The sequence below is a fragment of the Zeugodacus cucurbitae genome, chromosome X (assembly GCF_028554725.1).
Source record: "Zeugodacus cucurbitae isolate PBARC_wt_2022May chromosome X, idZeuCucr1.2, whole genome shotgun sequence".
In the NCBI taxonomy this organism is placed as follows: Eukaryota; Metazoa; Arthropoda; class Insecta; order Diptera; family Tephritidae; genus Zeugodacus; species Zeugodacus cucurbitae.
This window is the reverse complement of record NC_071672.1, coordinates 18,543,637-18,809,756: the sequence shown is the minus strand read 5'-3', so window position 1 is coordinate 18,809,756 and position 266,120 is coordinate 18,543,637.

Genomic DNA, 266,120 nt, shown 5'->3' with positions numbered 1-266,120 from the left:
TGTCTTGTTTTGTCTTGTCTTGTCTTGTTTTGTCTTGTCATGTCTTGTCTTGTCTTGTCTTGTCTTGTCTTGTTTTGTCTTGTCATGTCTTGTCTTGACTTGTCTTGTCTTGTCTTGTCTTGTCTTGTCTTGTCTTGTCTTGTCGTGTCGTGTGTTGTCTTTTCTTGTCTTGTTTTGTCTTGTCTTGTCTTGTCTTGTTTTGTCTTGTCTTGTCTTGTTTTGTCTTGTCATGTCTTGTCTTGTCTTGTCATGTAATGTCATGTCGTGTGTTGTGTTGTTTTGTCTTGTCTTGTCTTCTCCTTGTCTTGTCTTGTCATGTCGTGTGTTGTGTTGTTTTGTCTTGTCTTGTCTTATATTGTCTTGTCTTGTCTTGTGATGTCATGTCGTGTGTTGTGTTGTTTTGTCTTGTCTTGTTTTGTCTTGTCCTGTCTTGTCTTGTCATGTCATGTCATGTGTTGTGTTGTGTTGTTTTGTCTTGTCTTGTCTTGTCTTGTCTTGTCTTGTCTTGTCTTGTCTTGTCTTGTCTTGTCTTGTCTTGTCTTGCCTTATCTTGCCTTGTCTTGTCTTGTCTTGTCTTGTTTTGTCTTGTCTTGTATTGTCTTGTTTTCTCATGTAATGTCATGTCGTGTGTTGTGTTGTTTTGTCTTGTCTTGTGTTGTTTTGTCGTGTCATGTCTTGTCTTGTCTTGTCCTGACCAGTCGTGTGTTGTGTTGTTTTGTCTTGTCTTGTCATGTCATGTCGTGTCTTGTGTTGCTTTGTCTTGTCTTGTCTTGTCTTGTCATGTCGTGTGTTGTGTTGTTTTGTCTTGTCTTGTTGTGTATTGTCATGTCTTATATTGTCTTGTCTTGTCATGTCTTGTCATGTCTTGTCATGTCATGTCATGTCGTGTGTTGTGTTGTTTTGTCTTGACTTGTTTTGTCTTGTCATGTCATGTCTTGTCTTGTCTTGTTTTGTCTTGTCATGTCTTGTCTTGTCTTGTCTTGTCTTGTCTTGTGTTGTCTTGTCTTGTCTTGTCTTGTCTTGTCTTGTCTAGTCTTGTCTTGTCTTGTCTTGTCTTGTGTTGCTTTGTCTTGTCTTGTCATGTCGTGTGTTGTGTTGTTTTGTCTTGTCTTGTTGTGTATTGTCATGTCTTTTATTGTTTTGTCTTGTCTTGTCATGTCATGTAATGTCATGTCGTGTCGTGTGTTGTGTTGTTTTGTATTGTCTTGTCTTCTCCTTGTCTTGTCTAGTCTTGTCTTGTCTTGTCTTGTCTTGTCTTGTCATGTCGTGTGTTGTGTTGTTTTGTCTTGTCTTGTTGTGTATTGTCATGTCTTTTATTGTCTTGTCTTGTCTTGTTTTGTCATGTAATGTCATGTCGTGTGTTGTGTTGTTTTGTCTTGTCTTGTCTTCTCCTTGTCTTGTCTAGTCTTGTCTTGTCTTGTCTTGTCTTGTCTTGTCTTGTCTTGTCTTGTCTTGTCTTGTCATGTCTTATATTGTCTTGTCTTGTCTTGTCATGTCTTATATTGTCTTGTCTTGTCTTGTCATGTCGTGTGTTGTGTTGTTTTGTCTTGTCTTGTTGTGTATTGTCATGTCTTATATTGTCTTGTCTTGTCTTGTCTTGTCTTGTCTTGTCTTGTCTTGTCATGTCTTATATTGTCTTGTCTTGTCTTGTCATGTCGTGTGTTGTGTTGTTTTGTCTTGTCTTGTTGTGTATTGTCATGTCTTATATTGTCTTGTCTTGTCTTGTCATGTCATGTCAAGTCATGTCGTGTGTTGTGTTGTTTTGTCTTGTCTTATATTGTCTTGTCTTGTCTTGTCATGTCATGTCATGTCATGTCGTGTGTTGTGTTGTTTTGTCTTGTCTTGTCTTCTCCTTGTCTTGTCTTGTCTTGTCTTGTCTTGTCTTGTCTTGTCTTGTCTTGTCTTGTCTTGTCTTGTCTTGTCTTGTCTTCTCCTTGTCTTGTCTAGTCTTGTCTTGTCTTGTCTTGTCTTGTCTTCTCTTGTCTTGTCTTGTCTTGTCTTGTCTTGTCTTGTCTTGTCTTGTCTTGTCTTGTCTTGTCTTGTCTTGTCTTGTCTTGTCTTGTCTTGTCTTGTCTTGTCTTGTCTTGTCTTGTCTTGTCTTGTCTTGTCTTGTCTTGTCTTGTCTTGTCTTGTGTTGCTTTGTCTTGTCTTGTCATGTCATGTGTTGCGTTGTGTTGTTTTGTCTTGTCTTGTCATGTCATGTCATGTCGTGTCTTGTGTTGCTTTGTCTTGTCTTGTCATGTCGTGTGTTGTGTTGTTTTGTCTTGTCTTGTTGTGTATTGTCATGTCTTATATTGTCTTGTCTTGTCTTGTCTTGTCATGTCATGTCATGTCATGTCGTGTGTTGTGACTTGTCTTGTCTTGTCTTGTCTTGTCTTGTCTTGTCTTGTCTTATCTTGTCTTGTCTTGTCTTGTCTTGTCTTGTCTTGTCTTGTCTTGTCTTGTCTTGTCTTGTCTTGTCTTGTCTTGTCTTGTCTTGTCTTGTCTTGTCTTGTCTTGTCTTGTCTTGTCTTGTCTTGTCTTGTCTTGTCTTGTCTTGTCTTGTCTTGTCTTGTCTTGTCTTGTCTTGTCTTGTCTTGTCTTGTCTTGTCTTGTCTTGTCTTGTCTTGTCTTGTCATGTCATGTAATGTCATGTCGTGTCGTGTGTTGTGTTGTTTTGTATTGTCTTGTCTTCTCCTTGTCTTGTCTAGTCTTGTCTTGTCTTGTCTTGTCTTGTCTTGTCATGTCGTGTGTTGTGTTGTTTTGTCTTGTCTTGTTGTGTATTGTCATGTCTTTTATTGTCTTGTCTTGTCTTGTTTTGTCATGTAATGTCATGTCGTGTGTTGTGTTGTTTTGTCTTGTCTTGTCTTCTCCTTGTCTTGTCTAGTCTTGTCTTGTCTTGTCTTGTCTTGTCTTGTCTTGTCTTGTCTTGTCTTGTCTTGTCTTGTCTTGTCTTGTCTTGTCTTGTCTTGTCTTGTCTTGTCTTGTCTTGTCTTGTCTTGTCTTGTCTTGTCTTGTCTTGTCTTGTCTTGTCTTGTCTTGTCTTGTCTTGTCTTGTCTTGTCTTGTCTTGTCTTGTCTTGTCTTGTCTTGTCTTGTCTTGTCTTGTCTTGTCTTGTCTTGTCTTGTTTTGTCTTGTCTTGTCTTGTCTTGTTTTATGTTGTCTTGTCTTGTCTTGTCATGTAATGTCATGTCGTGTGTTGTGTTGTTTTGTCTTGTCTTGTCTTCTCCTTGTCTTGTCTTGTCATGTCGTGTGTTGTGTTGGTTTGTCTTGTCTTGTCTTATATTGTCTTGTCTTGTCTTGTGATGTCATGTCGTGTGTTGTGTTGTTTTGTCTTGTCTTGTTTTGTCTTGTCCTGTCTTGTCTTGTCATGTCATGTCATGTGTTGTGTTGTGTTGCTTTGTCTTGTCTTGTCTTGTCTTGTCTTGTCTTGTCTTGTCTTGTCTTGTCTTGTCTTGCCTTATCTTGCCTTGTCTTGTCTTGTCTTGTCTTGTCTTGTCATGTCTTGTCTTGTCTTGTTTTGTCTTGTCTTGTATTGTCTTGTTTTCTCATGTAATGTCATGTCGTGTGTTGTGTTGTTTTGTCTTGTCTTGTGTTGTTTTGTCGTGTCATGTCTTGTCTTGTCTTGTCCTGACCAGTCGTGTGTTGTGTTGTTTTGTCTTGTCTTGTCATGTCATGTCATGTCGTGTCTTGTGTTGCTTTGTCTTGTCTTGTCTTGTCTTGTCATGTCGTGTGTTGTGTTGTTTTGTCTTGTCATGTTGTGTATTGTCATGTCTTATATTGTCTTGTCTTGTCTTGTCTTGTCATGTCATGTCATGTCGTGTGTTGTGTTGTTTTGTCTTGACTTGTTTTGTCTTGTCATGTCATGTCTTGTCTTGTCTTGTCTTGTTTTGTCTTGTCATGTCTTGTCTTGTCTTGTCTTGTGTTGTCTTGTCTTGTCTTGTCTTGTCTTGTCTTGTCTTGTCTTGTCTTGTCTTGTCTTGTCTTGTCTTGTCTTGTCTTGTCTTGTCTTGTCTTGTCTTGTCTTGTCTTGTCTTGTCTTGTCTTGTCTTGTCTTGTCTTGTCTTGTCTTGTCTTGTCTTGTCTTGTCTTGTGTTGTCTTGTCTTGTCTTCTCCTTGTCTTGTCTAGTCTTGTCTTGTCTTGTCTTGTCTTGTCTTGTCTTGTCTTGTCTTGTCATGTCGTGTGTTGTGTTGTTTTGTCTTGTCTTGTTGTGTATTGTCATGTCTTTTATTGTCTTGTCTTGTCTTGTTTTGTCATGTAATGTCATGTCGTGTGTTGTGTTGTTTTGTCTTGTCTTGTCTTGTCTTGTGTTGCTTTGTCTTGTCTTGTCATGTCATGTGTTGCGTTGTGTTGTTTTGTCTTGTCTTGTCATGTCATGTCATGTCGTGTCTTGTGTTGCTTTGTCTTGTCTTGTCATGTCGTGTGTTGTGTTGTTTTGTCTTGTCTTGTTGTGTATTGTCATGTCTTATATTGTCTTGTCTTGTCTTGTCTTGTCATGTCATGTCATGTCATGTCGTGTGTTGTGTTGTTTTTTCTTGTCATGTCATGTCTTGTCTTGTCTTGTCTTGTCTTGTCTTGTCTTGTCTTGTCATGTCTTATATTGTCTTGTCTTGTCTTGTCATGTCTTGTTTTGTCATGTAATGTCATGTCGTGTGTTGTGTTGTTTTGTCTTGTCTTGTCTTGTCTTGTCTTGTCTTGTCTTGTCTTGTCTTGTCTTGTCTTGTGTTGCTTTGTCTTGTCTTGTCATGTCATGTGTTGCGTTGTGTTGTTTTGTCTTGTCTTGTCATGTCATGTCATGTCGTGTCTTGTGTTGCTTTGTCTTGTCTTGTCATGTCGTGTGTAGTGTTGTTTTGTCTTGTCTTGTTGTGTATTGTCATGTCTTATATTGTCTTGTCTTGTCTTGTCTTGTCATGTCATGTCATGTCATGTCGTGTGTTGTGTTGTTTTTTCTTGTCATGTCATGTCTTGTCTTGTCTTGTCTTGTCTTGTCATGTCTTGTCATGTCATGTCTTGTCTTGTCTTGTCTTGTCTTGTCTTGTCTTGTCTTGTCTTGTCTTGTCTTGTCTTGTCTTGTCTTGTCTTGTCTTGTCTTGTCTTGTCTTGTCTTGTCTTGTCTTGTCTTGTATTGTCTTGTCTTGTCTTGTCTTGTCTTGTCTTGTCTTGTTTTGTCTTGTCTTGTCTTGTCTTGTTTTGTCTTGTCTTGTCTTGTTTTGTCTTGTCATGTCTTGTCTTGTCTTGTCTTGTCTTGTCTTGTTTTGTCTTGTCATGTCTTGTCTTGACTTGTCTTGTCTTGTCTTGTCTTGTCTTGTCTTGTCTTGTCTTGTCTTGTCGTGTCGTGTGTTGTCTTTTCTTGTCTTGTTTTGTCTTGTCTTGTCTTGTCTTGTTTTGTCTTGTCTTGTCTTGTTTTGTCTTGTCATGTCTTGTCTTGTCTTGTCATGTAATGTCATGTCGTGTGTTGTGTTGTTTTGTCTTGTCTTGTCTTCTCCTTGTCTTGTCTTGTCATGTCGTGTGTTGTGTTGTTTTGTCTTGTCTTGTCTTATATTGTCTTGTCTTGTCTTGTGATGTCATGTCGTGTGTTGTGTTGTTTTGTCTTGTCTTGTTTTGTCTTGTCCTGTCTTGTCTTGTCATGTCATGTCATGTGTTGTGTTGTGTTGTTTTGTCTTGTCTTGTCTTGTCTTGTCTTGTCTTGTCTTGTCTTGTCTTGTCTTGTCTTGTCTTGTCTTGTCTTGCCTTATCTTGCCTTGTCTTGTCTTGTCTGGTCTGGCCTTGTCTTGTCTTGTCTTGTCTTGTCATGTCTTGTCTTGTCTTGTTTTGTCTTGTCTTGTATTGTCTTGTTTTCTCATGTAATGTCATGTCGTGTGTTGTGTTGTTTTGTCTTGTCTTGTGTTGTTTTGTCGTGTCATGTCTTGTCTTGTCTTGTCCTGACCAGTCGTGTGTTGTGTTGTTTTGTCTTGTCTTGTCATGTCATGTCGTGTCTTGTGTTGCTTTGTCTTGTCTTGTCTTGTCTTGTCATGTCGTGTGTTGTGTTGTTTTGTCTTGTCTTGTTGTGTATTGTCATGTCTTATATTGTCTTGTCTTGTCATGTCTTGTCATGTCATGTCATGTCGTGTGTTGTGTTGTTTTGTCTTGACTTGTTTTGTCTTGTCATGTCATGTCTTGTCTTGTCTTGTTTTGTCTTGTCATGTCTTGTCTTGTCTTGTCTTGTCTTGTCTTGTCTTGTGTTGTCTTGTCTTGTCTTGTCTTGTCTTGTCTTGTCTAGTCTTGTCTTGTCTTGTCTTGTCTTGTCTTGTGTTGCTTTGTCTTGTCTTGTCATGTCGTGTGTTGTGTTGTTTTGTCTTGTCTTGTTGTGTATTGTCATGTCTTTTATTGTCTTGTCTTGTCTTGTCATGTCATGTAATGTCATGTCGTGTCGTGTGTTGTGTTGTTTTGTATTGTCTTGTCTTCTCCTTGTCTTGTCTAGTCTTGTCTTGTCTTGTCTTGTCTTGTCTTGTCATGTCGTGTGTTGTGTTGTTTTGTCTTGTCTTGTTGTGTATTGTCATGTCTTTTATTGTCTTGTCTTGTCTTGTTTTGTCATGTAATGTCATGTCGTGTGTTGTGTTGTTTTGTCTTGTCTTGTCTTCTCCTTGTCTTGTCTAGTCTTGTCTTGTCTTGTCTTGTCTTGTCTTGTCTTGTCTTGTCTTGTCTTGTCATGTCTTATATTGTCTTGTCTTGTCTTGTCATGTCGTGTGTTGTGTTGTTTTGTCTTGTCTTGTTGTGTATTGTCATGTCTTATATTGTCTTGTCTTGTCTTGTCTTGTCTTGTCTTGTCTTGTCTTGTCATGTCTTATATTGTCTTGTCTTGTCTTGTCATGTCGTGTGTTGTGTTGTTTTGTCTTGTCTTGTTGTGTATTGTCATGTCTTATATTGTCTTGTCTTGTCTTGTCATGTCATGTCAAGTCATGTCGTGTGTTGTGTTGTTTTGTCTTGTCTTGTCTAGTCTTGTCTTGTCTTGTCTTGTCTTGTGTTGCTTTGTCTTGTCTTGTCATGTCATGTGTTGCGTTGTGTTGTTTTGTCTTGTCTTGTCTTGTCTTGTCCTGTCCTGTCCTGTCTTGTCTTGTCTTGGCATGTCATGCCATGTCATGTCATGTCGTGTGTTGTGTTGTCTTGTCTTGTCTTGTCTTGTCATGTCTTATATTGTCTTGTCTTGTCTTGTCATGTCGTGTGTTGTGTTGTTTTGTCTTGTCTTGTTGTGTATTGTCATGTCTTATATTGTCTTGTCTTGTCTTCTCATGTCATGTCATGTCATGTCGTGTGTTGTGTTGTTTTGTCTTGTCTTGTCTTCTCCTTGTCTTGTCTAGTCTTGTCTTGTCTTGTCTTGTCTTGTCTTGTCTTGTGTTGCTTTGTCTTGTCTTGTCATGTCATGTGTTGCGTTGTGTTGTTTTGTCTTGTCTTGTCATGTCATGTCGTATGTTGTGTTGTTTTGTCTTGTGCTGCTTTGTCCTGTCTTGTCTTGTCTTGTCATGTCGTGTGTTGTGTTGTTTTGTCTTGTCTTGTTGTGTATTGTCATGTCTTATATTGTCTTGTCTTGTCTTGTCATGTCATGTCATGTCGTGTGTTGTGTTGTGTTGTCTTGTCTTATATTGTCTTGTCTTGTCTTGTCATGTCATGTCATGTCATGTCGTGTGTTGTGTTGTTTTGTCTTGTCTTGTCTTCTCCTTGTCTTGTCTTGTCTTGTCTTGTCTTGTCTTGTCTTGTCTTGTCTTGTCTTGTCTTGTCTTGTCTTGTCTTGTCTTGTCTTGTCTTGTCTTGTCTTGTCTTGTCTTGTCTTGTCTTGTCTTGTCTTGTCTTGTCTTCTCTTGTCTTGTCTTGTCTTGTCTTGTCTTGTCTTGTCTTGTCTTGTCTTGTCTTGTCTTGTCTTGTCTTGTCTTGTCTTGTCTTGTCTTGTCTTGTCTTGTCTTGTCTTGTCTTGTCTTGTCTTGTCTTGTCTTGTCTTGTCTTGTCTTGTCTTGTGTTGCTTTGTCTTGTCTTGTCATGTCATGTGTTGCGTTGTGTTGCTTTGTCTTGTCTTGTCATGTCGTGTGTTGTGTTGTTTTGTCTTGTCTTGTTGTGTATTGTCATGTCTTATATTGTCTTGTCTTGTCTTGTCTTGTCATGTCATGTCATGTCATGTCGTGTGTTGTGACTTGTCTTGTCTTGTCTTGTCTTGTCTTGTCTTGTCTTGTCTTGTCTTGTCTTGTCTTGTCTTGTCTTGTCTTGTCTTGTCTTGTCTTGTCTTGTCTTGTCTTGTCTTGTCTTGTCTTGTCTTGTCTTGTCTTGTCTTGTCTTGTCTTGTCTTGTCTTGTCTTGTCTTGTCTTGTCTTGTCTTGTCTTGTCTTGTCTTGTCTTGTCTTGTCTTGTCTTGTCTTGTCTTGTCTTGTCTTGTCTTGTCTTGTCTTGTCTTGTCTTGTCTTGTCTTGTCTTGTCTTGTCTTGTCTTGTCTTGTCTTGTCTTGTCTTGTCTTGTCTTGTCTTGTCTTGTCTTGTCTTGTCTTGTCTTGTCTTGTCTTGTCTTGTCTTGTCTTGTCTTGTCTTGTCTTGTCTTGTTTTGTCTTGTCTTGTCTTGTCTTGTTTTATGTTGTCTTGTCTTGTCTTGTCATGTAATGTCATGTCGTGTGTTGTGTTGTTTTGTCTTGTCTTGTCTTCTCCTTGTCTTGTCTTGTCATGTCGTGTGTTGTGTTGTTTTGTCTTGTCTTGTCTTATATTGTCTTGTCTTGTCTTGTGATGTCATGTCGTGTGTTGTGTTGTTTTGTCTTGTCTTGTTTTGTCTTGTCTTGTTTTGTCTTGTCCTGTCTTGTCTTGTCATGTCATGTCATGTGTTGTGTTGTGTTGTTTTGTCTTGTCTTGTCTTGTCTTGTCTTGTCTTGTCTTGTCTTGTCTTGTCTTGTCTTGTCTTGTCTTGTCTTGTCTTGTCTTGTCTTGTCTTGTCTTGCCTTATCTTGCCTTGTCTTGTCTTGTCTGGTCTGGTCTTGTCTTGTCTTGTCTTGTCTTGTCATGTCTTGTCTTGTCTTGTTTTGTCTTGTCTTGTATTGTCTTGTTTTCTCATGTAATGTCATGTCGTGTGTTGTGTTGTTTTGTCTTGTCTTGTGTTGTTTTGTCGTGTCATGTCTTGTCTTGTCTTGTCCTGTCCTGTCGTGTGTTGTGTTGTTTTGTCTTGTCTTGTCATGTCATGTCATGTCGTGTCTTGTGTTGCTTTGTCTTGTCTTGTCTTGTCTTGAAATGTCGTGTGTTGTGTTGTTTTGTCTTGTCTTGTTGTGTATTGTCATGTCTTATATTGTCTTGTCTTGTCTTGTCTTGTCATGTCATGTCATGTCGTGTGTTGTGTTGTTTTGTCTTGACTTGTTTTGTCTTGTCATGTCATGTCTTGTCTTGTCTTGTCTTGTTTTGTCTTGTCATGTCTTGTCTTGTCTTGTCTTGTCTTGTCTTGTCTTGTGTTGTCTTGTCTTGTCTTGTCTTGTCTTGTCTTGTCTTGTCGTGTCTTGTCTTGTCTAGTCTTGTCTTGTCTTGTCTTGTCTTGTCTTGTGTTGCTTTGTCTTGTCTTGTCATGTCGTGTGTTGTGTTGTTTTGTCTTGTCTTGTTGTGTATTGTCATGTCTTTTATTGTCTTGTCTTGTCTTGTCATGTCATGTAATGTCATGTCGTGTCGTGTGTTGTGTTGTTTTGTATTGTCTTGTCTTCTCCTTGTCTTGTTTAGTCTTGTCTTGTTTTGTCTTGTCTTGTCTTGTCTTGTCTTGTCATGTCGTGTGTTGTGTTGTTTTGTCTTGTCTTGTTGTGTATTGTCATGTCTTTTATTGTCTTGTCTTTTCTTGTTTTGTCATGTAATGTCATGTCGTGTGTTGTGTTGTTTTGTCTTGTCTTGTCTTGTCTTGTCTTGTCTTGTCTTGTGTTGCTTTGTCTTGTCTTGTCATGTCATGTGTTGCGTTGTGTTGTTTTGTCTTGTCTTGTCATGTCATGTCATGTCGTGTCTTGTGTTGCTTTGTCTTGTCTTGTCATGTCGTGTGTTGTGTTGTTTTGTCTTGTCTTGTTGTGTATTGTCATGTCTTATATTGTCTTGTCTTGTCTTGTCTTGTCATGTCATGTCATGTCATGTCGTGTGTTGTGTTGTTTTTTCTTGTCTTGTCTTGTCTTGTCTTGTCATGTCTTGTCATGTCATGTCTTGTCTTGTCTTGTCTTGTCTTGTCTTGTCTTGTCTTGTCTTGTCTTGTCTTGTCTTGTCTTGTCTTGTCTTGTCTTGTCTTGTCTTGTCTTGTTTTGTTTTGTTTTGTCTTGTCTTGTCTTGTCTTGTTTTGTCTTGTCTTGTCTTGTTTTGTCTTGTCATGTCTTGTCTTGTCTTGTCTTGTCTTGTCTTGTCTTGTCTTGTCTTGTCTTGTCTTGTTTTGTCTTGTCTTGTCTTGTCTTGTTTTGTCTTGGCTTGTCTTGTTTTGTCTTCTCCTTGTCTTGTCTTGTCATGTCGTGTGTTGTGTTGTTTTGTCTTGTCTTGTCTTATATTGTCTTGTCTTGTCTTGTGATGTCATGTCGTGTGTTGTGTTGTTTTGTCTTGTCTTGTTTTGTCTTGTCCTGTCTTGTCTTGTCATGTCATGTCATGTGTTGTGTTGTGTTGTTTTGTCTTGTCTTGTCTTGTCTTGTCTTGTCTTGTCTTGTCTTGTCTTGCCTTATCTTGCCTTGTCTTGTCTTGTCTGGTCTGGTCTTGTCTTGTCTTGTCTTGTCTTGTCATGTCTTGTCTTGTCTTGTTTTGTCTTGTCTTGTATTGTCTTGTGTTGTTTTGTCGTGTCATGTCTTGTCTTGTCTTGTCCTGACCAGTCGTGTGTTGTGTTGTTTTGTCTTGTCTTGTCATGTCATGTCGTGTCTTGTGTTGCTTTGTCTTGTCTTGTCTTGTCATGTCGTGTGTTGTGTTGTTTTGTCTTGTCTTGTTGTGTATTGTCATGTCTTATATTGTCTTGTCTTGTCTTGTCTTGTCATGTCATGTCATGTCGTGTGTTGTGTTGTTTTGTCTTGACTTGTTTTGTCTTGTCATGTCATGTCTTGTCTTGTCTTGTCTTGTTTTGTCTTGTCATGTCTTGTCTTGTCTTGTCTTGTCTTGTCTTGTCTTGTGTTGTCTTGTCTTGTCTTGTCTTGTCTTGTCTTGTCTTGTCTTGTCTTGTCTTGTCTAGTCTTGTCTTGTCTTGTCTTGTCTTGTCTTGTGTTGCTTTGTCTTGTCTTGTCATGTCGTGTGTTGTGTTGTTTTGTCTTGTCTTGTTGTGTATTGTCATGTCTTTTATTGTCTTGTCTTGTCTTGTCATGTCATGTAATGTCATGTCGTGTCGTGTGTTGTGTTGTTTTGTATTGTCTTGTCTTCTCCTTGTCTTGTCTAGTCTTGTCTTGTCTTGTCTTGTCTTGTCTTGTCTTGTCTTGTCTTGTCTTGTCTTGTCTTGTCTTGTCTTGTCTTGTCTTGTCTTGTCATGTCGTGTGTTGTGTTGTTTTGTCTTGTATTGTTGTGTATTGTCATGTCTTTTATTGTCTTGTCTTGTCTTGTTTTGTCATGTAATGTCATGTCGTGTGTTGTGTTGTTTTGTCTTGTCTTGTCTTCTCCTTGTCTTGTCTAGTCTTGTCTTGTCTTGTCTTGTCTTGTCTTGTCTTGTCTTGTCTTGTCTTGTCATGTCGTGTGTTGTGTTGTTTTGTCTTGTCTTGTTGTGTATTGTCATGTCTTTTATTGTCTTGTCTTGTCTTGTTTTGTCATGTAATGTCATGTCGTGTGTTGTGTTGTTTTGTCTTGTCTTGTCTTCTCCTTGTCTTGTCTAGTCTTGTCTTGTCTTGTCTTGTCTTGTCTTGTCTTGTCTTGTCTTGTCTTGTCTTGTCATGTCTTATACTGTCTTGTCTTGTCTTGTCATGTCTTATATTGTCTTGTCTTGTCTTGTCATGTCGTGTGTTGTGTTGTTTTGTCTTGTCTTGTTGTGTATTGTCATGTCTTATATTGTCTTGTCTTGTCTTGTCTTGTCTTGTCTTGTCTTGTCATGTCTTATATTGTCTTGTCTTGTCTTGTCATGTCGTGTGTTGTGTTGTTTTGTCTTGTCTTGTTGTGTATTGTCATGTCTTATATTGTCTTGTCTTGTCTTGTCATGTCATGTCAAGTCATGTCGTGTGTTGTGTTGTTTTGTCTTGTCTTGTCTAGTCTTGTCTTGTCTTGTCTTGTCTTGTGTTGCTTTGTCTTGTCTTGTCATGTCATGTGTTGCGTTGTGTTGTTTTGTCTTGTCTTGTCTTGTCTTGTCCTGTCCTGTCCTGTCTTGTCTTGTCTTGGCATGTCATGCCATGTCATGTCATGTCGTGTGTTGTGTTGTCTTGTCTTGTCTTGTCTTGTCATGTCTTATATTGTCTTGTCTTGTCTTGTCATGTCGTGTGTTGTGTTGTTTTGTCTTGTCTTGTTGTGTATTGTCATGTCTTATATTGTCTTGTCTTGTCTTCTCATGTCATGTCATGTCATGTCGTGTGTTGTGTTGTTTTGTCTTGTCTTGTCTTCTCCTTGTCTTGTCTAGTCTTGTCTTGTCTTGTCTTGTCTTGTCTTGTCTTGTGTTGCTTTGTCTTGTCTTGTCATGTCATGTGTTGCGTTGTGTTGTTTTGTCTTGTCTTGTCATGTCATGTCATGTCGTGTCTTGTGTTGCTTTGTCATGTCATGTCATGTCGTGTGTTGTGTTGTTTTGTCTTGTCTTGTCTTCTCCTTGTCTTGTCTAGTCTTGTCTTGTCTTGTCATGTCATGTCGTATGTTGTGTTGTTTTGTCTTGTGCTGCTTTGTCCTGTCTTGTCTTGTCTTGTCATGTCGTGTGTTGTGTTGTTTTGTCTTGTCTTGTTGTGTATTGTCATGTCTTATATTGTCTTGTCTTGTCTTGTCATGTCATGTCATGTCGTGTGTTGTGTTGTGTTGTCTTGTCTTATATTGTCTTGTCTTGTCTTGTCATGTCGTGTGTTGTGTTGTTTTGTCTTGTCTTGTCTTCTCCTTGTCTTGTCTTGTCTTGTCTTGTCTTGTCTTGTCTTGTCTTGTCTTGTCTTGTCTTGTCTTGTCTTGTCTTGTCTTGCCTTGTCTTGTCTTGTCTTGTCTTGTCTTGTCTTGTCTTGTCTTGTCTTCTCTTGTCTTGTCTTGTCTTGTCTTGTCTTGTCTTGTCTTGTCTTGTCTTGTCTTGTCTTGTCTTGTCTTGTCTTGTCTTGTCTTGTCTTGTCTTGTCTTGTCTTGTCTTGTCTTGTCTTGTCTTGTCTTGTCTTGTCTTGTCTTGTCTTGTCTTGTCTTGTCTTGTCTTGTGTTGCTTTGTCTTGTCTTGTCATGTCATGTGTTGCGTTGTGTTGTTTTGTCTTGTCTTGTCATGTCATGTCATGTCGTGTCTTGTGTTGCTTTGTCTTGTCTTGTCTTGTCATGTCATGTCATGTCATGTCGTGTGTTGTGTTGTTTTTTCTTGTCATGTCATGTCTTGTCTTGTCTTGTCATGTCTTGTCATGTCATGTCTTGTCTTGTCTTGTCTTGTCTTGTCTTGTCTTGTCTTGTCTTGTCTTGTCTTGTCTTGTCTTGTCTTGCCTTGTCTTGTTTTGTCTTGTCATGTCTTGTCTTGTCTTGTCTTTTCTTGTCTTGTTTTGTCTTGTCATGTCTTGTCTTGACTTGTCTTGTCTTGTCTTGTCTTGTCTTATCTTGTCTTGTCTTGTCTTGTCTTGTCTTGTCTTGTCTTGTCTTGTCTTGTCTTGTCTTGTCTTGTCTTGTCTTGTCTTGTCTTGTCTTGTCTTGTCTTGTCTTGTCTTGTCTTGTCTTGTCTTGTCTTGTCTTGTCTTGTCTTGTCTTGTCTTGTCTTGTCTTGTCTTGTCTTGTCTTGTCTTGTCTTGTCTTGTCTTGTCTTGTCTTGTCTTGTCTTGTCTTGTCTTGTCTTGTCTTGTCTTGTCTTGTCTTGTCTTGTCTTGTCTTGTCTTGTCTTGTCTTGTCTTGTCTTGTCTTGTCTTGTTTTGTCTTGTCTTGTCTTGTCTTGTTTTATGTTGTCTTGTCTTGTCTTGTCATGTAATGTCATGTCGTGTGTTGTGTTGTTTTGTCTTGTCTTGTCTTCTCCTTGTCTTGTCTTGTCATGTCGTGTGTTGTGTTGTTTTGTCTTGTCTTGTCTTATATTGTCTTGTCTTGTCTTGTGATGTCATGTCGTGTGTTGTGTTGTTTTGTCTTGTCTTGTTTTGTCTTGTCTTGTTTTGTCTTGTCCTGTCTTGTCTTGTCATGTCTTGTCTTGTCTTGTCTTGCCTTGTCTTGTCTTGTCTTGTCATGTCTTGTCTTGTCTTGTCTTGCCTTGTCTTGTCTTGTCTTGTCTTGTCTTATCTTGTCTTGTCTTGTCTTGTCTTGTCTTGTCTTGTCTTGTCTTGTCTTGTCTTGTCTTGTCTTGTCTTGTCTTGTGTTGTTTTGTCTTGTCTTGTCTTGTCTTGTCTTGTCTTGTGTTGCTTTGTCTTGTCTTGTCATGTCATGTGTTGCGTTGTGTTGTTTTGTCTTGTCTTGTCATGTCATGTCATGTCGTGTCTTGTGTTGCTTTGTCTTGTCTTGTCATGTCGTGTGTTGTGTTGTTTTGTCTTGTCTTGTTGTGTATTGTCATGTCTTATATTGTCTTGTCTTGTCTTGTCTTGTCATGTCATGTCATGTCATGTCGTGTGTTGTGTTGTTTTTTCTTGTCATGTCATGTCTTGTCTTGTCTTGTCTTGTCATGTCATGTCTTGTCATGTCATGTCTTGTCTTGTCTTGTCTTGTCTTGTCTTGTCTTGTCTTGTCTTGTCTTGTCTTGTCTTGTCTTGTCTTGTCTTGTCTTGTCTTGTCTTGTCTTGTCTTGTCTTGTCTTGTCTTGTCTTGTCTTGTCTTGTCTTGTCTTGTCATGTCTTGTCATGTCATGTCTTGTCTTGTCTTGTCTTGTCTTGTCTTGTCTTGTCTTGTCTTGTCTTGTCTTGTCTTGTCTTGTCTTGTCTTGTCTTGTCTTGTCTTGTTTTGTCTTGTCATGTCTTGTCTTGTCTTGTCTTTTCTTGTCTTGTTTTGTCTTGTCATGTCTTGTCTTGACTTGTCTTGTCTTGTCTTGTCTTGTCTTATCTTGTCTTGTCTTGTCTTGTCTTGTCTTGTCTTGTCTTGTCTTGTCTTGTCTTGTCTTGTCTTGTCTTGTCTTGTCTTGTCTTGTCTTGTCTTGTCTTGTCTTGTCTTGTCTTGTCTTGTCTTGTCTTGTCTTGTCTTGTCTTGTCTTGTCTTGTCTTGTCTTGTCTTGTCTTGTCTTGTCTTGTCTTGTCTTGTCTTGTCTTGTCTTGTCTTGTCTTGTCTTGTCTTGTCTTGTCTTGTCTTGTCTTGTCTTGTCTTGTCTTGTCTTGTCTTGTTTTGTCTTGTCTTGTCTTGTCTTGTTTTATGTTGTCTTGTCTTGTCTTGTCATGTAATGTCATGTCGTGTGTTGTGTTGTTTTGTCTTGTCTTGTCTTCTCCTTGTCTTGTCTTGTCATGTCGTGTGTTGTGTTGTTTTGTCTTGTCTTGTCTTATATTGTCTTGTCTTGTCTTGTGATGTCATGTCGTGTGTTGTGTTGTTTTGTCTTGTCTTGTTTTGTCTTGTCTTGTTTTGTCTTGTCCTGTCTTGTCTTGTCATGTCATGTCATGTGTTGTGTTGTGTTGTTTTGTCTTGTCTTGTCTTGTCTTGTCTTGTCTTGTCTTGTCTTGTCTTGTCTTGTCTTGTCTTGTCTTGTCTTGTCTTGTCTTGTCTTGCCTTATCTTGCCTTGTCTTGTCTTGTCTGGTCTGGTCTTGTCTTGTCTTGTCTTGTCTTGTCATGTCTTGTCTTGTCTTGTTTTGTCTTGTCTTGTATTGTCTTGTTTTCTCATGTAATGTCATGTCGTGTGTTGTGTTGTTTTGTCTTGTCTTGTGTTGTTTTGTCGTGTCATGTCTTGTCTTGTCTTGTCCTGTCCTGTCGTGTGTTGTGTTGTTTTGTCTTGTCTTGTCATGTCATGTCATGTCGTGTCTTGTGTTGCTTTGTCTTGTCTTGTCTTGTCTTGAAATGTCGTGTGTTGTGTTGTTTTGTCTTGTCTTGTTGTGTATTGTCATGTCTTATATTGTCTTGTCTTGTCTTGTCTTGTCATGTCATGTTTTGTCTTGTCATGTCTTGTCTTGTCTTGTCTTGTCTTGTTGTGTATTGTCATGTCTTATATTGTCTTGTCTTGTCTTGTCATGTCATGTCAAGTCATGTCGTGTGTTGTGTTGTTTTGTCTTGTCTTGTCTTGTCTTGTCTTGTCTTGTCTTGTCTTGTCTTGTCATGTCATGTCATGTCATGTCGTGTGTTGTGTTGTTTTGTCTTGTCTTGTGTTGTTTTGTCGTGTCATGTCTTGTCTTGTCTTGTCCTGTCCTGTCGTGTGTTGTGTTGTTTTGTCTTGTCTTGTCATGTCATGTCATGTCGTGTCTTGTGTTGCTTTGTCTTGTCTTGTCTTGTCTTGTCTTGTCTTGTCTTGTCTTGTCTTGTCTTGTCTTGTCTTGTCTTGTCTTGTCTTGACTTGTCTTGTCTTGTCTTGTCTTGTCATGTCTTATATTGTCTTGTCTTGTCTTGTCATGTCGTGTGTTGTGTTGTTTTGTCTTGTCTTGTTGTGTATTGTCATGTCTTATATTGTCTTGTCTTGTCTTGTCATGTCATGTCAAGTCATGTCGTGTGTTGTGTTGTTTTGTCTTGTCTTGTCTTGTCTTGTCTTGTCTTGTCTTGTCTTGTCTTGTCTTGTCTTGTCTTGTCTTGTCTTGTCTTGTCTTGTCTTGTCTTGTCTTGTCTTGTCTTGTCTTGTCTTGTCTTGTCTTGTCTTGTCTTGTCTTGTCTTGTCTTGTCTTGTCTTGTCTTGTCTTGTCTTGTCTTGTCTTGTCTTGTCTTGTCTTGTCTTGTCTTGTCTTGTCTTGTCTTGTCTTGTCTTGTCTTGTCTTGTCTTGTCTTGTCTTGTCTTGTCTTGTCTTGTCTTGTCTTGTCTTGTCTTGTCTTGTCTTGTCTTGTCTTGTCTTGTCTTGTCTTGTCTTGTCTTGTCTTGTCTTGTCTTGTCTTGTCTTGTCTTGTCTTGTCTTGTCTTGTCTTGTCTTGTCTTGTCTTGTCTTGTCTTGTCATGTCTTATATTGTCTTGTCTTGTCTTGTCATGTCGTGTGTTGTGTTGTTTTGTCTTGTCTTGTTGTGTATTGTCATGTCTTTTATTGTCTTGTCTTGTCTTGTCATGTCATGTAATGTCATGTCGTGTCGTGTGTTGTGTTGTTTGGTATTGTCTTGTCTTCTCCTTGTCTTGTCTAGTCTTGTCTTGTCTTGTCTTCTCCTTGTCTTGTCTTGTCTTGTCTTGTCTTGTCTTGTCTTGTCTTGTCTTGTCTTGTCTTGTCTTGTCTTGTCTTGTCTTGTCTTGTCTTGTCTTGTCTTGTCTTGTCTTGTCTTGTCTTGTCTTGTCTTGTCTTGTCTTGTCTTGTCTTGTCTTGTCTTGTCTTGTCTTGTCTTGTCTTGTCATGTCATGTCATGTCGTGTCTTGTGTTGCTTTGTCTTGTCTTGTCATGTCGTGTGTTGTGTTGTTTTGTCTTGTCTTGTTGTGTATTGTCATGTCTTATATTGTCTTGTCTTGTCTTGTCTTGTCATGTCATGTCATGTCATGTCGTGTGTTGTGTTGTTTTTTCTTGTCATGTCATGTCTTGTCTTGTCTTGTCTTGTCATGTCATGTCTTGTCATGTCATGTCTTGTCTTGTCTTGTCTTGTCTTGTCTTGTCTTGTCTTGTCTTGTCTTGTCTTGTCTTGTCTTGTCTTGTCTTGTCTTGTCTTGTCTTGTCTTGTCTTGTCTTGTCTTGTCTTGTCTTGTCTTGTCTTGTCTTGTCTTGTCTTGTCTTGTCTTGTCTTGTCTTGTCTTGTCTTGTCTTGTCTTGTCTTGTCTTGTCTTGTCTTGTCTTGTCTTGTCTTGTCTTGTCTTGTCTTGTCTTGTCTTGTCTTGTCTTGTCTTGTCTTGTCTTGTCTTGTCTTGTCTTGTCTTGTCTTGTCTTGTCTTGTCTTGTCTTGTCTTGTCTTGTCTTGTCTTGTCTTGTCTTGTCTTGTCTTGTCTTGTCTTGTCTTGTCTTGTCTTGTCTTGTCTTGTCTTGTCTTGTCTTGTCTTGTCTTGTCTTGTCTTGTCTTGTCTTGTCTTGTCTTGTCTTGTCTTGTCTTGTCTTGTCTTGTCTTGTCTTGTCTTGTCTTGTCTTGTCTTGTCTTGTCTTGTCTTGTCTTGTCTTGTCTTGTCTTGTCTTGTCTTGTCTTGTCTTGTCTTGTCTTGTCTTGTCTTGTCTTGTCTTGTCTTGTCTTGTCTTGTCTTGTCTTGTCTTGTCTTGTCTTGTCTTGTCTTGTCTTGTCTTGTCTTGTCTTGTCTTGTTTTGTCTTGTCTTGTCTTGTCTTGTTTTATGTTGTCTTGTCTTGTCTTGTCATGTAATGTCATGTCGTGTGTTGTGTTGTTTTGTCTTGTCTTGTCTTCTCCTTGTCTTGTCTTGTCATGTCGTGTGTTGTGTTGGTTTGTCTTGTCTTGTCTTATATTGTCTTGTCTTGTCTTGTGATGTCATGTCGTGTGTTGTGTTGTTTTGTCTTGTCTTGTTTTGTCTTGTCCTGTCTTGTCTTGTCATGTCATGTCATGTGTTGTGTTGTGTTGTTTTGTCTTGTCTTGTCTTGTCTTGTCTTGTCTTGTCTTGTCTTGTCTTGTCTTGTCTTGTCTTATCTTGCCTTGTCTTGTCTTGTCTGGTCTGGTCTTGTCTTGTCTTGTCTTGTCTTGTCATGTCTTGTCTTGTCTTGTTTTGTCTTGTCTTGTATTGTCTTGTTTTCTCATGTAATGTCATGTCGTGTGTTGTGTTGTTTTGTCTTGTCTTGTGTTGTTTTGTCGTGTCATGTCTTGTCTTGTCCTGACCAGTCGTGTGTTGTGTTGTTTTGTCTTGTCTTGTCATGTCATGTCATGTCGTGTCTTGTGTTGCTTTGTCTTGTCTTGTCTTGTCTTGTCATGTCGTGTGTTGTGTTGTTTTGTCTTGTCATGTTGTGTATTGTCATGTCTTATATTGTCTTGTCTTGTCTTGTCTTGTCATGTCATGTCATGTCGTGTGTTGTGTTGTTTTGTCTTGACTTGTTTTGTCTTGTCATGTCATGTCTTGTCTTGTCTTGTCTTGTTTTGTCTTGTCATGTCTTGTCTTGTCTTGTCTTGTGTTGTCTTGTCTTGTCTTGTCTTGTCTTGTCTTGTCTTGTCTTGTCTTGTCTTGTCTTGTCTTGTCTTGTCTTGTCTTGTCTTGTCTTGTCTTGTCTTGTCTTGTCTTGTCTTGTCTTGTCTTGTCTTGTCTTGTCTTGTCTTGTCTTGTCTTGTCTTGTCTTGTCTTGTCTTGTCTTGTCTTGTCTTGTCTTGTGTTGTCTTGTCTTGTCTTCTCCTTGTCTTGTCTAGTCTTGTCTTGTCTTGTCTTGTCTTGTCTTGTCTTGTCTTGTCTTGTCATGTCGTGTGTTGTGTTGTTTTGTCTTGTCTTGTTGTGTATTGTCATGTCTTTTATTGTCTTGTCTTGTCTTGTTTTGTCATGTAATGTCATGTCGTGTGTTGTGTTGTTTTGTCTTGTCTTGTCTTGTCTTGTCTTGTCTTGTGTTGCTTTGTCTTGTCTTGTCATGTCATGTGTTGCGTTGTGTTGTTTTGTCTTGTCTTGTCATGTCATGTCATGTCGTGTCTTGTGTTGCTTTGTCTTGTCTTGTCATGTCGTGTGTTGTGTTGTTTTGTCTTGTCTTGTTGTGTATTGTCATGTCTTATATTGTCTTGTCTTGTCTTGTCTTGTCATGTCATGTCATGTCATGTCGTGTGTTGTGTTGTTTTTTCTTGTCATGTCATGTCTTGTCTTGTCTTGTCTTGTCTTGTCATGTCATGTCTTGTCATGTCATGTCATGTCTTGTCTTGTCTTGTCTTGTCTTGTCTTGTCTTGTCTTGTCTTGTCTTGTCTTGTCTTGTCTTGTCTTGTCTTGTCTTGTCTTGTCTTGTCTTGTCTTGTCTTGTCTTGTCTTGTCTTGTCTTGTCTTGTCTTGTCTTGTCTTGTCTTGTCTTGTCTTGTCTTGTCTTGTCTTGTCTTGTCTTGTCTTGTCTTGTCTTGTCTTGTCTTGTCTTGTCTTGTCTTGTCTTGTCTTGTCTTGTCTTGTCTTGTCTTGTCTTGTCTTGTCTTGTCTTGTCTTGTCTTGTCTTGTCTTGTCTTGTCTTGTCTTGTCTTGTCTTGTCTTGTCTTGTCTTGTCTTGTCTTGTCTTGTCTTGTTTTGTCTTGTCTTGTCTTGTCTTGTTTTGTCTTGTCTTGTCTTGTTTTGTCTTGTCATGTCTTGTCTTGTCTTGTCTTGTCTTGTCTTGTCTTGTCATGTCTTGTCTTGACTTGTCTTGTCTTGTCTTGTCTTGTCTTGTCTTGTCTTGTCTTGTCTTGTCTTGTCTTGTCTTGTCTTGTCTTGTCTTGTCTTGTCTTGTCTTGTCTTGTCTTGTCTTGTCTTGTCTTGTCTTGTCTTGTCTTGTCTTGTCTTGTCTTGTCTTGTCTTGTCTTGTCTTGTCTTGTCTTGTCTTGTCTTGTCTTGTCTTGTCTTGTCTTGTCTTGTCTTGTTTTGTCTTGTCTTGTCTTGTCTTGTTTTATGTTGTCTTGTCTTGTCTTGTCATGTAATGTCATGTCGTGTGTTGTGTTGTTTTGTCTTGTCTTGTCTTCTCCTTGTCTTGTCTTGTCATGTCGTGTGTTGTGTTGGTTTGTCTTGTCTTGTCTTATATTGTCTTGTCTTGTCTTGTGATGTCATGTCGTGTGTTGTGTTGTTTTGTCTTGTCTTGTTTTGTCTTGTCCTGTCTTGTCTTGTCATGTCATGTCATGTGTTGTGTTGTGTTGTTTTGTCTTGTCTTGTCTTGTCTTGTCTTGTCTTGTCTTGTCTTGTCTTGTCTTGTCTTGCCTTATCTTGCCTTGTCTTGTCTTGTCTGGTCTGGTCTTGTCTTGTCTTGTCTTGTCTTGTCATGTCTTGTCTTGTCTTGTTTTGTCTTGTCTTGTATTGTCTTGTTTTCTCATGTAATGTCATGTCGTGTGTTGTGTTGTTTTGTCTTGTCTTGTGTTGTTTTGTCGTGTCATGTCTTGTCTTGTCTTGTCCTGACCAGTCGTGTGTTGTGTTGTTTTGTCTTGTCTTGTCATGTTTTGTCTTGTCTTGTATTGTCTTGTTTTCTCATGTAATGTCATGTCGTGTGTTGTGTTGTTTTGTCTTGACTTGTTTTGTCTTGTCATGTCATGTCTTGTCTTGTCTTGTCTTGTTTTGTCTTGTCATGTCTTGTCTTGTCTTGTCTTGTCTTGTCTTGTCTTGTCTTGTGTTGTCTTGTCTTGTCTTGTCTTGTCTTGTCTTGTCTTGTCTTGTCTTGTCTTGTCTTGTCTTGTCTAGTCTTGTCTTGTCTTGTCTTGTCTTGTCTTGTGTTGCTTTGTCTTGTCTTGTCATGTCGTGTGTTGTGTTGTTTTGTCTTGTCTTGTTGTGTATTGTCATGTCTTTTATTGTCTTGTCTTGTCTTGTCATGTCATGTAATGTCATGTCGTGTCGTGTGTTGTGTTGTTTTGTATTGTCTTGTCTTCTCCTTGTCTTGTCTAGTCTTGTCTTGTCTTGTCTTGTCTTGTCTTGTCTTGTCTTGTCTTGTCATGTCGTGTGTTGTGTTGTTTTGTCTTGTCTTGTTGTGTATTGTCATGTCTTTTATTGTCTTGTCTTGTCTTGTTTTGTCATGTAATGTCATGTCGTGTGTTGTGTTGTTTTGTCTTGTCTTGTCTTCTCCTTGTCTTGTCTAGTCTTGTCTTGTCTTGTCTTGTCTTGTCTTGTCTTGTCTTGTCTTGTCTTGTCTTGTCATGTCTTATATTGTCTTGTCTTGTCTTGTCATGTCGTGTGTTGTGTTGTTTTGTCTTGTCTTGTTGTGTATTGTCATGTCTTATATTGTCTTGTCTTGTCTTGTCTTGTCATGTCATGTCATGTCGTGTGTTGTGTTGTTTTGTCTTGTCTTGTCTTCTAATTGTCTTGTCTAGTCTTGTCTTGTCTTGTCTTGTCTTGTCTTGTCTTGTCTTGTCTTGTCTTGTCTTGTCTTGTCTTGTCTTGTCTTGTCTTGTCTTGTCTTGTCTTGTCTTGTCTTGTCTTGTCTTGTCTTGTCTTGTCTTGTCTTGTCTTGTCTTGTCTTGTCTTGTCTTGTCATGTCTTATATTGTCTTGTCTTGTCTTGTCATGTCGTGTGTTGTGTTGTTTTGTCTTGTCTTGTTGTGTATTGTCATGTCTTATATTGTCTTGTCTTGTCTTGTCATGTCATGTCAAGTCATGTCGTGTGTTGTGTTGTTTTGTCTTGTCTTGTCTTCTCCTTGTCTTGTCTAGTCTTGTCTTGTCTTGTCTTGTCTTGTGTTGCTTTGTCTTGTCTTGTCATGTCATGTGTTGCGTTGTGTTGTTTTGTCTTGTCTTGTCTTGTCTTGTCCTGTCCTGTCCTGTCTTGTCTTGTCTTGGCATGTCATGCCATGTCATGTCATGTCGTGTGTTGTGTTGTCTTGTCTTGTCTTGTCTTGTCATGTCTTATATTGTCTTGTCTTGTCTTGTCATGTCGTGTGTTGTGTTGTTTTGTCTTGTCTTGTTGTGTATTGTCATGTCTTATATTGTCTTGTCTTGTCTTGTCATGTCATGTCATGTCATGTCGTGTGTTGTGTTGTTTTGTCTTGTCTTGTCTTCTCCTTGTCTTGTCTAGTCTTGTCTTGTCTTGTCTTGTCTTGTCTTGTCTTGTGTTGCTTTGTCTTGTCTTGTCATGTCATGTCTTGCGTTGTGTTGTTTTGTCTTGTCTTGTCTTGTCTTGTCCTGTCCTGTCCAGTCTTGTCTTGTCTTGGCATGTCATGTCATGTCATGTCGTGTGTTGTGTTGTCTTGTCTTGTTTTGTCATGTCTTATCTTGTCTTGTCATGTCATGTCTTGTCTTGTCTTGTCTTGTCTTGTCTTGTCTTGTCTTGTCATGTCTTGTCTTGTCTTGTCATGTCTTGCCTTGTCTTCTCATGTCTTATATTGTGTTGTCTTGTTTTGTCTTGTCTTGTCTTGTTTTGTCTTGTGTTGCTTTGTCTTGTCTTGTCATGTCGTGTGTTGTGTTGTTTTGTCTTGTCTTGTTGTGTATTGTCATGTCTTTTATTGTCTTGTCTTGTCTTGTCATGTCATGTAATGTCATGTCGTGTGTTATGTTGTTTTGTCTTGTCTTGTCTTCTCCTTGTCTTGTCTAGTCTTGTCTTGTCTTGTCTTGTCTTGTCTTGTCTTGTCTTGTCTTGTCTTGTCTTGTCTTGTCTTGTCATGTCTTATATTGTCTTGTCTTGTCTTGTCATGTCGTGTGTTGTGTTGTTTTGTCTTGTCTTGTTGTGTATTGTAATGTCTTATATTGTCTTGTCTTGTCTTGTCATGTCATGTCATGTCATGTCGTGTGTTGTGTTGTTTTGTCTTGTCTTGTCTTCTCCTTGTCTTGTCTAGTCTTGTCTTGTCTTGTCTTGTCTTGTCTTGTCTTGTGTTGCTTTGTCTTGTCTTGTCAATTCATGTGTTGCGTTGTGTTGTTTTGTCTTGTCTTGTCATGTCATGTCATGTCGTGTCTTGTGTTGCTTTGTCTTGTCTTGTCATGTCGTGTGTTGTGTTGTTTTGTCTTGTCATGTCTTATATTGTCTTGTCTTGTCTTGTCTTGTGATGTCATGTCGTGTGTTGTGTTGTTTTGTCTTGTATTGTCTTGTCTTGTTTTGTCTTGTCTTGTTTTGTCTTCTCTTGTCTTGTCTTGTCTTGTCTTGTCTTGTCATGTCATGTCATGTCATACGTGTGTTGTGTTGTTTTGTCTTGTCTTATTTTGTCTTGTCATGTCTTATCGTGTCTCGTCTTGTCTTGTCTTGTATTGTCTTGTCTTTTCTTGTCTTGTCTTGTCTTGTCTTGTCGTGTCTTGTCTTGTCTTGTCTTGTCTTGTCTTGTCCTATCCTGTCCTGTCTTGTCTTGTCATGTCATGTCATGTCATGTCATGTCGTGTGTTGTGTTGTCTTGTATTGTTTTGTCATGTCTTATCTTGTCTTGTCTTGTCATGTCATGTCATGTGTTGTGTTGTGTTGTTTTGTCTTGTCTTGTCTTGTCATGTCTTATATTGTCTTGTCTTGTCTTGTGTTGTGATGTCATGTCGTGTGTTGTGTTGTTTTGTCTTGTCTTGTCTTGTCTTGTCCTGTCCTGTCCTGTCCTGTCCTGTCCTGTCTTGTCTTGTCATGTCTTGTCTTGTCTCGTCTTGTCTTGTCTGGTCTTCTCCTGTCATGTCGTGTGTTGTGTTGTTTTGTCTTGTCTTGTTGTGAATTGTCATGTCTTATATTGTCTTGTCTTGTCTTGTCATGTCATGTCGTGTCGTGTGTTGTGTTGTCTTGTCTTGTCTTGTTTTGTCTTGTCATGTCTTGTCTTGTCTTGTCTTGTCTTGTCTTGTCTTGTCTTGTCTTGTCTTGTCTTGTCTTGTCTTGTCTTGTCTTGTCTTGTCTTGTCTTGTCTTGTCTTGTCTTGTCTTGTCTTGTCTTGTCTTGTCTTGTCTTGTCATGTCATGTCATGTCGTGTGTTGTGTTGTTTTGTCTTGTCTTGTCTTGTCTTGTCTTGTATTGTCTTGTCTTGTCTTGTCTTGTCTTGTCTTGTCTTGTCTTGTCTTGTCTTGTCTTGTCTTGTCTTGTCTTGTCTTGTCTTGTCTTGTCTTGTCTTGTCTTGTCTTGTCTTGTCTTGTCTTGTCTTGTCTTGTCTTGTCTTGTCTTGTCTTGTCTTGTCTTGTCTTGTCTTGTCTTGTCTTGTCTTGTCTTGTCTTGTCTTGTCTTGTCTTGTCTTGTCTTGTCTTGTCTTGTCTTGTCTTGTCTTGTCTTGTCTTGTCTTGTCTTGTCTTGTCTTGTCTTGTCTTGTCTTGTCTTGTCTTGTCTTGTCTTGTCTTGTCTTGTCTTGTCTTGTCTTGTCTTGTCTTGTCTTGTCTTGTCTTGTCTTGTCTTGTCTTGTCTTGTCTTGTCTTGTCTTGTCTTGTCTTGTCTTGTCTTGCCTTGTCTTGTCTTGTCTTGCCTTGTCTTGCCTTGTCTTGTCTTGTCTTGTCTTGTCTTGTCTTGTCTTGCCTTGTCTTGTCTTGTCTTGTCTTGTCTTGTCTTGTCATGTCATGTCGTATGTTGCGTTGTTTTGTCTTGTGTTGCTTTGTCTTGTCTTGTCTTGTCATGTCGTGTGTTGTGTTGTTTTGTCTTGTCTTGTTGTGAATTGTCATGTCTTATATTGTCTTGTCTTGTCTTGTCATGTCATGTCGTGTCGTGTGTTGTGTTGTCTTGTCTTGTTTTGTCTTGTCATGTCATGTCTTGTCTTGTCTTGTCTTGTTTTGTCTTGTCATGTCTTGTCTTGTCTTGTCTTGTCTTGTCTTGTCTTGTCTTGTCTTGTCTTGTCTTGTCTTGTCTTGTCTTGTCTTGTCTTGTCTTGTCTTGTCTTGTCTTGTCTTGTCTTGTCTTGACTTGTCTTGTCTTGTCTTGTCTTGTCTTGTCTTGTCTTGTCTTGTCTTGTCTTGTCTTGTCTTGTCTTGTCTTGTCTTGTCTTGCCTTGTCTTGTCTTGTCTTGTCTTGTCTTGTCTTGTGATGTCATGTCGTGTGTTGTGTTGTTTTGTCTTGTCTTGTTGTGTATTGTCATGTCTTATATTGTCTTGTCTTGTCTTGTCATGTCATGTCAAGTCATGTCGTGTGTTGTGTTGTTTTGTCTTGTCTTGTCATGTCGTGTGTTGTGTTGTTTTGTCTTGTCTTGTCTTGTCTTGTCATGTCTTGTCTTGTCTTGTCATGTCTTGCCTTGTCTTCTCATGTCTTATATTGTGTTGTCTTGTTTTGTCTTGTCTTGTCTTGTTTTGTCTTGTGTTGCTTTGTCTTGTCTTGTCATGTCGTGTGTTGTGTTGTTTTGTCTTGTCTTGTTGTGTATTGTCATGTCTTTTATTGTCTTGTCTTGTCTTGTCATGTCATGTAATGTCATGTCGTGTGTTGTGTTGTTTTGTCTTGTCTTGTTGTGTATTGTCATGTCTTATATTGTCTTGTCTTGTCTTGTCATGTCATGTCAAGTCATGTCGTGTGTTGTGTTGTTTTGTCTTGTCTTGTCATGTCGTGTGTTGTGTTGTTTTGTCTTGTCTTGTTGTGTATTGTCATGTCTTATATTGTCTTGTCTTGTCTTGTCATGTCATGTCAAGTCATGTCGTGTGTTGTGTTGTTTTGTCTTGTCTTGTCTTCTCCTTGTCTTGTCTAGTCTTGTCTTGTCTTGTCTTGTCTTGTGTTGCTTTGTCTTGTCTTGTCATGTCATGTGTTGCGTTGTGTTGTTTTGTCTTGTCTTGTCTTGTCTTGTCCTGTCCTGTCCTGTCTTGTCTTGTCTTGGCATGTCATGCCATGTCATGTCATGTCGTGTGTTGTGTTGTCTTGTCTTGTCTTGTCTTGTCATGTCTTATATTGTCTTGTCTTGTCTTGTCATGTCGTGTGTTGTGTTGTTTTGTCTTGTCTTGTTGTGTATTGTCATGTCTTATATTGTCTTGTCTTGTCTTGTCATGTCATGTCATGTCATGTCGTGTGTTGTGTTGTTTTGTCTTGTCTTGTCTTCTCCTTGTCTTGTCTAGTCTTGTCTTGTCTTGTCTTGTCTTGTCTTGTCTTGTGTTGCTTTGTCTTGTCTTGTCATGTCATGTCTTGCGTTGTGTTGTTTTGTCTTGTCTTGTCTTGTCTTGTCCTGTCCTGTCCTGTCTTGTCTTGTCTTGGCATGTCATGTCATGTCATGTCGTGTGTTGTGTTGTCTTGTCTTGTTTTGTCATGTCTTATCTTGTCTTGTCATGTCATGTCTTGTCTTGTCTTGTCTTGTCTTGTCTTGTCATGTCTTGTCTTGTCTTGTCATGTCTTGCCTTGTCTTCTCATGTCTTATAATGTGTTGTCTTGTTTTGTCTTGTCTTGTCTTGTTTTGTCTTGTGTTGCTTTGTCTTGTCTTGTCATGTCGTGTGTTGTGTTGTTTTGTTTTGTCTTGTTGTGTATTGTCATGTCTTTTATTGTCTTGTCTTGTCTTGTCATGTCATGTAATGTCATGTCGTGTGTTATGTTGTTTTGTCTTGTCTTGTCTTCTCCTTGTCTTGTCTAGTCTTGTCTTGTCTTGTCTTGTCTTGTCTTGTCTTGTCTTGTCTTGTCTTGTCTTGTCTTGTCATGTCTTATATTGTCTTGTCTTGTCTTGTCATGTCGTGTGTTGTGTTGTTTTGTCTTGTCTTGTTGTGTATTGTAATGTCTTATATTGTCTTGTCTTGTCTTGTCATGTCATGTCATGTCATGTCGTGTGTTGTGTTGTTTTGTCTTGTCTTGTCTTCTCCTTGTCTTGTCTAGTCTTGTCTTGTCTTGTCTTGTCTTGTCTTGTCTTGTCTTGTGTTGCTTTGTCTTGTCTTGTCAATTCATGTGTTGCGTTGTGTTGTTTTGTCTTGTCTTGTCATGTCATGTCATGTCGTGTCTTGTGTTGCTTTGTCTTGTCTTGCCATGTCGTGTGTTGTGTTGTTTTGTCTTGTCATGTCTTATATTGTCTTGTCTTGTCTTGTCTTGTGATGTCATGTCGTGTGTTGTGTTGTTTTGTCTTGTATTGTCTTGTCTTGTTTTGTCTTGTCTTGTTTTGTCTTCTCTTGTCTTGTCTTGTCTTGTCTTGTCATGTCATGTCATGTCATACGTGTGTTGTGTTGTTTTGTCTTGTCTTATTTTGTCTTGTCATGTCTTATCGTGTCTCGTCTTGTCTTGTCTTGTATTGTCTTGTCTTTTCTTGTCTTGTCTTGTCTTGTCTTGTCGTGTCTTGTCTTGTCTTGTCTTGTCTTGTCTTGTCCTATCCTGTCCTGTCTTGTCTTGTCATGTCATGTCATGTCATGTCATGTCGTGTGTTGTGTTGTCTTGTATTGTTTTGTCATGTCTTATCTTGTCTTGTCTTGTCATGTCATGTCATGTGTTGTGTTGTGTTGTTTTGTCTTGTCTTGTCTTGTCATGTCTTATATTGTCTTGTCTTGTCTTGTGTTGTGATGTCATGTCGTGTGTTGTGTTGTTTTGTCTTGTCTTGTCTTGTCTTGTCCTGTCCTGTCCTGTCCTGTCCTGTCCTGTCTTGTCTTGTCATGTCTTGACTTGTCTCGTCTTGTCTTGTCTGGTCTTCTCCTGTCCTGACGTGTGTTGTGTTGTTTTGTCTTGTCTTGTTTTGTCTTGTCTTGCTTTGTCTTGTCATGTCTTATCTTGTCTTGTCTTGTCTTGTCCTGTCCTGTCGTGTGTTGTGTTGTTTTGTCTTGTCTTGTGTTGTTTTGTCGTGTCATGTCTTGTCTTGTCTTGTCCTGTCCTGTCGTGTGTTGTGTTGTTTTGTCTTGTCTTGTCTTGTCATGTCATGTCATGTCGTGTCTTGTGTTGCTTTGTCTTGTCTTGTCTTGTCTTGTCTTGTCTTGTCATGTCGTGTGTTGTGTTGTTTTGTCTTGTCTTGTATTGTCTTGTCTTGTCTTGTTTTGTCTTGTCTTGTCTTGTCTTGTCGTGTGATGCCATGTCATACGTGTGTTGTGTTGTTTTGTCTTGTCTTATTTTGTCTTGTCATGTCTTATCTTGTCTTGTCTTGTCTTGTCTTGTCTTGTCTTGTCTTGTCATGTCGTGTGTTGTGTTGTTTTGTCTTGTCTTGTATTGTCTTGTCTTGTCTTGTTTTGTCTTGTCTTGTCTTGTCTTGTCTTGTCATGTCATGCCATGTCATACGTGTGTTGTGTTGTTTTGTCTTGTCTTGTGTTGTTTTGTCGTGTCATGTCTTGTCCTGTCCTGTCGTGTGTTGTGTTGTTTTGTCTTGTCTTGTCTTGTCATGTCATGTCATGTCGTGTCTTGTGTTGCTTTGTCTTGTCTTGTCTTGTCTTGTATTGTCTTGTCTTGTCTTGTTTTGTCTTGTCTTGTCTTGTCTTGTCATGTCATGCCATGTCATACGTGTGTTGTGTTGTTTTGTCTTGTCTTATTTTGTCTTGTCATGTCTTATCTTGTCTTGTCTTGTCTTGTCTTGTCTTGTCTTGTCATGTCTTATCTTGTCTTGTCTTGTCTTGTCTTGTCTTGTCTTGTCTTGTCTTGTCTTGTCTTGTCTTGTCTTGTCTAGTCTTGTCTTGTCTTGTCTTGTCTTGTCTTGTCTTGTCTTGTCATGTCATGTCGTATGTTGCGTTGTTTTGTCTTGTGTTGCTTTGTCTTGTCTTGTCTTGTCATGTCGTGTGTTGTGTTGTTTTGTCTTGTCTTGTTGTGAATTGTCATGTCTTATATTGTCTTGTCTTGTCTTGTCATGTCATGTCGTGTCGTGTGTTGTGTTGTCTTGTCTTGTTTTGTCTTGTCATGTCATGTCATGTCTTGTCTTGTCTTGTCTTGTTTTGTCTTGTCATGTCATGTCATACGTGTGTTGTGTTGTTTTGTCTTGTCTTATTTTGTCTTGTCATGTCTTATCGTGTCTCGTCTTGTCTTGTCTTGTATTGTCTTGTCTTTTCTTGTCTTGTCTTGTCTTGTCTTGTCGTGTCTTGTCTTGTCTTGTCTTGTCTTGTCTTGTCCTATCCTGTCCTGTCTTGTCTTGTCATGTCATGTCATGTCATGTCATGTCGTGTGTTGTGTTGTCTTGTATTGTTTTGTCATGTCTTATCTTGTCTTGTCTTGTCATGTCATGTCATGTGTTGTGTTGTGTTGTCTTGTCTTGTCTTGTCTTGTCCTGTCCTGTCCTGTCCTGTCCTGTCCTGTCTTGTCTTGTCATGTCTTGTCTTGTCTCGTCTTGTCTTGTCTGGTCTTCTCCTGTCCTGACGTGTGTTGTGTTGTTTTGTCTTGTCTTGTTTTGTCTTGTCTTGCTTTGTCTTGTCATGTCTTATCTTGTCTTGTCTTGTCTTGTCCTGTCCTGTCGTGTGTTGTGTTGTTTTGTCTTGTCTTGTGTTGTTTTGTCGTGTCATGTCTTGTCTTGTCTTGTCCTGTCCTGTCGTGTGTTGTGTTGTTTTGTCTTGTCTTGTCTTGTCATGTCATGTCATGTCGTGTCTTGTGTTGCTTTGTCTTGTCTTGTCTTGTCTTGTCTTGTCATGTCGTGTGTTGTGTTGTGTTGTTTTGTCTTGTCTTGTATTGTCTTGTCTTGTCTTGTTTTGTCTTGTCTTGTCTTGTCTTGTCGTGTGATGCCATGTCATACGTGTGTTGTGTTGTTTTGTCTTGTCTTATTTTGTCTTGTCATGTCTTATCTTGTCTTGTCTTGTCTTGTCTTGTCTTGTCTTGTCTTGTCATGTCGTGTGTTGTGTTGTTTTGTCTTGTCTTGTATTGTCTTGTCTTGTCTTGTTTTGTCTTGTCTTGTCTTGTCTTATCTTGTCATGTCATGCCATGTCATACGTGTGTTGTGTTGTTTTGTCTTGTCTTGTGTTGTTTTGTCGTGTCATGTCTTGTCTTGTCTTGTCCTGTCCTGTCGTGTGTTGTGTTGTTTTGTCTTGTCTTGTCTTGTCATGTCATGTCATGTCGTGTCTTGTGTTGCTTTGTCTTGTCTTGTCTTGTCTTGTATTGTCTTGTCTTGTCTTGTTTTGTCTTGTCTTGTCTTGTCTTGTCATGTCATGCCATGTCATACGTGTGTTGTGTTGTTTTGTCTTGTCTTATTTTGTCTTGTCATGTCTTATCTTGTCTTGTCTTGTCTTGTCTTGTCTTGTCTTGTCATGTCTTATCTTGTCTTGTCTTGTCTTGTCTTGTCTTGTCTTGTCTTGTCTTGTCTTGTCTTGTCTTGTCTAGTCTTGTCTTGTCTTGTCTTGTCTTGTCTTGTCTTGTCTTGTCATGTCATGTCGTATGTTGCGTTGTTTTGTCTTGTGTTGCTTTGTCTTGTCTTGTCTTGTCATGTCGTGTGTTGTGTTGTTTTGTCTTGTCTTGTTGTGAATTGTCATGTCTTATATTGTCTTGTCTTGTCTTGTCATGTCATGTCGTGTCGTGTGTTGTGTTGTCTTGTCTTGTTTTGTCTTGTCATGTCATGTCATGTCTTGTCTTGTCTTGTCTTGTTTTGTCTTGTCATGTCTTGTCTTGTCTTGTCTTGTCTTGTCTTGTCTTGTCTTGTCTTGTCTTGTCTTGTCTTGTCTTGTCTTGTCTTGTCTTGTCTTGTCTTGTCATGTCATGTCATGTCGTGTGTTGTGTTGTTTTGTCTTGTCTTGTCTTGTATTGTCTTGTCTTGTCTTGTCTTGTCTTGTCTTGTCTTGTCTTGTCTTGTCTTGTCTTGTCTTGTCTTGTCTTGTCTTGTCTTGTCTTGTCTTGTCTTGTCTTGTCTTGTCTTGTCTTGTCTTGTCTTGTCTTGTCTTGTCTTGTGTTGTCTTGTCTTGTCTTGTCTTGTCTTGTCTTGTCTTGTCTTGTCTTGTCTTGTCTTGTCTTGTCTTGTCTTGTCTTGTCTTGTCTTGTCTTGTCTTGTCTTGTCTTGTCTTGTCTTGTCTTGTCTTGTCTTGTCTTGTCTTGTCTTGTCTTGTCTTGTCTTGTCTTGTCTTGTCTTGTCTTGTCTTGTCTTGTCTTGTCTTGTCTTGTCTTGTCTTGTCTTGTCTTGTCTTGTCTTGTCTTGTCTTGTCTTGTCTTGTCTTGTCTTGTCTTGTCTTGTCTTGTCTTGTCTTGTCTTGTCTTGTCTTGCCTTGTCTTGCCTTGTCTTGTCTTGTCTTGTCTTGTCTTGTCTTGTCTTGCCTTGTCTTGTCTTGTCTTGTCTTGTCTTGTCTTGTCATGTCATGTCGTATGTTGCGTTGTTTTGTCTTGTGTTGCTTTGTCTTGTCTTGTCTTGTCATGTCGTGTGTTGTGTTGTTTTGTCTTGTCTTGTTTTGAATTGTCATGTCTTATATTGTCTTGTCTTGTCTTGTCATGTCATGTCGTGTCGTGTGTTGTGTTGTCTTGTCTTGTTTTGTCTTGTCATGTCATGTCTTGTCTTGTCTTGTCTTGTTTTGTCTTGTCATGTCTTGTCTTGTCTTGTCTTGTCTTGTCTTGTCTTGTCTTGTCTTGTCTTGTCTTGTCTTGTCTTGTCTTGTCTTGTCTTGTCTTGTCTTGACTTGTCTTGTCTTGTCTTGTCTTGTCTTGTCTTGTCTTGTCTTGTCTTGTCTTGTCTTGTCTTGTCTTGTCTTGCCTTGTCTTGTCTTGTCTTGTCTTGTCTTGTCTTGTGATGTCATGTCGTGTGTTGTGTTGTTTTGTCTTGTCTTGTTTTGTCTTGTCCTGTCTTGTCTCGTCATGTCATGTCATGTGTTGTGTTGTGTTGTTTTGTCTTGTCTTGTCTTGTCATGTCTTATCTTGTCTTGTCTTGTCTTGTCTTGTCTTGTCTTGTCTTGTCTTGTCTTGTCTTGTCTAGTCTTGTCTTGTCTTGTCTTGTCTTGTCTTGTCTTGTCTTGTCTTGTCATGTCATGTCGTATGTTGCGTTGTTTTGTCTTGTGTTGCTTTGTCTTGTCTTGTCTTGTCATGTCGTGTGTTGTGTTGTTTTGTCTTGTCTTGTTGTGAATTGTCATGTCTTATATTGTCTTGTCTTGTCTTGTCTTGTCTTGTCTTGTCTTGTCTTGTCTTGTCTTGTCTTGTCTTGTCTTGTCTTGTCTTGTCTTGTCTTGTCTTGTCTTGTCTTGTCTTGTCTTGTCTTGTCTTGTGTTGTCTTGTCTTGTCTTGTCTTGTCTTGTCTTGTGTTGTCTTGTCTTGTCTTGTCTTGTCTTGTCTTGTCTTGTCTTGTCTTGTCTTGTCTTGTCTTGTCTTGTCTTGTCTTGTCTTGTCTTGTCCTGTCGTGTGTTGTGTTGTTTTGTCTTGTCTTGTCATGTCATGTCGTGTCTTGTGTTGCTTTGTCTTGTCTTGTCTTGTCTTGTCTTGTATTGTCCTGTCTTGTCTTGTCTTGTCTTGTCTTGTCTTGTTTTGTCTTGTCTTGTCTTGTCTTGTCTTGTCTTGTCTTGTCTTGTCTTGTCTTGTCTTGTCTTGTCTTGTCTTGTCTTGTGATGTCATGTCGTGTGTTGTGTTGTTTTGTCTTGTCATGTCTTGTCTTGTCTTGTCTTGTCTTGTCTTGTCTTGTCTTGTCTTGTCTTGTCTTGTCTTGTCTTGTCTTGTCTTGTCTTGTCTTGTCTTGTCTTGACTTGTCTTGTCTTGTCTTGTCTTGTCTTGTCTTGTCTTGTCTTGTCTTGTCTTGTCTTGTCTTGTCTTGTCTTGTCTTGCCTTGTCTTGTCTTGTCTTGTCTTGTCTTGTCTTGTGATGTCATGTCGTGTGTTGTGTTGTTTTGTCTTGTCTTGTTTTGTCTTGTCCTGTCTTGTCTCGTCATGTCATGTCATGTGTTGTGTTGTGTTGTTTTGTCTTGTCTTGTCTTGTCATGTCTTATCTTGTCTTGTCTTGTCTTGTCTTGTCTTGTCTTGTCTTGTCTTGTCTTGTCTTGTCTTGTCTAGTCTTGTCTTGTCTTGTCTTGTCTTGTCTTGTCTTGTCATGTCATGTCGTATGTTGCGTTGTTTTGTCTTGTGTTGCTTTGTCTTGTCTTGTCTTGTCATGTCGTGTGTTGTGTTGTTTTGTCTTGTCTTGTTGTGAATTGTCATGTCTTATATTGTCTTGTCTTGTCTTGTCTTGTCTTGTCTTGTCTTGTCTTGTCTTGTCTTGTCTTGTCTTGTCTTGTCTTGTCTTGTGTTGTCTTGTCTTGTCTTGTCTTGTCTTGTCTTGTCATGTCGTGTGTTGTGTTGTTTTGTCTTGTCTTGTTGTGAATTGTCATGTCTTATATTGTCTTGTCTTGTCTTGTCTTGTCTTGTCTTGTCTTGTCTTGTCTTGTCTTGTCTTGTCTTGTCTTGTCTTGTCTTGTCTTGTCTTGTCTTGTCTTGTCTTGTCTTGTCTTGTCTTGTCTTGTCTTGTCTTGTCTTGTCTTGTCTTGTCTTGTCTTGTCTTGTCTTGTCATGTCATGTCGTGTGTTGTGTTGTGTTGTCTTGTCTTATATTGTCTTGTCTTGTCTTGTCATGTCATGTCATGTCATGTCGTGTGTTGTGTTGTTTTGTCTTGTCTTGTCTTCTCCTTGTCTTGTCTAGTCTTGTCTTGTCTTGTCTTGTCTTGTCTTGTCTTGTCTTGTCTTGTCTTGTCTTGTCTTGTCTTGTCTTGTCTTGTCTTGTCTTGTCTTGTCTTGTCTTGTCTTGTCTTGTCTTGTCTTGTCTTGTGTTGCTTTGTCTTGTCTTGTCATGTCATGTGTTGCGTTGTGTTGTTTTGTCTTGTCTTGTCAAGTCATGTCATGTCGTGTCTTGTGTTGCTTTGTCTTGTCTTGTCATGTCGTGTGTTGTGTTGTTTTGTCTTGTCTTGTTGTGTATTGTCATGTCTTATATTGTCTTGTCTTGTCTTGTCATGTCATGTCATGTCATGTCGTGTGTTGTGTTGTTTAGTGTTGTTTAGTGTTGTTTTTTCTTGTCATGTCTTGCCTTGTCTTGTCTTGTCTTGTCTTGTCTTGTCTTGTCTTGTCTTGTCTTGTCTTGTCTTGTCTTGTCTTGTCTTGTCTTGTCTTGTCTTGTCTTGTCTTGTCTTGTCTTGTCTTGTCTTGTCTTGTCTTGTCTTGTCTTGTCTTGTCTTGTCTTGTCTTGTCTTGTCTTGTCTTGTCTTGTCTTGTCTTGTCTTGTCTTGTCTTGTCTTGTCTTGTCTTGTCTTGTCTTGTCTTGTCTTGTCTTGTCTTGTCTTGTCTTGTCTTGTCATGTCGTGTGTTGTGTTGTTTTGTCTTGTCTTGTTGTGTATTGTCATGTCTTATATTGTCTTGTCTTGTCTTGTCATGTCATGTCATGTCATGTCGTGTGTTGTGTTGTTTAGTGTTGTTTTTTCTTGTCATGTCTTGTCTTGTCTTGTCATGTTTTGTCATGTAATGTCATGTCGTGTGTTGTGTTGTTTTGTCTTGTCGTGTCTTCTCCTTGTCTTGTCTTGTCATGTCGTGTGTTGTGTTGTTTTGTCTTGTCATGTAATATATATTGTCTTGTCTTGTCTTGTGATGTCATGTCGTGTGTTGTGTTGTTTTGTCTTGTCATGTCATGTCTTGTCTTGTCTTGTCTTGTCTTGTCGTGTGTTGTGTTGTGTTGTCTTGTCTTATATTGTCTTGTCTTGTCTTGTCATGTCATGTCGTATGTTGTGTTGTTTTGTCTTGTGCTGCTTTGTCCTGTCTTGTCTTGTCTTGTCTTGTCATGTCGTGTGTTGTGTTGTTTTGTCTTGTCTTGTCTTGTCTTGTCTTGTTTTGTCTTGTCATGTCTTGTCTTGTCTTGTCTTGTCTTGTCTTGTCTTGTCTTGTCTTGTCTTGTCTTGTCTTATATTGTCTTGTCTTGTCTTGTCATGTCATGTCATGTCGTGTGTTGTGTTGTGTTGTCTTGTCTTATATTGTCTTGTCTTGTCTTGTCATGTCATGTCGTATGTTGTGTTGTTTTGTCTTGTCTTGTCTTGTCTTGTCTTGTCTTGTCATGTCATGCCATGTCATACGTGTGTTGTGTTGTTTTGTCTTGTCTTATTTTGTCTTGTCATGTCTTATCTTGTCTTGACTTGTCTTGTCTTCTATTGTCTTGTCTTTTCTTGTCTTGTCTTGTCGTGTCTTGTCTTGTCATGTCTTGTCTTGTCTTGTCTTGTCTTGTCTTGTCTTGTCTTGTCTTGTCTTGTCTTGTCTTGTCTTGTCTTGTCTTGTCTTGTCTTGTCTTGTCTTGTCTTGTCTTGTCTTGTCTTGTCTTGTCTTGTCTTGTCTTGTCATGTCATGTCGTATGTTGTGTTGTTTTGTCTTGTGTTGCTTTGTCTTGTCTTGTCTTGTCATGTCGTGTGTTATGTTGTTTTGTCTTGTCTTGTTGTGTATTGTCATGTCTTATATTGTCTTGTCTTGTCTTGTCATGTCATGTCATGTCGTGTGTTGTGTTGTCTTGTCTTGTTTTGTCTTGTCTTGTCTTGTCTTGTCTTGTCTTGTCTTGTCTTGTCTTGTCTTGTCTTGTCTTGTCTTGTCTTGTCTTGTCTTGTCTTGTCTTGTCTTGTCTTGTCTTGTCTTGTCTTGTCTTGTCTTGTCTTGTCTTGTCTTGTCTTGTCTTGTCTTGTCTTGTCTTGTCTTGTCTTGTCTTGTCTTGTCTTGTCTTGTCTTGTCTTGTCTTGTCTTGTCATGTCGTGTGTTGTGTTGTTTTGTCTTGTCTTGTTGTGTATTGTCATGTCTTATATTGTCTTGTCTTGTCTTGTCATGTCATGTCATGTCATGTCGTGTGTTGTGTTGTTTAGTGTTGTTTTTTCTTGTCATGTCTTGTCTTGTCTTGTCATGTTTTGTCATGTAATGTCATGTCGTGTGTTGTGTTGTTTTGTCTTGTCGTGTCTTCTCCTTGTCTTGTCTTGTCATGTCGTGTGTTGTGTTGTTTTGTCTTGTCATGTAATATATATTGTCTTGTCTTGTCTTGTGATGTCATGTCGTGTGTTGTGTTGTTTTGTCTTGTCTTGTCTTGTCTTGTCTTGTTTTGTCTTGTCATGTCTTGTCTTGTCTTGTCTTGTCTTGTCTTGTCTTGTCTTGTCTTGTCTTGTCTTGTCTTATATTGTCTTGTCTTGTCTTGTCATGTCATGTCATGTCGTGTGTTGTGTTGTGTTGTCTTGTCTTGTCTTGTCTTGTCATGTCATGTCATGTCATGTCGTGTGTTGTGTTGTCTTGTCTTGTCTTGTCTTGTCCTGTCCTGTCTTGTCTTGTCTTGGCATGTCATGCCATGTCATGTCGTGTGTTGTGTTGTCTTGTCTTGTTTTGTCATGTCTTATCTTGTCTTGTCATGTCATGTCTTGTCTTGTCTTGTCTTGTCTTGTCTTGTCTTGTCTTGTCTTGTCTTGTCTTGTCATGTCTTGTCTTGTCTTGTCTTGTCTTGTCTTGTCTTGTCTTGTCTTGTCTTGTCTTGTCTTGTCTTGTCTTGTCTTGTCTTGTCTTGTCTTGTCTTGTCTTGTCTTGTCTTGTCTTGTCTTGTCTTGTCTTGTCTTGTCATGTCATGTCGTATGTTGTGTTGTTTTGTCTTGTGTTGCTTTGTCTTGTCTTGTCTTGTCATGTCGTGTGTTATGTTGTTTTGTCTTGTCTTGTTGTGTATTGTCATGTCTTATATTGTCTTGTCTTGTCTTGTCATGTCATGTCATGTCGTGTGTTGTGTTGTCTTGTCTTGTTTTGTCTTGTCATGTCATGTCATGTCTTGTCTTGTCTTGTCTTGTCTTGTTTTGTCTTGTCATGTCTTGTCTTGTCTTGTCTTGTCTTGTCTCGTCTTGTCTTGTCTTGTCTTGTCTTGTCTTGTCTTGTCTTGTCTTGTCTTGTCTTGTCTTGTCTTGTCTTGTCGTGTCTTGTCTTGTCTTGTCTTGTCTTGTCTTGTCCTGTCCTGTCATGTCGTGTGTTGTGTTGTTTTGTCTTGTCTTGTTGTGTATTGTCATGTCTTATATTGTCTTGTCTTGTCTTGTCTTGTCATGTCATGTCATGTCATGTCGTGTGTTGTGTTGTTTAGCGTTGTTTTTTCTTGTCATGTCTTGTCTTGTCTTGTCTTGTCTTGTCATGTCTTGTCTTGTCTTGTCTAGTCTTGTCTTGTCTTGTCTTGTCTTGTCTTGTCATGTTTTGTCATGTAATGTCATGTCGTGTGTTGTGTTGTTTTGTCTTGTCGTGTCTTCTCCTTGTCTTGTCTTGTCATGTCGTGTGTTGTGTTGTTTTGTCTTGTCATGTCTTATATTGTCTTGTCTTGTCTTGTCTTGTGATGTCATGTCGTGTGTTGTGTTGTTTTGTCTTGTATTGTCTTGTCTTGTCTTGTCTTGTTTTGTCTTGTCTAGTCTTGTCTTGTCTTGTCTTGCCATGTCATGTCATGTCATACGTGTGTTGTGTTGTTTTGTCTTGTCTTATTTTGTCTTGTCATGTCTTATCTTGTCTCGTCTTGTCTTGTCTTGTATTGTCTTGTCTTTTCTTGTCTTGTCTTGTCTTGTCTTGTCGTGTCTTGTCTTGTCTTGTCTTGTCTTGTCCTGTCTTGTCTTGTCTTGTCTTGTCTTGTATTGTCTTGTCTTGTCTTGTCTTGTCTTGTCTTGTGTTGCTTTGTCTTGTCTTGTCATGTCGTGTGTTGTGTTGTTTTGTCTTGTCTTGTTGTGTATTGTCATGTCTTATATTGTCTTGTCTTGTCTTGTCATGTCATGTCATGTCGTGTGTTGTGTTGTTTAGTGTTGTTTTTTCTTGTCATGTCTTGTCTTGTCTTGTCTTGTCATGTCTTGTCGTGTCTAGTCTTGTCTTGTCTTGTCTTGTCTTGTCTTGTCTTGTCTTGTCTTGTCTTGTCTTGTCTTGTCTTGTCTTGTCTTGTCTTGTCTTGTCTTGTCTTGTCTTGTCTTGTCTTGTCTTGTCTTGTCTTGTCTTGTCATGTCTTGTCTTGTCTTGTCTTGTCTTGTCTTGTCTTGTCTTGTCTTGTCTTGTCTTGTCTTGTCTTGTCTTGTCTTGTCTTGTCTTGTCTTGTCTTGTCTTGTCTTGTCTTGTCTTGTCTTGTCTTGTCTTGTCTTGTCTTGTCTTGTCTTGTCTTGTCTTGTCTTGTCTTGTCTTGTCTTGTCTTGTCTTGTCTTGTCTTGTCTTGTCTTGTCTTGTCTTGTCTTGTCTTGTCTTGTCTTGTCTTGTCTTGTCTTGTCTTGTCTTGTCTTGTCTTGTCTTGTCTTGTCTTGTCTTGTCTTGTCTTGTCTTGTCTTGTCTTGTCTTGTCTTGTCTTGTCTTGTCTTGTCTTGTCTTGTCTTGTCTTGTCTTGTCTTGTCTTGTCTTGTCTTGTCTTGTCTTGTCTTGTCTTGTCTTGTCTTGTCTTGTCTTGTCTTGTCTTGTCTTGTCTTGTCTCTTCTTGTCTTGTCTAGTCTTGTCTTGTCTTGTCTTGTCTTGTCGTGTCTTGTCTTGTCTTGTCTTGTCTTGTCTTATTTTGTCTTGTCTTGTCTTGTCTTGTCTTGTCTTGTCTTGTCTTGTCTTGTCAAGTTTTGTCATGTAATGTCATGTCGTGTGTTGTGTTGTTTTGTCTTGTCGTGTCTTCTCCTGTCTTGTCTTGTCATGTCGTGTGTTGTGTTGTTTTGTCTTGTCATGTCTTATCTTGTCTCGTCTTGTCTTGTCTTGTATTGTCTTGTCTTTTCTTGTCTTGTCTTGTCTTGTCTTGTCGTGTCTTGTCTTGTCTTGTCTTGTCTTGTCTTGTCCTGTCTTGTCTTGTCTTGTCTTGTCTTGTATTGTCTTGTCTTGTCTTGTCTTGTCTTGTCTTGTGTTGCTTTGTCTTTTCTTGTCTTGTCTTGTCTTGTCATGTCGTGTGTTGTGTTGTTTTGTCTTGTCTTGTTGTGTATTGTCATGTCTTATATTGTCTTGTCTTGTCTTGTCTTGTCTTGTCTTGTCTTGTCTTGTCTTGTCTTGTCTTGTCTTGTCTTGTCTTGTCTTGTCTTGTCTTGTCTTGTCTTGTCTTGTCTTGTCTTGTCTTGTCTTGTCTTGTCTTGTCTTGTCTTGTCTTGTCTTGTCTCTTCTTGTCTTGTCTAGTCTTGTCTTGTCTTGTCTTGTCTTGTCGTGTCTTGTCTTGTCTTGTCTTGTCTTGTCTTATTTTGTCTTGTCTTGTCTTGTCTTGTCTTGTCTTGTCTTGTCTTGTCTTGTCAAGTTTTGTCATGTAATGTCATGTCGTGTGTTGTGTTGTTTTGTCTTGTCGTGTCTTCTCCTGTCTTGTCTTGTCATGTCGTGTGTTGTGTTGTTTTGTCTTGTCATGTCTTATCTTGTCTCGTCTTGTCTTGTCTTGTATTGTCTTGTCTTGTCTTGTCTTGTCTTGTCTTGTCTTGTCTTGTCTTGTCTTGTCTTGTCTTGTCTTGTCTTGTCTTGTCTTGTCTTGTCTTGTCTTGTCTTGTCTTGTCTTGTCTTGTCTTGTCTTGTCATGTCTTGTCTTGTCTTGTCTTGTCTTGTCTTGTCTTGTCTTGTCTTGTCTTGTCTTGTCTTGTCTTGTCTTGTCTTGTCTTGTCTTGTCTTGTCTTGTCTTGTCTTGTCTTGTCTTGTCTTGTCTTGTCTTGTCTTGTCTTGTCTTGTCTTGTCTTGTCTTGTCTTGTCTTGTCTTGTCTTGTCTTGTCTTGTCTTGTCTTGTCTTGTCTTGTCTTGTCTTGTCTTGTCTTGTCTTGTCTTGTCTTGTCTTGTCTTGTCTTGTCTTGTCTTGTCTTGTCTTGTCTTGTCTTGTCTTGTCTTGTCTTGTCTTGTCTTGTCTTGTCTTGTCTTGTCTTGTCTTGTCTTGTCTTGTCTTGTCTTGTCTTGTCTTGTCTTGTCTTGTCTTGTCTTGTCTTGTCTTGTCTCTTCTTGTCTTGTCTAGTCTTGTCTTGTCTTGTCTTGTCTTGTCGTGTCTTGTCTTGTCTTGTCTTGTCTTGTCTTATTTTGTCTTGTCTTGTCTTGTCTTGTCTTGTCTTGTCTTGTCTTGTCTTGTCAAGTTTTGTCATGTAATGTCATGTCGTGTGTTGTGTTGTTTTGTCTTGTCGTGTCTTCTCCTGTCTTGTCTTGTCATGTCGTGTGTTGTGTTGTTTTGTCTTGTCATGTCTTATATTGTCTTGTCTTGTCTTGTCTTGTGATGTCATGTCGTGTGTTGTGTTGTTTTGTCTTGTATTGTCTTGTCTTGTCTTGTCTTGTTTTGTCTTGTCTAGTCTTGTCTTGTCTTGTCTTGTCATCTCATGTCATCTCATACGTGTGTTGTGTTGTTTTGTCTTGTCTTATTTTGTCTTGTCATGTCATGTCGTGTCTTGTGTTGCTTTGTCTTGTCTTGTCTTGTCTTGTCTTGTCTTGTCTTGTTTTGTCTTGTCATGTCATGTCTTGTCTTGTCTTGTCTTGTCTTGTCGTGTGTTGTGTTGTTTTGTCTTGTCTTGTTGTGTATTGTCATGCCTTATATTGTCTTGTCTTGTCTTGTCATGTCATGTCATGTCGTGTGTTGTGTTGTGTTGTCTTGTCTTATATTGTCTTGTCATGTCATGCCATGTCATACGTGTGTTGTGTTGTTTTGTCTTGTCTTATTTTGTCTTGTCATGTCTTATCTTGTCTTGTCTTGTCTTGTCTTCTATTGTCTTGTCTTTTCTTGTCTTGTCTTGTCTTGTCTTGTCGTGTCTTGTCTTGTCTTGTCTTGTCTTGTCTTGTCTTGTCTTGTCCTGTCCTGTCTTGTCTTGTCTTGGCATGTCATGCCATGTCATGTCGTGTGTTGTGTTGTCTTGTCTTGTTTTGTCATGTCTTATCTTGTCTTGTCATGTCATGTCTTGTCTTGTCTTGTCTTGTCTTGTCTTGTCTTGTCATGTCTTGTCTTGTCTTGTCTTGTCTTGTCTTGTCTTGTCTTGTCTTGTCTTGTCTTGTCTTGTCTTGTCTTGTCTTGTCTTGTCTTGTCTTGTCTTGTCTTGTCTTGTCTTGTCTTGTCTTGTCTTGTCTTGTCTTGTCTTGTCTTGTCTTGTCTTGTCTTGTCTTGTCTTGTCTTGTCTTGTCTTGTCTTGTCTTGTCTTGTCTTGTCTTGTCTTGTCTTGTCTTGTCTTGTCTTGTCTTGTCTTGTCTTGTCTTGTCTTGTCTTGTCTTGTCTTGTCATGTCATGTCGTATGTTGTGTTGTTTTGCCTTGTGTTGCTTTGTTTTGTCTTGTCTTGTCATGTCGTGTGTTGTGTTGTTTTGTCTTGCCTTGTTGTGTATTGTCATGTCTTATATTGTCTTGTCTTGTCTTGTCATGTCATGTCATGTCGTGTGTTGTGTTGTCTTGTCTTGTCTTGTTTTGTCTTGTCATGTCTTGTCTTGTCTTGTCTTGTCATGTCGTGTGTTGTGTTGTTTTGTCTTGTCATGTCTTATATTGTCTTGTCTTGTCTTGTCTTGTGATGTCATGTCGTGTGTTGTGTTGTTTTGTATTGTATTGCCTTGTCTTGTCTTGTCTTGTCTTGTCTTTTCTTGTCATGTTTTGTCATGTAATGTCATGTCATGTCGTGTGTTGTGTTGCTTTGTATTGTATTGCCTTGTCTTGTCTTGTCTTGTCTTGTCTTGTCTTGTCTTGTCTTGTCATGTCGTATGTTGTGTTGTTTTGTCTTGTCATGTCTTATATTGTCTTGTCTTGTCTTGTCTTGTCATGTCATGTCGTATGTTGTGTTGTTTTGCCTTGTGTTGCTTTGTCTTGTCTTGTCTTGTCATGTCGTGTGTTGTGTTGTTGTGTCTTGTCTTGTTGTGTATTGTCTTGTCTTGTCTTGTCTTGTCTTGTCTTGTCTTGTCTTGTCTTGTCTTGTCTTGTCTTGTCTTGTCTTGTCTTGTCTTGTCTTGTCTTGTCTTGTCTTGTCTTGTCTTGTCTTGTCTTGTCTTGTCTTGTCTTGTCTTGTCTTGTCTTGTCTTGTCTTGTCTTGTCTTGTCTTGTCTTGTCTTGTCTTGTCTTGTCATGTCATGTCGTATGTTGTGTTGTTTTGCCTTGTGTTGCTTTGTCTTGTCTTGTCTTGTCATGTCGTGTGTTGTGTTGTTTTGTCTTGTCTTGTTGTGTATTGTCATGTCTTATATTGTCTTGTCTTGTCTTGTCATGTCATGTCATGTCGTGTGTTGTGTTGTCTTGTCTTGTCTTGTTTTGTCTTGTCATGTCATGTCGTGTCTTGTGTTGCTTTGTCTTGTCTTGTCTTGTCTTGTCTTGTCTTGTCTTGTCTTGTCTTGTCTTGTTTTGTCTTGTCTAGTCTTGTCTTGTCTTGTCTTGTCATCTCATGTCATCTCATACGTGTGTTGTGTTGTTTTGTCTTGTCTTATTTTGTCTTGTCATGTCATGTCGTGTCTTGTGTTGCTTTGTCTTGTCTTGTCTTGTCTTGTCTTGTCTTGTCTTGTCTTGTCTTGTCTTGTCTTGTCTTGTCTTGTTTTGTCTTGTCATGTCATGTCTTGTCTTGTCTTGTCTTGTCTTGTCTTGTCTTGTCTTGTCGTGTGTTGTGTTGTTTTGTCTTGTCTTGTTGTGTATTGTCATGCCTTATATTGTCTTTTCTTGTCTTGTCATGTCATGTCATGTCGTGTGTTGTGTTGTGTTGTCTTGTCTTATATTGTCTTGTCTTGTCTTGTCATGTCATGTCGTATGTTGTGTTGTTTTGTCATGTGCTGCTTTGTCCTGTCTTGTCTTGTCTTGTCTTGTCATGTCGTGTGTTGTGTTGTTTTGTCTTGTCTTGTTTTGTCTTGTCTTGTCTTGTCTTGTCATGTCATGCCATGTCATACGTGTGTTGTGTTGTTTTGTCTTGTCTTATTTTGTCTTGTCATGCCTTATCTTGTCTTGTCTTGTCTTGTCTTCTATTGTCTTGTCTTTTCTTGTCTTGTCTTGTCTTGTCTTGTCGTGTCTTGTCTTGTCTTGTCTTGTCTTGTCTTGTCTTGTCTTGTCCTGTCCTGTCCTGTCTTGTCTTGTCTTGGCATGTCATGCCATGTCATGTCGTGTGTTGTGTTGTCTTGTCTTGTTTTGTCATGTCTTATCTTGTCTTGTCATGTCATGTCTTGTCTTGTCTTGTCTTGTCTTGTCTTGTCTTGTCTTGTCTTGTCTTGTCTTGTCTTGTCTTGTCTTGTCTTGTCTTGTCATGTCATGTCGTATGTTGTGTTGTTTTGCCTTGTGTTGCTTTGTCTTGTCTTGTCTTGTCATGTCGTGTGTTGTGTTGTTTTGTCTTGTCTTGTTGTGTATTGTCATGTCTTATATTGTCTTGTCTTGTCTTGTCATGTCATGTCATGTCGTGTGTTGTGTTGTCTTGTCTTGTCTTGTTTTGTCTTGTCATGTCTTGTCTTGTCTTGTATTGTCTTGTCATGCCTTATATTGTCTTGTCTTGTCTTGTCATGTCATGTCATGTCGTGTGTTGTGTTGTTTTGTCTTGTCTTGTTGTGTATTTTCTTGTCTTGTTGTGTATTTTCTTGTCTTGTCTTGTCTTGTCTTGTCTTGTCTTGTCTTGTCTTGTCTTGTCATGTTTTGTCATGCAATGTCATGTCATGTCGTGTGTTGTGTTGCTTTGTATTGTATTGCCTTGTCTTGTCTTGTCATGTCTTGTCTTGTCTTGTCTTGTCTTGTCTTGTCTTGTCTTGTCTTGTTTTGTCTTGTCATGTCATGTCTTGTCTTGTCTTGTCTTGTCTTGTCTTGTCTTGTCTTGTCGTGTGTTGTGTTGTTTTGTCTTGTCTTGTTGTGTATTGTCATGCCTTATATTGTCTTTTCTTGTCTTGTCATGTCATGTCATGTCGTGTGTTGTGTTGTGTTGTCTTGTCTTATATTGTCTTGTCTTGTCTTGTCATGTCATGTCGTATGTTGTGTTGTTTTGTCTTGTGCTGCTTTGTCCTGTCTTGTCTTGTCTTGTCTTGTCATGTCGTGTGTTGTGTTGTTTTGTCTTGTCTTGTTTTGTCTTGTCTTGTCTTGTCTTGTCATGTCATGCCATGTCATACGTGTGTTGTGTTGTTTTGTCTTGTCTTATTTTGTCTTGTCATGTCTTATCTTGTCTTGTCTTGTCTTGTCTTCTATTGTCTTGTCTTTTCTTGTCTTGTCTTGTCTTGTCTTGTCGTGTCTTGTCTTGTCTTGTCTTGTCTTGTCTTGTCTTGTCCTGTCCTGTCTTGTCTTGTCTTGGCATGCCATGCCATGTCATGTCGTGTGTTGTGTTGTCTTGTCTTGTTTTGTCATGTCTTATCTTGTCTTGTCATGTCATGTCTTGTCTTGTCTTGTCTTGTCTTGTCTTGTCTTGTCTTGTCTTGTCTTGTCTTGTCTTGTCTTGTCTTGTCTTGTCTTGTCTTGTCTTGTCTTGTCTTGTCTTGTCTTGTCTTGTCTTGTCTTGTCTTGTCTTGTCTTGTCTTGTCTTGTCTTGTCTTGTCTTGTCTTGTCTTGTCTTGTCTTGTCTTGTCTTGTCTTGTCTTGTCTTGTCTTGTCTTGTCTTGTCTTGTCTTGTCTTGTCTTGTCTTGTCTTGTCTTGTCTTGTCTTGTCTTGTCTTGTCATGTCATGTCGTATGTTGTGTTGTTTTGCCTTGTGTTGCTTTGTCTTGTCTTGTCTTGTCATGTCGTGTGTTGTGTTGTTTTGTCTTGTCTTGTTGTGTATTGTCATGTCTTATATTGTCTTGTCTTGTCTTGTCATGTCATGTCATGTCGTGTGTTGTGTTGTCTTGTCTTGTCTTGTTTTGTCTTGTCATGTCTTGTCTTGTCTTGTCTTGTCTTGTCATGTCGTGTGTTGTGTTGTTTTGTCTTGTCATGTCTTATATTGTCTTGTCTTGTCTTGTGATGTCATGTCGTGTGTTGTGTTGTTTTGTATTGTATTGCCTTGTCTTGTCTTGTCTTGTCTTGTCATGTCTTGTCTTGTCTTGTCTTGTCTTGTCATGTCATGTCTTGTCTTGTCTTGTCTTGTCTTGTCTTGTCTTGTCTTGTCTTGTCTTGTCTTGTCTTGTCTTGTCTTGTCTTGTCTTGTCTTGTCTTGTCTTGTCTTGTCTTGTCTTGTCTTGTCATGTCATGTCGTATGTTGTGTTGTTTTGCCTTGTGTTGCTTTGTCTTGTCTTGTCTTGTCATGTCGTGTGTTGTGTTGTTTTGTCTTGTCTTGTTGTGTATTGTCATGTCTTATATTGTCTTGTCTTGTCTTGTCATGTCATGTCATGTCGTGTGTTGTGTTGTCTTGTCTTGTCTTGTTTTGTCTTGTCATGTCTTGTCTTGTCTTGTCTTGTCTTGTCATGTCGTGTGTTGTGTTGTTTTGTCTTGTCATGTCTTATATTGTCTTGTCTTGTCTTGTGATGTCATGTCGTGTGTTGTGTTGTTTTGTATTGTATTGCCTTGTCTTGTCTTGTCTTGTTTTGTCTTGTCTTGTCTTGTCTTTTCTTGTCATGTTTTGTCATGCAATGTCATGTCATGTCGTGTGTTGTGTTGCTTTGTATTGTATTGCCTTGTCTTGTCTTGTCATGTCTTGTCTTGTCTTGTCTTGTCTTGTCATGTCGTGTGTTGTGTTGTTTTGTCTTGTCATGTCTTATATTGTCTTGCCTTGTCTTGTCTTGTCTTGTCATGTCATGTCGTATGTTGTGTTGTTTTGCCTTGTGTTGCTTTGTCTTGTCTTGTCTTGTCATGTCGTGTGTTGTGTTGTTTTGTCTTGTCTTGTTGTGTATTTTCTTGTCTTGTTGTGTATTTTCTTGTCTTGTCTTGTCTTGTCTTGTCTTGTCTTGTCTTGTCTTGTCTTGTCTTGTCTTGTCTTGTCTTATTTTGTCTTGTCTTATTTTGTCTTGTCTTGTCTTGTCTTGTCTTGTCTTGTCTTGTCTTGTCTTGTCTTGTCTTGTCTTGTCATGTCTTGTCTTGTCTTGTCTTGTCTTGTCTTGTCTTGTCTTGTCTTGTCTTGTCTTGTCTTGTCTTGTCTTGTCTTGTCTTGTCTTGTCTTGTCTTGTCTTGTCTTGTCTTGTCTTGTCTTGTCTTGTCTTGTCTTGTCTTGTCTTGTCTTGTCTTGTCTTGTCTTGTCTTGTCTTGTCTTGTCTTGTCTTGTCTTGTCTTGTCTTGTCTTGTCTTGTCTTGTCTTGTCTTGTCTTGTCTTGTCTTGTCTTGTCTTGTCTTGTCTTGTCTTGTCTTGTCTTGTCTTGTCTTGTCTTGTCTTGTCTTGTCTTGTCTTGTCTTGTCTTGTCTTGTCTTGTCTTGTCTTGTCTTGTCTTGTCTTGTCTTGTCTTGTCTTGTCTTGTCTTGTCTTGTCTTGTCTTGTCTTGTCTTGTCTTGTCTTGTCTTGTCTTGTCTTGTCTTGTCTTGTCTTGTCTTGTCTTGTCTTGTCTTGTCTTGTCTTGTCTTGTCTTGTCTTGTCTTGTCTTGTCTTGTCTTGTCTTGTCTTGTCTTGTCTTGTCTTGTCTTGTCTTGTCTTGTCTTGTCTTGTCTTGTCTTGTCTTGTCTTGTCTTGTCTTGTCTTGTCTTGTCTTATTTTGTCTTGTCTTGTCTTGTCTTGTCTTGTCTTTTCTTGTCATGTTTTGTCATGTAATGTCATGTCATGTCGTGTGTTGTGTTGTTTTGTCTTGTCGTGTCTTCTCCTTGTCTTGTCTTGTCATGTCGTGTGTTGTGTTGTTTTGTCTTGTCATGTCTTATATTGTCTTGTCTTGTCTTGTCTTGTGATGTCATGTCGTGTGTTGTGTTGTTTTGTATTGTATTGCCTTGTCTTGTCTTGTCTTGTTTTGTCTTGTCTTGTCTTGTCTTGTCTTGTCTTGTCTTGTCTTGTCTTGTCTTGTCTTGTCTTGTCTTGTCTTGTCTTGTCTTGTCTTGTCTTGTCTTGTCTTGTCTTGTCTTGTCTTGTCTTGTCTTGTCTTGTCTTGTCTTGTCTTGTCTTGTCTTGTCTTGTCTTGTCTTGTCTTGTCTTGTCTTGTCTTGTCTTGTCTTGTCTTGTCTTGTCTTGTCTTGTCTTGTCTTGTCTTGTCTTGTCTTGTCTTGTCTTGTCTTGTCTTGTCTTGTCTTGTCTTGTCTTGTCTTGTCTTGTCTTGTCTTGTCTTGTCTTGTCTTGTCTTGTCTTGTCTTGTCTTGTCTTGTCTTGTCTTGTCTTGTCTTGTCTTGTCTTGTCTTGTCTTGTCTTGTCTTGTCTTGTCTTGTCTTGTCTTGTCTTGTCTTGTCTTGTCTTGTCTTGTCTTGTCTTGTCTTGTCTTGTCTTGTCTTGTCTTGTCTTGTCTTGTCTTGTCTTGTCTTGTCTTGTCTTGTCTTGTCTTGTCTTGTCTTGTCTTGTCTTGTCTTGTCTTGTCTTGTCTTGTCTTGTCTTGTCTTGTCTTGTCTTGTCTTGTCTTGTCTTGTCTTGTCTTGTCTTGTCTTGTCTTGTCTTGTCTTGTCTTGTCTTGTCTTGTCTTGTCTTGTCTTGTCTTGTCTTGTCTTGTCTTGTCTTGTCTTGTCTTGTCTTGTCTTGTCTTGTCTTGTCTTGTCTTGTCTTGTCTTGTCTTGTCTTGTCTTGTCTTGTCTTGTCTTGTCTTGTCTTGTCTTGTCTTGTCTTGTCTGGTCTTGTCTTGTCTTGTCTTGTCTTGTCTTGTCTTGTCTTGTCTTGTCTTGTCTTGTCTTGTCTTGTCTTGTCTTGACTTGTCTGGTCTTGTCTTGTCTTGTCTTGTCTTGTCTTGTCTTGTCTGGTCTTGTCTTGTCTTGTCTTGTCTTGTCTTGTCTTGTCTTGTCTTGTCTTGTCTTGTCTTGTCTTGTCTTGTCTTGTCTTGTCTTGTCTTATCTTGTCTTGTCTTGTCTTGTCTTGTCTTGTCTTGTCTTGTCTTGTCTTGTCTTGTCTTGTCTTGTCTGGTCTTGTCTTGTCTTGTCTTGTCTGGTCTTGTCTTGTCTTGTCTTGTCTTGTCTTGTCTTGTCTTGTCTTGTCTTGTCTTGTCTTGTCTTATCTTGTCTTGTCTTGTCTTGTCTTGTCTTGTCTTGTCTTGTCTTGTCTTGTCTTGTCTGGTCTTGTCTTGTCTTGTCTTGTCTTGTCTTGTCTTGTCTTGTCTTGTCTTGTCTTGTCTTGTCTTGTCTTGTCTTGTCTTGTCTTGTCTGGTCTTGTCTTGTCTTGTCTTGTCTTGTCTTGTCTTGTCTTGTCTTGTCTTGTCTTGTCTTGTCTTGTCTTGTCTTGTCTTGTCTTGTCTTGTCTTGTCTTGTCTTGTCTTGTCTTGTCTTGTCTGGTCTTGTCTTGTCTTGTCTTGTCTTGTCTTGTCTTGTCTTGTCTTGTCTTGTCTTGTCTTGTCTTGTCTTGTCTTGTCTTATCTTGTCTTGTCTTGTCTTGTCTTGTCTTGTCTTGTCTTGTCTTGTCTTGTCTTGTCATGTCTTGTCTTGTCTTGTCTTGTCATGTCATGTCTTGTTTTGTCTTGTCTTGTCTTGTCGTGTGTTGTGTTGTTTTGTCTTGTCTTGTTGTGTATTGTCATGTCTTATATTGTCTTGTCTTGTCATGTTGTGTTGTTTTGTCTTGTGCTGCTTTGTCCTGTCTTGTCTTGCCTTGTCATATCGTGTGTTGTGTTGTTTTGTCTTGCCTTGTTTTGTCTTGTCTTGTCTTGTCTTGTCATGTCATGCCATGTCATACGTGTGTTGTGTTGTTTTGTCTTGTCTTGTCTTGTCTTGTCTTGTCTTGTCTTGTCTTGTCTTGTCTTGTCTTGTCTTGTCTTGTCTTGTCTTGTCTTGTCTTGTCTTGTCTTGTCTTGTCTTGTCTTGTCTTGTCTTGTCTTGTCTTGTCTTGTCTTGTCTTGTCTTGTCTTGTCTTGTCTTGTCTTGTCTTGTCTTGTCATGTAATGTCATGTCATGTCGTGTGTTGTGTTGTTTTGTCTTGTCGTGTCTTCTCCTTGTCTTGTCTTGTCATGTCGTGTGTTGTGTTGTTTTGTCTTGTCATGTCTTATATTGTCTTGTCTTGTCTTGTCTTGTCATGTCATGTCTTGTCATGTCTTGTCTCTTCTTGTCTTGTCTTGTCGTGTGTTGTGTTGTTTTGTCTTGTCTTGTTGTGTATTGTCATGCCTTATATTGTCTTGTCTTGTCTTGTCATGTCATGTCATGTCGTGTGTTGTGTTGTGTTGTCTTGTCTTATATTGTCTTGTCATGTCATGCCATGTCATACGTGTGTTGTGTTGTTTTGTCTTGTCTTATTTTGTCTTGTCATGTCTTATCTTGTCTTGTCTTGTCTTGTCCTGTCCTGTCTTGTCTTGTCTTTTCTTGTCTTGTCTTGTCTTGTCTTGTCGTGTCTTGTCTTGTCTTGTCTTGTCTTGTCTTGTCTTGTCCTGTCCTGTCCTGTCTTGTCTTGTCTTGGCATGTCATGCCATGTCATGTCGTGTGTTGTGTTGTCTTGTCTTGTTTTGTCATGTCTTATCTTGTCTTGTCATGTCATGTCTTGTCTTGTCTTGTCTTGTCTTGTCTTGTCATGTCTTGTCTTGTCTTGTCTTGTCTTGTCTTGTCTTGTCTTGTCTTGTCTTGTCTTGTCTTGTCTTGTCTTGTCTTGTCTTGTCTTGTCTTGTCTTGTCTTGTCATGTCTTATATTGTCTTGTCTTGTCTTGTCTTGTCATGTCGTGTGTTGTGTTGTTTTGTCTTGTCTTGTTGTGTATTGTAATGTCTTATATTGTCTTGTCTTGTCTTGTCATGTCATGTCATGTCATGTCGTGTGTTGTGTTGTTTTGTCTTGTCTTGTCTTCTCCTTGTCTTGTCTAGTCTTGTCTTGTCTTGTCTTGTCTTGTCTTGTCTTGTGTTGCTTTGTCTTGTCTTGTCAATTCATGTGTTGCGTTGTGTTGTTCTGTCTTGTCTTGTCATGTCATGTCATGTCGTGTCTTGTGTTGTTTTGTCTTGTCTTGTCATGTCGTGTGTTGTGTTGTTTTGTCTTGTCATGTCTTATATTGTCTTGTCTTGTCTTGTCTTGTGATGTCATGTCGTGTGTTGTGTTGTTTTGTCTTGTATTGTCTTGTCTTGTTTTGTCTTGTCTTGTTTTGTCTTCTCTTGTCTTGTCTTGTCTTGTCTTGTCTTGTCATGTCATGTCATGTCATACGTGTGTTGTGTTGTTTTGTCTTGTCTTATTTTGTCTTGTCATGTCTTATCGTGTCTCGTCTTGTCTTGTCTTGTATTGTCTTGTCTTTTCTTGTCTTGTCTTGTCTTGTCTTGTCTTGTCTTGTCCTATCCTGTCCTGTCTTGTCTTGTCATGTCATGTCATGTCATGTCATGTCGTGTGTTGTGTTGTCTTGTATTGTTTTGTCATGTCTTATCTTGTCTTGTCTTGTTATGTCATGTCATGTGTTGTGTTGTGTTGTTTTGTCTTGTCTTGTCTTGTCATGTCTTATATTGTCTTGTCTTGTCTTGTGTTGTGATGTCATGTCGTGTGTTGTGTTGTTTTGTCTTGTCTTGTCTTGTCTTGTCCTGTCCTGTCCTGTCCTGTCCTGTCCTGTCCTGTCTTGTCTTGTCATGTCTTGTCTTGTCTCGTCTTGTCTTGTCTGGTCTTCTCCTGTCCTGACGTGTGTTGTGTTGTTTTGTCTTGTCTTGTGTTGTTTTGTCGTGTCATGTCTTGTCTTGCTTTGTCTTGTCATGTCTTATCTTGTCTTGTCTTGTCTTGTCCTGTCCTGTCGTGTGTTGTGTTGTTTTGTCTTGTCTTGTGTTGTTTTGTCGTGTCATGTCTTGTCTTGTCTTGTCCTGTCCTGTCGTGTGTTGTGTTGTTTTGTCTTGTCTTGTCTTGTCATGTCATGTCATGTCGTGTCTTGTGTTGCTTTGTCTTGTCTTGTCTTGTCTTGTCTTGTCATGTCGTGTGTTGTGTTGTTTTGTCTTGTCTTGTATTGTCTTGTCTTGTCTTGTTTTGTCTTGTCTTGTCTTGTCTTGTCGTGTGATGCCATGTCATACGTGTGTTGTGTTGTTTTGTCTTGTCTTATTTTGTCTTGTCATGTCTTATCTTGTCTTGTCTTGTCTTGTCTTGTCTTGTCTTGTCTTGTCATGTCGTGTGATGTGTTGTTTTGTCTTGTCTTGTATTGTCTTGTCTTGTCTTGTCTTGTCTTGTCTTGTCTTGTCATGTCATGCCATGTCATACGTGTGTTGTGTTGTTTTGTCTTGTCTTGTGTTGCTTTGTCGTGTCATGTCTTGTCTTGTCTTGTCCTGTCCTGTCGTGTGTTGTGTTGTTTTGTCTTGTCTTGTCTTGTCATGTCATGTCATGTCGTGTCTTGTGTTGCTTTGTCTTGTCTTGTCTTGTCTTGTATTGTCTTGTCTTGTCTTGTTTTGTCTTGTCTTGTCTTGTCTTGTCATGTCATGCCATGTCATACGTGTGTTGTGTTGTTTTGTCTTGTCTTATTTTGTCTTGTCATGTCTTATCTTGTCTTGTCTTGTCTTGTCTTGTCTTGTCTTGTCATGTCATGTCTTATCTTGTCTTGTCTTGTCTTGTCTTGTCTTGTCTTGTCTTGTCTTGTCTTGTCTTGTCTTGTCTTGTCTTGTCTTGTCTTGTCTTGTCTTGTCTTGTCTTGTCTTGTCTTGTCTTGTCTTGTCTTGTCTTGTCTTGTCTTGTCTTGTCTTGTCTTGTCTTGTCTTGTCTTGTCTTGTCTTGTCTTGTCTTGTCTTGTCTTGTCTTGTCTTGTCTTGTCTTGTCTTGTCTTGTCTTGTCATGTCGTGTGTTGTGTTGTTTTGTCTTGTCTTGTTGTGTATTGTCATGTCTTATATTGTCTTGTCTTGTCTTGTCATGTCATGTCATGTCATGTCGTGTGTTGTGTTGTTTAGTGTTGTTTTTTCTTGTCATGTCTTGTCTTGTCTTGTCATGTTTTGTCATGTAATGTCATGTCGTGTGTTGTGTTGTTTTGTCTTGTGGTGTCTTCTCCTTGTCTTGTCTTGTCATGTCGTGTGTTGTGTTGTTTTGTCTTGTTATGTAATATATATTGTCTTGTCTTGTCTTGTGATGTCATGTCGTGTGTTGTGTTGTTTTGTCTTGTCATGTCATGTCTTGTCTTGTCTTGTCTTGTCTTGTCGTGTGTTGTGTTGTGTTGTCTTGTCTTATATTGTCTTGTCTTGTCTTGTCATGTCATGTCGTATGTTGTGTTGTTTTGTCTTGTGCTGCTTTGTCCTGTCTTGTCTTGTCTTGTCTTGTCTTGTCATGTCGTGTGTTGTGTTGTTTTGTCTTGTCTTGTCTTGTCTTGTCTTGTCTTGTCTTGTCTTGTCTTGTCTTATATTGTCTTGTCTTGTCATGTCATGTCATGTCGTGTGTTGTGTTGTGTTGTCTTGTCTTATATTGTCTTGTCTTGTCTTGTCATGTCATGTCGTATGTTGTGTTGTTTTGTCTTGTCTTGTCTTGTCTTGTCTTGTCATGTCAAGCCATGTCATACGTGTGTTGTGTTGTTTTGTCTTGTCTTATTTTGTCTTGTCATGTCTTATCTTCTCTTGACTTGTCTTGTCTTCTATTGTCTTGTCTTTTCTTGTCTTGTCTTGTCGTGTCTTGTCTTGTCTTGTCTTGTCTTGTCTTGTCCTGTCCTGTCTTGTCTTGTCTTGGCATGTCATGCCATGTCATGTCGTGTGTTGTGTTGTCTTGTCTTGTTTTGTCATGTCTTATCTTGTCTTGTCATGCCATGTCTTGTCTTGTCTTGTCTTGTCTTGTCTTGTCTTGTCTTGTCTTGTCATGTCTTGTCTTGTCTTGTCTTGTCTTGTCTTGTCTTGTCTTGTCTTGTCTTGTCTTGTCTTGTCTTGTCTTGTCTTGTCTTGTCATGTCATGTCGTATGTTGTGTTGTTTTGTCTTGTGTTGCTTTGTCTTGTCTTGTCTTGTCATGTCGTGTGTTGTGTTGTTTTGTCTTGTCTTGTTGTGTATTGTCATGTCTTATATTGTCTTGTCTTGTCTTGTCATGTCATGTCATGTCGTGTGTTGTGTTGTCTTGTTTTGTCTTGTCATGTCATGTCATGTCTTGTCTTGTCTTGTCTTGTTTTGTCTCGTCATGTCTTGTCTTGTCTTGTCTTGTCTTGTCTCGTCTTGTCTTGTCTTGTCTTGTCTTGTCTTGTCTTGTCTTGTCTTGTCTTGTCTTGTCTTGTCTTGTCTTGTCTTGTCTTGTCTTGTCTTGTCTTGTCTTGTCGTGTCTTGTCTTGTCTTGTCTTGTCTTGTCTTGTCCTGTCCTGTCCTGTCATGTCGTGTGTTGTGTTGTTTTGTCTTGTCTTGTTGTGTATTGTCATGTCTTATATTGTCTTGTCTTGTCTTGTCTTGTCATGTCATGTCATGTCATGTCGTGTGTTGTGTTGTTTAGCGTTGTTTTTTCTTGTCATGTCTTGTCTTGTCTTGTCTTGTCTTGTCATGTCTTGTCTTGTCTTGTCTAGTCTTGTCTTGTCTTGTCTTGTCTTGTCTTGTCATGTTTTGTCATGTAATGTCATGTCGTGTGTTGTGTTGTTTTGTCTTGTCGTGTCTTCTCCTTGTCTTGTCTTGTCATGTCGTGTGTTGTGTTGTTTTGTCTTGTCATGTCTTATATTGTCTTGTCTTGTCTTGTCTTGTGATGTCATGTCGTGTGTTGTGTTGTTTTGTCTTGTATTGTCTTGTCTTGTCTTGTCTTGTTTTGTCTTGTCTAGTCTTGTCTTGTCTTGTCTTGCCATGTCATGTCATGTCATACGTGTGTTGTGTTGTTTTGTCTTGTCTTATTTTGTCTTGTCATGTCTTATCTTGTCTCGTCTTGTCTTGTCTTGTATTGTCTTGTCTTTTCTTGTCTTGTCTTGTCTTGTCTTGTCGTGTCTTGTCTTGTCTTGTCTTGTCTTGTCCTGTCTTGTCTTGTCTTGTCTTGTCTTGTATTGTCTTGTCTTGTCTTGTCTTGTCTTGTCTTGTGTTGCTTTGTCTTGTCTTGTCATGTCGTGTGTTGTGTTGTTTTGTCTTGTCTTGTTGTGTATTGTCATGTCTTATATTGTCTTGTCTTGTCTTGTCATGTCATGTCATGTCGTGTGTTGTGTTGTTTCGTGTTGTTTTTTCTTGTCATGTCTTGTCTTGTCATGTCTTGTCGTGTCTAGTCTTGTCTTGTCTTGTCTTGTCTTGTCTTGTCTTGTCTTGTCTTGTCTTGTCTTGTCTTGTCTTGTCTTGTCTTGTCTTGTCTTGTCTTGTCTTGTCTTGTCTTGTCTTGTCTTGTCTTGTCTTGTCATGTCTTGTCTTGTCTTGTCTTGTCTTGTCTTGTCTTGTCTTGTCTTGTCTTGTCTTGTCTTGTCTTGTCTTGTCTTGTCTTGTCTTGTCTTGTCTTGTCTTGTCTTGTCTTGCCTTGTCTTGTCTTGTCTTGTCTTGTCTTGTCTTGTCTTGTCTTGTCTTGTCTTGTCTTGTCTTGTCTTGTCTTGTCTTGTCTTGTCTTGTCTTGTCTTGTCTTGTCTTGTCTTGTCTTGTCTTGTCTTGTCTTGTCTTGTCTTGTCTTGTCTTGTCTTGTCTTGTCTTGTCTTGTCTTGTCTTGTCTTGTCTTGTCTTGTCTTGTCTTGTCTCTTCTTGTCTTGTCTTGTCTTGTCTTGTCTTGTCTTGTCTTGTCGTGTCTTGTCTTGTCTTGTCTTGTCTTGTCTTATTTTGTCGTGTCTTGTCTTGTCTTGTCTTGTCTTGTCTTGTCTTGTCATGTTTTGTCATGTAATGTCATGTCGTGTGTTGTGTTGTTTTGTCTTGTCGTGTCTTCTCCTTGTCTTGTCTTGTCATGTCGTGTGTTGTGTTGTTTTGTCTTGTCATGTCTTATATTGTCTTGTCTTGTCTTGTCTTGTGATGTCATGTCGTGTGTTGTGTTGTTTTGTCTTGTATTGTCTTGTCTTGTCTTGTCTTGTTTTGTCTTGTCTAGTCTTGTCTTGTCTTGTCTTGTCATCTCATGTCATCTCATACGTGTGTTGTGTTGTTTTGTCTTGTCTTATTTTGTCTTGTCATGTCATGTCGTGTCTTGTGTTGCTTTGTCTTGTCTTGTCTTGTCTTGTCTTGTCTTGTCTTGTCTTGTCTTGTCTTGTTTTGTCTTGTCATGTCATGTCTTGTCTTGTCTTGTCTTGTCTTGTCGTGTGTTGTGTTGTTTTGTCTTGTCTTGTTGTGTATTGTCATGCCTTATATTGTCTTGTCTTGTCTTGTCATGTCATGTCATGTCGTGTGTTGTGTTGTGTTGTCTTGTCTTATATTGTCTTGTCATGTCATGCCATGTCATACGTGTGTTGTGTTGTTTTGTCTTGTCTTATTTTGTCTTGTCATGTCTTATCTTGTCTTGTCTTGTCTTGTCTTCTATTGTCTTGTCTTTTCTTGTCTTGTCTTGTCTTGTCTTGTCGTGTCTTGTCTTGTCTTGTCTTGTCTTGTCTTGTCCTGTCCTGTCTTGTCTTGTCTTGGCATGTCATGCCATGTCATGTCGTGTGTTGTGTTGTCTTGTCTTGTTTTGTCATGTCTTATCTTGTCTTGTCATGTCATGTCTTGTCTTGTCTTGTCTTGTCTTGTCTTGTCTTGTCATGTCTTGTCTTGTCTTGTCTTGTCTTGTCTTGTCTTGTCTTGTCTTGTCTTGTCTTGTCTTGTCTTGTCTTGTCTTGTCTTGTCTTGTCTTGTCTTGTCTTGTCTTGTCTTGTCTTGTCTTGTCTTGTCTTGTCTTGTCTTGTCTTGTCTTGTCTTGTCTTGTCTTGTCTTGTCTTGTCTTGTCTTGTCTTGTCTTGTCTTGTCTTGTCTTGTCTTGTCTTGTCTTGTCTTGTCTTGTCTTGTCTTGTCTTGTCTTGTCTTGTCTTGTCTTGTCTTGTCTTGTCTTGTCTTGTCTTGTCTTGTCTTGTCTTGTCTTGTCTTGTCTTGTCTTGTCTTGTCTTGTCTTGTCTTGTCTTGTCTTGTCTTGTCTTGTCTTGTCTTGTCTTGTCTTGTCTTGTCTTGTCTTGTCCTGTCTTGTCTTGTCTTGTCTTGTCTTGTCTTGTCTTGTCTTGTCTTGTCTTGTCTTGTCTTGTCTTGTCTTGTCTTGTCTTGTCTTGTCTTGTCTTGTCTTGTCTTGTCTTGTCTTGTCTTGTCTTGTCTTGTCTTGTCTTGTCATGTCATGTCGTATGTTGTGTTGTTTTGCCTTGTGTTGCTTTGTTTTGTCTTGTCTTGTCATGTCGTGTGTTGTGTTGTTTTGTCTTGTCTTGTTGTGTATTGTCATGTCTTATATTGTCTTGTCTTGTCTTGTCATGTCATGTCATGTCGTGTGTTGTGTTGTCTTGTCTTGTCTTGTTTTGTCTTGTCATGTCTTGTCTTGTCTTGTCTTGTCATGTCGTGTGTTGTGTTGTTTTGTCTTGTCATGTCTTATATTGTCTTGTCTTGTCTTGTCTTGTGATGTCATGTCGTGTGTTGTGTTGTTTTGTATTGTATTGCCTTGTCTTGTCTTGTCTTGTCTTGTCTTGTCTTTTCTTGTCATGTTTTGTCATGTAATGTCATGTCATGTCGTGTGTTGTGTTGCTTTGTATTGTATTGCCTTGTCTTGTCTTGTCTTGTCTTGTCTTGTCTTGTCATGTCGTATGTTGTGTTGTTGTGTCTTGTCTTGTCTTGTCTTGTCTTGTCTTGTCTTGTCTTGTCATGTCATGTCGTATGTTGTGTTGTTTTGCCTTGTGTTGCTTTGTCTTGTCTTGTCTTGTCATGTCGTGTGTTGTGTTGTTTTGTCTTGTCTTGTTGTGTATTGTCATGTCTTATATTGTCTTGTCTTGTCTTGTCATGTCATGTCATGTCGTGTGTTGTGTTGTCTTGTCTTGTCTTGTCATGTCATGTCGTGTCTTGTGTTGCTTTGTCTTGTCTTGTCTTATATTGTCTTGTCATGTCATGCCATGTCATACGTGTGTTGTGTTGTTTTGTCTTGTCTTATTTTGTCTTGTCATGTCTTATCTTGTCTTGTCTTGTCTTGTCTTCTATTGTCTTGTCTTTTCTTGTCATGTCTTGTCTTGTCTTGTCGTGTCTTGTCTTGTCTTGTCTTGTCTTGTCTTGTCTTGTCTTGTCCTGTCCTGTCTTGTCTTGTCTTGGCATGTCATGCCATGTCATGTCGTGTGTTGTGTTGTCTTGTCTTGTTTTGTCATGTCTTATCTTGTCTTGTCATGTCATGTCTTGTCTTGTCTTGTCTTGTCTTGTCTTGTCTTGTCATGTCTTGTCTTGTCTTGTCTTGTCTTGTCTTGTCTTGTCTTGTCTTGTCTTGTCTTGTCTTGTCTTGTCTTGTCTTGTCTTGTCTTGTCTTGTCTTGTCTTGTCTTGTCTTGTCTTGTCTTGTCTTGTCTTGTCTTGTCTTGTCTTGTCTTGTCTTGTCTTGTCTTGTCTTGTCTTGTCTTGTCTTGTCTTGTCTTGTCTTGTCTTGTCTTGTCTTGTCTTGTCTTGTCTTGTCTTGTCTTGTCTTGTCTTGTCTTGTCTTGTCTTGTCTTGTCTTGTCTTGTCTTGTCTTGTCTTGTCTTGTCTTGTCTTGTCTTGTCTTGTCTTGTCTTGTCTTGTCTTGTCTTGTCTTGTCTTGTCTTGTCTTGTCTTGTCTTGTCTTGTCTTGTCTTGTCTTGTCTTGTCTTGTCTTGTCTTGTCTTGTCTTGTCTTGTCTTGTCTTGTCTTGTCTTGTCTTGTCTTGTCTTGTCTTGTCTTGTCTTGTCTTGTCTTGTCTTGTCTTGTCTTGTCTTGTCTTGTCTTGTCATGTCATGTCGTATGTTGTGTTGTTTTGCCTTGTGTTGCTTTGTTTTGTCTTGTCTTGTCATGTCGTGTGTTGTGTTGTTTTGTCTTGTCTTGTTGTGTATTGTCATGTCTTATATTGTCTTGTCTTGTCTTGTCATGTCATGTCATGTCGTGTGTTGTGTTGTCTTGTTTTGTCTTGTCATGTCTTGTCTTGTCTTGTCTTGTCATGTCGTGTGTTGTGTTGTTTTGTCTTGTCATGTCTTATATTGTCTTGTCTTGTCTTGTCTTGTGATGTCATGTCGTGTGTTGTGTTGTTTTGTATTGTATTGCCTTGTCTTGTCTTGTCTTGTCTTGTCTTGTCTTTTCTTGTCATGTTTTGTCATGTAATGTCATGTCATGTCGTGTGTTGTGTTGCTTTGTATTGTATTGCCTTGTCTTGTCTTGTCTTGTCTTGTCTTGTCTTGTCTTGTCATGTCGTATGTTGTGTTGTTTTGTCTTGTCATGTCTTATATTGTCTTGTCTTGTCTTGTCTTGTCATGTCATGTCGTATGTTGTGTTGTTTTGCCTTGTGTTGCTTTGTCTTGTCTTGTCTTGTCATGTCGTGTGTTGTGTTGTTGTGTCTTGTCTTGTTGTGTATTGTCTTGTCTTGTCTTGTCTTGTCTTGCCTTGTCTTGTCTTGTCTTGTCTTGTCTTGTCTTGTCTTGTCTTGTCTTGTCTTGTCTTGTCTTGTCTTGTCTTGTCTTGTCTTGTCTTGTCTTGTCTTGTCTTGTCATGTCATGTCGTATGTTGTGTTGTTTTGCCTTGTGTTGCTTTGTCTTGTCTTGTCTTGTCATGTCGTGTGTTGTGTTGTTTTGTCTTGTCTTGTTGTGTATTGTCATGTCTTATATTGTCTTGTCTTGTCTTGTCATGTCATGTCATGTCGTGTGTTGTGTTGTCTTGTCTTGTCTTGTCATGTCATGTCGTATGTTGTGTTGTTTTGCCTTGTGTTGCTTTGTTTTGTCTTGTCTTGTCATGTCGTGTGTTGTGTTGTTTTGTCTTGTCTTGTTGTGTATTGTCATGTCTTATATTGTCTTGTCTTGTCTTGTCATGTCATGTCATGTCGTGTGTTGTGTTGTCTTGTCTTGTCTTGTTTTGTCTTGTCATGTCTTGTCTTGTCTTGTCTTGTCATGTCGTGTGTTGTGTTGTTTTGTCTTGTCATGTCTTATATTGTCTTGTCTTGTCTTGTCTTGTGATGTCATGTCGTGTGTTGTGTTGTTTTGTATTGTATTGCCTTGTCTTGTCTTGTCTTGTCTTGTCTTGTCTTTTCTTGTCATGTTTTGTCATGTAATGTCATGTCATGTCGTGTGTTGTGTTGCTTTGTATTGTATTGCCTTGTCTTGTCTTGTCTTGTCTTGTCTTGTCTTGTCATGTCGTATGTTGTGTTGTTGTGTCTTGTCTTGTCTTGTCTTGTCTTGTCTTGTCTTGTCTTGTCATGTCATGTCGTATGTTGTGTTGTTTTGCCTTGTGTTGCTTTGTCTTGTCTTGTCTTGTCATGTCGTGTGTTGTGTTGTTTTGTCTTGTCTTGTTGTGTATTGTCATGTCTTATATTGTCTTGTCTTGTCTTGTCATGTCATGTCATGTCGTGTGTTGTGTTGTCTTGTCTTGTCTTGTCATGTCATGTCGTGTCTTGTGTTGCTTTGTCTTGTCTTGTCTTATATTGTCTTGTCATGTCATGCCATGTCATACGTGTGTTGTGTTGTTTTGTCTTGTCTTATTTTGTCTTGTCATGTCTTATCTTGTCTTGTCTTGTCTTGTCTTCTATTGTCTTGTCTTTTCTTGTCTTGTCTTGTCTTGTCTTGTCGTGTCTTGTCTTGTCTTGTCTTGTCTTGTCTTGTCTTGTCCTGTCCTGTCTTGTCTTGTCTTGGCATGTCATGCCATGTCATGTCGTGTGTTGTGTTGTCTTGTCTTGTTTTGTCATGTCTTATCTTGTCTTGTCATGTCATGTCTTGTCTTGTCTTGTCTTGTCTTGTCTTGTCTTGTCATGTCTTGTCTTGTCTTGTCTTGTCTTGTCTTGTCTTGTCTTGTCTTGTCTTGTCTTGTCTTGTCTTGTCTTGTCTTGTCTTGTCTTGTCTTGTCTTGTCTTGTCTTGTCTTGTCTTGTCTTGTCTTGTCTTGTCTTGTCTTGTCTTGTCTTGTCTTGTCTTGTCTTGTCTTGTCTTGTCTTGTCTTGTCTTGTCTTGTCTTGTCTTGTCTTGTCTTGTCTTGTCTTGTCTTGTCTTGTCTTGTCTTGTCTTGTCTTGTCTTGTCTTGTCTTGTCTTGTCTTGTCTTGTCTTGTCTTGTCTTGTCTTGTCTTGTCTTGTCTTGTCTTGTCTTGTCTTGTCTTGTCTTGTCTTGTCTTGTCTTGTCTTGTCTTGTCTTGTCTTGTCTTGTCTTGTCTTGTCTTGTCTTGTCTTGTCTTGTCTTGTCTTGTCTTGTCTTGTCTTGTCTTGTCTTGTCTTGTCTTGTCTTGTCTTGTCTTGTCTTGTCTTGTCTTGTCTTGTCTTGTCTTGTCTTGTCTTGTCTTGTCATGTCATGTCGTATGTTGTGTTGTTTTGCCTTGTGTTGCTTTGTTTTGTCTTGTCTTGTCATGTCGTGTGTTGTGTTGTTTTGTCTTGTCTTGTTGTGTATTGTCATGTCTTATATTGTCTTGTCTTGTCTTGTCATGTCATGTCATGTCGTGTGTTGTGTTGTCTTGTTTTGTCTTGTCATGTCTTGTCTTGTCTTGTCTTGTCATGTCGTGTGTTGTGTTGTTTTGTCTTGTCATGTCTTATATTGTCTTGTCTTGTCTTGTCTTGTGATGTCATGTCGTGTGTTGTGTTGTTTTGTATTGTATTGCCTTGTCTTGTCTTGTCTTGTCTTGTCTTGTCTTTTCTTGTCATGTTTTGTCATGTAATGTCATGTCATGTCGTGTGTTGTGTTGCTTTGTATTGTATTGCCTTGTCTTGTCTTGTCTTGTCTTGTCTTGTCTTGTCTTGTCATGTCGTATGTTGTGTTGTTTTGTCTTGTCATGTCTTATATTGTCTTGTCTTGTCTTGTCTTGTCATGTCATGTCGTATGTTGTGTTGTTTTGCCTTGTGTTGCTTTGTCTTGTCTTGTCTTGTCATGTCGTGTGTTGTGTTGTTGTGTCTTGTCTTGTTGTGTATTGTCTTGTCTTGTCTTGTCTTGTCTTGTCTTGTCTTGTCTTGTCTTGTCTTGTCTTGTCTTGTCTTGTCTTGTCTTGTCTTGTCTTGTCTTGTCTTGTCTTGTCTTGTCTTGTCTTGTCTTGTCTTGTCTTGTCTTGTCTTGTCTTGTCATGTCATGTCGTATGTTGTGTTGTTTTGCCTTGTGTTGCTTTGTCTTGTCTTGTCTTGTCATGTCGTGTGTTGTGTTGTTTTGTCTTGTCTTGTTGTGTATTGTCATGTCTTATATTGTCTTGTCTTGTCTTGTCATGTCATGTCATGTCGTGTGTTGTGTTGTCTTGTCTTGTCTTGTCATGTCATGTCGTGTCTTGTGTTGCTTTGTCTTGTCTTGTCTTGTCTTGTCTTGTCATGTCATGCCATGTCATACGTGTGTTGTGTTGTTTTGTCTTGTCTTGTGTTGTTTTGTCGTGTCATGTCTTGTCTTGTCTTGTCCTGTCCTGTCGTGTGTTGTGTTGTTTTGTCTTGTCTTGTCTTGTCATGTCATGTCATGTCGTGTCTTGTGTTGCTTTGTCTTGTCTTGTCTTGTCTTGTATTGTCTTGTCTTGTCTTGTTTTGTCTTGTCTTGTCTTGTCTTGTCATGTCATGCCATGTCATACGTGTGTTGTGTTGTTTTGTCTTGTCTTATTTTGTCTTGTCATGTCTTATCTTGTCTTGTCTTGTCTTGTCTTGTCTTGTCTTGTCATGTCATGTCTTATCTTGTCTTGTCTTGTCTTGTCTTGTCTTGTCTTGTCTTGTCTTGTCTTGTCTTGTCTTGTCTTGTCTTGTCTTGTCTTGTCTTGTCTTGTCTTGTCTTGTCTTGTCTTGTCTTGTCTTGTCTTGTCTTGTCTTGTCTTGTCTTGTCTTGTCTTGTCTTGTCTTGTCTTGTCTTGTCTTGTCTTGTCTTGTCTTGTCATGTCGTGTGTTGTGTTGTTTTGTCTTGTCTTGTTGTGTATTGTCATGTCTTATATTGTCTTGTCTTGTCTTGTCATGTCATGTCATGTCATGTCGTGTGTTGTGTTGTTTAGTGTTGTTTTTTCTTGTCATGTCTTGTCTTGTCTTGTCATGTTTTGTCATGTAATGTCATGTCGTGTGTTGTGTTGTTTTGTCTTGTGGTGTCTTCTCCTTGTCTTGTCTTGTCATGTCGTGTGTTGTGTTGTTTTGTCTTGTCATGTAATATATATTGTCTTGTCTTGTCTTGTGATGTCATGTCGTGTGTTGTGTTGTTTTGTCTTGTCATGTCATGTCTTGTCTTGTCTTGTCTTGTCTTGTCGTGTGTTGTGTTGTGTTGTCTTGTCTTATATTGTCTTGTCTTGTCTTGTCATGTCATGTCGTATGTTGTGTTGTTTTGTCTTGTGCTGCTTTGTCCTGTCTTGTCTTGTCTTGTCTTGTCTTGTCATGTCGTGTGTTGTGTTGTTTTGTCTTGTCTTGTCTTGTCTTGTCTTGTTTTGTCTTGTCATGTCTTGTCTTGTCTTGTCTTGTCTTGTCTTGTCTTGTCTTGTCTTGTCTTGTCTTGTCTTGTCTTATATTGTCTTGTCTTGTCTTGTCATGTCATGTCATGTCGTGTGTTGTGTTGTGTTGTCTTGTCTTATATTGTCTTGTCTTGTCTTGTCATGTCATGTCGTATGTTGTGTTGTTTTGTCTTGTCTTGTCTTGTCTTGTCTTGTCATGTCATGCCATGTCATACGTGTGTTGTGTTGTTTTGTCTTGTCTTATTTTGTCTTGTCATGTCTTATCTTGTCTTGACTTGTCTTGTCTTCTATTGTCTTGTCTTTTCTTGTCTTGTCTTGTCGTGTCTTGTCTTGTCTTGTCTTGTCTTGTCTTGTCCTGTCCTGTCTTGTCTTGTCTTGGCATGTCATGCCATGTCATGTCGTGTGTTGTGTTGTCTTGTCTTGTTTTGTCATGTCTTATCTTGTCTTGTCATGCCATGTCTTGTCTTGTCTTGTCTTGTCTTGTCTTGTCTTGTCTTGTCTTGTCATGTCTTGTCTTGTCTTGTCTTGTCTTGTCTTGTCTTGTCTTGTCTTGTCTTGTCTTGTCTTGTCTTGTCTTGTCTTGTCTTGTCTTGTCTTGTCTTGTCTTGTCATGTCATGTCGTATGTTGTGTTGTTTTGTCTTGTGTTGCTTTGTCTTGTCTTGTCTTGTCATGTCGTGTGTTGTGTTGTTTTGTCTTGTCTTGTTGTGTATTGTCATGTCTTATATTGTCTTGTCTTGTCTTGTCATGTCATGTCATGTCGTGTGTTGTGTTGTCTTGTCTTGTTTTGTCTTGTCATGTCATGTCATGTCTTGTCTTGTCTTGTCTTGTTTTGTCTTGTCATGTCTTGTCTTGTCTTGTCTTGTCTTGTCTCGTCTTGTCTTGTCTTGTCTTGTCTTGTCTTGTCTTGTCTTGTCTTGTCTTGTCTTGTCTTGTCTTGTCTTGTCTTGTCTTGTCTTGTCGTGTCTTGTCTTGTCTTGTCTTGTCTTGTCTTGTCCTGTCCTGTCCTGTCATGTCGTGTGTTGTGTTGTTTTGTCTTGTCTTGTTGTGTATTGTCATGTCTTATATTGTCTTGTCTTGTCTTGTCTTGTCATGTCATGTCATGTCATGTCGTGTGTTGTGTTGTTTAGCGTTGTTTTTTCTTGTCATGTCTTGTCTTGTCTTGTCTTGTCTTGTCATGTCTTGTCTTGTCTTGTCTAGTCTTGTCTTGTCTTGTCTTGTCTTGTCTTGTCATGTTTTGTCATGTAATGTCATGTCGTGTGTTGTGTTGTTTTGTCTTGTCGTGTCTTCTCCTTGTCTTGTCTTGTCATGTCGTGTGTTGTGTTGTTTTGTCTTGTCATGTCTTATATTGTCTTGTCTTGTCTTGTCTTGTGATGTCATGTCGTGTGTTGTGTTGTTTTGTCTTGTATTGTCTTGTCTTGTCTTGTCTTGTTTTGTCTTGTCTAGTCTTGTCTTGTCTTGTCTTGCCATGTCATGTCATGTCATACGTGTGTTGTGTTGTTTTGTCTTGTCTTATTTTGTCTTGTCATGTCTTATCTTGTCTCGTCTTGTCTTGTCTTGTATTGTCTTGTCTTTTCTTGTCTTGTCTTGTCTTGTCTTGTCGTGTCTTGTCTTGTCTTGTCTTGTCTTGTCCTGTCTTGTCTTGTCTTGTCTTGTCTTGTATTGTCTTGTATTGTCTTGTCTTGTCTTGTCTTGTGTTGCTTTGTCTTGTCTTGTCATGTCGTGTGTTGTGTTGTTTTGTCTTGTCTTGTTGTGTATTGTCATGTCTTATATTGTCTTGTCTTGTCTTGTCATGTCATGTCATGTCGTGTGTTGTGTTGTTTAGTGTTGTTTTTTCTTGTCATGTCTTGTCTTGTCTTGTCTTGTCATGTCTTGTCGTGTCTAGTCTTGTCTTGTCTTGTCTTGTCTTGTCTTGTCTTGTCTTGTCTTGTCTTGTCTTGTCTTGTCTTGTCTTGTCTTGTCTTGTCTTGTCTTGTCTTGTCTTGTCTTGTCTTGTCTTGTCTTGTCTTGTCTTGTCTTGTCTTGTCATGTCTTGTCTTGTCTTGTCTTGTCTTGTCTTGTCTTGTCTTGTCTTGTCTTGTCTTGTCTTGTCTTGTCTTGTCTTGTCTTGTCTTGTCTTGTCTTGTCTTGTCTTGTCTTGCCTTGTCTTGTCTTGTCTTGTCTTGTCTTGTCTTGTCTTGTCTTGTCTTGTCTTGTCTTGTCTTGTCTTGTCTTGTCTTGTCTTGTCTTGTCTTGTCTTGTCTTGTCTTGTCTTGTCTTGTCTTGTCTTGTTTTGTCTTGTCTTGTCTTGTCTTGTCTTGTCTTGTCTTGTCTTGTCTTGTCTTGTCTTGTCTTGTCTTGTCTTGTCTTGTCTTGTCTTGTCTTGTCTTGTCTTGTCTTGTCTTGTCTTGTCTTGTCTTGTCTTGTCTTGTCTTGTCTCTTCTTGTCTTGTCTTGTCTTGTCTTGTCTTGTCTTGTCTTGTCGTGTCTTGTCTTGTCTTGTCTTGTCTTGTCTTATTTTGTCTTGTCTTGTCTTGTCTTGTCTTGTCTTGTCTTGTCTTGTCATGTTTTGTCATGTAATGTCATGTCGTGTGTTGTGTTGTTTTGTCTTGTCGTGTCTTCTCCTTGTCTTGTCTTGTCATGTCGTGTGTTGTGTTGTTTTGTCTTGTCATGTCTTATATTGTCTTGTCTTGTCTTGTCTTGTGATGTCATGTCGTGTGTTGTGTTGTTTTGTCTTGTATTGTCTTGTCTTGTCTTGTCTTGTTTTGTCTTGTCTAGTCTTGTCTTGTCTTGTCTTGTCATCTCATGTCATCTCATACGTGTGTTGTGTTGTTTTGTCTTGTCTTATTTTGTCTTGTCATGTCATGTCGTGTCTTGTGTTGCTTTGTCTTGTCTTGTCTTGTCTTGTCTTGTCTTGTCTTGTCTTGTCTTGTCTTGTTTTGTCTTGTCATGTCATGTCTTGTCTTGTCTTGTCTTGTCTTGTCGTGTGTTGTGTTGTTTTGTCTTGTCTTGTTGTGTATTGTCATGCCTTATATTGTCTTGTCTTGTCTTGTCATGTCATGTCATGTCGTGTGTTGTGTTGTGTTGTCTTGTCTTATATTGTCTTGTCATGTCATGCCATGTCATACGTGTGTTGTGTTGTTTTGTCTTGTCTTATTTTGTCTTGTCATGTCTTATCTTGTCTTGTCTTGTCTTGTCTTCTATTGTCTTGTCTTTTCTTGTCTTGTCTTGTCTTGTCTTGTCGTGTCTTGTCTTGTCTTGTCTTGTCTTGTCTTGTCTTGTCCTGTCCTGTCTTGTCTTGTCTTGGCATGTCATGCCATGTCATGTCGTGTGTTGTGTTGTCTTGTCTTGTTTTGTCATGTCTTATCTTGTCTTGTCATGTCATGTCTTGTCTTGTCTTGTCTTGTCTTGTCTTGTCATGTCTTGTCTTGTCTTGTCTTGTCTTGTCTTGTCTTGTCTTGTCTTGTCTTGTCTTGTCTTGTCTTGTCTTGTCTTGTCTTGTCTTGTCTTGTCTTGTCTTGTCTTGTCTTGTCTTGTCTTGTCTTGTCTTGTCTTGTCTTGTCTTGTCTTGTCTTGTCTTGTCTTGTCTTGTCTTGTCTTGTCTTGTCTTGTCTTGTCTTGTCTTGTCTTGTCTTGTCTTGTCTTGTCTTGTCTTGTCTTGTCTTGTCTTGTCTTGTCTTGTCTTGTCTTGTCTTGTCTTGTCTTGTCTTGTCTTGTCTTGTCTTGTCTTGTCTTGTCTTGTCTTGTCTTGTCTTGTCTTGTCTTGTCTTGTCTTGTCTTGTCTTGTCTTGTCTTGTCTTGTCTTGTCTTGTCTTGTCTTGTCTTGTCTTGTCATGACATGTCGTATGTTGTGTTGTTTTGCCTTGTGTTGCTTTGTTTTGTCTTGTCTTGTCATGTCGTGTGTTGTGTTGTTTTGTCTTGTCTTGTTGTGTATTGTCATGTCTTATATTGTCTTGTCTTGTCTTGTCATGTCATGTCATGTCGTGTGTTGTGTTGTCTTGTCTTGTCTTGTTTTGTCTTGTCATGTCTTGTCTTGTCTTGTCTTGTCATGTCGTGTGTTGTGTTGTTTTGTCTTGTCATGTCTTATATTGTCTTGTCTTGTCTTGTCTTGTGATGTCATGTCGTGTGTTGTGTTGTTTTGTATTGTATTGCCTTGTCTTGTCTTGTCTTGTCTTGTCTTGTCTTTTCTTGTCATGTTTTGTCATGTAATGTCATGTCATGTCGTGTGTTGTGTTGCTTTGTATTGTATTGCCTTGTCTTGTCTTGTCTTGTCTTGTCTTGTCTTGTCTTGTCATGTCGTATGTTGTGTTGTTGTGTCTTGTCTTGTTGTGTATTGTCTTGTCTTGTCTTGTCTTGTCTTGTCTTGTCTTGTCTTGTCTTGTCTTGTCTTGTCTTGTCTTGTCTTGTCTTGTCTTGTCTTGTCTTGTCTTGTCTTGTCATGTCATGTCGTATGTTGTGTTGTTTTGCCTTGTGTTGCTTTGTCTTGTCTTGTCTTGTCATGTCGTGTGTTGTGTTGTTTTGTCTTGTCTTGTTGTGTATTGTCATGTCTTATATTGTCTTGTCTTGTCTTGTCATGTCATGTCATGTCGTGTGTTGTGTTGTCTTGTCTTGTCTTGTCATGTCATGTCGTGTCTTGTGTTGCTTTGTCTTGTCTTGTCTTATATTGTCTTGTCATGTCATGCCATGTCATACGTGTGTTGTGTTGTTTTGTCTTGTCTTATTTTGTCTTGTCATGTCTTATCTTGTCTTGTCTTGTCTTGTCTTCTATTGTCTTGTCTTTTCTTGTCTTGTCTTGTCTTGTCTTGTCGTGTCTTGTCTTGTCTTGTCTTGTCTTGTCTTGTCTTGTCCTGTCCTGTCTTGTCTTGTCTTGGCATGTCATGCCATGTCATGTCGTGTGTTGTGTTGTCTTGTCTTGTTTTGTCATGTCTTATCTTGTCTTGTCATGTCATGTCTTGTCTTGTCTTGTCTTGTCTTGTCTTGTCTTGTCATGTCTTGTCTTGTCTTGTCTTGTCTTGTCTTGTCTTGTCTTGTCTTGTCTTGTCTTGTCTTGTCTTGTCTTGTCTTGTCTTGTCTTGTCTTGTCTTGTCTTGTCTTGTCTTGTCTTGTCTTGTCTTGTCTTGTCTTGTCTTGTCTTGTCTTGTCTTGTCTTGTCTTGTCTTGTCTTGTCTTGTCTTGTCTTGTCTTGTCTTGTCTTGTCTTGTCTTGTCTTGTCTTGTCTTGTCTTGTCTTGTCTTGTCTTGTCTTGTCTTGTCTTGTCTTGTCTTGTCTTGTCTTGTCTTGTCTTGTCTTGTCTTGTCTTGTCTTGTCTTGTCTTGTCTTGTCTTGTCTTGTCTTGTCTTGTCTTGTCTTGTCTTGTCTTGTCTTGTCTTGTCTTGTCTTGTCTTGTCTTGTCTTGTCTTGTCTTGTCTTGTCTTGTCTTGTCTTGTCTTGTCTTGTCTTGTCTTGTCTTGTCTTGTCTTGTCTTGTCTTGTCTTGTCTTGTCTTGTCTTGTCTTGTCTTGTCTTGTCTTGTCTTGTCTTGTCTTGTCATGTCATGTCGTATGTTGTGTTGTTTTGCCTTGTGTTGCTTTGTTTTGTCTTGTCTTGTCATGTCGTGTGTTGTGTTGTTTTGTCTTGTCTTGTTGTGTATTGTCATGTCTTATATTGTCTTGTCTTGTCTTGTCATGTCATGTCATGTCGTGTGTTGTGTTGTCTTGTCATGTCTTGTCTTGTCTTGTCTTGTCATGTCGTGTGTTGTGTTGTTTTGTCTTGTCATGTCTTATATTGTCTTGTCTTGTCTTGTCTTGTGATGTCATGTCGTGTGTTGTGTTGTTTTGTATTGTATTGCCTTGTCTTGTCTTGTCTTGTCTTGTCTTGTCTTTTCTTGTCATGTTTTGTCATGTAATGTCATGTCATGTCGTGTGTTGTGTTGCTTTGTATTGTATTGCCTTGTCTTGTCTTGTCTTGTCTTGTCTTGTCTTGTCTTGTCATGTCGTATGTTGTGTTGTTTTGTCTTGTCATGTCTTATATTGTCTTGTCTTGTCTTGTCTTGTCATGTCATGTCGTATGTTGTGTTGTTTTGCCTTGTGTTGCTTTGTCTTGTCTTGTCTTGTCATGTCGTGTGTTGTGTTGTTGTGTCTTGTCTTGTTGTGTATTGTCTTGTCTTGTCTTGTCTTGTCTTGTCTTGTCTTGTCTTGTCTTGTCTTGTCTTGTCTTGTCTTGTCTTGTCTTGTCTTGTCTTGTCTTGTCTTGTCTTGTCTTGTCTTGTCTTGTCTTGTCTTGTCTTGTCTTGTCTTGTCTTGTCTTGTCATGTCATGTCGTATGTTGTGTTGTTTTGCCTTGTGTTGCTTTGTCTTGTCTTGTCTTGTCATGTCGTGTGTTGTGTTGTTTTGTCTTGTCTTGTTGTGTATTGTCATGTCTTATATTGTCTTGTCTTGTCTTGTCATGTCATGTCATGTCGTGTGTTGTGTTGTCTTGTCTTGTCTTGTCATGTCATGTCGTGTCTTGTGTTGCTTTGTCTTGTCTTGTCTTGTCTTGTCTTGTCATGTCATGCCATGTCATACGTGTGTTGTGTTGTTTTGTCTTGTCTTGTGTTGTTTTGTCGTGTCATGTCTTGTCTTGTCTTGTCCTGTCCTGTCGTGTGTTGTGTTGTTTTGTCTTGTCTTGTCTTGTCATGTCATGTCATGTCGTGTCTTGTGTTGCTTTGTCTTGTCTTGTCTTGTCTTGTATTGTCTTGTCTTGTCTTGTTTTGTCTTGTCTTGTCTTGTCTTGTCATGTCATGCCATGTCATACGTGTGTTGTGTTGTTTTGTCTTGTCTTATTTTGTCTTGTCATGTCTTATCTTGTCTTGTCTTGTCTTGTCTTGTCTTGTCTTGTCATGTCATGTCTTATCTTGTCTTGTCTTGTCTTGTCTTGTCTTGTCTTGTCTTGTCTTGTCTTGTCTTGTCTTGTCTTGTCTTGTCTTGTCTTGTCTTGTCTTGTCTTGTCTTGTCTTGTCTTGTCTTGTCTTGTCTTGTCTTGTCTTGTCTTGTCTTGTCTTGTCTTGTCTTGTCTTGTCTTGTCTTGTCTTGTCATGTTTTGTCATGTAATGTCATGTCGTGTGTTGTGTTGTTTTGTCTTGTCGTGTCTTCTCCTTGTCTTGTCTTGTCATGTCGTGTGTTGTGTTGTTTTGTCTTGTCATGTCTTATATTGTCTTGTCTTGTCTTGTCTTGTGATGTCATGTCGTGTGTTGTGTTGTTTTGTCTTGTATTGTCTTGTCTTGTCTTGTCTTGTTTTGTCTTGTCTAGTCTTGTCTTGTCTTGTCTTGCCATGTCATGTCATGTCATACGTGTGTTGTGTTGTTTTGTCTTGTCTTATTTTGTCTTGTCATGTCTTATCTTGTCTCGTCTTGTCTTGTCTTGTATTGTCTTGTCTTTTCTTGTCTTGTCTTGTCTTGTCTTGTCGTGTCTTGTCTTGTCTTGTCTTGTCTTGTCCTGTCTTGTCTTGTCTTGTCTTGTCTTGTATTGTCTTGTATTGTCTTGTCTTGTCTTGTCTTGTGTTGCTTTGTCTTGTCTTGTCATGTCGTGTGTTGTGTTGTTTTGTCTTGTCTTGTTGTGTATTGTCATGTCTTATATTGTCTTGTCTTGTCTTGTCATGTCATGTCATGTCGTGTGTTGTGTTGTTTAGTGTTGTTTTTTCTTGTCATGTCTTGTCTTGTCTTGTCTTGTCTTGTCATGTCTTGTCGTGTCTAGTCTTGTCTTGTCTTGTCTTGTCGTGTCTAGTCTTGTCTTGTCTTGTCTTGTCTTGTCTTGTCTTGTCTTGTCTTGTCTTGTCTTGTCTTGTCTTGTCTTGTCTTGTCTTGTCTTGTCTTGTCTTGTCTTGTCTTGTCATGTCTTGTCTTGTCTTGTCTTGTCTTGTCTTGTCTTGTCTTGTCTTGTCTTGTCTTGTCTTGTCTTGTCTTGTCTTGTCTTGTCTTGTCTTGTCTTGTCTTGTCTTGTCTTGTCTTGCCTTGTCTTGTCTTGTCTTGTCTTGTCTTGTCTTGTCTTGTCTTGTCTTGTCTTGTCTTGTCTTGTCTTGTCTTGTCTTGTCTTGTCTTGTCTTGTCTTGTCTTGTCTTGTCTTGTCTTGTCTTGTCTTGTCTTGTCTTGTTTTGTCTTGTCTTGTCTTGTCTTGTCTTGTCTTGTCTTGTCTTGTCTTGTCTTGTCTTGTCTTGTCTTGTCTTGTCTTGTCTTGTCTTGTCTTGTCTTGTCTTGTCTTGTCTTGTCTTGTCTTGTCTTGTCTTGTCTCTTCTTGTCTTGTCTTGTCTTGTCTTGTCTTGTCTTGTCTTGTCGTGTCTTGTCTTGTCTTGTCTTGTCTTGTCTTATTTTGTCTTGTCTTGTCTTGTCTTGTCTTGTCTTGTCTTGTCTTGTCATGTTTTGTCATGTAATGTCATGTCGTGTGTTGTGTTGTTTTGTCTTGTCGTGTCTTCTCCTTGTCTTGTCTTGTCATGTCGTGTGTTGTGTTGTTTTGTCTTGTCATGTCTTATATTGTCTTGTCTTGTCTTGTCTTGTGATGTCATGTCGTGTGTTGTGTTGTTTTGTCTTGTATTGTCTTGTCTTGTCTTGTCTTGTTTTGTCTTGTCTAGTCTTGTCTTGTCTTGTCTTGTCATCTCATGTCATCTCATACGTGTGTTGTGTTGTTTTGTCTTGTCTTATTTTGTCTTGTCATGTCATGTCGTGTCTTGTGTTGCTTTGTCTTGTCTTGTCTTGTCTTGTCTTGTCTTGTCTTGTCTTGTCTTGTCTTGTTTTGTCTTGTCATGTCATGTCTTGTCTTGTCTTGTCTTGTCTTGTCGTGTGTTGTGTTGTTTTGTCTTGTCTTGTTGTGTATTGTCATGCCTTATATTGTCTTGTCTTGTCTTGTCATGTCATGTCATGTCGTGTGTTGTGTTGTGTTGTCTTGTCTTATATTGTCTTGTCATGTCATGCCATGTCATACGTGTGTTGTGTTGTTTTGTCTTGTCTTATTTTGTCTTGTCATGTCTTATCTTGTCTTGTCTTGTCTTGTCTTCTATTGTCTTGTCTTTTCTTGTCTTGTCTTGTCTTGTCTTGTCGTGTCTTGTCTTGTCTTGTCTTGTCTTGTCTTGTCTTGTCCTGTCCTGTCTTGTCTTGTCTTGGCATGTCATGCCATGTCATGTCGTGTGTTGTGTTGTCTTGTCTTGTTTTGTCATGTCTTATCTTGTCTTGTCATGTCATGTCTTGTCTTGTCTTGTCTTGTCTTGTCTTGTCATGTCTTGTCTTGTCTTGTCTTGTCTTGTCTTGTCTTGTCTTGTCTTGTCTTGTCTTGTCTTGTCTTGTCTTGTCTTGTCTTGTCTTGTCTTGTCTTGTCTTGTCTTGTCTTGTCTTGTCTTGTCTTGTCTTGTCTTGTCTTGTCTTGTCTTGTCTTGTCTTGTCTTGTCTTGTCTTGTCTTGTCTTGTCTTGTCTTGTCTTGTCTTGTCTTGTCTTGTCTTGTCTTGTCTTGTCTTGTCTTGTCTTGTCTTGTCTTGTCTTGTCTTGTCTTGTCTTGTCTTGTCTTGTCTTGTCTTGTCTTGTCTTGTCTTGTCTTGTCTTGTCTTGTCTTGTCTTGTCTTGTCTTGTCTTGTCTTGTCTTGTCTTGTCTTGTCTTGTCTTGTCTTGTCTTGTCTTGTCTTGTCTTGTCTTGTCTTGTCTTGTCTTGTCATGTCATGTCGTATGTTGTGTTGTTTTGCCTTGTGTTGCTTTGTTTTGTCTTGTCTTGTCATGTCGTGTGTTGTGTTGTTTTGTCTTGTCTTGTTGTGTATTGTCATGTCTTATATTGTCTTGTCTTGTCATGTCATGTCATGTCGTGTGTTGTGTTGTCTTGTCTTGTCTTGTTTTGTCTTGTCATGTCTTGTCTTGTCTTGTCTTGTCATGTCGTGTGTTGTGTTGTTTTGTCTTGTCATGTCTTATATTGTCTTGTCTTGTCTTGTCTTGTGATGTCATGTCGTGTGTTGTGTTGTTTTGTATTGTATTGCCTTGTCTTGTCTTGTCTTGTCTTGTCTTGTCTTTTCTTGTCATGTTTTGTCATGTAATGTCATGTCATGTCGTGTGTTGTGTTGCTTTGTATTGTATTGCCTTGTCTTGTCTTGTCTTGTCTTGTCTTGTCTTGTCTTGTCATGTCGTATGTTGTGTTGTTGTGTCTTGTCTTGTTGTGTATTGTCTTGTCTTGTCTTGTCTTGTCTTGTCTTGTCTTGTCTTGTCTTGTCTTGTCTTGTCTTGTCTTGTCTTGTCTTGTCTTGTCTTGTCTTGTCTTGTCTTGTCATGTCATGTCGTATGTTGTGTTGTTTTGCCTTGTGTTGCTTTGTCTTGTCTTGTCTTGTCATGTCGTGTGTTGTGTTGTTTTGTCTTGTCTTGTTGTGTATTGTCATGTCTTATATTGTCTTGTCTTGTCTTGTCATGTCATGTCATGTCGTGTGTTGTGTTGTCTTGTCTTGTCTTGTCATGTCATGTCGTGTCTTGTGTTGCTTTGTCTTGTCTTGTCTTATATTGTCTTGTCATGTCATGCCATGTCATACGTGTGTTGTGTTGTTTTGTCTTGTCTTATTTTGTCTTGTCATGTCTTATCTTGTCTTGTCTTGTCTTGTCTTCTATTGTCTTGTCTTTTCTTGTCTTGTCTTGTCTTGTCTTGTCGTGTCTTGTCTTGTCTTGTCTTGTCTTGTCTTGTCTTGTCCTGTCCTGTCTTGTCTTGTCTTGGCATGTCATGCCATGTCATGTCGTGTGTTGTGTTGTCTTGTCTTGTTTTGTCATGTCTTATCTTGTCTTGTCATGTCATGTCTTGTCTTGTCTTGTCTTGTCTTGTCTTGTCTTGTCATGTCTTGTCTTGTCTTGTCTTGTCTTGTCTTGTCTTGTCTTGTCTTGTCTTGTCTTGTCTTGTCTTGTCTTGTCTTGTCTTGTCTTGTCTTGTCTTGTCTTGTCTTGTCTTGTCTTGTCTTGTCTTGTCTTGTCTTGTCTTGTCTTGTCTTGTCTTGTCTTGTCTTGTCTTGTCTTGTCTTGTCTTGTCTTGTCTTGTCTTGTCTTGTCTTGTCTTGTCTTGTCTTGTCTTGTCTTGTCTTGTCTTGTCTTGTCTTGTCTTGTCTTGTCTTGTCTTGTCTTGTCTTGTCTTGTCTTGTCTTGTCTTGTCTTGTCTTGTCTTGTCTTGTCTTGTCTTGTCTTGTCTTGTCTTGTCTTGTCATGTCATGTCGTATGTTGTGTTGTTTTGCCTTGTGTTGCTTTGTTTTGTCTTGTCTTGTCATGTCGTGTGTTGTGTTGTTTTGTCTTGTCTTGTTGTGTATTGTCATGTCTTATATTGTCTTGTCTTGTCTTGTCATGTCATGTCATGTCGTGTGTTGTGTTGTCTTGTCTTGTCTTGTTTTGTCTTGTCATGTCTTGTCTTGTCTTGTCTTGTCATGTCGTGTGTTGTGTTGTTTTGTCTTGTCATGTCTTATATTGTCTTGTCTTGTCTTGTCTTGTGATGTCATGTCGTGTGTTGTGTTGTTTTGTATTGTATTGCCTTGTCTTGTCTTGTCTTGTCTTGTCTTGTCTTTTCTTGTCATGTTTTGTCATGTAATGTCATGTCATGTCGTGTGTTGTGTTGCTTTGTATTGTATTGCCTTGTCTTGTCTTGTCTTGTCTTGTCTTGTCTTGTCTTGTCATGTCGTATGTTGTGTTGTTTTGTCTTGTCATGTCTTATATTGTCTTGTCTTGTCTTGTCTTGTCATGTCATGTCGTATGTTGTGTTGTTTTGCCTTGTGTTGCTTTGTCTTGTCTTGTCTTGTCATGTCGTGTGTTGTGTTGTTGTGTCTTGTCTTGTTGTGTATTGTCTTGTCTTGTCTTGTCTTGTCTTGTCTTGTCTTGTCTTGTCTTGTCTTGTCTTGTCTTGTCTTGTCTTGTCTTGTCTTGTCTTGTCTTGTCTTGTCTTGTCTTGTCTTGTCTTGTCTTGTCTTGTCTTGTCTTGTCTTGTCTTGTCATGTCATGTCGTATGTTGTGTTGTTTTGCCTTGTGTTGCTTTGTCTTGTCTTGTCTTGTCATGTCGTGTGTTGTGTTGTTTTGTCTTGTCTTGTTGTGTATTGTCATGTCTTATATTGTCTTGTCTTGTCTTGTCATGTCATGTCATGTCGTGTGTTGTGTTGTCTTGTCTTGTCTTGTCATGTCATGTCGTGTCTTGTGTTGCTTTGTCTTGTCTTGTCTTGTCTTGTCTTGTCTTGTCTTGTTTTGTCTTGTCTAGTCTTGTCTTGTCTTGTCTTGTCATCTCATGTCATCTCATACGTGTGTTGTGTTGTTTTGTCTTGTCTTATTTTGTCTTGTCATGTCATGTCGTGTCTTGTGTTGCTTTGTCTTGTCTTGTCTTGTCTTGTCTTGTCTTGTCTTGTCTTGTCTTGTCTTGTCTTGTCTTGTCTTGTTTTGTCTTGTCATGTCATGTCTTGTCTTGTCTTGTCTTGTCTTGTCTTGTCTTGTCGTGTGTTGTGTTGTTTTGTCTTGTCTTGTTGTGTATTGTCATGCCTTATATTGTCTTGTCTTGTCTTGTCATGTCATGTCATGTCGTGTGTTGTGTTGTGTTGTCTTGTCTTATATTGTCTTGTCTTGTCTTGTCATGTCATGTCGTATGTTGTGTTGTTTTGTCTTGTGCTGCTTTGTCCTGTCTTGTCTTGTCTTGTCTTGTCATGTCGTGTGTTGTGTTGTTTTGTCTTGTCTTGTTTTGTCTTGTCTTGTCTTGTCTTGTCATGTCATGCCATGTCATACGTGTGTTGTGTTGTTTTGTCTTGTCTTATTTTGTCTTGTCATGTCTTATCTTGTCTTGTCTTGTCTTGTCTTCTATTGTCTTGTCTTTTCTTGTCTTGTCTTGTCTTGTCTTGTCGTGTCTTGTCTTGTCTTGTCTTGTCTTGTCTTGTCTTGTCTTGTCTTGTCCTGTCCTGTCTTGTCTTGTCTTGGCATGTCATGCCATGTCATGTCGTGTGTTGTGTTGTCTTGTCTTGTTTTGTCATGTCTTATCTTGTCTTGTCATGTCATGTCTTGTCTTGTCTTGTCTTGTCTTGTCTTGTCTTGTCTTGTCTTGTCTTGTCTTGTCTTGTCTTGTCTTGTCTTGTCTTGTCTTGTCTTGTCTTGTCTTGTCATGTCATGTCGTATGTTGTGTTGTTTTGCCTTGTGTTGCTTTGTCTTGTCTTGTCTTGTCATGTCGTGTGTTGTGTTGTTTTGTCTTGTCTTGTTGTGTATTGTCATGTCTTATATTGTCTTGTCTTGTCTTGTCATGTCATGTCATGTCGTGTGTTGTGTTGTCTTGTCTTGTCTTGTTTTGTCTTGTCATGTCTTGTCTTGTCTTGTATTGTCTTGTCATGCCTTATATTGTCTTGTCTTGTCTTGTCATGTCATGTCATGTCGTGTGTTGTGTTGTGTTGTCTTGTCTTATATTGTCTTGTCTTGTCTTGTCATGTCATGTCGTATGTTGTGTTGTTTTGTCTTGTGCTGCTTTGTCCTGTCTTGTCATGTCTTGTCTTGTCATGTCGTGTGTTGTGTTGTTTTGTCTTGTCTTGTTTTGTCTTGTCTTGTCTTGTCTTGTCATGTCATGCCATGTCATACGTGTGTTGTGTTGTTTTGTCTTGTCTTATTTTGTCTTGTCATGTCTTATCTTGTCTTGTCTTGTCTTGTCTTGTCTTGTCTTGTCTTTTCTTGTCTTGTCTTGTCTTGTCTTGTCGTGTCTTGTCTTGTCTTGTCTTGTCTTGTCTTGTCTTGTCTTGTCCTGTCCTGTCTTGTCTTGTCTTGGCATGTCATGCCATGTCATATCGTGTGTTGTGTTGTCTTGTCTTGTTTTGTCATGTCTTATCTTGTCTTGTCATGTCATGTCTTGTCTTGTCTTGTCTTGTCTTGTCTTGTCTTGTCTTGTCTTGTCTTGTCTTGTCTTGTCTTGTCTTGTCTTGTCTTGTCTTGTCTTGTCTTGTCTTGTCTTGTCTTGTCTTGTCTTGTCTTGTCTTGTCTTGTCTTGTCTTGTCTTGTCTTGTCTTGTCTTGTCTTGTCTTGTCTTGTCTTGTCTTGTCTTGTCTTGTCTTGTCTTGTCTTGTCTTGTCTTGTCTTGTCTTGTCTTGTCTTGTCTTGTCTTGTCTTGTCTTGTCTTGTCTTGTCTTGTCTTGTCTTGTCTTGTCTTGTCATGTCATGTCGTATGTTGTGTTGTTTTGCCTTGTGTTGCTTTGTCTTGTCTTGTCTTGTCATGTCGTGTGTTGTGTTGTTTTGTCTTGTCTTGTTGTGTATTGTCATGTCTTATATTGTCTTGTCTTGTCTTGTCATGTCATGTCATGTCGTGTGTTGTGTTGTCTTGTCTTGTCTTGTTTTGTCTTGTCATGTCTTGTCTTGTCTTGTCTTGTCTTGTCATGTCGTGTGTTGTGTTGTTTTGTCTTGTCATGTCTTATATTGTCTTGTCTTGTCTTGTGATGTCATGTCGTGTGTTGTGTTGTTTTGTATTGTATTGCCTTGTCTTGTCTTGTCTTGTCTTGTCATGTCTTGTCTTGTCTTGTCTTATCTTGTCATGTCATGTCTTGTCTTGTCTTGTCTTGTCTTGTCTTGTCTTGTCTTGTCTTGTCTTGTCTTGTCTTGTCTTGTCTTGTCTTGTCTTGTCTTGTCTTGTCTTGTCTTGTCTTGTCTTGTCTTGTCTTGTCTTGTCTTGTCTTGTCTTGTCTTGTCTTGTCTTGTCTTGTCTTGTCTTGTCTTGTCTTGTCTTGTCTTGTCTTGTCTTGTCTTGTCATGTCGTATGTTGTGTTGTTTTGCCTTGTGTTGCTTTGTCTTGTCTTGTCTTGTCATGTCGTGTGTTGTATTGTTTTGTCTTGTCTTGTTGTGTATTGTCATGTCTTATATTGTCTTGTCTTGTCTTGTCATGTCATGTCATGTCGTGTGTTGTGTTGTCTTGTCTTGTCTTGTTTTGTCTTGTCATGTCTTGTCTTGTCTTGTCTTGTCTTGTCATGTCGTGTGTTGTGTTGTTTTGTCTTGTCATGTCTTATATTGTCTTGTCTTGTCTTGTGATGTCATGTCGTGTGTTGTGTTGTTTTGTATTGTATTGCCTTGTCTTGTCTTGTCTTGTCTTGTCTTGTCTTGTCTTTTCTTGTCATGTTTTGTCATGTAATGTCATGTCATGTCGTGTGTTGTGTTGCTTTGTATTGTATTGCCTTGTCTTGTCTTGTCATGTCTTGTCTTGTCTTGTCTTGTCTTGTCATGTCGTGTGTTGTGTTGTTTTGTCTTGTCATGTCTTATATTGTCTTGTCTTGTCTTGTCTTGTCTTGTCATGTCATGTCGTATGTTGTGTTGTTTTGCCTTGTGTTGCTTTGTCTTGTCTTGTCTTGTCATGTCGTGTGTTGTGTTGTTTTGTCTTGTCTTGTCTTGTCTTGTCTTGTCTTGTCTTATTTTGTCTTGTCATGTCATGTCGTATGTTGTGTTGTTTTGCCTTGTGTTGCTTTGTCTTGTCTTGTCTTGTCTTGTCTTGTCATGTCTTGTCTTGTCTTGTCTTGTCTTGTCTTGTCTTGTCTTGTCTTGTCTTGTCTTGTCTTGTCTTGTCTTGTCTTGTCTTGTCTTGTCTTGTCTTGTCTTGTCTTATTTTGTCTTGTCTTATTTTGTCTTGTCTTGTCTTGTCTTGTCTTGTCTTGTCTTGTCTTGTCTTGTCTTGTCTTGTCATGTCTTGTCTTGTCTTGTCTTGTCTTGTCTTGTCTTGTCTTGTCTTGTCTTGTCTTGTCTTGTCTTGTCTTGTCTTGTCTTGTCTTGTCTTGTCTTGTCTTGTCTTGTCTTGTCTTGTCTTGTCTTGTCTTGTCTTTTCTTGTCATGTCTTGTCTTGTCTTGTCTTGTCTTGTCTTGTCTTGTCTTGTCTTGTCTTGTATTGCCTTGTCTTGTCTTGTCATGTCTTGTCTTGTCTTGTCTTGTCTTGTCATGTCGTGTGTTGTGTTGTTTTGTCTTGTCATGTCTTATATTGTCTTGTCTTGTCTTGTCTTGTCTTGTCATGTCATGTCGTATGTTGTGTTGTTTTGCCTTGTGTTGCTTTGTCTTGTCTTGTCTTGTCATGTCTTGTCATGTCTTGTCTTGTCTTGTCTTGTCTTGTCTTGTCTTGTCTTGTCTTGTCTTGTCTTGTCTTGTCTTGTCTTGTCTTGTCTTGTCTTGTCTTGTCTTGTCTTGTCTTGTCTTGTCTTGTCTTGTCTTGTCTTGTCTTGTCTTGTCTTGTCTTGTCTTGTCTTGTCTTGTCTTGTCTTGTCTTGTCTTGTCTTATTTTGTCTTGTCTTGTCTTGTCTTATTTTGTCTTGTCTTATTTTGTCTTGTCTTGTCTTGTCTTGTCTTGTCTTGTCATGTCTTGTCTTGTCTTGTCTTGTCTTGTCTTGTCTTGTCTTGTCTTGTCTTGTCTTGTCTTGTCTTGTCTTGTCTTGTCTTGTCTTGTCTTGTCTTGTCTTGTCTTGTCTTGTCTTGTCTTGTCTTGTCTTGTCTTGTCTTGTCTTGTCTTGTCTTGTCTTGTCTTGTCTTGTCTTGTCTTGTCTTGTCTTGTCTTGTCTTGTCTTGTCTTGTCTTGTCTTGTCTTGTCTTGTCTTGTCTTGTCTTGTCTTGTCTTGTCTTGTCTTGTCTTGTCTTGTCTTGTCTTGTCTTGTCTTGTCTTGTCTTGTCTTGTCTTGTCTTGTCTTGTCTTGTCTTGTCTTGTCTTGTCTTGTCTTGTCTTGTCTTGTCTTGTCTTGTCTTGTCTTGTCTTGTCTTGTCTTGTCTTGTCTTGTCTTGTCTTGTCTTGTCTTGTCTTGTCTTGTCTTGTCTTATTTTGTCTTGTCTTATTTTGTCTTGTCTTGTCTTGTCTTGTCTTGTCTTGTCTTGTCTTATTTTGTCTTGTCTTATTTTGTCTTGTCTTGTCTTGTCTTGTCTTGTCTTGTCTTGTCTTGTCTTGTCTTGTCTTGTCTTGTCATGTCTTGTCTTGTCTTGTCTTGTCTTGTCTTGTCTTGTCTTGTCTTGTCTTGTCTTGTCTTGTCTTGTCTTGTCTTGTCTTGTCTTGTCTTGTCTTGTCTTGTCTTGTCTTGTCTTGTCTTGTCTTGTCTTGTCTTGTCTTGTCTTGTCTTGTCTTGTCTTGTCTTGTCTTGTCTTGTCTTGTCTTGTCTTGTCTTGTCTTGTCTTGTCTTGTCTTGTCTTGTCTTGTCTTGTCTTGTCTTGTCTTGTCTTGTCTTGTCTTGTCTTGTCTTGTCTTGTCTTGTCTTGTCTTGTCTTGTCTTGTCTTGTCTTGTCTTGTCTTGTCTTGTCTTGTCTTGTCTTGTCTTGTCTTGTCTTGTCTTGTCTTGTCTTGTCTTGTCTTTTCTTGTCATGTTTTGTCATGTAATGTCATGTCATGTCGTGTGTTGTGTTGTTTTGTCTTGTCGTGTCTTCTCCTTGTCTTGTCTTGTCATGTCGTGTGTTGTGTTGTTTTGTCTTGTCATGTCTTATATTGTCTTGTCTTGTCTTGTCTTGTGATGTCATGTCGTGTGTTGTGCTGTTTTGTATTGTATTGCCTTGTCTTGTCTTGTCTTGTTTTGTCTTGTCTTGTCATGTCATGTCATGTCATACGTGTGTTGTGTTGTTTTGTCTTGTCTTATTTTGTCTTGTCATGTCATGTCGTGTCTTGTGTTGCTTTGTCTTGTCTTGTCTTGTCTTGTCTTGTCTTGTCTTGTCTTTTCTTGTCTTGTTTTGTCTTGTCATATCATGTCTTGTTTTGTCTTGTCTTGTCTTGTCGTGTGTTGTGTTGTTTTGTCTTGTCTTGTTGTGTATTGTCATGTCTTATATTGTCTTGTCTTGTCTTGTCATGTCATGTCGTATGTTGTGTTGTTTTGTCTTGTGCTGCTTTGTCCTGTCTTGTCTTGTCATGTCATGTTGTGTTGTTTTGTCTTGTGCTGCTTTGTCCTGTCTTGTCATATCGTGTGTTGTGTTGTTTTGTCTTGTCTTGTTTTGTCTTGTCTTTTCTTGTCTTGTCATGTCATGCCATGTCATACGTGTGTTGTGTTGTTTTGTCTTGTCTTATTTTGTCTAGTCATGTCTTATCTTGTGTTGTTTTGTATTGTATTGCCTTGTCTTGTCTTGTCTTGTCTTGTTTTGTCTTGTCTTGTCATGTCATGTCATGTCATACGTGTGTTGTGTTGTTTTGTCTTGTCTTATTTTGTCTTGTCATGTCATGTCGTGTCTTGTGTTGCTTTGTCTTGTCTTGTCTTGTCTTGTCTTGTCTTGTCTTTTCTTGTCTTGTTTTGTCTTGTCATGTCATGTCTTGTCTTGTCTTGTCTTGTCTTGTCGTGTGTTGTGCTGTTTTGTCTTGTCTTGTTGTGTATTGTCATGTCTTATATTGTCTTGTCTTGTCTTGTCATGTCATGTCGTATGTTGTGTTGTTTTGTCTTGTGCTGCTTTGTCCTGTCTTGTCTTGTCATGTCATGTTGTGTTGTTTTGTCTTGTGCTGCTTTGTCCTGTCTTGTCTTGCCTTGTCATATCGTGTGTTGTGTTGTTTTGTCTTGCCTTGTTTTGTCTTGTCTTGTCTTGTCTTGTCATGTCATGCCATGTCATACGTGTGTTGTGTTGTTTTGTCTTGTCTTGTCTTGTCTTGTCTTGTCTTGTCTTGTATTGTCTTGTCTTGTCTTGTCTTGTCTTGTCTTGTCTTGTCTTGTCTTGTCTTGTCTTGTCTTGTCTTGTCTTGTCTTGTCTTGTCTTGTCTTGTCTTGTCTTGTCTTGTCTTGTCTTGTCTTGTCTTGTCTTGTCTTGTCTTGTCTTGTCTTGTCTTGTCTTGTCTTGTCTTGTCTTGTCTTGTCTTGTCTTGTCTTGTCTTGTCTTGTCTTGTCTTGTCTTGTCTTGTCTTGTCTGGTCTTGTCTTGTCTTGTCTTGTCTTGTCTTGTCTTGTCTTGTCTGGTCTGGTCTTGTCTTGTCTTGTCTTGTCTTGTCTTGTCTTGTCTTGTCTTGTCTTGTCTTGTCTTGTCTTGTCTTGTCTTGTCTTGTCTTGTCTTGTCTTGTCTTGTCTTGTCTTGTCTTGTCTTGTCTTGTCTTGTCTTGTCTTGTCTTGTCTTGTCTTGTCTTGTCTTGTCTTGTCTTGTCTTGTCTTGTCTTGTCTTGTCTTGTCTTGTCTTGTCTTGTCTTGTCTTGTCTTGTCTTGTCTTGTCATGTCATGTCTTGTTTTGTCTTGTCTTGTCTTGTCGTGTGTTGTGTTGTTTTGTCTTGTCTTGTTGTGTATTGTCATGTCTTATATTGTCTTGTCTTGTCATGTTGTGTTGTTTTGTCTTGTGCTGCTTTGTCCTGTCTTGTCTTGCCTTGTCATATCGTGTGTTGTGTTGTTTTGTCTTGCCTTGTTTTGTCTTGTCTTGTCTTGTCTTGTCATGTCATGCCATGTCATACGTGTGTTGTGTTGTTTTGTCTTGTCTTGTCTTGTCTTGTCTTGTCTTGTCTTGTCTTGTCTTGTCTTGTCTTGTCTTGTCTTGTCTTGTCATGTAATGTCATGTCATGTCGTGTGTTGTGTTGTTTTGTCTTGTCGTGTCTTCTCCTTGTCTTGTCTTGTCATGTCGTGTGTTGTGTTGTTTTGTCTTGTCATGTCTTATATTGTCTTGTCTTGTCTTGTCTTGTCATGTCATGTCTTGTCATGTCTTGTCTTGTCTTGTCTTGTCTTGTCGTGTGTTGTGTTGTTTTGTCTTGTCTTGTTGTGTATTGTCATGCCTTATATTGTCTTGTCTTGTCTTGTCATGTCATGTCATGTCGTGTGTTGTGTTGTGTTGTCTTGTCTTATATTGTCTTGTCATGTCATGCCATGTCATACGTGTGTTGTGTTGTTTTGTCTTGTCTTATTTTGTCTTGTCATGTCTTATCTTGTCTTGTCTTCTATTGTCTTGTCTTTTCTTGTCTTGTCTTGTCGTGTCTTGTCTTGTCTTGTCTTGTCTTGTCTTGTCTTGTCCTGTCCTGTCTTGTCTTGTCTTGGCATGTCATGCCATGTCATGTCGTGTGTTGTGTTGTCTTGTCTTGTTTTGTCATGTCTTATCTTGTCTTGTCATGTCATGTCTTGTCTTGTCTTGTCTTGTCTTGTCTTGTCATGTCTTGTCTTGTCTTGTCTTGTCTTGTCTTGTCTTGTCTTGTCTTGTCTTGTCTTGTCTTGTCTTGTCTTGTCTTGTCTTGTCTTGTCTTGTCATATCATGTCTTGTTTTGTCTTGTCTTGTCTTGTCGTGTGTTGTGTTGTTTTGTCTTGTCTTGTTGTGTATTGTCATGTCTTATATTGTCTTGTCTTGTCTTGTCATGTCATGTCGTATGTTGTGTTGTTTTGTCTTGTGCTGCTTTGTCCTGTCTTGTCTTGTCATGTCATGTTGTGTTGTTTTGTCTTGTGCTGCTTTGTCCTGTCTTGTCATATCGTGTGTTGTATTGTTTTGTCTTGTCTTGTTTTGTCTTGTCTTTTCTTGTCTTGTCATGGCATGCCATGTCATACGTGTGTTGTGTTGTTTTGTCTTGTCTTATTTTGTCTTGTCATGTCTTATCTTGTGTTGTTTTGTATTGTACTGCCTTGTCTTGTCTTGTCTTGTCTTGTTTTGTCTTGTCTTGTCATGTCATGTCATGTCATACGTGTGTTGTGTTGTTTTGTCTTGTCTTATTTTGTCTTGTCATGTCATGTCGTGTCTTGTGTTGCTTTGTCTTGTCTTGTCTTGTCTTGTCTTGTCTTGTCTTTTCTTGTCTTGTTTTGTCTTGTCATGTCATGTCTTGTCTTGTCTTGTCTTGTCTTGTCGTGTGTTGTGCTGTTTTGTCTTGTCTTGTTGTGTATTGTCATGTCTTATATTGTCTTGTCTTGTCTTGTCATGTCATGTCGTATGTTGTGTTGTTTTGTCTTGTGCTGCTTTGTCCTGTCTTGTCTTGTCATGTCATGTTGTGTTGTTTTGTCTTGTGCTGCTTTGTCCTGTCTTGTCTTGCCTTGTCATATCGTGTGTTGTGTTGTTTTGTCTTGCCTTGTTTTGTCTTGTCTTGTCTTGTCTTGTCATGTCATGCCATGTCATACGTGTGTTGCGTTGTTTTGTCTTGTCTTGTCTTGTCTTGTCTTGTCTTGTCTTGTATTGTCTTGTCTTGTCTTGTCTTGTCTTGTCTTGTCTTGTCTTGTCTTGTCTTGTCTTGTCTTGTCTTGTCTTGTCTTGTCTTGTCTTGTCTTGTCTTGTCTTGTCTTGTCTTGTCTTGTCTTGTCTTGTCTTGTCTTGTCTTGTCTTGTCTTGTCTTGTCTTGTCTTGTCTTGTCTTGTCTTGTCTTGTCTTGTCTTGTCTTGTCTTGTCTTGTCTTGTCTTGTCTTGTCTTGTCTTGTCTTGTCTTGTCTTGTCTTGTCTTGTCTTGTCTTGTCTTGTCTTGTCTTGTCTTGTCTTGTCTTGTCTTGTCTTGTCTTGTCTTGTCTTGTCTTGTCTTGTCTTGTCTTGTCTTGTCTTGTCTTGTCTGGTCTTGTCTTGTCTTGTCTTGTCTTGTCTTGTCTTGTCTTGTCTGGTCTTGTCTTGTCTTGTCTTGTCTTGTCTTGTCTTGTCTTGTCTTGTCTTGTCTTGTCTTGTCTTGTCTTGTCTTGTCTTGTCTTGTCTTGTCTTGTCTTGTCTTGTCTTGTCTTGTCTTGTCTTGTCTTGTCTTGTCTTGTCTTGTCTTGTCTTGTCTTGTCTTGTCTTGTCTTGTCTTGTCTTGTCTTGTCTTGTCTTGTCTTGTCTGGTCTTGTCTTGTCTTGTCTTGTCTTGTCTTGTCTTGTCTGGTCTGGTCTTGTCTTGTCTTGTCTTGTCTTGTCTTGTCTTGTCTTGTCTTGTCTTGTCTTGTCTTGTCTTGTCTTGTCTTGTCTTGTCTTGTCTTGTCTTGTCTTGTCTTGTCTTGTCTTGTCTTGTCTTGTCTTGTCTTGTCTTGTCTTGTCTTGTCTTGTCTTGTCTTGTCTTGTCTTGTCATGTCATGTCTTGTTTTGTCTTGTCTTGTCTTGTCGTGTGTTGTGTTGTTTTGTCTTGTCTTGTTGTGTATTGTCATGTCTTATATTGTCTTGTCTTGTCATGTTGTGTTGTTTTGTCTTGTGCTGCTTTGTCCTGTCTTGTCTTGCCTTGTCATATCGTGTGTTGTGTTGTTTTGTCTTGCCTTGTTTTGTCTTGTCTTGTCTTGTCTTGTCATGTCATGCCATGTCATACGTGTGTTGTGTTGTTTTGTCTTGTCTTGTCTTGTCTTGTCTTGTCTTGTCTTGTCTTGTCTTGTCTTGTCTTGTCTTGTCTTGTCTTGTCTTGTCATGTAATGTCATGTCATGTCGTGTGTTGTGTTGTTTTGTCTTGTCGTGTCTTCTCCTTGTCTTGTCTTGTCATGTCGTGTGTTGTGTTGTTTTGTCTTGTCATGTCTTATATTGTCTTGTCTTGTCTTGTCTTGTCATGTCATGTCTTGTCATGTCTTGTCTTGTCTTGTCTTGTCTTGTCGTGTGTTGTGTTGTTTTGTCTTGTCTTGTTGTGTATTGTCATGCCTTATATTGTCTTGTCTTGTCTTGTCATGTCATGTCATGTCGTGTGTTGTGTTGTGTTGTCTTGTCTTATATTGTCTTGTCATGTCATGCCATGTCATACGTGTGTTGTGTTGTTTTGTCTTGTCTTATTTTGTCTTGTCATGTCTTATCTTGTCTTGTCTTGTCTTGTCTTCTATTGTCTTGTCTTTTCTTGTCTTGTCTTGTCGTGTCTTGTCTTGTCTTGTCTTGTCTTGTCTTGTCTTGTCCTGTCCTGTCTTGTCTTGTCTTGGCATGTCATGCCATGTCATGTCGTGTGTTGTGTTGTCTTGTCTTGTTTTGTCATGTCTTATCTTGTCTTGTCATGTCATGTCTTGTCTTGTCTTGTCTTGTCTTGTCTTGTCATGTCTTGTCTTGTCTTGTCTTGTCTTGTCTTGTCTTGTCTTGTCTTGTCTTGTCTTGTCTTGTCTTGTCTTGTCTTGTCTTGTCTTGTCATATCATGTCTTGTTTTGTCTTGTCTTGTCTTGTCGTGTGTTGTGTTGTTTTGTCTTGTCTTGTTGTGTATTGTCATGTCTTATATTGTCTTGTCTTGTCTTGTCATGTCATGTCGTATGTTGTGTTGTTTTGTCTTGTGCTGCTTTGTCCTGTCTTGTCTTGTCATGTCATGTTGTGTTGTTTTGTCTTGTGCTGCTTTGTCCTGTCTTGTCATATCGTGTGTTGTATTGTTTTGTCTTGTCTTGTTTTGTCTTGTCTTTTCTTGTCTTGTCATGTCATGCCATGTCATACGTGTGTTGTGTTGTTTTGTCTTGTCTTATTTTGTCTTGTCATGTCTTATCTTGTGTTGTTTTGTATTGTATTGCCTTGTCTTGTCTTGTCTTGTCTTGTTTTGTCTTGTCTTGTCATGTCATGTCATGTCATACGTGTGTTGTGTTGTTTTGTCTTGTCTTATTTTGTCTTGTCATGTCATGTCGTGTCTTGTGTTGCTTTGTCTTGTCTTGTCTTGTCTTGTCTTGTCTTGTCTTTTCTTGTCTTGTTTTGTCTTGTCATGTCATGTCTTGTCTTGTCTTGTCTTGTCTTGTCGTGTGTTGTGCTGTTTTGTCTTGTCTTGTTGTGTATTGTCATGTCTTATATTGTCTTGTCTTGTCTTGTCATGTCATGTCGTATGTTGTGTTGTTTTGTCTTGTGCTGCTTTGTCCTGTCTTGTCTTGTCATGTCATGTTGTGTTGTTTTGTCTTGTGCTGCTTTGTCCTGTCTTGTCTTGCCTTGTCATATCGTGTGTTGTGTTGTTTTGTCTTGCCTTGTTTTGTCTTGTCTTGTCTTGTCTTGTCATGTCATGCCATGTCATACGTGTGTTGCGTTGTTTTGTCTTGTCTTGTCTTGTCTTGTCTTGTCTTGTCTTGTATTGTCTTGTCTTGTCTTGTCTTGTCTTGTCTTGTCTTGTCTTGTCTTGTCTTGTCTTGTCTTGTCTTGTCTTGTCTTGTCTTGTCTTGTCTTGTCTTGTCTTGTCTTGTCTTGTCATGTCTTGTCTTGTCTTGTCTTGTCTTGTCTTGTCTTGTCTTGTCTTGTCTTGTCTTGTCTTGTCTTGTCTTGTCTTGTCTTGTCTTGTCTTGTCTTGTCTTGTCTTGTCTTGTCTTGTCTTGTCTTGTCTTGTCTTGTCTTGTCTTGTCTTGTCTTGTCTTGTCTTGTCTTGTCTTGTCTTGTCTTGTCTTGTCTTGTCTTGTCTTGTCTTGTCTTGTCTTGTCTTGTCTTGTCTTGTCTTGTCTTGTCTTGTCTGGTCTTGTCTTGTCTTGTCTTGTCTTGTCTTGTCTTGTCTTGTCTGGTCTTGTCTTGTCTTGTCTTGTCTTGTCTTGTCTTGTCTTGTCTTGTCTTGTCTTGTCTTGTCTTGTCTTGTCTTGTCTTGTCTTGTCTTGTCTTGTCTTGTCTTGTCTTGTCTTGTCTTGTCTTGTCTTGTCTTGTCTTGTCTTGTCTTGTCATGTCATGTCTTGTCATGTCTTGTCTTGTCTTGTCTTGTCTTGTCGTGTGTTGTGTTGTTTTGTCTTGTCTTGTTGTGTATTGTCATGCCTTATATTGTCTTGTCTTGTCTTGTCATGTCATGTCATGTCGTGTGTTGTGTTGTGTTGTCTTGTCTTATATTGTCTTGTCATGTCATGCCATGTCATACGTGTGTTGTGTTGTTTTGTCTTGTCTTATTTTGTCTTGTCATGTCTTATCTTGTCTTGTCTTGTCTTGTCTTCTATTGTCTTGTCTTTTCTTGTCTTGTCTTGTCGTGTCTTGTCTTGTCTTGTCTTGTCTTGTCTTGTCTTGTCCTGTCCTGTCTTGTCTTGTCTTGGCATGTCATGCCATGTCATGTCGTGTGTTGTGTTGTCTTGTCTTGTTTTGTCATGTCTTATCTTGTCTTGTCATGTCATGTCTTGTCTTGTCTTGTCTTGTCTTGTCTTGTCATGTCTTGTCTTGTCTTGTCTTGTCTTGTCTTGTCTTGTCTTGTCTTGTCTTGTCTTGTCTTGTCTTGTCTTGTCTTGTCTTGTCTTGTCATATCATGTCTTGTTTTGTCTTGTCTTGTCTTGTCGTGTGTTGTGTTGTTTTGTCTTGTCTTGTTGTGTATTGTCATGTCTTATATTGTCTTGTCTTGTCTTGTCATGTCATGTCGTATGTTGTGTTGTTTTGTCTTGTGCTGCTTTGTCCTGTCTTGTCTTGTCATGTCATGTTGTGTTGTTTTGTCTTGTGCTGCTTTGTCCTGTCTTGTCATATCGTGTGTTGTATTGTTTTGTCTTGTCTTGTTTTGTCTTGTCTTTTCTTGTCTTGTCATGTCATGCCATGTCATGTCATGCCATGTCATACGTGTGTTGTGTTGTTTTGTCTTGTCTTATTTTGTCTTGTCATGTCTTATCTTGTGTTGTTTTGTATTGTATTGCCTTGTCTTGTCTTGTCTTGTCTTGTTTTGTCTTGTCTTGTCATGTCATGTCATGTCATACGTGTGTTGTGTTGTTTTGTCTTGTCTTATTTTGTCTTGTCATGTCATGTCGTGTCTTGTGTTGCTTTGTCTTGTCTTGTCTTGTCTTGTCTTGTCTTGTCTTTTCTTGTCTTGTTTTGTCTTGTCATGTCATGTCTTGTCTTGTCTTGTCTTGTCTTGTCGTGTGTTGTGCTGTTTTGTCTTGTCTTGTTGTGTATTGTCATGTCTTATATTGTCTTGTCTTGTCTTGTCATGTCATGTCGTATGTTGTGTTGTTTTGTCTTGTGCTGCTTTGTCCTGTCTTGTCTTGTCATGTCATGTTGTGTTGTTTTGTCTTGTGCTGCTTTGTCCTGTCTTGTCTTGCCTTGTCATATCGTGTGTTGTGTTGTTTTGTCTTGCCTTGTTTTGTCTTGTCTTGTCTTGTCTTGTCATGTCATGCCATGTCATACGTGTGTTGCGTTGTTTTGTCTTGTCTTGTCTTGTCTTGTCTTGTCTTGTCTTGTATTGTCTTGTCTTGTCTTGTCTTGTCTTGTCTTGTCTTGTCTTGTCTTGTCTTGTCTTGTCTTGTCTTGTCTTGTCTTGTCTTGTCTTGTCTTGTCTTGTCTTGTCTTGTCTTGTCATGTCTTGTCTTGTCTTGTCTTGTCTTGTCTTGTCTTGTCTTGTCTTGTCTTGTCTTGTCTTGTCTTGTCTTGTCTTGTCTTGTCTTGTCTTGTCTTGTCTTGTCTTGTCTTGTCTTGTCTTGTCTTGTCTTGTCTTGTCTTGTCTTGTCTTGTCTTGTCTTGTCTTGTCTTGTCTTGTCTTGTCTTGTCTTGTCTTGTCTTGTCTTGTCTTGTCTTGTCTTGTCTTGTCTTGTCTTGTCTTGTCTTGTCTGGTCTTGTCTTGTCTTGTCTTGTCTTGTCTTGTCTTGTCTTGTCTGGTCTTGTCTTGTCTTGTCTTGTCTTGTCTTGTCTTGTCTTGTCTTGTCTTGTCTTGTCTTGTCTTGTCTTGTCTTGTCTTGTCTTGTCTTGTCTTGTCTTGTCTTGTCTTGTCTTGTCTTGTCTTGTCTTGTCTTGTCTTGTCTTGTCTTGTCTTGTCTTGTCTTGTCTTGTCTTGTCTTGTCTTGTCTTGTCTTGTCTTGTCTTGTCTTGTCTTGTCATGTCATGTCTTGTTTTGTCTTGTCTTGTCTTGTCGTGTGTTGTGTTGTTTTGTCTTGTCTTGTTGTGTATTGTCATGTCTTATATTGTCTTGTCTTGTCATGTTGTGTTGTTTTGTCTTGTGCTGCTTTGTCCTGTCTTGTCTTGCCTTGTCATATCGTGTGTTGTGTTGTTTTGTCTTGCCTTGTTTTGTCTTGTCTTGTCTTGTCTTGTCTTGTCTTGTCTTGTCATGTCATGCCATGTCATACGTGTGTTGTGTTGTTTTGTCTTGTCTTGTCTTGTCTTGTCTTGTCTTGTCTTGTCTTGTCTTGTCTTGTCTTGTCTTGTCTTGTCTTGTCTTGTCTTGTCATGTAATGTCATGTCATGTCGTGTGTTGTGTTGTTTTGTCTTGTCGTGTCTTCTCCTTGTCTTGTCTTGTCACGTCGTGTGTTGTGTTGTTTTGTCTTGTCATGTCTTATATTGTCTTGTCTTGTCTTGTCTTGTCATGTCATGTCTTGTCATGTCTTGTCTTGTCTTGTCTTGTCTTGTCGTGTGTTGTGTTGTTTTGTCTTGTCTTGTTGTGTATTGTCATGCCTTATATTGTCTTGTCTTGTCTTGTCATGTCATGTCATGTCGTGTGTTGTGTTGTGTTGTCTTGTCTTATATTGTCTTGTCATGTCATGCCATGTCATACGTGTGTTGTGTTGTTTTGTCTTGTCTTATTTTGTCTTGTCATGTCTTATCTTGTCTTGTCTTGTCTTGTCTTCTATTGTCTTGTCTTTTCTTGTCTTGTCTTGTCGTGTCTTGTCTTGTCTTGTCTTGTCTTGTCTTGTCTTGTCCTGTCCTGTCTTGTCTTGTCTTGGCATGTCATGCCATGTCATGTCGTGTGTTGTGTTGTCTTGTCTTGTTTTGTCATGTCTTATCTTGTCTTGTCATGTCATGTCTTGTCTTGTCTTGTCTTGTCTTGTCTTGTCATGTCTTGTCTTGTCTTGTCTTGTCTTGTCTTGTCTTGTCTTGTCTTGTCTTGTCTTGTCTTGTCTTGTCTTGTCTTGTCTTGTCTTGTCTTGTCTTGTCTTGTCTTGTCTTGTCTTGTCTTGTCTTGTCTTGTCTTGTCTTGTCTTGTCTTGTCTTGTCTTGTCTTGTCTTGTCTTGTCTTGTCTTGTCTTGTCTTGTCTTGTCTTGTCTTGTCTTGTCTTGTCTTGTCTTGTCTTGTCTTGTCTTGTCTTGTCTTGTCTTGTCTTGTCTTGTCTTGTCTTGTCATGTCATGTCGTATGTTGTGTTGTTTTGCCTTGTGTTGCTTTGTTTTGTCTTGTCTTGTCATGTCGTGTGTTGTGTTGTTTTGTCTTGTCTTGTTGTGTATTGTCATGTCTTATATTGTCTTGTCTTGTCTTGTCATGTCATGTCATGTCGTGTGTTGTGGTGTCTTGTCTTGTCTTGTTTTGTCTTGTCATGTCTTGTCTTGTCTTGTCTTGTCTTGTCTTGTCTTGTCTTGTCTTGTCTTGTCTTGTCTTGTCTTGTCTTGTCTTGTCTTGTCTTGTCTTGTCTTGTGTTGCTTTGTCTTGTCTTGTCAATTCATGTGTTGCGTTGTGTTGTTTTGTCTTGTCTTGTCATGTCATGTCATGTCGTATGTTGTGTTGTTTTGCCTTGTGTTGCTTTGTTTTGTCTTGTCTTGTCATGTCGTGTGTTGTGTTGTTTTGTCTTGTCTTGTTGTGTATTGTCATGTCTTATATTGTCTTGTCTTGTCTAGTCTTGTCTTGTCTTGTCATGTCATGTCATGTCGTGTCTTGTGTTGCTTTGTCTTGTCTTGTCATGTCGTGTGTTGTGTTGTTTTGTCTTGTCATGTCTTATATTGTCTTGTCTTGTCTTGTCTTGTGATGTCATGTCGTGTGTTGTGTTGTTTTGTCTTGTATTGTCTTGTCTTGTTTTGTCTTGTCTTGTTTTGTCTTCTCTTGTCTTGTCTTGTCTTGTCATGTCATGTCATGTCATACGTGTGTTGTGTTGTTTTGTCTTGTCTTATTTTGTCTTGTCATGTCTTATCTTGTCTCGTCTTGTCTTGTCTTGTATTGTCTTGTCTTTTCTTGTCTTGTCTTGTCTTGTCTTGTCGTGTCTTGTCTTGTCTTGTCTTGTCTTGTCCTATCCTGTCCTGTCTTGTCTTGTCATGTCATGTCATGTCGTGTGTTGTGTTGTCTTGTATTGTTTTGTCATGTCTTATCTTGTCTTGTCTTGTCATGTCATGTCATGTGTTGTGTTGTGTTGTGTTGTTTTGTCTTGTCTTGTCTTGTCATGTCTTATATTGTCTTGTCTTGTCTTGTGTTGTGATGTCATGTCGTGTGTTGTGTTGTTTTGTCTTGTCTTGTCTTGTCTTGTCCTGTCCTGTCCTGTCCTGTCCTGTCCTGTCTTGTCTTGTCATGTCTTGTCTTGTCTCGTCTTGTCTTGTCTGGTCTTCTCCTGTCCAGACGTGTGTTGTGTTGTTTTGTCTTGTCTTGTTTTGTCTTGTCTTGCTTTGTCTTGTCATGTCTTATCTTGTCTTGTCTTGTCCTGTCCTGTCGTGTGTTGTGTTGTTTTGTCTTGTCTTGTGTTGTTTTGTCGTGTCATGTCTTGTCTTGTCTTGTCCTGTCCTGTCGTGTGTTGTGTTGTTTTGTCTTGTCTTGTCTTGTCATGTCATGTCATGTCGTGTCTTGTGTTGCTTTGTCTTGTCTTGTCTTGTCTTGTCTTGTCTTGTCTTGTCGTGTGTTGTGTTGTTTTGTCTTGTCTTGTTGTGTATTGTCATGCCTTATATTGTCTTGTCTTGTCTTGTCATGTCATGTCATGTCGTGTGTTGTGTTGTGTTGTCTTGTCTTATATTGTCTTGTCATGTCATGCCATGTCATACGTGTGTTGTGTTGTTTTGTCTTGTCTTATTTTGTCTTGTCATGTCTTATCTTGTCTTGTCTTGTCTTGTCTTCTATTGTCTTGTCTTTTCTTGTCTTGTCTTGTCGTGTCTTGTCTTGTCTTGTCTTGTCTTGTCTTGTCTTGTCCTGTCCTGTCTTGTCTTGTCTTGGCATGTCATGCCATGTCATGTCGTGTGTTGTGTTGTCTTGTCTTGTTTTGTCATGTCTTATCTTGTCTTGTCATGTCATGTCTTGTCTTGTCTTGTCTTGTCTTGTCTTGTCATGTCTTGTCTTGTCTTGTCTTGTCTTGTCTTGTCTTGTCTTGTCTTGTCTTGTCTTGTCTTGTCTTGTCTTGTCTTGTCTTGTCTTGTCATATCATGTCTTGTTTTGTCTTGTCTTGTCTTGTCGTGTGTTGTGTTGTTTTGTCTTGTCTTGTTGTGTATTGTCATGTCTTATATTGTCTTGTCTTGTCTTGTCATGTCATGTCGTATGTTGTGTTGTTTTGTCTTGTGCTGCTTTGTCCTGTCTTGTCTTGTCATGTCATGTTGTGTTGTTTTGTCTTGTGCTGCTTTGTCCTGTCTTGTCATATCGTGTGTTGTATTGTTTTGTCTTGTCTTGTTTTGTCTTGTCTTTTCTTGTCTTGTCATGTCATGCCATGTCATACGTGTGTTGTGTTGTTTTGTCTTGTCTTATTTTGTCTTGTCATGTCTTATCTTGTGTTGTTTTGTATTGTATTGCCTTGTCTTGTCTTGTCTTGTCTTGTTTTGTCTTGTCTTGTCATGTCATGTCATGTCATACGTGTGTTGTGTTGTTTTGTCTTGTCTTATTTTGTCTTGTCATGTCATGTCGTGTCTTGTGTTGCTTTGTCTTGTCTTGTCTTGTCTTGTCTTGTCTTGTCTTTTCTTGTCTTGTTTTGTCTTGTCATGTCATGTCTTGTCTTGTCTTGTCTTGTCTTGTCGTGTGTTGTGCTGTTTTGTCTTGTCTTGTTGTGTATTGTCATGTCTTATATTGTCTTGTCTTGTCTTGTCATGTCATGTCGTATGTTGTGTTGTTTTGTCTTGTGCTGCTTTGTCCTGTCTTGTCTTGTCATGTCATGTTGTGTTGTTTTGTCTTGTGCTGCTTTGTCCTGTCTTGTCTTGCCTTGTCATATCGTGTGTTGTGTTGTTTTGTCTTGCCTTGTTTTGTCTTGTCTTGTCTTGTCTTGTCATGTCATGCCATGTCATACGTGTGTTGCGTTGTTTTGTCTTGTCTTGTCTTGTCTTGTCTTGTCTTGTCTTGTATTGTCTTGTCTTGTCTTGTCTTGTCTTGTCTTGTCTTGTCTTGTCTTGTCTTGTCTTGTCTTGTCTTGTCTTGTCTTGTCTTGTCTTGTCTTGTCTTGTCATGTCTTGTCTTGTCTTGTCTTGTCTTGTCTTGTCTTGTCTTGTCTTGTCTTGTCTTGTCTTGTCTTGTCTTGTCTTGTCTTGTCTTGTCTTGTCTTGTCTTGTCTTGTCTTGTCTTGTCTTGTCTTGTCTTGTCTTGTCTTGTCTTGTCTTGTCTTGTCTTGTCTTGTCTTGTCTTGTCTTGTCTTGTCTTGTCTTGTCTTGTCTTGTCTTGTCTTGTCTTGTCTTGTCTTGTCTGGTCTTGTCTTGTCTTGTCTTGTCTTGTCTTGTCTTGTCTTGTCTGGTCTTGTCTTGTCTTGTCTTGTCTTGTCTTGTCTTGTCTTGTCTTGTCTTGTCTTGTCTTGTCTTGTCTTGTCTTGTCTTGTCTTGTCTTGTCTTGTCTTGTCTTGTCTTGTCTTGTCTTGTCTTGTCTTGTCTTGTCTTGTCTTGTCTTGTCTTGTCTTGTCTTGTCTTGTCTTGTCTTGTCTTGTCTTGTCTTGTCTTGTCTTGTCATGTCATGTCTTGTTTTGTCTTGTCTTGTCTTGTCGTGTGTTGTGTTGTTTTGTCTTGTCTTGTTGTGTATTGTCATGTCTTATATTGTCTTGTCTTGTCATGTTGTGTTGTTTTGTCTTGTGCTGCTTTGTCCTGTCTTGTCTTGCCTTGTCATATCGTGTGTTGTGTTGTTTTGTCTTGCCTTGTTTTGTCTTGTCTTGTCTTGTCTTGTCTTGTCTTGTCTTGTCATGTCATGCCATGTCATACGTGTGTTGTGTTGTTTTGTCTTGTCTTGTCTTGTCTTGTCTTGTCTTGTCTTGTCTTGTCTTGTCTTGTCATGTAATGTCATGTCATGTCGTGTGTTGTGTTGTTTTGTCTTGTCGTGTCTTCTCCTTGTCTTGTCTTGTCATGTCGTGTGTTGTGTTGTTTTGTCTTGTCATGTCTTATATTGTCTTGTCTTGTCTTGTCTTGTCATGTCATGTCTTGTCATGTCTTGTCTTGTCTTGTCTTGTCTTGTCGTGTGTTGTGTTGTTTTGTCTTGTCTTGTTGTGTATTGTCATGCCTTATATTGTCTTGTCTTGTCTTGTCATGTCATGTCATGTCGTGTGTTGTGTTGTGTTGTCTTGTCTTATATTGTCTTGTCATGTCATGCCATGTCATACGTGTGTTGTGTTGTTTTGTCTTGTCTTATTTTGTCTTGTCATGTCTTATCTTGTCTTGTCTTGTCTTGTCTTCTATTGTCTTGTCTTTTCTTGTCTTGTCTTGTCGTGTCTTGTCTTGTCTTGTCTTGTCTTGTCTTGTCTTGTCCTGTCCTGTCTTGTCTTGTCTTGGCATGTCATGCCATGTCATGTCGTGTGTTGTGTTGTCTTGTCTTGTTTTGTCATGTCTTATCTTGTCTTGTCATGTCATGTCTTGTCTTGTCTTGTCTTGTCTTGTCTTGTCATGTCTTGTCTTGTCTTGTCTTGTCTTGTCTTGTCTTGTCTTGTCTTGTCTTGTCTTGTCTTGTCTTGTCTTGTCTTGTCTTGTCTTGTCTTGTCTTGTCTTGTCTTGTCTTGTCTTGTCTTGTCTTGTCTTGTCTTGTCTTGTCTTGTCTTGTCTTGTCTTGTCTTGTCTTGTCTTGTCTTGTCTTGTCTTGTCTTGTCTTGTCTTGTCTTGTCTTGTCTTGTCTTGTCTTGTCTTGTCTTGTCTTGTCTTGTCTTGTCTTGTCTTGTCTTGTCTTGTCTTGTCTTGTCTTGTCTTGTCTTGTCTTGTCTTGTCTTGTCTTGTCTTGTCTTGTCTTGTCTTGTCTTGTCTTGTCTTGTCATGTCATGTCGTATGTTGTGTTGTTTTGCCTTGTGTTGCTTTGTTTTGTCTTGTCTTGTCATGTCGTGTGTTGTGTTGTTTTGTCTTGTCTTGTTGTGTATTGTCATGTCTTATATTGTCTTGTCTTGTCTTGTCATGTCATGTCATGTCGTGTGTTGTGGTGTCTTGTCTTGTCTTGTTTTGTCTTGTCATGTCTTGTCTTGTCTTGTCTTGTCTTGTCTTGTCTTGTCTTGTCTTGTCTTGTCTTGTCTTGTCTTGTCTTGTCTTGTCTTGTCTTGTCTTGTCTTGTGTTGCTTTGTCTTGTCTTGTCAATTCATGTGTTGCGTTGTGTTGTTTTGTCTTGTCTTGTCATGTCATGTCATGTCGTATGTTGTGTTGTTTTGCCTTGTGTTGCTTTGTTTTGTCTTGTCTTGTCATGTCGTGTGTTGTGTTGTTTTGTCTTGTCTTGTTGTGTATTGTCATGTCTTATATTGTCTTGTCTTGTCTAGTCTTGTCTTGTCTTGTCATGTCATGTCATGTCGTGTCTTGTGTTGCTTTGTCTTGTCTTGTCATGTCGTGTGTTGTGTTGTTTTGTCTTGTCATGTCTTATATTGTCTTGTCTTGTCTTGTCTTGTGATGTCATGTCGTGTGTTGTGTTGTTTTGTCTTGTATTGTCTTGTCTTGTTTTGTCTTGTCTTGTTTTGTCTTCTCTTGTCTTGTCTTGTCTTGTCATGTCATGTCATGTCATACGTGTGTTGTGTTGTTTTGTCTTGTCTTATTTTGTCTTGTCATGTCTTATCTTGTCTCGTCTTGTCTTGTCTTGTATTGTCTTGTCTTTTCTTGTCTTGTCTTGTCTTGTCTTGTCGTGTCTTGTCTTGTCTTGTCTTGTCTTGTCCTATCCTGTCCTGTCTTGTCTTGTCATGTCATGTCATGTCGTGTGTTGTGTTGTCTTGTATTGTTTTGTCATGTCTTATCTTGTCTTGTCTTGTCATGTCATGTCATGTGTTGTGTTGTGTTGTGTTGTTTTGTCTTGTCTTGTCTTGTCATGTCTTATATTGTCTTGTCTTGTCTTGTGTTGTGATGTCATGTCGTGTGTTGTGTTGTTTTGTCTTGTCTTGTCTTGTCTTGTCCTGTCCTGTCCTGTCCTGTCCTGTCCTGTCTTGTCTTGTCATGTCTTGTCTTGTCTCGTCTTGTCTTGTCTGGTCTTCTCCTGTCCAGACGTGTGTTGTGTTGTTTTGTCTTGTCTTGTTTTGTCTTGTCTTGCTTTGTCTTGTCATGTCTTATCTTGTCTTGTCTTGTCCTGTCCTGTCGTGTGTTGTGTTGTTTTGTCTTGTCTTGTGTTGTTTTGTCGTGTCATGTCTTGTCTTGTCTTGTCCTGTCCTGTCGTGTGTTGTGTTGTTTTGTCTTGTCTTGTCTTGTCATGTCATGTCATGTCGTGTCTTGTGTTGCTTTGTCTTGTCTTGTCTTGTCTTGTCTTGTCTTGTCTTGTCATGTCGTGTGTTGTGTTGTTTTGTCTTGTCTTGTATTGTCTTGTCTTGTCTTGTCTTGTTTTGTCTTGTCTTGTCTTGTCTTGTCGTGTGATGCCATGTCATACGTGTGTTGTGTTGTTTTGTCTTGTCTTATTTTGTCTTGTCATGTCTTATCTTGTCTTGCCTTGTCTTGTCTTGTCTTGTCTTGTCTTGTCATGTCGTGTGTTGTGTTGTTTTGTCTTGTCTTGTATTGTCTTGTCTTGTCTTGTTTTGTCTTGTCTTGTCTTGTCTTGTCTTGTCATGTCATGCCATGTCATACGTGTGTTGTGTTGTTTTGTCTTGTCTTGTCCTGTCCTGTCGTGTGTTGTGTTGTTTTGTCTTGTCTTGTGTTGTTTTGTCGTGTCATGTCTTGTCTTGTCTTGTCCTGTCCTGTCGTGTGTTGTGTTGTTTTGTCTTGTCTTGTCTTGTCATGTCATGTCATGTCGTGTCTTGTGTTGCTTTGTCTTGTCTTGTCTTGTCTTGTATTGTCTTGTCTTGTCTTGTTTTGTCTTGTCTTGTCTTGTCTTGTCATGTCATGCCATGTCATACGTGTGTTGTGTTGTTTTGTCTTGTCTTATTTTGTCTTGTCATGTCTTATCTTGTCTTGTCTTGTCTTGTCTTGTCTTGTCTTGTCATGTCTTATCTTGTCTTGTCTTGTCTTGTCTTGTCTTGTCATGTCATGTCGTATGTTGCGTTGTTTTGTCTTGTGTTGCTTTGTCTTGTCTTGTCTTGTCATGTCGTGTGTTGTGTTGTCTTGTGTTGCTTTGTCTTGTCTTGTCTTGTCTTGTATTGTCTTGTCTTGTCTTGTCTTGTCTTGTCTTGTCTTGTCTTGTCTTGTCTTGTCATGTCATGTCGTATGTTGCGTTGTTTTGTCTTGTGTTGCTTTGTCTTGTCTTGTCTTGTCATGTCGTGTGTTGTGTTGTTTTGTCTTGTCTTGTTGTGAATTGTCATGTCTTATATTGTCTTGTCTTGTCTTGTCATGTCATGTCGTGTCGTGTGTTGTGTTGTCTTGTCTTGTTTTGTCTTGTCATGTCATGTCTTGTCTTGTCTTGTCTTGTTTTGTCTTGTCATGTCTTGTCTTGTCTTGTCTTGTCTTGTCTTGTCTTGTCTTGTCTTGTCTTGTCTTGTCTTGTCTTGTCTTGTCTTGTCTTGTCTTGTCTTGTCTTGTCTTGTCTTGTCTTGTCTTGTCTTGTCTTGTCTTGTCTTGTCTTGTCTTGTCTTGTCTTGTCTTGCCTTGTCTTGTCTTGTCTTGTCTTGTCTTGTCTTGTGATGTCATGTCGTGTGTTGTGTTGTTTTGTCTTGTCTTGTTTTGTCTTGTCCTGTCTTGTCTCGTCATGTCATGTCATGTGTTGTGTTGTGTTGTTTTGTCTTGTCTTGTCTTGTCATGTCTTATCTTGTCTTGTCTTGTCTTGTCTTGTCTTGTCTTGTCTTGTCTTGTCTTGTCTTGTCTAGTCTTGTCTTGTCTTGTCTTGTCTTGTCTTGTCTTGTCTTGTCTTGTCTTGTCATGTCATGTCGTATGTTGCGTTGTTTTGTCTTGTGTTGCTTTGTCTTGTCTTGTCTTGTCATGTCGTGTGTTGTGTTGTTTTGTCTTGTCTTGTTGTGAATTGTCATGTCTTATATTGTCTTGTCTTGTCTTGTCTTGTCTTGTCTTGTCTTGTCTTGTCTTGTCTTGTCTTGTCTTGTCTTGTCTTGTCTTGTCTTGTCTTGTCTTGTCTTGTCTTGTCTTGTCTTGTCTTGTCTTGTCTTGTCTTGTCTTGTCTTGTCTTGTCTTGTCTTGTCTTGTCTTGTCTTGTCTTGTCTTGTCTTGTCTTGTCTTGTCTTGTCTTGTCTAGTCTTGTCTTGTCTTGTCTTGTCTTGTCTTGTCTTGTCTTGCCTTGTCTTGTCTTGTCTTGTCTTGTCTTGTCTTGTCTTGTGATGTCATATCGTGTGTTGTGTTGTTTTGTCTTGTCTTGTTTTGTCTTGTCTTGTCTTGTCTTGTCTTGTCTTGTCTTGTCTTGTCTTGTCTTGTCTTGTCTTGTCTTGTCTTGCCTTATCTTGCCTTGTCTTGTCTTGTCTGGTCTTGTCTTGTCTTGTCTTGTCTTGTCTTGTCTTGTCTTGTCTTGTCTTGTCTTGTCTTGTCATATCTTGTCATGTCTTGTCTTGTCTTGTCTTGTCCTGTCCTGTCGTGTGTTGTGTTGTTTTGTCTTGTCTTGTCATGTCATGTCGTGTCTTGTGTTGCTTTGTCTTGTCTTGTCTTGTCTTGTCTTGTATTGTCTTGTCTTGTCTTGTCTTGTCTTGTCTTGTCTTGTTTTGTCTTGTCTTGTCTTGTCTTGTCTTGTCTTGTCTTGTCTTGTCTTGTCTTGTCTTGTCTTGTCTTGTGATGTCATGTCGTGTGTTGTGTTGTTTTGTCTTGTCTTGTCTTGTCTTGTCTTGTCTTGTGATGTCATGTGATGTCTTGTCTTGTCTTGTCTTGTCTTGTCTTGTTTTGTCTTGTCATGTCATGTCTTGTCTTGTCTTGTCTTGTCTTGTCGTGTGTTGTGTTGTTTTGTCTTGTCTTGTTGTGTATTGTCATGTCTTATATTGTCTTGTCTTGTCTTGTCATGTCATGTCATGTCGTGTGTTGTGTTGTGTTGTCTTGTCTTATATTGTCTTGTCTTGTCTTGTCATGTCATGTCGTATGTTGTGTTGTTTTGTCTTGTACTGCTTTGTCCTGTCTTGTCTTGTCTTGTCTTGTCATGTCGTGTGTTGTGTTGTTTTGTCTTGTCTTGTTGTGTATTGCCATGTCTTATATTGTCTTGTCTTGTCTTGTCATGTCATGTCATGTCGTGCGTTGTGTTGTGTTGTCTTGTCTTATATTGTCTTGTCTTGTCTTGTCATGTCATGTCATGTCATGTCGTGTGTTGTGTTGTTTTGTCTTGTCTTGTCTTCTCCTTGTCTTGTCTAGTCTTGTCTTGTCTTGTCTTGTCTTGTCTTGTCTTGTCTTGTCTTGTCTTGTCTTGTCTTGTCTTGTCTTGTCTTGTCTTGTCTTGTCTTGTCTTGTCTTGTCTTGTCTTGTCTTGTCTTGTCTTGTCTTGTCTTGTCTTGTCTTGTCTTGTGTTGCTTTGTCTTGTCTTGTCATGTCATGTGTTGCGTTGTGTTGTTTTGTCTTGTCTTGTCAAGTCATGTCATGTCGTGTCTTGTGTTGCTTTGTCTTGTCTTGTCATGTCGTGTGTTGTGTTGTTTTGTCTTGTCTTGTTGTGTATTGTCATGTCTTATATTGTCTTGTCTTGTCTTGTCATGTCATGTCATGTCATGTCGTGTGTTGTGTTGTTTAGTGTTGTTTTTTCTTGTCATGTCTTGTCTTGTCTTGTCTTGTCTTGTCTTGTCTTGTCTTGTCTTGTCTTGTCTTGTCTTGTCTTGTCTTGTCTTGTCTTGTCTTGTCTTGTCTTGTCTTGTCTTGTCTTGTCTTGTCTTGTCTTGTCTTGTCTTGTCTTGTCTTGTCTTGTCTTGTCTTGTCTTGTCTTGTCATGTTTTGTCATGTAATGTCATGTCGTGTGTTGTGTTGTTTTGTCTTGTCGTGTCTTCTCCTTGTCTTGTCTTGTCATGTCGTGTGTTGTGTTGTTTTGTCTTGTCATGTCTTATATTGTCTTGTCTTGTCTTGTCTTGTGATGTCATGTCGTGTGTTGTGTTGTTTTGTCTTGTATTGTCTTGTCTTGTCTTGTCTTGTCTTGTCTTGTCACGTCATGTCATGTCATACGTGTGTTGTGTTGTTTTGTCTTGTCTTATTTTGTCTTGTCATGTCATGTCGTGTCTTATATTGTCTTGTCTTGTCTTGTCATGTCATGTCATGTCGTGTGTTGTGTTGTGTTGTCTTGTCTTATATTGTCTTGTCTTGTCTTGTCATGTCATGTCATATCATGTCGTGTGTTGTGTTGTTTTGTCTTGTCTTGTCTTCTCCTTGTCTTGTCTAGTCTTGTCTTGTCTTGTCTTGTCTTGTCTTGTCTTGTCTTGTCTTGTCTTGTCTTGTCTTGTCTTGTCTTGTCTTGTCTTGTCTTGTCTTGTGTTGCTTTGTCTTGTCATGCCATGTGTTGCGTTGTGTTGTTTTGTCTTGTCTTGTCATGTCATGTCATGTCGTGTCTTGTGTTGCTTTGTCTTGTCTTGTCATGTCGTGTGTTGTGTTGTTTTGTCTTGTCTTGTTGTGTATTGTCATGTCTTATATTGTCTTGTCTTGTCTTGTCATGTCATGTCATGTCATGTCGTGTGTTGTGTTGTTTAGTGTTGTTTTTTCTTGTCATGTCTTGTCTTGTCTTGTCTTGTCATGTTTTGTCATGTAATGTCATGTAATGTCATGTCGTGTGTTGTGTTGTTTTGTCTTGTCGTGTCTTCTCCTTGTCTTGTCTTGTCATGTCGTGTGTTGTGTTGTTTTGTCTTGTCATGTAATATATATTGTCTTGTCTTGTCTTGTGATGTCATGTCGTGTGTTGTGTTGTTTTGTCTTGTCATGTCATGTCTTGTCTTGTCTTGTCGTGTGTTGTGTTGTGTTGTCTTGTCTTATATTGTCTTGTCTTGTCTTGTCATGTCATGTCGTATGTTGTGTTGTTTTGTCTTGTGCTGCTTTGTCCTGTCTTGTCTTGTCTTGTCTTGTCATGTCGTGTGTTGTGTTGTTTTGTCTTGTCTTGTCTCTTCTTGTCTTGTTTTGTCTTGTCATGTCTTGTCTTGTCTTGTCTTGTCTTGTCTTGTCTTGTCTTGTCTTGTCTTGTCTTGTCTTGTCTTGTCTTATATTGTCTTGTCTTGTCTTGTCATGTCATGTCATGTCGTGTGTTGTGTTGTGTTGTCTTGTCTTATATTGTCTTGTCTTGTCTTGTCATGTCATGTCGTATGTTGTGTTGTTTTGTCTTGTCTTGTCTTGTCTTGTCTTGTCTTGTCTTGTCATGTCATGCCATGTCATACGTGTGTTGTGTTGTTTTGTCTTGTCTTATTTTGTCTTGTCATGTCTTATCTTGTCTTGTCTTGTCTTGTCTTCTATTGTCTTGTCTTTTCTTGTCTTGTCTTGTCGTGTCTTGTCTTGTCTTGTCTTGTCTTGTCTTGTCCTGTCCTGTCTTGTCTTGTCTTGGCATGTCATGCCATGTCATGTCGTGTGTTGTGTTGTCTTGTCTTGTTTTGTCATGTCTTATCTTGTCTTGTCATGTCATGTCTTGTCTTGTCTTGTCTTGTCTTGTCTTGTCTTGTCTTGTCTTGTCATGTCTTGTCTTGTCTTGTCTTGTCTTGTCTTGTCTTGTCTTGTCTTGTCTTGTCTTGTCTTGTCTTGTCTTGTCTTGTCTTGTCTTGTCTTGTCATGTCATGTCGTATGTTGTGTTGTTTTGTCTTGTGTTGCTTTGTCTTGTCTTGTCTTGTCATGTCGTGTGTTGTGTTGTTTTGTCTTGTCTTGTTGTGTATTGTCATGTCTTATATTGTCTTGTCTTGTCTTGTCATGTCATGTCATGTCGTGTGTTGTGTTGTCTTGTCTTGTTTTGTCTTGTCATGTCATGTCATGTCTTGTCTTGTCTTGTCTTGTTTTGTCTTGTCATGTCTTGTCTTGTCTTGTCTTGTCTTGTCTCGTCTTGTCTTGTCTTGTCTTGTCTTGTCTTGTCTTGTCTTGTCTTGTCTTGTCTTGTCTTGTCTTGTCTTGTCTTGTCTTGTCTTGTCTTGTCTTGTCTTGTCTTGTCGTGTCTTGCCTTGTCTTGTCTTGTCTTGTCTTGTCCTGTCCTGTCCTGTCATGTCGTGTGTTGTGTTGTTTTGTCTTGTCTTGTTGTGTATTGTCATGTCTTATATTGTCTTGTCTTGTCTTGTCTTGTCATGTCATGTCATGTCATGTCGTGTGTTGTGTTGTTTAGCGTTGTTTTTTCTTGTCATGTCTTGTCTTGTCTTGTCTTGTCTTGTCATGTCTTGTCTTGTCTTGTCTAGTCTTGTCTTGTCTTGTCTTGTCTTGTCTTGTCATGTTTTGTCATGTAATGTCATGTCGTGTGTTGTGTTGTTTTGTCTTGTCGTGTCTTCTCCTTGTCTTGTCTTGTCATGTCGTGTGTTGTGTTGTTTTGTCTTGTCATGTCTTATATTGTCTTGTCTTGTCTTGTCTTGTGATGTCATGTCGTGTGTTGTGTTGTTTTGTCTTGTATTGTCTTGTCTTGTCTTGTCTTGTTTTGTCTTGTCTAGTCTTGTCTTGTCTTGTCTTGCCATGTCATGTCATGTCATACGTGTGTTGTGTTGTTTTGTCTTGTCTTATTTTGTCTTGTCATGTCTTATCTTGTCTCGTCTTGTCTTGTCTTGTATTGTCTTGTCTTTTCTTGTCTTGTCTTGTCTTGTCTTGTCGTGTCTTGTCTTGTCTTGTCTTGTCTTGTCCTGTCTTGTCTTGTCTTGTCTTGTCTTGTATTGTCTTGTCTTGTCTTGTCTTGTCTTGTCTTGTCTTGTCTTGTCTTGTCTTGTCTTGTCTTGTCTTGTCTTGTCTTGTCTTGTCTTGTCTTGTCTTGTCTTGTCTTGTCTTGTCTTGTCTTGTCTTGTCTTGTCTTGTCGTGTCTTGCCTTGTCTTGTCTTGTCTTGTCTTGTCCTGTCCTGTCCTGTCATGTCGTGTGTTGTGTTGTTTTGTCTTGTCTTGTTGTGTATTGTCATGTCTTATATTGTCTTGTCTTGTCTTGTCTTGTCATGTCATGTCATGTCATGTCGTGTGTTGTGTTGTTTAGCGTTGTTTTTTCTTGTCATGTCTTGTCTTGTCTTGTCTTGTCTTGTCATGTCTTGTCTTGTCTTGTCTAGTCTTGTCTTGTCTTGTCTTGTCTTGTCTTGTCATGTTTTGTCATGTAATGTCATGTCGTGTGTTGTGTTGTTTTGTCTTGTCGTGTCTTCTCCTTGTCTTGTCTTGTCATGTCGTGTGTTGTGTTGTTTTGTCTTGTCATGTCTTATATTGTCTTGTCTTGTCTTGTCTTGTGATGTCATGTCGTGTGTTGTGTTGTTTTGTCTTGTATTGTCTTGTCTTGTCTTGTCTTGTTTTGTCTTGTCTAGTCTTGTCTTGTCTTGTCTTGCCATGTCATGTCATGTCATACGTGTGTTGTGTTGTTTTGTCTTGTCTTATTTTGTCTTGTCATGTCTTATCTTGTCTCGTCTTGTCTTGTCTTGTATTGTCTTGTCTTTTCTTGTCTTGTCTTGTCTTGTCTTGTCGTGTCTTGTCTTGTCTTGTCTTGTCTTGTCCTGTCTTGTCTTGTCTTGTCTTGTCTTGTATTGTCTTGTCTTGTCTTGTCTTGTCTTGTCTTGTGTTGCTTTGTCTTGTCTTGTCATGTCATGTGTTGCGTTATGTTGTTTTGTCTTGTCTTGTCATGTCATGTCATGTCGTGTCTTGTGTTGCTTTGTCTTGTCTTGTCATGTCGTGTGTTGTGTTGTTTTGTCCTGTCTTGTTGTGTATTGTTATGTCTTATATTGTCTTGTCTTGTCTTGTCATGTCATGTCATGTCGTGTGTTGTGTTGTTTAGTGTTGTTTTTTCTTGTCATGTCTTGTCTTGTCTTGTCTTGTCATGTCTTGTCGTGTCTAGTCTTGTCTTGTCTTGTCTTGTCTTGTCTTGTCTTGTCTTGTCTTGTCTTTTCTTGTCTTGTCTTGTCATGTCTTGTCTTGTCTTGTCTTGTCTTGTCTTGTCTTGTCTTGTCTTGTGTTGTCTTGTCTTGTCTTGTCTTGTCTTGTCTTGTCTTGTCTTGTCTTGTCTTGTCTTGTCTTGTCTTGTCTTGTCTTGTCTTGTCTTGTCTTGTCTTGTCTTGTCTTGTCTTGTCTTGTCTTGTCTTGTCTTGTCTTGTCTTGTCTTGTCTTGTCTTGTCTTGTCTTGTCTTGTCTTGTCTTGTCTTGTCTTGTCTTGTCTTGTCTTGTCTTGTCTTGTCTTGTCTTGTCTTGTCTTGTCTTGTCTTGTCTTGTCTTGTCTTGTCTTGTCTTGTCTTGTCTTGTCTTGTCTTGTCTTGTCTTGTCTTGTCTTGTCTTGTCTTGTCTTGTCTTGTCTTGTCTTGTCTTGTCTTGTCTTGTCTTGTCTTGTCTTGTCTTGTCTTGTCTTGTCTTGTCTTGTCTCTTCTTGTCTTGTCTTGTCTTGTCTTGTCTTGTCGTGTCTTGTCTTGTCTTGTCTTGTCTTGTCTTATTTTGTCTTGTCTTGTCTTGTCTTGTCTTGTCTTGTCTTGTCGTGTGTTGTGTTGTTTTGTCTTGTCGTGTCTTCTCCTTGTCTTGTCTTGTCATGTCGTGTGTTGTGTTGTTTTGTCTTGTCATGTCTTATATTGTCTTGTCTTGTCTTGTCTTGTGATGTCATGTCGTGTGTTGTGTTGTTTTGTCTTGTATTGTCTTGTCTTGCCTTGTCTTGTTTTGTCTTGTCTAGTCTTGTCTTGTCTTGTCTTGTCATCTCATGTCATCTCATACGTGTGTTGTGTTGTTTTGTCTTGTCTTATTTTGTCTTGTCATGTCATGTCGTGTCTTGTGTTGCTTTGTCTTGTCTTGTCTTGTCTTGTCTTGTCTTGTCTTGTCTTGTCTTGTTTTGTCTTGTCATGTCATGTCTTGTCTTGTCTTGTCGTGTGTTGTGTTGTTTTGTCTTGTCTTGTTGTGTATTGTCATGCCTTATATTGTCTTGTCTTGTCTTGTCATGTCATGTCATGTCGTGTGTTGTGTTGTGTTGTCTTGTCTTATATTGTCTTGTCATGTCATGCCATGTCATACGTGTGTTGTGTTGTTTTGTCTTGTCTTATTTTGTCTTGTCATGTCTTATCTTGTCTTGTCTTGTCTTGTCTTCTATTGTCTTGTCTTTTCTTGTCTTGTCTTGTCTTGTCTTGTCTTGTCGTGTCTTGTCTTGTCTTGTCTTGTCTTGTCTTGTCTTGTCCTGTCCTGTCTTGTCTTGTCTTGGCATGTCATGCCATGTCATGTCGTGTGTTGTGTTGTCTTGTCTTGTTTTGTCATGTCTTATCTTGTCTTGTCATGTCATGTCTTGTCTTGTCTTGTCTTGTCTTGTCATGTCTTGTCATGTCTTGTCTTGTCTTGTCTTGTCTTCTCTTGTCTTGTCTTGTCTTGTCTTGTCTTGTCTTGTCTTGTCTTGTCTTGTCTTGTCTTGTCTTGTCTTGTCTTGTCTTGTCTTGTCTTGTCTTGTCTTGTCTTGTCTTGTCTTGTCTTGTCTTGTCTTGTCTTGTCTTGTCTTGTCTTGTCTTGTCTTGGCTTGTCTTGTCTTGTCTTGTCTTGTCTTGTCTTGTCATGTCATGTCGTATGTTGTGTTGTTTTGCCTTGTGTTGCTTTGTTTTGTCTTGTCTTGTCATGTCGTGTGTTGTGTTGTTTTGTCTTGTCTTGTTGTGTATTGTCATGTCTTATAATGTCTTGTCTTGTCTTGTCATGTCATGTCATGTCGTGTGTTGTGTTGTCTTGTCTTGTCTTGTTTTGTCTTGTCATGTCTTGTCTTGTCTTGTCTTGTCATGTCGTGTGTTGTGTTGTTTTGTCTTGTCATGTCTTATATTGTCTTGTCTTGTCTTGTCTTGTGATGTCATGTCGTGTGTTGTGTTGTTTTGTATTGTATTGCCTTGTCTTGTCTTGTCTTGTCTTGTCTTGTCTTTTCTTGTCATGTTTTGTCATGTAATGTCATGTCATGTCGTGTGTTGTGTTGCTTTGTATTGTATTGCCTTGTCTTGTCTTGTCTTGTCTTGTCTTGTCTTGTCTTGTCTTGTCTTGTCTTGTCTTGTTTTGTCTTGTCTAGTCTTGTCTTGTCTTGTCTTGTCATCTCATGTCATCTCATACGTGTGTTGTGTTGTTTTGTCTTGTCTTATTTTGTCTTGTCATGTCATGTCGTGTCTTGTGTTGCTTTGTCTTGTCTTGTCTTGTCTTGTCTTGTCTTGTCTTGTCTTGTCTTGTCTTGTCTTGTCTTGTCTTGTCTTGTCTTGTCTTGTCTTGTCTTGTCTTGTCGTGTGTTGTGTTGTTTTGTCTTGTCTTGTTGTGTATTGTCATGCCTTATATTGTCTTGTCTTGTCTTGTCTTGTCATGTCATGTCATGTCGTGTGTTGTGTTGTGTTGTCTTGTCTTATATTGTCTTGTCTTGTCTTGTCATGTCATGTCGTATGTTGTGTTGTTTTGTCTTGTGCTGCTTTGTCCTGTCTTGTCTTGTCTTGTCTTGTCATGTCGTGTGTTGTGTTGTTTTGTCTTGTCTTGTTTTGTCTTGTCTTGTCTTGTCTTGTCATGTCATGCCATGTCATACGTGTGTTGTGTTGTTTTGTCTTGTCTTATTTTGTCTTGTCATGTCTTATCTTGTCTTGTCTTGTCTTGTCTTCTATTGTCTTGTCTTTTCTTGTCTTGTCTTGTCTTGTCTTGTCGTGTCTTGTCTTGTCTTGTCTTGTCTTGTCTTGTCTTGTCTTGTCTTGTCTTGTCTTGTCTTGTCTTGTCTTGTCCTGTCCTGTCTTGTCTTGGCATGTCATGCCATGTCATGTCGTGTGTTGTGTTGTCTTGTCTTGTTTTGTAATGTCTTATCTTGTCTTGTCATGTCATGTCTTGTCTTGTCTTGTTTTGTCTTGTCTTGTCTTGTCTTGTCTTGTCTTGTCTTGTCTTGTCTTGTCTTGTCTTGTCTTGTCATGTCATGTCGTATGTTGTGTTGTTTTGCCTTGTGTTGCTTTGTCTTGTCTTGTCTTGTCATGTCGTGTGTTGTGTTGTTTTGTCTTGTCTTGTTGTGTATTGTCATGTCTTATATTGTCTTGTCTTGTCTTGTCATGTCATGTCATGTCGTGCGTTGTGTTGTCTTGTCTTGTCTTGTTTTGTCTTGTCATGTCTTGTCTTGTCTTGTATTGTCTTGTCATGCCTTATATTGTCTTGTCTTGTCTTGTCATGTCATGTCATGTCGTGTGTTGTGTTGTGTTGTCTTGTCTTATATTGTCTTGTCTTGTCTTGTCATGTCATGTCGTATGTTGTGTTGTTTTGTCTTGTGCTGCTTTGTCCTGTCTTGTCTTGTCTTGTCTTGTCATGTCGTGTGTTGTGTTGTTTTGTCTTGTCTTGTTTTGTCTTGTCTTGTCTTGTCTTGTCATGTCATGCCATGTCATACGTGTGTTGTGTTGTTTTGTCTTGTCTTATTTTGTCTTGTCATGTCTTATCTTGTCTTGTCATGTCTTATCTTGTCTTGTCTTGTCTTGTCTTCTATTGTCTTGTCTTTTCTTGTCTTGTCTTGTCTTGTCTTGTCGTGTCTTGTCTTGTCTTGTCTTGTCATGTCTTGTCTTGTCCTGTCCTGTCTTGTCTTGTCTTGGCATGTCATGCCATGTCATGTAGTGTGTTGTGTTGTCTTGTCTTGTTTTGTCATGTCTTATCTTGTCTTGTCATGTCATGTCTTGTCTTGTCTTGTCTTGTCTTGTCTTGTCTTGTCTTGTCTTGTCTTGTCTTGTCTTGTCTTGTCTTGTCTTGTCTTGTCTTGTCTTGTCTTGTCTTGTCTTGTCTTGTCTTGTCTTGTCTTGTCTTGTCTTGTCTTGTCTTGTCTTGTCTTGTCTTGTCTTGTCTTGTCTTGTCTTGTCTTGTCTTGTCTTGTCTTGTCTTGTCTTGTCTTGTCTTGTCTTGTCTTGTCTTGTCTTGTCTTGTCTTGTCTTGTCTTGTCTTGTCTTGGCTTGTCTTGTCTTGTCTTGTCTTGTCTTGTCTTGTCTTGTCTTGTGATGTCATGTCGTGTGTTGTGTTGTTTTGTCTTGTCTTGTTTTGTCTTGTCCTGTCTTGTCTTGTCTTGTCATGTCATGTCGTATGTTGTGTTGTTTTGCCTTGTGTTGCTTTGTCTTGTATTGTCTTGTCATGTCGTGTGTTGTGTTGTTTTGTCTTGTCTTGTTGTGTATTGTCATGTCTTATATTGTCTTGTCTTGTCTTGTCATGTCATGTCATGTCGTGTGTTGTGTTGTCTTGTCTTGTCTTGTTTTGTCTTGTCATGTCTTGTCTTGTCTTGTCTTGTCTTGTCATGTCGTGTGTTGTGTTGTTTTGTCTTGTCATGTCTTATATTGTCTTGTCTTGTCTTGTGATGTCATGTCGTGTGTTGTGTTGTTTTGTATTGTATTGCCTTGTCTTGTCTTGTCATGTCTTGTCTTGTCTTGTCTTGTCATGTCATGTCTTGTCTTGTCTTGTCTTGTCTTGTCTTGTCTTGTCTTGTCTTGTCTTGTCTTGTCTTGTCTTGTCTTGTCTTGTCTTGTCTTGTCTTGTCTTGTCTTGTCTTGTCTTGTCTTGTCTTGTCTTGTCTTGTCTTGTCTTGTCTTGTCTTGTCTTGTCTTGTCTTGTCTTGTCTTGTCTTGTCTTGTCTTGTCTTGTCTTGTCTTGTCTTGTCTTGTCTTGTCTTGTCTTGTCTTGTCTTGTCTTGTCTTGTCTTGTCTTGTCTTGTCTTGTCTTGTCTTGTCTTGTCTTGTCTTGTCTTGTCTTGTCTTGTCTTGTCTTGTCTTGTCTTGTCTTGTCTTGTCTTGTCTTGTCTTGTCTTGTCTTGTCTTGTCTTGTCTTGTCTTGTCTTGTCTTGTCTTGTCTTGTCTTGTCTTGTCTTGTCTTGTCATGTCATGTCGTATGTTGTGTTGTTTTGCCTTGTGTTGCTTTGTCTTGTCTTGTCTTGTCATGTCGTGTGTTGTGTTGTTTTGTCTTGTCTTGTTGTGTATTGTCATGTCTTATATTGTCTTGTCTTGTCTTGTCATGTCATGTCATGTCGTGTGTTGTGTTGTCTTGTCTTGTCTTGTTTTGTCTTGTCATGTCTTGTCTTGTCTTGTCTTGTCTTGTCATGTCGTGTGTTGTGTTGTTTTGTCTTGTCATGTCTTATATTGTCTTGTCTTGTCTTGTGATGTCATGTCGTGTGTTGTGTTGTTTTGTATTGTATTGCCTTGTCTTGTCTTGTCTTGTCTTGTCTTGTCTTGTCTTGTCTTGTCTTGTCTTTTCTTGTCATGTTTTGTCATGTAATGTCATGTCATGTCGTGTGTTGTGTTGCTTTGTATTGTATTGCCTTGTCTTGTCTTGTCATGTCTTGTCTTGTCTTGTCTTGTCTTGTCATGTCGTGTGTTGTGTTGTTTTGTCTTGTCATGTCTTATATTGTCTTGTCTTGTCTTGTCTTGTCTTGTCTTGTCATGTCATGTCGTATGTTGTGTTGTTTTGCCTTGTGTTGCTTTGTCTTGTCTTGTCTTGTCATGTCGTGTGTTGTGTTGTTTTGTCTTGTCTTGTTGTGTATTGTCTTGTCTTGTCTTGTCTTGTCTTGTCTTGTCTTGTCTTATTTTGTCTTGTCTTGTCTTGTCTTGTCTTGTCTTGTCTTGTCTTGTCTTGTCTTGTCTTGTCTTGTCTTGTCTTGTCTTGTCTTGTCTTGTCTTGTCTTGTCTTGTCTTGTCTTGTCTTGTCTTGTCTTGTCTTGTCTTGTCTTGTCTTGTCTTGTCTTGTCTTGTCTTGTCTTGTCTTGTCTTGTCTTGTCTTGTCTTGTCTTGTCTTGTCTTGACTTGTCTTGTCTTGTCTTGTCTTGTCTTGTCTTGTCTTGTCTTGTCTTGTCTTGTCTTGTCTTGTCTTGTCTTGTCTTGTCTTGTCTTGTCTTGTCTTGTCTTGTCTTGTCTTGTCTTGTCTTGTCTTGTCTTGTCTTGTCTTGTCTTGTCTTGTCTTGTCTTGTCTTGTCTTGTCTTGTCTTGTCTTGTCTTGTCTTGTCTTGTCTTGTCTTGTCTTGTCTTGTCTTGTCTTGTCTTATTTTGTCTTGTCTTGTCTTGTCTTGTCTTGTCTTTTCTTGTCATGTTTTGTCATGTAATGTCATGTCATGTCGTGTGTTGTGTTGTTTTGTCTTGTCGTGTCTTCTCCTTGTCTTGTCTTGTCATGTCGTGTGTTGTGTTGTTTTGTCTTGTCATGTCTTATATTGTCTTGTCTTGTCTTGTCTTGTGATGTCATGTCGTGTGTTGTGTTGCTTTGTATTGTATTGCCTTGTCTTGTCTTGTCATGTCTTGTCTTGTCTTGTCTTGTCTTGTCATGTCGTGTGTTGTGTTGTTTTGTCTTGTCATGTCTTATATTGTCTTGTCTTGTCTTGTCTTGTCTTGTCATGTCATGTCGTATGTTGTGTTGTTTTGCCTTGTGTTGCTTTGTCTTGTCTTGTCTTGTCATGTCGTGTGTTGTGTTGTTTTGTCTTGTCTTGTTGTGTATTGTCTTGTCTTGTCTTGTCTTGTCTTGTCTTGTCTTGTCTTGTCTTGTCTTGTCTTGTCTTGTCTTGTCTTGTCTTGTCTTGTCTTGTCTTGTCTTGTCTTGTCTTGTCTTGTCTTGTCTTGTCTTGTCTTGTCTTGTCTTGTCTTGTCTTGTCTTGTCTTGTCTTGTCTTGTCTTGTCTTGTCTTGTCTTGTCTTGTCTTGTCTTGTCTTGTCTTGTCTTGTCTTGTCTTGCCTTGTCTTGTCTTGTCTTGTCATGTAATGTCATGTCATGTCGTGTGTTGTGTTGTTTTGTCTTGTCGTGTCTTCTCCTTGTCTTGTCTTGTCATGTCGTGTGTTGTGTTGTTTTGTCTTGTCATGTCTTATATTGTCTTGTCTTGTCTTGTCTTGTCATGTCATGTCTTGTCATGTCTTGTCTTGTCTTGTCTTGTCTTGTCGTGTGTTGTGTTGTTTTGTCTTGTCTTGTTGTGTATTGTCATGCCTTATATTGTCTTGTCTTGTCTTGTCATGTCATGTCATGTCGTGTGTTGTGTTGTGTTGTCTTGTCTTATATTGTCTTGTCATGTCATGCCATGTCATACGTGTGTTGTGTTGTTTTGTCTTGTCTTATTTTGTCTTGTCATGTCTTAACTTGTCTTGTCTTGTCTTGTCTTCTATTGTCTTGTCTTTTCTTGTCTTGTCTTGTCTTGTCTTGTCGTGTCTTGTCTTGTCTTGTCTTGTCTTGTCTTGTCTTGTCTTGTCTTGTCCTGTCCTGTCTTGTCTTGTCTTGGCATGTCATGCCATGTCATGTCGTGTGTTGTGTTGTCTTGTCTTGTTTTGTCATGTCTTATCTTGTCTTGTCATGTCATGTCTTGTCTTGTCTTGTCTTGTCTTGTCTTGTCTTGTCATGTCTTGTCTTGTCTTGTCTTGTCTTGTCTTGTCTTGTCTTGTCTTGTCTTGTCTTGTCTTGTCTTGTCTTGTCTTGTCTTGTCTTGTCTTGTCTTGTCTTGTCTTGTCTTGTCTTGTCTTGTCTTGTCTTGTCTTGTCTTGTCTTGTCTTGTCTTGTCTTGTCTTGTCTTGTCTTGTCTTGTCTTGTCTTGTCTTGTCTTGTCTTGTCTTGTCTTGTCTTGTCTTGTCTTGTCTTGTCTTGTCTTGTCTTGTCTTGTCTTGTCTTGTCTTGTCTTGTCTTGTCTTGTCTTGTCTTGTCTTGTCTTGTCTTGTCTTGTCTTGTCTTGTCTTGTCTTGTCTTGTCTTGTCTTGTCTTGTCTTGTCTTGTCTTGTCTTGTCTTGTCTTGTCTTGTCTTGTCTTGTCTTGTCTTGTCTTGTCTTGTCTTGTCTTGTCTTGTCTTGTCTTGTCTTGTCTTGTCTTGTCTTGTCTTGTCTTGTCTTGTCTTGTCTTGTCTTGTCTTGTCTTGTCTTGTCTTGTCTTGTCTTGTCTTGTCTTGTCTTGTCTTGTCTTGTCTTGTCTTGTCTTGTCTTGTCTTGTCTTGTCTTGTCTTGTCTTGTCTTGTCTTGTCTTGTCTTGTCTTGTCTTGTCTTGTCTTGTCTTGTCTTGTCTTGTCTTGTCTTGTCTTGTCTTGTCATGTCGTATGTTGTGTTGTTTTGCCTTGTGTTGCTTTGTTTTGTCTTGTCTTGTCATGTCGTGTGTTGTGTTGTTTTGTCTTGTCTTGTTGTGTATTGTCATGTCTTATATTGTCTTGTCTTGTCTTGTCATGTCATGTCATGTCGTGTGTTGTGTTGTCTTGTCTTGTCTTGTTTTGTCTTGTCATGTCTTGTCTTGTCTTGTCTTGTCTTGTCATGTCGTGTGTTGTGTTGTTTTGTCTTGTCATGTCTTATATTGTCTTGTCTTGTCTTGTCTTGTGATGTCATGTCGTGTGTTGTGTTGTTTTGTATTGTATTGCCTTGTCTTGTCTTGTCTTGTCTTGTCTTGTCTTTTCTTGTCATGTTTTGTCATGTAATGTCATGTCATGTCGTGTGTTGTGTTGCTTTGTATTGTATTGCCTTGTCTTGTCTTGTCTTGTCTTGTCTTGTCTTGTCTTGTCTTGTCTTGTCTTGTCTTGTCTTGTCATGTCGTATGTTGTGTTGTTTTGTCTTGTGTTGCTTTGTCTTGTCTTGTCCTGTCATGTCGTGTGTTGTGTTGTTGTGTCTTGTCTTGTTGTGTATTGTCTTGTCTTGTCTTGTCTTGTCTTGTCTTGTCTTGTCTTGTCTTGTCTTGTCTTGTCTTGTCTTGTCTTGTCTTGTCTTGTCATGTCATGTCGTATGTTGTGTTGTTTTGCCTTGTGTAGCTTTGTCTTGTCTTGTCTTGTCATGTCGTGTGTTGTGTTGTTTTGTCTTGTCTTGTTGTGTATTGTCATGTCTTATATTGTCTTGTCTTGTCTTGTCATGTCATGTCATGTCGTGTGTTGGGTTGTCTTGTCTTGTCTTGTTTTGTCTTGTCATGTCGTGTCTTGTGTTGCTTTGTCTTGTCTTGTCTTGTCTTGTCTTGTCTTGTCTTGTCTTGTCTTGTCTTGTCTTGTCTTGTCTTGTTTTGTCTTGTCTAGTCTTGTCTTGTCTTGTCTTGTCATCTCATGTCATCTCATACGTGTGTTGTGTTGTTTTGTCTTGTCTTATTTTGTCTTGTCATGTCATGTCGTGTCTTGTGTTGCTTTGTCTTGTCTTGTCTTGTCTTGTCTTGTCTTGTCTTGTCTTGTCTTGTCTTGTCTTGTCTTGTCTTGTTTTGTCTTGTCATGTCATGTCTTGTCTTGTCTTGTCTTGTCGTGTGTTGTGTTGTTTTGTCTTGTCTTGTTGTGTATTGTCATGCCTTATATTGTCTTGTCTTGTCTTGTCATGTCATGTCGTGTGTTGTGTTGTGTTGTCTTGTCTTATATTGTCTTGTCTTGTCTTGTCATGTCATGTCGTATGTTGTGTTGTTTTGTCTGTGCTGCTTTGTCCTGTCTTGTCTTGTCTTGTCTTGTCATGTCGTGTGTTGTGTTGTTTTGTCTTGTCTTGTTTTGTCTTGTCTTGTCTTGTCTTGTCATGTCATGCCATGTCATGTCATACGTGTGTTGTGTTGTTTTGTCTTGTCTTATTTTGTCTTGTCATGTCATGTCGTGTCTTGTGTTGCTTTGTCTTGTCTTGTCTTGTCTTGTCTTGTCTTGTCTTGTCTTGTCTTTTCTTGTCTTGTTTTGTCTTGTCATGTCATGTCTTGTCTTGTCTTGTCTTGTCTTGTCGTGTGTTGTGCTGTTTTGTCTTGTCTTGTTGTGTATTGTCATGTCTTATATTGTCTTGTCTTGTCTTGTCATGTCATGTCGTATGTTGTGTTGTTTTGTCTTGTGCTGCTTTGTCCTGTCTTGTCTTGTCATGTCATGTTGTGTTGTTTTGTCTTGTGCTGCTTTGTCCTGTCTTGTCTTGCCATGTCATACGTGTGTTGTGTTGTTTTGTCTTGTCTTATTTTGTCTTGTCATGTCTTATCTTGTGTTGTTTTGTATTGTATTGCCTTGTCTTGTCTTGTCTTGTTTTGTCTTGTCTTGTCATGTCATGTCATGTCATACGTGTGTTGTGTTGTTTTGTCTTGTCTTATTTTGTCTTGTCATGTCATGTCGTGTCTTGTGTTGCTTTGTCTTGTCTTGTCTTGTCTTGTCTTGTCTTGTCTTGTCTTGTCTTTTCTTGTCTTGTTTTGTCTTGTCATGTCATGTCTTGTCTTGTCTTGTCTTGTCTTGTCGTGTGTTGTGCTGTTTTGTCTTGTCTTGTTGTGTATTGTCATGTCTTATATTGTCTTGTCTTGTCTTGTCATGTCATGTCGTATGTTGTGTTGTTTTGTCTTGTGCTGCTTTGTCCTGTCTTGTCTTGTCATGTCATGTTGTGTTGTTTTGTCTTGTGCTGCTTTGTCCTGTCTTGTCTTGCCTTGTCATATCGTGTGTTGTGTTGTTTTGTCTTGCCTTGTTTTGTCTTGTCTTGTCTTGTCTTGTCATGTCATGCCATGTCATACGTGTGTTGTGTTGTTTTGTCTTGTCTTGTCTTGTCTTGTCTTGTCTTGTCTTGTCTTGTCTTGTCTTGTCTTGTCTTGTCTTGTCTTGTCTTGTCTTGTCTTGTCTTGTCTTGTCTTGTCTTGTCTTGTCTTGTCTTGTCTTGTCTTGTCTTGTCTTGTCTTGTCTTGTCTTGTCTTGTCTTGTCTTGTCTTGTCTTGTCTTGTCTTGTCTTGTCTTGTCTTGTCTTGTCTTGTCTTGTCTTGTCTTGTCTTGTCTTGTCTTGTCATGTCATGTCTTGTTTTGTCTTGTCTTGTCTTGTCGTGTATTGTCATGTCTTATATTGTCTTGTCTTGTCTTGTCATGTCATGTCGTATGTTGTGTTGTTTTGTCTTGTGCTGCTTTGTCCTGTCTTGTCTTGTCATGTCATGTTGTGTTGTTTTGTCTTGTGCTGCTTTGTCCTGTCTTGTCTTGCCTTGTCATATCGTGTGTTGTGTTGTTTTGTCTTGCCTTGTTTTGTCTTGTCTTGTCTTGTCTTGTCATGACATGCCATGTCATACGTGTGTTGTGTTGTTTGTCTTGTCTTGTCTTGTCTTGTCTTGTCTTGTCTTGTCTTGTCTTGTCTTGTCTTGTCTTGTCTTGTCATGTAATGTCATGTCATGTCGTGTGTTGTGTTGTTTTGTCTTGTCGTGTCTTCTCCTTGTCTTGTCTTGTCATGTCGTGTGTTGTGTTGTTTCGTCTTGTCATGTCTTATATTGTCTTGTCTTGTCTTGTCTTGTCATGTCATGTCTTGGCATGTCTTGTCTTGTCTTGTCTTGTCTTGTCGTGTGTTGTGTTGTTTTGTCTTGTCTTGTTGTGTATTGTCATGCCTTATATTGTCTTGTCTTGTCTTGTCATGTCATGTCATGTCGTGTGTTGTGTTGTGTTGTCTTGTCTTATATTGTCTTGTCATGTCATGCCATGTCATACGTGTGTTGTGTTGTTTTGTCTTGTCTTATTTTGTCTTGTCATGTCTTATCTTGTCTTGTCTTGTCTTGTCTTCTATTGTCTTGTCTTTTCTTGTCTTGCCTTGTCTTGTCTTGTCGTGTCTTGTCTTGTCTTGTCTTGTCTTGTCTTGTCTTGTCCTGTCCTGTCTTGTCTTGTCTTGGCATGTCATGCCATGTCATGTCGTGTGTTGTGTTGTCTTGTCTTGTTTTGTCATGTCTTATCTTGTCTTGTCATGTCATGTCTTGTCTTGTCTTGTCTTGTCTTGTCTTGTCATGTCTTGTCTTGTCTTGTCTTGTCTTGTCTTGTCTTGTCTTGTCTTGTCTTGTCTTGTCTTGTCTTGTCTTGTCTTGTCTTGTCTTGTCTTGTCTTGTCTTGTCTTGTCTTGTCTTGTCTTGTCTTGTCTTGTCTTGTCTTGTCTTGTCTTGTCTTGTCTTGTCTTGTCTTGTCTTGTCTTGTCTTGTCTTGTCTTGTCTTGTCTTGTCTTGTCTTGTCTTGTCTTGTCTTGTCTTGTCTTGTCTTGTCTTGTCTTGTCTTGTCTTGTCTTGTCTTGTCTTGTCTTGTCTTGTCTTGTCTTGTCTTGTCTTGTCTTGTCTTGTCTTGTCTTGTCTTGTCTTGTCTTGTCATGTCATGTCGTATGTTGTGTTGTTTTGCCTTGTGTTGCTTTGTTTTGTCTTGTCTTGTCATGTCGTGTGTTGTGTTGTTTTGTCTTGTCTTGTTGTGTATTGTCATGTCTTATATTGTCTTGTCTTGTCTTGTCATGTCATGTCATGTCGTGTGTTGTGTTGTCTTGTCTTGTCTTGTTTTGTCTTGTCATGTCTTGTCTTGTCTTGTCTTGTCTTGTCATGTCGTGTGTTGTGTTGTTTTGTCTTGTCATGTCTTATATTGTCTTGTCTTGTCTTGTCTTGTGATGTCATGTCGTGTGTTGTGTTGTTTTGTATTGTATTGCCTTGTCTTGTCTTGTCTTGTCTTGTCTTGTCTTTTCTTGTCATGTTTTGTCATGTAATGTCATGTCATGTCGTGTGTTGTGTTGCTTTGTATTGTATTGCCTTGTCTTGTCTTGTCTTGTCTTGTCTTGTCTTGTCTTGTCTTGTCATGTCGTATGTTGTGTTGTTTTGTCTTGTCATGTCTTATATTGTCTTGTCTTGTCTTGTCTTGTCATGTCATGTCGTATGTTGTGTTGTTTTGCCTTGTGTTGCTTTGTCTTCTCTTGTCTTGTCATGTCGTGTGTTGTGTTGTTGTGTCTTGTCTTGTTGTGTATTGTCTTGTCTTGTCTTGTCTTGTCTTGTCTTGTCTTGTCTTGTCTTGTCTTGTCTTGTCTTGTCTTGTCTTGTCTTGTCTTGTCTTGTCTTGTCTTGTCTTGTCATGTCATGTCGTATGTTGTGTTGTTTTGCCTTGTGTAGCTTTGTCTTGTCTTGTCTTGTCATGTCGTGTGTTGTGTTGTTTTGTCTTGTCTTGTTGTGTATTGTCATGTCTTATATTGTCTTGTCTTGTCTTGTCATGTCATGTCATGTCGTGTGTTGTGTTGTCTTGTCTTGTCTTGTTTTGTCTTGTCATGTCGTGTCTTGTGTTGCTTTGTCTTGTCTTGTCTTGTCTTGTCTTGTCTTGTCTTGTCTTGTCTTGTCTTGTCTTGTCTTGTTTTGTCTTGTCTAGTCTTGTCTTGTCTTGTCTTGTCATCTCATGTCATCTCATACGTGTGTTGTGTTGTTTTGTCTTGTCTTATTTTGTCTTGTCATGTCATGTCGTGTCTTGTGTTGCTTTGTCTTGTCTTGTCTTGTCTTGTCTTGTCTTGTCTTGTCTTGTCTTGTTTTGTCTTGTCATGTCATGTCTTGTCTTGTCTTGTCTTGTCTTGTCGTGTGTTGTGTTGTTTTGTCTTGTCTTGTTGTGTATTGTCATGCCTTATATTGTCTTGTCTTGTCTTGTCATGTCATGTCATGTCGTGTGTTGTGTTGTGTTGTCTTGTCTTATATTGTCTTGTCTTGTCTTGTCATGTCATGTCGTATGTTGTGTTGTTTTGTCTTGTGCTGCTTTGTCCTGTCTTGTCTTGTCTTGTCTTGTCATGTCGTGTGTTGTGTTGTTTTGTCTTGTCTTGTTTTGTCTTGTCTTGTCTTGTCTTGTCTTGTCATGTCATGCCATGTCATACGTGTGTTGTGTTGTTTTGTCTTGTCTTATTTTGTCTTGTCATGTCTTATCTTGTCTTGTCTTGTCTTGTCTTCTATTGTCTTGTCTTTTCTTGTCTTGTCTTGTCTTGTCTTGTCGTGTCTTGTCTTGTCTTGTCTTGTCTTGTCTTGTCTTGTCCTGTCCTGTCTTGTCTTGTCTTGGCATGTCATGCCATGTCATGTCGTGTGTTGTGTTGTCTTGTCTTGTTTTGTCATGTCTTATCTTGTCTTGTCATGTCATGTCTTGTCTTGTCTTGTCTTGTCTTGTCTTGTCTTGTCTTGTCTTGTCTTGTCTTGTCTTGTCTTGTCTTGTCTTGTCTTGTCTTGTCTTGTCTTGTCTTGTCTTGTCATGTCATGTCGTATGTTGTGTTGTTTTGCCTTGTGTTGCTTTGTCTTGTCTTGTCTTGTCATGTCGTGTGTTGTGTTGTTTTGTCTTGTCTTGTTGTGTATTGTCATGTCTTATATTGTCTTGTCTTGTCTTGTCATGTCATGTCATGTCGTGTGTTGTGTTGTCTTGTCTTGTCTTGTTTTGTCTTGTCTTGTCATGTCTTGTCTTGTCTTGTATTGTCTTGTCATGCCTTACATTGTCTTGTCTTGTCTTGTCATGTCATGTCATGTCGTGTGTTGTGTTGTGTTGTCTTGTCTTATATTGTCTTGTCTTGTCTTGTCATGTCATGTCGTATGTTGTGTTGTTTTGTCTTGTGCTGCTTTGTCCTGTCTTGTCTTGTCCTGTCCTGTCTTGTCTTGTCTTGGCATGTCATGCCATGTCATGTCGTGTGTTGTGTTGTCTTGTCTTGTTTTGTCATGTCTTATCTTGTCTTGTCATGTCATGTCTTGTCTTGTCTTGTCTTGTCTTGTCTTGTCTTGTCATGTCTTGTCTTGTCTTGTCTTGTCTTGTCTTGTCTTGACTTGTCTTGTCTTGTCTTGTCTTGTCTTGTCTTGTCTTGTCTTGTCTTGTCATGTCATGTCGTATGTTGTGTTGTTTTGCCTTGTGTTGCTTTGTCTTGTCTTGTCTTGTCATGTCGTGTGTTGTGTTGTTTTGTCTTGTCTTGTTGTGTATTGTCATGTCTTATATTGTCTTGTCTTGTCTTGTCATGTCATGTCATGTCGTGTGTTGTGTTGTCTTGTCTTGTCTTGTTTTGTCTTGTCATGTCTTGTCTTGTCTTGTCTTGTCTTGTCATGTCGTGTGTTGTGTTGTTTTGTCTTGTCATGTCTTATATTGTCTTGTCTTGTCTTGTGATGTCATGTCGTGTGTTGTGTTGTTTTGTATTGTATTGCCTTGTCTTGTCTTGTCTTGTCTTGTCATGTCTTGTCGTGTCTTGTCTTGTCTTGTCATGTCATGTCTTGTCTTGTCTTGTCTTGTCTTGTCTTGTCTTGTCTTGTCTTGTCTTGTCTTGTCTTGTCTTGTCTTGTCTTGTCTTGTCTTGTCTTGTCTTGTCTTGTCTTGTCTTGTCTTGTCTTGTCTTGTCTTGTCTTGTCTTGTCTTGTCTTGTCTTGTCTTGTCTTGTCTTGTCTTGTCTTGTCTTGTCTTGTCTTGTCTTGTCTTGTCTTGTCTTGTCTTGTCTTGTCTTGTCTTGTCTTGTCTTGTCTTGTCTTGTCTTGTCTTGTCTTGTCTTGTCTTGTCTTGTCTTGTCTTGTCTTGTCTTGTCTTGTCTTGTCTTGTCTTGTCTTGTCTTGTCTTGTCTTGTCTTGTCTTGTCTTGTCTTGTCTTGTCTTGTCTTGTCTTGTCTTGTCTTGTCTTGTCTTGTCTTGTCTTGTCTTGTCTTGTCTTGTCTTGTCTTGTCTTGTCTTGTCTTGTCTTGTCTTGTCTTGTCTTGTCTTGTCTTGTCTTGTCTTGTCTTGTCTTGTCTTGTCTTGTCTTGTCTTGTCTTGTCTTGTCTTGTCTTGTCTTGTCATGTCATGTCGTATGTTGCGTTGTTTTGCCTTGTGTTGCTTTGTCTTGTCTTGTCTTGTCATGTCGTGTGTTGTGTTGTTTTGTCTTGTCTTGTTGTGTATTGTCATGTCTTATATTGTCTTGTCTTGTCTTGTCATGTCATGTCATGTCGTGTGTTGTGTTGTCTTGTCTTGTCTTGTTTTGTCTTGTCATGTCTTGTATTGTCTTGTCTTGTCTTGTCATGTCGTGTGTTGTGTTGTTTTGTCTTGTCATGTCTTATATTGTCTTGTCTTGTCTTGTGATGTCATGTCGTGTGTTGTGTTGTTTTGTATTGTATTGCCTTGTCTTGTCTTGTCTTGTCTTGTCTTGTCTTGTCTTGTCTTTTCTTGTCATGTTTTGTCATGTAATGTCATGTCATGTCGTGTGTTGTGTTGCTTTGTATTGTATTGCCTTGTCTTGTCTTGTCATGTCTTGTCTTGTCTTGTCTTGTCTTGTCTTGTCATGTCGTGTGTTGTGTTGTTTTGTCTTGTCATGTCTTATATTGTCTTGTCTTGTCTTGTCTTGTCATGTCATGTCGTATGTTGTGTTGTTTTGCCTTGTGTTGCTTTGTCTTGTCTTGTCTTGTCATGTCGTGTGTTGTGTTGCTTTGTCTTGTCTTGTTGTGTATTGTCTTGTCTTGTCTTGTCTTGTCTTGTCTTGTCTTGTCTTGTCTTGTCTTGTCTTGTCTTGTCTTGTCTTGTCTTGTCTTGTCTTGTCTTGTCTTGTCTTATTTTGTCTTGTCTTGTCTTGTCTTGTCTTGTCTTGTCTTGTCTTGTCTTGTCTTGTCTTGTCTTGTCTTGTCTTGTCTTGTCTTGTCTTGTCTTGTCTTGTCTTGTCTTGTCTTGTCTTGTCTTGTCTTGTCTTATTTTGTCTTGTCTTGTCTTGTCTTGTCTTGTCTTGTCTTGTCTTGTCTTGTCTTGTCTTGTCTTGTCTTGTCTTGTCTTGTCTTGTCTTGTCTTGTCTTGTCTTGTCTTGTCTTGTCTTGTCTTGTCTTGTCTTGTCTTGTCTTGTCTTGTCTTGTCTTGTCTTGTCTTGTCTTGTCTTGTCTTGTCTTGTCTTGTCTTGTCTTGTCTTGTCTTGTCTTGTCTTGTCTTGTCTTGTCTTGTCTTGTCTTGTCTTGTCTTGTCTTGTCTTGTCTTGTCTTATTTTGTCTTGTCTTGTCTTGTCTTGTCTTGTCTTTTCTTGTCATGTTTTGTCATGTAATGTCATGTCATGTCGTGTGTTGTGTTGTTTTGTCTTGTCGTGTCTTCTCCTTGTCTTGTCTTGTCATGTCGTGTGTTGTGTTGTTTTGTCTTGTCATGTCTTATATTGTCTTGTCTTGTCTTGTCTTGTGATGTCATGTCGTGTGTTGTGTTGTTTTGTATTGTATTGCCTTGTCTTGTCTTGTCTTGTTTTGTCTTGTCTTGTCATGTCATGTCATGTCATACGTGTGTTGTGTTGTTTTGTCTTGTCTTATTTTGTCTTGTCATGTCATGTCGTGTCTTGTGTTGCTTTGTCTTGTCTTGTCTTGTCTTGTCTTGTCTTGTCTTTTCTTGTCTTGTTTTGTCTTGTCATGTCATGTCTTATTTTGTCTTGTCTTGTCTTGTCGTGTGTTGTGTTGTTTTGTCTTGTCTTGTTGTGTATTGTCATGTCTTATATTGTCTTGTCTTGTCTTGTCATGTCATGTCGTATGTTGTGTTGTTTTGTCTTGTGCTGCTTTGTCCTGTCTTGTCTTGTCATGTCATGTTGTGTTGTTTTGTCTTGTGCTGCTTTGTCCTGTCTTGTCTTGTCTTGTCATATCGTGTGTTGTGTTGTTTTGTCTTGTCTTGTTTTGTCTTGTCTTTTCTTGTCTTGTCATGTCATGCCATGTCATACGTGTGTTGTGTTGTTTTGTCTTGTCTTATTTTGTCTTGTCATGTCTTATCTTGTGTTGTTTTGTATTGTATTGCCTTGTCTTGTCTTGTCTTGTTTTGTCTTGTCTTGTCTTTTCTTGTCTTGTTTTGTCTTGTCATGTCATGTCTTGTCTTGTCTTGTCTTGTCTTGTCGTGTGTTGTGCTGTTTTGTCTTGTCTTGTTGTGTATTGTCATGTCTTATATTGTCTTGTCTTGTCTTGTCATGTCATGTCGTATGTTGTGTTGTTTTGTCTTGTGCTGCTTTGTCCTGTCTTGTCTTGTCTTGTCATATCGTGTCTTGTCTTGTCTTGTCTTGTCTTGTCTTGACTTGTCTTGTCTTGTCTTGTCTTGTCTTGTCTTGTCTTGTCTTGTCTTGTCTTGTCTTGTCTTGTCTTGTCTTGTCTTGTCTTATTTTGTCTTGTCTTGTCTTGTCTTGTCTTGTCTTTTCTTGTCATGTTTTGTCATGTAATGTCATGTCATGTCGTGTGTTGTGTTGTTTTGTCTTGTCGTGTCTTCTCCTTGTCTTGTCTTGTCATGTCGTGTGTTGTGTTGTTTTGTATTGTCATGTCTTATATTGTCTTGTCTTGTCTTGTCTTGTGATGTCATGTCGTGTGTTGTGTTGTTTTGTATTGTATTGCCTTGTCTTGTCTTGTCTTGTTTTGTCTTGTCTTGTCATGTCATGTCATGTCATACGTGTGTTGTGTTGTTTTGTCTTGTCTTATTTTGTCTTGTCATGTCATGTCGTGTCTTGTGTTGCTTTGTCTTGTCTTGTCTTGTCTTGTCTTGTCTTGTCTTGTCTTGTCTTTTCTTGTCTTGTTTTGTCTTGTCATGTCATGTCTTGTTTTGTCTTGTCTTGTCTTGTCGTGTGTTGTGTTGTTTTGTCTTGTCTTGTTGTGTATTGTCATGTCTTATATTGTCTTGTCTTGTCTTGTCATGTCATGTCGTATGTTGTGTTGTTTTGTCTTGTGCTGCTTTGTCCTGTCTTGTCTTGTCATGTCATGTTGTGTTGTTTTGTCTTGTGCTGCTTTGTCCTGTCTTGTCTTGTCTTGTCATATCGTGTGTTGTGTTGTTTTGTCTTGTCTTGTTTTGTCTTGTCTTTTCTTGTCTTGTCATGTCATGCCATGTCATACGTGTGTTGTGTTGTTTTGTCTTGTCTTATTTTGTCTTGTCATGTCTTATCTTGTGTTGTTTTGTATTGTATTGCCTTGTCTTGTCTTGTCTTGTTTTGTCTTGTCTTGTCATGTCATGTCATGTCATACGTGTGTTGTGTTGTTTTGTCTTGTCTTATTTTGTCTTGTCATGTCATGTCGTGTCTTGTGTTGCTTTGTCTTGTCTTGTCTTGTCTTGTCTTGTCTTGTCTTGTCTTGTCTTTTCTTGTCTTGTTTTGTCTTGTCATGTCATGTCTTGTCTTGTCTTGTCTTGTCTTGTCGTGTGTTGTGCTGTTTTGTCTTGTCTTGTTGTGTATTGTCATGTCTTATATTGTCTTGTCTTGTCTTGTCATGTCATGTCGTATGTTGTGTTGTTTTGTCTTGTGCTGCTTTGTCCTGTCTTGTCTTGTCATGTCATGTTGTGTTGTTTTGTCTTGTGCTGCTTTGTCCTGTCTTGTCTTGCCTTGTCATATCGTGTGTTGTGTTGTTTTGTCTTGTCTTGTTTTGTCTTGTCTTGTCTTGTCTTGTCTTGTCATGTCATGCCATGTCATACGTGTGTTGAGTTGTTTTGTCTTGTCTTATTTTGTCTTGTCATGTCTTATCTTGTCTTGTCCTGTCTTGTCTTCTATTGTCTTGTCTTTTCTTGTCTTGTCTTGTCTTGTCTTGTCTTGTCGTGTCTTGTCTTGTCTTGTCTTGTCTTGTCTTGTCCTGTCCTGTCTTGTCTTGTCTTGGCATGTCATGCCATGTCATGTCGTGTGTTGTGTTGTCTTGTCTTGTTTTGTCATGTCTTATCTTGTCTTGTCATGTCATGTCTTGTCTTGTCTTGTCTTGTCTTGTCTTGTCTTGTCTTGTCTTGTCTTGTCATGTCTTGCCTTGTCTTGTCTTGTCTTGTCTTGTCTTGTCTTGTCTTGTCTTGTCTTGTCTTGTCTTGTCTTGTCTTGTCTTGTCTTGTCTTGTCTTGTCTTGTCTTGTCTTGTCTTGTCTTGTCTTGTCTTGTCTTGTCTTGTCTTGTCATGTCATGTCGTATGTTGTGTTGTTTTGTCTTGTGTTGCTTTGTCTTGTCTTGTCTTGTCATGTCGTGTGTTGTGTTGTTTTGTCTTGTTGTGTATTGTCATGTCTTATATTGTCTTGTCTTGTCATGTCATGTCATGTCGTGTGTTGTGTTGTCTTGTCTTGTTTTGTCTTGTCTTGTCATGTCATGTCATGTCATGTCTTGTCTTGTCTTGTCTTGTCTTGTCTTGTCTTGTCTTGTCTTGTCTTGTCTTGTCTTGTCTTGTCTTGTCTTGTCTTGTCTTGTCTTGTCTTGTCTTGTCTTGTCTTGTCTTGTCTTGTCTTGTCTTGTCTTGTCTTGTCTTGTCTTGTCTTGTCTTGTCTTGTCTTGTCTTGTCTTGGCTTGTCTTGTCTTGTCTTGTCTTGTCTTGTCTTGTCTTGTCTTGTCTTGTCTTGTCTTGTCTTGTCTTGTCTTGTCTTGTCTTGTCTTGTCTTGTCTTGTCTTGTCTTGTCTTGTCTTGTCTTGTCTTGTCTTGTCTTGTCTTGTCTTGTCATGTCATGTCGTATGTTGTGTTGTTTTGCCTTGTGTTGCTTTGTCTTGTCTTGTCTTGTCATGTCGTGTGTTGTGTTGTTTTGTCTTGTCTTGTTGTGTATTGTCATGTCTTATATTGTCTTGTCTTGTCTTGTCATGTCATGTCATGTCGTGTGTTGTGTTGTCTTGTCTTGTCTTGTTTTGTCTTGTCATGTCTTGTCTTGTCTTGTCTTGTCTTGTCATGTCGTGTGTTGTGTTGTTTTGTCTTGTCATGTCTTATATTGTCTTGTCTTGTCTTGTGATGTCATGTCGTGTGTTGTGTTGTTTTGTATTGTATTGCCTTGTCTTGTCTTGTCTTGTCTTGTCTTGTCTTGTCTTTTCTTGTCATGTTTTGTCATGTAATGTCATGTCATGTCGTGTGTTGTGTTGCTTTGTATTGTATTGCCTTGTCTTGTCTTGTCATGTCTTGTCTTGTCTTGTCTTGTCTTGTCATGTCGTGTGTTGTGTTGTTTTGTCTTGTCATGTCTTATATTGTCTTGTCTTGTCTTGTCTTGTCATGTCATGTCGTATCTTGTGTTGTTTTGCCTTGTGTTGCTTTGTCTTGTCTTGTCTTGTCATGTCGTGTGTTGTGTTGTTTTGTCTTGTCTTGTTGTGTATTGTCTTGTCTTGTCTTGTCTTGTCTTGTCTTGTCTTGTCTTGTCTTGTCTTGTCTTGTCTTGTCTTGTCTTGTCTTGTCTTGTCTTGTCTTGTCTTGTCTTGTCTTATTTTGTCTTGTCTTGTCTTGTCTTGTCTTGTCTTGTCTTGTCTTGTCTTGTGTTGTCTTGTCTTGTCTTGTCTTGTCTTGTCTTGTCTTGTCTTGTCTTGTCTTGTCTTGTCTTGTCTTGTCTTGTCTTGTCTTGTCTTGTCTTGTCTTGTCTTGTCTTGTCTTGTCTTGTCTTGTCTTGTCTTGTCTTGTCTTGTCTTGTCTTGTCTTGTCTTGTCTTGTCTTGTCTTGTCTTGTCTTGTCTTGTCTTGTCTTGTCTTGTCTTGTCTTGTCTTGTCTTGTCTTGTCTTGTCTTGTCTTGTCTTGTCTTGTCTTGTCTTGTCTTGTCTTGTCTTGTCTTGTCTTGTCTTGTCTTGTCTTGTCTTGTCTTGTCTTGTCTTGTCTTGTCTTGTCTTGTCTTGTCTTGTCTTGTCTTGTCTTGTCTTGTCTTGTCTTGTCTTGTCTTGTCTTGTCTTGTCTTGTCTTGTCTTGTCTTGTCTTGTCTTGTCTTGTCTTGTCTTGTCTTGTCTTGTCTTGTCTTGTCTTGTCTTGTCTTGTCTTGTCTTATTTTGTCTTGTCTTGTCTTGTCTTGTCTTGTCTTGTCTTGTCTTTTCTTGTCATGTTTTGTCATGTAATGTCATGTCATGTCGTGTGTTGTGTTGTTTTGTCTTGTCGTGTCTTCTCCTTGTCTTGTCTTGTCATGTCGTGTGTTGTGTTGTTTTGTCTTGTCATGTCTTATATTGTCTTGTCTTGTCTTGTCTTGTGATGTCATGTCGTGTGTTGTGTTGTTTTGTATTGTATTGCCTTGTCTTGTCTTGTCTTGTTTTGTCTTGTCTTGTCATGTCATGTCATGTCATACGTGTGTTGTGTTGTTTTGTCTTGTCTTATTTTGTCTTGTCATGTCATGTCGTGTCTTGTGTTGCTTTGTCTTGTCTTGTCTTGTCTTGTCTTGTCTTGTCTTGTCTTGTCTTTTCTTGTCTTGTTTTGTCTTGTCATGTCATGTCTTGTTTTGTCTTGTCTTGTCTTGTCGTGTGTTGTGTTGTTTTGTCTTGTCTTGTTGTGTATTGTCATGTCTTATATTGTCTTGTCTTGTCTTGTCATGTCATGTCGTATGTTGTGTTGTTTTGTCTTGTGCTGCTTTGTCCTGTCTTGTCTTGTCATGTCATGTTGTGTTGTTTTGTCTTGTGCTGTCTTGTCTTGTCATATAGTGTGTTGTGTTGTTTTGTCTTGTCTTGTTTTGTCTTGTCTTTTCTTGTCTTGTCATGTCATGCCATGTCATACGTGTGTTGTGTTGTTTTGTCTTGTCTTATTTTGTCTTGTCATGTCTTATCTTGTGTTGTTTTGTATTGTATTGCCTTGTCTTGTCTTGTCTTGTTTTGTCTTGTCTTGTCATGTCATGTCATGTCATACGTGTGTTGTGTTGTTTTGTCTTGTCTTATTTTGTCTTGTCATGTCATGTCGTGTCTTGTGTTGCTTTGTCTTGTCTTGTCTTTTCTTGTCTTGTTTTGTCTTGTCATGTCATGTCTTGTCTTGTCTTGTCTTGTCTTGTCGTGTGTTGTGCTGTTTTGTCTTGTCTTGTTGTGTATTGTCATGTCTTATATTGTCTTGTCTTGTCTTGTCATGTCATGTCGTATGTTGTGTTGTTTTGTCTTGTGCTGCTTTGTCCTGTCTTGTCTTGTCATGTCATGTTGTGTTGTTTTGTCTTGTGCTGCTTTGTCCTGTCTTGTCTTGCCTTGTCATATCGTGTGTTGTGTTGTTTTGTCTTGCCTTGTTTTGTCTTGTCTTGTCTTGTCTTGTCATGTCATGCCATGTCATACGTGTGTTGTGTTGTTTTGTCTTGTCTTGTCTTGTCTTGTCTTGTCTTGTCTTGTCTTGTCTTGTCTTGTCTTGTCTTGTCTTGTCTTGTCTTGTCTTGTCTTGTCTTGTCTTGTCTTGTCTTGTCTTGTCTTGTCTTGTCTTGTCTTGTCTTGTCTTGTCTTGTCTTGTCTTGTCTTGTCTTGTCTTGTCTTGTCTTGTCTTGTCTTGTCTTGTCTTGTCTTGTCTTGTCTTGTCTTGTCTTGTCTTGTCTTGTCTTGTCTTGTCTTGTCTTGTCTTGTCTTGTCTTGTCTTGTCTTGTCTTGTCTTGTCTTGTCTTGTCTTGTCTTGTCTTGTCTTGTCTTGTCTTGTCTTGTCTTGTCTTGTCTTGTCTTGTCTTGTCTTGTCTTGTCTTGTCTTGTCTTGTCTTGTCTTGTCTTGTCTTGTCTTGTCTTGTCTTGTCTTGTCTTGTCTTGTCTTGTCTTGTCTTGTCTTGTCTTGTCTTATTTTGTCTTGTCTTGTCTTGTCTTGTCTTGTCTTGTCTTGTCTTGTCTTGTCTTGTCTTGTCTTGTCTTGTCTTGTCTTGTCTTGTCTTGTCTTGTCTTGTCTTGTCTTGTCTTGTCTTGTCTTGTCTTGTCTTGTCTTGTCTTGTCTTGTCTTGTCTTGTCTTGTCTTGTCTTGTCTTGTCTTGTCTTGTCTTGTCTTGTCTTGTCTTTTCTTGTCATGTTTTGTCATGTAATGTCATGTCATGTCGTGTGTTGTGTTGTTTTGTCTTGTCATGTCTTATATTGTCTTGTCTTGTCTTGTCTTGTGATGTCATGTCGTGTGTTGTGTTCTTTTGTATTGTATTGCCTTGTCTTGTCTTGTCTTGTTTTGTCTTGTCTTGTCATGTCATGTCATGTGATACGTGTGTTGTGTTGTTTTGTCTTGTCTTATTTTGTCTTGTCATGTCATGTCGTGTCTTGTGTTGCTTTGTCTTGTCTTGTCTTGTCTTGTCTTGTCTTGTCTTGTCTTGTCTTGTCTTGTCTTTTCTTGTCTTGTTTTGTCTTGTCATGTCATGTCTTGTTTTGTCTTCTCTTGTCTTGTCGTGTGTTGTGTTGTTTTGTCTTGTCTTGTTGTGTATTGTCATGTCTTATATTGTCTTGTCTTGTCTTGTCATGTCATGTCGTATGTTGTGTTGTTTTGTCTTGTGCTGCTTTGTCCTGTCTTGTCTTGTCATGTCATGTTGTGTTGTTTTGTCTTGTGCTGCTTTGTCCTGTCTTGTCTTGTCTTGTCATATCGTGTGTTGTGTTGTTTTGTCTTGTCTTGTTTTGTCTTGTCTTTTCTTGTCTTGTCATGTCATGCCATGTCATACGTGTGTTGTGTTGTTTTGTCTTGTCTTATTTTGTCTTGTCATGTCTTATCTTGTGTTGTTTTGTATTGTATTGCCTTGTCTTGTCTTGTCTTGTTTTGTCTTGTCTTGTCATGTCATGTCATGTCATACGTGTGTTGTGTTGTTTTGTATTGTCTTATTTTGTCTTGTCATGTCATGTCGTGTCTTGTGTTGCTTTGTCTTGTCTTGTCTTGTCTTGTCTTGTCTTGTCTTGTCTTTTCTTGTCTTGTTTTGTCTTGTCATGTCATGTCTTGTCTTGTCTTGTCTTGTCTTGTCGTGTGTTGTGCTGTTTTGTCTTGTCTTGTTGTGTATTGTCATGTCTTATATTGTCTTGTCTTGTCTTGTCATGTCATGTCGTATGTTGTGTTGTTTTGTCTTGTGCTGCTTTGTCCTGTCTTGTCTTGTCATGTCATGTTGTGTTGTTTTGTCTTGTGCTGCTTTGTCCTGTCTTGTCTTGCCTTGTCATATCGTGTGTTGTGTTGTTTTGTCTTGTCTTGTTTTGTCTTGTCTTGTCTTGTCTTGTCATGTCATGCCATGTCATACGTGTGTTGTGTTGTTTTGTCTTGTCTTATTTTGTCTTGTCATGTCTTATCTTGTCTTGTCCTGTCTTGTCTTCTATTGTCTTGTCTTTTCTTGTCTTGTCTTGTCTTGTCTTGTCTTGTCGTGTCTTGTCTTGTCTTGTCTTGTCTTGTCCTGTCCTGTCTTGTCTTGTCTTGGCATGTCATGCCATGTCATGTCGTGTGTTGTGTTGTCTTGTCTTGTTTTGTCATGTCTTATCTTGTCTTGTCTTGTCTTGTCATGTCATGTCGTATGTTGTGTTGTTTTGTCTTGTGCTGCTTTGTCCTGTCTTGTCTTGTCATGTCATGTTGTGTTGTTTTGTCTTGTGCTGCTTTGTCCTGTCTTGTCTTGCCTTGTCATATCGTGTGTTGTGTTGTTTTGTCTTGTCTTGTTTTGTCTTGTCTTTTCTTGTCTTGTCATGTCATGCCATGTCATACGTGTGTTGTGTTGTTTTGTCTTGTCTTATTTTGTCTTGTCATGTCTTATCTTGTGTTGTTTTGTATTGTATTGCCTTGTCTTGTCTTGTCTTGTTTTGTCTTGTCTTGTCATGTCATGTCATGTCATACGTGTGTTGTGTTGTTTTGTCTTGTCTTATTTTGTCTTGTCATGTCATGTCGTGTCTTGTGTTGCTTTGTCTTGTCTTGTCTTGTCTTGTCTTGTCTTGTCTTGTCTTGTCTTTTCTTGTCTTGTTTTGTCTTGTCATGTCATGTCTTGTCTTGTCTTGTCTTGTCTTGTCGTGTGTTGTGCTGTTTTGTCTTGTCTTGTTGTGTATTGTCATGTCTTATATTGTCATGTCTTGTCTTGTCATGTCATGTCGTATGTTGTGTTGTTTTGTCTTGTGCTGCTTTGTCCTGTCTTGTCTTGTCATGTCATGTTGTGTTGTTTTGTCTTGTGCTGCTTTGTCCTGTCTTGTCTTGCCTTGTCATATCGTGTGTTGTGTTGTTTTGTCTTGCCTTGTTTTGTCTTGTCTTGTCTTGTCTTGTCATGTCATGCCATGTCATACGTGTGTTGTGTTGTTTTGTCTTGTCTTGTCTTGTCTTGTCTTGTCTTGTCTTGTCTTGTCTTGTCTTGTCTTGTCTTGTCTTGTCTTGTCTTGTCTTGTCTTGTCTTGTCTTGTCTTGTCTTGTCTTGTCTTGTCTTGTCTTGTCTTGTCTTGTCTTGTCTTGTCTTGTCTTGTCTTGTCTTGTCTTGTCTTGTCTTGTCTTGTCTTGTCTTGTCTTGTCTTGTCTTGTCTTGTCTTGTCTTGTCTTATTTTGTCTTGTCTTGTCTTGTCTTGTCTTGTCTTGTCTTGTCTTGTCTTGTCTTGTCTTGTCTTGTCTTGTCTTGTCTTGTCTTGTCTTGTCTTGTCTTGTCTTGTCTTGTCTTGTCTTGTCTTGTCTTGTCTTGTCTTGTCTTGTCTTGTCTTGTCTTGTCTTGTCTTGTCTTGTCTTGTCTTGTCTTGTCTTGTCTTGTCTTGTCTTGTCTTGTCTTGTCTTGTCTTGTCTTGTCTTGTCTTGTCTTGTCTTGTCTTGTCTTGTCTTGTCTTGTCTTGTCTTGTCTTGTCTTGTCTTGTCTTGTCTTGTCTTGTCTTGTCTTGTCTTGTCTTGTCTTGTCTTGTCTTGTCTTGTCTTGTCTTGTCTTGTCTTGTCTTATTTTGTCTTGTCTTGTCTTGTCTTGTCTTGTCTTTTCTTGTCATGTTTTGTCATGTAATGTCATGTCATGTCGTGTGTTGTGTTGTTTTGTCTTGTCATGTCTTATATTGTCTTGTCTTGTCTTGTCTTGTGATGTCATGTCGTGTGTTGTGTTGTTTTGTATTGTATTGCCTTGTCTTGTCTTGTCTTGTTTTGTCTTGTCTTGTCATGTCATGTCATGTCATACGTGTGTTGTGTTGTTTTGTCTTGTCTTATTTTGTCTTGTCATGTCATGTCGTGTCTTGTGTTGCTTTGTCTTGTCTTGTCTTGTCTTGTCTTGTCTTGTCTTGTCTTGTCTTGTCTTGTCTTGTCTTGTCTTTTCTTGTCTTGTTTTGTCTTGTCATGTCATGTCTTGTTTTGTCTTGTCTTGTCTTGTCGTGTGTTGTGTTGTTTTGTCTTGTCTTGTTGTGTATTGTCATGTCTTATATTGTCTTGTCTTGTCTAGTCATGTCATGTCGTATGTTGTGTTGTTTTGTCTTGTGCTGCTTTGTCCTGTCTTGTCTTGTCATGTCATGTTGTGTTGTTTTGTCTTGTGCTGCTTTGTCCTGTCTTGTCTTGTCTTGTCATATCGTGTGTTGTGTTGTTTTGTCTTGTCTTGTTTTGTCTTGTCTTTTCTTGTCTTGTCATGTCATGCCATGTCATACGTGTGTTGTGTTGTTTTGTCTTGTCTTATTTTGTCTTGTCATGTCTTATCTTGTGTTGTTTTGTATTGTATTGCCTTGTCTTGTCTTGTCTTGTTTTGTCTTGTCTTGTCATGTCATGTCATACGTGTGTTGTGTTGTTTTGTCTTGTCTTATTTTGTCTTGTCATGTCATGTCGTGTCTTGTGTTGCTTTGTCTTGTCTTGTCTTGTCTTGTCTTGTCTTGTCTTGTCTTTTCTTGTCTTGTTTTGTCTTGTCATGTCATGTCTTGTCTTGTCTTGTCTTGCCTTGCCGTGTGTTGTGCTGTTTTGTCTTGTCTTGTTGTGTATTGTCATGTCTTATATTGTCTTGTCTTGTCTTGTCATGTCATGTCGTATGTTGTGTTGTTTTGTCTTGTGCTGCTTTGTCCTGTCTTGTCTTGTCATGTCATGTTGTGTTGTTTTGTCTTGTGCTGCTTTGTCCTGTCTTGTCTTGCCTTGTCATATCGTGTGTTGTGTTGTTTTGTCTTGTCTTGTTTTGTCTTGTCTTGTCTTGTCTTGTCATGTCATGCCATGTCATACGTGTGTTGTGTTGTTTTGTCTTGTCTTATTTTGTCTTGTCATGTCTTATCTTGTCTTGTCCTGTCTTGTCTTCTATTGTCTTGTCTTTTCTTGTCTTGTCTTGTCTTGTCTTGTCTTGTCGTGTCTTGTCTTGTCTTGTCTTGTCTTGTCCTGTCCTGTCTTGTCTTGTCTTGGCATGTCATGCCATGTCATGTCGTGTGTTGTGTTGTCTTGTCTTGTTTTGTCATGTCTTATCTTGTCTTGTCATGTCATGTCTTGTCTTGTCTTGTCTTGTCTTGTCTTGTCTTGTCTTGTCTTGTCTTGTCTTGTCTTGTCATGTCTTGTCTTGTCTTGTCTTGTCTTGTCTTGTCTTGTCTTGTCTTGTCTTGTCTTGTCTTGTCTTGTCTTGTCTTGTCTTGTCTTGTCTTGTCTTGTCTTGTCTTGTCTTGTCTTGTCTTGTCTTGTCTTGTCTTGTCTTGTCATGTCATGTCGTATGTTGTGTTGTTTTGTCTTGTGTTGCTTTGTCTTGTCTTGTCTTGTCATGTCGTGTGTTGTGTTGTTTTGTCTTGTCTTGTTGTGTATTGTCATGTCTTATATTGTCTTGTCTTGTCATGTCATGTCATGTCGTGTGTTGTGTTGTCTTGTCTTGTTTTGTCTTGTCTTGTCATGTCATGTCATGTCTTGTCTTGTCTTGTTTTGTCTTGTCTTGTCTTGTCTTGTCTTGTCTTGTCTTGTCTTGTCTTGTCTTATCTTGTCTTGTCTTGTCTTGTCTTGTCTTGTCTTGTCTTGTCTTGCCTTATCTTGCCTTGTCCTGTCCTGTCCTGTCTTGTCTTGTCCTGTCCTGTCCTGTCTTGTCTTGTCATGTCATGTCATGTCATGTCGTGTGTTGTGTTGTCTTGTCTTGTCTTGTCATGTCATGTCTTGTCTTGTCTTGTCTTGTCTTGTTTTGTCTTGTCATGTCTTGTCTTGTCTTGTCTTGTCATGTCTTGTCTTGTTTTGTCTTGTCATGTCATGTCTTGTCTTGTCTTGTCTTGTCTTGTCTTGTCATGTGTTGTGTTGTTTTGTCTTGTCTTGTTGTGTATTGTCATGTCTTATATTGTCTTGTCTTGTCTTGTCATGTCATGTCGTGTGTTGTGTTGTGTTGTCTTGTCTTATATTGTCTTGTCTTGTCTTGTCTTGTCATGTCATGTCATGTCATGTCGTGTGTTGTGTTGTTTTGCCTTGTCTTGTCTTCTCCTTGTCTTGTCATGTCTTGTCTTGTCATGTCATGTCTTGTCTTGTCTTGTCTTGTCTTGTCATGTGTTGTGTTGTTTTGTCTTGTCTTGTTGTGTATTGTCATGTCTTATATTGTCTTGTCTTGTCTTGTCATGTCATGTCATGTCGTGTGTTGTGTTGTGTTGTCTTGTCTTATATTGTCTTGTCTTGTCTTGTCATGTCATGTCATGTCATGTCGTGTGTTGTGTTGTTTTGCCTTGTCTTGTCTTCTCCTTGTCTTGTCATGTCTTGTCGTGTCTTGTCTTGTCTTGTCTTGTCTTGTCTTGTCTTGTCTTGTCTTGTCTTGTCTTGTCTTGTCTTGTCTTGTCTTGTCTTGTCTTGTCTTGTCTTGTCTTGTCTTGTCTTGTCTTGTCTTGTCTTGTCTTGTCTTGTCTTGTCTTGTCTTGTCTTGTCTTGTCTTGTCTTGTCTTGTCTTGTCTTGTCTTGTCTTGTCTTGTCTTGTCTTGTCTTGTCTTGTCTTGTCTTGTCTTGTCTTGTCTTGTCTTGTCTTGTCTTGTCTTGTCTTGTCTTGTCTTGTCTTGTCTTGTCTTGTCTTGTCTTGTCTTGTCTCGTCTTGTCTTGTCTTGTCTTGTCTTGTCTTGTCTTGTCTTGTCTTGTCTTGTCTTGTCTTGTCTTGTCTTGTCTTGTCTTGTCTTGTCTTGTCTTGTCTTGTCTTGTCTTGTCTTGTCTTGTCTTGTCTTGTCTTGTCTTGTCTTGTCTTGCCTTGTCTTGTCTTGTCTTGTCTTGTCTTGTCTTGTCTTGTCTTGTCATGTCTTGTCTTGTCTTGTCTTGTCTTGTCTTGTCTTGACTTGTCTTGTCTTGTCTTGTCTTGTCTTGTCTTGTCTTGTCTTGTCTTGTCTTGTCTTGTCTTGTCTTGTCTTGTCTTGTCTTGTCTTGTCTTGTCTTGTCTTGTCTTGTCTTATTTTCTCTTATTTTCTCTTGTCTTGTCTTGTCTTGTCTTGTCTTGTCTTGTCATGTTTTGTCATGTAATGTCATGTCGTGTGTTGTGTTGTTTTGTCTTGTCGTGTCTTCTCCTTGTCTTGTCTTGTCATGTCGTGTGTTGTGTTGTTTTGTCTTGTCATGTCTTATATCGTCTTGACTTGTCTTGTCTTGTGATGTCATGTCGTGTGTTGTGTTGTGTTGTTTTGTCTTGTATTGTCTTGTCTTGTCTTGTCTTGTTTTGTCTTGTCTAGTCTTGTCTTGTCTTGTCTTGTCATGTCATGTCATGTCATGTCATACGTGTGTTGTGTTGTTTTGTCTTGTCTTATTTTGTCTTGTCATGTCATGTCGTGTCTTGTGTTGCTTTGTCTTGTCTTGTCTTGTCTTGTCTTGTCTTGTCTTGTCTTGTCTTGTCTTGTCTTGTCTTGTCATGTCATGTCTTGTCTTGTCGCGTCTTGTCTTGTCGTGTGTTGTGTTGTTTTGTCTTGTCTTGTTGTGTATTGTCATGTCTTATATTGTCTTGTCTTGTCTTGTCATGTCATGTCATGTCGTGTGTTGTGTTGTGTTGTCTTGTCTTATATTGTCTTGTCTTGTCTTGTCATGTCATGTCGTATGTTGTGTTGTTTTGTCTTGTGCTGCTTTGTCCTGTCTTGTCTTGTCTTGTCTTGTCATGTCGTGTGTTGTTTTGTCTTGTCTTGTCGTGTATTGTCGTGTCTTATATTGTCTTGTCTTGTCTTGTCATGTCATGTCATGTCGTGTGTTGTGTTGTGTTGTCTTGTCTTATATTGTCTTGTCTTGTCTTGTCATGTCATGTCATGTCATGTCGTGTCATGTCGTGTGTTGTGTTGTTTTGTCTTGTCTTGTCTTCTCCTTGTCTTGTCTAGTCTTGTCTTGTCTTGTCTTGTCTTGTCTTGCTTTGTCTTGTCTTGTCATGTCATGTGTTGCGTTGTGTTGTTTTGTCTTGTCTTGTCATGTCATGTCATGTCGTGTCTTGTCTTGTGTTGCTTTGTCTTGTCTTGTCATGTCGTGTGTTGTGTTGTTTTGTCTTGTCTTGTTGTGTATTGTCATGTCTTATATTGTCTTGTCTTGTCTTGTCATGTCATGTCATGTCATGTCGTGTGTTGTGTTGTTTAGTGTTGTTATTTCTTGTCATGTCTTGTCTTGTCTTGTCTTGTCTTGTCTTGTCTTGTCTTGTCTTGTCTTGTCTTGTCTTGTCTTGTCTTGTCTTGTCTTGTCTTGTCTTGTCTTGTCTTGTCTTGTCTTGTCTTGTCTTGTCTTGTCTTGTCTTGTCTTGTCTTGTCTTGTCTTGTCTTGTCTTGTCTTGTCTTGTCTTGTCTTGTCTTGTCTTATTTTGTCTTGTCTTGTCTTGTCTTGTCTTGTCTTGTCTTGTCTTGTCTTGTCTTGTCTTGTCTTATCTTGTCTTGTCTTGTCTTGTCGTATTTTGTCTTGTCTTGTCTTGTCTTATTTTGTCTTGTCTTGTCTTGTCTTGTCTTGTCATGTTTTGTCATGTAATGTCATGTCCTGTGTTGTGTTGTTTTGTCTTGTCGTGTCTTCTCCTTGTCTTGTCTTGTCATGTCGTGTGTTGTGTTGTTTTGTCTTGTCATGTCTTATATTGTCTTGTCTTGTCTTGTCTTGTGATGTCATGTCGTGTGTTGTGTTGTTTTGTCTTGTTTTGTCTTGTCTAGTCTTGTCTTGTCTTGTCATGTCATGTCATGTCATACGTGTGTTGTGTTGTTTTGTCTTGTCTTATTTTGTCTTGTCATGTCTTATCTTGTCTCGTCTTGTCTTGTCTTGTATTGTCTTGTCTTTTCTTGTCTTGTCTTGTCTTGTCTTGTCGTGTCTTGTCTTGTCTTGTCTTGTCTTATCTTGTCCTGTCCTGTCCTGTCATGTCGTGTGTTGTGTTGTTTTGTCTTGTCTTGTTGTGTATTGTCATGTCTTATATTGTCTTGTCTTGTCATGTCATGTCATGTCATGTCGTGTGTTGTGTTGTTTAGTGTTGTTTTTTTCTTGTCATGTCTTGTCTTGTCTTGTCTTGTCTTGTCTTGTCTTGTCTTGTCATGTCTTATATTGTCTTGTCTTGTGTTGTGATGTCATGTCGTGTGTTGTGTTGTTTTGTCTTGTCTTGTCTTGTCTTGTCTTGTCTTGTCTTGTCCTGTCCTGTCCTGTCGTGTGTTGTGTTGTTTTGTCTTGTCTTGTCATGTCATGTCATGTCGTGTCTTGTGTTGCTTTGTCTTGTCTTGTCTTGTCTTGTCTTGTTTTGTCTTGTCTAGTCTTGTCTTGTCTTGTCATGCCATGTCATGTCATACGTGTGTTGTGTTGTTTTGTCTTGTCTTGTTGTGTATTGTCATGTCTTATATTGTCTTGTCTTGTCTTGTCTTGTGATGTCATGTCGTGTGTTGTGTTGTTTTGTCTTGTATTGTCTTGTCTTGTCTTGTTTTGTCTTGTCTTGTCTTGTCTTGTCTTGTCTTGTCTTGTCTTGTCTTGTCTTGTCTTGTCTTGTCTTGTCTTGTCTTGTCTTGTCTTGTCTTGTCTTGTCTTGTCTTGTCTTGTCTTATTTTGTCTTGTCTTGTCTTGTCTTGTCTTGTCTTGTCTTGTCTTGTCTTGTCTTGTCTTGTCTTGTTTTGTCTTGTCTTGTCATGTCATGTCATGTCATACGTGTGTTGTGTTGTTTTGTATTGTCTTATTTTGTCTTGTCATGTCATGTCGTGTCTTGTGTTGCTTTGTCTTGTCTTGTCTTGTCTTGTCTTGTCTTCTCTTGTCTTTTCTTGTCTTGTTTTGTCTTGTCATGTCATGTCTTGTCTTGTCTTGTCTTGTCTTGTCGTGTGTTGTGCTGTTTTGTCTTGTCTTGTTGTGTATTGTCATGTCTTATATTGTCTTGTCTTGTCTTGTCATGTCATGTCGTATGTTGTGTTGTTTTGTCTTGTGCTGCTTTGTCCTGTCTTGTCTTGTCATGTCATGTTGTGTTGTTTTGTCTTGTGCTGCTTTGTCCTGTCTTGTCTTGTCTTGTCATATCGTGTGTTGTGTTGTTTTGTCTTGTCTTGTTTTGTCTTGTCTTTTCTTGTCTTGTCATGTCATGCCATGTCATACGTGTGTTGTGTTGTTTTGTCTTGTCTTATTTTGTCTTGTCATGTCTTATCTTGTGTTGTTTTGTATTGTATTGCCTTGTCTTGTCTTGTCTTGTTTTGTCTTGTCTTGTCATGTCATGTCATGTCATACGTGTGTTGTGTTGTTTTGTATTGTCTTATTTTGTCTTGTCATGTCATGTCGTGTCTTGTGTTGCTTTGTCTTGTCTTGTCTTGTCTTGTCTTGTCTTGTCTTGTCTTTTCTTGTCTTGTTTTGTCTTGTCATGTCATGTCTTGTCTTGTCTTGTCTTGTCTTGTCGTGTGTTGTGCTGTTTTGTCTTGTCTTGTTGTGTATTGTCATGTCTTATATTGTCTTGTCTTGTCTTGTCATGTCATGTCGTATGTTGTGTTGTTTTGTCTTGTGCTGCTTTGTCCTGTCTTGTCTTGTCATGTCATGTTGTGTTGTTTTGTCTTGTGCTGCTTTGTCCTGTCTTGTCTTGCCTTGTCATATCGTGTGTTGTGTTGTTTTGTCTTGTCTTGTTTTGTCTTGTCTTGTCTTGTCTTGTCATGTCATGCCATGTCATACGTGTGTTGTGTTGTTTTGTCTTGTCTTATTTTGTCTTGTCATGTCTTATCTTGTCTTGTCCTGTCTTGTCTTCTATTGTCTTGTCTTTTCTTGTCTTGTCTTGTCTTGTCTTGTCTTGTCGTGTCTTGTCTTGTCTTGTCTTGTCTTGTCCTGTCCTGTCTTGTCTTGTCTTGGCATGTCATGCCATGTCATGTCGTGTGTTGTGTTGTCTTGTCTTGTTTTGTCATGTCTTATCTTGTCTTGTCTTGTCTTGTCATGTCATGTCGTATGTTGTGTTGTTTTGTCTTGTGCTGCTTTGTCCTGTCTTGTCTTGTCATGTCATGTTGTGTTGTTTTGTCTTGTGCTGCTTTGTCCTGTCTTGTCTTGCCTTGTCATATCGTGTGTTGTGTTGTTTTGTCTTGTCTTGTTTTGTCTTGTCTTTTCTTGTCTTGTCATGTCATGCCATGTCATACGTGTGTTGTGTTGTTTTGTCTTGTCTTATTTTGTCTTGTCATGTCTTATCTTGTGTTGTTTTGTATTGTATTGCCTTGTCTTGTCTTGTCTTGTTTTGTCTTGTCTTGTCATGTCATGTCATGTCATACGTGTGTTGTGTTGTTTTGTCTTGTCTTATTTTGTCTTGTCATGTCATGTCGTGTCTTGTGTTGCTTTGTCTTGTCTTGTCTTGTCTTGTCTTGTCTTGTCTTGTCTTGTCTTGTCTTGTCTTGTCTTGTCTTTTCTTGTCTTGTTTTGTCTTGTCATGTCATGTCTTGTCTTGTCTTGTCTTGTCTTGTCGTGTGTTGTGCTGTTTTGTCTTGTCTTGTTGTGTATTGTCATGTCTTATATTGTCTTGTCTTGTCTTGTCATGTCATGTCGTATGTTGTGTTGTTTTGTCTTGTGCTGCTTTGTCCTGTCTTGTCTTGTCATGTCATGTTGTGTTGTTTTGTCTTGTGCTGCTTTGTCCTGTCTTGTCTTGCCTTGTCATATCGTGTGTTGTGTTGTTTTGTCTTGCCTTGTTTTGTCTTGTCTTGTCTTGTCTTGTCATGTCATGCCATGTCATACGTGTGTTGTGTTGTTTTGTCTTGTCTTGTCTTGTCTTGTCTTGTCTTGTCTTGTCTTGTCTTGTCTTGTCTTGTCTTGTCTTGTCTTGTCTTGTCTTGTCTTGTCTTGTCTTGTCTTGTCTTGTCTTGTCTTGTCTTGTCTTGTCTTGTCTTGTCTTGTCTTGTCTTGTCTTGTCTTGTCTTGTCTTGTCTTGTCTTGTCTTGTCTTGTCTTGTCTTGTCTTGTCTTGTCTTGTCTTGTCTTGTCTTGTCTTGTCTTGTCTTGTCTTGTCTTGTCTTGTCTTGTCTTATTTTGTCTTGTCTTGTCTTGTCTTGTCTTGTCTTGTCTTGTCTTGTCTTGTCTTATTTTGTCTTGTCTTGTCTTGTCTTGTCTTGTCTTGTCTTGTCTTGTCTTGTCTTGTCTTGTCTTGTCTTGTCTTGTCTTGTCTTGTCTTGTCTTGTCTTGTCTTGTCTTGTCTTGTCTTGTCTTGTCTTGTCTTGTCTTGTCTTGTCTTGTCTTGTCTTGTCTTGTCTTGTCTTGTCTTGTCTTGTCTTGTCTTGTCTTGTCTTGTCTTGTCTTGTCTTGTCTTGTCTTGTCTTGTCATGTCATGTCATGTCATACGTGTGTTGTGTTGTTTTGTCTTGTCTTATTTTGTCTTGTCATGTCATGTCGTGTCTTGTGTTGCTTTGTCTTGTCTTGTCTTGTCTTGTCTTGTCTTGTCTTGTCTTGTCTTGTCTTGTCTTGTCTTGTCTTTTCTTGTCTTGTCTTGTCTTGTCTTGTCTTGTCTTGTCTTGTCTTGTCTTGTCTTGTCTTATTTTGTCTTGTCTTGTCTTGTCTTGTCTTGTCTTGTCTTGTCTTGTCTTGTCTTGTCTTGTCTTATCTTGTCTTGTCTTGTCTTGTCGTATTTTGTCTTGTCTTGTCTTGTCTTATTTTGTCTTGTCTTGTCTTGTCTTGTCTTGTCATGTTTTGTCATGTAATGTCATGTCCTGTGTTGTGTTGTTTTGTCTTGTCGTGTCTTCTCCTTGTCTTGTCTTGTCATGTCGTGTGTTGTGTTGTTTTGTCTTGTCATGTCTTATATTGTCTTGTCTTGTCTTGTCTTGTGATGTCATGTCGTGTGTTGTGTTGTTTTGTCTTGTTTTGTCTTGTCTAGTCTTGTCTTGTCTTGTCATGTCATGTCATGTCATACGTGTGTTGTGTTGTTTTGTCTTGTCTTATTTTGTCTTGTCATGTCTTATCTTGTCTCGTCTTGTCTTGTCTTGTATTGTCTTGTCTTTTCTTGTCTTGTCTTGTCTTGTCTTGTCGTGTCTTGTCTTGTCTTGTCTTGTCTTATCTTGTCCTGTCCTGTCCTGTCATGTCGTGTGTTGTGTTGTTTTGTCTTGTCTTGTTGTGTATTGTCATGTCTTATATTGTCTTGTCTTGTCATGTCATGTCATGTCATGTCGTGTGTTGTGTTGTTTAGTGTTGTTTTTTTCTTGTCATGTCTTGTCTTGTCTTGTCTTGTCTTGTCTTGTCTTGTCTTGTCATGTCTTATATTGTCTTGTCTTGTGTTGTGATGTCATGTCGTGTGTTGTGTTGTTTTGTCTTGTCTTGTCTTGTCTTGTCTTGTCTTGTCTTGTCCTGTCCTGTCCTGTCGTGTGTTGTGTTGTTTTGTCTTGTCTTGTCATGTCATGTCATGTCGTGTCTTGTGTTGCTTTGTCTTGTCTTGTCTTGTCTTGTCTTGTTTTGTCTTGTCTAGTCTTGTCTTGTCTTGTCATGCCATGTCATGTCATACGTGTGTTGTGTTGTTTTGTCTTGTCTTGTTGTGTATTGTCATGTCTTATATTGTCTTGTCTTGTCTTGTCTTGTGATGTCATGTCGTGTGTTGTGTTGTTTTGTCTTGTATTGTCTTGTCTTGTCTTGTTTTGTCTTGTCTTGTCTTGTCTTGTCTTGTCTTGTCTTGTCTTGTCTTGTCTTGTCTTGTCTTGTCTTGTCTTGTCTTGTCTTGTCTTGTCTTGTCTTGTCTTGTCTTGTCTTATTTTGTCTTGTCTTGTCTTGTCTTGTCTTGTCTTGTCTTGTCTTGTCTTGTCTTGTCTTGTCTTGTCTTGTTTTGTCTTGTCTTGTCATGTCATGTCATGTCATACGTGTGTTGTGTTGTTTTGTATTGTCTTATTTTGTCTTGTCATGTCATGTCGTGTCTTGTGTTGCTTTGTCTTGTCTTGTCTTGTCTTGTCTTGTCTTCTCTTGTCTTTTCTTGTCTTGTTTTGTCTTGTCATGTCATGTCTTGTCTTGTATTGTCTTGTCTTGTCGTGTGTTGTGCTGTTTTGTCTTGTCTTGTTGTGTATTGTCATGTCTTATATTGTCTTGTCTTGTCTTGTCATGTCATGTCGTATGTTGTGTTGTTTTGTCTTGTGCTGCTTTGTCCTGTCTTGTCTTGTCATGTCATGTTGTGTTGTTTTGTCTTGTGCTGCTTTGTCCTGTCTTGTCTTGTCTTGTCATATCGTGTGTTGTGTTGTTTTGTCTTGTCTTGTTTTGTCTTGTCTTTTCTTGTCTTGTCATGTCATGCCATGTCATACGTGTGTTGTGTTGTTTTGTCTTGTCTTATTTTGTCTTGTCATGTCTTATCTTGTGTTGTTTTGTATTGTATTGCCTTGTCTTGTCTTGTCTTGTTTTGTCTTGTCTTGTCATGTCATGTCATGTCATACGTGTGTTGTGTTGTTTTGTATTGTCTTATTTTGTCTTGTCATGTCATGTCGTGTCTTGTGTTGCTTTGTCTTGTCTTGTCTTGTCTTGTCTTGTCTTGTCTTGTCTTTTCTTGTCTTGTTTTGTCTTGTCATGTCATGTCTTGTCTTGTCTTGTCTTGTCTTGTCGTGTGTTGTGCTGTTTTGTCTTGTCTTGTTGTGTATTGTCATGTCTTATATTGTCTTGTCTTGTCTTGTCATGTCATGTCGTATGTTGTGTTGTTTTGTCTTGTGCTGCTTTGTCCTGTCTTGTCTTGTCATGTCATGTTGTGTTGTTTTGTCTTGTGCTGCTTTGTCCTGTCTTGTCTTGCCTTGTCATATCGTGTGTTGTGTTGTTTTGTCTTGTCTTGTTTTGTCTTGTCTTGTCTTGTCTTGTCATGTCATGCCATGTCATACGTGTGTTGTGTTGTTTTGTCTTGTCTTATTTTGTCTTGTCATGTCTTATCTTGTCTTGTCCTGTCTTGTCTTCTATTGTCTTGTCTTTTCTTGTCTTGTCTTGTCTTGTCTTGTCTTGTCGTGTCTTGTCTTGTCTTGTCTTGTCTTGTCCTGTCCTGTCTTGTCTTGTCTTGGCATGTCATGCCATGTCATGTCGTGTGTTGTGTTGTCTTGTCTTGTTTTGTCATGTCTTATCTTGTCTTGTCTTGTCTTGTCATGTCATGTCGTATGTTGTGTTGTTTTGTCTTGTGCTGCTTTGTCCTGTCTTGTCTTGTCATGTCATGTTGTGTTGTTTTGTCTTGTGCTGCTTTGTCCTGTCTTGTCTTGCCTTGTCATATCGTGTGTTGTGTTGTTTTGTCTTGTCTTGTTTTGTCTTGTCTTTTCTTGTCTTGTCATGTCATGCCATGTCATACGTGTGTTGTGTTGTTTTGTCTTGTCTTATTTTGTCTTGTCATGTCTTATCTTGTGTTGTTTTGTATTGTATTGCCTTGTCTTGTCTTGTCTTGTTTTGTCTTGTCTTGTCATGTCATGTCATGTCATACGTGTGTTGTGTTGTTTTGTCTTGTCTTATTTTGTCTTGTCATGTCATGTCGTGTCTTGTGTTGCTTTGTCTTGTCTTGTCTTGTCTTGTCTTGTCTTGTCTTGTCTTGTCTTGTCTTGTCTTGTCTTGTCTTTTCTTGTCTTGTTTTGTCTTGTCATGTCATGTCTTGTCTTGTCTTGTCTTGTCTTGTCGTGTGTTGTGCTGTTTTGTCTTGTCTTGTTGTGTATTGTCATGTCTTATATTGTCTTGTCTTGTCTTGTCATGTCATGTCGTATGTTGTGTTGTTTTGTCTTGTGCTGCTTTGTCCTGTCTTGTCTTGTCATGTCATGTTGTGTTGTTTTGTCTTGTGCTGCTTTGTCCTGTCTTGTCTTGCCTTGTCATATCGTGTGTTGTGTTGTTTTGTCTTGCCTTGTTTTGTCTTGTCTTGTCTTGTCTTGTCATGTCATGCCATGTCATACGTGTGTTGTGTTGTTTTGTCTTGTCTTGTCTTGTCTTGTCTTGTCTTGTCTTGTCTTGTCTTGTCTTGTCTTGTCTTGTCTTGTCTTGTCTTGTCTTGTCTTGTCTTGTCTTGTCTTGTCTTGTCTTGTCTTGTCTTGTCTTGTCTTGTCTTGTCTTGTCTTGTCTTGTCTTGTCTTGTCTTGTCTTGTCTTGTCTTGTCTTGTCTTGTCTTGTCTTGTCTTGTCTTGTCTTGTCTTGTCTTGTCTTGTCTTGTCTTGTCTTGTCTTGTCTTGTCTTGTCTTATTTTGTCTTGTCTTGTCTTGTCTTGTCTTGTCTTGTCTTGTCTTGTCTTGTCTTATTTTGTCTTGTCTTGTCTTGTCTTGTCTTGTCTTGTCTTGTCTTGTCTTGTCTTGTCTTGTCTTGTCTTGTCTTGTCTTGTCTTGTCTTGTCTTGTCTTGTCTTGTCTTGTCTTGTCTTGTCTTGTCTTGTCTTGTCTTGTCTTGTCTTGTCTTGTCTTGTCTTGTCTTGTCTTGTCTTGTCTTGTCTTGTCTTGTCTTGTCTTGTCTTGTCTTGTCTTGTCTTGTCTTGTCTTGTCTTGTCTTGTCTTGTCTTGTCTTGTCTTGTCTTGTCTTGTCTTGTCTTATTTTGTCTTGTCTTGTCTTGTCTTGTCTTGTCTTTTCTTGTCATGTTTTGTCATGTAATGTCATGTCATGTCGTGTGTTGTGTTGTTTTGTCTTGTCATGTCTTATATTGTCTTGTCTTGTCTTGTCTTGTGATGTCATGTCGTGTGTTGTGTTGTTTTGTATTGTATTGCCTTGTCTTGTCTTGTCTTGTTTTGTCTTGTCTTGTCATGTCATGTCATGTCATACGTGTGTTGTGTTGTTTTGTCTTGTCTTATTTTGTCTTGTCATGTCATGTCGTGTCTTGTGTTGCTTTGTCTTGTCTTGTCTTGTCTTGTCTTGTCTTGTCTTGTCTTGTCTTGTCTTGTCTTGTCTTGTCTTGTCTTTTCTTGTCTTGTTTTGTCTTGTCATGTCATGTCTTGTTTTGTCTTGTCTTGTCTTGTCGTGTGTTGTGTTGTTTTGTCTTGTCTTGTTGTGTATTGTCATGTCTTATATTGTCTTGTCTTGTCTTGTCATGTCATGTCGTATGTTGTGTTGTTTTGTCTTGTGCTGCTTTGTCCTGTCTTGTCTTGTCATGTCATGTTGTGTTGTTTTGTCTTGTGCTGCTTTGTCCTGTCTTGTCTTGTCTTGTTATATCGTGTGTTGTGTTGTTTTGTCTTGTCTTGTTTTGTCTTGTCTTTTCTTGTCTTGTCATGTCATGCCATGTCATACGTGTGTTGTGTTGTTTTGTCTTGTCTTATTTTGTCTTGTCATGTCTTATCTTGTGTTGTTTTGTATTGTATTGCCTTGTCTTGTCTTGTCTTGTTTTGTCTTGTCTTGTCATGTCATGTCATACGTGTGTTGTGTTGTTTTGTCTTGTCTTATTTTGTCTTGTCATGTCATGTCGTGTCTTGTGTTGCTTTGTCTTGTCTTGTCTTGTCTTGTCTTGTCTTGTCTTGTCTTTTCTTGTCTTGTTTTGTCTTGTCATGTCATGTCTTGTCTTGTCTTGTCTTGCCTTGCCGTGTGTTGTGCTGTTTTGTCTTGTCTTGTTGTGTATTGTCATGTCTTATATTGTCTTGTCTTGTCTTGTCATGTCATGTCGTATGTTGTGTTGTTTTGTCTTGTGCTGCTTTGTCCTGTCTTGTCTTGTCATGTCATGTTGTGTTGTTTTGTCTTGTGCTGCTTTGTCCTGTCTTGTCTTGCCTTGTCATATCGTGTGTTGTGTTGTTTTGTCTTGTCTTGTTTTGTCTTGTCTTGTCTTGTCTTGTCATGTCATGCCATGTCATACGTGTGTTGTGTTGTTTTGTCTTGTCTTATTTTGTCTTGTCATGTCTTATCTTGTCTTGTCCTGTCTTGTCTTCTATTGTCTTGTCTTTTCTTGTCTTGTCTTGTCTTGTCTTGTCCTGTCCTGTCTTGTCTTGTCTTGGCATGTCATGCCATGTCATGTCGTGTGTTGTGTTGTCTTGTCTTGTTTTGTCATGTCTTATCTTGTCTTGTCATGTCATGTCTTGTCTTGTCTTGTCTTGTCTTGTCTTGTCTTGTCTTGTCTTGTCTTGTCTTGTCTTGTCATGTCTTGTCTTGTCTTGTCTTGTCTTGTCTTGTCTTGTCTTGTCTTGTCTTGTCTTGTCTTGTCTTGTCTTGTCTTGTCTTGTCTTGTCTTGTCTTGTCTTGTCTTGTCTTGTCTTGTCTTGTCTTGTCTTGTCATGTCATGTCGTATGTTGTGTTGTTTTGTCTTGTGTTGCTTTGTCTTGTCTTGTCTTGTCATGTCGTGTGTTGTGTTGTTTTGTCTTGTCTTGTTGTGTATTGTCATGTCTTATATTGTCTTGTCTTGTCATGTCATGTCATGTCGTGTGTTGTGTTGTCTTGTCTTGTTTTGTCTTGTCTTGTCATGTCATGTCATGTCTTGTCTTGTCTTGTTTTGTCTTGTCTTGTCTTGTCTTGTCTTGTCTTGTCTTGTCTTGTCTTGTCTTATCTTGTCTTGTCTTGTCTTGTCTTGTCTTGTCTTGTCTTGTCTTGTCTTGCCTTATCTTGCCTTGTCCTGTCCTGTCCTGTCTTGTCTTGTCCTGTCCTGTCCTGTCTTGTCTTGTCATGTCATGTCATGTCATGTCGTGTGTTGTGTTGTCTTGTCTTGTCTTGTCATGTCATGTCTTGTCTTGTCTTGTCTTGTCTTGTTTTGTCTTGTCATGTCTTGTCTTGTCTTGTCTTGTCATGTCTTGTCTTGTTTTGTCTTGTCATGTCATGTCTTGTCTTGTCTTGTCTTGTCTTGTCTTGTCATGTGTTGTGTTGTTTTGTCTTGTCTTGTTGTGTATTGTCATGTCTTATATTGTCTTGTCTTGTCTTGTCATGTCATGTCGTGTGTTGTGTTGTGTTGTCTTGTCTTATATTGTCTTGTCTTGTCTTGTCATGTCATGTCATGTCATGTCGTGTGTTGTGTTGTTTTGCCTTGTCTTGTCTTCTCCTTGTCTTGTCATGTCTTGTCTTGTCATGTCATGTCTTGTCTTGTCTTGTCTTGTCTTGTCATGTGTTGTGTTGTTTTGTCTTGTCTTGTTGTGTATTGTCATGTCTTATATTGTCTTGTCTTGTCTTGTCATGTCATGTCATGTCGTGTGTTGTGTTGTGTTGTCTTGTCTTATATTGTCTTGTCTTGTCTTGTCATGTCATGTCATGTCATGTCGTGTGTTGTGTTGTTTTGCCTTGTCTTGTCGTGTCTTGTCTTGTCTTGTCTTGTCTTGTCTTGTCTTGTCTTGTCTTGTCTTGTCTTGTCTTGTCTTGTCTTGTCTTGTCTTGTCTTGTCTTGTCTTGTCTTGTCTTGTCTTGTCTTGTCTTGTCTTGTCTTGTCTTGTCTTGTCTTGTCTTGTCTTGTCTTGTCTTGTCTTGTCTTGTCTTGTCTTGTCTTGTCTTGTCTTGTCTTGTCTTGTCTTGTCTTGTCTTGTCTTGTCTTGTCTTGTCTTGTCTTGTCTTGTCTTGTCTTGTCTTGTCTTGTCTTGTCTTGTCTTGTCTTGTCTTGTCTTGTCTTGTCTTGTCTTGTCTTGTCTTGTCTTGTCTTGTCTTGTCTTGTCTTGTCTTGTCTTGTCTTGTCTTGTCTTGTCTTGTCTTGTCTTGTCTTGTCTTGTCTTGTCTTGTCTTGTCTTGTCTTGTCTTGTCTTGTCTTGTCTTGTCTTGTCTTGTCTTGTCTTGTCTTGTCATGTCTTGTCTTGTCTTGTCTTGTCTTGTCTTGTCTTGTCTTGTCTTGTCTTGTCTTGTCTTGTCTTGTCTTGTCTTGTCTTGTCTTGTCTTGTCTTGTCTTGTCTTGTCTTGTCTTGTCTTGTCTTGTCTTGTCTTGTCTTGTCTTATTTTCTCTTATTTTCTCTTGTCTTGTCTTGTCTTGTCTTGTCTTGTCTTGTCTTGTCTTGTCTTGTCATGTTTTGTCATGTAATGTCATGTCGTGTGTTGTGTTGTTTTGTCTTGTCGTGTCTTCTCCTTGTCTTGTCTTGTCATGTCGTGTGTTGTGTTGTTTTGTCTTGTCATGTCTTATATCGTCTTGACTTGTCTTGTCTTGTGATGTCATGTCGTGTGTTGTGTTGTTTTGTCTTGTATTGTCTTGTCTTGTCTTGTCTTGTTTTGTCTTGTCTAGTCTTGTCTTGTCTTGTCTTGTCATGTCATGTCATGTCATGTCATACGTGTGTTGTGTTGTTTTGTCTTGTCTTATTTTGTCTTGTCATGTCATGTCGTGTCTTGTGTTGCTTTGTCTTGTCTTGTCTTGTCTTGTCTTGTCTTGTCTTGTCTTGTCTTGTCTTGTCTTGTCATGTCATGTCTTGTCTTGTCGCGTCTTGTCTTGTCGTGTGTTGTGTTGTTTTGTCTTGTCTTGTTGTGTATTGTCATGTCTTATATTGTCTTGTCTTGTCTTGTCATGTCATGTCATGTCGTGTGTTGTGTTGTGTTGTCTTGTCTTATATTGTCTTGTCTTGTCTTGTCATGTCATGTCGTATGTTGTGTTGTTTTGTCTTGTGCTGCTTTGTCCTGTCTTGTCTTGTCTTGTCTTGTCATGTCGTGTGTTGTTTTCTCTTGTCTTGTCGTGTATTGTCGTGTCTTATATTGTCTTGTCTTGTCTTGTCATGTCATGTCATGTCGTGTGTTGTGTTGTGTTGTCTTGTCTTATATTGTCTTGTCTTGTCTTGTCATGTCATGTCATGTCATGTCGTGTCATGTCGTGTGTTGTGTTGTTTTGTCTTGTCTTGTCTTCTCCTTGTCTTGTCTAGTCTTGTCTTGTCTTGTCTTGTCTTGTCTTGTCTTGCTTTGTCTTGTCTTGTCATGTCATGTGTTGCGTTGTGTTGTTTTGTCTTGTCTTGTCATGTCATGTCATGTCGTGTCTTGTCTTGTGTTGCTTTGTCTTGTCTTGTCATGTCGTGTGTTGTGTTGTTTTGTCTTGTCTTGTTGTGTATTGTCATGTCTTATATTGTCTTGTCTTGTCTTGTCATGTCATGTCATGTCATGTCGTGTGTTGTGTTGTTTAGTGTTGTTATTTCTTGTCATGTCTTGTCTTGTCTTGTCTTGTCTTGTCTTGTCTTGTCTTGTCTTGTCTTGTCTTGTCTTGTCTTGTCTTGTCTTGTCTTGTCTTGTCTTGTCTTGTCTTGTCTTGTCTTGTCTTGTCTTGTCTTGTCTTGTCTTGTCTTGTCTTGTCTTGTCTTGTCTTGTCTTATTTTGTCTTGTCTTGTCTTGTCTTGTCTTGTCTTGTCTTGTCTTGTCTTGTCTTGTCTTGTCTTATCTTGTCTTGTCTTGTCTTGTCTTATTTTGTCTTGTCTTGTCTTGTCTTATTTTGTCTTGTCTTGTCTTGTCTTGTCTTGTCATGTTTTGTCATGTAATGTCATGTCCTGTGTTGTGTTGTTTTGTCTTGTCGTGTCTTCTCCTTGTCTTGTCTTGTCATGTCGTGTGTTGTGTTGTTTTGTCTTGTCATGTCTTATATTGTCTTGTCTTGTCTTGTCTTGTGATGTCATGTTGTGTGTTGTGTTGTTTTGTCTTGTTTTGTCTTGTCTAGTCTTGTCTTGTCTTGTCATGTCATGTCATGTCATACGTGTGTTGTGTTGTTTTGTCTTGTCTTATTTTGTCTTGTCATGTCTTATCTTGTCTCGTCTTGTCTTGTCTTGTATTGTCTTGTCTTTTCTTGTCTTGTCTTGTCTTGTCTTGTCGTGTCTTGTCTTGTCTTGTCTTGTCTTGTCTTATCTTGTCCTGTCCTGTCCTGTCATGTCGTGTGTTGTGTTGTTTTGTCTTGTCTTGTTGTGTATTGTCATGTCTTATATTGTCTTGTCTTGTCATGTCATGTCATGTCATGTCGTGTGTTGTGTTGTTTAGTGTTGTTTTTTTCTTGTCATGTCTTGTCTTGTCTTGTCTTGTCTTGTCTTGTCTTGTCTTGTCATGTCTTATATTGTCTTGTCTTGTGTTGTGATGTCATGTCGTGTGTTGTGTTGTTTTGTCTTGTCTTGTCTTGTCTTGTCTTGTCTTGTCTTGTCCTGTCCTGTCCTGTCGTGTGTTGTGTTGTTTTGTCTTGTCTTGTCATGTCATGTCATGTCGTGTCTTGTGTTGCTTTGTCTTGTCTTGTCTTGTCTTGTCTTGTTTTGTCTTGTCTAGTCTTGTCTTGTCTTGTCATGCCATGTCATGTCATACGTGTGTTGTGTTGTTTTGTCTTGTCTTGTTGTGTATTGTCATGTCTTATATTGTCTTGTCTTGTCTTGTCTTGTGATGTCATGTCGTGTGTTGTGTTGTTTTGTCTTGTATTGTCTTGTCTTGTCTTGTTTTGTCTTGTCTAGTCTTGTCTTGTCTTGTCATGCCATGTCATGTCATACGTGTGTTGTGTTGTTTTGTCTTGTCTTATTTTGTCTTGTCATGTCTTATCTTGTCTCGTCTTGTCTTGTCTTGTATTGTCTTGTCTTTTCTTGTCTTGTCTTGTCTTGTCTTGTCTTGTCTTGTCGTGTCTTGTCTTGTCTTGTCTTGTCTTGTCTTGTCTTGTCTTGTCTTGTCTTGTCTTGTCTTGTCTTGTCTTGTCTTGTCTTGTCTTGTCTTGTCTTGTCTTGTCTTGTCTTGTCTTGTCTTGTCTTGTCTTGTCTTGTCTTGTCTTGTCTTGTCTTGTCTTGTCTTGTCTTGTCTTGTCTTGTCTTGTCTTGTCTTGTCTTGTCTTGTCTTGTCTTGTCTTGTCTTGTCTTGTCTTGTCTTGTCTTGTCTTGTCTTGTCTTGTCTTGTCTTGTCATGTCTTATGTTGTCTTGTCTTGTGTTGTGATGTCATGTCGTGTGTTGTGTTGTTTTGTCTTGTCTTGTCTTGTCTTGTCTTGTCTTGTCCTGTCCTGTCGTGTGTTGTGTTGTTTTGTCTTGTCTTGTCTTGTCATGTCATGTCATGTCGTGTCTTGTGTTGCTTTGTCTTGTCTTGTCTTGTCTTGTCTTGTCATGTCTTGTCTTGTCTTGTCTTGTCTTGTCTTGTCTTGTCTTGTCTTGTCTTGTTTTGTCTTGTCTTGTCTTGTCTTGTCTTGTCATGTCATGCCATGTCATACGTGTGTTGTGTGGTTTTGTCTTGTCTTATTTTGTCTTGTCATGTCTTATCTTGTCTTGTCTTGTCTTGTCTTCTATTGTCTTGTCTTTTCTTTTCTTGTCTTGTCTTGTCGTGTCTTGTCTTGTCTTGTTATGTCGTGTGTTGTGTTGTTTTGTCTTGTCTTGTTGTGTATTGTCATGTCTTATATTGTCTTGTCTTGTCTTGTCATGTCATGTCATGTCGTGTGTTGTGTTGTTTTGTCTTGTTTTGTCTTGTCATGTCATGTCATGTCTTGTCTTGTCTTGTCTTGTCTTGTTTTGTCTTTTCATGTCTTGTCTTGTCTTGTCTTGTGTTGTCTTGTCTTGTCTTGTCTTGTCTTGTCTTGTCTTGTGATGTCATGTCGTGTGTTGTGTTGTTTTGTCTTGTCTTGTTTTGTCTTGTCCTGTCTTGTCATGTCATGTCATGTGCTGTGTTGTGTTGTGTTGTTTTGTCTTGTCTTGTCTTGTCTTGTCTTGTCTTGTCTTGTCTTGTCTTGTCTTGTCTTGTCTTGTCTTGTCTTGTCTTGTCTTGTCTTGTCTTGCCTTATCTTGCCTTGTCTTGTCTTGTCTTGTCTTGTCTTGTCTTGTCATGTCTTGTCTTGTCATGTCTTGTCATGTCTTGTCTTGTCTTGTGTTGTCCTGTCCTGTCGTGTGTTGTGTTGTTTTGTCTTGTCTTGTCATGTCATGTCATGTCGTGTCTTGGGTTGCTTTGTCTTGTCTTGTCTTGTCTTGTCTTGTCATGTCGTGTGTTGTGTTGTTTTGTCTTGTCTTGTTGTGTATTGTCATGTCTTGTCTTGTCTTGTCTTGTCTTGTCATGTCATGTCATGTCTTGTCTTGTCTTGTCTTGTCTTGTCTTGTCTTGTCTTGTCTTGTCTTGTCTTGTCTTGTCTTGTCTTGTCTTGTCTTGTCTTGTCTTGTCTTGTCTTGTCTTGTCTTGTCTTGTCTTGTCTTGTCTTGTCTTGTCTTGTCTAGTCTTGTCTTGTCTTGTCTTGTCCTGTCTTGTCTTGTCTTGTCTTGTCTAGTCTTGTTTTGTCTTATCTTGTCTTGTCTTGTCTTGTCTTGTCTTGTCTTGTGATGTCATGTCGTGTGTTGTGTTGATTTGTCTTGTCTTGTCTTGTCTTGTCTTGTTTTGTCTTGTCTTGTCTTGTCTTGTCTTGTCTTGTCTTGTCTTGTCTTGTCTTGTCTTGTCTTGTCTTGTCTTGTCTTGTCTTGTCTTGTCTTGTCTTGTCTTGTCTTGTCTTGTCTTGTCTTGTCTTGTATTGTCTTGTCTTGTCTTGTCTTGTCTTGTCTTGTCTTGTCTTGTCTTGTCTTGTCTTGTCTTGTCTTGTCTTGTCTTGTCTTGTCTTGTCTTGTCTTGTCTTGTCTTGTCTTGTCTTGTCTTGTCTTGTCTTGTCTTGTCTTGTCTTGTCTTGTCTTGTCTTGTCTTGTCTTGTCTTGTCTTGTCTTGTCTTGTCTTGTCTTGTCTTGTCTTGTCTTGTCTTGTCTTGTCTTGTCTTGTCTTGTCTTGTCTTGTCTTGTCTTGTCTTGTCTTGTCTTGTCTTGTCTTGTCTTGTCTTGTCTTGTCTTGTCTTGTCTTGTCTTGTCTTGTCTTGTCTTGTCTTGTCTTGTCTTGTCTTGTCTTGTCTTGTCTTGTCTTGTCTTGTCTTGTCTTGTCTTGTCTTGTCTTGTCTTGTCTAGTCTTGTTTTGTCTTATCTTGTCTTGTCTTGTCTTGTCTTGTCTTGTCTTGTCTTGTCTTGTCTTGTCTTGTCTTGTCTTGTCTTGTCTTGTCTTGTCTTGTCTTGTCTTGTTTTGTCTTGTCTTGTCTTGTGATGTCATGTCGTGTGTTGTGTTCTTTTGTCTTGTCTTGTCTTGTCTTGTCTTGTCTTGTCTTGTCTTGTCTTGTCTTGTCTTGTCTTGTGATGTCATGTCATGTCTTGTCTTGTCTTGCCTTGTCTTGTCTTGTCTTGTCTTGTCTTGTCTTGTCTTGTCTTGTCTTGTCTTGTCTTGTCTAGTCTTGTTTTGTCTTATCTTGTCTTGTCTTGTCTTGTCTTGTCTTGTCTTGTCTTGTCTTGTCTTGTCTTGTCTTGTCTAGTCTTGTTTTGTCTTATCTTGTCTTGTCTTGTCTTGTCTTGTCTTGTCTTGTCTTGTCTTGTCTTGTCTTGTCTTGTCTTGTCTTCTCCTTGTCTTGTCTTGTCATGTCGTGTGTTGTGTTGTTTTGTCTTGTCTTGTCTTATATTGTCTTCTCTTGTCTTGTGATGTCATGTCGTGTGTTGTGTTGTTTTGTCTTGTTTTGTCTTGTCCTGTCTTGTCTTGTCATGTCATGTCATGTGTTGTGTTGTGTTGTTTTGTCTTGTCTTGTCTTGTCTTGTCTTGTCTTGTCTTGCCTTATCTTGCCTTGTCTTGTCTTGTCTTGTCATGTCTTGTCTTGTCTTGTTTTGTCTTGTCTTGTATTGTCTTGTTTTCTCATGTAATGTCATGTCGTGTGTTGTGTTGTTTTGTCTTGTCTTGTGTTGTTTTGTCTTGTCTTGTCATGTCATGTTATGTCGTGTCTTGTGTTGCTTTGTCTTGTCTTGTCTTGTCTTGTCATGTCGTGTGTTGTGTTGTTTTGTCTTGTCTTGTCATGTCATGTCTTGTCTTGTCTTGTCTTGTCTTGTCTTGTCTTGTCTTGTCTTGTCTAGTCTTGTTTTGTCTTATCTTGTCTTGTCTTGTCTTGTCTTGTCTTGTCTTGTCTTGTCTTGTCTTGTCTTGTCTTGTCTTGTCTTGTCTTGTCTTGTCTTGTCTTGTCTTGTCTTGTCTTGTCTTGTCTTGTCTTGTGATGTCATGTCGTGGGTTGTGTTCTTTTGTCTTGTCTTGTCTTGTCTTGTCTTGTCTTGTCTTGTCTTGTCTTGTCTTGTCTTGTGATGTCATGTCATGTCTTGTCTTGTCTTGTCTTGCCTTGTCTTGTCTTGTCTTGTCTTGTCTTGTCTTGTCTTGTCTTGTCTTGTCTTGTCTTGTCTTGTCTAGTCTAGTCTTGTTTTGTCTTATCTTGTCTTGTCTTGTCTTGTCTTGTCTTGTCTTGTCTTGTCTTGTCTTGTCTTGTCTTGTCTTGTCTTGTCTTGTCTTGTCTTGTCTTGTCTTGTCTTGTCTTGTCTTGTCTTGTCTTGTCTTGTCTTGTCTTGTCTTGTCTTGTCTTGTCTTGTCTTGTCTTGTCTTGTCTTGTCTTGTCTTGTCTTGTCTTGTCTAGCCTTATCTTGCCTTGTCTTGTCTTGTCATGTCTTGTCTTGTCTTGTCTTGTCTTGTCTTGTCTTGTCTTGCCTTATCTTGCCTTGTCTTGTCTGGTCTTGTCTTGTCTTGTCTTGTCTTGTCTTGTCTTGTCTTGTCTTGTCATGTCTTGTCTTGTCTTGTTATGTCGTGTGTTGTGTTGTTTTGTCTTGTCTTGTTGTGTATTGTCATGTCTTATATTGTCTTGTCTTGTCTTGTCATGTCATGTCATGTCGTGTGTTGTGTTGTTTTGTCTTGTTTTGTCTTGTCATGTCATGTCATGTCTTGTCTTGTCTTGTCTTGTCTTGTTTTGTCTTGTCATGTCTTGTCTTGTCTTGTCTTGTGTTGTCTTGTCTTGTCTTGTCTTGTCTTGTCTTGTCTTGTCTTGTGATGTCATGTCGTGTGTTGTGTTGTTTTGTCTTGTCTTGTTTTGTCTTGTCCTGTCTTGTCATGTCATGTCATGTGTTGTGTTGTGTTGTGTTGTTTTGTCTTGTCTTGTCTTGTCTTGTCTTGTCTTGTCTTGTCTTGTCTTGTCTTGTCTTGTCTTGTCTTGTCTTGTCTTGTCTTGTCTTGCCTTGTCTTGTCTTGTCTTGTCTTGTCATGTCTTGTCTTGTCATGTCTTTTCATGTCTTGTCTTGTCTTGTCTTGTCCTGTCCTGTCGTGTGTTGTGTTGTTTTGTCTTGTCTTGTTTTGTCTTGTCCTGTCTTGTCATGTCATGTCATGTGTTGTGTTGTGTTGTGTTGTTTTGTCTTGTCTTGTCTTGTCTTGTCTTGTCTTGTCTTGTCTTGTCTTGTCTTGTCTTGTCTTGTCTTGTCTTGTCTTGTCTTGCCTTGTCTTGTCTTGTCTTGTCTTGTCTTGTCTTGTCTTGTCTTGTCTTGTCTTGTCATGTCTTGTCTTGTCATGTCTTTTCATGTCTTGTCTTGTCTTGTCTTGTCCTGTCCTGTCGTGTGTTGTGTTGTTTTGTCTTGTCTTGTCATGTCATGTCATGTCGTGTCTTGTGTTGCTTTGTCTTGTCTTGTCTTGTCTTGTCTTGTCATGTCGTGTGTTGTGTTGTTTTGTCTTGTCTTGTTGTGTATTGTCATGTCTTGTCTTGTCTTGTCATGTCATGTCATGTCTTGTCTTGTCTTGTCTTGTCTTGTCTTGTCTTGTCTTGTCTTGTCTTGTCTTGTCTTGTCTTGTCTTGTCTTGTCTTGTCATGTCTTGTCTTGTCTTGTCTTGTCATGTCTTATATTGTCTTGTCTTGTGTTGTGATGTCATGTCGTGTGTTGTGTTGTTTTGTCTTGTATTGTCTTGTCTTGTCTTGTTTTGTCTTGTCTAGTCTTGTCTTGTCTTGTCATGCCATGTCATGTCATACGTGTGTTGTGTTGTTTTGTCTTGTCTTATTTTGTCTTGTCATGTCTTATCTTGTCTCGTCTTGTCTTGTCTTGTATTGTCTTGTCTTTTCTTGTCTTGTCTTGTCTTGTCTTGTCTTGTCGTGTCTTGTCTTGTCTTGTCTTGTCTTGTCTTGTCTTGTCTTGTCTTGTCTTGTCTTGTCTTGTCTTGTCTTGTCTTGTCTTGTCTTGTCTTGTCTTGTCTTGTCTTGTCTTGTCTTGTCTTGTCTTGTCTTGTCTTGTCTTGTCTTGTCTTGTCTTGTCTTGTCTTGTCTTGTCTTGTCTTGTCTTGTCTTGTCTTGTCTTGTCTTGTCTTGTCTTGTCTTGTCTTGTCTTGTCTTGTCTTGTCTTGTCTTGTCTTGTCTTGTCTTGTCTTGTCATGTCTTATATTGTCTTGTCTTGTGTTGTGATGTCATGTCGTGTGTTGTGTTGTTTTGTCTTGTCTTGTCTTGTCATGTCATGTCATGTCGTGTCTTGTGTTGCTTTGTCTTGTCTTGTCTTGTCTTGTCTTGTCTTGTCATGTCTTGTCTTGTCTTGTCTTGTCTTGTCTTGTCTTGTCTTGTCTTGTCTTGTCTTGTTTTGTCTTGTCTTGTCTTGTCTTGTCTTGTCATGTCATGCCATGTCATACGTGTGTTGTGTGGTTTTGTCTTGTCTTATTTTGTCTTGTCATGTCTTATCTTGTCTTGTCTTGTCTTGTCTTCTATTGTCTTGTCTTTTCTTTTCTTGTCTTGTCTTGTCGTGTCTTGTCTTGTCTTGTTATGTCGTGTGTTGTGTTGTTTTGTCTTGTCTTGTTGTGTATTGACATGTCTTATATTGTCTGGTCTTGTCTTGTCATGCCATGTCATGTCATACGTGTGTTGTGTTGTTTTGTCTTGTCTTATTTTGTCTTGTCATGTCTTATCTTGTCTCGTCTTGTCTTGTCTTGTCTTGTCTTGTCTTTTCTTGTCTTGTCTTGTCTTGTCTTGTCTTGACTTGTTTGGTCTTGTCTTGTCTTGTTTTGTCTTGTCTTGTCTTGTCTTGTCTTGTCTTGTCTTGTCTTGTCTTGTCTTGTTTGGTCTTGTCTTGTCTTGCCTTGTCTTGTCTAGTCTTGTCTTGTCTGGTCTTGTCTTGTCTTGTCTTGACTTGTCTTGTCTTGTCTTGTCTTGTCTTGTCTTGTCTTGTCTTGTCTTGTCTTGTCTTGTCTTGTCTTGTCTTGTCTTGTCTTGTCTTGTCTTGTCTTGTCTTGTCTTGTATTGTCTTGTCTTGTCTTGTCTTGTCTTTTCTTTTCTTGTCTGGTCTTGTCTGGTCTTGTCTTGTCTTGTCTGGTCTTATCTTGTCTTGTCTTGTCCTGTCCTGTCTTGTCTTGTCTTTTCTTGTCTTGTCTTGTCTTGTCTTGTCTTGTCTTGTCTGGTCTTGTCTTGTCTTGTCTTGACTTGTCTTGTCTTGTCTTGTCTTGTCTTGTCTTGTCTTGTCTTGTCTTGTCTTGTCTTGTCTTGTCTTGTCTTGTCTTGTCTTGTCTTGTCTTGTCTTGTCTTGTCTTGTCTTGTCTTGTCTTGTACTGTCATGTCACGTCATGTGTTGTGTTGTTTTGTCATGTCTTGTCTTGTATTGTCTTGTCTTGTCTTGTCTTGTCTTTTCTTTTCTTGTCTGGTCTTGTCTGGTCTTGTCTTGTCTTGTCTGGTCTTGTCTTGTCTTGTCTTGTCTTGTCTTGTCTTGTCTTGTACTGTCATGTCACGTCATGTGTTGTGTTGTTTTGTCTTGTCTTGTCTTGTCTTGTCTTGTCTTGTCTTGTCTTGTCTTGTCTTGTCTTGTCTTGTCTTGTCTTGTCTTGTATTGTCTTGTCTTGTCTTGTCTTGTCTTTTCTTTTCTTGTCTGGTCTTGTCTGGTCTTGTCTTGTCTTGTCTGGTCTTGTCTTGTCTTGTCTTGTCTTGTTTTGTCTTGTCTTGTCTTGTCTTGTCTGGTCTTGTCTGGTCTTGTCTTGTCTTGTCTTGTCTTGTCTTGTCTTGTCTTGTCTTGTCTTGTCTTGTCTTGTCTTGTCTTGTCTTGTCTTGTCTTGTCTTGTCTTGTCTTGTCTTGTCTTGTCTTGTCTTGTCTTGTCTTGTCTTGTCTTGTCTTGTCTTGTCTTGTCTTGTCTTGTCTTGTTTTGTCTTGTCTTGTCTTGTCTTGTCTTGTTTTGTCTTGTCTTGTCTGGTCTTGTCTTGTCTTGTCTTGTCTTGTCTTATCTTGCCTTGTCTTGTCTAGTCTTGTCTTGTCTTGTCTTGTCTTGTCTTGTCTTGTCTTGTCTTGTCTTGTCTTGTCTTGTCTTGTCTTGTCTTGTCTTGTCTTGTCTTGTCTTGTCTTGTCTTGTCTTGTCTTGTACTGTCATGTCACGTCATGTGTTGTGTTGTTTTGTCTTGTCTTGTCTTGTTTGGTCTTGTCTTGTCTTGTTTTGTCTTGTCTTGTCTTGTCTTGTCTTGTCTTGTCTTGTCTTGTCTTGTCTTGTCTTGTCTTGTCTTGTCTTGTCTTGTTTTGTCTTGTCTTGTCTTGTCTTGTCTTGTCTTGTGATGTCATGTCGTGTGTTGTGTTGTGTTGTTTTGTTTTGTCTTGTCTTGTCTTGTCTTGTCTTGTCTTGTCTTGTCTTGTCTTGTCTTGTCTTGTCTTGTTTGGTCTTGTCTTGTCTTGTCTTGTCTTGTCTTGTCTTGTCTTGTCTTGTCTTGTCTTGTCTTGTCTTGTCTTGTCTTGTCTTGTCTTGTCTTGTCTTGTCTTGTCTTGTCTTGTCTTGTCTTGTCTTGTCTTGTCTTGTCTTGTCTTGTCTTGTCTTGTCTTGTCTTGTCTTGTCTTGTCTTGTCTTGTCTTGTCTTGTCTTGTCTTGTCTTGTCTTGTCTTGTTTTGTCTTGTCTTGCCTTGTCTTGTCTTGTCTTGTCTTGTCTTGTCTTGTCTTGTCTTGTCTTGTCTTGCCTTATCTTGCCTTGTCTTGTCTTGTCTTGTCTTGTCTTGTCTTGTCTTGTCTTGTCTTGTCTTGTCTTGTCTTGTCTTGTCTTGTCTTGTCTTGTCTTGTCTTGTCTTGTCTTGTCTTGTCTTGTCTTGTCTTGTCTTGTCTTGTCTTGTCTTGTCTTGTCTTGTCTTGTCTTGTCTTGCCTTATCTTGCCTTGTCTTGTCTAGTCTTGTCTTGTCTTGTCTTGTCTTGTCTTGTCTTGTCTTTTCTTGTCTTGTCTTGTCTTGTCTTGTTTTGTCTTGTCATGTCATGTCTTGTCTTGTCTTGTCTTGTCTTGTCTTGTCTTGTCATGTCGTGCGTTGTGTTGTCTTGTCTTGTCTTGTGATGTCATGTCGTGTGTTGTGTTGTGTTGTTTTGTTTTGTCTTGTCTTGTCTTGTCTTGTTCTGTCTTGTCTTGTCTTGTCTTGTCTTGTTTGGTCTTGTCTTGTCTTGTCTTGTCTTGTCTTGTCTTGTCTTGTCTTGTCTTGTATTGTCTTGTCTTGTCTTGTCTTGTCTTGTCTTGTCTTGTCTTGTCTTGCCTTATCTTGCCTTGTCTTGTCTTGTCTGGTCTTGTCTTGTCTTGTCTTGTCTTGTTTTGTCTTGTCTTGTCTTGTCTTGTCTTGTCTTGTCTTGTCTTGTCTTGTCTTGTCTTGTCTTGTCTTGTCTTGTGATGTCATGTCGTGTGTTGTGTTGTTTTGTCTTGTATTGTCTTGTCTTGTCTTGTCTTGTCTTGTCTTTTCTTTTCTTGTCTGGTCTTGTCTGGTCTTGTCTTGTCTTGTCTGGTCTTATCTTGTCTTGTCTTGTCCTGTCCTGTCTTGTCTTGTCTTTTCTTGTCTTGTACTGTCATGTCACGTCATGTGTTGTGTTGTTTTGTCTTGTCTTGTCTTGTTTGGTCTTGTCTTGTCTTGTTTTGTCTTGTCTTGTCTTGTCTTGTCTTGTCTTGTCTTGTCCTGTCTTGTCTTGTCTTGTCTTGTCTTGTCTTGTCTTGTCTTGTCTTGACTTGTCTTGTTTTGTCTTGTCTTGTCTTGTCTTGTCTTGTCTTGTCTTGTCTTGTCTTGTCTTGTCTTGTCTTGTCTTGTCTTGTCTTGTCTTGACTTGTCTTGTCTTGTCTTTTCTTTTCTTTTCTTGTCTTGTCTTGTCTTGTCTTGTCTTGTCTTGTCTTGTCTTGTCTTGTCTTGTCTTGTCGTGTGTTGTGTTGTTTTGTCTTGTCTTGTCTTGTCTTGTCGTGCGTTGTGTTGTTTTGTCTTGTCTTGTCTTGTCTTGTCTTGTCTTGTCTTGTCTTGTCTTGTCTTGTCTTGTTTTGTCTTGTCTTGTCTTGTCTTGTCTTGTCTTGTCTTGTCTTGTCTTGTCTTGTCTTGTCTTGTCTTGTCTTGTCTTGTCTTGTCTTGTCTTGTCTTGTCTTGTCTTGTCTTGTCTTGTCTTGTCTTGTCTTGTCTTGTCTTGTCTTGTCTTGTCTTGTCTTGTCTTGTCTTGTCTTGTCTTGTCTTGTCTTGTCTTGTCTTGTCTTGTCTTGTCTTGTCTTGTCTTGTTTTGTCTTGTCTTGTCTTGTCTTGTCTTGTCTTGTCTTGTTTTGTCTTGTCTTGTCTTGTCTTGTCTTGTCTTGTCTTGTCTTGTCTTGTCTTGTCTTGACTTGTTTTGTCTTGTCTTGTCTTGTCTTGTCTTGTCTTGTCTTGTCTTGTCTTGTCTTGTCTTGTCTTGTCTTGTCTTGTCTTGTCTTGTCTTGTCTTGTCTTGTCTTGTCTTGTCTTGTCTTGTCTTGTCTTGTCCTGTCTTGTCTTGTCTTTTCTTGTCTTGTCTTGTCTTTTCTTGTCTTGTACTGTCATGTCACGTCATGTGTTGTGTTGTTTTGTCTTGTCTTGTCTTGTTTTGTCTTGTCTTGTCTTGTCTTGTCTTGTCATGTCATGCCATGTCATACGTGTGTTGTGTTGTTTTGTCTTGTCTTATTTTGTCTTGTCATGTCATGTCATGTCTTGTCTTGTCTTGTCTTGTCTTGTCTTGTCTTGTCTTGTCTTGTCTTGTCTTGTCATGTCATGCCATGTCATACGTGTGTTGTGTTGTTTTGTCTTGTCTTATTTTGTCTTGTCATGTCTTATCTTGTCTTGTCTTGTCTTGTCTTGTCTTGTCATGTCATGCCATGTCATACGTGTGTTGTGTTGTTTTGTCTTGTCTTATTTTGTCTTGTCTTGTCTTGTCTTGTCTTGTCTTGTCTTGTCATGTCATGCCATGTCATACGTGTGTTGTGTTTGTTTTTGTCTTGTCTTATTTTGTCTTGTCTTGTCTTGTCTTGTCTTGTCTTGTCTTGTCTTGTCTTGTCTTGTCTTGTATTGTCTTGTCTTGTTTTGTCTTGTCATGTCATGTCTTGTCTTGTCTTGTCTTGCCTTGTCTTGTCTTGTCTCGTCTTGTCTTGTCTTGTCTTGTCTTGTCTTGTCTTGTCTTGTCTTGTCTTGTCTTGTCTTACCTTGTCTTGTCTTGTCTTGTCTTGTCTTGTCTTGTCTTGTCTTGTCTTGTCTTGTCTTGTCTTGTCTTGCCTTGTCTTGTCTTGTCTTGTCTTGTCTTGTCTTGTCTTGTACTGTCATGTCACGTCATGTGTTGTGTTGTTTTGTCTTGTCTTGTCTTGTTTGGTCTTGTCTTGTCTTGTTTTGTCTTGTCTTGTCTTGTCTTGTCTTGTCTTGTCTTGTCTTGTCTTGTCTTGTCTTGTTTTGTCTTGTCTTGTCTTGTCTTGTCTTGTCTTGTGATGTCATGTCGTGTGTTGTGTTGTGTTGTTTTGTTTTGTCTTGTCTTGTCTTGTCTTGTCTTGTCTTGTCTTGTCTTGTCTTATCTTGTCTTGTCTTGTCTTGTCTTGTCTTGTCTTGTCTTGTCTTGTCTTGCCTTGTCTTGTCTTGTCTTGTCTTGTCTTGTCTTGTCTTGTACTGTCATGTCACGTCATGTGTTGTGTTGTTTTGTCTTGTCTTGTCTTGTTTGGTCTTGTCTTGTCTTGTTTTGTCTTGTCTTGTCTTGTCTTGTCTTGTCTTGTCTTGTCTTGTCTTGTCTTGTTTTGTCTTGTCTTGTCTTGTCTTGTCTTGTCTTGTGATGTCATGTCGTGTGTTGTGTTGTGTTGTTTTGTTTTGTCTTGTCTTGTCTTGTCTTGTCTTGTCTTGTCTTGTTTTGTCTTGTCATGTCATGTCTTGTCTTGTCTTGTCTTGTATTGTCTTGTCATGTCGTGCGTTGTGTTGTCTTGTCTTGTCTTGTCTTGTCTTGTCTTGTCTTGTCTTGTCTTGTCTTGTGATGTCATGTCGTGTGTTGTGTTGTGTTGTTTTGTTTTGTCTTGTGTTGTGTTGTTTTGTTTTGTCTTGTCTTGTCTTGTTTGGTCTTGTCTTGTCTTGTCTTGTCTTGTCTTGTCTTGTCTTGTCTTGTGTTGTCTTGTCTTGTCTTGTCTTGTCTTGTCTTGTCTTGTCTTGTCTTGTGATGTCATGTCGTGTGTTGTGTTGTGTTGTTTTGTTTTGTCTTGTCTTGTCTTGTCTTGACTTGTTTTGTCTTGTCTTGTCTTGTCTTGTCTTGTCTTGTCTTGTCTTGTCTTGTCTTGTTTTGTCTTGTCTTGTCTTGTCTTGTCTTGTCTTGTCTTGTCTTGTCTTGTCTTGTCTTGTCTTGTCTTGTCTTGTCTTGTCTTGTCTTGTCTTGTCTTGTCTTGTCTTGTCTTGTCTTGTCTTGTCTTGTCTTGTTTTGTCTTGTCTTGTCTTGTCTTGTCTTGTCTTGTCTTGTCTTGTCTTGTCTTGACTTGTTTTGTCTTGTCTTGTCTTGTCTTGTCTTGTCTTGTCTTGTCTTGTCTTGTCTTGTCTTGTCTTGTCTTGTCTTGTCTTGTCTTGTCTTGTCTTGTCTTGTCTTGTCTTGTCATGTCATGTCATGTCGTGCGTTGTGTTGTTTTGTCTTGTCTTGTTTTGTCTTGTCATGTCATGTCTTGTCTTGTCTTGTCTTGTCATGTCGTGCGTTGTGTTGTTTTGTCTTGTCTTGTTTTGTCTTGTCATGTCATGTCTTGTCTTGTCTTGTCTTGTCATGTCGTGCGTTGTGTTGTCTTGTCTTGTCTTGTCTTGTCTTGTCTTGTCTTGTCTTGTCTTGTCTTGTCTTGTGATGTTATGTCGTGTGTTGTGTTGTGTTGTTTTGTTTTGTCTTGTCTTGTCTTGTCTTGTCTTGTCTTGTCTTGTCTTGTCTTGTCTTGTCTTGTCTTGTCTTGTCTTGTCTTGTCTTGTCTTGTCTTGTATTGTCTTGTCTTGTCTTGTCTTGTCTTGTCTTGTCTTGTCTTGTCTTGTCTTGCCTTATCTTGCCTTGTCTTGTCTTGTCTGGTCTTGTCTTGTCTTGTCTTGTCTTGTCTTGTCTTGTCTTGTCTTGTCTTGCCTTGTCTTGTCTTGTCTTGTCTTGTCTTGTCTTGTCTTGTCTTGTCTTGTCTTGTCTTGTCTTGTCTTGTCTTGTCTTGTCTTGTCTTGTCTTGTCTTGTCTTGTCTTGTCTTGCCTTATCTTGCCTTGTCTTGTCTTGTCTTGTCTGGTCTTGTCTTGTCTTGTCTTGTCTTGTTTTGTCTTGTCTTGTCTTGTCTTGTCTTGTCTTGTCTTGTCTTGTCTTGTCTTGTCTTGTCTTGTCTTGTCTTGTCTTGTCTTGTCTTGTCTTGTCTTGTCTTGTCTTGTCTTGTCTTGTCTTGTCTTGTCTTGTCTTGTCTTGTCTTGTCTTGTCTTGCCTTATCTTGCCTTGTCTTGTCTTGTCTGGTCTTGTCTTGTCTTGTCTTGTCTTGTTTTGTCTTGTCTTGTCTTGTCTTGTCTTGTCTTGTCTTGTCTTGTCTTGTCTTGTCTTGTCTTGTCTTGTCTTGTCTTGTCTTGTCTTGTCTTGTCTTGTCTTGTCTTGTCTTGTCTTGTCTTGTCTTGTCTTGTCTTGTCTTGTCTTGTCTTGTGATGTCATGTCGTGTGTTGTGTTGATTTGTCTTGTATTGTCTTGTCTTGTCTTGTCTTGTCTTTTCTTTTCTTGTCTGGTCTTGTCTGGTCTTGTCTTGTCTTGTCTGGTCTTATCTTGTCTTGTCTTGTCCTGTCCTGTCTTGTCTTGTCTTTTCTTGTCTTGTCTTGTCTTTTCTTGTCTTGTACTGTCATGTCACGTCATGTGTTGTGTTGTTTTGTCTTGTCTTGTCTTGTTTGGTCTTGTCTTGTCTTGTTTTGTCTTGTCTTGTCTTGTCTTGTCTTGTCTTGTCTTGTCTTGTCTTGTCTTGTTTTGTCTTGTCTTGTCTTGTCTTGTCTTGTCTTGTCTTGTCTTGTCTTGTCTTGACTTGTCTTGTTTTGTCTTGTGATGTTATGTCGTGTGTTGTGTTGTGTTGTTTGTTTGTTTTGTCTTGTCTTGTCTTGTCTTGTCTTGTCTTGTCTTGTCTTGTCTTGTCTTGTCTTGTCTTGTCTTGTCTTGTCTTGTCTTGCCTTGTCTTGTCGTGTGTTGTGTTGTGTTGTTTTGTCTTGTCTTGTCTTGTCTTGTCTTGTCTTGTCTTGTCTTGTCTTGTCTTGTCTTGTCTTGTCTTGTCTTGTCTTGTCTTGTCTTGTCTTGTCTTGTCTTGTCTTGTCTTGTCTTGTCTTGTCTTGTCTTGTCTTGTCTTGTCTTGTCTTGTCTTGTCTTGTCTTGTCTTGTCTTGTCTTGTCTTGTCTTGTCTTGTCTTGTCTTGTCTTGTCTTGTCTTGTCTTGTCTTGTCTTGTCTTGTCTTGTCTTGTCATGTCATGCCATGTCATACGTGTGTTGTGTTTGTTTTTGTCTTGTCTTATTTTGTCTTGTCTTGTCTTGTCTTGTCTTGTCTTGTCTTGTCTTGTATTGTCTTGTCTTGTTTTGTCTTGTCATGTCATGTCTTGTCTTGTCTTGTCTTGCCTTGTCTTGTCTTGTCTCGTCTTGTCTTGTCTTGTCTTGTCTTGTCTTGTCTTGTCTTGTCTTGTCTTGTCTTGTCTTACCTTGTCTTGTCTTGTCTTGTCTTGTCTTGTCTTGTCTTGTCTTGTCTTGTCTTGTCTTGTCTTGTCTTGCCTTGTCTTGTCTTGTCTTGTCTTGTTTGGTCTTGTCTTGTCTTGTCTTGTCTTGTCTTGTCTTGTCTTGTCTTGTGTTGTCTTGTCTTGTCTTGTCTTGTCTTGTCTTGTCTTGTCTTGTCTTGTCTTGTGATGTCATGTCGTGTGTTGTGTTGTGTTGTTTTGTTTTGTCTTGTCTTGTCTTGTCTTGACTTGTTTTGTCTTGTCTTGTCTTGTCTTGTCTTGTCTTGTCTTGTCTTGTCTTGTCTTGTTTTGTCTTGTCTTGTCTTGTCTTGTCTTGTCTTGTCTTGTCTTGTCTTGTCTTGTCTTGTCTTGTCTTGTCTTGTCTTGTCTTGTCTTGTCTTGTCTTGTCTTGTCTTGTCTTGTCTTGTCTTGTCTTGTTTTGTCTTGTCTTGTCTTGTCTTGTCTTGTCTTGTCTTGTCTTGTCTTGTCTTGACTTGTTTTGTCTTGTCTTGTCTTGTCTTGTCTTGTCTTGTCTTGTCTTGTCTTGTCTTGTCTTGTCTTGTCTTGTCTTGTCTTGTCTTGTCTTGTCTTGTCTTGTCTTGTCATGTCATGTCATGTCGTGCGTTGTGTTGTTTTGTCTTGTCTTGTTTTGTCTTGTCATGTCATGTCTTGTCTTGTCTTGTCTTGTCATGTCGTGCGTTGTGTTGTTTTGTCTTGTCTTGTTTTGTCTTGTCATGTCATGTCTTGTCTTGTCTTGTCTTGTCTTGTCTTGTCATGTCGTGCGTTGTGTTGTCTTGTCTTGTCTTGTCTTGTCTTGTCTTGTCTTGTCTTGTCTTGTCTTGTCTTGTCTTGTGATGTTATGTCGTGTGTTGTGTTGTGTTGTTTTGTTTTGTCTTGTCTTGTCTTGTCTTGTCTTGTCTTGTCTTGTCTTGTCTTGTCTTGTCTTGTCTTGTCTTGTCTTGTCTTGTCTTGTCTTGTCTTGTCTTGTATTGTCTTGTCTTGTCTTGTCTTGTCTTGTCTTGTCTTGTCTTGTCTTGTCTTGCCTTATCTTGCCTTGTCTTGTCTTGTCTGGTCTTGTCTTGTCTTGTCTTGTCTTGTCTTGTCTTGTCTTGTCTTGTCTTGTCTTGTCTTGTCTTGTCTTGTCTTGTCTTGTCTTGTCTTGTCTTGTCTTGTCTTGTCTTGTCTTGTCTTGTCTTGTCTTGTCTTGTCTTGTCTTGTCTTGTCTTGTCTTGTCTTGTCTTGTCTTGTCTTGTCTTGCCTTATCTTGCCTTGTCTTGTCTTGTCTTGTCTGGTCTTGTCTTGTCTTGTCTTGTCTTGTTTTGTCTTGTCTTGTCTTGTCTTGTCTTGTCTTGTCTTGTCTTGTCTTGTCTTGTCTTGTCTTGTCTTGTCTTGTCTTGTCTTGTCTTGTCTTGTCTTGTCTTGTCTTGTCTTGTCTTGTCTTGTCTTGTCTTGCCTTATCTTGCCTTGTCTTGTCTTGTCTGGTCTTGTCTTGTCTTGTCTTGTCTTGTTTTGTCTTGTCTTGTCTTGTCTTGTCTTGTCTTGTCTTGTCTTGTCTTGTCTTGTCTTGTCTTGTCTTGTCTTGTCTTGTCTTGTCTTGTCTTGTCTTGTCTTGTCTTGTCTTGTCTTGTCTTGTCTTGTCTTGTCTTGTCTTGTCTTGTCTTGTGATGTCATGTCGTGTGTTGTGTTGATTTGTCTTGTATTGTCTTGTCTTGTCTTGTCTTGTCTTTTCTTTTCTTGTCTGGTCTTGTCTGGTCTTGTCTTGTCTTGTCTGGTCTTATCTTGTCTTGTCTTGTCCTGTCCTGTCTTGTCTTGTCTTTTCTTGTCTTGTCTTGTCTTTTCTTGTCTTGTACTGTCATGTCACGTCATGTGTTGTGTTGTTTTGTCTTGTCTTGTCTTGTTTGGTCTTGTCTTGTCTTGTTTTGTCTTGTCTTGTCTTGTCTTGTCTTGTCTTGTCTTGTCTTGTCTTGTCTTGTTTTGTCTTGTCTTGTCTTGTCTTGTCTTGTCTTGTCTTGTCTTGTCTTGTCTTGACTTGTCTTGTTTTGTCTTGTCTTGTCTTGTCTTGTCTTGTCTTGTCTTGTCTTGTCTTGTCTTGTCTTGACTTGTCTTGTCTTGTCTTTTCTTTTCTTGTCTTGTCTTGTCTTGTCTTGTCTTGTCTTGTCTTGTCTTGCCTTGTCTTGTCGTGTGTTGTGTTGTGTTGTTTTGTCTTGTCTTGTCTTGTCTTGTCTTGTCTTGTCTTGTCTTGTCTTGTCTTGTCTTGTCTTGTCTTGTCTTGTCTTGTCTTGGCTTGTCTTGTCTTGTCATGTCTGGTCTTGTCTTGTCTTGTCTTGTCTGGTCTTATCTTGTCTTGTCTTGTCTTGTCTTGTCTTGTTTTGTCTTGTCTTGTCTTGTCTTGTCTTGTCTTGACTTGTCTTGTCTTGTCTTTTCTTTTCTTTTCTTGTCTTGTCTTGTCTTGTCTTGTCTTGTCTTGTCTTGTTTTGTCTTGTCTTGTCTTGTCTTGTCTTGTCTTGTCTTGTCTTGTCTTGTCTTGTCTTGTCTTGTCTTGTCTTGTCTTGTCTTGTCTTGTCTTGTCTTGTCTTGTCTTGTCTTGTCTTGTCTTGTCTTGTCTTGTCTTGTCTTGTCTTGTCTTGTCTTGTCTTGTCTTGTCTTGTCTTGTCTTGTCTTGTCTTGTCTTGTCTTGTCTTGTCTTGTCTTGTCTTGTCTTGTCTTGTCTTGTCTTGTCTTGACTTGTTTTGTCTTGTCTTGTCTTGTCTTGTCTTGTCTTGTCTTGTCTTGTCTTGTCTTGTCTTGTCTTGTCTTGTCTTGTCTTGTCTTGTCTTGTCTTGTCTTGTCTTGTCTTGTCTTGTCTTGTCTTGTCTTGTCTTGTCTTGTCTTGTCTTGTCATGTCATGTCATGTCGTGCGTTGTTTTGTCTTGTCTTGTTTTGTTTTGTCTTGTCATGTCATGTCTTGTCTTGTCTTGTCTTGTCATGTCGTGCGTTGTGTTGTTTTGTCTTGTCTTGTTTTGTCTTGTCATGTCATGTCTTGTCTTGTCTTGTCTTGTCTTGTCTTGTCATGTCGTGCGTTGTGTTGTCTTGTCTTGTCTTGTCTTGTCTTGTCTTGTGATGTCGTGTGTTGTGTTGTGTTGTGTTGTTTTGTTTTGTCTTGTCTTGTCTTGTCTTGTCTTGTCTTGTCTTGTCTTGTCTTGTCTTGTCTTGTCTTGTCTTGTCTTGTCTTGTCTTGTCTTGTCTTGTCTTGTCTTGTCTTGTCTTGTCTTGTCTTGTCTTGTCTTGTCTTGTTTTGTACTGTCATGTCACGTCATGTGTTGTGTTGTTTTGTCTTGTTTGGTCTTGTCTTGTCTTGTTTTGTCTTGTCTTGTCTTGTCTTGTCTTGTCTTGTCTTGTCTTGTCTTGTCTTGTCTTGTCTTGTCTTGTCTTGTCTTGTCTTGTGATGTCATGTCGTGTGTTGTGTTGTGTTGTTTTGTTTTGTCTTGTCTTGTCTTGTCTTGTCTTGTCTTGTCTTGTTTGGTCTTGTCTTGTCTTGTCTTGTCTTGTCTTGTCTTGTCTTGTCTTGTCTTGTCTTGTCTTGTCTTGTCTTGTCTTGTCTTGTCTTGTCTTGTCTTGTCTTGTCTTGTCTTGTCTTGTTTGGTCTTGTCTTGTCTTGTTTTGTCTTGTCTTGTCTTGTCTTGTCTTGTCTTGTCTTGTCTTGTCTTGTCTTGTTTTGTCTTGTCTTGTCTTGTCTTGTCTTGTCTTGTGATGTCATGTCGTGTGTTGTGTTGTGTTGTTTTGTTTTGTCTTGTCTTGTCTTGTCTTGTCTTGTCTTGTCTTGTCTTGTCTTATCTTGTCTTGTCTTGTCTTGTCTTGTCTTGTCTTGTCTTGTCTTGTCTTGCCTTGTCTTGTCTTGTCTTGTCTTGTCTTGTCTTGTCTTGTACTGTCATGTCACGTCATGTGTTGTGTTGTCTTGTCTTGTCTTGTCTTGTCTTGTCTTGTCTTGTCTTGTCTTGTCTTGTCTTGTTTTGTCTTGTCTTGTCTTGTCTTGTCTTGCCTTGTCTTGTCTTGTCTTGTCTTGACTTGTTTTGTCTTGTCTTGTCTTGTCTTGTCTTGTCTTGTCTTGTCTTGTCTTGTCTTGTCTTGTCTTGTCTTGTCTTGTCTTGTCTTGTCTTGTCTTGTCTTGTCTTGTCTTGTCATGTCATGTCATGTCGTGCGTTGTGTTGTTTTGTCTTGTCTTGTTTTGTCTTGTCATGTCATGTCTTGTCTTGTCTTGTCTTGTCATGTCGTGCGTTGTGTTGTTTTGTCTTGTCTTGTTTTGTCTTGTCATGTCATGTCTTGTCTTGTCTTGTCTTGTCTTGTCTTGTCATGTCGTGCGTTGTGTTGTCTTGTCTTGTCTTGTCTTGTCTTGTCTTGTCTTGTCTTGTCTTGTCTTGTCTTGTGATGTTATGTCGTGTGTTGTGTTGTGTTGTTTTGTTTTGTCTTGTCTTGTCTTGTCTTGTCTTGTCTTGTCTTGTCTTGTCTTGTCTTGTCTTGTCTTGTCTTGTCTTGTCTTGTCTTGTCTTGTATTGTCTTGTCTTGTCTTGTCTTGTCTTGTCTTGTCTTGTCTTGTCTTGTCTTGCCTTATCTTGCCTTGTCTTGTCTTGTCTGGTCTTGTCTTGTCTTGTCTTGTCTTGTCTTGTCTTGTCTTGTCTTGTCTTGTCTTGTCTTGTCTTGTCTTGTCTTGTCTTGTCTTGTCTTGTCTTGTCTTGTCTTGTCTTGTCTTGTCTTGTCTTGTCTTGTCTTGTCTTGTCTTGTCTTGTCTTGTCTTGTCTTGTCTTGTCTTGTCTTGTCTTGTCTTGTCTTGTCTTGTCTTGTCTTGCCTTATCTTGCCTTGTCTTGTCTTGTCTTGTCTGGTCTTGTCTTGTCTTGTCTTGTCTTGTTTTGTCTTGTCTTGTCTTGTCTTGTCTTGTCTTGTCTTGTCTTGTCTTGTCTTGTCTTGTCTTGTCTTGTCTTGTCTTGTCTTGTCTTGTCTTGTCTTGTCTTGTCTTGTCTTGTCTTGTCTTGTCTTGTCTTGTCTTGTCTTGTCTTGCCTTATCTTGCCTTGTCTTGTCTTGTCTGGTCTTGTCTTGTCTTGTCTTGTCTTGTTTTGTCTTGTCTTGTCTTGTCTTGTCTTGTCTTGTCTTGTCTTGTCTTGTCTTGTCTTGTCTTGTCTTGTCTTGTCTTGTCTTGTCTTGTCTTGTCTTGTCTTGTCTTGTCTTGTCTTGTCTTGTCTTGTCTTGTGATGTCATGTCGTGTGTTGTGTTGATTTGTCTTGTATTGTCTTGTCTTGTCTTGTCTTGTCTTTTCTTTTCTTGTCTGGTCTTGTCTGGTCTTGTCTTGTCTTGTCTGGTCTTATCTTGTCTTGTCTTGTCCTGTCCTGTCTTGTCTTGTCTTTTCTTGTCTTGTCTTGTCTTTTCTTGTCTTGTACTGTCATGTCACGTCATGTGTTGTGTTGTTTTGTCTTGTCTTGTCTTGTTTGGTCTTGTCTTGTCTTGTTTTGTCTTGTCTTGTCTTGTCTTGTCTTGTCTTGTCTTGTCTTGTCTTGTCTTGTCTTGTTTTGTCTTGTCTTGTCTTGTCTTGTCTTGTCTTGTCTTGTCTTGTCTTGTCTTGTCTTGACTTGTCTTGTTTTGTCTTGTCTTGTCTTGTCTTGTCTTGTCTTGTCTTGTCTTGTCTTGTCTTGTCTTGACTTGTCTTGTCTTGTCTTTTCTTTTCTTGTCTTGTCTTGTCTTGTCTTGTCTTGTCTTGTCTTGTCTTGCCTTGTCTTGTCGTGTGTTGTGTTGTGTTGTTTTGTCTTGTCTTGTCTTGTCTTGTCTTGTCTTGTCTTGTCTTGTCTTGTCTTGTCTTGTCTTGTCTTGTCTTGTCTTGTCTTGTCTTGTCTTGGCTTGTCTTGTCTTGTCATGTCTGGTCTTGTCTTGTCTTGTCTTGTCTGGTCTTATCTTGTCTTGTCTTGTCTTGTCTTGTCTTGTTTTGTCTTGTCTTGTCTTGTCTTGTCTTGTCTTGACTTGTCTTGTCTTGTCTTTTCTTTTCTTTTCTTGTCTTGTCTTGTCTTGTCTTGTCTTGTTTTGTCTTGTCTTGTCTTGTCTTGTCTTGTCTTGTCTTGTCTTGTCTTGTCTTGTCTTGTCTTGTCTTGTCTTGTCTTGTCTTGTCTTGTCTTGTCTTGTCTTGTCTTGTCTTGTCTTGTCTTGTCTTGTCTTGTCTTGTCTTGTCTTGTCTTGTCTTGTCTTGTCTTGTCTTGTCTTGTCTTGTCTTGTCTTGTCTTGTCTTGTCTTGTCTTGTCTTGTCTTGTCTTGTCTTGTCTTGTCTTGTCTTGACTTGTTTTGTCTTGTCTTGTCTTGTCTTGTCTTGTCTTGTCTTGTCTTGTCTTGTCTTGTCTTGTCTTGTCTTGTCTTGTCTTGTCTTGTCTTGTCTTGTCTTGTCTTGTCTTGTCTTGTCTTGTCTTGTCTTGTCTTGTCTTGTCTTGTCTTGTCTTGTCTTGTCTTGTCATGTCATGTCGTGCGTTGTTTTGTCTTGTCTTGTTTTGTTTTGTCTTGTCATGTCATGTCTTGTCTTGTCTTGTCTTGTCATGTCGTGCGTTGTGTTGTTTTGTCTTGTCTTGTTTTGTCTTGTCATGTCATGTCTTGTCTTGTCTTGTCTTGTCTTGTCTTGTCATGTCGTGCGTTGTGTTGTCTTGTCTTGTCTTGTCTTGTCTTGTCTTGTGATGTCGTGTGTTGTGTTGTGTTGTGTTGTTTTGTTTTGTCTTGTCTTGTCTTGTCTTGTCTTGTCTTGTCTTGTCTTGTCTTGTCTTGTCTTGTCTTGTCTTGTCTTGTCTTGTCTTGTCTTGTCTTGTCTTGTCTTGTCTTGTCTTGTCTTGTCTTGTCTTGTCTTGTCTTGTCTTGTCTTGTTTTGTACTGTCATGTCACGTCATGTGTTGTGTTGTTTTGTCTTGTTTGGTCTTGTCTTGTCTTGTTTTGTCTTGTCTTGTCTTGTCTTGTCTTGTCTTGTCTTGTCTTGTCTTGTCTTGTCTTGTCTTGTCTTGTCTTGTCTTGTGATGTCATGTCGTGTGTTGTGTTGTGTTGTTTTGTTTTGTCTTGTCTTGTCTTGTCTTGTCTTGTCTTGTCTTGTTTGGTCTTGTCTTGTCTTGTCTTGTCTTGTCTTGTCTTGTCTTGTCTTGTCTTGTCTTGTCTTGTCTTGTCTTGTCTTGTCTTGTCTTGTCTTGTCTTGTCTTGTCTTGTCTTGTCTTGTCTTGTCTTGTCTTGTCTTGTCTTGTCTTGTCTTGTCTTGTCTTGTCTTGTCTTGTTTTGTCTTGTCTTGCCTTGTCTTGTCTTGTCTTGTCTTGTCTTGTCTTGTCTTGTCTTGTCTTGTCTTGTCTTGCCTTATCTTGCCTTGTCTTGTCTTGTCTTGTCTTGTCTTGTCTTGTCTTGTCTTGTCTTGTCTTGTCTTGTCTTGTCTTGTCTTGTCTTGTCTTGTCTTGTCTTGTCTTGTCTTGTCTTGTCTTGTCTTGTCTTGTCTTGTCTTGTCTTGTCTTGTCTTGTCTTGCCTTATCTTGCCTTGTCTTGTCTAGTCTTGTCTTGTCTTGTCTTGTCTTGTCTTGTCTTTTCTTGTCTTGTCTTGTCTTGTTTTGTCTTGTCATGTCATGTCTTGTCTTGTCTTGTCTTGTCTTGTCTTGTCATGTCGTGCGTTGTGTTGTCTTGTCTTGTCTTGTCTTGTCTTGTCTTGTCTTGTCTTGTGATGTCATGTCGTGTGTTGTGTTGTGTTGTTTTGTTTTGTCTTGTCTTGTCTTGTCTTGTCTTGTCTTGTCTTGTCTTGTCTTGTTTGGTCTTGTCTTGTCTTGTCTTGTCTTGTCTTGTCTTGTCTTGTCTTGTATTGTCTTGTCTTGTCTTGTCTTGTCTTGTCTTGTCTTGTCTTGTCTTGCCTTATCTTGCCTTGTCTTGTCTTGTCTGGTCTTGTCTTGTCTTGTCTTGTCTTGTTTTGTCTTGTCTTGTCTTGTCTTGTCTTGTCTTGTCTTGTCTTGTCTTGTCTTGTCTTGTCTTGTCTTGTCTTGTCTTGTCTTGTCTTGTGATGTCATGTCGTGTGTTGTGTTGTTTTGTCTTGTATTGTCTTGTCTTGTCTTGTCTTGTCTTTTCTTTTCTTGTCTGGTCTTGTCTGGTCTTGTCTTGTCTTGTCTGGTCTTATCTTGTCTTGTCTTGTCCTGTCCTGTCTTGTCTTGTCTTTTGTCTTGTCTTGTCTTGTCTTGTCTTGTCTTGTCTTGTCTTGTCTTGTCTTGTCTTGTCTTGTCTTGTCTTGTCTTGTCTTGTCTTGTTTTGTCTTGTTTTGTCTTGTCTTGTCTTGTCTTGTCTTGTCTTGTCTTGTCTTGTCTTGTCTTGTCTTGTCTTGTCTTGTCTTGTCTTGTCTTGTCTTGTCTTGTCTTGTCTTGTCTTGTGATGTCATGTCGTGTGTTGTGTTGATTTGTCTTGTATTGTCTTGTCTTGTCTTGTCTTGTCTTTTCTTTTCTTGTCTGGTCTTGTCTGGTCTTGTCATGTCTTGTCTGGTCTTATCTTGTCTTGTCTTGTCCTGTCCTGTCTTGTCTTGTCTTTTCTTGTCTTGTCTTGTCTTTTCTTGTCTTGTACTGTCATGTCACGTCATGTGTTGTGTTGTTTTGTCTTGTCTTGTCTTGTTTGGTCTTGTCTTGTCTTGTTTTGTCTTGTCTTGTCTTTTCTTGTCTTGTCTTGTCTTGTCTTGTCTTGTCTTGTCTTGTCTTGTCTTGTCTTGACTTGTCTTGTTTTGTCTTGTCTTGTCTTGTCTTGTCTTGTCTTGTCTTGTCTTGTCTTGACTTGTCTTGTCTTGTCTTTTCTTTTCTTGTCTTGTCTTGTCTTGTCTTGTCTTGTCTTGTCTTGTCTTGTCTTGTCTTGTCTTGTCTTGTCTTGTCGTGTGTTGTGTTGTGTTGTTTTGTCTTGTCTTGTCTTGTCTTGTCTTGTCTTGTCTTGTCTTGTCTTGTCTTGTCTTGTCTTGTCTTGTCTTGTCTTGTCTTGTCTTGCCTTGTCTTGTCTTGTCTGGTCTTGTCTTGTCTTGTCTTGTCTTGTTTTGTCTTGTCTTGTCTTGTCTTGTCTTGTCTTGTCTTGTCTTGTCTTGTCTTGTCTTGTCTTGTCTTGTCTTGTCTTGTCTTGTCTTGTGATGTCATGTCGTGTGTTGTGTTGTTTTGTCTTGTATTGTCTTGTCTTGTCTTGTCTTGTCTTTTCTTTTCTTGTCTGGTCTTGTCTGGTCTTGTCTTGTCTTGTCTGGTCTTATCTTGTCTTGTCTTGTCCTGTCCTGTCTTGTCTTGTCTTTTGTCTTGTCTTGTCTTGTCTTGTCTTGTCTTGTCTTGTCTTGTCTTGTCTTGTCTTGTCTTGTCTTGTCTTGTCTTGTCTTGTCTTGTTTTGTCTTGTTTTGTCTTGTCTTGTCTTGTCTTGTCTTGTCTTGTCTTGTCTTGTCTTGTCTTGTCTTGTCTTGTCTTGTCTTGTCTTGTCTTGTCTTGTCTTGTCTTGTCTTGTCTTGTGATGTCATGTCGTGTGTTGTGTTGATTTGTCTTGTATTGTCTTGTCTTGTCTTGTCTTGTCTTTTCTTTTCTTGTCTGGTCTTGTCTGGTCTTGTCATGTCTTGTCTGGTCTTATCTTGTCTTGTCTTGTCCTGTCCTGTCTTGTCTTGTCTTTTCTTGTCTTGTCTTGTCTTTTCTTGTCTTGTACTGTCATGTCACGTCATGTGTTGTGTTGTTTTGTCTTGTCTTGTCTTGTTTGGTCTTGTCTTGTCTTGTTTTGTCTTGTCTTGTCTTTTCTTGTCTTGTCTTGTCTTGTCTTGTCTTGTCTTGTCTTGTCTTGTCTTGTCTTGACTTGTCTTGTTTTGTCTTGTCTTGTCTTGTCTTGTCTTGTCTTGTCTTGTCTTGTCTTGACTTGTCTTGTCTTGTCTTTTCTTTTCTTGTCTTGTCTTGTCTTGTCTTGTCTTGTCTTGTCTTGTCTTGTCTTGTCTTGTCTTGTCTTGTCTTGTCGTGTGTTGTGTTGTGTTGTTTTGTCTTGTCTTGTCTTGTCTTGTCTTGTCTTGTCTTGTCTTGTCTTGTCTTGTCTTGTCTTGTCTTGTCTTGTCTTGTCTTGTCTTGTCTTGTCTTGTCTTGTCTTGTCTTGTCTTGTCTTGTCTTGTCTTGTCTTGTCTTGTCTTGTCTTGTCTTGTCTTGTCTTGTCTTGTCTTGTGATGTCATGTCGTGTGTTGTGTTGATTTGTCTTGTATTGTCTTGTCTTGTCTTGTCTTGTCTTTTCTTTTCTTGTCTGGTCTTGTCTTGTCTTGTCTTGTCTTGTCTTGTCTTGTCTTGTCTTGTCTTGTCTTGTCTTGTCTTGTCTTGTCTTGTCTTGTCTTGTCTTGTCTTGTCTTGTCTTGTCTTGTCTTGTCTTGTCTTGTCTTGTCTTGTCTTGTCTTGTCTTGTCTTGTCTTGTCTTGTCTTGTCTTGTCTTGTCTTGTCTTGTCTTGTCTTGTCTTGTCTTGTCTTGTCTTGTCTTGTCTTGACTTGTTTTGTCTTGTCTTGTCTTGTCTTGTCTTGTCTTGTCTTGTCTTGTCTTGTCTTGTCTTGTCTTGTCTTGTCTTGTCTTGTCTTGTCTTGTCTTGTCTTGTCTTGTCTTGTCTTGTCTTGTCTTGTCTTGTCTTGTCTTGTCTTGTCTTGTCATGTCATGTCATGTCGTGCGTTGTTTTGTCTTGTCTTGTTTTGTTTTGTCTTGTCATGTCATGTCTTGTCTTGTCTTGTCTTGTCATGTCGTGCGTTGTGTTGTTTTGTCTTGTCTTGTTTTGTCTTGTCATGTCATGTCTTGTCTTGTCTTGTCTTGTCTTGTCTTGTCATGTCGTGCGTTGTGTTGTCTTGTCTTGTCTTGTCTTGTCTTGTCTTGTGATGTCGTGTGTTGTGTTGTGTTGTGTTGTTTTGTTTTGTCTTGTCTTGTCTTGTCTTGTCTTGTCTTGTCTTGTCTTGTCTTGTCTTGTCTTGTCTTGTCTTGTCTTGTCTTGTCTTGTCTTGTCTTGTCTTGTCTTGTCTTGTCTTGTCTTGTCTTGTCTTGTCTTGTCTTGTTTTGTACTGTCATGTCACGTCATGTGTTGTGTTGTTTTGTCTTGTTTTGTCTTGTCTTGTCTTGTCTTGTCTTGTCTTGTCTTGTCTTGTCTTGTCTTGTCTTGTCTTGTCTTGTCTTGTCTTGTCTTGTCTTGTCTTGTCTTGTGATGTCATGTCGTGTGTTGTGTTGTGTTGTTTTGTTTTGTCTTGTCTTGTCTTGTCTTGTCTTGTCTTGTCTTGTTTGGTCTTGTCTTGTCTTGTCTTGTCTTGTCTTGTCTTGTCTTGTCTTGTCTTGTCTTGTCTTGTCTTGTCTTGTCTTGTCTTGTCTTGTCTTGTCTTGTCTTGTCTTGTCTTGTCTTGTTTGGTCTTGTCTTGTCTTGTTTTGTCTTGTCTTGTCTTGTCTTGTCTTGTCTTGTCTTGTCTTGTCTTGTCTTGTTTTGTCTTGTCTTGTCTTGTCTTGTCTTGTCTTGTGATGTCATGTCGTGTGTTGTGTTGTGTTGTTTTGTTTTGTCTTGTCTTGTCTTGTCTTGTCTTGTCTTGTCTTGTCTTGTCTTATCTTGTCTTGTCTTGTCTTGTCTTGTCTTGTCTTGTCTTGTCTTGTCTTGCCTTGTCTTGTCTTGTCTTGTCTTGTCTTGTCTTGTCTTGTACTGTCATGTCACGTCATGTGTTGTGTTGTCTTGTCTTGTCTTGTCTTGTCTTGTCTTGTCTTGTCTTGTCTTGTCTTGTCTTGTTTTGTCTTGTCTTGTCTTGTCTTGTCTTGCCTTGTCTTGTCTTGTCTTGTCTTGACTTGTTTTGTCTTGTCTTGTCTTGTCTTGTCTTGTCTTGTCTTGTCTTGTCTTGTCTTGTCTTGTCTTGTCTTGTCTTGTCTTGTCTTGTCTTGTCTTGTCTTGTCTTGTCTTGTCATGTCATGTCATGTCGTGCGTTGTGTTGTTTTGTCTTGTCTTGTTTTGTCTTGTCATGTCATGTCTTGTCTTGTCTTGTCTTGTCATGTCGTGCGTTGTGTTGTTTTGTCTTGTCTTGTTTTGTCTTGTCATGTCATGTCTTGTCTTGTCTTGTCTTGTCTTGTCTTGTCATGTCGTGCGTTGTGTTGTCTTGTCTTGTCTTGTCTTGTCTTGTCTTGTCTTGTCTTGTCTTGTCTTGTCTTGTGATGTTATGTCGTGTGTTGTGTTGTGTTGTTTTGTTTTGTCTTGTCTTGTCTTGTCTTGTCTTGTCTTGTCTTGTCTTGTCTTGTCTTGTCTTGTCTTGTCTTGTCTTGTCTTGTCTTGTCTTGTATTGTCTTGTCTTGTCTTGTCTTGTCTTGTCTTGTCTTGTCTTGTCTTGTCTTGCCTTATCTTGCCTTGTCTTGTCTTGTCTGGTCTTGTCTTGTCTTGTCTTGTCTTGTCTTGTCTTGTCTTGTCTTGTCTTGTCTTGTCTTGTCTTGTCTTGTCTTGTCTTGTCTTGTCTTGTCTTGTCTTGTCTTGTCTTGTCTTGTCTTGTCTTGTCTTGTCTTGTCTTGTCTTGTCTTGTCTTGTCTTGTCTTGTCTTGTCTTGTCTTGTCTTGTCTTGTCTTGTCTTGCCTTATCTTGCCTTGTCTTGTCTTGTCTTGTCTGGTCTTGTCTTGTCTTGTCTTGTCTTGTTTTGTCTTGTCTTGTCTTGTCTTGTCTTGTCTTGTCTTGTCTTGTCTTGTCTTGTCTTGTCTTGTCTTGTCTTGTCTTGTCTTGTCTTGTCTTGTCTTGTCTTGTCTTGTCTTGTCTTGTCTTGTCTTGTCTTGTCTTGTCTTGTCTTGCCTTATCTTGCCTTGTCTTGTCTTGTCTGGTCTTGTCTTGTCTTGTCTTGTCTTGTTTTGTCTTGTCTTGTCTTGTCTTGTCTTGTCTTGTCTTGTCTTGTCTTGTCTTGTCTTGTCTTGTCTTGTCTTGTCTTGTCTTGTCTTGTCTTGTCTTGTCTTGTCTTGTCTTGTCTTGTCTTGTCTTGTCTTGTCTTGTGATGTCATGTCGTGTGTTGTGTTGATTTGTCTTGTATTGTCTTGTCTTGTCTTGTCTTGTCTTTTCTTTTCTTGTCTGGTCTTGTCTGGTCTTGTCTTGTCTTGTCTGGTCTTATCTTGTCTTGTCTTGTCCTGTCCTGTCTTGTCTTGTCTTTTCTTGTCTTGTCTTGTCTTTTCTTGTCTTGTACTGTCATGTCACGTCATGTGTTGTGTTGTTTTGTCTTGTCTTGTCTTGTTTGGTCTTGTCTTGTCTTGTTTTGTCTTGTCTTGTCTTGTCTTGTCTTGTCTTGTCTTGTCTTGTCTTGTCTTGTCTTGTTTTGTCTTGTCTTGTCTTGTCTTGTCTTGTCTTGTCTTGTCTTGTCTTGTCTTGTCTTGACTTGTCTTGTTTTGTCTTGTCTTGTCTTGTCTTGTCTTGTCTTGTCTTGTCTTGTCTTGTCTTGTCTTGACTTGTCTTGTCTTGTCTTTTCTTTTCTTGTCTTGTCTTGTCTTGTCTTGTCTTGTCTTGTCTTGTCTTGCCTTGTCTTGTCGTGTGTTGTGTTGTGTTGTTTTGTCTTGTCTTGTCTTGTCTTGTCTTGTCTTGTCTTGTCTTGTCTTGTCTTGTCTTGTCTTGTCTTGTCTTGTCTTGTCTTGTCTTGTCTTGGCTTGTCTTGTCTTGTCATGTCTGGTCTTGTCTTGTCTTGTCTTGTCTGGTCTTATCTTGTCTTGTCTTGTCTTGTCTTGTCTTGTTTTGTCTTGTCTTGTCTTGTCTTGTCTTGTCTTGACTTGTCTTGTCTTGTCTTTTCTTTTCTTTTCTTGTCTTGTCTTGTCTTGTCTTGTCTTGTTTTGTCTTGTCTTGTCTTGTCTTGTCTTGTCTTGTCTTGTCTTGTCTTGTCTTGTCTTGTCTTGTCTTGTCTTGTCTTGTCTTGTCTTGTCTTGTCTTGTCTTGTCTTGTCTTGTCTTGTCTTGTCTTGTCTTGTCTTGTCTTGTCTTGTCTTGTCTTGTCTTGTCTTGTCTTGTCTTGTCTTGTCTTGTCTTGTCTTGTCTTGTCTTGTCTTGTCTTGTCTTGTCTTGTCTTGTCTTGTCTTGTCTTGACTTGTTTTGTCTTGTCTTGTCTTGTCTTGTCTTGTCTTGTCTTGTCTTGTCTTGTCTTGTCTTGTCTTGTCTTGTCTTGTCTTGTCTTGTCTTGTCTTGTCTTGTCTTGTCTTGTCTTGTCTTGTCTTGTCTTGTCTTGTCTTGTCTTGTCTTGTCTTGTCATGTCATGTCGTGCGTTGTTTTGTCTTGTCTTGTTTTGTTTTGTCTTGTCATGTCATGTCTTGTCTTGTCTTGTCTTGTCATGTCGTGCGTTGTGTTGTTTTGTCTTGTCTTGTTTTGTCTTGTCATGTCATGTCTTGTCTTGTCTTGTCTTGTCTTGTCTTGTCATGTCGTGCGTTGTGTTGTCTTGTCTTGTCTTGTCTTGTCTTGTCTTGTGATGTCGTGTGTTGTGTTGTGTTGTGTTGTTTTGTTTTGTCTTGTCTTGTCTTGTCTTGTCTTGTCTTGTCTTGTCTTGTCTTGTCTTGTCTTGTCTTGTCTTGTCTTGTCTTGTCTTGTCTTGTCTTGTCTTGTCTTGTCTTGTCTTGTCTTGTCTTGTCTTGTCTTGTCTTGTCTTGTCTTGTTTTGTACTGTCATGTCACGTCATGTGTTGTGTTGTTTTGTCTTGTTTGGTCTTGTCTTGTCTTGTTTTGTCTTGTCTTGTCTTGTCTTGTCTTGTCTTGTCTTGTCTTGTCTTGTCTTGTCTTGTCTTGTCTTGTCTTGTCTTGTGATGTCATGTCGTGTGTTGTGTTGTGTTGTTTTGTTTTGTCTTGTCTTGTCTTGTCTTGTCTTGTCTTGTCTTGTTTGGTCTTGTCTTGTCTTGTCTTGTCTTGTCTTGTCTTGTCTTGTCTTGTCTTGTCTTGTCTTGTCTTGTCTTGTCTTGTCTTGTCTTGTCTTGTCTTGTCTTGTCTTGTCTTGTCTTGTCTTGTCTTGTCTTGTCTTGTCTTGTCTTGTCTTGTCTTGTCTTGTCTTGTTTTGTCTTGTCTTGCCTTGTCTTGTCTTGTCTTGTCTTGTCTTGTCTTGTCTTGTCTTGTCTTGTCTTGTCTTGCCTTATCTTGCCTTGTCTTGTCTTGTCTTGTCTTGTCTTGTCTTGTCTTGTCTTGTCTTGTCTTGTCTTGTCTTGTCTTGTCTTGTCTTGTCTTGTCTTGTCTTGTCTTGTCTTGTCTTGTCTTGTCTTGTCTTGTCTTGTCTTGTCTTGTCTTGTCTTGTCTTGCCTTATCTTGCCTTGTCTTGTCTAGTCTTGTCTTGTCTTGTCTTGTCTTGTCTTGTCTTTTCTTGTCTTGTCTTGTCTTGTTTTGTCTTGTCATGTCATGTCTTGTCTTGTCTTGTCTTGTCTTGTCTTGTCATGTCGTGCGTTGTGTTGTCTTGTCTTGTCTTGTCTTGTCTTGTCTTGTCTTGTCTTGTGATGTCATGTCGTGTGTTGTGTTGTGTTGTTTTGTTTTGTCTTGTCTTGTCTTGTCTTGTCTTGTCTTGTCTTGTCTTGTCTTGTTTGGTCTTGTCTTGTCTTGTCTTGTCTTGTCTTGTCTTGTCTTGTCTTGTATTGTCTTGTCTTGTCTTGTCTTGTCTTGTCTTGTCTTGTCTTGCCTTATCTTGCCTTGTCTTGTCTTGTCTGGTCTTGTCTTGTCTTGTCTTGTCTTGTTTTGTCTTGTCTTGTCTTGTCTTGTCTTGTCTTGTCTTGTCTGTCTTGTCTTGTCTTGTCTTGTCTTGTCTTGTCTTGTCTTGTCTTGTCTTGTCTTGTCTTGTCTTGTCTTGTGATGTCATGTCGTGTGTTGTGTTGTTTTGTCTTGTATTGTCTTGTCTTGTCTTGTCTTGTCTTTTCTTTCTTGTCTGGTCTTGTCTGGTCTTGTCTTGTCTTGTCTGGTCTTCTTCTTGTCTTGTCTTGTCCTGTCCTGTCTTGTCTTTTGTCTTGTCTTGTCTTGTCTTTCTTGTCTTGTCTTGTCTTGTCTTGTCTTGTCTTGTCTTGTTTGTCTTGTCTTGTCTTGTCTTGTTGTCTTGTCTTGTCTTGTCTTGTCTTGTCTTGTCTGTCTTGTCTTGTCTTGTCTTGTCTTGTCTGTCTTGTCTTGTCTTGTCTTGTCTTGTCTTGTCTTGTGATGTGTCATGTCGTGTGTTGTGTTGATTTGTCTTGTATTGTCTTGTCTTGTCTTGTCTTGTCTTTTCTTTTCTTGTCTGGTCTTGTCTGGTCTTGTCATGTCTTGTCTGGTCTTATCTTGTCTTGTCTTGTCCTGTCCTGTCTTGTCTTGTCTTTTCTTGTCTTGTCTTGTCTTTTCTTGTCTTGTACTGTCATGTCACGTCATGTGTTGTGTTGTTTTGTCTTGTCTTGTCTTGTTTGGTCTTGTCTTGTCTTGTTTTGTCTTGTCTTGTCTTTTCTTGTCTTGTCTTGTCTTGTCTTGTCTTGTCTTGTCTTGTCTTGTCTTGTCTTGACTTGTCTTGTTTTGTCTTGTCTTGTCTTGTCTTGTCTTGTCTTGTCTTGTCTTGTCTTGACTTGTCTTGTCTTGTCTTTTCTTTTCTTGTCTTGTCTTGTCTTGTCTTGTCTTGTCTTGTCTTGTCTTGTCTTGTCTTGTCTTGTCTTGTCTTGTCGTGTGTTGTGTTGTGTTGTTTTGTCTTGTCTTGTCTTGTCTTGTCTTGTCTTGTCTTGTCTTGTCTTGTCTTGTCTTGTCTTGTCTTGTCTTGTCTTGTCTTGTCTTGTCTTGTCTTGTCTTGTCTTGTCTTGTCTTGTCTTGTCTTGTCTTGTCTTGTCTTGTCTTGTCTTGTCTTGTCTTGTCTTGTCTTGTCTTGGCTTGTCTTGTCTTGTCATGTCTGGTCTTGTCTTGTCTTGTCTTGTCTGGTCTTATCTTGACTTGTCTTGTCTTGTCTTTTCTTTTCTTTTCTTGTCTTGTCTTGTCTTGTCTTGTCTTGTCTTGTTTTGTCTTGTCTTGTCTTGTCTTGTCTTGTCTTGTCTTGTCTTGTCTTGTCTTGTCTTGTCTTGTCTTGTCTTGTCTTGTCTTGTCTTGTCTTGTCTTGTCTTGTCTTGTCTTTTCTTGTCTTGTCTTGTCTTGTCTTGTCTTGTCTTGTCTTGTCTTGTCTTGTCTTGTCTTGTCTTGTCTTGTCTTGTATTGTCTTGTCTTCTCTTGTCTTGTCATGTCATGTCATGTCGTGCGTTGTGTTGTTTTGTCTTGTCTTGTTTTGTCTTGTCTTGTCTTGTCTTGTCTTGTCTTGTCTTGTCTTGTCTTGTCTTGTCTTGTCTTGTCTTGTCTTGTCTTGTCTTGTCTTGTCTTGTCATGTCATGTCATGTCGTGCGTTGTGTTGTTTTGTCTTGTCTTGTTTTGTCTTGTCATGTCATGTCTTGTCTTGTCTTGTCTTGTCATGTCGTGCGTTGTGTTGTTTTGTCTTGTCTTGTTTTGTCTTGTCATGTCATGTCTTGTCTTGTCTTGTCTTGTCTTGTCTTGTCATGTCGTGCGTTGTGTTGTCTTGTCTTGTCTTGTCTTGTCTTGTCTTGTCTTGTCTTGTCTTGTGATGTCATGTCGTGTGTTGTGTTGTGTTGTTTTGTTTTGTCTTGTCTTGTCTTGTCTTGTCTTGTCTTGTCTTGTCTTGTCTTGTCTTGTCTTGTTTGGTCTTGTCTTGTCTTGTCTTGTCTTGTCTTGTCTTGTCTTGTCTTGTCATGTCATGTCATGTCGTGCGTTGTGTTGTTTTGTCTTGTCTTGTTTTGTCTTGTCTTGTCTTGTCTTGTCTTGTCTTGTCTTGTCTTGTCTTGTATTGTCTTGTCTTGTCTTGTCTTGTCTTGTCTTGTCTTGTCTTGTGATGTCATGTCGTGTGTTGTGTTGATTTGTCTTGTCTTGTTTTGTCTTGTCATGTCATGTCTTGTCTTGTCTTGTCTTGTCTTGTCTTGTCATGTCGTGCGTTGTATTGTCTTGTCTTGTCTTGTCTTGTCTTGTCTTGTCTTGTCTTGTCTTGTGATGTCATGTCGTGTGTTGTGTTGTGTTGTTTTGTTTTGTCTTGTCTTGTCTTGTCTTGTCTTGTCTTGTCTTGTCTTGTCTTGTCTTGTCTTGTTTGGTCTTGTCTTGTCTTGTCTTGTCTTGTCTTGTCTTGTCTTGTCTTGTGATGTCATGTCGTGTGTTGTGTTGTGTTGTTTTGTTTTGTCTTGTCTTGTCTTGTCTTGTCTTGTCTTGTCTTGTCTTGTCTTGTCTTGTCTTGTCTTGTCTTGTCTTGTCTTGTCTTGTCTTGTCTTGTCTTGTCTTGTCTTGTGATGTCATGTCGTGTGTTGTGTTGATTTGTCTTGTATTGTCTTGTCTTGTCTTGTCTTGTCTTTTCTTTTCTTGTCTGGTCTTGTCTGGTCTTGTCATGTCTTGTCTGGTCTTATCTTGTCTTGTCTTGTCCTGTCCTGTCTTGTCTTGTCTTTTCTTGTCTTGTCTTGTCTTTTCTTGTCTTGTACTGTCATGTCACGTCATGTGTTGTGTTGTTTTGTCTTGTCTTGTCTTGTTTGGTCTTGTCTTGTCTTGTTTTGTCTTGTCTTGTCTTTTCTTGTCTTGTCTTGTCTTGTCTTGTCTTGTCTTGTCTTGTCTTGTCTTGTCTTGACTTGTCTTGTTTTGTCTTGTCTTGTCTTGTCTTGTCTTGTCTTGTCTTGTCTTGTCTTGTCTTGACTTGTCTTGTCTTGTCTTTTCTTTTCTTGTCTTGTCTTGTCTTGTCTTGTCTTGTCTTGTCTTGTCTTGTCTTGTCGTGTGTTGTGTTGTTTTGTCTTGTCTTGTCTTGTCTTGTCTTGTCTTGTCTTGTCTTGTCTTGTCTTGTCTTGTCTTGTCTTGTCTTGTCTTGTCTTGTCTTGTCTTGTCTTGTCTTGTCTTGTCTTGTCTTGTCTTGTCTTGTCTTGTCTTGTCTTGTCTTGGCTTGTCTTGTCTTGTCATGTCTGGTCTTGTCTTGTCTTGTCTTGTCTGGTCTTATCTTGACTTGTCTTGTCTTGTCTTTTCTTTTCTTTTCTTGTCTTGTCTTGTCTTGTCTTGTCTTGTCTTGTTTTGTCTTGTCTTGTCTTGTCTTGTCTTGTCTTGTCTTGTCTTGTCTTGTCTTGTCTTGTCTTGTCTTGTCTTGTCTTGTCTTGTCTTTTCTTGTCTTGTCTTGTCTTGTCTTGTCTTGTCTTGTCTTGTCTTGTCTTGTCTTGTCTTGTCTTGTCTTGTCTTGTCTTGTCTTGTCATGTCATGTCATGTCGTGCGTTGTGTTGTTTTGTCTTGTCTTGTTTTGTCTTGTCTTGTCTTGTCTTGTCTTGTCTTGTCTTGTCTTGTCTTGTCTTGTCTTGTCTTGTCTTGTCTTGTCTTGTCTTGTCTTGTCTTGTCTTGTCTTGTCTTGTCTTGTCATGTCATGTCATGTCGTGCGTTGTGTTGTTTTGTCTTGTCTTGTTTTGTCTTGTCATGTCATGTCTTGTCTTGTCTTGTCTTGTCATGTCGTGCGTTGTGTTGTTTTGTCTTGTCTTGTTTTGTCTTGTCATGTCATGTCTTGTCTTGTCTTGTCTTGTCTTGTCTTGTCATGTCGTGCGTTGTATTGTCTTGTCTTGTCTTGTCTTGTCTTGTCTTGTCTTGTGATGTCATGTCGTGTGTTGTGTTGTGTTGTTTTGTTTTGTCTTGTCTTGTCTTGTCTTGTCTTGTCTTGTCTTGTCTTGTCTTGTCTTGTTTGGTCTTGTCTTGTCTTGTCTTGTCTTGTCTTGTCTTGTCATGTCATGTCATGTCGTGCGTTGTGTTGTTTTGTCTTGTCTTGTTTTGTCTTGTCTTGTCTTGTCTTGTCTTGTCTTGTCTTGTCTTGTCTTGTCTTGTCTTGTCTTGTCTTGTCTTGTCTTGTCTTGTCTTGTCTTGTCTTGACTTGTTTTGTCTTGTCTTGTCTTGTCTTGTCTTGTCTTGTCTTGTCTTGTCTTGTCTTGTCTTGTCTTGTCTTGTCTTGTCTTGTATTGTCTTGTCTTGTCTTGTCTTGTCTTGTCTTGTCTTGTCTTGTCTTGTCTTGTCTTGTCTTGTCTTGTCTTGTCTTGTCTTGTCTTGTCTTGTCTTGTCTTGTCTTGTCTTGTCTTGTCTTGTCTTGTCTTGTCTTGTCTTGTCTTGTCTTGTCTTGTCTTGTCTTGTCTTGTCTTGTCTTGTCTTGTCTTGTCTTGTCTTGTCTTGTCATGTCATGTCATGTCATGTCGTGCGTTGTGTTGTTTTGTCTTGTCTTGTTTTGTCTTGTCTTGTCTTGTCTTGTCTTGTCTTGTCTTGTCTTGTCTTGTCTTGTCTTGTCTTGTCTTGTCTTGTCTTGTCTTGTCTTGTCTTGTCTTGTCTTGTCTTGTCTTGTCTTGTCTTGTCTTGTACTGTCATGTCACGTCATGTGTTGTGTTGTTTTGTCTTGTCTTGTCTTGTTTGGTCTTGTCTTGTCTTGTCTTGTCTTGTCTTGTCTTGTCTTGTCTTGTCTTGTCCTGTCTTGTCTTGTTTTGTCTTGTCTTGTCTTGTCTTGTCTTGTCTTGTGATGTCATGTCGTGTGTTGTGTTGTGTTGTTTTGTTTTGTCTTGTCTTGTCTTGTCTTGTCTTGTTTGGTCTTGTCTTGTCTTGTCTTGTCTTGTCTTGTCTTGTCTTGTCTTGTCTTGTCTTGTCTTGTCTTGTCTTGTCTTGTCTTGCCTTATCTTGCCTTGTCTTGTCTTGTCTTGTCTTGTCTTGTCTTGTCTTGTCTTGTCTTGTTTGGTCTTGTCTTGTCTTGTCTTGTCTTGTCTTGTCTTGTCTTGTCTTGTTTGGTCTTGTCTTGTCTTGTCTTGTCTTGTCTTGTCTTGTCTTGTCTTGTCTTGTCTTGTCTTGTCTTGTCTTGTCTTGCCTTATCTTGCCTTGTCTTGTCTTGTCTTGTCTTGTCTTGTCTTGTCTTGTCTTGTCTTGTCTTGTCTTGTCTTGTCTTGTCTTGTCTTGTCTTGTCTTGTCTTGTCTTGTCTTGCCTTATCTTGCCTTGTCTTGTCTAGTCTTGTCTTGTCTTGTCTTGTCTTGTCTTGTCTTGTCTTGTCTTGTCTTGTCTTGTCTTGTCTTGTCTTGTCTTGTCTTGTCTTGTCTTGTCTTGTCTTGTCTTGTCTTGTCTTGTCGTGTGTTGTGTTGTGTTGTTTTGTCTTGTCTTGTCTTGTCTTGTCTTGTCTTGTCTTGTCTTGTCTTGTCTTGTCTTGTCTTGTCTTGTCTTGTCTTGTCTTGTCTTGTCTTGTCTTGTCTTGTCTTGTCTTGTCTTGTCTTGTCTTGTCTTGTCTTGTCTTGTCTTGTCTTGTCTTGTCTTGTCTTGTCTTGTCTTGTCTTGTCATGTCATGTCATGTCGTGCGTTGTGTTGTTTTGTCTTGTCTTGTTTTGTCTTGTCTTGTCTTGTCTTGTCTTGTCTTGTCTTGTCTTGTCTTGTCTTGTCTTGTCTTGTCTTGTCTTGTCATGTCATGTCATGTCGTGCGTTGTGTTGTTTTGTCTTGTCTTGTTTTGTCTTGTCATGTCATGTCTTGTCTGGTCTTATCTTGTCTTGTCTTGTCTTGTTTGGTCTTGTCTTGTCTTGTCTTGTCTTGTCTTGTCTTGTCTTGTCTTGTCTTGTCTTGTCTTGTCTTGTCTTGTCTTGTCTTGTCTTGTCTTGCCTTATCTTGCCTTATCTTGCCTTGTCTTGTCTTGTCTTGTCTTGTCTTGTCTTGTCTTGTCTTGTCTTGTCTTGTCTTGTCTTGTCTTGTCTTGTCTTGTCTTGTCTTGTCTTGTCTTGTCTTGTCTTGTCTTGTCTTGCCTTATCTTGCCTTGTCTTGTCTAGTCTTGTCTTGTCTTGTCTTGTCTTGTCTTGTCTTGTCTTGTCTTGTCTTGTCTTGTCTTGTCTTGTCTTGTCTTGTCTTGTCTTGTCTTGTCTTGTCTTGTCTTGTCTTGTCTTGTCTTGTCATGTCATGTCATGTCGTGCGTTGTGTTGTTTTGTCTTGTCTTGTTTTGTCTTGTCTTGTCTTGTCTTGTCTTGTCTTGTCTTGTCTTGTCTTGTCTTGTCTTGTCTTGTCTTGTCTTGTCATGTCATGTCATGTCGTGCGTTGTGTTGTTTTGTCTTGTCTTGTCTTGTCTTGTCATGTCATGTCTTGTCTGGTCTTATCTTGTCTTGTCTTGTCTTGTTTGGTCTTGTCTTGTCTTGTCTTGTCTTGTCTTGTCTTGTCTTGTCTTGTCTTGTCTTGTCTTGTCTTGTCTTGCCTTATCTTGCCTTGTCTTGTCTTGTCTTGTCTTGTCTTGTCTTGTCTTGTCTTGTCTTGTCTTGTCTTGTCTTGTCTTGTCTTGTCTTGTCTTGTCTTGTCTTGTCTTGTCTTGCCTTATCTTGCCTTGTCTTGTCTTGTCTTGTCTTGTCTTGTCTTGTCTTGTCTTGTCTTGTCTTGTCTTGTCTTGTCTTGTCTTGTCTTGTCTTGTCTTGTCTTGTCTTGTCTTGTCTTGTCTTGTCTTGTCGTGTGTTGTGTTGTGTTGTTTTGTCTTGTCTTGTCTTGTCTTGTCTTGTCTTGTCTTGTCTTGTCTTGTCTTGTCTTGTCTTGTCTTGTCTTGTCTTGTCTTGTCTTGTCTTGTCATGTCATGTCATGTCGTGCGTTGTGTTGTTTTGTCTTGTCTTGTTTTGTCTTGTCTTGTCTTGTCTTGTCTTGTCTTGTCTTGTCTTGTCTTGTCTTGTCTTGTCTTGTCTTGTCTTGTCTTGTCTTGTCTTGTCTTGTCTTGTCATGTCATGTCATGTCGTGCGTTGTGTTGTTTTGTCTTGTCTTGTTTTGTCTTGTCATGTCATGTCTTGTCTGGTCTTATCTTGTCTTGTCTTGTCTTGTTTGGTCTTGTCTTGTCTTGTCTTGTCTTGTCTTGTCTTGTCTTGTCTTGTCTTGTCTTGTCTTGTCTTGTCTTGTCTTGTCTTGTCTTGTCTTGCCTTATCTTGCCTTGTCTTGTCTTGTCTTGTCTTGTCTTGTCTTGTCTTGTCTTGTCTTGTCTTGTCTTGTCTTGTCTTGTCTTGTCTTGTCTTGTCTTGTCTTGTCTTGTCTTGTCTTGTCTTGTCTTGCCTTATCTTGCCTTGTCTTGTCTAGTCTTGTCTTGTCTTGTCTTGTCTTGTCTTGTCTTGTCTTGTCTTGTCTTGTCTTGTCTTGTCTTGTCTTGTCTTGTCTTGTCTTGTCTTGTCTTGTCTTGTCTTGTCTTGTCGTGTGTTGTGTTGTGTTGTTTTGTCTTGTCTTGTCTTGTCTTGTCTTGTCTTGTCTTGTCTTGTCTTGTCTTGTCTTGTCTTGTCTTGTCTTGTCTTGTCTTGTCTTGTCTTGTCTTGTCTTGTCTTGTCTTGTCTTGTCTTGTCTTGTCTTGTCTTGGCTTGTCTTGTCTTGTCATGTCTGGTCTTGTCTTGTCTTGTCTTGTCTGGTCTTATCTTGTCTTGTCTTGTCTTGTCTTGTCTTGTCTTGTTTTGTCTTGTCTTGTCTTGTCTTGTCTTGTCTTGTCTTGTCTTGTCTTGTCTTGTTTTGTCTTGTCTTGTCTTGTCTTGTCTTGTCTTGTCTTGTCTTGTCTTGTCTTGTCTTGTCTTGTCTTGTCTTGTCTTGTCTTGTCTTGTCTTGTCTTGTCTTGTCTTGTCTTGTCTTGTCTTGTCTTGTCTTGTCTTGTCTTGTCTTGTCTTGTCTTGTCTTGTCTTGTCTTGTCTTGTCTTGTCTTGTCTTGTCTTGTCTTGTCTTGTCTTGTCTTGTCTTGTCTTGTCTTGTCTTGTCTTGTCTTGTCTTGTCTTGTCTTGTCTTGTCTTGTTTTGTCTTGTCTTGCCTTGTCTTGTCTTGTCTTGTCTTGTCTTGTCTTGTCTTGTCTTGTCTTGTCTTGTCTTGCCTTATCTTGCCTTGTCTTGTCTTGTCTTGTCTTGTCTTGTCTTGTCTTGTCTTGTCTTGTCTTGTCTTGTCTTGTCTTGTCTTGTCTTGTCTTGTCTTGCCTTATCTTGCCTTGTCTTGTCTAGTCTTGTCTTGTCTTGTCTTGTCTTGTCTTGTCTTGTCTTGTCTTGTCTTGTCTTGTCTTGTCTTGTCTTGTCTTGTCTTGTCTTGTCGTGTGTTGTGTTGTGTTGTTTTGTCTTGTCTTGTCTTGTCTTGTCTTGTCTTGTCTTGTCTTGTCTTGTCTTGTCTTGTCTTGTCTTGTCTTGTCTTGTCTTGTCTTGTCTTGTCTTGTCTTGTCTTGTCTTGTCTTGTCTTGTCTTGTCTTGTCTTGTCTTGTCTTGTCTTGTCTTGTCTTGTCTTGTCTTGGCTTGTCTTGTCTTGTCATGTCTGGTCTTGTCTTGTCTTGTCTTGTCTGGTCTTATCTTGTCTTGTCTTGTCTTGTCTTGTCTTGTTTTGTCTTGTCTTGTCTTGTCTTGTCTTGTCTTGTCTTGACTTGTCTTGTCTTGTCTTTTCTTTTCTTTTCTTGTCTTGTCTTGTCTTGTCTTGTCTTGTCTTGTCTTGTTTTGTCTTGTCTTGTCTTGTCTTGTCTTGTCTTGTCTTGTCTTGTCTTGTCTTGTCTTGTCTTGTCTTGTCTTGTCTTGTCTTGTCTTGTCTTGTCTTGTCTTGTCTTGTCTTGTCTTGTCTTGTCTTGTCTTGTCTTGTCTTGTCTTGTCTTGTCTTGTCTTGTCTTGTCTTGTCTTGTCTTGTCTTGTCTTGTCTTGTCTTGTCTTGTCTTGTCTTGTCTTGTCTTGTTTTGTCTTGTCTTGTCTTGTCTTGTCTTGTCTTGTCTTGTCTTGTCTTGTCTTGACTTGTTTTGTCTTGTCTTGTCTTGTCTTGTCTTGTCTTGTCTTGTCTTGTCTTGTCTTGTCTTGTCTTGTCTTGTCTTGTCTTGTCTTGTCTTGTCTTGTCTTGTCTTGTCTTGTCTTGTCTTGTCTTGTCTTGTCTTGTCTTGTCTTGTCTTGTCTTGTCTTGTCTTGTCTTGTCTTGTCTTGTCTTGTCTTGTCTTGTCTTGTCTTGTCATGTCATGTCATGTCGTGCGTTGTGTTGTTTTGTCTTGTCTTGTTTTGTCTTGTCATGTCATGTCTTGTCTTGTCTTGTCTTGTCATGTCGTGCGTTGTGTTGTTTTGTCTTGTCTTGTTTTGTCTTGTCATGTCATGTCTTGTCTTGTCTTGTCTTGTCTTGTCATGTCATGTCGTGCGTTGTGTTGTCTTGTCTTGTCTTGTCTTGTCTTGTCTTGTCTTGTCTTGTCTTGTGATGTCATGTCGTGTGTTGTGTTGTGTTGTTTTGTTTTGTCTTGTCTTGTCTTGTCTTGTCTTGTCTTGTCTTGTTTGGTCTTGTCTTGTCTTGTCTTGTCTTGTCTTGTCTTGTCTTGTCTTGTCTTGTCTTGTCTTGTCTTGTCTTGTCTTGTCTTGTCTTGTCTTGTCTTGTCTTGTCTTGTCTTGTCTTGTCTTGTCTTGTCTTGTCTTGTCTTGTCTTGTCTTGTCTTGTCTTGTCTTGTCTTGTCTTGTCTTGTCTTGTCTTGTCTTGTCTTGTCTTGTCTTGTTTTGTCTTGTCTTGTCTTGTCTTGTCTTGTCTTGTCTTGTCTTGTCTTGTCTTGTCTTGACTTGTTTTGTTTTGTCTTGTCTTGTCTTGTCTTGTCTTGTCTTGTCTTGTCTTGTCTTGTCTTGTCTTGTCTTGTCTTGTCTTGTCTTGTCTTGTCTTGTCTTGTCTTGTCTTGTCTTGTTTTGTCTTGTCTTGTCTTGTCTTGTCTTGTCTTGTCTTGTCTTGTCTTGTCTTGTCTTGTCTTGTCTTGTTTTGTCTTGTCTTGTCTTGTCTTGTCTTGTCTTGTCTTGTCTTGTCTTGTCTTGTCTTGTCTTGTCTTGTCTTGTCTTGTCTTGTCTTGTCTTGTCTTGTCTTGTCTTGTCTTGTCTTGTCTTGTCTTGTCTTGTCTTGTCTTGTCTTGTCTTGTCTTGTCTTGTCTTGTCTTGTCTTGTCTTGTCTTGTCTTGTCTTGTCTTGTCTTGTCTTGTCTTGTCTTGTCTTGTCTTGTCTTGTCTTGTCTTGTCTTGCCTTATCTTGCCTTGTCTTGTCTTGTCTGGTCTTGTCTTGTCTTGTCTTGTCTTGTCTTGTCTTGTCTTGTCTTGTCTTGTCTTGTCTTGTCTTGTCTTGTCTTGTCTTGTCTTGTCTTGTCTTGTCTTGTCTTGTCTTGTCTTGTCTTGTCTTGTCTTGTCTTGTCTTGTCTTGTCTTGCCTTTTCTTTTCTTTTCTTGTCTTGTCTTGTCTTGTCTTGTCTTGTCTTGTCTTGTCTTGTCTTGTCTTGTCTTGTCTTGTCTTGTCTTGTCTTGTCTTGTCTTGTGATGTCATGTCGTGTGTTGTGTTGTGTTGTTTTGTTTTGTCTTGTCTTGTCTAGTCTTGTCTTGTCTTGTCTTGTCTTGTCTTGTCTTGTCTTGTCTTGTCTTGCCTTATCTTGTCTTGTCTTGTCTGGTCTTGTCTTGTCTTGTCTTGTCTTGTCTTGTCTTGTCTTGTCTTGTCTTGTCTTGTCTTGTCTTGTCTTGTCTTGTCTTGTCTTGTCTTGTCTTGTCTTGTCTTGTCTTGTCTTGTCTTGTCTTGTCTTGTCTTGTCTTGTCTTGTCTTGTCTTGTCTTGTCTTGTCTTGCCTTTTCTTTTCTTGTCTTGTCTTGTCTTGTCTGGTCTTATCTTGTCTTGTCTTGTCCTGTCCTGTCTTGTCTTGTCTTTTCTTGTCTTGTCTTGTCTTGTCTTGTCTTGTCTTGTCTTGTCTTGTCTTGTCTTGTCCTGTCCTGTCTTTTCTTGTCTTGTCTTGTCTTGTCTTGTCTTGTCTTGTCTTGACTTGTCTTGTCTTGTCTTTTCTTTTCTTGTCTTGTCTTGTCTTGTCTTGTCTTGTCTTGTCTTGTCTTGTCTTGTCTTGTCTTGTCTTGTCTTGTCTTGTCTTGTCTTGTACTGTCATGTCACGTCTTGTCTGGTCTTATCTTGTCTTGTCTTGTCCTGTCCTGTCTTGTCTTGTCTTTTCTTGTCTTGTCTTGTCTTGTCTTGTCTTGTCTTGTCTTGTCTTGTCTTGTCTTGTCTTGTCTTGTCTTGTCTTGTCTTGTCTTTTCTTGTCTTGTCTTGTCTTGTCTTGTCTTGTCTTGTCTTGTCTTGTCTTGTCTTGTCCTGTCCTGTCTGTCCTTGTCTTGTCTTGTCTTGTCTTGTCTTGTCTTGTCTTGTCTTGTCTTGTCTTGTCTTGTCTTGTCTTGTCTTGTCTTGTCTTGTCTTGTCTTGACTTGTCTTGTCTTGTCTTTTCTTTTCTTGTCTTGTCTTGTCTTGTCTTGTCTTGTCTTGTCTTGTCTTGTCTTGTCTTGTCTTGTCTGTTGTCTTGTCTTGTCTTGTCTTGTCTTGTCTTGTCTTGTCTTGTCTTGTCTTGTCTTGTCTTGTCTTGTCTTGTCTGTCTTGTCTTGTCTTGTCTTGTCTTGTCTTGTCTTGTCTTGTCTTGTCTTGTCTTGTCTTGTCCTGTCCTGTCTTTTCTTGTCTTGTCTTGTCTTGTCTTGTCTTGTCTTGTCTTGTCTTGTCTTGTCTTGTCTTGTCTTGTCTTGTCTTGTCTTGTCTTGTCTTGTCTTGTCTTGTCTTGTCTTGTCTTGTCTTGTCTTGTCTTGTCTTGTCTTGTCTTGTCTTGTCTTGTCTTGTCTTGTCTTGTCTTGTCTTGTCTTGTCTTGTCTTGTCTTGTCTTGTCTTGTCTTGTCTTGTCTTGTCTTGTCTTGTCTTGTCTTGTCTTGTCTTGTCTTGTCTTGTCTTGTCTTGTCTTGTCTTGTCTTGTCTTGTCTTGTCTTGTCTTGTCTTGTCTTGTCTTGCTTGTCTTGTCTTGTCTTGTCTTGTCTTGTCTTGTCTTGTCTTGTCTTGTCTTGTCTCTTGTCTTGTCTTGTCTTGTCTTGTCTTGTCTTGTCGTGTCTGTGTTGTGTTGTTTGTCTTGTCTTGTCTTGTCTTGTCTTGTCTTGTCTTGTCTTGTCTTGTCTTGTCTTGTCTGTCTTGTCTTGTCTTGTCTTGTCTTGTCTTGTCTTGTCTTGTCTTGTCTTGTCTTGTCTTGTCTTGTCTTGTCATGTCATGTCATGTCGTGCGTTGTGTTGTTTTGTCTTGTCTTGTTTTGTCTTGTCTTGTCTTGTCTTGTCTTGTCTTGTCTTGTCTTGTCTTGTCTGTGTCTTGTCTTGTCTTGTCTTGTCTTGTCTTGTCTTGTCTTGTCTTGTCCTTGTCTTGTCTTGTCTTGTCTTGTCTTGTCTTGTCTTGTACTGTCATGTCACGTCATGTGTTGTGTTGTTTTGTCTTGTCTTGTCTTGTTTGGTCTTGTCTTGTCTTGTTTTGTCTTGTCTTGTCTTGTCTTGTCTTGTCTTGTCTTGTCTTGTCTTGTCTTGTCTTGTTTTGTCTTGTCTTGTCTTGTCTTGTCTTGTCTTGTGATGTCATGTCGTGTGTTGTGTTGTGTTGTTTTGTTTTGTCTTGTCTTGTCTTGTCTTGTCTTGTCTTGTCTTGTCTTGTCTTGTTTGGTCTTGTCTTGTCTTGTCTTGTCTTGTCTTGTCTTGTCTTGTCTTGTCTTGTCTTGTCTTGTCTTGTCTTGTCTTGTCTTGTCTTGTCTTGTCTTGTCTTGTCTTGTCTTGTCTTGTCTTGTCTTGTCTTGTCTTGTCTTGTCTTGTCTTGTCTTGTCTTGTCTTGTCTTGTCTTGTCTTGTCTTGTCTTGTCTTGTCTTGTCTTGTCTTGTCTTGTCTTGTCTTGTCTTGTCTTGTCTTGTCTTGTCTTGTCTTGTCTTGTCTTGTCTTGTTTGTCTTGTCTTGTCTTGTCTTGTCTTGTCTTGTCTTGTCTTGTCTTGTCTTGTCTTGTCTTGCCTTATCTTGCTTGTCTTGTCTTGTCTTGTCTTGTCTTGTCTTGTCTTGTCTTGTCTTGTCTTGTCTTGTCTTGTCTTGTCTTGTCTTGTCTTGTCTTGTCTTGTCTTGTCTTGTCTTGTCTTGTCTTGTCTTGTCTTGTCTTGTCTTGTCTTGTCTTGTCTTGTCTTGTCTTGTCTTGTCTTGCCTTATCTTGCCTTGTCTTGTCTTGTCTGTCTTGTCTTGTCTTGTCTTGTCTTGTCTTGTCTTGTCTTGTCTTGTCTTGTCTTGTCTTGTCTTGTCTTGTCTTGTCTTGTCTTGTCTTGTCTGTTGTCTTGTCTTGTCTTGTCTTGTCTTGTCTTGTCTTGTCTTGTCTTGTCTTGTCTTGTCTTGTCTTGTCTTGTCTTGTCTTGTCTTGTCTTGTCTTGTCTTGTCTTGTCTTGTCTTGTCTTGTCTTGTCTTGTCTTGTCTTGTCTTGTCTTGTCTTGTCTTGTCTTGTCTTGTCTTGTCTTGTCTTGTCTTGTCTTGTCTTGTCTTGTCTTGTCTTGTCTTGTCTTGTCTTGTCTTGTCTTGTCTTGTCTTGTCTTGTCTTGTCTTGTCTTGTCTTGTCTTGTCTTGTCTTGTCTTGTCTTGTCTTGTCTTGTCTTGTCTTGTCTTGTCTTGTCTTGTCTTGTCTTGTCTTGTCTTGTCTTGTCTTGTCTTGTCTTGTCTTGTCTTGTCTTGTCTTGTCTTGTCTTGTCTTGTCTTGTCTTGTCTTGTCTTGTCTTGTCTTGTCTTGTCTTGTCTTGTCTTGTCTTGTCTTGTCTTGTCTTGTCTTGTCTTGTCTTGTCTTGTCTTGTCTTGTCTTGTTTTGTCTTGTTTTGTCTTGTCTTGTCTTGTCTTGTCTTGTCTTGTCTTTTCTTTTCTTGTCTGGTCTTGTCTGGTCTTGTCTTGTCTTGTCTGGTCTTATCTTGTCTTGTCTTGTCCTGTCCTGTCTTGTCTTGTCTTTTCTTGTCTTGTCTTGTCTTTTCTTGTCTTGTACTGTCATGTCACGTCATGTGTTGTGTTGTTTTGTCTTGTCTTGTCTTGTTTGGTCTTGTCTTGTCTTGTTTTGTCTTGTCTTGTCTTGTCTTGTCTTGTCTTGTCTTGTCTTGTCTTGTCTTGTCTTGTCTTGTCTTGTCTTGTCTTGTCTTGTCTTGTCTTGTCTTGTCTTGACTTGTCTTGTTTTGTCTTGTCTTGTCTTGTCTTGTCTTGTCTTGTCTTGTCTTGTCTTGTCTTGTCTTGTCTTGTCTTGTCTTGACTTGTCTTGTCTTGTCTTTTCTTTTCTTGTCTTGTCTTGTCTTGTCTTGGTTGTCTTGTCTTGTCTTGTCTTGTCTTGTCTTGTCTTGTCTTGTCGTGTGTTGTGTTGTGTTGTTTTGTCTTGTCTTGTCTTGTCTTGTCTTGTCTTGTCTTGTCTTGTCTTGTCTTGTCTTGTCTTGTCTTGTCTTGTCTTGTCTTGTCTTGTCTTGTCTTGTCTTGTCTTGTCTTGGCTTGTCTTGTCTTGTCATGTCTGGTCTTGTCTTGTCTTGTCTTGTCTGGTCTTATCTTGTCTTGTCTTGTCTTGTCTTGTCTTGTTTTGTCTTGTCTTGTCTTGTCTTGTCTTGTCTTGACTTGTCTTGTCTTGTCTTTTCTTTTCTTTTCTTGTCTTGTCTTGTCTTGTCTTGTCTTGTCTTGTTTTGTCTTGTCTTGTCTTGTCTTGTCTTGTCTTGTCTTGTCTTGTCTTGTCTTGTCTTGTCTTGTCTTGTCTTGTCTTGTCTTGTCTTGTCTTGTCTTGTCTTGTCTTGTCTTGTCTTGTCTTGTCTTGTCTTGTCTTGTCTTGTCTTGTCTTGTCTTGTCTTGTCTTGTCTTGTCTTGTTTTGTCTTGTCTTATCTTGTCTTGTCTTGTCTTGTCTTGTCTTGTCTTGTCTTGTCTTGACTTGTTTTGTCTTGTCTTGTCTTGTCTTGTCTTGTCTTGTCTTGTCTTGTCTTGTCTTGTCTTGTCTTGTCTTGTCTTGTCTTGTCTTGTCTTGTCTTGTCTTGTCTTGTCTTGTCTTGTCTTGTCTTGTCTTGTCTTGTCTTGTCTTGTCTTGTCTTGTCTTGTCTTGTCTTGTCTTGTCTTGTCTTGTCTTGTCTTGTCTTGTCTTGTCTTGTCTTGTCTTGTCTTGTCTTGTCTTGTCTTGTCTTGTCTTGTCTTGTCTTGTCTTGTCTTGTCTTGTCTTGTCTTGTCTTGTCTTGTCTTGTCTTGTCTTGTCTTGTCTTGTCTTGTCTTGTCTTGTCTTGTCTTGTCTTGTCTTGTCTTGTCTTGTCTTGTCTTGTCTTGTCTTGTCTTGTCTTGTCTTGTCTTGTCTTGTCTTGTCTTGTCATGTCATGTCATGTCGTGCGTTGTGTTGTTTTGTCTTGTCTTGTTTTGTCTTGTCATGTCATGTCTTGTCTTGTCTTGTCTTGTCATGTCGTGCGTTGTGTTGTTTTGCCTTGTCTTGTTTTGTCTTGTCATGTCATGTCTTGTCTTGTCTTGTCTTGTCTTGTCTTGTCATGTCGTGCGTTGTGTTGTCTTGTCTTGTCTTGTCTTGTCTTGTCTTGTCTTGTCTTGTGATGTCATGTCGTGTGTTGTGTTGTGTTGTTTTGTTTTGTCTTGTCTTGTCTTGTCTTGTCTTGTCTTGTCTTGTCTTGTCTTGTTTGGTCTTGTCTTGTCTTGTCTTGTCTTGTCTTGTCTTGTCTTGTCTTGTATTGTCTTGTCTTGTCTTGTCTTGTCTTGTCTTGTCTTGTCTTGTCTTGTCTTGTCTTGTCTTGTCTTGTCTTGTCTTGTCTTGTCTTGTCTTGTCTTGTCTTGTCTTGTCTTGTCTTGTCTTGTCTTGTCTTGTCTTGTCTTGTCTTGTCTTGTCTTGTCTTGTCTTGTCTTGTCTTGTCTTGTCTTGTCTTGTCTTGTCTTGTCTTGTCTTTTCTTGTCTTGTCTTGTCTTGTCTTGTCTTTTCTTGTCTTGTCTGGTCTTGTCTTGTCTTGTCTGGTCTTATCTTGTCTTGTCTTGTCTTGTCTTGTCCTGTCCTGTCCTGTCGTGTGTTGTGGGTTTTTGTCTTGTCATGTCTTATATTGTCTTGTCTTGTCTTGTCTTGCTTTGTCTTGTCTTGTCTTATTTTGTCTTGTCATGTCTTATCTTGTCTTGTCTTGTCTTGTCTTGTCTTGTTTTGTCTTGTCTTGTCTTGTCTTGTCTTGTCTTGTCTTGTCTTGTCTTGTCTTGTCTTGTCTTGTCATGTCTTGTCTTGTCTTGTTTTGCTTTGTCTTGTATTGTCTTGTTTTCCCATGTAATGTCATGTCGTGTGTTGTGTTGTTTTGTCTTGTCTTGTCTTGTCTTGTCTTGTCTTGTCTTGTCCTGTCCTGTCTTGTCTTGTCTTGTCTTGTCATGTCTTGTCTTGTCTTGTCTTGTCTTGTCTCGTCTTGTCTTGTCTTGTCCTGTCCTGTCATGTGTTGTCTTGTCTTGTCTTGTCTTGTCTTGTCTTGTCTTGTCATGTCTTATCTTGTCTTGTCATGTCTTGTCTTGTCTTGTCTTGTCTTGTCTTGTCTTGTCATGTCTTGTCTTGTCTTGTTTTGTCTTGTCTTGTCATGTCTTGTCTTATCTTGTCTTGTCTTGTCTTGTCTTGCTTTGTCCTGTCTTGTCTTATTTTGTCTTGTCATGTCATATCGTGTGTTGTGTTGTTTTGTCTTGTCTTGTCTTGTCTTGTCTTGTCTTGTCTTGTCTTGTCTTGTCTTGTCTTGTCCTGTCCTGTCTTGTCATGTCTTGTCTTGTCTTGTCTTGTCTTGTCTCGTCTTGTCTTGTCTTGTCCTGTCCTGTCCTGTCCTGTCTTGTCTTGTCTTGTCATGTCTTGTCTTGTCTTGTCTTGTCTTGTCTTGTCTCGTCTTGTCTTGTCTTGTCTTGTCTTGTCTTGTCCTGTCCTGTCTTGTCTTGTCTTGTCTTAACATGTCTTGTCTTGTCTTGTCTTGTCTTGTCTTGTCTCGTCTTGTCTTGTCTTGTCCTGTCCTGTCATGTGTTGTCTTGTCTTGTCTTGTCTTGTCTTGTCTTGTCTTGTCATGTCTTATCTTGTCTTGTCATGTCTTGTCTTGTCTTGTCTTGTCTTGTCTTGTCTTGTCTTGTCTTGTCATGTCTTGTCTTGTCTTGTCTTGTTTTGTCTTGTCTTGTCATGTCTTGTCTTATCTTGTCTTGTCTTGTCTTGTCTTGCTTTGTCTTGTCTTGTCTTATTTTGTCTTGTCATGCCATATCGTGTGTTGTGTTGTTTTGTCTTGTCTTGTCTTGTCTTGTCTTGTCTTGTCCTGTCCTGTCTTGTCTTGTCTTGTCTTGCCATGTCTTGTCTTGTCTTGTCTTGTCTTGTCTCGTCTTGTCTTGTCTTGTCCTGTCCTGTCATGTGTTGTCTTGTCTTGTCTTGTCTTGTCTTGTCTTGTCATGTCTTACCTTGTCTTGTCATGTCTTGTCTTGTCTTGTCTTGTCTTGTCTTGTCTTGTCTTGTCTTGTCTTGTCTTGTCTTGTCTTGTCTTGTCTTGTCATGCCTTGTCTTGTCTTGTTTTGTCTTGTCTTGTCATGTCTTGTCTTATCTTGTCTTGTCTTGTCTTGTCTTGTCTTGTCTTGTCTTGTCATGTCATGTCATGTCATATCGTGTGTTGTGTTGTTTTGTCTTGTCTTGTCATGTCTTGTCTTGTCTTGTCTTGTCTTGTCTCGTCTTGTCTTGTCTTGTCTTGTCATATCTTGTCTTGTCTTGTCTTGTCTTGTCTTGGCTTGTCTTCTCTTGCTTTGTCTTGTCATGTCTTATCTTGTCTTTTCTTGTCTTGTCTTGTCTTGTCCTGTCCTGTCGTGTGTTGTTTTGTATTGTCTTGTCTTGTGTTGTTTTGTCGTGTCATGTCTTGTCTTGTCTTGTCTTGTCATGTCATGTAATGTCGTGTCTTGGGTTGCTTTGTCTTGTCTTGTCTTGTCTTGTCTTGTCATGTCGTGTGTTGTGTTGTTTTGTCTTGTCATGTCTTGTCTTGTCATGTCATGTCGTGTGTTGTGTTGTTTTGTCTTGTCTTGTTTTGTCTTGTCATGTCTTGTCTTGTCTTGTTTTGTCTTGTCTTGTCTTGTCTTGTCATGTCTTGTCTTGTCTTGTCTTGTCTTGTCTTGTTTTGTCTTGTCTTGTCTTGTCTTGTCTTGTCTTGTCTTGTCTTGTCTTGTCTTGTCTTGTCTTGTCTTGTCTTGTCTTGTCTTGTCTTGTCTTGTCTTGTCATGTCATGTCATGTCATATCGTGTGTTGTGTTGTTTTGTCTTGTCTTATTTTGTCTTGTCATGTCTTATCTTGTCTTGTCTTGTCTTGTCTTGTCTTGTCTTGTCTTGTCATGTCATGTCATGTCATATCGTGTGTTGTGTTGTTTTGTCTTGTCTTATTTTGTCTTGTCATGTCTTATCTTGTCTTGTCTTGTCTTGTCTTGTCTTGTCTTGTCTTGTCTTGTCTTGTCTTGTCTTGTCTTGTCATGTCTTGTCTTGTCTTGTCTCATCTTGTCTTGTCCTGTCCTGTCCTGTCTTGTCTTGTCTTGTCTTGTCATGCCTTGTCTTGTCTTGTTTTGTCTTGTCTTGTATTGTCTTGTTTTCTCATATAATGTCATGTCGTGTGTTGTGTTGTTTTGTCTTGTCTTGTGTTGTTTTGTCGTGTCATGTCTTGTCTTGTCTTGTCTTGTCTTGTCTTGTCTTGTCCTGTCCTGTTGTGTGTTGTGTTGTTTTGTCTTGTCTTGTCTTGTCCTGTCCTGACGTGTGTTGTCTTGTCTTGTCTTGTCTTGTCTTGTCTTGTCTTGTCTTGTCTTGTCCTGTCTTGTCTTGTCTTGTCATGTCTTGTCTTGTCTTGTCTTGTCTTGTCTTGTCTTGTCCTGTCCTGTCTTGTCTTGTCTTGTCATGTCTTGTCTTGTCTTGTCTTGCCTTGTCTTGTCTTGTGTTGCCTTGTCTTGTCTTGTCTTGTCTTGTCCTGTCCTGACGTGTGTTGTCTTGTCTTGTCTTGTCTTGTCTTGTCTTGTCTTGTCTTGTCTTGTCCTGTCCTGTCTTGTCTTGTCTTGTCATGTCTTGTCTTGTCTTGTCTTGTCTTGTCTTGTCTTGTCTTGTCTCGTCTTGTCTTGTCTTGTCTTGTCTTGTCTTGTCTTGCCTTGTCTTGTCTTGTCTTGTCATGTCATGTCATGTCATATCGTGTGTTGTGTTGTTTTGTCTTGTCTTATTTTGTCTTGTCATGTCTTATCTTGTCTTGTGATGTCATGTCATGTCGTGTGTTGTGTTGTTTTGTCTTGTCTTGTCTTGTCTTGTCTTGCCTTGTCTTGTCTTGTCCTGTCCTGTCTTGTCATGTCTTGTCTTGTCTTGTCTTGTCTTGTCTCGTCTTGTCTTGTCTTGTCCTGTCCTGTCCTGTCTTGTCTTGTCTTGTCATGTCTTGTCTTGTCTTGTCTTGTCATGTCTTGTCTTGTCTTGTCTTGTTTTGTCTTGTCTTGTCATGTCTTGTCTTATCTTGTCTTGTCTTGTCTTGTCTTGCTTTGTCTTGTCTTGTCTTATTTTGTCTTGTCATGTCATATCGTGTGTTGTGTTGTTTTGTCTTGTCTTGTCTTGTCTTGTCTTGTCTTGTCTTGTCTTGTCTTGTCTTGTCTTGTCTTGTCTTGTCTTGTCATGTCTTGTCATGTCTTGTCTTGTCTTGTCTTGTTTTGTCTTGTCTTGTCATGTCTTGTCTTATCTTGTCTTGTCTTGTCTTGTCTTGCTTTGTCTTGTCTTGTCTTATTTTGTCTTGTCATGTCATGTCGTGTGTTGTGTTGTTTTGTCTTGTCTTGTCTTGTCTTGTCTTGTCTTGTCTTGTCATGTCATGTCATGTCATATCGTGTGTTGTGTTGTTTTGTCTTGTCTTGTCTTGTCTTGTCTTGTCTTGTCATGTCTTGTCTTGTCTTGTCTTGTCATGTCTTGTCTTATCTTGTCTTGTCTTGTCTTGTCTTGCTTTGTCTTGTCTTGTCTTATTTTGTCTTGTCATGCCATATCGTGTGTTGTGTTGTTTTGTCTTGTCTTGTCTTGTCTTGTCTTGTCTTGTCTTGTCTTGTCTTGTCTTGTCTTGTCATGTCTTGTCATGTCTTGTCTTGTCTTGTCTTGTTTTGTCTTGTCTTGTCATGTCTTGTCTTATCTTGTCTTGTCTTGTCTTGTCTTGCTTTGTCTTGTCTTGTCTTATTTTGTCTTGTCATGTCATATCGTGTGTTGTGTTGTTTTGTCTTGTCTTGTCTTGTCTTGTCTTGTCTTGTCTTGTCTTGTCTTGTCATGTCTTATCTTGTCTTGTCATGTCTTGTCTTGTCTTGTCTTGTCTTGTCTTGTCTTGTCTTGTCTTGTCATGTCTTGTCTTGTCTTGTCTTGTTTTGTCTTGTCTTGTCATGTCTTGTCTTATCTTGTCTTGTCTTGTCTTGTCTTGCTTTGTCTTGTCTTGTCTTATTTTGTCTTGTCATGCCATATCGTGTGTTGTGTTGTTTTGTCTTGTCTTGTCTTGTCTTGTCTTGTCTTGTCTTGTCTTGTCCTGTCCTGTCTTGTCTTGTCTTGTCTTGTCATGTCTTGTCTTGTCTTGTCTTGTCTTGTCTCGTCTTGTCTTGTCTTGTCCTGTCCTGTCATGTGTTGTCTTGTCTTGTCTTGTCTTGTCATGTCTTACCTTGTCTTGTCATGTCTTGTCTTGTCTTGTCTTGTCTTGTCTTGTCTTGTCTTGTCTTGTCTTGTCTTGTCTTGTCTTGTCTTGTCTTGTCTTGTCTTGTCTTGTCTTGTCTTGTCTTGTCTTGTCATGCCTTGTCTTGTCTTGTTTTGTCTTGTCTTGTCATGTCTTGTCTTATCTTGTCTTGTCTTGTCTTGTCTTGTCTTGTCTTGTCTTGTCATGTCATGTCATGTCATATCGTGTGTTGTGTTGTTTTGTCTTGTCTTGTCATGTCTTGTCTTGTCTTGTCTTGTCTTGTCTTGTCTTGTCTTGTCTTGTCTTGTTTTGTCTTGTCCTGTCCTGTCTTGTCTTGTCTTGTCATGTCTTGTCTTGTCTTGTCTTGTCTTGTCTCGTCTTGTCTTGTCTTGGCTTGTCATATCTTGTCTTGTCTTGTCTTGTCTTGTCTTGTCTTGGCTTGTCTTCTCTTGCTTTGTCTTGTCATGTCTTATCTTGTCTTTTCTTGTCTTGTCTTGTCTTGTCCTGTCCTGTCGTGTGTTGTTTTGTATTGTCTTGTCTTGTGTTGTTTTGTCGTGTCATGTCTTGTCTTGTCTTGTCTTGTCCTGTCCTGTCGTGTGTTGTGTTGTTTTGTCTTGTCTTGTCATGTCATGTAATGTCGTGTCTTGGGTTGCTTTGTCTTGTCTTGTCTTGTCTTGTCTTGTCATGTCGTGTGTTGTGTTGTTTTGTCTTGTCATGTCTTGTCTTGTCATGTCATGTCGTGTGTTGTGTTGTTTTGTCTTGTCTTGTTTTGTCTTGTCATGTCTTGTCTTGTCTTGTTTTGTCTTGTCTTGTCTTGTCTTGTCATGTCTTGTCTTGTCTTGTCTTGTCTTGTCTTGTTTTGTCTTGTCTTGTCTTGTCTTGTCTTGTCTTGTCTTGTCTTGTCTTGTCTTGTCTTGTCTTGTCTTGTCTTGTCTTGTCTTGTCTTGTCTTGTCTTGTCATGTCATGTCATGTCATATCGTGTGTTGTGTTGTTTTGTCTTGTCTTATTTTGTCTTGTCATGTCTTATCTTGTCTTGTCTTGTCTTGTCTTGTCTTGTCATGTCATGTCATGTCATATCGTGTGTTGTGTTGTTTTGTCTTGTCTTATTTTGTCTTGTCATGTCTTATCTTGTCTTGTCTTGTCTTGTCTTGTCTTGTCTTGTCTTGTCTTGTCTTGTCTTGTCTTGTCTTGTCTTGTCTTGTCATGTCTTGTCTTGTCTTGTCTCATCTTGTCTTGTCCTGTCCTGTCCTGTCTTGTCTTGTCTTGTCTTGTCATGCCTTGTCTTGTCTTGTTTTGTCTTGTCTTGTATTGTCTTGTTTTCTCATATAATGTCATGTCGTGTGTTGTGTTGTTTTGTCTTGTCTTGTGTTGTTTTGTCGTGTCATGTCTTGTCTTGTCTTGTCTTGTCTTGTCCTGTCCTGTTGTGTGTTGTGTTGTTTTGTCTTGTCTTGTCTTGTCTTGTTTTGTCTTGTCTTGTATTGTCTTGTTTTCTCATATAATGTCATGTCGTGTGTTGTGTTGTTTTGTCTTGTCTTGTGTTGTTTTGTCGTGTCATGTCTTGTCTTGTCTTGTCTTGTCTTGTCTTGTCTTGTCCTGTCCTGTTGTGTGTTGTGTTGTTTTGTCTTGTCTTGTCTTGTCCTGTCCTGACGTGTGTTGTCTTGTCTTGTCTTGTCTTGTCTTGTCTTGTCTTGTCTTGTCTTGTCTTGTCTTGTCTTGTCCTGTCCTGTCTTGTCTTGTCTTGTCATGTCTTGTCTTGTCTTGTCTTGTCTTGTCTTGTCTTGTCCTGTCCTGTCTTGTCTTGTCTTGTCATGTCTTGTCTTGTCTTGTCTTGCCTTGTCTTGTCTTGTGTTGCCTCGTCTTGTCTTGTCTTGTCTTGTCCTGTCCTGACGTGTGTTGTCTTGTCTTGTCTTGTCTTGTCTTGTCTTGTCTTGTCTTGTCTTGTCCTGTCCTGTCTTGTCTTGTCTTGTCATGTCTTGTCTTGTCTTGTCTTGTCTTGTCTTGTCTTGTCTCGTCTTGTCTTGTCTTGTCTTGTCTTGTCTTGTCTTGCCTTGTCTTGTCTTGTCTTGTCATGTCATGTCATGTCATATCGTGTGTTGTGTTGTTTTGTCTTGTCTTATTTTGTCTTGTCATGTCTTATCTTGTCTTGTGATGTCATGTCATGTCGTGTGTTGTGTTGTTTTGTCTTGTCTTGTCTTGTCTTGTCTTGCCTTGTCTTGTCTTGTCCTGTCCTGTCTTGTCATGTCTTGTCTTGTCTTGTCTTGTCTTGTCTCGTCTTGTCTTGTCTTGTCCTGTCCTGTCCTGTCTTGTCTTGTCTTGTCATGTCTTGTCTTGTCTTGTCTTGTCATGTCTTGTCTTGTCTTGTCTTGTTTTGTCTTGTCTTGTCATGTCTTGTCTTATCTTGTCTTGTCTTGTCTTGTCTTGCTTTGTCTTGTCTTGTCTTATTTTGTCTTGTCATGTCATATCGTGTGTTGTGTTGTTTTGTCTTGTCTTGTCTTGTCTTGTCTTGTCTTGTCTTGTCTTGTCTTGTCTTGTCATGTCTTGTCATGTCTTGTCTTGTCTTGTTTTGTCTTGTCTTGTCATGTCTTGTCTTATCTTGTCTTGTCTTGTCTTGTCTTGCTTTGTCTTGTCTTGTCTTATTTTGTCTTGTCATGTCATATCGTGTGTTGTGTTGTTTTGTCTTGTCTTGTCTTGTCTTGTCTTGTCTTGTCTTGTCTTGTCTTGTCATGTCATGTCATGTCATATCGTGTGTTGTGTTGTTTTGTCTTGTCTTGTCTTGTCTTGTCTTGTCTTGTCTTGTCTTGTCCTGTCCTGTCTTGTCTTGTCTTGTCTTGTCATGTCTTGTCTTGTCTTGTCTTGTCTTGTCTTGTCTTGTCTTGTCTTGTCTTGTCTTGTCCTGTCCTGTCTTGTCTTGTCTTGTCATGTCTTGTCTTGTCTTGTCTTGTCTTGTCTCGTCTTGCCTTGTCTTGTCTTGTCATATCTTGTCTTGTCTTGTCTTGTCTTGTCTTGTCTTGTCATGTCTTATCTTGTCTTTTCTTGTCTTGTCTTGTCCTGTCCTGTCGTGTGTTGTTTTGTATTGTCTTGTCTTGTGTTGTTTTGTCGTGTCATGTCTTGTCTTGTCTTGTCTTGTCCTGTCCTGTCGTGTGTTGTGTTGTTTTGTCTTGTCTTGTCATGTCATGTAATGTCGTGTCTTGTGTTGCTTTGTCTTGTCTTGTCTTGTCTTGTCTTGTCTTGTCATGGCGTGTGTTGTGTTGTTTTGTCTTGTCATGTCTTGTCTTGTCATGTCATGTCGTGTGTTGTGTTGTTTTGTCTTGTCTTGTTTTGTCTTGTCATGTCTTGTCTTGTCTTGTTTTGTCTTGTCTTGTCTTGTCTTGTCATGTCTTGTCTTGTCTTGTCTTGTATTGTCTTGTCTTGTCTTGTCTTGTCTTGTCTTGTCTTGTCTTGTCTTGTCTTGTCTTGTCTTGTCTTGTCTTGTCTTGTCTTGTCTTGTCTTGTCTTGTCTTGTCTTGTCTTGTCTTGTCTTGTCTTGTCTTGTCTTGTCTTGTCTTGTCTTGTCTTGTCTTGTCTTGTCTTGTCTTGTCTTGTCTTGTCTTGTCTTGTCTTGTCTTGTCTTGTCATGTCATGTCATGTCATATCGTGTGTTGTGTTGTTTTGTCTTGTCATGTCATGTCATGTCATATCGTGTGTTGTGTTGTTTTGTCTTGTCATGTCATGTCATGTCATATCGTGTGTTGTGTTGTTTTGTCTTGTCTTATTTTGTCTTGTCATGTCTTATCTTGTCTTGTCTTGTCTTGTCTTGTCTTGTCTTGTCTTGTCTTGTCTTGTCTTGTCTTGTCTTGTCTTGTCTTGTCTTGTCTTGTCTTGTCTTGTCTTGTCTTGTCTTGTCTTGTCTTGTCTTGTCTTGTCTTGTCTTGTCTTGTCTTGTCTTGTCTTGTCTTGTCTTGTCTTGTCTTGTCTTGTCTTGTCTTGTCTTGTCTTGTCTTGTCTTGTCTTGTCTTATTTTGTCTTGTCATGTCATATCGTGTGTTGTGTTGTTTTGTCTTGTCTTGTCTTGTCTTGTCTTGTCTTGTCTTGTCTTGTCTTTTCTTGTCTTGTCTTGTCTTGTCATGTCATGTCATGTCATATCGTGTGTTGTGTTGTTTTGTCTTGTCTTGTCTTGTCTTGTCTTGTCTTGTCTTGTCTTGTCTTGTCTTGTCCTGTCCTGTCTTGTCTTGTCTTGTCTTGTCATGTCTTGTCTTGTCTTGTCTTGTCTTGTCTTGTCTTGTCTTGTCTTGTCTTGTCCTGTCCTGTCTTGTCTTGTCTTGTCATGTCTTGTCTTGTCTTGTCTTGTCTTGTCTTGTCTCGTCTTGCCTTGTCTTGTCTTGTCATATCTTGTCTTGTCTTGTCTTGTCTTGTCTTGTCTTGTCTTGTCTTGTCTTGTCATGTCTTATCTTGTCTTTTCTTGTCTTGTCTTGTCCTGTCCTGTCGTGTGTTGTTTTGTATTGTCTTGTCTTGTGTTGTTTTGTCGTGTCATGTCTTGTCTTGTCTTGTCTTGTCCTGTCCTGTCGTGTGTTGTGTTGTTTTGTCTTGTCTTGTCATGTCATGTAATGTCGTGTCTTGTGTTGCTTTGTCTTGTCTTGTCTTGTCTTGTCTTGTCTTGTCATGGCGTGTGTTGTGTTGTTTTGTCTTGTCATGTCTTGTCTTGTCATGTCATGTCGTGTGTTGTGTTGTTTTGTCTTGTCTTGTTTTGTCTTGTCATGTCTTGTCTTGTCTTGTTTTGTCTTGTCTTGTCTTGTCTTGTCATGTCGTGTGTTGTGTTGTTTTGCCTTGTCTTGCTGTGTATTGTCACGTCTTATATTGTCTTGTCTTGTCTTGTCATGTCATGTCATGTCGTGTGTTGTGTTGTTTTGTCTTGTCTTGTTTTGTCTTCTCATGTCATGTCTTGTCTTGTCTTGTTTTGTCTTGTCATGTCTTGTCTTGTCTTGTCTTGTCTTGTCTTGTCTTGTCTTGTCTTGTCTTGTCTTGTCTTGTCATGTCTTGTCTTGTCTTGTCTTGTCTTGTCTTGTCCTGTCCTGTCTTGTCTTGCCTTGTCATGTTTTGTCTTGTCCTGTCCTGTCTCGTCTTGTCTTGTCATGTCTTGTCTTGTCTTGTATTGTCTTGTTTTGTCTTGTCTTGTCTTGTCTTGTCTTGTCTTGTCTTGTCTTGTCTTGTCATGTCATGTCATGTCATATCGTGTGTTGTGTTGTTTTGTCTTGTCTTATTTTGTCTTGTCATGTCTTATCTTGTCTTGTCTTGTCTTGTCTTGTCTTGTCTTGTCATGTCATGTCATGTCATATCGTGTGTTGTGTTGTTTTGTCTTGTCTTATTTTGTCTTGTCATGTCTTATCTTGTCTTGTCTTGTCTTGTCTTGTCTTGTCTTGTCTTGTCTTGTCTTGTCTTGTCTTGTCTTGTCTTGTCTTGTCTTGTCTTGTCTTGTCTTGTCTTGTATTGTCTTGTCTCATCTTGTCTTGTCCTGTCCTGTCCTGTCTTGTATTGTCTTGTCTTGTCTTGTCTTGTCTTGTCTTGTCTTGTCTTGTTTTGTCTTGTCTTGTTTTCTCATGTAATGTCATGTCGTGTGTTGTGTTGTTTTGTCTTGTCTTGTCTTGTCTTGTCCTGTCCTGTCGTGTGTTGTGTTGCTTTGTCTTGTCTTGTCATGTCGTGTGTTGTGTTGTTTTGTCTTGTCTTGTTGTGTATTGCCATGTCTTATATTGCCTTGTCTTGTCTTGTCTTGTCATGTCATGTCATGTCGTGTGTTGTGTTGTTTTGTCATGTCTTGTCTTGTCTTGTCTTGTCTTGTCTTGTCTTGTCTTGTGTTGTCTTGTCTTGTCTTGTCATGTCGTGTGTTGTGTTGTTTTGTCTTGTCTTGTGTTGTTTTGTCGTGTCATGTCTTGTCTTGTCTTGTCCTGTCCTGTCGTGTGTTGTGTTGTTTTGTCTTGTCTTGTCTTGTCTAGTTTTGTCTTGTCTTGTCTTGTCTTGTTTTATGTTGTCTTGTTTTGTCATGTAAATTCATGTCGTGTGTTGTGTTGTTTTGCCTTGTCTTGTGTTGTTTTGTCGTGTCATGTCTTGTCTTGTCTTGTCTTGTCTTGTCCTGTCCTGTCGTGTGTTGTGTTGCTTTGTCTTGTCTTGTCATGTCATGTCATGTCGTGTCTTGTGTTGCTTTGTCTTGTCTTTTCTTCTCCTTGTCTTGTGTCGTTTTGTCCTGTCCTGACGTGTGTTTTGTTATTTTGTCTTGTCATGTCTTGTCTTGTCTTGTGATGTCATGTCATGTCGTGTGTTGTGTTGTTTTGTCTTGTCTTGTCATGTCGTGTGTTGTGTTGTTTTGCCTTGTCTTGCTGTGTATTGTCACGTCTTATATTGTCTTGTCTTGTCTTGTCATGTCATGTCATGTCGTGTGTTGTGTTGTTTTGTCTTGTCTTGTTTTGTCTTCTCATGTCATGTCTTGTCTTGTCTTGTTTTGTCTTGTCATGTCTTGTCTTGTCTTGTCTTGTCTTGTCTTGTCTTGTCTTGTCTTGTCTTGTCTTGTCTTGTCATGTCTTGTCTTGTCTTGTCTTGTCTTGTCTTGTCCTGTCCTGTCTTGTCTTGCCTTGTCATGTTTTGTCTTGTCCTGTCCTGTCTCGTCTTGTCTTGTCATGTCTTGTCTTGTCTTGTCTTGTCCTGTCTTGTCTTGTCTTGTCATGTCTTGTCTTGTCTTGTCTTGTCTTGTCTTGTCTTGTCTTGTCTTGTCTTGTCTTGTCTTGTCTTGTCTTGTCTTGTCTTGTCTTGTCTTGTCTTGTCTTGTCTTGTCTTGTCTTGTCTTGTCTTGTCTTGTCTTGTCTTGTCTCGTCTTGTTTTGTCTTGTCATGTCTTGTCTTGTCTTGTCCTGTCCTGTCTTGTCATGTCTTGTCTTGTCTTGTCTTGTCTTGTCTCGTCTTGTCTTGTCTTGTCCTGTCCTGTCCTGTCTTGTCTTGTCTTGTCATGTCTTGTCTTGTCTTGTCTTGTCATGTCTTGTCTTGTCTTGTCTTGTTTTGTCTTGTCTTGTCATGTCTTGTCTTATCTTGTCTTGTCTTGTCTTGTCTTGCTTTGTCTTGTCTTGTCTTATTTTGTCTTGTCATGTCATATCGTGTGTTGTGTTGTTTTGTCTTGTCTTGTCTTGTCTTGTCTTGTCTTGTCTTGTCTTGTCTTGTCTTGTCTTGTCTTGTCATGTCTTGTCTTGTCTTGTCTTGTTTTGTCTTGTCTTGTCATGTCTTGTCTTATCTTGTCTTGTCTTGTCTTGTCTTGCTTTGTCTTGTCTTGTCTTATTTTGTCTTGTCATGTCATATCGTGTGTTGTGTTGTTTTGTCTTGTCTTGTCTTGTCTTGTCTTGTCTTGTCTTGTCTTGTCTTTTCTTGTCTTGTCTTGTCTTGTCATGTCATGTCATGTCATATCGTGTGTTGTGTTGTTTTGTCTTGTCTTGTCTTGTCTTGTCTTGTCTTGTCTTGTCTTGTCTTGTCTTGTCTTGTCTTGTCCTGTCCTGTCTTGTCTTGTCTTGTCTTGTCATGTCTTGTCTTGTCTTGTCTTGTCTTGTCTTGTCTTGTCTTGTCTTGTCTTGTCCTGTCCTGTCTTGTCTTGTCTTGTCATGTCTTGTCTTGTCTTGTCTTGTCTTGTCTTGTCTCGTCTTGCCTTGTCTTGTCTTGTCATATCTTGTCTTGTCTTGTCTTGTCTTGTCTTGTCTTGTCTTGTCTTGTCTTGTCATGTCTTATCTTGTCTTTTCTTGTCTTGTCTTGTCCTGTCCTGTCGTGTGTTGTTTTGTATTGTCTTGTCTTGTGTTGTTTTGTCGTGTCATGTCTTGTCTTGTCTTGTCTTGTCCTGTCCTGTCGTGTGTTGTGTTGTTTTGTCTTGTCTTGTCATGTCATGTAATGTCGTGTCTTGTGTTGCTTTGTCTTGTCTTGTCTTGTCTTGTCTTGTCTTGTCATGGCGTGTGTTGTGTTGTTTTGTCTTGTCATGTCTTGTCTTGTCATGTCATGTCGTGTGTTGTGTTGTTTTGTCTTGTCTTGTTTTGTCTTGTCATGTCTTGTCTTGTCTTGTTTTGTCTTGTCTTGTCTTGTCTTGTCATGTCGTGTGTTGTGTTGTTTTGCCTTGTCTTGCTGTGTATTGTCACGTCTTATATTGTCTTGTCTTGTCTTGTCATGTCATGTCATGTCGTGTGTTGTGTTGTTTTGTCTTGTCTTGTTTTGTCTTCTCATGTCATGTCTTGTCTTGTCTTGTTTTGTCTTGTCATGTCTTGTCTTGTCTTGTCTTGTCTTGTCTTGTCTTGTCTTGTCTTGTCTTGTCTTGTCTTGTCATGTCTTGTCTTGTCTTGTCTTGTCTTGTCTTGTCCTGTCCTGTCTTGTCTTGCCTTGTCATGTTTTGTCTTGTCCTGTCCTGTCTCGTCTTGTCTTGTCATGTCTTGTCTTGTCTTGTATTGTCTTGTTTTGTCTTGTCTTGTCTTGTCTTGTCTTGTCTTGTCTTGTCTTGTCTTGTCATGTCATGTCATGTCATATCGTGTGTTGTGTTGTTTTGTCTTGTCTTATTTTGTCTTGTCATGTCTTATCTTGTCTTGTCTTGTCTTGTCTTGTCTTGTCTTGTCATGTCATGTCATGTCATATCGTGTGTTGTGTTGTTTTGTCTTGTCTTATTTTGTCTTGTCATGTCTTATCTTGTCTTGTCTTGTCTTGTCTTGTCTTGTCTTGTCTTGTCTTGTCTTGTCTTGTCTTGTCTTGTCTCTTCTTGTCTTGTCTTGTCTTGTCTTGTCTTGTCTTGTCTTGTCATGTCTTGTATTGTCTTGTCTCATCTTGTCTTGTCCTGTCCTGTCCTGTCTTGTATTGTCTTGTCTTGTCTTGTCTTGTCTTGTCTTGTCTTGTCTTGTCATGTCTTGTCTTGTCTTGTTTTGTCTTGTCTTGTTTTCTCATGTAATGTCATGTCGTGTGTTGTGTTGTTTTGTCTTGTCTTGTCTTGTCTTGTCCTGTCCTGTCGTGTGTTGTGTTGCTTTGTCTTGTCTTGTCATGTCGTGTGTTGTGTTGTTTTGTCTTGTCTTGTTGTGTATTGCCATGTCTTATATTGCCTTGTCTTGTCTTGTCTTGTCATGTCATGTCATGTCGTGTGTTGTGTTGTTTTGTCATGTCTTGTCTTGTCTTGTCTTGTCTTGTCTTGTCTTGTCTTGTGTTGTCTTGTCTTGTCTTGTCATGTCGTGTGTTGTGTTGTTTTGTCTTGTCTTGTGTTGTTTTGTCGTGTCATGTCTTGTCTTGTCTTGTCCTGTCCTGTCGTGTGTTGTGTTGTTTTGTCTTGTCTTGTCTTGTCTAGTTTTGTCTTGTCTTGTCTTGTCTTGTTTTATGTTGTCTTGTTTTGTCATGTAAATTCATGTCGTGTGTTGTGTTGTTTTGCCTTGTCTTGTGTTGTTTTGTCGTGTCATGTCTTGTCTTGTCTTGTCTTGTCTTGTCCTGTCCTGTCGTGTGTTGTGTTGCTTTGTCTTGTCTTGTCATGTCATGTCATGTCGTGTCTTGTGTTGCTTTGTCTTGTCTTTTCTTCTCCTTGTCTTGTGTCGTTTTGTCCTGTCCTGACGTGTGTTTTGTTATTTTGTCTTGTCATGTCTTGTCTTGTCTTGTGATGTCATGTCATGTCGTGTGTTGTGTTGTTTTGTCTTGTCTTGTCATGTCGTGTGTTGTGTTGTTTTGCCTTGTCTTGCTGTGTATTGTCACGTCTTATATTGTCTTGTCTTGTCTTGTCATGTCATGTCATGTCGTGTGTTGTGTTGTTTTGTCTTGTCTTGTTTTGTCTTCTCATGTCATGTCTTGTCTTGTCTTGTTTTGTCTTGTCATGTCTTGTCTTGTCTTGTCTTGTCTTGTCTTGTCTTGTCTTGTCTTGTCTTGTCTTGTCTTGTCATGTCTTGTCTTGTCTTGTCTTGTCTTGTCTTGTCCTGTCCTGTCTTGTCTTGCCTTGTCATGTTTTGTCTTGTCCTGTCCTGTCTCGTCTTGTCTTGTCATGTCTTGTCTTGTCTTGTCTTGTCCTGTCTTGTCTTGTCTTGTCTTGTCATGTCTTGTCTTGTCTTGTCTTGTCTTGTCTTGTCTTGTCTTGTCTTGTCTTGTCTTGTCTTGTCTTGTCTTGTCTTGTCTTGTCTTGTCTTGTCTTGTCTTGTCTTGTCTTGTCTTGTCTTGTCTTGTCTTGTCTTGTCTTGTCTTGTCTCGTCTTGTTTTGTCTTGTCATGTCTTGTCTTGTCTTGTCTTGTCTTGTCTTGTTTTGTCTTGTCATGTCTTGTCTTGTCTTGTCTTGTCTTGTCTTGTCTTGTCTTGTCTTGTCTTGTCTTGTCTTGTCTTGTTTTGCCTTGTCATGTCTTGTCTTGTCTTGTCTTGTCTTGTGTTGTTTTGTCGTGTCATGTCTTGTCATGTCTTGTCTTGTCTTGTCTTGTCCTGTCCTGTCGTGTGTTGTCTTGTCTTGTCTTGTCCTGTCCTGACGTGTGTTGTGTTGTTTTGTCTTGTCTTGTTTTGTCTTGTCTTGTGTTGTTTTGTCCTGTGCTGACGTGTGTTGTGTTGTTTTGTCTTGTCTTGTTTTGTCTTGTCTTGTGTTGTTTTGTCTTGTATTGTCTTGTTTTCTCATGTAATGTCATGTCGTGTGTTGTGTTGTTTTGTCTTGTCTTGTGTTGTTTTGTCGTGTCATGTCTTGTCTTGTCTTGTCTTGTCTTGTCCTGTCCTGTCGTGTGTCGTCTTGTCTTGTCTTGTCCTGTCCTGACGTGTGTTGTGTTGTTTTGTCTTGTCTTGTGTTGTTTTGTCCTGTCCTGACGTGTGTTGTGTTGTTTTGTCTTGTCTTGTTTTGTCTTGTCCTGTCTTGTCTTGTCTTGTGATGTCATGTCATGTCGTGTGTTGTGTTTTTTTGTCTTGTCATGTCTTGTCTTGTCTTGTCTTGTCTTGTCTTGTCTTGTCATGTCTTGTCTTGTCTTGTTTTGTCTTGTCATGTCTTGTCTTGTCTTGTCTTGTCTTGTCTTGTCTTGTCTTGTCATGTCTTGTCTTGTCTTGTCTTGTCTTGTCTTGTCTTGTCTTGTCTTGTCTTGTCTTGTCTTGTCTTGTCTTGTCTTGTCTTGTCTTGTCTTGTATTGTTTTATGTTGTCTTGTCTTGTCTTGTTTTGTCATGTCTTGTTTTGTCTTGTCTTGTCTTGTTTTGTCTTGTATTGTCTTGTTTTCTCATGTAATGTCATGTCGTGTGTTGTGTTGTTTTGTCTTATCTTGTGTTGTTTTGTCGTGTCATGTCTTGTTTTGTCTTGTCTTGTGTTGTTTCGTCCTGTCATGTCTTGTCTTGTCTTGTCTTGTCTTGTCTTGTCTTGTCTTGTCATGTCTTGTCATGTCTTGTCTTGTCTTGTCATGTCTTGTCATGTCTTGTCTTGTCTTGTTTTGCCTTGTCATGTCTTGTCTTGTCTTGTCTTGTCTTGTCTTGTGTTGTTTTGTCGTGTCGTGTCTTGTCTTGTCTTGTCTAGTCTTGTCTTGTCATGTCTTGTCATGTCTTGTCTTGTCTTGTTTTGTCTTGTCATGTCTTGTCTTGTCTTGTCTTGTCTTGTCTTGTCTTGTCTTGTCTTGTCTTGTCTTGTCTTGTCTTGTCTTGTCTTGTCATGTCATGTCATGTCATATCGTGTGTTGTGTTGTTTTGTCTTGTCTTATTTTGCCTTGTCATGTCTTATCTTGTCTTGTCTTGTCTTGCCTTGTCTTGTTTTGTCTTGTCTTGTCTTGTCTTGTCTTGTCTTGTCTTGTCTTGTCTTGTCTTGTCTTGTCTTGTCTTGTCTTGTCTCGTCATGTCATGTCTTGTCTTGTCTTGTATTGTCTTGTCTTGTTTTGTCTTGTCTTGTCTTGTCTTGTCTTGTATTGTCTTGTTTTCTCATGTAATGTCATGTCGTGTGTTGTGTTGTTTTGTCTTGTCTTGTGTTGTTTTGTCGGGTCATGTCTTGTCTTGTCTTGTGTTGTTTTGTCGTGTCATGTCTTGTTTTGTCTTGTCTTGTGTTGTTTTGTCCTGTCCTGACGTGTGTTGTGTTGTTTTGTCTTGTCTTGTTTTGTCTTGTCCTGTCTTGTCTTGTCTTGTTTTTGTCTTGTCCTGTCCTGTCTTGTCTTGTCTTGTATTGTCTTGTTTTCTCATGTAATGTCATGTCGTGTGTTGTGTTGTTTTGTCTTGTCTTGTGTTGTTTTGTCGTGTCATGTCTTGTCTTGTCTTGCCTTGTCCTGTCCTGTCGTGTGTTGTTTTGTCTTGTCTTGTCCTGTCCTGACGTGTGTTGTGTCGTTTTGTCTTGTCTTGTTTTGTCTTGTCTTGTGTTGTTTTGTCCTGTCCTGACGTGTGTTGTGTTGTTTTGTCTTGTCTTGTGTTATTTTGTCTTGTATTGTCTTGTTTTCTCATGTAATGTCATGTCGTGTGTTGTGTTGTTTTGTCTTGTCTTGTGTTGTTTTGTCGTATCATGTCTTGTCTTGTCTTGTCTTGTCTTGTCCTGTCCTGTCGTGTGTTGTCTTGTCCTGTCCTGACGTGTGTTGTGTTGTGTTGTTTTGTCTTGTTTTGTTTTGTCTTGTCTTGTGTTGTTTTGTCCTGTCCTGACGTGTGTTGTGTTGTTTTGTCTTGTCCTGTCTTGTCTTGTCTTGTGATGTCATGTCATGTCGTGTGTTGTGTTGTTTTGTCTTGTCTTGTCATGTTATGTCATGTGTCTTGTGTTGCTTTGTCTTGTCTTGTCTTGTCTTGTGTTGTTTTGTCCTGTCCTGACGTGTGTTGTGTTGTTTTGTCTTGTCTTGTTTTGTCTTGTCCTGTCTTGTCTTGTCTTGTTTTGTCTTGTCCTGTCCTGTCTTGTCTTGTCTTGTATTGTCTTGTTTTCTCATGTAATGTCATGTCGTGTGTTGTGTTGCTTTGTCTTGTCTTGTGTTGTTTTGTCGTGTCATGTCTTGTCTTGTCTTGTCTTGTCCTGTCCTGTCGTGTGTTGTCTTGTCTTGTCTTGTCCTGTCCTGACGTGTGTTGTGTCGTTTTGTCTTGTCTTGTTTTGTCTTGTCTTGTTTTGTCTTGTCTTGTGTTGTTTTGTCCTGTCCTGACGTGTGTTGTGTTGTTTTGTCTTGTCTTGTTTTGTCTTGTCTTGTGTTGTTTTGTCTTGTATTGTCTTGTTTTCTCATGTAATGTCATGTCGTGTGTTGTGTTGTTTTGTCTTGTCTTGTGTTGTTTTGTCGTGTCATGTCTTGTCTTGTCTTGTCCTGTCCTGTCGTGTGTTGTCTTGTCTTGTCTTGTCCTGTCCTGACGTGTGTTGTGTTGTTTTGTCTTGTTTTGTTTTGTCTTGTCTTGTCTTGTCATGTCTTGTCTTGTCTTGTCTTGTCTTGTCTTGTCTCGTCTTGCCTTGTCTTGTCTTGTCATATCTTGTCTTGTCTTGTCTTGTCTTGTCTTGTCTTGTCTTGTCTTGTCTTGTCTTGTCATGTCTTATCTTGTCTTTTCTTGTCTTGTCTTGTCCTGTCCTGTCGTGTGTTGTTTTGTATTGTCTTGTCTTGTGTTGTTTTGTCGTGTCATGTCTTGTCTTGTCTTGTCTTGTCCTGTCCTGTCGTGTGTTGTGTTGTTTTGTCTTGTCTTGTCATGTCATGTAATGTCGTGTCTTGTGTTGCTTTGTCTTGTCTTGTCTTGTCTTGTCTTGTCTTGTCATGGCGTGTGTTGTGTTGTTTTGTCTTGTCATGTCTTGTCTTGTCATGTCATGTCGTGTGTTGTGTTGTTTTGTCTTGTCTTGTTTTGTCTTGTCATGTCTTGTCTTGTCTTGTTTTGTCTTGTCTTGTCTTGTCTTGTCATGTCTTGTCTTGTCTTGTCTTGTATTGTCTTGTTTTGTCTTGTCTTGTCTTGTCTTGTCTTGTCTTGTCTTGTCTTGTCTTGTCTTGTCTTGTCTTGTCTTGTCTTGTCTTGTCTTGTCTTGTCTTGTCTTGTCTTGTCTTGTCTTGTCTTGTCTTGTCATGTCATGTCATGTCATATCGTGTGTTGTGTTGTTTTGTCTTGTCTTATTTTGTCTTGTCATGTCTTATCTTGTCTTGTCTTGTCTTGTCTTGTCTTGTCTTGTCATGTCATGTCATGTCATATCGTGTGTTGTGTTGTTTTGTCTTGTCTTATTTTGTCTTGTCATGTCTTATCTTGTCTTGTCTTGTCTTGTCTTGTCTTGTCTTGTCTTGTCTTGTCTTGTCTTGTCTTGTCTTGTCTTGTCTTGTCTTGTCTTGTCTTGTCTTGTCTTGTCTTGTCTTGTCTTGTCTTGTCTTGTCTTGTCTTGTCTTGTCTTGTCTTGTCTTGTCTTGTCTTGTCTTGTCTTGTCTTGTCTTGTCTTGTCTTGTCTTGTCTTGTCATGTCTTGTATTGTCTTGTCTCATCTTGTCTTGTCCTGTCCTGTCCTGTCTTGTCTTGTCTTGTCTTGTCTTGTCTTGTCTTGTCTTGTCTTGTCTTGTCTTGTCATGTCTTGTCTTGTCTTGTTTTGTCTTGTCTTGTTTTCTCATGTAATGTCATGTCGTGTGTTGTGTTGTTTTGTCTTGTCTTGTCTTGTCTTGTCCTGTCCTGTCGTGTGTTGTGTTGCTTTGTCTTGTCTTGTCATGTCGTGTGTTGTGTTGTTTTGTCTTGTCTTGTTGTGTATTGTCATGTCTTATATTGCCTTGTCTTGTCTTGTCTTGTCATGTCATGTCATGTCGTGTGTTGTGTTGTTTTGTCTTGTCTTGTCTTGTCTTGTCTTGTCTTGTCTTGTCTTGTCTTGTGTTGTCTTGTCTTGTCTTGTGTTGTTTTGTCGTGTCGTGTCTTGTCTTGTCTTGTCTAGTCTTGTCTTGTCATGTCTTGTCATGTCTTGTCTTGTCTTGTTTTGTCTTGTCATGTCTTGTCTTGTCTTGTCTTGTCTTGTCTTGTCTTGTCTTGTCTTGTCTTGTCTTGTCTTGTCTTGTCTTGTCTTGTCTTGTCTTGTCATGTCATGTCATGTCATATCGTGTGTTGTGTTGTTTTGTCTTGTCTTATTTTGCCTTGTCATGTCTTATCTTGTCTTGTCTTGTCTTGCCTTGTCTTGTTTTGTCTTGTCTTGTCTTGTCTTGTCTTGTCTTGTCTTGTCTTGTCTTGTCTTGTCTTGTCTTGTCTTGTCTTGTCTCGTCATGTCATGTCTTGTCTTGTCTTGTATTGTCTTGTCTTGTTTTGTCTTGTCTTGTCTTGTCTTGTCTTGTATTGTCTTGTTTTCTCATGTAATGTCATGTCGTGTGTTGTGTTGTTTTGTCTTGTCTTGTGTTGTTTTGTCGGGTCATGTCTTGTCTTGTCTTGTGTTGTTTTGTCGTGTCATGTCTTGTTTTGTCTTGTCTTGTGTTGTTTTGTCCTGTCCTGACGTGTGTTGTGTTGTTTTGTCTTGTCTTGTTTTGTCTTGTCCTGTCTTGTCTTGTCTTGTTTTTGTCTTGTCCTGTCCTGTCTTGTCTTGTCTTGTATTGTCTTGTTTTCTCATGTAATGTCATGTCGTGTGTTGTGTTGTTTTGTCTTGTCTTGTGTTGTTTTGTCGTGTCATGTCTTGTCTTGTCTTGCCTTGTCCTGTCCTGTCGTGTGTTGTTTTGTCTTGTCTTGTCCTGTCCTGACGTGTGTTGTGTCGTTTTGTCTTGTCTTGTTTTGTCTTGTCTTGTGTTGTTTTGTCCTGTCCTGACGTGTGTTGTGTTGTTTTGTCTTGTCTTGTGTTATTTTGTCTTGTATTGTCTTGTTTTCTCATGTAATGTCATGTCGTGTGTTGTATTGTTTTGTCTTGTCTTGTGTTGTTTTGTCGTATCATGTCTTGTCTTGTCTTGTCTTGTCTTGTCCTGTCCTGTCGTGTGTTGTCTTGTCCTGTCCTGACGTGTGTTGTGTTGTGTTGTTTTGTCTTGTTTTGTTTTGTCTTGTCTTGTGTTGTTTTGTCCTGTCCTGACGTGTGTTGTGTTGTTTTGTCTTGTCCTGTCTTGTCTTGTCTTGTGATGTCATGTCATGTCGTGTGTTGTGTTGTTTTGTCTTGTCTTGTCATGTTATGTCATGTGTCTTGTGTTGCTTTGTCTTGTCTTGTCTTGTCTTGTCTTGTCTTGTCTTGTCTTGTCTTGTCTTGTCTTGTCTTGTCTTGTCCTGTCCTGTCGTGTGTTGTCTTGTCCTGTCCTGACGTGTGTTGTGTTGTGTTGTTTTGTCTTGTTTTGTTTTGTCTTGTCTTGTGTTGTTTTGTCTTGTCCTGTCTTGTCTTGTCTTGTTTTGTCTTGTCCTGTCCTGTCTTGTCTTGTCTTGTATTGTCTTGTTTTCTCATGTAATGTCATGTCGTGTGTTGTGTTGCTTTGTCTTGTCTTGTGTTGTTTTGTCGTGTCATGTCTTGTCTTGTCTTGTCTTGTCCTGTCCTGTCGTGTGTTGTCTTGTCTTGTCTTGTCCTGTCCTGACGTGTGTTGTGTCGTTTTGTCTTGTCTTGTTTTGTCTTGTCTTGTTTTGTCTTGTCTTGTGTTGTTTTGTCCTGTCCTGACGTGTGTTGTGTTGTTTTGTCTTGTCTTGTTTTGTCTTGTCTTGTGTTGTTTTGTCTTGTATTGTCTTGTTTTCTCATGTAATGTCATGTCGTGTGTTGTGTTGTTTTGTCTTGTCTTGTGTTGTTTTGTCGTGTCATGTCTTGTCTTGTCTTGTCCTGTCCTGTCGTGTGTTGTCTTGTCTTGTCTTGTCCTGTCCTGACGTGTGTTGTGTTGTTTTGTCTTGTTTTGTTTTGTCTTGTCTTGTCTTGTCATGTCTTGTCTTGTCTTGTCTTGTCTTGTCTTGTCTCGTCTTGCCTTGTCTTGTCTTGTCATATCTTGTCTTGTCTTGTCTTGTCTTGTCTTGTCTTGTCTTGTCTTGTCTTGTCATGTCTTATCTTGTCTTTTCTTGTCTTGTCTTGTCCTGTCCTGTCGTGTGTTGTTTTGTATTGTCTTGTCTTGTGTTGTTTTGTCGTGTCATGTCTTGTCTTGTCTTGTCTTGTCCTGTCCTGTCGTGTGTTGTGTTGTTTTGTCTTGTCTTGTCATGTCATGTAATGTCGTGTCTTGTGTTGCTTTGTCTTGTCTTGTCTTGTCTTGTCTTGTCTTGTCATGGCGTGTGTTGTGTTGTTTTGTCTTGTCATGTCTTGTCTTGTCATGTCATGTCGTGTGTTGTGTTGTTTTGTCTTGTCTTGTTTTGTCTTGTCATGTCTTGTCTTGTCTTGTTTTGTCTTGTCTTGTCTTGTCTTGTCATGTCTTGTCTTGTCTTGTCTTGTATTGTCTTGTTTTGTCTTGTCTTGTCTTGTCTTGTCTTGTCTTGTCTTGTCTTGTCTTGTCTTGTCTTGTCTTGTCTTGTCTTGTCTTGTCTTGTCTTGTCTTGTCTTGTCTTGTCTTGTCTTGTCTTGTCTTGTCATGTCATGTCATGTCATATCGTGTGTTGTGTTGTTTTGTCTTGTCTTATTTTGTCTTGTCATGTCTTATCTTGTCTTGTCTTGTCTTGTCTTGTCTTGTCTTGTCATGTCATGTCATGTCATATCGTGTGTTGTGTTGTTTTGTCTTGTCTTATTTTGTCTTGTCATGTCTTATCTTGTCTTGTCTTGTCTTGTCTTGTCTTGTCTTGTCTTGTCTTGTCTTGTCTTGTCTTGTCTTGTCTTGTCTTGTCTTGTCTTGTCTTGTCTTGTCTTGTCTTGTCTTGTCTTGTCTTGTCTTGTCTTGTCTTGTCTTGTCTTGTCTTGTCTTGTCTTGTCTTGTCTTGTCATGTCTTGTATTGTCTTGTCTCATCTTGTCTTGTCCTGTCCTGTCCTGTCTTGTCTTGTCTTGTCTTGTCTTGTCTTGTCTTGTCTTGTCTTGTCTTGTCTTGTCATGTCTTGTCTTGTCTTGTTTTGTCTTGTCTTGTTTTCTCATGTAATGTCATGTCGTGTGTTGTGTTGTTTTGTCTTGTCTTGTCTTGTCTTGTCCTGTCCTGTCGTGTGTTGTGTTGCTTTGTCTTGTCTTGTCATGTCGTGTGTTGTGTTGTTTTGTCTTGTCTTGTTGTGTATTGTCATGTCTTATATTGCCTTGTCTTGTCTTGTCTTGTCATGTCATGTCATGTCGTGTGTTGTGTTGTTTTGTCTTGTCTTGTCTTGTCTTGTCTTGTCTTGTCTTGTCTTGTCTTGTGTTGTCTTGTCTTGTCTTGTCATGTCGTGTGTTGTGTTGTTTTGTCTTGTCTTGTGTTGTTTTGTCGTGTCATGTCTTGTCTTGTCTTGTCCTGTCCTGTCGTGTGTTGTGTTGTTTTGTCTTGTCTTGTCTTGTCTAGTTTTGTCTTGTCTTGTCTTGTCTTGTTTTATGTTGTCTTGTTTTGTCATGTAAATTCATGTCGTGTGTTGTGTTGTTTTGCCTTGTCTTGTGTTGTTTTGTCGTGTCATGTCTTGTCTTGTCTTGTCTTGTCTTGTCCTGTCCTGTCGTGTGTTGTGTTGCTTTGTCTTGTCTTGTCATGTCATGTCATGTCGTGTCTTGTGTTGCTTTGTCTTGTCTTTTCTTCTCCTTGTCTTGTGTCGTTTTGTCCTGTCCTGACGTGTGTTTTGTTATTTTGTCTTGTCATGTCTTGTCTTGTCTTGTGATGTCATGTCATGTCGTGTGTTGTGTTGTTTTGTCTTGTCTTGTCATGTCGTGTGTTGTGTTGTTTTGCCTTGTCTTGCTGTGTATTGTCACGTCTTATATTGTCTTGTCTTGTCTTGTCATGTCATGTCATGTCGTGTGTTGTGTTGTTTTGTCTTGTCTTGTTTTGTCTTCTCATGTCATGTCTTGTCTTGTCTTGTTTTGTCTTGTCATGTCTTGTCTTGTCTTGTCTTGTCTTGTCTTGTCTTGTCTTGTCTTGTCTTGTCTTGTCTTGTCTTGTCTTGTCTTGTCTTGTCATGTCTTGTCTTGTCTTGTCTTGTCTTGTCTTGTCCTGTCCTGTCTTGTCTTGCCTTGTCATGTTTTGTCTTGTCCTGTCCTGTCTCGTCTTGTCTTGTCATGTCTTGTCTTGTCTTGTCTTGTCCTGTCTTGTCTTGTCTTGTCTTGTCATGTCTTGTCTTGTCTTGTCTTGTCTTGTCTTGTCTTGTCTTGTCTTGTCTTGTCTTGTCTTGTCTTGTCTTGTCTTGTCTTGTCTTGTCTTGTCTTGTCTTGTCTTGTCTTGTCTTGTCTTGTCTTGTCTTGTCTTGTCTTGTCTTGTCTCGTCTTGTTTTGTCTTGTCATGTCTTGTCTTGTCTTGTCTTGTCTTGTCTTGTTTTGTCTTGTCATGTCTTGTCTTGTCTTGTCTTGTCTTGTCTTGTCTTGTCTTGTCTTGTCTTGTTTTGCCTTGTCATGTCTTGTCTTGTCTTGTCTTGTCTTGTGTTGTTTTGTCGTGTCATGTCTTGTCATGTATTGTCTTGTCTTGTCTTGTCCTGTCCTGTCGTGTGTTGTCTTGTCTTGTCTTGTCCTGTCCTGACGTGTGTTGTGTTGTTTTGTCTTGTCTTGTTTTGTCTTGTCTTGTGTTGTTTTGTCCTGTGCTGACGTGTGTTGTGTTGTTTTGTCTTGTCTTGTTTTGTCTTGTCTTGTGTTGTTTTGTCTTGTATTGTCTTGTTTTCTCATGTAATGTCATGTCGTGTGTTGTGTTGTTTTGTCGTGTCATGTCTTGTCTTGTCTTGTCTTGTCTTGTCCTGTCCTGTCGTGTGTCGTCTTGTCTTGTCTTGTCCTGTCCTGACGTGTGTTGTGTTGTTTTGTCTTGTCTTGTGTTGTTTTGTCCTGTCCTGACGTGTGTTGTGTTGTTTTGTCTTGTCTTGTTTTGTCTTGTCCTGTCTTGTCTTGTCTTGTGATGTCATGTCATGTCGTGTGTTGTGTTTTTTTGTCTTGTCATGTCTTGTCTTGTCTTGTCTTGTCTTGTCTTGTCTTGTCATGTCTTGTCTTGTCTTGTTTTGTCTTGTCATGTCTTGTCTTGTCTTGTCTTGTCTTGTCTTGTCTTGTCTTGTCTTGTCTTGTCTTGTCTTGTCTTGTCTTGTCTTGTCTTGTCTTGTCTTGTCTTGTCTTGTCTTGTCTTGTCTTGTCTTGTCTTGTCTTGTCTTGTATTGTTTTATGTTGTCTTGTCTTGTCTTGTTTTGTCATGTCTTGTTTTGTCTTGTCTTGTCTTGTTTTGTCTTGTATTGTCTTGTTTTCTCATGTAATGTCATGTCGTGTGTTGTGTTGTTTTGTCTTATCTTGTGTTGTTTTGTCGGGTCATGTCTTGTCTTGTCTTGTGTTGTTTTGTCGTGTCATGTCTTGTTTTGTCTTGTCTTGTGTTGTTTCGTCCTGTCATGTCTTGTCTTGTCTTGTCTTGTCTTGTCTTGTCTTGTCTTGTCATGTCTTGTCATGTCTTGTCTTGTCTTGTCATGTCTTGTCATGTCTTGTCTTGTCTTGTTTTGCCTTGTCATGTCTTGTCTTGTCTTGTCTTGTCTTGTCTTGTGTTGTTTTGTCGTGTCATGTCTTGTCTTGTCTTGTCTAGTCTTGTCTTGTCATGTCTTGTCATGTCTTGTCTTGTCTTGTTTTGTCTTGTCATGTCTTGTCTTGTCTTGTCTTGTCTTGTCTTGTCTTGTCTTGTCTTGTCATGTCATGTCATGTCATATCGTGTGTTGTGTTGTTTTGTCTTGTCTTATTTTGCCTTGTCATGTTTTATCTTGTCTTGTCTTGTCTTGCCTTGTCTTGTTTTGTCTTGTCTTGTCTTGTCTTGTCTTGTCTTGTCTTGTCTTGTCTTGTCTTGTCTTGTCTTGTCTCGTCATGTCATGTCTTGTCTTGTCTTGTATTGTCTTGTCTTGTTTTGTCTTGTCTTGTCTTGTCTTGTCTTGTATTGTCTTGTTTTCTCATGTAATGTCATGTCGTGTGTTGTGTTGTTTTGTCTTGTCTTGTGTTGTTTTGTCGGGTCATGTCTTGTCTTGTCTTGTGTTGTTTTGTCGTGTCATGTCTTGTTTTGTCTTGTCTTGTGTTGTTTTGTCCTGTCCTGACGTGTGTTGTGTTGTTTTGTCTTGTCTTGTTTTGTCTTGTCCTGTCTTGTCTTGTCTTGTTTTTGTCTTGTCCTGTCCTGTCTTGTCTTGTCTTGTATTGTCTTGTTTTCTCATGTAATGTCATGTCGTGTGTTGTGTTGTTTTGTCTTGTCTTGTGTTGTTTTGTCGTGTCATGTCTTGTCTTGTCTTGCCTTGTCCTGTCCTGTCGTGTGTTGTTTTGTCTTGTCTTGTCCTGTCCTGACGTGTGTTGTGTCGTTTTGTCTTGTCTTGTTTTGTCTTGTCTTGTGTTGTTTTGTCCTGTCCTGACGTGTGTTGTGTTGTTTTGTCTTGTCTTGTGTTATTTTGTCTTGTATTGTCTTGTTTTCTCATGTAATGTCATGTCGTGTGTCGTGTTGTTTTGTCTTGTCTTGTGTTGTTTTGTCGTATCATGTCTTGTCTTGTCTTGTCTTGTCTTGTCCTGTCCTGTCGTGTGTTGTCTTGTCTTGTCTTGTCCTGTCCTGACGTGTGTTGTGTTGTTTTGTCTTGTTTTGTTTTGTCTTGTCTTGTGTTGTTTTGTCCTGTCCTGACGTGTGTTGTGTTGTTTTGTCTTGTCCTGTCTTGTCTTGTCTTGTGATGTCATGTCATGTCGTGTGTTGTGTTGTTTTGTCTTGTCTTGTCATGTTATGTCATGTGTCTTGTGTTGCTTTGTCTTGTCTTGTCTTGTCTTGTGTTGTTTTGTCCTGTCCTGACGTGTGTTGTGTTGTTTTGTCTTGTCTTGTTTTGTCTTGTCCTGTCTTGTCTTGTCTTGTTTTGTCTTGTCCTGTCCTGTCTTGTCTTGTCTTGTATTGTCTTGTTTTCTCATGTAATGTCATGTCGTGTGTTGTGTTGTTTTGTCTTGTCTTGTGTTGTTTTGTCGTGTCATGTCTTGTCTTGTCTTGTCTTGTCCTGTCCTGTCGTGTGTTGTCTTGTCTTGTCTTGTCCTGTCCTGACGTGTGTTGTGTCGTTTTGTCTTGTCTTGTTTTGTCTTGTCTTGTTTTGTCTTGTCTTGTGTTGTTTTGTCCTGTCCTGACGTGTGTTGTGTTGTTTTGTCTTGTCTTGTTTTGTCTTGTCTTGTGTTGTTTTGTCTTGTATTGTCTTGTTTTCTCATGTAATGTCATGTCGTGTGTTGTGTTGTTTTGTCTTGTCTTGTGTTGTTTTGTCGTGTCATGTCTTGTCTTGTCTTGTCCTGTCCTGTCGTGTGTTGTCTTGTCTTGTCTTGTCCTGTCCTGACGTGTGTTGTGTTGTTTTGTCTTGTTTTGTTTTGTCTTGTCTTGTGTTGTTTTGTCCTGTCCTGACGTGTGTTGTGTTGTTTTGTCTTGTCCTGTCTTGTCTTGTCTTGTGATGTCATGTCATGTCGTGTGTTGTATTGTTTTGTCTTGTCTTGTCATGTTATGTCATGTCGTGTCTTGTGTTGCTTTGTCTTGTCTTGTCTTGTATTGTCTTGTCTTGTGTTGCCTCGTCTTGTCTTGTCTTGTCTTGTCCTGTCCTGACGTGTGTTGTGTTGTTTTGTCTTGTCTTGTCATGTCATGTCATGTCGTGTCTTGTGTTGCTTTGTCTTGTCTTGTCATGTCATGTCGTGTGTTGTGTTGTTTTGTCTTGTCTTGTCATGTCATGTCATGTCGTGTCTTGTGTTGCTTTGTCTTGTCTTGTCTTGTCTTGTCTTGTCTTGTCTTGTGTTGCCTCGTCTTGTCTTGTCTTGTCTTGTCCTGTCCTGACGTGTGTTGTGTTGTTTTGTCTTGTCTTGTCATGTCGTGTGTTGTGTTGTTTTGTCTTGTCTTGTGTTGTTTTGTCGTGTCATGTCTTGTCTTGTCTTGTCCTGTCCTATCGTGTGTTGTGTTGTTTTGTCTTGTCTTGTCATGTCATGTCATGTCGTGTCTTGTGTTGCTTTGTCTTGTCTTGCCTTGTCTTGTCATGTCGTGTGTTGTGTTGTTTTGTCTTGTCTTGTTGTGTATTGTCATGTCTTATATTGTCTTGTCTTGTCTTGTCTTGTCTTGTCATGTCATGTCATGTCGTGTGTTGTGTTGTTTTGTCTTGTCTTGTTTTGTCTTGTCATGTCATGTCATGTCTTGTCTTGTCTTGTCTTGTCTTGTCCTGTCCTGTCGTGTGTTGTGTTGTTTTGTCTTGTCTTGTCATGTCATGTCACGTCGTGTCTTGTGTTGCTTTGTCTTGTCTTGTCTTGTCTTGTCATGTCGTGTGTTGTGTTGTTTTGTCTTGTCTTGTTGTGTATTGTCATGTCTTATATTGTCTTGTCTTGTCTTGTCTTGTCTTGTCATGTCATGTCATGTCGTGTGTTGTGTTGTTTTGTCTTGTCTTGTTTTGTCTTGTCATGTCATGTCATGTCATATCTTGTCTTGTCTTGTCTTGTCTTGTTTTGTCGTATCATGTCTTGTCTTGTCTTGTCTTGTCTTGTCCTGTCCTGTCGTGTGTTGTCTTGTCTTGTCTTGTCCTGTCCTGACGTGTGTTGTGTTGTTTTGTCTTGTTTTGTTTTGTCTTGTCTTGTGTTGTTTTGTCCTGTCCTGACGTGTGTTGTGTTGTTTTGTCTTGTCCTGTCTTGTCTTGTCTTGTGATGTCATGTCATGTCGTGTGTTGTGTTGTTTTGTCTTGTCTTGTCATGTTATGTCATGTGTCTTGTGTTGCTTTGTCTTGTCTTGTCTTGTCTTGTGTTGTTTTGTCCTGTCCTGACGTGTGTTGTGTTGTTTTGTCTTGTCTTGTCTTGTTTTGTCTTGTCCTGTCCTGTCTTGTCTTGTCTTGTATTGTCTTGTTTTCTCATGTAATGTCATGTCGTGTGTTGTGTTGTTTTGTCTTGTCTTGTGTTGTTTTGTCGTGTCATGTCTTGTCTTGTCTTGTCTTGTCCTGTCCTGTCGTGTGTTGTCTTGTCCTGTCTTGTCCTGTCCTGACGTGTGTTGTGTCGTTTTGTCTTGTCTTGTTTTGTCTTGTCTTGTGTTGTTTTGTCCTGTCCTGACGTGTGTTGTGTTGTTTTGTCTTGTCTTGTTTTGTCTTGTCTTGTGTTGTTTTGTCTTGTATTGTCTTGTTTTCTCATGTAATGTCATGTCGTGTGTTGTGTTGTTTTGTCTTGTCTTGTGTTGTTTTGTCGTGTCATGTCTTGTCTTGTCTTGTCCTGTCCTGTCGTGTGTTGTCTTGTCTTGTCTTGTCCTGTCCTGACGTGTGTTGTGTTGTTTTGACTTGTTTTGTTTTGTCTTGTCTTGTGTTGTTTTGTCCTGTCCTGACGTGTGTTGTGTTGTTTTGTCTTGTCCTGTCTTGTCTTGTCTTGTCTTGTCATGTTATGTCATGTCGTGTCTTGTGTTGCTTTGTCTTGTCTTGTCTTGTCTTGTCCTGTCCTGACGTGTGTTGTGTTGTTTTGTCTTGTCTTGTCATGTCATGTCATGTCGTGTCTTGTGTTGCTTTGTCTTGTCTTGTCATGTCATGTCGTGTGTTGTGTTGTTTTGTCTTGTCTTGTCATGTCATGTCATGTCGTGTCTTGTGTTGCTTTTTCTTGTCTTGTCTTGTCTTGTCTTGTCTTGTGTTGCCTCGTCTTGTCTTGTCTTGTCTTGTCCTGTCCTGACGTGTGTTGTGTTGTTTTGTCTTGTCTTGTCATGTCGTGTGTTGTGTTGTTTTGTCTTGTCTTGTGTTGTTTTGTCGTGTCATGTCTTGTCTTGTCTTGTCTTGTCTTGTCCTGTCCTGTCGTGTGTTGTGTTGTTTTGTCTTGTCTTGTCATGTCATGTCACGTCGTGTCTTGTGTTGCTTTGTCTTGTCTTGTCTTGTCTTGTCATGTCGTGTGTTGTGTTGTTTTGTCTTGTCTTGTTGTGTATTGTCATGTCTTATATTGTCTTGTCTTGTCTTGTCTTGTCTTGTCTTGTCATGTCATGTCATGTCGTGTGTTGTGTTGTTTTGTCTTGTCTTGTTTTGTCTTGTCATGTCATGTCATGTCATGTCTTGTCTTGTCTTGTCTTGTCTTGTCTTGTCTTGTCTTGTCTTGTCTTGTCTTGTCTTGTCTTGTCTTGTCTTGTCTTGTCTTGTATTGTCTTGTCTTGTCGTGTCTTGTGTTGCTTTGTCTTGTCTTATCTTGTCATGTCTTGTCTTGTCTTGTCTTGTCTTGTCTTGTCTTGTCTTGTCTTGTCTTGTCTTGTCTTGTCTTGTCTTGTCTTGTCTTGTCTTGTCTTGTCTTGTCTTGTCTTGTCTTGTCTTGTCTTGTCTTGTCTTGTCTTGTCTTGTCTTGTCTTGTCTTGTCTTGTCTTGTCTTGTCTTGTCTTGTCTTGTCTTGTCTTGTCTTGTCTTGTCTTGTCTTGTCTTGTCTTGTCTTGTCTTGTCTTGTCTTGTCTTGTCTTGTCTTGTCTTGTCTTGTCTTGTCTTGTCTTGTCTTGTCTTGTCTTGTCTTGCTTTGTCTTGTCATGTCTTATCTTGTCTTGTCTTGTCTTGTCTTGTCCTGTCCTGTCGTGTGTTGTTTTGTATTGTCTTGTCTTGTGTTGTTTTGTCGTGTCATGTCTTGTCTTGTCTTGTCTTGTCTTGTCTTGTCCTGTCGTGTGTTGTGTTGTTTTGTCTTGTCTTGTCATGTCATGTCATGTCGTGTCTTGTGTTGCTTTGTCTTGTCTTGTCTTGTCTTGTCTTGTCTTGTGTTGCCTCGTCTTGTCTTGCCTTGTCTTGTCCTGTCCTGACGTGTGTTGTGTTGTTTTGTCTTGTCTTGTCTTGTCTTGTCTTGTCTTGTCTTGTGTTGTTTTGTATTGTCTTGTCTTGTGTTGTTTTGTCGTGTCATGTCTTGTCTTGTCTTGTCTTGTCTTGTCTTGTCCTGTCGTGTGTTGTGTTGTTTTGTCTTGTCTTGGCATGTCATGTCATGTCGTGTCTTGTGTTGCTTTGTCTTGTCTTGTCTTGTCTTGTCTTGTCCTGTCGTGTGTTGTTTTGTATTGTCTTGTCATGTCATGTCATGTCGTGTCTTGTGTTGCTTTGTCTTGTCTTGTCTTGTCTTGTCTTGTCTTGTCTTGTGTTGCCTCGTCTTGTCTTGCCTTGTCTTGTCCTGTCCTGACGTGTGTTGTGTTGTTTTGTCTTGTTTTGTCTTGTCCTGTCCTGTCTCGTCTTGTCTTGTCATGTCTTGTCTTGTCTTGTCTTGTCCTGTCTTGTCTTGTCTTGTCTTGTCATGTCTTGTCTTGTCTTGTCTTGTCTTGTCTTGTCTTGTCTTGTCTTGTCTTGTCTTGTCTTGTCTTGTCTTGTCTTGTCTTGTCTTGTCTTGTCTTGTCTTGTCTTGTCTTGTCTTGTCTTGTCTTGTCTTGTCTTGTCTTGTCTTGTCTCGTCTTGTTTTGTCTTGTCATGTCTTGTCTTGTCTTGTCTTGTCTTGTCTTGTTTTGTCTTGTCATGTCTTGTCTTGTCTTGTCTTGTCTTGTCTTGTCTTGTCTTGTCTTGTCTTGTCTTGTTTTGCCTTGTCATGTCTTGTCTTGTCTTGTCTTGTCTTGTGTTGTTTTGTCGTGTCATGTCTTGTCATGTCTTGTCTTGTCTTGTCTTGTCCTGTCCTGTCGTGTGTTGTCTTGTCTTGTCTTGTCCTGTCCTGACGTGTGTTGTGTTGTTTTGTCTTGTCTTGTTTTGTCTTGTCTTGTGTTGTTTTGTCCTGTGCTGACGTGTGTTGTGTTGTTTTGTCTTGTCTTGTTTTGTCTTGTCCTGTGTTGTTTTGTCTTGTATTGTCTTGTTTTCTCATGTAATGTCATGTCGTGTGTTGTGTTGTTTTGTCTTGTCTTGTGTTGTTTTGTCGTGTCATGTCTTGTCTTGTCTTGTCTTGTCTTGTCCTGTCCTGTCGTGTGTCGTCTTGTCTTGTCTTGTCCTGTCCTGACGTGTGTTGTGTTGTTTTGTCTTGTCTTGTGTTGTTTTGTCCTGTCCTGACGTGTGTTGTGTTGTTTTGTCTTGTCTTGTTTTGTCTTGTCCTGTCTTGTCTTGTCTTGTGATGTCATGTCATGTCGTGTGTTGTGTTTTTTTGTCTTGTCATGTCTTGTCTTGTCTTGTCTTGTCTTGTCTTGTCTTGTCATGTCTTGTCTTGTCTTGTTTTGTCTTGTCATGTCTTGTCTTGTCTTGTCTTGTCTTGTCTTGTCTTGTCTTGTCTTGTCTTGTCTTGTCTTGTCTTGTCTTGTCTTGTCTTGTCTTGTCTTGTCTTGTCTTGTCTTGTCTTGTATTGTTTTATGTTGTCTTGTCTTGTCTTGTTTTGTCATGTCTTGTTTTGTCTTGTCTTGTCTTGTTTTGTCTTGTATTGTCTTGTTTTCTCATGTAATGTCATGTCGTGTGTTGTGTTGTTTTGTCTTATCTTGTGTTGTTTTGTCGGGTCATGTCTTGTCTTGTCTTGTGTTGTTTTGTCGTGTCATGTCTTGTTTTGTCTTGTCTTGTGTTGTTTCGTCCTGTCATGTCTTGTCTTGTCTTGTCTTGTCTTGTCTTGTCTTGTCTTGTCTTGTCATGTCTTGTCATGTCTTGTCTTGTCTTGTCATGTCTTGTCATGTCTTGTCTTGTCTTGTTTTGCCTTGTCATGTCTTGTCTTGTCTTGTCTTGTCTTGTCTTGTGTTGTTTTGTCGTGTCATGTCTTGTCTTGTCTTGTCTAGTCTTGTCTTGTCATGTCTTGTCATGTCTTGTCTTGTCTTGTTTTGTCTTGTCATGTCTTGTCTTGTCTTGTCTTGTCTTGTCTTGTCTTGTCTTGTCTTGTCATGTCATGTCATGTCATATCGTGTGTTGTGTTGTTTTGTCTTGTCTTATTTTGCCTTGTCATGTTTTATCTTGTCTTGTCTTGTCTTGCCTTGTCTTGTTTTGTCTTGTCTTGTCTTGTCTTGTCTTGTCTTGTCTTGTCTTGTCTTGTCTTGTCTTGTCTTGTCTCGTCATGTCATGTCTTGTCTTGTCTTGTATTGTCTTGTCTTGTTTTGTCTTGTCTTGTCTTGTCTTGTCTTGTATTGTCTTGTTTTCTCATGTAATGTCATGTCGTGTGTTGTGTTGTTTTGTCTTGTCTTGTGTTGTTTTGTCGGGTCATGTCTTGTCTTGTCTTGTGTTGTTTTGTCGTGTCATGTCTTGTTTTGTCTTGTCTTGTGTTGTTTTGTCCTGTCCTGACGTGTGTTGTGTTGTTTTGTCTTGTCTTGTTTTGTCTTGTCCTGTCTTGTCTTGTCTTGTTTTTGTCTTGTCCTGTCCTGTCTTGTCTTGTCTTGTATTGTCTTGTTTTCTCATGTAATGTCATGTCGTGTGTTGTGTTGTTTTGTCTTGTCTTGTGTTGTTTTGTCGTGTCATGTCTTGTCTTGTCTTGCCTTGTCCTGTCCTGTCGTGTGTTGTTTTGTCTTGTCTTGTCCTGTCCTGACGTGTGTTGTGTCGTTTTGTCTTGTCTTGTTTTGTCTTGTCTTGTGTTGTTTTGTCCTGTCCTGACGTGTGTTGTGTTGTTTTGTCTTGTCTTGTGTTATTTTGTCTTGTATTGTCTTGTTTTCTCATGTAATGTCATGTCGTGTGTTGTGTTGTTTTGTCTTGTCTTGTGTTGTTTTGTCGTATCATGTCTTGTCTTGTCTTGTCTTGTCTTGTCCTGTCCTGTCGTGTGTTGTCTTGTCTTGTCTTGTCCTGTCCTGACGTGTGTTGTGTTGTTTTGTCCTGTTTTGTTTTGTCTTGTCTTGTGTTGTTTTGTCCTGTCCTGACGTGTGTTGTGTTGTTTTGTCTTGTCCTGTCTTGTCTTGTCTTGTGATGTCATGTCATGTCGTGTGTTGTGTTGTTTTGTCTTGTCTTGTCATGTTATGTCATGTGTCTTGTGTTGCTTTGTCTTGTCTTGTCTTGTCTTGTGTTGTTTTGTCCTGTCCTGACGTGTGTTGTGTTGTTTTGTCTTGTCTTGTTTTGTCTTGTCCTGTCTTGTCTTGTCTTGTTTTGTCTTGTCCTGTCCTGTCTTGTCTTGTCTTGTATTGTCTTGTTTTCTCATGTAATGTCATGTCGTGTGTTGTGTTGTTTTGTCTTGTCTTGTGTTGTTTTGTCGTGTCATGTCTTGTCTTGTCTTGTCTTGTCCTGTCCTGTCGTGTGTTGTCTTGTCTTGTCTTGTCCTGTCCTGACGTGTGTTGTGTCGTTTTGTCTTGTCTTGTTTTGTCTTGTCTTGTTTTGTCTTGTCTTGTGTTGTTTTGTCCTGTCCTGACGTGTGTTGTGTTGTTTTGTCTTGTCTTGTTTTGTCTTGTCTTGTGTTGTTTTGTCTTGTATTGTCTTGTTTTCTCATGTAATGTCATGTCGTGTGTTGTGTTGTTTTGTCTTGTCTTGTGTTGTTTTGTCGTGTCATGTCTTGTCTTGTCTTGTCCTGTCCTGTCGTGTGTTGTCTTGTCTTGTCTTGTCCTGTCCTGACGTGTGTTGTGTTGTTTTGTCTTGTTTTGTTTTGTCTTGTCTTGTGTTGTTTTGTCCTGTCCTGACGTGTGTTGTGTTGTTTTGTCTTGTCCTGTCTTGTCTTGTCTTGTGATGTCATGTCATGTCGTGTGTTGTATTGTTTTGTCTTGTCTTGTCATGTTATGTCATGTCGTGTCTTGTGTTGCTTTGTCTTGTCTTGTCTTGTATTGTCTTGTCTTGTGTTGCCTCGTCTTGTCTTGTCTTGTCTTGTCCTGTCCTGACGTGTGTTGTGTTGTTTTGTCTTGTCTTGTCATGTCATGTCATGTCGTGTCTTGTGTTGCTTTGTCTTGTCTTGTCATGTCATGTCGTGTGTTGTGTTGTTTTGTCTTGTCTTGTCATGTCATGTCATGTCGTGTCTTGTGTTGCTTTGTCTTGTCTTGTCTTGTCTTGTCTTGTCTTGTCTTGTCTTGTGTTGCCTCGTCTTGTCTTGTCTTGTCTTGTCCTGTCCTGACGTGTGTTGTGTTGTTTTGTCTTGTCTTGTCATGTCGTGTGTTGTGTTGTTTTGTCTTGTCTTGTGTTGTTTTGTCGTGTCATGTCTTGTCTTGTCTTGTCCTGTCCTATCGTGTGTTGTGTTGTTTTGTCTTGTCTTGTCATGTCATGTCATGTCGTGTCTTGTGTTGCTTTGTCTTGTCTTGTCTTGTCTTGTCATGTCGTGTGTTGTGTTGTTTTGTCTTGTCTTGTTGTGTATTGTCATGTCTTATATTGTCTTGTCTTGTCTTGTCTTGTCTTGTCATGTCATGTCATGTCGTGTGTTGTGTTGTTTTGTCTTGTCTTGTTTTGTCTTGTCATGTCATGTCATGTCTTGTCTTGTCTTGTCTTGTCTTGTCTTATTTTGTCTTGTCATGTCTTGTCTTGTCTTGTCTTGTCTTGTCCTGTCCTGTCGTGTGTTGTGTTGTTTTGTCTTGTCTTGTCATGTCATGTCACGTCGTGTCTTGTGTTGCTTTGTCTTGTCTTGTCTTGTCTTGTCATGTCGTGTGTTGTGTTGTTTTGTCTTGTCTTGTTGTGTATTGTCATGTCTTATATTGTCTTGTCTTGTCTTGTCTTGTCATGTCATGTCATGTCGTGTGTTGTGTTGTTTTGTCTTGTCTTGTTTTGTCTTGTCATGTCATGTCATGTCATATCTTGTCTTGTCTTGTCTTGTCTTGTTTTGTCGTATCATGTCTTGTCTTGTCTTGTCTTGTCTTGTCCTGTCCTGTCGTGTGTTGTCTTGTCTTGTCTTGTCCTGTCCTGACGTGTGTTGTGTTGTTTTGTCTTGTTTTGTTTTGTCTTGTCTTGTGTTGTTTTGTCCTGTCCTGACGTGTGTTGTGTTGTTTTGTCTTGTCCTGTCTTGTCTTGTCTTGTGATGTCATGTCATGTCGTGTGTTGTGTTGTTTTGTCTTGTCTTGTCATGTTATGTCATGTGTCTTGTGTTGCTTTGTCTTGTCTTGTCTTGTCTTGTGTTGTTTTGTCCTGTCCTGACGTGTGTTGTGTTGTTTTGTCTTGTCTTGTCTTGTTTTGTCTTGTCCTGTCCTGTCTTGTCTTGTCTTGTATTGTCTTGTTTTCTCATGTAATGTCATGTCGTGTGTTGTGTTGTTTTGTCTTGTCTTGTGTTGTTTTGTCGTGTCATGTCTTGTCTTGTCTTGTCTTGTCCTGTCCTGTCGTGTGTTGTCTTGTCCTGTCTTGTCCTGTCCTGACGTGTGTTGTGTCGTTTTGTCTTGTCTTGTTTTGTCTTGTCTTGTGTTGTTTTGTCCTGTCCTGACGTGTGTTGTGTTGTTTTGTCTTGTCTTGTTTTGTCTTGTCTTGTGTTGTTTTGTCTTGTATTGTCTTGTTTTCTCATGTAATGTCATGTCGTGTGTTGTGTTGTTTTGTCTTGTCTTGTGTTGTTTTGTCGTGTCATGTCTTGTCTTGTCTTGTCCTGTCCTGTCGTGTGTTGTCTTGTCTTGTCTTGTCCTGTCCTGACGTGTGTTGTGTTGTTTTGACTTGTTTTGTTTTGTCTTGTCTTGTGTTGTTTTGTCCTGTCCTGACGTGTGTTGTGTTGTTTTGTCTTGTCCTGTCTTGTCTTGTCTTGTCTTGTCATGTTATGTCATGTCGTGTCTTGTGTTGCTTTGTCTTGTCTTGTCTTGTCTTGTCCTGTCCTGACGTGTGTTGTGTTGTTTTGTCTTGTCTTGTCATGTCATGTCATGTCGTGTCTTGTGTTGCTTTGTCTTGTCTTGTCATGTCATGTCGTGTGTTGTGTTGTTTTGTCTTGTCTTGTCTTGTCATGTCATGTCGTGTGTTGTGTTGTTTTGTCTTGTCTTGTCATGTCATGTCATGTCGTGTCTTGTGTTGCTTTGTCTTGTCTTGTCTTGTCTTGTCTTGTCTTGTCTTGTGTTGCCTCGTCTTGTCTTGTCTTGTCTTGTCCTGTCCTGACGTGTGTTGTGTTGTTTTGTCTTGTCTTGTCATGTCGTGTGTTGTGTTGTTTTGTCTTGTCTTGTGTTGTTTTGTCGTGTCATGTCTTGTCTTGTCTTGTCCTGTCCTATCGTGTGTTGTGTTGTTTTGTCTTGTCTTGTCATGTCATGTCATGTCGTGTCTTGTGTTGCTTTGTCTTGTCTTGTCTTGTCTTGTCATGTCGTGTGTTGTGTTGTTTTGTCTTGTCTTGTTGTGTATTGTCATGTCTTATATTGTCTTGTCTTGTCTTGTCTTGTCTTGTCATGTCATGTCATGTCGTGTGTTGTGTTGTTTTGTCTTGTCATGTCATGTCATGTCTTGTCTTGTCTTGTCTTGTCTTGTCTTATTTTGTCTTGTCATGTCTTGTCTTGTCTTGTCTTGTCTTGTCCTGTCCTGTCGTGTGTTGTGTTGTTTTGTCTTGTCTTGTCATGTCATGTCACGTCGTGTCTTGTGTTGCTTTGTCTTGTCTTGTCTTGTCTTGTCATGTCGTGTGTTGTGTTGTTTTGTCTTGTCTTGTTGTGTATTGTCATGTCTTATATTGTCTTGTCTTGTCTTGTCTTGTCTTGTCATGTCATGTCATGTCGTGTGTTGTGTTGTTTTGTCTTGTCTTGTTTTGTCTTGTCATGTCATGTCATGTCATATCTTGTCTTGTCTTGTCTTGTCTTGTTTTGTCGTATCATGTCTTGTCTTGTCTTGTCTTGTCTTGTCCTGTCCTGTCGTGTGTTGTCTTGTCTTGTCTTGTCCTGTCCTGACGTGTGTTGTGTTGTTTTGTCTTGTTTTGTTTTGTCTTGTCTTGTGTTGTTTTGTCCTGTCCTGACGTGTGTTGTGTTGTTTTGTCTTGTCCTGTCTTGTCTTGTCTTGTGATGTCATGTCATGTCGTGTGTTGTGTTGTTTTGTCTTGTCTTGTCATGTTATGTCATGTGTCTTGTGTTGCTTTGTCTTGTCTTGTTTTGTCTTGTCCTGTCCTGTCTTGTCTTGTCTTGTATTGTCTTGTTTTCTCATGTAATGTCATGTCGTGTGTTGTGTTGTTTTGTCTTGTCTTGTGTTGTTTTGTCGTGTCATGTCTTGTCTTGTCTTGTCTTGTCCTGTCCTGTCGTGTGTTGTCTTGTCCTGTCTTGTCCTGTCCTGACGTGTGTTGTGTCGTTTTGTCTTGTCTTGTGTTGTTTTGTCCTGTCCTGACGTGTGTTGTGTTGTTTTGTCTTGTCTTGTTTTGTCTTGTCTTGTGTTGTTTTGTCTTGTATTGTCTTGTTTTCTCATGTAATGTCATGTCGTGTGTTGTGTTGTTTTGTCTTGTCTTGTGTTGTTTTGTCGTGTCATGTCTTGTCTTGTCTTGTCCTGTCCTGTCGTGTGTTGTCTTGTCTTGTCTTGTCCTGTCCTGACGTGTGTTGTGTTGTTTTGACTTGTTTTGTTTTGTCTTGTCTTGTGTTGTTTTGTCCTGTCCTGACGTGTGTTGTGTTGTTTTGTCTTGTCCTGTCTTGTCTTGTCTTGTCTTGTCATGTTATGTCATGTCGTGTCTTGTGTTGCTTTGTCTTGTCTTGTCTTGTCTTGTCCTGTCCTGACGTGTGTTGTGTTGTTTTGTCTTGTCTTGTCATGTCATGTCATGTCGTGTCTTGTGTTGCTTTGTCTTGTCTTGTCATGTCATGTCGTGTGTTGTGTTGTTTTGTCTTGTCTTGTCATGTCATGTCATGTCGTGTCTTGTGTTGCTTTTTCTTGTCTTGTCTTGTCTTGTCTTGTCTTGTGTTGCCTCGTCTTGTCTTGTCTTGTCTTGTCCTGTCCTGACGTGTGTTGTGTTGTTTTGTCTTGTCTTGTCATGTCGTGTGTTGTGTTGTTTTGTCTTGTCTTGTGTTGTTTTGTCGTGTCATGTCTTGTCTTGTCTTGTCTTGTCTTGTCCTGTCCTGTCGTGTGTTGTGTTGTTTTGTCTTGTCTTGTCATGTCATGTCACGTCGTGTCTTGTGTTGCTTTGTCTTGTCTTGTCTTGTCTTGTCATGTCGTGTGTTGTGTTGTTTTGTCTTGTCTTGTTGTGTATTGTCATGTCTTATATTGTCTTGTCTTGTCTTGTCTTGTCTTGTCTTGTCATGTCATGTCATGTCGTGTGTTGTGTTGTTTTGTCTTGTCTTGTTTTGTCTTGTCATGTCATGTCATGTCATGTCTTGTCTTGTCTTGTCTTGTCTTGTCTTGTCTTGTCTTGTCTTGTCTTGTCTTGTCTTGTCTTGTCTTGTCTTGTCTTGTCTTGTCTTGTCTTGTCTTGTATTGTCTTGTCTTGTCGTGTCTTGTGTTGCTTTGTCTTGTCTTATCTTGTCATGTCTTGTCTTGTCTTGTCTTGTCTTGTCTTGTCTTGTCTTGTCTTGTCTTGTCTTGTCTTGTCTTGTCTTGTCTTGTCTTGTCTTGTCTTGTCTTGTCTTGTCTTGTCTTGTCTTGTCTTGTCTTGTCTTGTCTTGTCTTGTCTTGTCTTGTCTTGTCTTGTCTTGTCTTGTCTTGTCTTGTCTTGTCTTGTCTTGTCTTGTCTTGTCTTGCTTTGTCTTGTCATGTCTTATCTTGTCTTGTCTTGTCTTGTCTTGTCCTGTCCTGTCGTGTGTTGTTTTGTATTGTCTTGTCTTGTGTTGTTTTGTCGTGTCATGTCTTGTCTTGTCTTGTCTTGTCTTGTCTTGTCCTGTCGTGTGTTGTGTTGTTTTGTCTTGTCTTGTCATGTCATGTCATGTCGTGTCTTGTGTTGCTTTGTCTTGTCTTGTCTTGTCTTGTCTTGTCTTGTGTTGCCTCGTCTTGTCTTGCCTTGTCTTGTCCTGTCCTGACGTGTGTTGTGTTGTTTTGTCTTGTCTTGTCTTGTCTTGTCTTGTCTTGTGTTGTTTTGTATTGTCTTGTCTTGTGTTGTTTTGTCGTGTCATGTCTTGTCTTGTCTTGTCTTGTCTTGTCTTGTCCTGTCGTGTGTTGTGTTGTTTTGTCTTGTCTTGTCATGTCATGTCATGTCGTGTCTTGTGTTGCTTTGTCTTGTCTTGTCTTGTCTTGTCTTGTCCTGTCGTGTGTTGTTTTGTATTGTCTTGTCATGTCATGTCATGTCGTGTCTTGTGTTGCTTTGTCTTGTCTTGTCTTGTCTTGTCTTGTCTTGTCTTGTCTTGTCTTGTGTTGCCTCGTCTTGTCTTGCCTTGTCTTGTCCTGTCCTGACGTGTGTTGTGTTGTTTTGTCTTGTCTTGTCATGTCTTATCTTGTCTTGTCTTGTCTTGTCTTGTCCTGTCCTGTCGTGTGTTGTTTTGTATTGTCTTGTCTTGTGTTGTTTTGTCGTGTCATGTCTTGTCTTGTCTTGTCTTGTCTTGTCCTGTCGTGTGTTGTGTTGTTTTGTCTTGTCTTGTCATGTCATGTCATGTCGTGTCTTGTGTTGCTTTGTCTTGTCTTGTCATGTCATGTCGTGTGTTGTGTTGTTTTGTCTTGTCTTGTCATGTCATGTCATGTCGTGTCTTGTGTTGCTTTGTCTTGTCTTGTCTTGTCTTGTGTTGCCTCGTCTTGTCTTGTCTTGTCTTGTCCTGTCCTGACGTGTGTTGTGTTGTCTTGTCTTGTCTTGTCCTGTCGTGTGTTGTGTTGTTTTGTCTTGTCTTGTCTTGTCATGTCATGTCATGTCGTGTCTTGTGTTGCTTTGTCTTGTCTTGTCTTGTCTTGTCTTGTCTTGTCTTGTCTTGTCTTGTCTTGTCTTGTCTTGTCTTGTCTTGTGTTGTCTTGTCTTGTCTTGTCTTGTCTTGTCTTGTCTTGTATTGTCTTGTCTTGTCGTGTCTTGTGTTGCTTTGTCTTGTCTTATCTTGTCATGTCTTGTCTTGTCTTGTCTTGTCTTGTCTTGTCTTGTCTTGTCTTGTCTTGTCTTGTCTTGTCTTGTCTTGTCTTGTCGTGTCTTGTGTTGCTTTGTCTTGTCTTATCTTGTCATGTCTTGTCTTGTCTTGTCTTGTGATGTCATGTCATGTCGTGTGTTGTATTGTTTTGTCTTGTCTTGTCATGTTATGTCATGTCGTGTCTTGTGTTGCTTTGTCTTGTCTTGTCTTGTTTTGTCCTGTCCTGACGTGTGTTGTGTTGTTTTGTCTTGTCCTGTCTTGTCTTGTCTTGTGATTTCATGTCATGTCGTGTGTTGTATTGTTTTGTCTTGTCTTGTCATGTTATGTCATGTCGTGTCTTGTGTTGCTTTGTCTTGTCTTGTCTTGTCTTGTCCTGTCCTGACGTGTGTTGTGTTGTTTTGTCTTGTCTTGTCATGTCATGTCATGTCGTGTCTTGTGTTGCTTTGTCTTGTCTTGTCATGTCATGTCGTGTGTTGTGTTGTTTTGTCTTGTCTTGTCATGTCATGTCATGTCGTGTCTTGTGTTGCTTTGTCTTGTCTTGTCTTGTCTTGTCTTGTCTTGTGTTGCCTCGTCTTGTCTTGTCTTATCTTGTCCTGTCCTGACGTGTGTTGTGTTGTCTTGTCTTGTCTTGTCCTGTCGTGTGTTGTGTTGTTTTGTCTTGTCTTGTCATGTCATGTCATGTCGTGTCTTGTGTTGCTTTGTCTTGTCTTGTCTTGTCTTGTCTTGTCTTGTCTTGTCTTGTCTTGTCTTGTCTTGTCTTGTCTTGTCTTGTCTTGTCTTGTCTTGTCTTGTCTTGTCTTGTCTTGTCTTGTCTTGTCTTGTCTTGTCTTGTCTTGTCTTGTCTTGTCTTGTCTTGTCTTGTCTTGTCTTGTCTTGTCTTGTCTTGTCTTGTCTTGTCTTGTCTTGTCTTGTCTTGTCTTGTCTTGTCTTGTCTTGTCTTGTCTTGTCTTGTCTTGTCTTGTATTGTCTTGTCTTGTCGTGTCTTGTGTTGCTTTGTCTTGTCTTATCTTGTCATGTCTTGTCTTGTCTTGTCTTGTCTTGTCTTGTCTTGTCTTGTCTTGTCTTGTCTTGTCTTGTCTTGTCTTGTCTTGTCTTGTCTTGTCTTGTCTTGTCTTGTCTTGTCTTGTCTTGTCTTGTCTTGTCTTGTCTTGTCTTGTCTTGTCTTGTCTTGTCTTGTCTTGTCTTGTCTTGTCTTGTCTTGCTTTGTCTTGTCATGTCTTATCTTGTCTTGTCTTGTCTTGTCTTGTCCTGTCCTGTCGTGTGTTGTTTTGTATTGTCTTGTCTTGTGTTGTTTTGTCGTGTCATGTCTTGTCTTGTCTTGTCTTGTCTTGTCTTGTCCTGTCGTGTGTTGTGTTGTTTTGTCTTGTCTTGTCATGTCATGTCATGTCGTGTCTTGTGTTGCTTTGTCTTGTCTTGTCTTGTCTTGTCTTGTCTTGTGTTGCCTCGTCTTGTCTTGCCTTGTCTTGTCCTGTCCTGACGTGTGTTGTGTTGTTTTGTCTTGTCTTGTCTTGTCTTGTCTTGTCATGTCGTGTGTTGTGTTGTTTTGTCTTGTCTTGTGTTGTTTTGTCGTGTCATGTCTTGTCTTGTCTTGTCTTGTCTTGTCCTGTCCTGTCGTGTGTTGTGTTGTTTTGTCTTGTCTTGTCATGTCATGTCACGTCGTGTCTTGTGTTGCTTTGTCTTGTCTTGTCTTGTCTTGTCTTGTCATGTCGTGTGTTGTGTTGTTTTGTCTTGTCTTGTTGTGTATTGTCATGTCTTATATTGTCTTGTCTTGTCTTGTCTTGTCTTGTCTTGTCTTGTCATGTCATGTCATGTCGTGTGTTGTGTTGTTTTGTCTTGTTTTGTCTTGTCATGTCATGTCATGTCTTGTCTTGTCTTGTCTTGTCTTGTCTTGTCTTGTTTTGTCTTGTCATGTCTTGTCTTGTCTTGTCTTGTCTTGTTTTGTCTTGTTTTGTTTTGTCTTGTCATGTCTTGTCTTGTCTTGTCTTGTCTTGTCTTGTCTTGTCTTGTCTTGTCTTGTCTTGTCTTGTCTTGTCTTGTCTTGTCTTGTCTTGTCTTGTCTTGTCTTGTCTTGTCTTGTCTTGTCTTGTCTTGTCTTGTCTTGTCTTGTCTTGTCTTGTCTTGTCTTGTCTTGTCTTGTCTTGTCTTGTCTTGTCTTGTCTTGTCTTGTCTTGTCTTGTCTTGTCTTGTCTTGTCTTGTCTTGTCTTGTCTTGTCTTGTCTTGTCTTGTCTTGTCTTGTCTTGTCTTGTCTTGTCTTGTCCTGTCTTGTCTTGTCTTGTCTTGTCTTGTCTTGTCTTGTCGTGTCTTGTGTTGCTTTGTCTTGTCTTATCTTGTCTTGTCTTGTCATGTCTTGTCTTGTCTTGTCTTGTCTTGTCTTGTCTTGTCTTGTCTTGTCTTGTCTTGTCTTGTCTTGTCTTGTCTTGTCTTGTCTTGTCTGTCCTGACGTGTGTTGTGTTGTTTTGTCTTGTCTTGTCTTGTCTTGTCCTGTCTTGTCTTGTCTTGTCTTGTCTTGTCTTGTCTTGTCTTGTCGTGTCTTGTGTTGCTTTGTCTTGTCTTATCTTGTCTTGTCTTGTCTTATCTTGTCTTGTCTTGTCATGTCTTGTCTTGTCTTGTCTTGTCTTGTCTTGTCTTGTCTTGTCTTGTCTTGTCTTGTCTTGTCTTGTCTTGTCTTGTCTTGTCTTGTCTTGTCTTGTCTTGTCTTGTCTTGTCTTGCTTTGTCTTGTCATGTCTTATCTTGTCTTGTCTTGTCTTGTCTTGTCCTGTCCTGTCGTGTGTTGTTTTGTATTGTCTTGTCTTGTGTTGTTTTGTCGTGTCATGTCTTGTCTTGTCTTGTCTTGTCCTGTCGTGTGTTGTGTTGTTTTGTCTTGTCTTGTCATGTCATGTCATGTCGTGTCTTGTGTTGCTTTGTCTTGTCTTGTCTTGTCTTGTCTTGTCTTGTGTTGCCTCGTCTTGTCTTGCCTTGTCTTGTCCTGTCCTGACGTGTGTTGTGTTGTTTTGTCTTGTCTTGTCTTGTCATGTCGTGTGTTGTGTTGTTTTGTCTTGTCTTGTGTTGTTTTGTCTTGTCTTGTGTTGTTTTGTCGTGTCATGTCTTGTCTTGTCTTGTCTTGTCTTGTCCTGTCCTGTCGTGTGTTGTGTTGTTTTGTCTTGTCTTGTCATGTCATGTCACGTCGTGTCTTGTGTTGCTTTGTCTTGTCTTGTCTTGTCTTGTCATGTCGTGTGTTGTGTTGTTTTGTCTTGTCTTGTTGTGTATTGTCATGTCTTATATTGTCTTGTCTTGTCTTGTCTTGTCATGTCTTGTCTTGTCTTGTCTTGTTTTGTCTTGTTTTGTTTTGTCTTGTCATGTCTTGTCTTGTCTTGTCTTGTCTTGTCTTGTCTTGTCTTGTCTTGTCTTGTCTTGTCTTGTCTTGTCTTGTCTTGTCTTGTCTTGTCTTGTCTTGTCTTGTCTTGTCTTGTCTTGTCTTGTCTTGTCTTGTCCTGTCTTGTCTTGTCTTGTCTTGTCTTGTCTTGTCTTGTCGTGTCTTGTGTTGCTTTGTCTTGTCTTGTCTTGTCTTGTCTTGTCATGTCTTGTCTTGTCTTGTCTTGTCTTGTCTTGTCTTGTCTTGTCTTGTCTTGTCTTGTCTTGTCTTGTCTTGTCTTGTCTTGTCTTGTCATGTCTTGTCGTGTCTTGTCTTGTCTTGTCTTGTCTTGTCTTGTCTTGTCTTGTCTTGTCTTGTCTTGTCTTGTCTTGTCTTGTCTTGTCTTGTCTTGTCTTGTCTTGTCTTGTCTTGTCTTGTCTTGTCTTGTCTTGTCTTGTCTTGTCTTGTCTTGTCTTGTCTTGTCTTGTCTTGTCTTGTCTTGTCTTGTCTTGTCTTGTCTTGTCTTGTCTTGTCTTGTCTTGTCTTGTCTTGTCTTGTCTTGTCTTGTCTTGTCTTGTCAGGTCTTGTTTTGTCTTGTCTTGTCTTGTCATGTCGTGTGTTGTGTTGTTTTGTCTTGTCTTGTGTTGTTTTGTCGTGTCATGTCTTGTCTTGTCTTGTCTTGTCTTGTCCTGTCCTGTCCTGTCGTGTGTTGTGTTGTTTTGTCTTGTCTTGTTATGTCATGTCACGTCGTGTCTTGTGTTGCTTTGTCTTGTCTTGTCTTGTCTTGTCATGTCGTGTGTTGTGTTGTTTTGTCTTGTCTTGTTGTGTATTGTCATGTCTTATATTGTCTTGTCTTGTCTTGTCTTGTCTTGTCATGTCATGTCATGTCGTGTGTTGTGTTGTTTTGTCTTGTCTTGTTTTGTCTTGTCATGTCATGTCTTATCTTGTCTTGTCTTGTCATGTCTTGTCTTGTCTTGTCTTGTCTTGTCATGTCATGTCATGTCGTGTGTTGTGTTGTTTTGTCTTGTCTTGTTGTGTATTGTCATGTCTTATATTGTCTTGTCTTGTCTTGTCTTGTCTTGTCATGTCATGTCATGTCGTGTGTTGTGTTGTTTTGTCTTGTCTTGTCTTATCTTGTCTTGTCTTGTCTTATCTTGTCTTGTCTTGTCATGTCTTGTCTTGTCTTGTCTTGTCTTGTCTTGTCTTGTCTTGTCTTGTCTTGTCTTGTCTTGCTTTGTCTTGTCATGTCTTATCTTGTCTTGTCTTGTCTTGTCTTGTCCTGTCCTGTCGTGTGTTGTTTTGTATTGTCTTGTCTTGTGTTGTTTTGTCGTGTCATGTCTTGTCTTGTCTTGTCTTGTCTTGTCTTGTCCTGTCGTGTGTTGTGTTGTTTTGTCTTGTCTTGTCATGTCATGTCATGTCGTGTCTTGTGTTGCTTTGTCTTGTCTTGTCTTGTCTTGTCTTGTCTTGTGTTGCCTCGTCTTGTCTTGCCTTGTCTTGTCCTGTCCTGACGTGTGTTGTGTTGTTTTGTCTTGTCTTGTCTTGTCTTGTCTTGTCATGTCGTGTGTTGTGTTGTTTTGTCTTGTCTTGTGTTGTTTTGTCGTGTCATGTCTTGTCTTGTCTTGTCTTGTCTTGTCCTGTCCTGTCGTGTGTTGTGTTGTTTTGTCTTGTCTTGTCATGTCATGTCACGTCGTGTCTTGTGTTGCTTTGTCTTGTCTTGTCTTGTCTTGTCTTGTCATGTCGTGTGTTGTGTTGTTTTGTCTTGTCTTGTTGTGTATTGTCATGTCTTATATTGTCTTGTCTTGTCTTGTCTTGTCTTGTCTTGTCTTGTCATGTCATGTCATGTCGTGTGTTGTGTTGTTTTGTCTTGTTTTGTCTTGTCATGTCATGTCATGTCTTGTCTTGTCTTGTCTTGTCTTGTCTTGTCTTGTTTTGTCTTGTCATGTCTTGTCTTGTCTTGTCTTGTCTTGTTTTGTCTTGTTTTGTTTTGTCTTGTCATGTCTTGTCTTGTCTTGTCTTGTCTTGTCTTGTCTTGTCTTGTCTTGTCTTGTCTTGTCTTGTCTTGTCTTGTCTTGTCTTGTCTTGTCTTGTCTTGTCTTGTCTTGTCTTGTCTTGTCTTGTCTTGTCTTGTCTTGTCTTGTCTTGTCTTGTCTTGTCTTGTCTTGTCTTGTCTTGTCTTGTCTTGTCTTGTCTTGTCTTGTCTTGTCTTGTCTTGTCTTGTCTTGTCTTGTCTTGTCTTGTCTTGTCTTGTCTTGTCTTGTCTTGTCTTGTCTTGTCTTGTCTTGTCTTGTCTTGTCTTGTCTTGTCTTGTCTTGTCTTGTCTTGTCTTGTCTTGTCTTGTCTTGTCCTGTCTTGTCTTGTCTTGTCTTGTCTTGTCTTGTCTTGTCGTGTCTTGTGTTGCTTTGTCTTGTCTTATCTTGTCTTGTCTTGTCATGTCTTGTCTTGTCTTGTCTTGTCTTGTCTTGTCTTGTCTTGTCTTGTCTTGTCTTGTCTTGTCTTGTCTTGTCTTGTCTTGTCTTGTCTTGTCTTGTCTGTCCTGACGTGTGTTGTGTTGTTTTGTCTTGTCTTGTCTTGTCTTGTCCTGTCTTGTCTTGTCTTGTCTTGTCTTGTCTTGTCTTGTCTTGTCGTGTCTTGTGTTGCTTTGTCTTGTCTTATCTTGTCTTGTCTTGTCTTATCTTGTCTTGTCTTGTCATGTCTTGTCTTGTCTTGTCTTGTCTTGTCTTGTCTTGTCTTGTCTTGTCTTGTCTTGTCTTGTCTTGTCTTGTCTTGTCTTGTCTTGTCTTGTCTTGTCTTGTCTTGCTTTGTCTTGTCATGTCTTATCTTGTCTTGTCTTGTCTTGTCTTGTCCTGTCCTGTCGTGTGTTGTTTTGTATTGTCTTGTCTTGTGTTGTTTTGTCGTGTCATGTCTTGTCTTGTCTTGTCTTGTCCTGTCGTGTGTTGTGTTGTTTTGTCTTGTCTTGTCATGTCATGTCATGTCGTGTCTTGTGTTGCTTTGTCTTGTCTTGTCTTGTCTTGTCTTGTCTTGTGTTGCCTCGTCTTGTCTTGCCTTGTCTTGTCCTGTCCTGACGTGTGTTGTGTTGTTTTGTCTTGTCTTGTCTTGTCATGTCGTGTGTTGTGTTGTTTTGTCTTGTCTTGTGTTGTTTTGTCTTGTCTTGTGTTGTTTTGTCGTGTCATGTCTTGTCTTGTCTTGTCTTGTCTTGTCCTGTCCTGTCGTGTGTTGTGTTGTTTTGTCTTGTCTTGTCATGTCATGTCACGTCGTGTCTTGTGTTGCTTTGTCTTGTCTTGTCTTGTCTTGTCTTGTCATGTCGTGTGTTGTGTTGTTTTGTCTTGTCTTGTTGTGTATTGTCATGTCTTATATTGTCTTGTCTTGTCTTGTCTTGTCATGTCTTGTCTTGTCTTGTCTTGTTTTGTCTTGTTTTGTTTTGTCTTGTCATGTCTTGTCTTGTCTTGTCTTGTCTTGTCTTGTCTTGTCTTGTCTTGTCTTGTCTTGTCTTGTCTTGTCTTGTCTTGTCTTGTCTTGTCTTGTCTTGTCTTGTCTTGTCTTGTCTTGTCTTGTCTTGTCCTGTCTTGTCTTGTCTTGTCTTGTCTTGTCTTGTCTTGTCGTGTCTTGTGTTGCTTTGTCTTGTCTTATCTTGTCTTGTCTTGTCATGTCTTGTCTTGTCTTGTCTTGTCTTGTCTTGTCTTGTCTTGTCTTGTCTTGTCTTGTCTTGTCTTGTCTTGTCTTGTCTTGTCTTGTCTTGTCTTGTCATGTCTTGTCGTGTCTTGTCTTGTCTTGTCTTGTCTTGTCTTGTCTTGTCTTGTCTTGTCTTGTCTTGTCTTGTCTTGTCTTGTCTTGTCTTGTCTTGTCTTGTCTTGTCTTGTCTTGTCTTGTCTTGTCTTGTCTTGTCTTGTCTTGTCTTGTCTTGTCTTGTCTTGTCTTGTCTTGTCTTGTCTTGTCTTGTCTTGTCTTGTCTTGTCTTGTCTTGTCTTGTCTTGTCTTGTCTTGTCTTGTCTTGTCTTGTCTTGTCTTGTCTTGTCTTGTCTTGTCTTGTCTTGTCTTGTCTTGTCTTGTCTTGTCTTGTCTTGTCAGGTCTTGTTTTGTCTTGTCTTGTCTTGTCATGTCGTGTGTTGTGTTGTTTTGTCTTGTCTTGTGTTGTTTTGTCGTGTCATGTCTTGTCTTGTCTTGTCTTGTCTTGTCCTGTCCTGTCGTGTGTTGTGTTGTTTTGTCTTGTCTTGTTATGTCATGTCACGTCGTGTCTTGTGTTGCTTTGTCTTGTCTTGTCTTGTCTTGTCATGTCGTGTGTTGTGTTGTTTTGTCTTGTCTTGTTGTGTATTGTCATGTCTTATATTGTCTTGTCTTGTCTTGTCTTGTCTTGTCATGTCATGTCATGTCGTGTGTTGTGTTGTTTTGTCTTGTCTTGTTTTGTCTTGTCATGTCATGTCTTGTCTTGTCTTGTCTTGTCTTGTCTTGTCTTGTCTTGTCTTGTCTTGTCTTGTCTTGTCTTGTCTTGTCTTGTCTTGTCTTGTCTTGTCTTGTCTTGTCTTGCCTTGTCTGGCTTTGTCTTGTCATTTCTTATCTTGTCTTGTCTTGTCTTGTCTTGTCCTGTCCTGTCGTGTGTTGTTTTGTATTGTCTTGTCTTGTGTTGTTTTGTCGTGTCATGTCTTGTCTTGTCTTGTCCTGTCCTGTCCTGTCGTGTGTTGTGTTGTTTTGTCTTGTCTTGTCTTGTCTTGTCCTGTCGTGTGTTGTTTTGTATTGTCTTGTCTTGTGTTGTTTTGTCGTGTCATATCTTGTCTTGTCTTGTCCTGTCCTGACGTGTGTTGTGTCGTTTTGTCTTGTCTTGTGTTGTTTTGTCTTGTATTGTCTTGTTTTCTCGTGTAATGTCATGTCGTGTGTTGTGTTGTTTTGTCTTGTCTTGTGTTGTTTTGTCGTCTCATGTCTTGTCTTGTCTTGTCCTGTCCTGTCGTGTGTTGTCTTGTCTTGTCTTGTCCTGTCCTGACGTGTGTTGTGTTGTTTTGTCTTGTTTTGTTTTGTCTTGTCTTGTGTTGTTTTGTCTTGTTTTGTTTTGTCTTGTCTTGTGTTGTTTTGTCCTGTCCTGACGTGTGTTGTGTTGTTTTGTCTTGTCCTGTCTTGTCTTGTCTTGTGATGTCATGTCATGTCGTGTGTTGTGTTGTTTTGTCTTGTCTTGTCATGTTATGTCATGTCGTGTCTTGTGTTGCTTTGTCTTGTCTTGTCTTGTATTGTCTTGTCTTGTGTTGCCTCGTCTTGTCTTGTCTTGTCTTGTCCTGTCCTGACGTGTGTTGTGTTGTTTTGTCTTGTCTTGTCTTGTCCTGTCCTGACGTGTGTTGTGTTGTTTTGTCTTGTCTTGTCTTGTCATGTCATGTCGTGTGTTGTGTTGTTTTGTCTTGTCTTGTCATGTCATGTCATGTCGTGTCTTGTGTTGCTTTGTCTTGTCTTGTCTTGTCTTGTCTTGTCTTGTGTTGCCTCGTCTTGTCTTGTCTTGTCTTGTCCTGTCCTGACGTGTGTTGTGTTGTTTTGTCTTGTCTTATCTTGTCTTGTCTTGTCTTGTCATGTCGTGTGTTGTGTTGTTTTGTCTTGTCTTGTGTTGTTTTGTCGTGTCATGTCTTGTCTTGTCTTGTCTTGTCTTGTCCTGTCCTGTCGTGTGTTGTGTTGTTTTGTCTTGTCTTGTCATGTCATGTCACGTCGTGTCTTGTGTTGCTTTGTCTTGTCTTGTCTTGTCATGTCGTGTGTTGTGTTGTTTTGTCTTGTCTTGTTGTGTATTGTCATGCCTTATATTGTCTTGTCTTGTCTTGTCTTGTCTTGTCTTGTCTTGTCAAGTCATGTCATGTCGTGTGTTGTCTTGTCTTGTCTTGTCTTGTCTTGTCTTGTCATGTCATGTCATGTCGTGTGTTGTGTTGTTTTGTCTTGTCTTGTTTTGTCTTGTCATGTCATGTCATGTCTTGTCTTGTCTTGTCTTGTCTTGTTTGGTCTTGTCATGTCTTGTCTTGTCTTGTCTTGTCTTGTCTTGTCTTGTCTTGTCTTGTCTTGTCTTGTTTTGTTTTGTCTTGTCTTGTCTTGTCTTGTCTTGTCTTGTCTTGTCTTGTCTTGTCTTGTCTTGTCTTGTCTTGTCTTGTCTTGTCTTGTCTTGTCTTGTCTTGTCTTGTCTTGTCTTGTCTTGTCTTGTCTTGTCTTGTCTTGTCTTGTCTTGTCCTGTCCTGTCGTGTGTTGTTTTGTATTGTCTTGTCTTGTGTTGTTTTGTCGTGTCATGTCTTGTCTTGTCTTGTCTTGTCTTGTCTTGTCCTGTCCTGTCGTGTGTTGTGTTGTTTTGTCTTGTCTTGTCATGTCATGTCATGTCGTGTCTTGTGTTGCTTTGTCTTGTCTTGTCTTGTCTTGTCTTGTCTTGTCTTGTGTTGCCTCGTCTTGTCTTGTCTTGTCTTGTCCTGTCCTGAAGTGTGTTGTGTTGTTTTGTCTTGTCTTGTCTTGTCTTGTCTTGTCTTGTCTTGTCTTGTCTTGTCTTGTCTTGTCTTGTCTTGTCTTGTCTTGTCTTGTCTTGTCATGTCGTGTGTTGTGTTGTTTTGTCTTGTCTTGTCTTGTCTTGTCTTGTCATGTCGTGTGGTGTGTTGTTTTGTATTGTCTTGTGTTGTTTTGTCGTGTCATGTCTTGTCTTGTCTTGTCTTGTCCTGTCCTGTCGTGTGTTGTGTTGTTTTGTCTTGTCTTGTCATGTCATGTCACGTCGTGTCTTGTGTTGCTTTGTCTTGTCTTGTCTTGTCTTGTCTTGTCTTGTCATGTCGTGTGTTGTGTTGTTTTGTCTTGTATTGTTGTGTATTGTCATGTCTTATATTGTCTTGTCTTGTCTTGTCTTGTCTTGTCTTGTCATGTCATGTCATGTCGTGTGTTGTGTTGTCTTGTCTTGTCTTGTTTTGTCTTGTCATGTCGTCTTGTCTTGTCTTGTCTTGTCTTGTTTTGTCTTGTTTTGTTTTGTCTTGTCATGTCTTGTCTTGTCTTGTCTTGTCTTGTCTTGTCTTGTCTTGTCTTGTCTTGTCTTGTCTTGTCTTGTCTTGTCTTGTCTTGTCTTGTCTTGTCTTGTCTTGTCTTGTCTTGTCTTGTCTTGTCTTGTCTTGTCTTGTCTTGTCTTGTCTTGTCTTGTCTTGTCTTGTCTTGTCTTGTCTTGTCTTGTCTTGTCTTGTCTTGTCTTGTCTTGTCTTGTCTTGTCTTGTCTTGTCTTGTCTTGTCTTGTCTTGTCTTGTCTTGTCTTGTCTTGTCTTGTCTTGTCTTGTCTTGTCTTGTCTTGTCTTGTCTTGTCTTGTCTTGTCTTGTCTTGTCTTGTCTTGTCTTGTCTTGTCTTGTCTTGTCTTGTCTTGTCTTGTCTTGTCTTGTCTTGTCTTGTCTTGTCTTGTCGTGTCTTGTGTTGCTTTGTCTTGTCTTATCTTGTCTTGTCTTGTCATGTCTTGTCTTGTCTTGTCTTGTCTTGTCTTGTCTTGTCTTGTCTTGTCTTGTCTTGTCTTGTCTTGTCTTGTCTTGTCTTGTCTTGTCTTGTCTTGTCCTGACGTGTGTTGTGTTGTTTTGTCTTGTCTTGTCTTGTCTTGTCTTGTCATGTCGTGTGTTGTGTTGTTTTGTCTTGTCTTGTTGTGTATTGTCATGTCTTATATTGTCTTGTCTTGTCTTGTCATGTCATGTCATGTCATGTCTTGTCTTGTTTTGTCTTGTCATGTCATGTCATGTCTTGTCTTGTCTTGTCTTGTCTTGTTTTGTCTTGTCATGTCTTGTCTTGCCTTGTCTTGTCTTGTCTTGTCTTGTCTTGTCTTGTCTTGTTTTGTTTTGTCTTGTTTTGTTTTGTCTTGTCATGTCTTGTCTTGTCTTGTCTTGTCTTGTCTTGTCTTGTCTTGTCTTGTCGTGTCTTGTGTTGCTTTGTCTTGTCGTGTCTTGTGTTGCTTTGTCTTGTCTTATCTTGTCTTGTCTTGTCTTGTCTTGTCTTGTCTTGTCTTGCCTTGTCTTGTCTTGTCTTGTCTTGTCTTGTCTTGTCTTGTCTTGTCTTGTCTTGTCTTGTCTTGTCTTGTCTTGTCTTGCTTTGTCTTGTCATGTCTTATCTTGTCTTGTCTTGTCTTGTCTTGTCCTGTCCTGTCGTGTGTTGTTTTGTATTGTCTTGTCTTGTGTTGTTTTGTCGTGTCATGTCTTGTCTTGTCTTGTCTTGTCGTGTCTTGTGTTGCTTTGTCTTGTCTTATCTTGTCTTGTCTTGTCATGTCTTGTCTTGTCCTGTCTTGTCTTGTCTTGTCTTGTCTTGTCTTGTCTTGTCTTGTCTTGTCTTGTCTTGTCTTGTCTTGTCTTGTCTTGTCTTGTCCTGACGTGTGCTGTGTTGTTTTGTCTTGTCTTGTCTTGTCTTGTCTTGTCTTGTCATGTCATGTCATGTCGTGTGTTGTGTTGTTTTGTCTTGTCTTGTTTTGTCTTGTCATGTCATGTCATGTCATGTCGTGTGTTGTGTTGTTTTGTCTTGTCTTGTTTTGTCTTGTCATGTCATGTCATGTCTTGTCTTGTCTTGTCTTGTCTTGTTTTGTCTTGTCATGTCTTGTCTTGTCATGTCGTGTGTTGTGTTGTTTTGTCTTGTCTTGTTGTGTATTGTCATGTCTTATATTGTCTTGTCTTGTCTTGTCTTGTCTTGTCTTGTCATGTCATGTCATGTCGTGTGTTGTGTTGTTTTGTCTTGTCTTGTTTTGTCTTGTCTTGTCATGTCATGTCGTGTGTTGTGTTGTTTTGTCTTGTCTTGTTTTGTCTTGTCATGTCATGTCATGTCTTGTCTTGTCTTGTCTTGTCTTGTTTTGTCTTGTCATGTCTTGTCTTGTCTTGTCTTGTCTTGTCTTGTCTTGTTTTGTTTTGTCTTGTTTTTTTTTGTCTTGTCATGTCTTGTCTTGTCTTGTCTTGTCTTGTCTTGTCTTGTCTTGTCTTGTCTTGTCTTGTCTTGTCTTGTCTTGTCTTGTCTTGTCTTGTCTTGTCTTGTCTTGTCTTGTCTTGTCTTGTCTTGTCTTGTCTTGTCTTGTCGTGTCTTGTGTTGCTTTGTCTTGTCTTGTCTTGTCTTGTCTTGTCTTGTCTTGTCTTGTCTTGTCTTGTCTTGTCTTGTCTTGTCTTGTCTTGTCTTGTCTTGCTTTGTCTTGTCATGTCTTATATTGTCTTGTCTTGTCTTGTCTTGTCCTGTCCTGTCGTGTGTTGTTTTGTATTGTCTTGTCTTGTGTTGTTTTGTCATGTCTTGTCTTGTCTTGTCTTGTCTTGTCTTGTCCTGTCCTGTCGTGTGTTGTGTTGTTTTGTCTTGTCTTGTCTTGTCTTGTCTTGTCTTGTCTTGTGTTGCCTCGTCTTGTCTTGTCTTGTCTTGTCCTGTCCTGACGTGTGTTGTGTTGTTTTGTCTTGTCTTGTCTTGTTTTCTCATGTAATGTCATGTCGTGTGTTGTGTTGTTTTGTCTTGTCTTGTGTTGTTTTGTCGTGTCATGTCTTGTCTTGTCTTGTCCTGTCCTGTCGTGTGTTGTCTTGTCTTGTCTTGTCCTGTCCTGACGTGTGTTGTGTTGTTTTGTCTTGTTTTGTTTTGTCTTGTCTTGTGTTGTTTTGTCCTGTCCTGACGTGTGTTGTGTTGTTTTGTCTTGTCCTGTCTTGTCTTGTCTTGTGATGTCATGTCATGTCGTGTGTTGTGTTGTTTTGTCTTGTCTTGTCATGTCATGTCATGTCGTATCTTGTGTTGCTTTGTCTTGTCTTGTCATGTCATGTCGTGTGTTGTGTTGTTTTGTCTTGTCTTGTCATGTCATGTCATGTCGTGTCTTGTGTTGCTTTGTCTTGTCTTGTCTTGTCTTGTCTTGTCTTGTGTTGCCTCGTCTTGTCTTGTCTTGTCTTGTCCTGTCCTGACGTGTGTTGTGTTGTTTTGTCTTGTCTTGTCTTGTCTTGTCTTGTCTTGTCATGTCGTGTGTTGTGTTGTTTTGTCTTGTCTTGTGTTGTTTTGTCGTGTCATGTCTTGTCTTGTCTTGTCTTGTCTTGTCCTGTCCTGTCGTGTGTTGTGTTGTTTTGTCTTGTCTTGTCATGTCATGTCACGTCGTGTCTTGTGTTGCTTTGTCTTGTCTTGTCTTGTCATGTCGTGTGTTGTGTTGTTTTGTCTTGTCTTGTTGTGTATTGTCATGTCTTATATTGTCTTGTCTTGTCTTGTCTTGTCTTGTCATGTCATGTCATGTCGTGTGTTGTGTTGTTTTGTCTTGTCTTGTTTTGTCTTGTCATGTCATGTCATGTCTTGTCTTGTCTTGTCTTGTCTTGTTTTGTCTTGTCATGTCTTGTCTTGACTTGTCTTGTCTTGTCTTGTCTTGTCTTGTCTTGTTTTGTTTTGTCTTGTTTTGTTTTGTTTTGTCTTGTCATGTCTTGTCTTGTCTTGTCTTGTCTTGTCTTGTCTTGTCTTGTCTTGTCTTGTCTTGTCTTGTCTTGTCTTGTCTTGTCTTGTCTTGTCTTGTCTTGTCGTGTCTTGTGTTGCTTTGTCTTGTCTTATCTTGTCATGTCTTGTCTTGTCTTGTCTTGCTCTGTCTTGTCTTGTCTTGTCTTGTCTTGTCTTGTCTTGTCTTGTCTTGTCTTGTCTTGTCTTGTCTTGTCTTGTCTTGTCTTGTCTTGTCTTGTCTTGTCTTGTCTTGTCTTGTCTTGTCTTGTCTTGTCTTGTCTTGCCTTGTCTTGTCTTGTCTTGTCTTGTCTTGTCTTGTCTTGTCTTGTCTTGTCTTGTCTTGTCTTGTCTTGTCTTGTCTTGTCTTGTCTTGTCTTGTCTTGTCTTGTCTTGTCTTGTCTTGTCTTGTCTTGTCTTGTCTTGTCTTGTCTTGTCTTGTCTTGCTTTGTCTTGTCATGTCTTATCTTGTCTTGTCTTGTCTTGTCTTGTCTTGTCCTGTCCTGTCGTGTGTTGTTTTGTATTGTCTTGTCTTGTGTTGTTTTGTCGTGTCATGTCTTGTCTTGTCTTGTCTTGTCTTGTCCTGTCCTGTCGTGTGTTGTGTTGTTTTGTCTTGTCTTGTCATGTCATGTCATGTCGTGTCTTGTGTTGCTTTGTCTTGTCTTGTCTTGTCTTGTCTTGTCTTCTCTTGTGTTGCCTCGTCTTGTCTTGTCTTGTCTTGTCCTGTCCTGACGTGTGTTGTGTTGTTTTGTCTTGTCTTGTCTTGTCTTGTCTTGTCTTGTCATGTCGTGTGTTGTGTTGTTTTGTCTTGTCTTGTCTTGTCTTGTCTTGTCATGTCGTGTGGTGTGTTGTTTTGTATTGTCTTGTGTTGTTTTGTCGTGTCATGTCTTGTCTTGTCTTGTCTTGTCCTGTCCTGTCGTGTGTTGTGTTGTTTTGTCTTGTCTTGTCATGTCATGTCACGTCGTGTCTTGTGTTGCTTTGTCTTGTCTTGTCTTGTCTTGTCTTGTCTTGTCATGTCGTGTGTTGTGTTGTTTTGTCTTGTCTTGTTGTGTATTGTCATGTCTTATATTGTCTTGTCTTGTCTTGTCTTGTCTTGTCTTGTCATGTCATGTCATGTCGTGTGTTGTGTTGTTTTGTCTTGTCTTGTTTTGTCTTGTCATGTCATGTCATGTCTTGTCTTGTCTTGTCTTGTCTTGTCTTGCCTTGTCTTGTCTTGTCTTGTGTTGTCTTGTCTTGTCTTGCTCTGTCTTGTCTTGTCTTGTCTTGTCTTGTCTTGTCTTGTCTTGTCTTGTCTTGTCTTGTCTTGTCTTGTCTTGTCTTGTCTTGTCTTGTCTTGTCTTGTCTTGTCTTGTCTTGTCTTGCCTTGTCTTGTCTTGTCTTGTCTTGTCTTGTCTTGTCTTGTCTTGTCTTGTCTTGTCTTGTCTTGTCTTGCCTTGTCTTGCTTTGTCTTGTCATGTCTTATCTTGTCTTGTCTTGTCTTGTCTTGTCCTGTCCTGTCGTGTGTTGTTTTGTATTGTCTTGTCTTGTGTTGTTTTGTCGTGTCATGTCTTGTCTTGTCTTGTCCTGTCCTGTCCTGTCGTGTGTTGTGTTGTTTTGTCTTGTCTTGTCTTGTCTTGTCATGTCATGTCATGACGTGTCTTGTGTTGCTTTGTCTTGTCTTGTCTTGTCTTGTCTTGTCTTGTCTTGTCTTGTCATGTCGTGTGTTGTGTTGTTTTGTCTTGTCTTGTTTTGTCTTGTCATGTCTTGTCTTGTATTGTCTTGTCTTGTCTTGTCTTGTCTTGTCTTGTCTTGTCTTGTCTTGTCTTGTCTTGTCTTGTCTTGTCTTGTCTTGTCTTGTCTTGTCTTGTCTTGTCTTGCCTTGTCTTGTCTTGTCTTGTCTTGTCTTGTCATGTCTTGTCTTGTCTTGTCTTGTTTTGTCTTGTCTTGTCTTGTCTTGTCTTGTCTTGTCTTGTCTTGTCTTGTCATGTCATGTCATGTCATATCGTGTGTTGTGTTGTTTTGTCTTGTCTTGCTTTGTCTTGTCATGTCTTATCTTGTCTTGTCATGTCTTGTCTTGTCTTGTCTTGTCTTGTCTTGTCTTGTCTTGTCTTGTCTTGTCTTGTCTTGTCTTGTCGTGTCTTGTGTTGCTTTGTCTTGTCTTATTTTGTCTTGTCTTGTCTTGTCTTGTCGTGTCTTGTGTTGCTTTGTCTTGTCTTATCTTGTCTTGTCTCTTCATGTCTTGTCTTGTCTTGTCTTGTCTTGTCATGTCATATCGTGTGTTGTGTTGTTTTGTCTTGTCATGTCTTATCTTGTCTTGTCTTGTCTTGTCTTGTCTTGTCTTGTCTTGTCTTGTCTTGTCTTGTCTTGTCTTGTCTTGTTTTGTCTTGTCTTGTCTTGTCTTGTCTTGTCTTGTCTTGTCTTGTCTTGTCTTGTCTTGTCTTGTCTTGTCTTGTTTTGTCTTGTCTTGTCTTGTCTTGTCTTGTCTTGTCTTGTCTTGTCTTGTCTTGTCTTGTCTTGTCTTGTCTTGTCTTGTCTTGTCTTGTCTTGTCTTGTCTTGTCTTGTCTTGTCTTGTCTTGTCTTGTCGTGTCTTGTGTTGCTTTGTCTTGTCTTATTTTGTCTTGTCTTGTCATGTCTTGTCTTGTCTTGTCTTGTCTTGTCTTGTCTTTTCTTGTCTTGTCTTGTCTTGTCTTGTCTTGTCTTGTCTTGTCTTGTCTTGTCTTGTCTTGTCTTGTCTTGTCTTGTCTTGTCTTGTCTTGTCTTGTCTTGTCTTGTCTTGTCTTGTCTTGTCTTGTCTTGTCTTGTCTTGTCTTGTCTTGTCTTGTCTTGTCTTGTCTTGTCTTGTCTTGTCTTGTCTTGTCTTGTCTTGTCTTGTCTTGTCTTGTCTTGTCTTGTCTTGTCTTGTCTTGTCTTGTCTTGTCTTGTCTTGTCTTGTCTTGTCTTGTCTTGTCTTGTCTTGTCTTGTCTTGTCTTGTCTTGTCTTGTCTTGTCTTGTCTTGTCTTGTCTTGTCTTGTCTTGTCTTGTCTTGTCTTGTCTTGTCTTGTCTTGTCTTGTCTTGTCTTGTCTTGCCTTGTCTTGCTTTGTCTTGTCATGTCTTATCTTGTCTTGTCTTGTCTTGTCTTGTCCTGTCCTGTCGTGTGTTGTTTTGTATTGTCTTGTCTTGTGTTGTTATGTCGTGTCATGTCTTGTCTTGTCTTGTCCTGTCCTGTCCTGTCGTGTGTTGTGTTGTTTTGTCTTGTCTTGTCTTGTCTTGTCATGTCATGTCATGACGTGTCTTGTGTTGCTTTGTCTTGTCTTGTCTTGTCTTGTCATGTCGTGTGTTGTGTTGTTTTGTCTTGTCTTGTTTTGTCTTGTCATGTCTTGTCTTGTCTTGTCTTGTCTTGTCTTGTCTTGTCTTGTCTTGTCTTGTCTTGTCTTGTCTTGTCTTGTCTTGTCTTGTCTTGTCTTGTCTTGTCTTGTCTTGTCTTGTCATGTCTTGTCTTGTCTTGTCTTGTCTTGTTTTGTCTTGTCTTGTCTTGTCTTGTCTTGTCTTGTCTTGTCTTGTCTTGTCTTGTCTTGTCTTGTCTTGTCTTGTCTTGTCTTGTCTTGTCTTGTCATGTCATGTCATGTCATATCGTGTGTTGTGTTGTTTTGTCTTGTCTTATTTTGTCTTGTCATGTCTTATCTTGTCTTGTCTTGTCTTGTCTTGTCTTGTCTTGTCTTGTCTTGTCTTGTCTTGTCTTGTCTTGTCTTGTCTTGTCTTGTCTTGCCTTGTCTTGTCTTGTCTTGTCTTGTCTTGTCTTGTCTTGTCTTGTCTTGTCTTGTCTTGTCTTGTCTTGTCTTGTCTTGTCTTGTCTTGTCTTGTCTTGTCATGTCATATCGTGTGTTGTGTTGTTTTGTCTTGTCTTATTTTGTCTTGTCATGTCTTATCTTGTCTTGTCTTGTCTTGTCTTGTCTTGTCTTGTCTTGTCTTGTCTTGTCTTGTCTTGTCTTGTCTTGTCTTGTCTTGTCTTGTCTTGCCTTGTCTTGTCTTGTCTTGTCTTGTCTTGTCTTGTCTTGTCTTGTCTTGTCTTGTCTTGTCTTGTCTTGTCTTGTCTTGTCTTGTCTTGTCTTGTCTTGTCATGTCATGTCATGTCATATCGTGTGTTGTGTTGTTTTGTCTTGTCTTGCTTTGTCTTGTCATGTCTTATCTTGTCTTGTCATGTCTTGTCTTGTCTTGTCTTGTCTTGTCTTGTCTTGTCTTGTCTTGTCTTGTCTTGTCTTGTCTTGTCTTGTCTTGTCTTGTCTTGTCTTGTCTTGTCTTGTCTTGTCTTGTCTTGTCTTGTCTTGTCTTTTCTTGTCTTGTCTTGTCATGTCATGTCATGTCATATCGTGTGTTGTGTTGTTTTGTCTTGTCTTATTTTGTCTTGTCATGTCTTGTCTTGTCTTGTCCTGTCCTGTCTTGTCTTGTCATATCTTGTCTTGTCTTGTCTTGTCTTGTCTTGTCTTGTCTTGTCTTGTCTCGTCTTGTCTTGTCTTGTCTTGTCTTGTCCTGTCCTGTCTTGTCTTGTCTTGTCTTGTCTTGTCATGTCTTGTCTTGTCTTGTCTTGTCTTGTCTTGTCTTGTCTTGCTTTTCTTGTCTTGTCTTGTCTTGTCTTGTCTTGTCTTGTCTTGTCTTGTCTTGTTTTGTCTTGTCTTGTTTTGTCTTGTCTTGTCTTGTCTTGTCTTGTCTTGTCTTGTCTTGTCTTGTCTTGTCTTGTCTTGTCTTGTCTTGTCTTGTCTTGTCTTGTCTTGTCTTGTCTTGTCTTGTCTTGTCTTGTCTTGTCTTGTCTTGTCTTGTCTTGTCTTGTCTTGTCTTGTCTTGTCTTGTCTTGTCTTGTCTTGTCTTGTCTTGTCTTGTCTTGTCTTGTCTTGTCTTGTCTTGTCTTGTCTTGTCTTGTCTTGTCTTGTCTTGTCTTGTCTTGTCTTGTCTTGTCTTGTCTTGTCTTGTCTTGTCTTGTCTTGTCTTGTGTTGTCTTGTCTTGTCTTGTCTTGTCTTGTCTTGTCTTGTCTTGTCTTGTCTTGTCTTGTCTTGTCTTGCCTTGTCTTGCTTTGTCTTGTCATGTCTTATCTTGTCTTGTCTTGTCTTGTCTTGTCCTGTCCTGTCGTGTGTTGTTTTGTATTGTCTTGTCTTGTGTTGTTTTGTCGTGTCATGTCTTGTCTTGTCTTGTCCTGTCCTGTCCTGTCGTGTGTTGTGTTGTTTTGTCTTGTCTTGTCTTGCTTTGTCTTGTCTTGTCTTGTCTTGTTTTGTCTTGTCTTGTCTTGTCTTGTCTTGTCTTGTCTTGTCTTGTCTTGTCTTGTCTTGTCTTGTCTTGTCTTGTCTTGTCTTGTCTTGTCTTGTCTTGTCTTGTCTTGTCTTGTCTTGTCTTGTCTTGTCTTGTCTTGTCTTGTCTTGTCTTGTCTTGTCTTGTCTTGTCTTGTCTTGTCTTGTCTTGTCTTGTCTTGTCTTGTCTTGTCTTGTCTTGTCTTGTCTTGTCTTGTCTTGTCTTGTCTTGTCTTGTGTTGTCTTGTCTTGTCTTGTCTTGTCTTGTCTTGTCTTGTCTTGTCTTGTCTTGCCTTGTCTTGCTTTGTCTTGTCATGTCTTATCTTGTCTTGTCTTGTCTTGTCTTGTCCTGTCCTGTCGTGTGTTGTTTTGTATTGTCTTGTCTTGTCTTATTTTGTCTTGTCATGTCTTGTCTTGTCTTGTCCTGTCCTGTCTTGTCTTGTCATATCTTGTCTTGTCTTGTCTTGTCTTGTCTTGTCTTGTCTTGTCTCGTCTTGTCTTGTCTTGTCTTGTCTTGTCCTGTCCTGTCTTGTCTTGTCTTGTCTTGTCTTGTCATGTCTTGTCTTGTCTTGTCTTGTCTTGTCTTGTCTTGCTTTTCTTGTCTTGTCTTGTCTTGTCTTGTCTTGTCTTGTCATGTCGTGTGTTGTGTTGTTTTGTCTTGTCTTGTTTTGTCTTGTCATGTCTTGTCTTGTCTTGTCTTGTCTTGTCTTGTCTTGTCTTGTCTTGTCATGTCTTGTCTTGTCTTGTCTTGTCTTGTTTTGTCTTGTCTTGTCTTGTCTTGTCTTGTCTTGTCTTGTCTTGTCTTGTCTTGTCTTGTCATGTCATGTCATGTCATATCGTGTGTTGTGTTGTTTTGTCTTGTCTTATTTTGTCTTGTCATGTCTTATCTTGTCTTGTCTTGTCTTGTCTTGTCTTGTCTTGTCTTGTCTTGTCTTGTCTTGTCTTGTCTTGTCTTGTCTTGTCTTGTCTTGTCTTGTCTTGTCTTGTCTTGTCTTGTCTTGTCTTGTCTTGTCTTGTCTTGTCTTGTCTTGTCTTGTCTTGTCTTGTCATGTCATATCATGTCATATCGTGTGTTGTGTTGTTTTGTCTTGTCTTGCTTTGTCTTGTCATGTCTTATCTTGTCTTGTCATGTCTTGTCTTGTCTTGTCTTGTCTTGTCTTGTCTTGTCTTGTCTTGTCTTGTCTTGTCTTGTCTTGTCTTGTCTTGTCTTGTCTTGTCTTGTCTTGTCATGTCATGTCATGTCATATCGTGTGTTGTGTTGTTTTGTCTTGTCTTGCTTTGTCTTGTCATGTCTTATCTTGTCTTGTCATGTCTTGTCTTGTCCTGTCCTGACGTGTGTTGTCTTGTCTTGTCTTGTCTTGTCTTGTCTTGTCTTGTCTTGTCTTGTCTTGTCTTGTCTTGTCTTGTCTTGTCTTGTCTTGTCTTGTCTTGTCTTGTCTTGTCTTGTCTTGTCTTGTCTTGTCTTGTCTTGTCTTGTCTTGTCTTGTCTTGTCTTGTCTTGTCTTGTCTTGTCTTGTCTTGTCTTGTCTTGTCATGTCATGTCATGTCATATCGTGTGTTGTGTTGTTTTGTCTTGTCTTGCTCTGTCTTGTCATGTCTTATCTTGTCTTGTCATGTCTTGTCTTGTCCTGTCCTGACGTGTGTTGTCTTGTCTTGTCTTGTCTTGTCTTGTCTTGTCTTGTCTTGTCTTGTCTTGTCTTGTCTTGTCTTGTCTTGTCTTGTCTTGTCTTGTCGTGTCATGTCTTGTCTTGTCTTGTCTTGTCTTGTCTTGTCTTGTCTTGTCTTGTCTTGTCTTGTCTTGTCTTGTGTTGTTTTGTCGTGTCTTGTCTTGTCTTGTCTTGTCCTGTCCTGACGTGTGTTGTCTTGTCTTGTCTTGTCTTGTCTTGTCTTGTCTTGTCTTGTCTTGTCTTGTCTTGTCTTGTCTTGTCTTGTCTTGTCTTGTCTTGTCTTGTCTTGTCTTGTCTTGTCTTGTCTTGTCTTGTCTTGTCCTGTCTTGTCTTGTCTTGTCTTGTCTTGTCTTGTCTTGTCTTGTCTTGTCTTGTCTTGTCTTGTCTTGTCTTGTCTTGTCTTGTCCTGTCTTGTCTTGTCTTGTCTTGTCTTGTCTTGTCTTGTCTCGTCTTGTCTTGTCTTGTCTTGTCTTGTCCTGTCCTGTCTTGTCTTGTCTTGTCTTGTCTTGTCATGTCTTGTCTTGTCTTGTCTTGTCTTGTCTTGTCTTGCTTTTCTTGTCTTGTCTTGTCTTGTCTTGTCTTGTCTTGTCATGTCGTGTGTTGTGTTGTTTTGTCTTGTCTTGTTTTGTCTTGTCATGTCTTGTCTTGTCTTGTCTTGTCTTGTCTTGTCTTGTCTTGTCTTGTCATGTCTTGTCTTGTCTTGTCTTGTCTTGTTTTGTCTTGTCTTGTCTTGTCTTGTCTTGTCTTGTCTTGTCTTGTCTTGTCTTGTCTTGTCTTGTCATGTCATGTCATGTCATATCGTGTGTTGTGTTGTTTTGTCTTGTCTTATTTTGTCTTGTCATGTCTTATCTTGTCTTGTCTTGTCTTGTCTTGTCTTGTCTTGTCTTGTCTTGTCTTGTCTTGTCTTGTCTTGTCTTGTCTTGTCTTGTCTTGTCTTGTCTTGTCTTGTCTTGTCTTGTCTTGTCTTGTCTTGTCTTGTCTTGTCTTGTCTTGTCTTGTCTTGTCTTGTCTTGTCTTGTCTTGTCTTGTCTTGTCTTGTCTTGTCTTGTCATGTCATGTCATGTCATATCGTGTGTTGTGTTGTTTTGTCTTGTCTTGCTTTGTCTTGTCATGTCTTATCTTGTCTTGTCATGTCTTGTCTTGTCTTGTCTTGTCTTGTCTTGTCTTGTCTTGTCTTGTCTTGTCTTGTCTTTTCTTGTCTTGTCTTGTCTTGTCTTGTCTTGTCTTGTCTTGTCTTGTCTTGTCTTGTCTTGTCTTGTCTTGTCTTGTCTTGTCTTGTCTTGTCTTGTCTTGTCTTGTCTTGTCTTGTCTTGTCTTGTCTTGTCTTGTCTTGTCTTGTCTTGTCTTGTCTTGTCTTGTCTTGTCTTGTCTTGTCTTGTCTTGTCTTGTCTTGTCTTGTCTTGTCTTGTCTTGTCTTGTCTTGTCTTGTCTTGTCTTGTCTTGTCTTGTCTTGTCTTGTCTTGCCTTGTCTTGTCTTGTCTTGTCTTGTCTTGTCTTGTCTTGCCTTGTCTTGCTTTGTCTTGTCATGTCTTATCTTGTCTTGTCTTGTCTTGTCTTGTCCTGTCCTGTCGTGTGTTGTTTTGTATTGTCTTGTCTTGTGTTGTTTTGTCGTGTCATGTCTTGTCTTGTCTTGTCCTGTCCTGTCCTGTCGTGTGTTGTGTTGTTTTGTCTTGTCTTGTCTTGTCTTGTCATGTCATGTCATGACGTGTCTTGTCTTGTCTTGTCTTGTCTTGTCATGTCGTGTGTTGTGTTGTTTTGTCTTGTCTTGTTTTGTCTTGTCATGTCTTGTCTTGTCTTGTCTTGTCTTGTCTTGTCTTGTCTTGTCTTGTCTTGTCTTGTCTTGTCTTGTCTTGTCTTGTCTTGTCTTGTCTTGTCTTGTCTTGTCATGTCTTGTCTTGTCTTGTCTTGTCTTGTTTTGTCTTGTCTTGTCTTGTCTTGTCTTGTCTTGTCTTGTCTTGTCTTGTCATGTCATGTCATGTCATATCGTGTGTTGTGTTGTTTTGTCTTGTCTTGTCTTGTCTTGTCTTGTCTTGTCTTGTCTTGTCTTGTCTTGTCTTGTCTTGTCTTGTCTTGTCTTGTCTTGTCTTGTCTTGTCTTGTCTTGTCTTGTCTTGTCTTGTCTTGTCTTGTCTTGTCTTGTCTTGTCTTGTCTTGTCTTGTCTTGTCTTGTCTTGTCTTGTCTTGTCTTGTCTTGTCTTGTCTTGTCTTGTCTTGTCTTGTCTTGTCTTGTCTTGTCTTGTCTTGTCTTGTCTTGTCTTGTCTTGTCATGTCATGTCATGTCATATCGTGTGTTGTGTTGTTTTGTCTTGTCTTGCTTTGTCTTGTCATGTCTTATCTTGTCTTGTCATGTCTTGTCTTGTCTTGTCTTGTCTTGTCTTGTCTTGTCTTGTCTTGTCTTGTCTTGTCTTGTCTTGTCTTGTCTTGTCTTGTCTTGTCTTGTCTTGTCTTGTCTTGTCTTGTCTTGTCTTGTCTTGTCTTGTCTTGTCTTGTCTTGTCTTGTCTTGTCTTGTTTTGTCTTGTCTTGTCTTGTCTTGTCATGTCATGTCATGTCGTGTCTTGTGTTGCTTTGTCTTGTCTTGTCTTGTCTTGTCCTGTCGTGTGTTGTTTTGTATTGTCTTGTCTTGTGTTGTTTTGTCGTGTCATGTCTTGTCTTGTCTTGTCTTGTCCTGTCCTGTCGTGTGTTGTGTTGTTTTGTCTTGTCTTGTCTTGTCTTGTCATGTCATGTCATGTCGTGTCTTGTGTTGCTTTGTCTTGTCTTATCTTGTCTTGTCATGTCTTGTCTTGTCTTGTCTTGTCTTGTCTTGTCTTGTCTTGTCTTGTCTTGTCTTGTCTTGTCTTGTCTTGTCTTGTCTTGTCTTGTCTTGTCTTGTCTTGTCTTGTCTTGTCTTGTCTTGTCTTGTCTTGTCTTGTCTTGTCTTGTCTTGTCTTGTCTTGTCTTGTCTTGTCTTGTCTTGTCTTGTCTTGTCTTGTCTTGTCTTGTCTTGTCTTGTCTTGTCTTGTCTTGTCTTGTCTTGTCTTGTCTTGTCTTGTCTTGTCTTGTCTTGTCTTGTCTTCTCTTCTCTTGTCTTGTCTTGTTTTGTCTTGTCTTGTCTTGTCTTGTCTTGTCATGTCATGTCATGTCGTGTCTTGTGTTGCTTTGTCTTGTCTTGTCTTGTCTTGTCCTGTCGTGTGTTGTTTTGTATTGTCTTGTCTTGTGTTGTTTTGTCGTGTCATGTCTTGTCTTGTCTTGTCTTGTCCTGTCCTGTCGTGTGTTGTGTTGTTTTGTCTTATCTTGTCTTGTCTTGTCTTGCCCTGTCCTGTCGTGTGTTGTTTTGTATCGTCTTGTCTTGTGTTGTTTTGTCGTGTCATGTCTTGTCTTGTCTTGTCTTGTCCTGTCCTGTCGTGTGTTGTGTTGTTTTGTCTTGTCTTGTCTTGTCTTGTCATGTCATGTCATGTCGTGTCTTGTGTTGCTTTGTCTTGTCTTGTCTTGTCTTGTCCTGTCCTGACGTGTGTTGTGTTGTTTTGTCTTGTCTTGTCTTGTCTTGTCATGTCGTGTGTTGTGTTGTTTTGTCTTGTCTTGTCTTGTCATGTCGTGTGTTGTGTTGTTTTGTCTTGTCTTGTGTTGTTTTGTCGTGTCATGTCTTGTCTTGTCTTTTCCTGTCCTGTCGTGTGTTGTGTTGTTTTGTCTTGTCTTGTCATGTCATGTCATGTCGTGACTTGTGTTGCTTTGTCTTGTCTTATCTTGTCTTGTCATGTCTTGTCTTGTCTTGTCTTGTCTTGTCTTGTCTTGTCTTGTCTTGTCTTGTCTTGTCTTGTCTTGTCTTGTCTCGTCTTGTCTTGTCTTGTCTTGTCTTGTCTTGTCTTGTCTTGTCTTGTCTTGTCTTGTCTTGTCTTGTCTTGTCTTGTCTTGTCTTGTCTTGTCTTGTCTTGTCTTGTCTTGTCTTGTCTTTTCTTGTCTTGTCTTGTCTTGTCTTGTCTTGTCTTGTCTTGTCTTGTCTTGTCTTGTCTTGTCTTGTCTTGTCTTGTCTTGTCTCGTCTTGTCTTGTCTTGTCTTGTCTTGTCTTGTCTTGTCTTGTCTTGTCTTGTCTTGTCTTGTCTTGTCTTGTCTTGTCTTGTCTTGTCTTGTCTTGTCTTGTCTTGTCTTGTCTTGTCTTGTCTTGTCTTGTCTTGTCTTGTCTTGTCTTGTCTTGTCTTGTCTTGTCTTGTCTTGTCTTGTCTTGTCTTGTCTTGTCTTGTCTTGTCTTGTCTTGTCTTGTCTTGTCTTGTCTTGTCTTGTCTTGTCCTGTCCTGTCTTGTCTTGTCTTGTCATATCTTGTCTTGTCTTGTCTTGTCTTGTCTTGTCTTGTCTTGTCTTGTCTTGTCTTGTCTTGTCTTGTCTTGTCTTGTCTTGTCCTGTCCTGTCGTGTGTTGTGTTGTTTTGTCTTGTCTTGTCTTGTCTTGTCTTGTCTTGTCTTGTCTTGTCTTGTCTTGTCTTGTCTTGTCTTGTCTTGTCTTGTCTTGTCTTGTCTTGTCTTGTCTTGTCTTGTCTTGTCTTGTCTTGTCTTGTCTTGTCTTGTCTTGTCTTGTCTTGTCTTGTCTTGTCTTGTCTTGTCTTGTCTTGTCTTGTCTTGTCTTGTCTTGTCTTGTCTTGTCTTGTCTTGTCTTGTCTTGTCTTGTCTTGTCTTGTCTTGTCTTGTCTTGTCTTGTCTTGTCTTGTCTTGTCTTGTATTGTCTTGTTTTCTCATGTAATGTAATATCGTGTGTTGTGTTGTTTTGTCTTGTCTTGTGTTGTTTTGTTGTGTCATCTCTTGTCTTGTCTTGTCTTGTCCTGTCCTGTCGTGTGTTGTGTTGTTTTGTCTTGTCTTGTCATGTCATGCCATGTCGTGTCTTGTGTTGCTTTGTCTTCTCTTGTCTTGTCTTCTCTTGTCATGTCGTGTGTTGTGTTGTTTTGTCTTGTCTTGTTTTGTCTTGTCCTGTCATGTCTTGTCTTGTGATGTCATGTCATGTCGTGTGTTGTGTTGTTTTGTCTTGTCTTATCTTGTCTTGTCATGTCATGTCATGTCGTGTCTTGTGTTGTTTTGTCTTGTCTTGTTTTGTCTTGTCATGTCTTGTCTTGTCATGTCTTGTCTTGTCTTGTCTTGTCTTGTCTTGTCATGTCGTGTGTTGTGTTGTTTTGTCTTGTCTTGTCTTGTCTTGTATTGTCTTGTCTTGTCTTGTCTTGTCTTGTCTTGTCTTGTCTTGTCTTGTCTTGTCTTGTCTTGTCTTGTCTTGTCTTGTCTTGTCTTGTCTTGTCTTGTCTTGTCTTGTCTTGTCTTGTCTTGTCTTGTCTTGTCTTGTCCTGTCCTGTCTTGTCTTGTCTTGTCATGTCTTGTCTTGTCTTGTCATGTCATATCGTGTGTTGTGTTGTTTTGTCTTGTCTTGTCTTGTCTTGTCTTGTCTTGTCATGTCTTGTCATGTCTTGTCTTGTTTTGTCTTGTCTTGTATTGTCTTGTTTTCTCATGTAATGTCATATCGTGTGTTGTGTTGTTTTGTCTTGTCTTGTGTTGTTTTGTCGTGTCATGTCTTGTCTTGTCTTGTCTTGTCTTGTCCTGTCCTGTCGTGTGTTGTGTTGTTTTGTTTTGTCTTGTCTTGTCCTGTCCTGACGTGTGTTGTGTTGTTTTGTCTTGTCTTGTGTTGTTTTGTCCTGTCCTGACGTGTGTTGTGTTGTTTTGTCTTGTCTTGTTTTGTCTTGTCCTGTCTTGTCTTGTCTTGTGATGTCATGTCATGTCGTGTGTTGTGTTGTTTTGTCTTGTCTTATCTTGTCTTGTCATGTCATGTCATGTCGTGTCTTGTGTTGTTTTGTCTTGTCTTGTTTTGTCTTGTCATGTCTTGTCTTGTCTTGTCTTGTCTTGTCTTGTCTTGTCTTGTCTTGTCATGTCGTGTGTTGTGTTGTTTTGTCTTGTCTTGTCTTGTCTTGTCTTGTCATGTCGTGTGTTGTGTTGTTTTGTCTTGTCTTGTGTTGTTATGTCGTGTCATGTCTTGTCTTGTCTTGTCCTGTCCTGTCGTGTGTTGTGTTGTTTTGTCTTGTCTTGTCATGTCATGTCATGTCGTGTCTTGTGTTGCTTTGTCTTGTCTTATCTTGTCTTGTCATGTCTTGTCTTGTCTTGTCTTGTCTTGTCTTGTCTTGTCTTGTGTTGTCTTGTCTTGTCTTGTCTTGTCATGTCTTGTCTTGTCTTGTCTTGTTTTGTCTTGTCTTGTATTGTCTTGTCTTGTCTTGTCTTGTCTTGTCTTGTCTGGTCTTGTCTTGTCTTGTTTTGTCTTGTCTTGTCTTGTCATGTCATGTCATGTCATATCGTGTGTTGTGTTGTTTTGTCTTGTCATGTCTTATCTTGTCTTGTCTTGTCTTGTCTTGTCTTGTCTTGCTTTGTCTTGTCATGTCTTATCTTGTCTTGTCTTGTCTTGTCTTGTCCTGTCCTGTCATGTCTTGTCTTGTCTTGTCTTGTTTTGTCTTGTCTTGTATTGTCTTGTCTTGTCTTGTCTTGTCTTGTCTTGTCTTGTCTTGTCTTGTCTGGTCTTGTCTTGTCATGTCTTATCTTGTCTTGTCTTGTCTTGTCTTGTCTTGTCCTGTCCTGTCGTGTGTTGTTTTGTATTGTCTTGTCTTGTGTTGTTTTGTCGTGTCATGTCTTGTCTTGTCTTGTCTTGTCCTGTCCTGTCGTGTGTTGTGTTGTTTTGTCTTGTCTTGTCTTGTCTTGTCATGTCATGTCATGTCGTGTCTTGTGTTGCTTTGTCTTGTCTTGTCTTGTCTTGTCTTGTCTTGTCCTGTCCTGACGTGTGTTGTGTTGTTTTGTCTTGTCTTGTCATGTCGTGTGTTGTGTTGTTTTGTCTTGTCTTGTCTTGTCTTGTCATATCGTGTGTTGTGTTGTTTTGTCTTGTCTTGTGTTGTTTTGTCGTGTCATGTCTTGTCTTGTCTTGTCCTGTCCTGTCGTGTGTTGTGTTGTTTTGTCTTGTCTTGTCATGTCATGTCGTGTCGTGTCTTGTGTTGCTTTGTCTTGTCTTATCTTGTCTTGTCATGTCTTGTCTTGTCTTGTCTTGTCTTGTCTTGTCTTGTCTTGTCTTGTCTTGTCTTGTCTTGTCTTGTCTTGTCTTGTCTTGTCTTGTCTTGTCTTGTCTTGTCTTGTCTTGTCTTGTCTTGTCTTGTCTTGTCTTGTCTTGTCTTGTCTTGTCTTGTCTTGTCTTGTCTTGTCTTGTCTTGTCTTGTCTTGTCTTGTCTTGTCTTGTCTTGTCTTGTCTTGTCTTGTCTTGTCTTGTCTTGTCTTGTCTTGTCTTGTCTTGTCTTGTCTTGTCTTGTCTTGTCTTGTCTTGTCTTGTCTTGTCTTGTCTTGTCTTGTCTTGTCTTGTCTTGTCTTGTCTTGTCTTGTCTTGTCTTGTCTTTTCTTGTCTTGTCTTGTCCTGTCCTGTCTTGTCTTATCTTGTCATATCTTGTCTTGTCTTGTCTTGTCTTGTCTTGTCTTGTCTTGTCTTGTCTTGTCTTGTCTTGTCTTGTCTTGTCTTGTCTTACTTTGTCTTGTCATGTCTTATCTTGTCTTGTCTTGTCTTGTCTTGTCCTGTCCTGTCGTGTGTTGTTTTGTATTGTCTTGTCTTGTGTTGTTTTGTCGTGTCATGTCTTGTCTTGTCTTGTCTTGTCTTGTCCTGTCGTGTGTTGTGTTGTTTTGTCTTCTCTTGTCTTGTCTTGTCATGTCATGTCATGTCGTGTCTTGTGTTGTTCTGTCTTGTCTTGTTTTGTCTTGTCATGTCTTGTCTTGTCTTGTCTTGTCTTGTCTTGTCTTGTCTTGTCTTGTCTTGTCCTGTCCTGACGTGTGTTGTCTTGTCTTGTCTTGTCTCGTCTTGTCTTGTCTTGTCTTGTCTTGTCCTGTCCTGTCTTGTCTTGTCTTGTCATGTCTTGTCTTGTCTTGTCTTGTCTTGTCTTGTCTTGTCTTGTCTTGTGTTGCCTCGTCTTGTCTTGTCTTGTCTTGTCCTGTCCTGCCGTGTGTTGTGTTGTTTTGTCTTGTCTTGCTTTGTCTTGTCATGTCTTATCTTGTCTTGTCATGTCTTGTCTTGTCTTGTCTTGTCTTGTCTTGTCTTGTCTTGTCATGTCTTGTCTTGTCTTGTCTTGTCTTGTCTTGTATTGTATTGTCTTGTCTTGTCTTGTATTGTCTTGTCTTGTCTTGTCTTGTCTTGTCTTGTCTTGTCTTGTCATGTCATGTCATGTCATATCGTGTGTTGTTTTGTCTTGTCTTATTTTGTCTTGTCATGTCTTATCTTGTCTTGTCTTGTCTTGTCTTGTCTTGTCTTGTCTTGTCTTGTCTTGTCTTGTCTTGTCTTGTCTTGTCTTGTCTTGTCTTGTCTTGTCTTGTCTTGTCTTGTCTTGTCTTGTCTTGTCTTGTCTTGTCTTATCTTGTCTTGTCTTGTCTTGTCTTGTCTTGTCTTGTCTTGTCTTGTCTTGTCTTGTCTTGTTTTGTCTTGTCTTGTCTTGTCTTGTCTTGTCTTGTCTTGTCTTGTCTTGTCTTGTCTTGTCTTGTCTTGTCTTGTCTTGTCTTGTCTTGTCTTGTCTTGTCTTGTCTTGTCTTGTCTTGTCTTGTCTTGTCTTGTCTTGTCTTGTCTTGTCTTGTCTTGTCTTGTCTTGTCTTGTCTTGTCCTGTCCTGTCTTGTCTTGTCTTGTCATGTCTTGTCTTGTCTTGTCATGTCATATCGTGTGTTGTGTTGTTTTGTCTTGTCTTGTCTTGTCTTGTCTTGTCATGTCTTGTCATGTCTTGTCTTGTTTTGTCTTGTCTTGTATTGTCTTGTTTTCTCATGTAATGTCATATCGTGTGTTGTGTTGTTTTGTCTTGTCTTGTGTTGTTTTGTCGTGTCATGTCTTGTCTTGTCTTGTCTTGTCTTGTCCTGTCCTGTCGTGTGTTGTGTTGTTTTGTTTTGTCTTGTCTTGTCCTGTCCTGACGTGTGTTGTGTTGTTTTGTCTTGTCTTGTGTTGTTTTGTCCTGTCCTGACGTGTGTTGTGTTGTTTTGTCTTGTCTTGTTTTGTCTTGTCCTGTCTTGTCTTGTCTTGTGATGTCATGTCATGTCGTGTGTTGTGTTGTTTTGTCTTGTCTTATCTTGTCTTGTCATGTCATGTCATGTCGTGTCTTGTGTTGTTTTGTCTTGTCTTGTTTTGTCTTGTCATGTCTTGTCTTGTCATGTCTTGTCTTGTCTTGTCTTGTCTTGTCTTGTCATGTCGTGTGTTGTGTTGTTTTGTCTTGTCTTGTCTTGTCTTGTCTTGTCTTGTCTTGTCATGTCGTGTGTTGTGTTGTTTTGTCTTGTCTTGTGTTGTTATGTCGTGTCATGTCTTGTCTTGTCTTGTCCTGTCCTGTCGTGTGTTGTGTTGTTTTGTCTTGTCTTGTCATGTCATGTCATGTCGTGTCTTGTGTTGCTTTGTCTTGTCTTATCTTGTCTTGTCATGTCTTGTCTTGTCTTGTCTTGTCTTGTCTTGTCTTGTCTTGTGTTGTCTTGTCTTGTCTTGTCTTGTTTTGTCTTGTCTTGTATTGTCTTGTCTTGTCTTGTCTTGTCTTGTCTTGTCTGGTCTTGTCTTGTCTTGTCTTGTCTTGTCTTGTCTTGTCATGTCATGTCATGTCATATCGTGTGTTGTGTTGTTTTGTCTTGTCATGTCTTATCTTGTCTTGTCTTGTCTTGTCTTGTCTTGTCTTGTCTTGCTTTGTCTTGTCATGTCTTATCTTGTCTTGTCTTGTCTTGTCTTGTCCTGTCCTGTCGTGTGTTGTTTTGTATTGTCTTGTCTTGTGTTGTTTTGTCGTGTCATGTCTTGTCTTGTCTTGTCTTGCCTTGTCCTGTCGTGTGTTGTGTTGTCTTGTCTTGTCTTGTCTTGTCTTGTCTTGTCTTGTCGTGTCTTGTCTTGTCTTGTCCTGTCCTGTCGTGTGTTGTTTTGTATTGTCTTGTCTTGTGTTGTTTTGTCGTGTCATGTCTTGTCTTGTCTTGTCTTGTCCTGTCCTGTCGTGTGTTGTGTTGTTTTGTCTTGTCTTGTCTTGTCTTGTCATGTCATGTCATGTCGTGTCTTGTGTTGCTTTGTCTTGTCTTGTCTTGTCTTGTCTTGTCTTGTCTTGTCTTGTCTTGTCTTGTCTTGTCTTGTCTTGTCTTGTCTTGTCTTGTCTTGTCTTGTCTTGTCTTGTCTTGTCTTGTCTTGTCTTGTCTTGTCTTGTCTTGTCTTGTCCTGTCGTGTGTTGTGTTGTTTTGTCTTGTCTTGTCATGTCATGTAATGTCGTGTCTTGTGTTGCTTTGTCTTGTCTTGTCTTGTCTTGTCATGTCGTGTGTTGTGTTGTTTTGTCTTGTCTTGTTGTGTATTGTCATGTCTTATATTGTCTTGTCTTGTCTTGTCTTGTCATGTCATGTCATGTCGTGTGTTGTGTTGTTTTGTCTTGTCTTGTCTTGTCTTGTGTTGTTTTGTCGTGTCATGTCTTGTCTTGTCTTGTCTTGTCCTGTCCTGTCGTGTGTTGAGTTGTTTTGTCTTGTCTTGTCATGTCATGTCATGTCGTGTCTTGTGTTGCTTTGTCTTGTCTTGTCTTGTCTTGTCTTGTCATGTCGTGTGTTGTGTTTTTTTGTCTTGTCTTGTTGTGTATTGTCATGTCTTATATTGTCTTGTCTTGTCTTGTCTTGTCATGTCATGTCATGTCGTGTGTTGTGTTGTTTTGTCTTGTTTTGTCTTGTCTTGTCTTGTCTTGTCTTGTCTTGTCTTGTCATGTCGTGTGTTGTGTTGTTTTGTCTTGTCTTGTGTTGTTTTGTCGTGTCATGTCTTGTCTTGTCTTGTCCTGTCATGTCCTGTCCTGTCGTGTGTTGTGTTGTTTTGTCTTGTATTGTCTTGTCTTGTCTTGTCTTGTCTTGTCTTGTCTTGTCTTGTCATGTCGTGTGTTGTGTTGTTTTGTCTTGTTTTGTCTTGTCTTGTC